Source organism: Salmo salar, chromosome 20 (assembly GCF_965601325.2).
Source record: "Salmo salar chromosome 20, fSalSal1, whole genome shotgun sequence".
Classification (NCBI taxonomy): domain Eukaryota; kingdom Metazoa; phylum Chordata; class Actinopteri; order Salmoniformes; family Salmonidae; genus Salmo; species Salmo salar.
The window spans coordinates 48,412,176-48,700,533 of NC_138310.1; the positions used below are offsets into that span (position 1 = coordinate 48,412,176).

At 44.3% G+C, this 288,358-nt stretch overlaps 7 protein-coding genes across 10 annotated transcripts; 3 read left to right on the forward strand and 4 right to left on the reverse strand.

Moving 5' to 3' along the window:
* Window positions 1-8,877: 8,877 nt before the first annotated feature.
* On the forward strand, window positions 8,878-27,176 carry rab4b (RAB4B, member RAS oncogene family). Its single transcript, XM_045703539.2, has 8 exons — window positions 8,878-9,092; window positions 18,557-18,637; window positions 19,207-19,321; window positions 19,443-19,505; window positions 20,479-20,633; window positions 20,868-20,963; window positions 24,609-24,785; window positions 24,868-27,176. Exons 1-7 carry the CDS (start codon window positions 9,077-9,079, stop codon window positions 24,722-24,724), a joined length of 642 nt encoding a protein of 213 aa, XP_045559495.1. The 5' UTR covers window positions 8,878-9,076; the 3' UTR covers window positions 24,725-24,785; window positions 24,868-27,176.
* Window positions 27,177-27,557: 381 nt separating this feature from the next.
* On the reverse strand, window positions 27,558-33,020 carry ap2s1 (adaptor related protein complex 2 subunit sigma 1). The gene is made up of 5 exons (XM_045703540.2): window positions 32,846-33,020; window positions 31,717-31,866; window positions 31,200-31,313; window positions 29,787-29,846; window positions 27,558-29,122 (listed from the first exon to the last, which is right to left on the reverse strand). The coding sequence occupies exons 1-5, from the start codon at window positions 32,846-32,848 to the stop codon at window positions 29,021-29,023; spliced, it is 429 nt and encodes a 142-aa protein (XP_045559496.1). The 5' UTR covers window positions 32,849-33,020; the 3' UTR covers window positions 27,558-29,020.
* A 5,823-nt stretch (window positions 33,021-38,843) lies between these two features.
* On the forward strand, window positions 38,844-124,153 carry LOC123729254 (rho GTPase-activating protein 35). Its single transcript, XM_045703542.2, has 7 exons — window positions 38,844-39,517; window positions 94,472-98,287; window positions 103,089-103,227; window positions 112,204-112,281; window positions 115,983-116,114; window positions 119,136-119,241; window positions 119,587-124,153. Exons 2-7 carry the CDS (start codon window positions 94,571-94,573, stop codon window positions 120,032-120,034), a joined length of 4,620 nt encoding a protein of 1,539 aa, XP_045559498.1. The 5' UTR covers window positions 38,844-39,517; window positions 94,472-94,570; the 3' UTR covers window positions 120,035-124,153.
* A 14,525-nt stretch (window positions 124,154-138,678) lies between these two features.
* Window positions 138,679-197,671, forward strand: npas1 (neuronal PAS domain protein 1). Of its 3 annotated transcripts, none has more exons than XM_045703543.2 (15): window positions 138,679-138,983; window positions 139,421-139,489; window positions 141,969-142,062; window positions 152,544-152,650; window positions 171,986-172,152; window positions 173,443-173,681; window positions 186,175-186,242; window positions 187,618-187,707; window positions 190,534-190,708; window positions 190,801-190,919; window positions 191,458-191,654; window positions 191,848-191,954; window positions 192,117-192,264; window positions 194,523-194,635; window positions 194,943-197,671. In XM_045703543.2, exons 5-15 carry the CDS (start codon window positions 172,058-172,060, stop codon window positions 195,935-195,937), a joined length of 2,346 nt encoding a protein of 781 aa, XP_045559499.1. In that variant the 5' UTR covers window positions 138,679-138,983; window positions 139,421-139,489; window positions 141,969-142,062; window positions 152,544-152,650; window positions 171,986-172,057; the 3' UTR covers window positions 195,938-197,671. The 3 variants fall into 3 exon arrangements, with proteins under 3 accessions (XP_045559499.1, XP_045559503.1, XP_045559500.1); XM_045703547.2 differs by having other exon boundaries at window positions 138,680-138,983; window positions 190,801-190,913; XM_045703544.2 differs by lacking the exons at window positions 138,679-138,983; window positions 139,421-139,489; window positions 141,969-142,062; window positions 152,544-152,650 and adding an exon at window positions 159,722-160,952.
* LOC106612388 (uncharacterized) lies at window positions 145,707-147,922 on the reverse strand. Its single transcript, XM_014213476.3, has 3 exons — window positions 147,819-147,922; window positions 146,284-147,613; window positions 145,707-146,122 (listed from the first exon to the last, which is right to left on the reverse strand). The coding sequence occupies exons 2-3, from the start codon at window positions 147,607-147,609 to the stop codon at window positions 145,757-145,759; spliced, it is 1,692 nt and encodes a 563-aa protein (XP_014068951.2). The 5' UTR covers window positions 147,610-147,613; window positions 147,819-147,922; the 3' UTR covers window positions 145,707-145,756.
* An 8,200-nt stretch (window positions 197,672-205,871) lies between the features above and the next one.
* tmem160 (transmembrane protein 160) lies at window positions 205,872-210,024 on the reverse strand. The gene is made up of 4 exons (XM_045703548.2): window positions 209,743-210,024; window positions 209,546-209,570; window positions 209,173-209,265; window positions 205,872-209,001 (listed from the first exon to the last, which is right to left on the reverse strand). The coding sequence occupies exons 1-4, from the start codon at window positions 209,956-209,958 to the stop codon at window positions 208,697-208,699; spliced, it is 639 nt and encodes a 212-aa protein (XP_045559504.1). The 5' UTR covers window positions 209,959-210,024; the 3' UTR covers window positions 205,872-208,696.
* A 4,148-nt stretch (window positions 210,025-214,172) lies between these two features.
* LOC123729256 (uncharacterized) lies at window positions 214,173-243,261 on the reverse strand. 2 transcript variants are annotated; one of them, XM_045703550.1, is made up of 6 exons: window positions 242,948-243,261; window positions 240,653-242,025; window positions 225,888-226,007; window positions 222,794-222,930; window positions 216,416-216,483; window positions 214,173-216,298 (listed from the first exon to the last, which is right to left on the reverse strand). In XM_045703550.1, the coding sequence occupies exons 2-6, from the start codon at window positions 241,922-241,924 to the stop codon at window positions 216,246-216,248; spliced, it is 1,650 nt and encodes a 549-aa protein (XP_045559506.1). In that variant the 5' UTR covers window positions 241,925-242,025; window positions 242,948-243,261; the 3' UTR covers window positions 214,173-216,245. The 2 variants fall into 2 exon arrangements, with proteins under 2 accessions (XP_045559506.1, XP_045559505.1); XM_045703549.1 differs by having other exon boundaries at window positions 240,653-242,177.
* Window positions 243,262-288,358: the final 45,097 nt, after the last annotated feature.

The window sequence follows — 288,358 nt, forward strand, 5'->3', positions numbered from 1 at the left end:
TATTACTTGTTTAGAACACAAACCTATGTAACCGATGTGAAATGGCTAGTTAGTTAGCGGTGGTGCGCGCTAATAGCGTTTCAATCAGTGACGTCACTCGCTCTGAGACCTGAAGTGGTTGTTCCCCTTGCGTTGCAAGGGCTGCGGCTTTTGTGGCGCGATGGGTAACGATGCTTCGTGGGTGTCAGTTGTTGATGTGTGCAAGGGTCCCTGGTTCGAGCCCAGGTTGGGGCGAAGAGCGGGACGGAACCTACACTGTTACACCTACACATACACACACCGTCCATTTGTGGATAAGATGCCATGCACAAAGACCATAACACACACAACTTTCAATGAAATATTTGAACGCTGATTCACATTTTCTGTGCTGCCATTCTTGTTAATTAGTTCAACTTGTCTTCCTAAAGCCTGTCTGAATACAGTTTCAAATCTCCCTCTCTACTGGTGTATTATAAAGCTACAGGTGGTGGACAAAAAAATGCAATCACCTGCCACAATGAAGGACAACAATATGACAAATCCCCCACCCAAAAATGCATGAGGAGTCACCCAATAGCACAGAATCATCTAGAATTTCATTGTATGCTGTAGTGTTAAGATTTCCCTTCACCGGAACTAAGGGGCCTAGCCTAAACCCTGAAAATCAGCCCCAGACCATGATTCCTCCTCCACCAAACCTTACAGTTGACACTATGCGTTCTACTGCATCCACCAAACCCAGACTCCAAAGAACGGGTTTCCACTGCTCCAGAGTCCACTGTCTGCGAGCTTTACACCACTCCAGCCGACGCTTGGCAATGCACATGGTGATATTAGGTTTGTGTGCGGCTGCTCGGCCATGGAAACCCATTTCATGAAGCTCCTGAGGAACGTTGCTTCCAGAGGCAGTTTGGAACTCGGTGTTGAATGTTGCAACCGAGGACAGACGATTTTTATGCACTACGCGCTTCAGCACTTGGCAGTCCCATTCTGAAAGCGTGTGTGACCTACCACTTCGCGGCTGAGCCGTTGTTGCTCCTAGAAGTTTCCACTTCACAATAACAGCACTTACCGTTGACCGGGGCAGCTCAAGCAGGGCATAAATTTGAAGAACTGATCTGTTGGAAAGGTGGTATCCTATGACGGTCCCATGTTGAAAGTCACTGAGCTTTTCAGTACGGGCCATTCTACTGCCAATGTTTGTCTATGGAGATCGCATGGCTGTTTGCTCGATATTATACACCTGTCAGCAACGGGTGTGGCTGATATAGCTGAATCTAAATACTTTTGGCCATGTAGTGTATTTCTGTATTTCATATTCAATATATTTCTAAAAACATATTTTCCTTTGTCATTATGAGGTATTGTTTGTAGATGGGTGAGAGAAAAAAATATTTTATCCATTTTGAATTCAGGCTGTAACACAATAAAATGTGAAATACGTTAAGGGGTGTGAATACTTTCTGAAGGCATTTTACATGGGGTTAATTGGAACAACAGTGATTTATGGTGAAAAAGACAATAGAAAAGACTACTCATAAAATATTTGGTTTGGGGTATAAATATACATTACAGACCACAATATTATTACATTTACATATTTTAGCAGACACTCTTATCCAAAGCAACTTACAGTAGTGAATGTATACATTCCATTAAAAAAAAAAATCCATACTGGTCCCCTGTGGGAATTGAACCCACAACCCTGGCGTTGCAAAACACCATGCTCCACCAACTGAGCCACACGGGACCAACAACCTGAACAATATTTATTTATTTCCATTTACATTCTGTGCAGAGGGGGTGCTATTGTGTTACTGTCCCCTTTCATTTAAGCCCACTTAGGATAAATGTCAAATTTACAAAAATGGCATCTATGTTTAACAATGCAGGTTTATTTAACAGGAAAATAAGACAAAATGCATTCAAAGATGTAACCTGGGAATGCCTGAAATACTGTATATTATCTTGTTGTAGTTCACCAAGTTATGTTGCTACAGTGTGACTTTGACATACAGACATGACTGCTAGCATGAAAAACCCATATTTTTAATTGCCAATAAATAGTAATTAATTAATGTCCATGAAATATTGTCACGTCCTGACCATAGAAAGATGTTATTTTCCTTGGTAGAGTAGGTCAGGGCGTGACAGAGTTTTTTTCCCTCTGTTTTCTATTTCTATGTTTAGGTTCTAGTTTTGTATTTCTATGTTGGGGTTTTGTTTGGGTTGATCTCCAATTAGAGGCAGCTGGTCCTCGTTGTCTCTAATTGGAGATCATACTTAAGTAGGGGTTTTTCCCACCTGGGTTTTGTGGGTGATTAATTTTGAGTAGTGTATGTTTCACCTCTGCGTCACGGTTTGTTGTTTTCGTCTTTCAGTTTATTTATGTATTGCATAGTTTCACAGTATAAATAAAATGTGGAATGACACACACGCTGCGCTTTGGTCTACTCCTTTCGACAACTGTGACAAATATGCTAATGCTAATATATCCACGAGTCACTTAATTTTACATAAAGTATGAACACTTATCTGAGAAGGTACTAAAAATATCTGAAAAATGTGTTTATCTGAGGGTAGCCTCAACACCTGAAAATGTTTGTTTTATAATTTTTTATTTGAATCCAAAGATGGAAGTGAGCTTAATGGGTACGTGGACTTAATAGGTACACTTACACTTTCCGGGCTGTATCACAACCGACCGTGGTTGGGAGTCCCATAGGGCGGCGCACAATTGGCCCAGCATCGTCCAGGTTAGGGTTTGGCCGGGGTAGGCCGTCATTGTAAATAAGAATTTGTTCTTAACTGCCTTGCCTACTTAAATAAAAGTTAAATAAATACAAATAAAAATAAACTTACCCTATCAAATTTGTCATTTGGTTTGTGTGTTGTCTTTACCACTGTTTACACTGTACACCAATTTCCTTGATGCCTATGAGGCCACCTTAACCCTCACCTCAATGCCCTCTTGGACCCATCAGTAAGCCCAGGATCACTGGGCTTACTGAACCAGAAGGGAAAGCAGGAACTTCGGGTGAGACTGAGAGACAGCAATAACACCCGCTGTTTACACTGTAAATTACAATGCCTCATGTGTTCCTTTGTTCTTGTAGTGGTGTTATAGTGTTATAGTTATAGTCTTGTAGTGGTGTTTTCACTTAACACAAGTCTACATATTCAGTGGATTATCATCTATTAAGAGCTGCTATTCAGTTGACCATTAACAGCCCCCCCAAAACATATGAAAGGATGCAAAAGAAAAATATAAGGAATAGATAAAAGGCCAGGCAGTCAGCGGTAGCAAAATAAACATCATGCCTTTTCCTGCTTACTGAAATACAATAGGTCTCCGGGTAGGTTCCGATGCCTTGCTTATATTTTGGAACAACAGCCCGCATAGTTTCTTCCTGTTGTGACTATAACGAAATGCCACTTTTAGAATATGACCTTCACTCCAAAAGTCAGATTCTCAAAATAGAAGCAAGTTTCTCAAACCAGCTTCTCCAATCAGATGGGGGGGGGGGGGGGGGGGTATCAGTATGAGGGCATAACCAGAACCCTACCTATTCTGATCCTAATTCCGATCTTGTTGCTACAGCAGGGTCCCATGAGCAGCTCTGGCAGTGCAGAGCTTCCTACCACTGACTTCAAACATAAACCACCTCTAATCTTTTATTCCACCTTTATTTAACCAGGAAGTCTTATTGAGATTAACGAGATAAAGAATCTATTTTATAAAGGAGACCTTTATAAAGTGGTGATAAACTCTGTGTATAGGAAAGAGAGGTGACTCTCCAATTTACAGTGACCCACGGAATGACTTTCAAGCATGCTCGCATGCTCTTTACTTTCCAGCATTTCTTCTTCAAAGCCTAATACTGTATCTCTCTTTGTTATGGTGTAATTTTCCTCTCCTCATGTTTCTATGCTCCTCCGTAGCCTGAGGAGTCTGTGTCAGTCAGTGTGGCTAGGAGAGCACAGACACTCGGCAGCAGCAGAGTTGGATGAAGCTAAGCGGAGTAGATAGGCTACTAGATGCCATGGCATGCGCCACACAGACCCACAGTGTTACACAAGCAGAAGGCTCTGTAAATACACCCCCTCAGAGCAACTCAGAGCAGCTCTGTTCTCTCACCACTCATGGCATAGTGTCTCCTCTCACTACTCTGACAGAAAATAGGTTTGAATTGAGTCATTATGTTCCTTTCCACACTGCCTCCAGAGAGCTCAGAGCTTTGTCAATGCTTTCAATAAACAGTACTTGCAATGTATGTACATATACAAAGTACATATCATCACAGCTATTTATTCAAGAACCACTTTATCTCTCTTTAAATAGCAGGTGTTTCACTTTGTTCCTGGGATGACTAATGAAATGTATACCTTGTTGTTTATAGCCATGTCTGCCAAGTATTCTGTGATGCTCACCTGGGTTGATTCACTGTGGTTCTACAGTGGAAAATGACTCATTGTTGTTAACACCATAGATCTTGTGTGACTGTCTGAGTCTGAAGGGGGCCTCCCAGCTAGCACATAATGTTCTGAGAACCACATGTTTCTTAGAGCTTGATGAGAGTGTGGTTGTCCTATGGTTATTTTGCATACAGCCTTCCAACAATTTTCTGGGAATGGTGCAGGATGGTTGCTTGGATTTGGAACATTCTCAGCACATTTAAAGAACTTGACAAAATAATGGTTTTTTTTGTATTTCATTACTTTAACAGAATGTTTCCTAAAAGTTAAAACATGGTTATATTTAATGTAATTTTTGGTAATGTTCTATGAATGTTCTCCAACTGGTTTGACAATGGGCATGGTCTCAAATATTTCAGAGAACGTTAAGAAACAACGTTCTCCTATGGGAATTTCAATATTTCAGCATAACATATCCACCAGGTTTCCTCATGGTTCTATTTAAAGTAATGTTCTCAAATTGTTCAGAGAACATTAAGAAACAACGTTCTTCTGTGGGAATTTCAATACTTCAGCATAATGCTTCCTACAGGTTTCCTCATGGTTTTATTTAAAGTCAGGTTCTCACAGTGGTGTGTATTCATGGATGCCAAGAGAAGCCAGGCTTCCCCAAATATTTGACCTGTGTTTTCATAATTTTCCATCAATTCCCAAGTGGCTGAATCTCACCGGAGAAATCATCCGAGCAAGGGAAACAGTGCACCTCAGTCTCAGTATGTGTATAAAATAATTTCATTATCAGCGTTGAGTTCAACTGTGGGTTGTCCTGGTGCAGCAAAACGCCCCCCAAAGGAGGCCAGTTTGGATTTGGCTTCACACCAATCAAATCACATCCTAAGCAAAACCTCATCTTTGTCAGACAAACGTGTCTGTTTCTGGTCTATTTGTGTTGATGTCCTTCAGTAGCTTGCTTGCTAAATTTGCCCTCTCCTAAGTCATGGATGGAGATGGGGATTTGGACTTGTGGTTTTGACTAATTCTCTGTACAGGCCAATGATTATGACAGTGATTCTGATCTAACCATAAATTAATATACTGTGCTACTGGCCTGAGACGATTGAAGTTCAATATGTAGACTAGATGTAGCTTAGTAGGCTCAAATTAACTAGCTAGCTAATTTAGCTGGTTCATTTTTGCCCATTCGAGGAAGTTTGGCTGGCAAGCATTTTAGCTAGGTAGCCTATGAAAACAAAAACTAAAAGCGTACTGTATAACAGAGCCATAGACCGTTTTGCCAACATGAAAGAGAGGAGGATGGCATTGGCATACTTCTATTTTTTTACTTGTGCACACACACACGCACACACACACACACACACACACACACACACACACACACACACACACACACACACACACACACACACACACACACACACACACACACACACACACACACACACACAGAAATCAGTACCATGGACAGCCATATGATATTTAGCAACATTGATTGGACTAAATTGTTTTTGGTATCTTAAAGTTTGTTTTCAGGGTATTAAACTAAGCATATTCCGCCACTGTGTGACTGTTGTCTTTTTGTTGTCATTACCTTATTTTATATCACGGTGGTGTATGAACAAATGGGTTACAGAGCAAACAACTCATATATCACAACATAGGTTGTAATATGGCTTTTTTATTGGCTTGGCTAGGCTTCCCAGTGATCTTACCCACGCACCGCTACTGTGTTCTCAGAACGTTCAGAGAACGTTAAGAAACAAAGTTCTTCTGTGGGAATTTCAGTACTTCAACATAACGTTATCTGCAGGTTTCCTCATGATTCTATTTAAAGTAATGTTCTCAAAACATTAAGAAAATGTTCCATAAAAAAACACAAGAAAACATTAGTAATGTTCAAAGAACGTTCTAAGAATGTTATTGAAAAACATATACATTCCGTTCTCAGCGTCGACAAAACTCTCGCTATTCTCTATGTTGTTAAGTGTGTTCAGGTGTATTGGCCGCAGCTATTAATTGTCCACACCTGATCTTAATGAGTGCTTGTTTCCTTTTAAATGGGGTCTGTTTGAATAGATTAACAGTTTTGTATGAGTAAAAAAAAACATGGCATGCTAGCTCCATCCTGGTGGCGCAGGGGACTAATTCCATGGATTACGAACAGAATTAGTCCACTGATGCCGTACCACAGTGAAAAATAAATGTGTTTGCATGATTAATGCCTAAGCAAATTAGTTTCCATGTGCCCTACCTACGCTTGGAGTTACAAACAGAACGTTAATAAAACCTCCCAGGAAAACTTTCAGAGAACCATAGTAAAACGTTCTCCGAACCTCCCTGCAACCTAAACATGTACGTTCCCAGAACATGCAAAATGTTCACTTCCATTCTCAGAACGTTTAAAAACATTCCGTTTGAAATGGCCAGGAAACTTATAGGGGCCTATGATTTCTTAATCTGGCCCTGGAGACAGCATTGAGATAGGAGAACAGGGACTGGGGGAGAGAAGATAAGAGACAGGGTGTGTAGTAGACCTCCAGATGTTAGTGGATCACAGAAGAAAAAAAAACATACCGTACCTTTGTTTCCCTCCAACCACACCTCAGACAGTGTGTAGTCGAGTAGAGACCACCTTAGGAAAACATCCGTTCCCCCACACGACATTGTGCCTTGCGCTTCCTTCTCTCTTTAATGTCAGTGAAAAGGCCTTTTAAACAGGGCTAGGGAGGCCGGGGGGGATCTGACAGGGCAGAACAAAGGCAGGGAGGAACCAGGGGAGACAGTGGAGGTGGAGGGCTCTCTCATTTATCACCTGTTGCCCTTGGGCGGTCCTCCCCTCCACACTGTGCTTTGAATGTGTGTGTGTGTGTGTGTGTGTGTGTGTGTGTGTGTGTTTGTGTTTGTGTGTGTGTGTGGTTGTGTGTGTGTGTGGGTGTGGGTGTTCTAGACAGTATGGCAAGGTGATGAATGAGAACGCACGCATTCTTCATCCCAACCTCAAAAGACTCTGCATTGTTGAACTTTTTCAAACAGAGGAGGAGTCAACTTGCTTGCCAGCCCCTGCAAGTCCCCACATCGAACACCCTCCTAACACACAACCAGACTTCCTGGTGAAATAAAGGTAACAGAAAGACTAAAAGACACTATCTAAACATACTTACCCACAAACCTATGGGACACTATGCAGACTGGGCATATAATGGAAATACTAGAGAATGGCTACTCAGATAGATATCACCAAAGAAAACACTGAGCAGTTTTTATTATGTTTACATTCTATGCTAAAATAGTATAAACTTAAACAGTTGTATTAACGCAGGTTTAATGTCATGTCATATCATATTATATTTAATGTCATTTCATGTCTTGTCGCAGGCCTGTCAATGTTTGGTCTAATAATTCTCAGACCGAGCGCAATAGACTTCAGGCACAAACCTTTATCTGTGCCTGCCATCGCGTGGCCAGCTGTTGCATCTACATGCAACGCAGAGCTGCGAACGCTCACGCATTGGCTGCGAGACACGCATTTGACCCTCTTCTCACACGCTCACACGCCACACCTTATATCTCATGCATTGAAAAGCACTGATTTTATTTGTCTAAATCCATTGTATAGTGCGTTAACTTTTTCAACTGTATACTGCTCCAACTAGTGTTCAAATCGGAGCATCTGCGACTGCAATTTAACATCCCCCCAAAATTTCAAAGTTACAAAGTTGTCAAATGAGTGTTCATTTAATGTTCAAAGCATTCTGAATACACCTGACCTGTGTTTTTCTTCACCCTTGTCATGGACCTAAGCCATGTCAAAATACATATAATTGCAGGAATTTAGCTTTAAAACAGTGCAATTTTCCTGAAGGGGAAAGGCTTTCTTCAAAAGTTGCCAGCCCTGGAAACAGCTGCAGTGTAGTGAATCCCTAATAATAATAGCTGTCCTTAGATTAAATTCTTGACCAATTTGTTAAGAGACTGGATTCAATATACCTTCGTTACTCACCAAAATAAAGTGAAGAAAGCAGAGGAAGATGGACCAAGGGGGAGGTATCCTAAGAGAAGTGGTGTGAGTAATAGATCTGTACCAGTACAGAGTGATAAACCAACAAGTGATATATGTTTCAGTAAGATTTAGCATTTTAGCAATGGTTATCAACTGTACTGCAGGGATGGAATGTAAGTTGCATAAAATTGAGGTTATGGTGGCAGCTGCAGAGATGTATTTGGGTGTGTGAAACTTGACGTCAGAAGAGTTACATGGTGTGTTAAGTGGTGGTGTCCCATCCTTTCAGGCTGTTGGCCTGAAGTAGGACTAAATATTGGAGTATGGTGTTGATTTATTTATTTTGTATATTTAAAAAAAATAGTGAGTGTAGTGTTAGATGGCAGTTCATATTTTATATATTGTTTCAAGCAATGTTATACTCCAGTCTAGTAGGTGGCGGTAATGCAACATTTTTTGGGATGCCAACCGCTTTTAAACCTCATCGAAGAATAAGTTGTGTTGTTGGAGGGAGGAAAGGAAACGGTGTGGCGAAGTCAGAAATCTAAAAAGAGGAGTAATTGCTACATTAGAAAACAACGCAACATCATTTACATACGGTACGAAGAAATCAACGAAGAAAAGCCATCAGAGTCCATCGTTTTTAAAGCGGGGGCCGACATGTCTGAAACATACGGTACGTTTAGTTAGCCTGTTAGCTAGCCGAAGATGGTGGAGAAATGAAGATAGTTGACTCAGGCCGCTTACCGTTGAAGAAAAATGATCAGTTCCGGTCTACTTAACGGGGTGGGTATCACATAGAATAGCAGCTGGAGCTGGTCTACTTAGTTCATTAAACCAGAAAAAGACTGAGTGAAGTGTCTCGCTTTCTCTTCCGTCTTGGAGCTAGCTACGTGTGTAACTTCTACTTGTACCTGCTGGGATCAGGACGCTTGTTTGTGTTTGCAAATGCATTCAGAACCGTAATTTCCACTATGTATCTTGAAATCAACACTGTGTCGTGTCACCACTGTCTCGTAGCCAGAAGGAGTGGGTAGAGAGTAGCGTGGTGTGCTTCCTAAAATTGTCAAGAAGTAGTTTTGGTACACAACATCGAGTATTTTGTATTGGTTTCACTCCCAGAGGGAGTTGTGTCCCAAAGTTAGTCTAAGTAACATTTATATTGAAATATTACCAACAAAAAATTGGTATAGCTAATTTGGGTGGCTAGTTTACGGCAGTAAATGTAGTCATAGCTAGAAGCTGTATTTGCAGTCCTTTGGCTTAATTTAACAGACCTTTTGATTTAGCTAGTTAGTGATGTGTCCTTGGGATTTCAAAGTTGGAAGTGGTGGGGTTAGCTAACTTCTCAAGTGATGCATTTTTGCGAACTACTTGGCTCTCCAACCCTGTTTCACTCCAACTCTAATCTAGCGCACTTGGTTCTAATAATTAGCTGGTTGAACTTAATCCGGTTCGTTTTGAAGCGAAAAGCTACTGGAGGGTAGCTCTCCAGGAACAGGGTTGGAGAGCCTTGATCTGATGCATTTGCAATGACACCACAGCCCCGAGGTGCAGATAACAGCATCCTCGTCACCTTCATAACTACCTTGCTATATGAGATCATATCTGGAAATCATATAAACATTTCAAACAAGACTGTAATACTGTTTGCATGTGACTTCCTCTGAACTTTAACAAAGATGTCTTTGAGTTACATGCACACAATAATGCGATTATTGTGGATAGTCAGATTAATATAATAGCTAGTTCGATTAAAACTATTACATGCTTTGCAAGAAGAACGATTTCCATAATAATCCTGTTTTACATGGATACATCTGAAATCGGCTATTTTTTGGGAGGGAAGCATATTTGATTCTCGGTTCGAACATGTACAGTTTGTATGTGGAAACTACTTCTAAGGCTACTTTTAAATTACTGCTAAATTGTTCTGAACACACTTCACTCGCGCTAAAGAGGAAGGCTCGTTTGGCTGGTGCTTGCACTTGCTCAGATCAAATACACCGCTGGAACGCTGATTTAAGGTGTTAATGTGTCCTAATAATTTGAAAGATTGCTTAGAAAACCAGGTGTTTTAGTCGTTGTATGTTTACTTCGATTTGGACCGTACACCGATTTTAAGATAAGTAGAGTAAGGTGTTTACATGACTATTGCATCATCTGCCTACTGCCATAATCAGTTTAATATCAAATGATTAATGTGCATGTAAACATACTCATTTTTAAGAGGTTTAAAAGCCTGACTGTTTTTAAGAACTGTAGAAATCCCAAAACAAACATCTTGTTTTTTGTGCATGCATGTACGCTTGCTTGACTTGTCAGCTAGAATGGGGATTCTATTAATTCTATTCCACATTAATCTAATATCCTGAATGTTAACTCTTCTCATGTCACGTTTTAAACGACAATGTAACCTACATATTTTAAAATCAAAACAAGCTAGGTGTTTGTTGGTCCATTACATGTCCAATTCCATGGGGGCCAATCAAAGACATTTATGTTGGTGTTACTAACAAACAATCTTGTTTTTCTACTTTAATTTTTTTTAATTATATTTTATAATTTTTGGAACTTTCTACACCCCTTTGTTTTGTTTGTGATATCCAATTGGTAGTTAGTCGTGACCCATCGCTGCAACTCCCGTACGGACTCCGGAGAGGCGAAGGTTGAGAGCCATGCGTCCTCCGAAACACGACCCCTGCTAAGCCGCACTGCTTCATAACACCCTGCTCGCTTAACCCGGATGCCAGCCGCACCAATTTGTAGGAGGAAACACCGTACAGCTGGCGACCAAAATCAGCGTGCATGCACCCGGCCGCCACAAGAATCGCTAGAGTGCAATGGGACATCTCAGCCGGCCAAATCCTCCCCTAACCCGGACGGCGCTGGGCCAATTGTGCGTCTCTTCGTGGGTCTCCGGTCGCAACGCAGCCCGGGATCGAACCCGGATCTGTAGTGATGCCTCTGACACTGCGATGCAGTGCCTTAAACCGCGCTTGTTATTCTCACCATTTGAAAAAATTCAGTTTTATCTTCCTTTCACCTCTGTCTTGGAATCTTTATGCTGAAATATACATTTGAACCTTGTAAACATGCTTTGGACATGCTGTCTAATGGTAGCCAAGTGTTTTACTATAGCCAGGCCTATTCATTTTCTTATGCTGTGGCGAATGGATTGGTTTTTGTTTGTGTAACAGCGCACCTTGGATACTCAACCCTCTCCTGTTGCAGCAGGAGTGTCTCTCCATCTGTCTCCCTCACTCGATAATTATATAGTCTCTCTTTTGCTCTCTCTCTGAAATGCTACACCAGCAGGTCAACATTAGAGGTGAAGTGCTCTACACTAATGGTATATAGAGCACAGCTGTAATAGTCTTCATTGATTTTACTCATGGCCTTTTTTTCCCCCTTCTAAGTACTAGAAGGGATAAAGGAAAGGAGGGCAGAACAACAGTGTCACAGGGGAGACACGTGACTACACAAAGCAGACTGTAGCAGAAGCTGCGTCCACTAATTAATGTTGGCTCTCAGTGAAGGATTGGGCCTCCTGTACTTTATTCTTTACCTAAACACAAAACGCATCACAGTCTCTCGGTTAGGGGACTGGCTGATTTGGTGTGTACACTACAAGCCCAGCACAGTAAGATATTATATGGCTTGGCTCTAGAGGTAACACAGGGGTCTGATTCAGCGCAGGTAAAGAACAGGTGGATGTGTGTGTGTGGTCACTGGTCAGGCTGTTATTCCTACCAAATCCCGCCTGCTGTTTACTATAGCTTATACCCAGCAAAATACTTGTGGTGTTTATTATGGTGTAAATACAATATGACTCAAATATTCCCTTCCGGGGTAAGGCCTAGACAGGCTTTTCCATCGGTCACATTCACACACAGGTTGTCTTTGATAAGTGTTTCTGTTGAGAGACAGAAAAAAAGGTGTGATAAGGCCTCTAGTGGGTACCTACCTTGCCATGAATGTGTCCTCACGGTTATGTTGCTTGAGTAAACCACACACGCTAGCAGAAATAGGCCGTGGTTGATTTATGGGTTGGAGAATGGCTGGCTGCAGGAGAACTTAATGTGTTTAAATGTCACAGAAGAACAAAGGAGCTATCTCAGCCCCAGCTCTTTCCTTTCATCAGTGGGAGTCGAGTCATTTACTCGAGTTACAATATTGACTATTTGACTGGCCTGCTTTGTAGCCTAGCTGATTAGCCTCCTAGCAGCAGAGCGGTCAACAGCATGCAATCTGCAAGTCAGTCAGAAAGTTGAGGTGAAGAGTCGGGCATTGACAGAGTTGGAAATGTAATTGAAATACAGTACCAGTCAAAAGTTTGGACACACCTACTCATTCAAGGGTTTTTCTTAATTTGTACTATTTTTTTTTTTTTTTTTTTTTTTTCCATTGTAGAATAATAGTGAAGACATCAAAACTATGAAATAACACATATGGAATCATGTAGTAACCAAAAAAGTGTTAAATCAAAATATATTTGAGATTCTTCAAATAGCCACCCTTTGCCTTGATGACAGCTTTGCACACTCTTGGCATTCTCTCAACCAGCTTCACCTGGAATGCTTTTCCAACAGTCTTGAAGGAGTTCCTACATATGCTGAGCACTTGTTGGCAGCTTTTCCTTCACTCTGCGGTCCAACTCATCCCAAACCATCTCAATTGGGTTGAGGTTGGGTGATTTGTGGAGGCCAGGTCATCTGATGCAGCACTCCATCACTCTCCATGATCAAATAGCCCTTACACAGCCTGGAGGTGTGTTGGGTCATTGTCCTGTTGAAAAACAAATGCTAGTCCCACTGAGCACAAATCACATGGGATGGCGTAATGCTGCAAAATGCTGTGGTAGCCATGCCTTAAATTCTTACAAAATCACAGACGGTGTCACCAGCAAACCACCATCACACCTCCTTCCCGGTGGAAACCACACATACGGAGATCATCCGTTCACCGACTCTGTGTCTCACAAAGACACAGCGGTTGGAACCAAAAATCTCAAATTTGGACTCATCAGACCAAAGGACCGACTTCCACGGGTCTAATGTCCATTGCTCGTGTTTCTTGGCTCAAGCAAGTCTCTTCTTCTTTTTGGTGTCCTTTAGTAGTGGTTTCTTTGCAGCAATCTGAGGTGCAGATATTCTAATGAACATATCCTCTGCAGCAGAGGTAACTCTGGGTCTTCCTTTCCTGTGGCGGTCCTCATCATAGCGCTTGATGGTTTTTGCGACTGCACTTCAAGAAACATTACAAAGTTCTTAATGTTCTGCATTGACTGACCTTCACGTCTTAAAGTAATGATGTACTGTCTTTTCTCTTTGCTTATTTGAGCTGTTCTTGCCATAATATGGACTTGGTCTTTTACCAAATAGGGCTAACTTCTGTATGCCAACCCTACCTTGTCACAACACAACTGATTAGCTCAAACACATTAAGAAGGAAAGAAATTCACCAAATGTACTTTTTAACAAGGCACACCTTTTAATTGAAATGCATTCTAGGTAACTACCTCATGAAGCTGGTTGAGAGAATGCCAAGAGTGTGCACAGCTGTTATCAAGGCAAAGGGTGGCTACTTTGAAGAATCTCAAATATAAAATATATTTTGATTTGTTTAACACTTCTTTTTTTGTTGTTGGTTACTACATGATTCCATATGTGTTATTCCATAGTTTTGATGTCTTCACTATTATTCTACAACATTAAAATAAAAACCCTGGAATAGGTAGGTGTGTCTAAACGTTTGACTGGTACTGTAGTCTCCTAGTAAATGCAACCACTAGCCTTGAAACTCAGTGAGGGGCCTGTGTGTTTCTCCTGCAGCTTGACTCACGTGTGTGTGTGTGTGTGTGTGTGTGTGTGTGTGTGTGTGTGAGAGAGAGACTTGTGCATCCTTCACTCTACACTACTGCTGCCCCTTTCCACACACAGCCAGCCTCTCCCTCTTCAATTCCCCATTGTTCCCTGTATGGCTTGGTGGAACCCTGGCCTACGCATGCAAATGGCCCCTGGCCTATCTGTGGTCACGGCACAAAGGCCGTCTTTGGACCGCTCTCTGTCCCACACGTCAGGGCCTCAGCCAGACGGTCATGTGCGTAGGATGGGTCAAGTACCAGACCCGGTCCAACACACCACTAGATCTGTGCAGCTGCCCAGTGTAACCCATCTGTGTTGTGCAGATGTACTCGGCCGGTCGGCTATACATAGACTGTTTGTGAATAGACTGCCTGACTTGCTGTTTTTAAAGCACATTTTCTACAGTTCTACACATTTCTGCCATGGTTTATGCTGTGTTCTAATGCTATCTGAGTGACTCAAACATGATAACAAAATCAATGGGCGCCCCCATGCCATGACATTTTTAGGAATTTTAGATTTTAGGTTGTCTCGTTTTTATTTCAGTGGTTGTTAGTTCTCAAAGATGATCTTATAAAACAAATATACGGTTGAAGTCGGAAGTTTACATACACTTAGGTTGGAGTCATTAAAACTCGGTTTTTAAACCACTCAACAAATATCTTGTTAACAAACTATAGTTTTGGCAAGTCAGTCAGGACATCTACCTTGTGCATGACACAAGTAATTGTTCCAACAATTGTTTACAGACAGATTATTTCACCTATAATTCACTGTATCCCAATTCCAGTGGGTCAAAGTTTACATGCACTATGTTGACTGTGCCTTTAAACAGCTTGGAAAATTCCAGAAAATGATGTCATGGCTTTAGAAGCTTCTGATAGGCTAATTGACATAATTTGAGTCAATTGGAGGTGTAGCTGTGAATGTATTTCAAGACCTACCTTCAAACTCAGTGCCTCTTTGCTTGACATCATAGGAAAATCCAAAGAAATCAGCCAAGACTTCAGAAAAAAAAATTGATGACCTCCACAAGTCTGGTTCATCCTTGGGAGGTACCACGTTCATCTGTACAAACAATAGTACGCAAGTATAAACACCATGGGACCACGCAGCCATCATACCGCTCAGGAAGAAGACGCATTCTGTCTCCTACAGATTAATGTACTTTGGTGCAAAAAGTGCAAATCAATCCCAGAATAAAAGCAAAGGACCTTGTGAAGATGCTGGAGGAAACCGATACAAAAGTATCTATATTCACAGTAAAATGAGTCCTATATAGACATAACCTGAAAGGCCGCTCAGCAAGGAAGAAGCCACTGCTTCAAAACCGCCATTAACCCCTGGTAGGGCTCATATGGGACGGACATCCAGTGAAAAATCCTATCTCCATTAGCATAACAAAATGTAATATATATTTTTTTCAAATATTGGACTATGTTATATCGTTTTATAGATACACATCTCCTGAATCGAACCACGTTGTCCGATTTTCAAAAAGGCTTTACAGCAAAAGCAAAACATTAGATTATGTTAGAGGAGTATATCGTAAAAGTAGCCACATAGCCATTTTCCGACCAACCACATGCATCACAAATTACCAAAAAACAGCTAAATGCAGCACTAACCTTTGACAATCTTCATCAGATGACACTCCTAGGACATCATGTTACACAATACATGCATTCTTTTGTTCTATAAAGTTCATATTTATATATTAAAAACAGCATTTTACAACGGCGCGTAACGTTGACTATTTTCCCTCAAATGCGTCCGGTGAAACAGCTCTACAATTTACTAAATTACTATTCAAAAACATTTTAAAATGTAATATTGTCATTCTAAGATTTATAGATTAGCATCTCTTGAAAGCACCTGCAATGCCAGATTTAAAAATAACTTTACTGGGTAATCACACTTTGCGATAAAAGGGGATGCGATACTCAGAAAAATAGGCTACCGTTACAGGTCAGCGCCATCTTGGAACAATCGCATATCAAATCTACTCTTGTATACTATTGTCAATAATCCCTTACCTTTGATTATCTTCATCAGAAAGCACTTCCAGGAATCCCAGGTCCACAACAAATGTATTTTCGTTCGAAAAAGTTAATCCTTTATGTCCCAATAGCTTGTTCTTGTTAGCGCGTTCTGAAGGCTGCTCCGTCGGCCGCGGGATTCCTCTTTCAATAAAATGCTTTTTTTTTTTTTAGGTTAGTTCAAACATGTCAAACGTTGTATAACATAAATCTTTAGGGCCTTTTTCAACAAGAGCTCCAATAAGATTCAAGGGGGATGATTGCATTGTCTTTCTAAACGTTTCGAAAGGGGAGGGTAGCCAGGGGCGCCGGCGTCATAATGGTGATGGCCCTCCTCATGTGACCACTTTCCACAGCCTCTCATTCTGTCAGTTTTCACAGTAGGAGACTCAAACCACTTTGTAAAGACTGGGGACATCTAGTGGAAGCAATAGGAAGTGCTCAATGAACCATTGCTCACGGTGTGATTTATAGGCAAAGTGATAAAGTTGAGTCCACAATTCAGAATTCCACATCCTGTTACGATCGGTCTCGGGGTTTTGACTGCCATATGAGTTCTGTTATACTCACAGACACCATTCAAACAGTTTTAGAAACTTTAGGGTGTTTTCTATCCACAAGTATTAATTATATGCATATCCAGCTTCTGAGTTTGAGTAGGAGGCCGTTTAAAATGGGCACAAATCTTTTTCAAAAATCGCTGTAGCGCCCCCTATCCTAGGCGACCGTCAAGAGGTTAAATAAGCCAGTCTACGGTTTGCAACTGCACATGGGGACAAGGATCATACTTTTTGGAGAAATGTCTTCTGGTCTGATGAAACAAAAAAAAGAACTGTTTGGTCATAATGACCATCGTTATGTTTGGAGGAAAAAGGGGGAGGCTTGCAAGCCGAAGAACACCATCCCAATCGTGAAGCATGGTGGTGGCAGCATCATGCATCATTTTTGCTTTGCCGCAGGAGGGACTGGTGCACTTCACAAAATAGATGGCATCATGAGGAGGAAAATGATGTGGATATATTGAAGCAACATCTCAAGACATCAGTCAGGAAGTTAAAGCTTGGTCGCGAATGGGTCTTCCAAATGGACAATAACCCCAAGCATACTTCCAAAGTTGTGGCAAAATGGCTTAAGGACAACAAAGTTAAGGGATTGGAGTGGCCATCACAATGCCCTGACCTCAATCCTATAGAAAATTTGTGGGCAGAACTGAAAAAGCGTGTGCGAGCATGGAGGCCTACAAACTTGACTCAGTTACACCAGCTCTGTCAGGAGGAATGGGCCAAAATTCACCCAACTTATTGTGGGAAGCTTGTGGAAGGCTACCAGAAACGTTTGACCCAAATAAATAAAATCTGAAATAATTAATTCTCTACTATTGTTCTGACATTTCACAATCTTAAAATAAAGTGGGGATCCTAACTGACCTAAAACAGGGAATTTTTACTAGGATTAAATGTCAGGAATTATAAAAAACTGAGTTTAAATGTATTTGGCTAAGGTGTATGTAAAGTTCCGACTTCAACTGTATAGACAGTCACAGGGAGAGTGTTTTTAAAAGTATTATTTAAAAAAAAAAATGTTGTGGTTGCCATAATTTGAATATAGGGGCAACACTACATCTGAATGTCAGTGGAACACTCAGGCTAGTTGTATGGAGCTCACCTAGCTAGGAGCCTGTCTGTCTAGTCAGGGGTTGCGCTGCAACATTGAGTCATCGAGCCCTTTGATCAGATTGGTGAGGGTGGTATGAGGTTAGAGGCTGGGAGACTGTTTGGGCAGGGCTCCTGGATGCTATCACTGTCACTCAGCGTCCACTCCGAGACAAGCCACACTATACAGATAAGCTCGGCTTTTTATTGGGGGAAATCAAGATTAATTCCAAAGCCTGAGGAGACCGACCGGATGATACAACTCAATCTCTCTCATAGCGAGGAGTGATGACCTATGGGATTACATCTCTCAGTGGTTGACAACACAACCTCTCATTGTTCATTTTAGAAGTCTCTTTTACCTCCATCCTTTTAACAAGTTGCATTGCAAATTAGCATCAATGTTAACATGCCATCACACTCACACACAGGTAGCGATTAGCCAGCTAATTTGGGACCGTTGGCAACTCGGTGACAGTGAGCAGCTCACGATCACAGGACGACTTAAGGATTGGTCTCAAGTTCAACAGTTTGAGCCGCTGGCGTTGTATTGATTTCTGTCCCCGCTCTCTCTCATTTCAGACTTCCTGTTTAAGTTCCTGGTCATTGGTAGTGCTGGGGCAGGGAAATCTTGCCTCCTGCACCAATTCATTGAGACCAAGTGTAAGTAGTGCCGATGCTGGTCGCCCCTTGTCCTGCAAATAAACAACACCCACATGCATCGTTTATGTACAATAATATAGAAACGTTACATGCATCTCCGCACACTGACACACACACATGCGCTCATGTAGAGGATGTCCACGCACACTGATGTGTAAATGAGATAGAGGTCTTTATCTCCCAGTCCTGTCAGTAGCATGAGAGAAGGGCTTTGACTGTGTTAATCTCTGGACCTGGGAGAGCCCTCCTTAACCCTCTGGTATGCTGATGAGACTTCTGAAGAGGCTTCTGAAGCTAACTGTTCTGGTCTTTTAAACAAGCACAACGCACCAGCACAATATAGATCAGCTCTGGGAATTAACCAGGAAATGTTTCTGTGAAGTCTTGGCAACTTAGGCCTAATAACTAGGCAGTCACACCTACTCTTTAGTCAAGGTTGTCTTTCACAAACCAGCCATCTGTAAAAACAGACATTTTAATAAAAGATGAGACATAAACAAACAGTGCGGTGATGATTGTGGCTTCTTTCCCGAATTTTTCTCTTTTTTTTTTTGTCTCTGCTTGTGCAGTCAAGCAGGACTCCAACCACACCATCGGGGTCGAGTTTGGGTCCAGGGTGGTCAACGTCGGGGGTAAGACGGTTAAACTACAGATCTGGGACACAGCCGGACAGGAGCGCTTCAGGTAAAGATCTCCCATTGGTTACCCTGAATGCCGTTACCGCTGACCCGTGCTCTCATTGGTTGACAGATTGTATTCTGGTTCTGTGATTGGTTAACAGTGCCTTCTGTCTGCCCTCCCCCAGGTCTGTGACTCGTAGCTACTACCGTGGAGCGGCAGGGGCGCTGCTCGTCTATGACATCACAAGGTAGGTGAACCAATGATCGTCCCATGACGAAAGCACACTGGTTTTACAGGTCACTTGTGCACACACACACACAGGCATGGGAGTTAGCATAGAGCACGGAGAGACCGACTAGAGATGTTGAATTTCAACAGGCCTATGGAGAGTCTGTCAGGAGCACAAGACATTCCGAGTCAGAGATGGAGACATTTGTATGGCAGCACCAAGCCAAGAGTTTTTATTTAATAAGCCCAGAGTTGCAATGGCACTGCCTGTCTCATAATCAAGATAGAGTGAATGGTGTACTGTCAGGTGAGCTTTAATAAAGTGCGTGATGCAGAATGACAGGGCCTGTAATAAAGTGGCATCTCCAGACAGGCGGCAGGCAGCCCGGAAAGCAAAACTGTATTAGCCAGAGTGTCAACCGAGCGAGAGAGAAGAGAGCAGGGAGGGAGAGAATATGGGGAGAGGGAGAGATGGAAGCGTGTGGTGTGAGAGGGCTACACCGAGGCAGAAGACTTAACCATGCTGACGTCATGGTTAAGCCGCCTTGCTGCAGCTGTGGGACATTAGTCTACACCCTTCTGCCCATTGTTCTCACGTTGCCATGGACACCAGCATGCTGTCACCATGGGGATCGGGGACTTCGCAACAACAACAACAAAATGATTTAATGTGTGACGTGGTATCGGACTCCATCTGTCCTTGAGGAGTGGAAAGGGAGGGATGACGTTTCATATTTCCCTTCTCATTTGGAGCAAAAAGAACATTAGCCCACCGAGAGAGATTGAAAAGTGTAAGTTGAAAAACTGCTAATATTCTCAACCTATCATCTCCCCCCCCTCATCTACTTCTTGTATTTGACATCTGATGCTGTCATGAGCACACAGTTCACAACTCTGCTTTTTCAAAAGTAACGTCCCATTCCCTATTGAACATGCCTTTCCTAAGGAGACGTGATTTGAATCAGTTCTCCCCTCCTGTGTCTTTCCTCTAGCCGGGAGACGTACAACGCCCTGACCAACTGGCTGACAGACGCACGGACGCTGGCCAGCCCCAACATCGTCATCATCCTGTGCGGGAATAAGAAGGACCTGGACGCGGACCGAGAGGTCACCTTCCTCGAGGCGTCCCGCTTCGCGCAGGAGAACGGTAACTGTCTTGTTTGTCCATCTCTCGCCCTCCTCTCCTCAGGCCGTTTCCCTGGCTCTCATTTCACAACGGTCTCTCACCCTTTCCGCACTCCATCGCTCCCCTTTTTTCCTTTCCCCCCTTTTTAGTCAACTCTCTAATCTCAGATAGTTGTAATTTCCGCTAGTTTTTAAACCTGTATTAGTTTCATAGGGATTAGAGTATCAAGTTGACTGACTGTGTTGACTGTTACAGAGCTGATGTTCCTGGAGACCAGCGCTCTGACAGGGGAGAATGTGGAGGAGGCCTTCCTCAAAACTGCCCGGAACATCCTCAACAAGATAGAGTCAGGTAAACAAACAGTTTACTTATGAGGTTTGTGTGTGCTAAGAAGGTGTATCCGTTTGCTTTTCAATCTTACTATCAAACAAGTTCAATGTGTGTGGTTTTGGGATGTCACATGTTGTTTACACCTAGCTATATGTGTGTGCTCTGTGTGCCTTTGTCTTTCTTGTTTTAATGTACGCTGAAGAAAAATATAAACGCAACAATTTCATTTTTGCTACTGAGCTACAGTTCATATAAGGAACATCAGTCAATTGAAATAAATTCATTAGGCCTTAATCTATGGATGTCACTTGACTGGGAATACAGATATGCATCTGTTGGTCACAGATACCTTAAAAAATAAAATAAAAAGTAGGGGTGTGGATCAGAAAAGCAGTCAGTATCTGGTGTGACCACCATTTGCCTCCTTCTCATAGAGTTGATCAGGCTGTTGATTCTGGCCTGTGGAATGTCCCAATCCTCTTCAATGTATGTGCGAAGTTGCTGGATATTGGCAGGAACTGGAACACGCTGTCGATCCAGAGCATCCCAAACATGCTCAATGGGTGACATATCTGTTGAGTATGCAGGCCATGGAAGAACTGGGACATTTTCAGCTTCCAGGAATTGTGTACAGATACATGCAACATGGGGCCTCAGCATTATCGTGCTGAAATTTGAGGTATTTCAGCATGAAGATGAGTCCCAGTCTGTAATGTTTTAAGTTGACCACCATCATCCCTGTTGTTAAGAACTCTAAGGCTTCATGCCACAATGACTCCCACCTAGTAGCACTCACTTCAGTAATCATGAAGTTCTTTGAGGGGCTGGTTATGGCATACATCAACTCCACCATCCCAGACACCCTGGCCTAGACCCTCTCCAATTTGCATACCGCCCCAACAGATCCATAGATGATACATCCTCAATTGCTCTCCACACTGCCCTCGCCCACCTAGATAAGAGGAATACCTAATGCGAGAATGATGTTCATTGGCTACAGATCAGCTTTCAACACTATTGTCACCTCCAAGCTCGTCACAGAACTTAGGACTCGGGTCTGAACACCTCCCTTTACAACTGAATCCTGGACTTTCTGATGGGCCGACCCCAGGTGGTGATGGTAGGCAACATCACCTCTGCCACGCTGACCCTCAACACGGGCCCCACAGGGGTGTGTGCTTAGTCCCCTCCTGTACTGCCTGTTCACCCACGACTGCGTGGCCACACATGACTCCAACACCACCATCAAGTTTGCTGAAGACACTACGGGGATAGGCCTGATTACGGGCGACAATGAGTCAGCCTACAGGGAGGATGTCAGTGACCTGGCAGTGTGGTGCTAGAGCAACAAATTCTCCCTCAATGTCAGTAATACCACCTGATCGTGGACTACAGGAAACGAGGAGGCGAGACCGCCCCCATCCACATCGACGGGGCTGCAGTGGAGCAGGTTGAGAGCTTCAAGTTCCTCTGTCCAAATCACTAAAGACTTAAAATGGTCCAAACACAGTCGTGAAGAAGGCACAGCAGCGCCTCTTCCTCCCCCCCCCCCCCCCTCAGGAGGTTGAAAAGGTTTAGCATGGGCCCTCCAATGCTCAAAAAGTTCTACAGCTGCACCATTGAGAGCATCTTGACTGGCTGCATCACTGCCTGGTATGGCAATAGCACCGCCCTCGATCGCATGGCGCTAAAGAGGATGGTGTGGACAACCCAGTACATCACTGGGGCCGAGCTCCCTGCCATCCAGGACCTCTATATCAGGCGGTGTGGAAAGAAGGCCCTGAAAATCGTTAGACTCCCAACCACCCAAGCCATACACTATTCTCTCTGCTTCCGCACAGCAAGCGGTACCGGTGCATCAAGCCTGGCACCAACAGGTTATTGAACAGCTTCTATCCCCAAGCAATAAGACTGATAAATAGCTAAGCTAAGACCATCTGAGTTAATCTTGTATCTTTATTGGCCTTTTTTATATTTTTCTCTATGCACACTCGCAGGGCCGTACACACTCAAACACATAATATGCACATACATTTATACTGACTCTACACACTCACACCCACTCACAAACAAACTGCTGCTACTCTGTTGATCTTATATCCTGTTGCCTAGTCACCTTACTTACCCCTATACATAGTGTATTCAGAATGTATTCAGACCTTGACTTTTTCCACATTTTGTTACATTACAGCCCTCTAAAATGGATTAACTTTTTTTCCCTCACAATACCCCATAATGACAAAGCAAAAACATTTATTAAATTTTTTTGCAAATTTAATAAAACCATTTTTAACTGAAATATCACATTCACAAAAGTGAGACCCTTTACTCTACTTTGCCGAAACACCTTTGGCAGCGATTACAGCCTTGAGTCTTCTTTGGTATGGCGCTATAAGCTTGGCGCACCTGTATTTGGGGAGTTTCTCCCATTCTTCTCTGCAGATCCTCTCAAGCTCTGTCAGGTTGGATGGGGAGTGTCACTGCACAGCCATGTTTAGGTCTCTCCAGAGATGCTCTGGCTGGGCCACTCATTAACGACTTGTCCCGAAGCCACTTCTGTGTTGTCTTGGCTGTGTGCTTAGGGACATTGTCCTGTTGGAAGGTGAACCTTCGCCCCAGTCTGAGGTCTGGAGCAGGTTTTCATCAAGGATCTCAGTACTTTTCTCCGTTCATCTTTCCCTCGATCCTGACTAGTCTCCCAGTCCCTGACGCTGAAAAACATCCCCACAGCATGATGCACCATGCTTCACCGTAGGGGGATGGTGCCAGGTTTCCTCCGCTGGGAAATTCAGGCCAAGAGTTCAATCTTGGTTTCATCAGACCAGAGAGTCTTTTACGTGCCTTTTGGCAAACTCCAAGCGGGCTGTTATGTGCCTTTTACTGAAGAGTGGCTTCCGTCTGGCCACTCCATAAAGGCCTGATAGGTGGAGTCCTGCAGAGATGGTTGTCCTTCTGGAAGGTTCTCCCGTCTCCACAGAGGAACTCTGGAGCCATGTCAGAGTGACCATCGGGTTCTTGGTCACCTCCCTGACCAAGGTCCTTCTCCCCCCGATTGCTCACTTTCGCCGGGCGGCCAGCTCTAGTCTTGGTGGTTCCAAACATCTTTCATTTAAGAATGATGGAGGCCACTATGTTCTTGGGGAACTTCAATGTTTTGGTAGCCTTCCCCAGATCTGTGTTTCGACACAATCCTGTCTTGGAGATCTACGGACAACTCCTTCGACCTCATGGCTTGGTTTAGACAGGTGTGTGCCTTTCCAAATCATGTCCAATCAATTGAATTTACCACATGTGGACTCCAATCAAGTTGTAGAAACATCTCAAGGATGATCAATGGAAACAGGATGCACCTTAGCTCAATTTCGAGGGTCTGAATTATTATGTAAATAAAGTATTTTTTTAATTTACGTGCAAAAATGTCAACCTGTTTTCGCTTATATAATCCATTTTAGAATAAGGTGGTAACATAAACAAAATGTGGAAAAAGTCAATGGGTCTGAATACTTTCCGAAGTCACTGTATGTGTGTTCACATCCAGGCTGTATCACATCCGGCCGTGATTGGGAGTCCTATAGGGCGTCGTTGTAAATAAGAATTTGTTCTTAACTGACTTGCCAGGTTAAATAAAGGTTTAAAAAAAAATCTAATGTGCCTTGCCTCTGTCAGGTGAGTTGGACCCAGAACGGATGGGTTCAGGTATCCAGTATGGAGATTCTTCTCTGAGGCAGCTGAGACAGCCCAGAGGTTCCACCGCACAGACCAAGCAGCAGTGTAACTGCTAGGGGCCGGACCCCACCCTCACTCTTCAGCCCCACTCCTACACGCACAGAACGTGCCCTAAAGGTCAGTAGACTGCCATGCTTCGATGAAATGTGTCTTTCGAGAATAATTGATCAGAATGTATTAACATTTCTCTCCCTCTCAGCTCTAGGTGTTTTGGGATGTGCAGGACTCTTCCCCTTATCCCTTCTGAAACCACTTACACACGTACAGCATACCTTGACCAGTCGCCATAGAGATGACCTGCAACTCATGACCATTGGTAAGAGACTATACTTCCTGCCAAGAGAGGTTACCCAGGCTCCTGGGTCCTAGGCTGGGAAACCCTGTGGTGTGAACTGTGCTGGGATCATAAGAAGAAGAGTCCATATCTGTGATGATGTCAGGGTCAGGGGTTATGTGTAGGAGATTTCCTGTTTTTTACCCTCACTGTGTGGTTTTTATCAACACACACACACACACACACACACACACACACACACACACACACACACACACACACACCACACCACACCACACCACACCACCTGTAACAAAGTCCATGAAGGATGAAATGCAAAACAAACTTCCTCATTCATACACAGCCTGTTAGACTGCACTATCAGGTTGCTTGATGATTGAAGTTCTTATGTTTTACCCATCACAGCGGGAGCACTCCCCGTTCTTATGTTTTTATGAGCTGATTTTGAACCTTTGTTTGCACTGTACTTCTTAACAAGCCTGCTTGCGAACCTAAGTCTCCCCAACCCGAACTTGACTGCTCTGCAACCCCGAAAAGAGCCATTTACCCACAACACCCAAGCATGAGCAGATATTGGGTCAGTTGTGAATGCTTCCTCAGTTATTGTCATACCATTCCCCTTGATTGTTCTCCTGACTTCAGATGTACACTTGTAACTGATTCCACCGGTCTAAATGTTACCACATGTAACTCGACCTTGGGTATAAATGGTATTGATTCTAATCTAATGGACAACTTGTCCAAGGTTTGTTTTCAATTCATGCAATTTATCAAGTGGAGTACTGGCCTTAGAGGAATGTTTCTTGACATTGTGGATGTATACTATCCCCTCAACCCCCCCCCAGTCCACATGTTTCTAAACTGTCATTACTAGCACCTCTCAAAGGGAAATCAATTCACTCCATGAGGCAATCAGAAAGGCCTGCGGGTCGTGTCCAAAGCACAAGGGTGACTAAGGTTTCAGTTCAGTCTTATGGTTTTCCAAAGGACCCCAATGACCACTTGTTATTCCCCATTATCAGCTGCATATCTACTGCTTGCCTTTGCCATGTAAAAGGCTACGCTCTTGTCTCGTTCTCCGGCTCTATCGCGCCCCTGGAGAGGTCATCTCTGAGAATTGTACCCCCATCTTGGCCCTCTTCATTTCTCTGCTGCTCTGTTCACGTGTAAAGACCGGTCACCGGAAGCTAGACTGCTTTCAGTGTCACTAGTGGGAAATATTCAGGTTACAGGGCCAGGCTGCTGTCTAAGATTCAACTGCGCTTGTTGTTTTTACATGTCTTACACATGAAGTCTTGCCTCATCCACCTATCATTTTCTGTCTGTCGTATAGAATCGGGTTATGAAACCATTTAGAATTTCAGGCCCCATGTAGCCTTACCTAATTCTTAAGCAATGCTACTGTTTGCACTCCACTAACAGGTCGTTACACTGAACCAGCGTAGAAAAGATGGCTATCAAAATGCCACTGTGACATCATCCTGAGAAAGAATGGTCCCATTTTGTGTTTTAAAAAGTCTGCTTTTGTTATTTTTGTTTCTCTTTTGCAAGTGCACTTTTTATTGAGATTGTTTATATACTGTATCCATAGAATTGTAAGATTTGTATTAATTGAAAAATATGCTGTAATTAAAAAGAGCAATTGGAGTTAGTCATTCCTTACTGAAGAACAACTGAGGTTTTGTCCTTTCTCTCCAAGTGTTGACTGACCAGCCAGCTGTTCTATTAACGCTCTCCAGGGTTGTAGTAAAATGATTCCCTCTGCAATTTCATGTTGACCCATTTGTCTGCTGCCGTTGTTGGGACGATGTAACACTTGGGAGATTACTGTGACTTCCGGAGCCCGTGCTTGTGTGCAGACCAGACTGACCGCCATGTCTCACAACAGTAGTGTTGCACTCCATGCTGCTTGACCCTAATACCATTGAACCCTGGTCTCAATAATGCATGCTGAGTATTCCATTGGCTGCATCGTAAGAACTTAATCCCATGGCCATCAGCCTATTATCATCTTCAGTCTCCTGTCATTTCTCAACTCGGAGCAGAAACTCAGTTGTTGCTTAGTAACCAATGTGATGGAATCATTATAAGAACTACTGTACATCTGAATAATCTCTGCTGTACATATTTGTCTATTGGGTTATTTTTGGCAGGGAAGGGTTGCTTGTTCATTTTAAAGGTCTATTCTAAATAAACTCGGCTTTTTAAATGTGGTGAATTTGATGATCATGTCTTTTTAAATATGTGCACACACGTTCATTGGTTCAACCCGGTTGCCTGTCCGCCATGGAAGCCAGACCACGGTTAGTGTATCAGGGAAGACTTCATGGTGAAAGCTTTGAGTGTCTAATTGTCTGAATTTCTGTTTGTGGGTCAGTGGAGTAACAGGCAGAGTGAGTTAATGTATCTGAAGTGGATATATTGATCACTGAGGCTGCTAGAATGACCTGAGGGCAGATTCCAGAACGTGAAGGCTATGCTGGATTAATACCACTAGATGGTGATATCACTACAAGCATGAATGTGTTTCCAATGTACTTATGTTCATCACAAAAAAATATATATACATTATCTACAGTATAAAAAGCACAAGATATTTGTAACACTTTATTTAGTACTTAGATTTTTTTTGTATATACACTGACTGGAATAAAATGACTGGATAGTTTACCAACAGGAGACTAACACCTAAACTCACATCTTCCATCAATCTCACATGACAGAGAGGAGCAGTACATCTCTCACTATAGCCCCAAAAAACATTTAACAGACCATAATAGTGATATGTTGGGAGGTGCAAGACTGGACATGGTTACAATGAGAAGCGGTACAAGGTGGCATCAGACCTAGATAAGTACCTCTGGTTGATGTTAGAAACCCATTTTTTGTAGTATCAATGAGGTGACCAGCGAATATTAATGGAATTTCCCCCAATTCGGATCTGTGTATTAAACACCCAGTGACGAGGCAGGCAGGAGAAGCTGGGGAAAGGCCTGGAATGGACGACAATGGTTTCACACTATATTGGTACACCATACAAAACAAACTTCACAGTACTGCTTTACGTAAAATATATGACTATATTTCCATTAACTAGATTCCTTATCAGTAATTTTTTTCTGTTGAGTTTCCTTTAACTTAAAGTAGTAGTGTGTATTTAAATTTGAACACATCTGGGTGTGACTAACAAGCACCATATGTGGAGTGGAGACGCATTGTCTGATATACAACCTGACATGATATTAAGTTAAGACCAGAGAATCTCCTATTTAATATCACAGTAGATGCGACCCTTTACAGGTTGCCATTACCAGACCTCTCAACAGCACTCTTAGTAAGTGCACTCCATTGAACTGTGAACCACCACCCGAGGTCAATGGATTCAATGGGCATTCGTAGTGGTGGTTTAGTCACTCTGCAGCTCAAACTGATTCTCCCAGGCAGAAGTAGGGTGCAAAGTAGACAGGGATATCACAGGCAGTTTACAAGGGTTTTCTTGTTAGCTACTTTAGTGCCGCTCTGGGGTTGCCAGAACAGTGCATCCTTGTTATCCTCTCTCCACTAGTATAGGTGGGATACACAGGTGATTAACTGGCAACCCTAGTCTGCCGTAAGTGCAGCCTCCAGCTTGAGACAGGGAATAGAGAGAACATTTATTTTCAGTGGTGCGTACAGCTGTATGCTGTGCTGTAAATGTACTCATCCAGATTTTACTTGAACTGGTGGTTAAGAAATGAAATGGGCCATATATCTGCCACCCATCACCAAAATAGTCTTTATGGGGCATAATCAGGAGGTTGAAAAACTCTTATTGTTGCAAATAGAAATGTAATGTGTAGAGCTGACTAGATTCCCAATTCTGCATGACAGAAAATGTCTGTTCAACACCATGCATTTCTATCTGAACCTTCTGTGACTTTGCAGCTTCGTGAATAAGCCCCTGGTTTCTGTAAGGGGTGGAGCCTGCTCCATGGAGGCTGGCAAATGAGAGGGGTCCATTCCAGAGTGACATTGATGGGGGTAGGTGATGGACTGTTCAAGATGGCTGCTCTGTTGGCTACTCGAGGGACTGGAGCATTAGCAGCTGCTTGAGGACCTTGGTCTGGCTCGTCTCTCTGATCTCCCCTGCCAGGAACATCTCGTCCACCACCGTGTACACCTGGGACAGAACAGGTAGAAGCGGGTTAGGACACAGGTCAGAGGTCAGCCTACTGCACCACGCAAACTCCCTGTACACACTTGCATGTATGCACCCCCCCCACACAGCTTTAAAAACAGAAGCGTTGGAGAACTGTACAGATCCTTCAGAGTCATCTTCACCCCATTATGTAAATAGGTCTTTCTAGCTGTGCGCAGGCCTTGCTGCTGTGGCACTACATCTAATAGAGAGGGGGTTGATGTTGAGATGAGCTGATGTTTGCCATCATGTCGCTTTCTGTTTTCTTTGACTCAGAAGAAAATCGCAGAGCGCAGCAACTTCCACCGTGGGCCGCGCTTCTTTAAGTTTCAGCGAGTGGGCGAATATTCAGAAATACCTTACATAATTGACACGATAACTGCTTAAAGGGCAGTCAGGAGAGTCTTAATTGCTTAGCATTTCCTGTAGAGGAAAACCAATCGCCGCCAAACTAGTGTGGATGAGCCTAATTGACTGTTGTAATTATGCGTCCCATCCTTGTTGCCATGGCACCCCCCCATTGCAAGGAAAGAAAATACATTGAAATTGTATCTTCACCTCCCCTGGGTTTCTTCCGCTCTTTTCTGTCTTTCCTCTTAGCACAGAGTGTTTGGTTTTAAAATTAAATCAACACTTTTACTCTTACCTTGTAGAAGTTGAACACCAGGTCCAACTCACATACGTTGTGGAAATACTCATTCAACACCTAAAAAAGGGGGAAAAGGAAGAGGTCAGGTTTTGTTACATTAACAATTTAGTCTAATTACATTTAATAATAATAATACATAGCTAGGATACAGTGTAATCCATAGTACAAGGCTCTGGTCTGAAGTAGTGCACTAGCCTATATAGGGAATCATTTCAGATGAAGCCTTGGTCATTTAAGGGCCTGAGGAAGTCCAGCATTCCAGGACACGGTGCTCTTGAACAGTGTCGGAAATCTCAGCTGTTTTCCTTCACAGCCACATTCCGCCTGTCCCTCGGACGGGGAGAACAGTGCGAGCTGTTCTGCTGTTTCCCCTCGACCCGGGAGGAATGCCACCCAGGGAATATGAACAAAGAACACCAGAGATTCCCCCCCACTTTGTTTTGGTCTTTTGCAGCGAGGCAACATACTCTATAGGGGGCGTATTACACCGGGTAAGAATGCATAGAAAATAGAGCCCCACAGTGGAGGTGTCATAATACCTATAAGACCTGGCGGTCAAACAGGGAAATGGTTCCAATAATTTCCCCACCATTTTTCCCCCATAGGGGATTTTAGGAACACTTAAAATAAGGGTTGTTTCGTGTAGGCTTACCCCAGAGTGACATTTAGATGAAGTAAATTTCTCTTGGACAAGGTGACTTTTCAATATATTCAGCTCTATTTACTCAGAGTCAAAAATGCTAATTGGCATCAAAGTAGACATCATGCAAAACTACAAATCCCTGCATGTCATCCCTAGCTGACACCTTTGCTAACTGGTATTGTCAATTTAAAACTTGTACCAGACAGTTAACAGAATTGTCCATTTAAAGAAATGTTGCCAATTTAATCAATGTCTAAATTTAGATAGTTAATCCAGAGATTTGCCTCGATTCAGCAGTCTCGTCCAGATCGTCATGGCATTTGTAGTTCTTTATGATAGCCACATTAGCATTTCATTTTTTTTCTTTATAGTTGAATATATTGATAAGTCATTGTCCGAGAGATTTACAGTTATCAAAATGTCACGCCAGGGTAAGCCTGCACGAAACACAGCCCGTATTTTTTAAGTGTTTCTAAAACCTCCTATGAGAAATGAATGGTGGAAAAACAATTGGAACCATTTCTGTCTGACCGCTCCGTTTCCTGGGTATTATGACTCATGCTGTGGTACTCCGTATTCCAAAGAGCTGTAGGAGCACATCGTTACGATAGTTTACTAATAAAATATGCCTAATCATTCAGCTATTAAGGTGGAAATTTGATTAGCCCACATTCCTTCACATAACCAGCCGAAGAGTCATTGACCTAAAACAGCTCCCACATTGTATGGCATCATAATAAATGAGTCTACGTGTTAGTGTCATATACCTCCACAAAGTTGTGAATGCCCTCCAGGTATGCCAGGTTGTTGTCTGTCACATCCACACAGATACAGAAGTACAGACCTGCATAGCGCCTATAGATGATCTTGAAGTTCCTGAACTGGAGACAGACAAGCATCTCAATGTGGTTTTGATTTTATCTAAGAATTACAGTAGAATTGAAATTGACTTGCAAGCAGTACTTTTCCCCATTTACAATGAAATATTAAATTAAACTTGGTTAACCAATTAGTGCTACAGCATATCAGTAGAAAGTATAGCCTTTTATCCACCGTCTCTTCAGTGTCACAATGTATACTACAATTTAGGCCTACGTCACTGTAAAGCCAAGTAAACTGTTGGCCAAATGCAGCTCCAGACCTTGAGTTATAGTCCCTGGTTGCTTCCAGCCATTCTAGAATGGCCAGATAGTGACAACGAAATCAATTTCCAGAAACCAATAGCCTACATTAGGGCACACACCAATGCACAGACGTGGCATCATGCAAATCCTTCTGCCTTACCTCCACAAAGTTGGTGTGCTTGGCATCACGGACAGTCACCACAGCATGTACCTCCTCAATCAGCTTCTGTTTCTCGTCGTCATCAAACTGCATGTACCACTTGGCCAGTCGGGTCTTCCCTGCTCGGTTCTGAATCAGGATGAAGCGGATCTGTATGACAGGGGAGGAGAGAAAATGAAGCGTGAGAAGTGTTCTGCACTCTAGTACAGGGGATCTCCAACCCTGTTCCTGGAGAACTACCCTCCTGTAAGTTTTCACTCCAACCCCAGTTGTAACTAACCTGGTTCAGTTTATCAACAAGCTAATTATTAGAATCAGGTGTGTTAGATTAGGGTTGAGTGACTCTCCGGGAACGGGGTTAGAGAGCCCTGATATAGTAACGTAACTAGTTACATCCCTGCTATAGTAACGTGGCTAGTTACAGCCCAATATTCTCTACTCAGCATAAAACGTTAGCCAAGCTAGCCTAGGCCTTAATGTAATGTAGTTATAGAACTTGATTTCGCCGTTTCTCTTGTCAGAGAGTCATAGGAGTTCTACACACCTCATTTCCATTTTTACATTCTGAAACCTTGAACCCTCGCTAGCCTTGTCTTGGATATGCCTTCTCAGATCTAACTATGGCTTCACTGGACGTTATCAGCACTCCTATGCATCATCAGTTTCACCTCATACTATAAAGCCCAACAGTGCATTTCTGAGCATGGCTGGTTGGTTGGTTAAGAGTGTGCAGACGGATGTGCATTCCTTTACAACACCTAGATTACTAACTAACGTTGGCTAGCCTGGCTAGCCACGCCCTGTCAGGTAAAGATATATAGCTAGCTAGTTATGTTAGATAGGTAGGTAGCGTTAACTAGCTAGGTGGCTAACTCGTCTAACGTTACTGCTGACATAAATGCAAGCCAGGCAGTTGCATCGTAAAACAAAGTCGGGGGCCGGATATAGCTAATTGATTCATTTAAATCGATAGGTTTGTTTAATTCGAATATATAACGTTATCTAGCTGGCTATGATTTCTAGGCGTCTCATACATTTCACATGAGACTGGCGAACGACATTAGCGAGCTAGCTAGCTAACGTTAGAGCAAAGCAATTGGCCACAAAATGTACCCAATTGCAAACATACCATTGTCTTTTCTTTGAGTCGGTTGTTTTAAACGATATCAATTCCCGTAGCCTGGTGATTATATATTTGATTTTACATCAATTCTCAAAATGATAGGATTGTTTTGACGACTGATTGCCCGCTATCTTCACGAGCAGGATGTACAGGAAAGGTGCAAGGCATTGTGGGAAATGTCGTTTTATTAGACCAGTAAAATCGTTTGATAAAAAGTAAAGAAAATGGTATTTCCCTACTAGAACCAGCATGCACCCCTCTCTGCCTTCTTGTGTCAGCTGCGGATTCGTGTGGTCCTGTCACATGAATATTTGGTTTAGGTTTGACCAATCAAGCAATAAAAAAAGTCAGAAAGGGAAAGTGCAAATTAAGCAGTATTAATCATACAGGCACTTTGACTTATTATTGTAACTTATGGCACATTACATTTTGTTGACATCACTTCAAGTATGTTGATAAAGTATCACTTCAAGCTAAGTGATATGGTTTTTGTGAGTTGTCGTAAGCTAGGAGGAATTCAATTATCTAAAATAAAATTGAAAATTGCGTTATAGTGTTGGTGGTCATTGTAAATAAGAATTTGTTCTTAGCTGACTTGCTTTGTTCAATAAAGATAATAAAAATATCTTAATAAAAAATAAAATATTATAGGCTACCACTGTGCTTGACTATGAAAAGGAAAAAAGAGACAGATATATAATCAATATGTCTCATATAATTTTGACCTATTCAATTATCATTGATTTCTGTTGACCCTATTAAACCCGAGGGAAGAAACCATGCTACTTTAAAAATTTTCCATAGTCCAAATGAAACATACATTACAAACTCTCCGACATCATGCCTTCAACCACAAGGCCTATTTGCAGGGTGTAACATTGGCTATTATACAGGAAGATTGGGGCACAACACTAAATCTCAGCAAAAACAACAACACACATGTTGTCTTTCAGAGCCTGTGACTTTCACACCGAAGGCAGGGATACCCTTTTCTTCCCAACCCCACACCAAGAAGTGACAAAATGGAGGGTCAGCCATTTGTGTTACATCACTTTGGCTGTTTTCTGCAAAGTCAGGGCCCATGAGTTTGTTAACTGGTCTGGTGGGTAGTCGATCCACTGCAGAACATTGTCCAGACAGTTTGGACAGCTCCTCTGTGCCGTGCGTTGGGCCAGGGAGGCCGAAGGGGGGAGGGCGGTTGATTGTCAGGGATTGCACAACTGTGAGTGGGAGGAATGTGCATGCCCCTGGGACCCAGAAATATTTCAGCTGCATAGAGAGAGAGTTGAGGTGGGATAGAGAGAGAAAAAGGGGGGAAACCAAGTAGAAAACAGGGCAGTTCTTCTCTCGTTAGACTGCTTTGCTGTGTTGTTTTCCAATGCTGTTGTGGCTTTAAATGAATAGGAGAGTATGAAACAGCTCAGAGCATTTCCCAAATGTCATACTTTGGTTAAAAACCGAACAACGTTCAGGAAGGTCTTGGTCAGAGAGATCGGTATAGTTGGGCCAGCTTGTCGCAGTGAGTGGCCAGTAGTAGTTCAGTAGTAGAGGAGAAAATGTAAAACAGGGACAGATTATGACTGAAACTTTGACCCCTGATAATCTTGCTCTGTGTGACTGAGGTCATGTAAATATTGCTGTGAACTCACTGGCTAATATGATTGGACCACAAGCAGCTTGTTGACTCGGAGTGCTGTACTTTCAACTTTGTGTTTAAAGGGAGGATGTTCACCTATCATAAAACATTAATACACAGATCAAGAGTAACTGGTAGAGTATGTGGACTGTTTAGAATTTTTAGCAAAGTAATTATGATAAAATGTTCTGCCAATAAATAAATAAAGTTATCCAACCCTATTGGATGTTACTTTGTATGGGTGAACCACCCCGAAGAATACATAAGGATCAGTTAGTCACAGCCTGATTCAGACTACATGTTGTAAGGTGTGTGTGTGGGGGGGTGTTCTCAGACCTTGCGGGGGGCCTCGCAAAACTGCGGTGTGTGTGTGTGCGTGTGCGTGTGCGTGTGCGTGTGTGTGTGTGTGTGTGTGTGTGTGTGTGTGTGTGTGTGTATCACAGGTTGGTGGCATCTTAATTTGTGGTAATGGCTGGAGAGTAATTAGTGGAATGGTATCAAATACATCAAACACATAGTTTCCATGTGTTGGATGCCATTCCATTTGCCCCGTTCCAGTCATTATTATGAGCCGTCCTCCCCTTAGCAGCCTCCACTGTTGTGTGTGTGTGTGTGAGAGAGCGAGACAGAGAGAGAGATTCAATGTGTGACAAAGTCCCCAAGCCACTAAATATCTGTTTGAGTTGTAGAACAACAATCATATTTAGCTTGCAATACATCATTTCTCTCTCTGTGGAATCTCTATCTTTAACTTTCATGTGTTTGTGGTTTTATATTGTCAAGTCATATCCTCTTGGAGAAGGCAATATCACTTAAATCAGGACTATAATCAGGACTACTGAATTCTTCTCAGGTGAAAAGTTATCTCCAACAATTCAATAAACAGCCATATGAGTGATGTGGCATGAGTAAGTCTAGAGGACCGGGAATGAGCTTTGAGATTATTGATTTTCTGAATGGCTAAAAAAATAATACTCTCTCTCCCATTCTCCCTGTGTGCTGGATGAGATATATGATTCGTTAATATTGGAAAGGAAGATATGGGAGTGTCGTACATTAATTATTTGTGCACGGAAGTCAGTGAAGCCAGTAAGTTAGGCATTTGTTGCATTTTATATAAAATACATCAAATGCAATACAAGTATGCTATTTACTAGTTTGGAGAGAGAACTGAGTGTACTTGTGTGGTGAAGGCATAACTGACATGACATTGTGAAAATGGTTTATGTCTATAATTGCCAGACATGGATGCATCTGTTCTCCTGCGAGAGTTGGGGTCAATTCCAGGAAATGGATTCAAATGCAATGAATTTAAAAAAAGAAATACTAATTTGCTGGAAGTGTTTTTCTCCAGTTCTTGCACGTTGCATCTAATTTCATGTCCTAAATTGCCTTTACCTATTTTTTGTATTATTCTACCAATTAAGGGTATGTGCAGTTAAAGGGGCAATCAGCAGTTGAAACAATAACAAAGTGTTTTCCCAACCCCTGTTTTGGTCCAAAGCTGATGGATGAGGCTGGAGAAATGTTACCACTCTAAAATTCATAGACAGAGCTATGGATGCAAGGACTGACCATCCATGATATCAAAATCATACACTGAGTATACCAAACATTTGGAACACGTTCCTAATATTGAGTTTCACCCCAATTTTGCCCTCAGAACAGCCTTAATTCATCAGGGCATGGACTCTATAAGGTGTCAAAAGCATTCCACAGGGATGCTGGCCCATGTTGACTCCAATGCTTCCCACAGTTTTGTCAAGTTGGCTTGATGTCCTTTGGGTGGGGGACCCTTTTTGATACACATGGGAAACTGTTGAGTGTGAAAAACCCAGAAGCGTTGCAGATCTCGACACAAACTGGTGTGCCTTTCAAGGAGCGGGACTCTAACCCGGAAGTTTATAAGAAATCCCGCTATGCCCTCCGACGAACCATCAAACAGGCAAAGCGTCAATACAGGATTAAGATCGAATCATACAACACCATCTCCGACGCTCGTCGGATGTGGTAGGGCTTGCAAACTATTACAGACTACAAAGGGAAGCATAGCCAAGAGCTGCCCAGTGACACAAGCCTACCAGACGAGCTAAATTACTTCTATGCTCGCTACGAGGCAAGTAACACTGAAACATGCATGAGAGCATCAGCTGTTCCGGATGACTGTGTGATCACGCTCTCCGTGGCCGATGTGAGTAAGACCTTTAAACATATCAACATTCACAAGGGCGCAGGGCCAGACGGAATACCAGGACGTGTACTCCGAGCATGCGCTGACCAGCTGGCAAGTGTCTTCACTGACATTTTCAACCTTTCCTTTTCTGAGTCTGCAATACCAACATGTTTCAAGCAAACCATCATAGTCCCTGTGCATAAGAACAATAAGGTAACATGCCTAAATGACTACCAACCCGTAGCACTCACATCTGTAGCCATGAAATGCTTTGAAAGGGGCTGGTCATGGCTTACATCAACACCTATGTGAGAATGCTATTCATTGACAACAGCTCAGCATTCAACACCATAGTGCCCTCAAAGCTCATCACTAAGCTAAGGACCCTGGGACTAAACACCTCCCTCTGCAACTGGATCCTGGCCTTCCTGACGGGCCGCCCCCAGGTGGTAAGGGTAGGTAACAACACATCTGCCACGCTGAACCTCAACATGGGAGCCCCTCAGGGGTGTGTGTTCAGTCCCCTCCTGTACTCCCTGATCACTGATGATTGTACAGCCAGGCACGACTCCAACACCATCATTAAGTTTGCTGATGACACAACAGTGGTAGGCCTGATAACCGACAATGACGAGACAGCCTATAGGGAGGAGGTCAGAGACCTCGCCGTGTGGTGCCAGGACAACAACCTCTCCCTCAACGTAACCAAGACAAAGGAGATGATTGTGGACTACAGGAAAAGGAGGACCGAGCACGCTCCCATTCTCATCGACGGGGTTGTAGTGGAGCAGGTTGAGAGCTTCAAGTTCCTTGGTGTCCACATCACCAACAAACTAACAAGGTCCAAGCACACCAAGACAGTCATGAAAAGGGCACGACAACACCCATTCCCCCTCAGGAAACTGAAAAGATTTGACATGGGTCCTCAGATCCTCAAAAGGTTCTACAGCTGCACCAGCGAGAGCATCCTGACTGGTTGCATCACTGGTAACTGCTCGGCCTCCGACCGCAAGGCACTACAGAGGGTAGTGCATACGGCCCAGTATATCACTCGGGCCAAGCTTCCTGCCATCCAGGACTTCTATACCAGGCGGTGTCAGAGGAAGGCCCTAAAAATGTTCAAAGACTCCAGCCACCCTAGTCATAGACTATTCTCTCTGCTACCGCATGGCAAGCGATACCGGAGTGCCAAGTCTAGGTCCAAGAGGCTTCTAAACAGCTTCTACCCCCAAGCCATAAGACACCTGAACATCTAATCAAATGGATACCTAGACTATTTGCATTGCCCCCCCCCTCTCTTTTACACTGCTGCTACTCTCTGTTATTATCTATGCATAGTCACTTTAATGACTTTACCTACATGTAGATATTACCTCAATTACCTCGACACCGGTGCCCCCGCACATTGACTCTGTACCTGTACCTCCTGTATTTAGCCTTACTATTGTTATTTTACTGCTGCTCTTCAATAATTTTTTGCTATTATTTCTTATTCTTATTTTTTTGGGGGTATTTAAAAAAACAAAAAAATATATAAACTACATTGTTGGTTAGGGCTTGTAAGTAAGCATTTCACTGTAAGGTCTGTTGTATTTGGCGCATGTAACAAATACAATTTGCCTGGCACCTACTACCATACCCGTTCGAAGGCCCAAGTCTCAACCGTCTCAAGGCGTAAATATCCATCTTTAACCTGTCTCCTCCCCTTCATCTACACTGATTGAAGTGGATTTAACAAGTGACATCAATAAGTGATCATAGCTTTCACCTGGATATGTCAAGGAAAGAGCAGGTGTTCTTAATGTTTTGTATGCTCAGTGTAATTTGACCATGTTTTGAGTTAGTGTTTGTTTACAATTACTTTGTTTACAAACATTGTAGTAAAACAAGCTTATATGTTGCGTTCTGATGGGGTATGACAGTTAAACTAAGTTCGTGAGACATTTAGAAGCTATATTCTTCAAGAATTCATGGGAGCATCATTAATTTGTGTCCAAAAACTGGTACAAAAACTATTGCAGATTGCCCCTTTAAATTGAAGTGTATAATTAATACAGCAAAATAAAATAAAACGAAGTATGATGAATAACATTAACTATTAGGAGAATAAAAGCAATTATGTTATTTAGAAACAGAATGTCTGTGTGTTGTAATTGTGTCCAAGCGCCGCTGGGCGAGACTACGCTGTGGTAGGCTACAGCTCTCTCTCTCTATTCTCCGAATAGGACAGAGGAGGAGAGAGGCTGTATTCCGGAGAAGGGCCGGGCCGCCATTATTGGGAAGCTGTAAAAAATACACTTAGACACTGTCATACATTTGGACAGTCTGGGAAGTGATACTCATAGGAAACACAACATATAGGGTTGCTATTGTTAAATGAGTACTGCGCATCACCTAACACGGCATATTCTGTGTACGCGTATGGGCAGACGTGTATATTGGACACAACAAAGGAAATAACAATTGGTCAAAACAACGTGGTGAACCAAGAGGCAAACACAACGACTCAAGCCGTTCTAACGCCCTCTCTTTCCTAACGCGAACATTCAGCGGACAAGAAACTGAAGTTCGACTGCATTTTTCGAGATAATTTAGATAATTTAGTTGTGTGCAAAGGGAAGAGGAGGAACTCAACATGCAGATGGTACCGAAAACTTAATACGCTACTTGTGAAAATTGAGACTTGATTTCAGGGGAAAGAAATATACCAAGTGTCAAAAAGGGAAATATTTATGTGACTGTTAGAGGAGTAGAATTTCCTCTCTTTATTAATTATATTCTCGAGACGTTGGGAGTGCTGTTTTAGCGACTTGCGACGGAGGACATTGGAGAGAAAGGAGTGAACGAGAGAAGAGGGAGGAATGCTATGGTATGTACCAGTTCATTTTGCCAATGTTTTATTTGGCTAAACGGGTTTAAAATGAAAACAATTTACTTAAACTGATTATGATGGTGTGGCAATGAAAACAATGTTCCGTATAACAGTTATTCCCCAAGGTTAAATGGGTAGTAGGAGTGAAGTGGGGGTAATAAAAAGTGAATCTCGTTCAGACAAAAAAAAATGTGCAGCAAACGGGTCTGCAATCTTTCTGTGTGGAATGGGGTTTGTCAGGCCAGGCCAAGCTCTTCTGGGAGATTTTCCCCTCTTGCACAAAACCAAAAATCACCTCTTAATTCATGTGCCCAAATAAAACGAATGTCATTCTGCAATAGATGGTTGTCAAAGGGTGATTTATCTGTGTCAATTACGTTCCAATTATGTTCCATCGTTTTTCTTTCATTTGTTCACAATTACATGTGAATGGACAGAAGGGAGCATTCATGGACTAAAATGTCTGGATCAATTTGGAAACATAAGGTCCCCATGCCATGCGTAATAGCCCTATGTTATGGGCAGAGAACGTGTAAATGTTTTTTGACGTATAACAAATACAATCCTGTCTTTTTGTTGGCTACATTACATCGCCCAACAATCTGCTGTCATTTCCCCTCTATTCAAGGATAATTTTGGACTAGTGGTCAGTCAAGGCCCCATGTCATAAGATAGCTCTGGACGCATAGCATTCGTTAGTTACTGCGTAATAAGTTATTGGCTAGACTATCCTATAGATATTTCGACATTTTATTTCTATGCCGGTCTTGTTTCAAAGATTAATGCAAATAGGTACATAGTAGCCCACTAGTTGGGACAGCTGGAGTGCAAGGCATGTTTTTAATCCGTCAACATGTTTTGACATTTGTTTCCTACACAAACTGAACCGTTTCGGGAGGACGTTTTTATAGCCTTACACATCGAAATGTTATGACCTTTTTTTATTTTAATTTTAATCTAGGCTACAATTCCCAATCCTACGAAGTTGCATGTCCCGAGTTCTTGAGTTTCTGTTTTCAGTGAACACGAATTTTGAACTTCAAAATGGAATGTTCATATAGACTGCGCACCATATCGATCATTGTTTCAGTGACGCGAGTTGCACCATTGTGTATCTAAGTGACATACAGAAGCGAATGTTGCGTCCAGTAATGTAGCTACACAAATAGGATGACGCTGCCATTTAATTTAAAGGCATTAATTTGTGTTTGCACTCACACGAGAAACGCTTTTGCTGAGATTGCAAGTCCGCATTGTGGCCACTCCTATGTTACAGTGCACGTTGAATCGTGGAATACGCTATCCAAGATCACTCAATGTTGTAGAGTTCAGTGGATTTGTGACGGTTTCCTCTACGTTATAAAGGTTCTCTGACATGTTGACAAACAGCCACGGTTTGCTTGCCGTCCCTGTTCTCCACTCTGTCAAATTGTCACTGTTGTATTTCTGTCTGCCAGTTATCAAGTTCGAGACGGTCTTGTATTTAGACACACTTCTAGTTTTACGAGTTTTGGTGAAGTGTAGGCTATTGGGGCCTAGAGATTTTCTGTCGTTTTGTAACCAATCTCTTTGCCTTTTAGAGGTCTGAGTCAAGTCTGACTGTTTTGTAGTTCTTCAGCCGTGTTTGTTATTAGGGGATTTCATTCGTTTCGTTTTAATGAATAGTCAGATGGTTATGTAACATTATACAGGCCTGCGCGTTTGAGGAATTTTGTGACCACGGATAATTGAGTTGAAATGAGTCCACGTTCCTCAGCTAAGGTCACGCAGTCAAAAGTTTATCAAACCATGACGTGTTTGGTGAGTTTGCCCATTGCGGAGTTATTTAAAAAATATATATATGCTGATCAGTGGAGGCTGGTGGGAGGAGCTATAGGAGGAGGGCTCATTGTAATGACTGGAATTAATTACATGGAATTGATCAAACATATGGAAACCACGTTTGACTTTGTTCCAATAATTCCATTCCAGCCATTACAATGACCCCGTCCTCCTATAGCTCCTCCCACCAGCCTCCTCTACAGCCTACCTATTCCTATTCATACAGCTATTCTATGTCTATTGGAGTACTCTATTAGTCATCTCATTATTATGCTGCTTCAGATGAATCAGCAAGTATGACAATACCATTATGGAGTTGTTGGTTTGGGTGTCAAAGGCTGGACTTTCCTAACATGACCCACCCCACACACACAGCCTTGGCCTACACTTACACTATAGCCTCTCTCCTTCCTAGTGCTTCCAGGCCGTTTGACTAATGAAATAGTAGGCTCCCTTGTCTCTCAGCCCTGCTTCTGCAGATAGTAGGATCTAACTAGACGACCTACCACCCAGGGTCTGTGATATGAAGCGCCTGCTAAGAAAGGAATGCAGGAAGGGTTTGGCCTGCTCTGCTCTGTGCTTTATGTTTAAAAAATGTTATATTGCTTTTAATTACAAAAATAATCTCAGTCTCTTTGAATACAAAAATGGATGGAGGGAGGGAGGGAGGGAGGGATTGAGCTCTCATTCCTCGCTCTGTGTGGAGAGGAGCAGAGAGGGTGTTCAGGTTTTATTTGAGGAGGAGAAAGTTACACAAAGGTCAAAAGAGGAAGTACAGTGCCTTCAGGAAATATTCACACCCCTTGACTTTTCCACATTTTGTTGTGTTACAGCCTAAATTTATATTGGATTAAAAAATGTGTCACTGGCTTACACAAAATACCCCATCTCTGTACCCCACACAATTATCTGCAAGGTCCTTCAGTCGAGCAGTGAATTTCAAACACAGATTCAACCAAAAAGACCAGGGAGGTTTTCCAATGACTCGCAAAGAAGGGCACCTATTGGTAGATGGGTAAAAATAAAAAAGCAGACATTAAATATCCCTTTGAGCATGGTGAACTTATTAATTGCACTTTGGATGGTGTATCAATACATCCAGTCACTACAAAGATACAGGTGTTCTTTCTAATTCAGTTGCTGGAGAGGAAGTCAACCTCTCAGGGATTTCACCATGATGCCAATGATGACTTTAAAACAGATACAGAGTTTAATACAGTTGAAGTCGGAAGTTTACATACACTACATTTTTCAACCACTCCACAAATTTCTTGTTAACAAACTATAGTTTTGGCAAGTCGGTTAGGACATCTACTTTGTGCATGACACAAGTCATTTATCCAACAATTGTTTACAGACAGATTATTTCACTTATAATTCACTGTATCACAATTCCAGTGGGTCAGGAATTTACATACACTAAGATGACTGTGCCTTTAAACAGCTTGGAAAATTCCAGAAAATGATGTCATGCCTTTAGAAGATTCTGATAGGCTAATTGACATCATTTGAGTCAATTGGATGTGTACCTGTGGATGTATTTCAAGGCCTACCTTCAAACTCAGTGCCTCTTTGCTTGACATCATGGGAAAATAAAAATAAATCAGCCAAGACCTCAGAAAAAAATTGTAGACCTCCACAAGTCTGGTTCATCCTTGGGAACAATTTCCAAATGCCTGAAGGTACCACGTTCATCTGTACAAACAATAGTATGCAAGTATAAACACCATGGGACCACGCAGCCGTCATACCGCTCAGGAAGGAGACGCGTTCTGTCTCCTAGAGATGAACGTACTTTGGTGCGAAAAGTGCAAATCAATCCCAGAAGAACAGAAAAGGACCTTGTGAAGATGCTGGAGGAAACGGGTACAGAAGTATATCCACAGTGAAACGAGTCCTATATCTGCATAACCTGAAAGGCCGGTCAGCAAGGAAGAAGCCACTGCTCCAAAACCGCCATAAAAAAGCCAGACTACGGTTTGCAACTGTACATAGGGACAAAGATCGTACTTTTTGGAGAAATGTCCTCTGGTCTGATGAAACAAAAATAGAACTGTTTGGCCATAATGACCATTGTTATGTTTGGAGGAAAAAGAGGGAGGCTTGCAAGCCGAAGAACACCATCCCAACCGTGAAGCATGGGGGTGGCAGCATCATGTTGTGGGGGGTGCTTTGTTGCAGAGGGACTGGTGCAACATCTCAAGACATCAGGAAGTTAAAGCTTGGTCGCAAATGGGTCTTCCAAATGGACAATGATCCCAAGCATACTTCCAAAGTTGTGGCAAAATGGCTTAAGGACAACAAAGTCAAGGTATTGGAGTGGCCATCACAAAGCCCTGACCTCAATCCTATAGAAAATTTGTGGGCAGAACTGAAAAAGCGTGTGCGAACAAGGAGGCCTACAAACCTGACTCAGTTACACCAGCTCTGTCAGGAGGAATGGGAAAAAATTCACCCAACTTATTGTGGGAAGCTTGTGGAAGGCTACTCAAAATGTTTGACCCAAGTTAAACAATTTAAAGGCAATGGTACCAACTACTAATTGAGTGTATGTAAACTTTTGACCCACTGGGAATGTAATGAAAGAAATAAAAGCTGAAATAAATCATTCTCTACTATTATTCTGACATTTCACATTCTTAAAATAAAGTGGTGATCCTAACTGACCTAAAACAGCGCCTTTTTACTGGGATTAAATTTCAGGAATTGTGAAAAACTGAGTTTAAATTTACTTGTCTAAGGTGAATGTAAACTTCCGACTTCACCTGTAGCTGTGATAGGAGAACACTGAGGATGGATCAACAATATTATAGTTACTCCACAATACTAACCTAATTGATAGTGATAAGCCTGTACAGAATAAACGTGCATCCAGTTTGCAACAAGGCACTAAAAATGTGGCAAAGCAATTCACTTTTTTGTCCTGAATACAAAGTGTTATGTTTGGGGCAAATCCAATACAACACTTTAAAAAAAATGTAACTAGGCAAGTCAGTTAAGAACAAATTCTTTTTTGCAATGATGGACTACCCCGGCCAAACCCGGACAACACTGGGCCAATTGTGGGACTCTCAATCACGGCCAGTTGTGATACAGCATGGAATCAAACCAGGGTCTGTAGTGATGCCTCTAGCAATGAGATGCAGTGTCTTAGGCCACTGCGCCACTCGGGAGCCCTTACTGAGTACCACTCGCCATATTTTCAAGCATAGTGGTGGCTGCGTCATGTTATGAGTATGCTTGTCATCGGCAAGGACTAGGGAGTTTTTTAGGATTAAAAATAAACAGAATAGAGCTGAGCACTGGTAAAATCCTAGAGGGAAACCGTTTAGACTTAAATCTACTTGAACATCTATGGCAAGACTTGAAAATGGTTGCCTAGCAGTGATCAACAAACAATTTGACAGAGCTTGAAGATTTAAACAAAAAGAATAATGGGTAAATATTTTACAATCCCGGTGTGCAAGGCTCTTAAAGACTGACCCAAAAAGACTCACAGCCGTAATCGTTGCCAACGGTGATTCTGACATGTATTGACTCAGGGAATACTTATGTGAATTACATATTTGTGTATTTCATTTTCGATACATTTGCTAAAAGTTCTTAAAAACATGTTTTCACTTTCTCATTATTGGGCGTTTTGTGTAGATGGGTGAGAAAAAGCTGAGGTGTATGAATACTTTCTGAAGGCACTGTAGCAGAGTCTCCACACCAGATCATTGGTTATACCAGAGATGTATGTGTCGATTTTGCTTTCTCTTGAGGCAAATTCAAGAAACCTGTTCCAGATAGAGTAAAGGTGGACATGTAGAATCATTTTCTGGTATGTTGGTCTATGATTTTCTGCAATATTGGAAAATGGATGACTGAATATTTTCTTGATCTCAATCAAGTTCATAGAAAATACTTTTCTCAATGGACACTGCACAAACCCATGTATCAGACTCATGCAATTACCACCAATGGCATGGAGCGGCTATATGTAACTACTCTAAACACTTTACCAGTATTTAAATTGTACAAAATCCTTATCATAAAACATTTATTTTTTGTATTGTATTTTACCTGCTTTTTCTCATCAATTTCTGATCTTGTCTCATCGCTGCAACTCCACAACGGGCCCGGGAAAGGCGAAGGTGGAGTCATGCGTCCTTCGAAACATGACCAACCTATCCGCGCTCCTTAACACCTGCCAGCTTAACGTGGATTGGGAGTCCTTACTCGACTGGCGACCGGGGTCAGCCCACAGGCACCCGGCCCGCCACAAGGAGTCGCTGGAGTACGATGAGTCATGTAAAGCCCCACTGGCCAAATCGTCCCCTAACCCGGACGATACTAGGCCAATTGTGCGCCACTCGGGAGGCCGCCTACATTCTACGTTTTATCCATTTATCGATCAACTCTTCTCAGTAAGGGTCACAAGCTATATTACTCCGGTGAATTCAACAACACTCTTTTTGTTAGTTGCTCTTCCACTGAACCGATCACAAACACACTTTTGGTTTGTCACTCAGCTAGCCTGCCTCTCCGCTCCCAGGTAATGTATTAGCAGTCAGGACCTCCTGGTCTCAGCCTGATTGGGCCCTTTGCAGCGCAGTCACACCTCACCAGGAAGCCTCATTCCTCACTAATAGCTGTGCCATTTGCTCGAGCAGCAGGCCCTCCGCTCTGCTGTACCCGCTCACCCTTGCCCCTCCCTGGGCCGCAGGTTGTGCCGCGAGTCCCTGGTCTGCCGCCTCATCCACACAGCGGAGGGCCCAGGCCATGTCATAGACACCAAGTCCGGGACATACTGATTTGGGTCGATACAGTGATTTTTTTGGGGGGGATTTTTTTTATGCGAGACCTCACATGTTTCAGGGGAGAAGAGCATCAGAGGTCTTCAACTTCTCTAGGAACAAGAGCACCACTCCACCTCTCATCATCGTCCTGTTTATTAGCAGGTCCTGACCCTCACAATACACCTGTAATAGATTCAGGAGAGTTATTACCATTAAGGCCTATACCATAAATGCTGTAAATCACGAGGTCCACTAGTTCTGAAACCTCATCTCCCCATCTACTAGCCCTCACAGCCATGCACATCCAGTCCTGTTGGTTCTAACAATGACCAATCAATGGGGTCTAACATCTATTGTCCAGCCTTCGGTATAGACTAACATTAATTAGCTGAATTGTGGGCAGAACACTATCAGCAGAATCAATACACACACTTAATGTATTGTAAAACCCTTAACTCTATCCAACAGTAGCCGTGCGACATCTCATTAAGTGATGATGAGGACACAGACTCTAGTTCTTCAAACCACTTTGCTACTGAATGAAATAGTAGATTTTCACCTGTTCATTCACAGATTTCACATTGCTGCCGGCCAGCCACAGAGCGGGAGCTGTTAAATCGGCCCTGTGTCTTACTAGGAAAAGTGATGTTGAAAAGTTTGATTGAAAGTGGAAGCCTGTGTTTGATGGAGAAAGGAGCTAATTATAGGCAGCAGCTTTAGAATTTGTTGGCCAGATTACAGTGGCTCGCTTCTGAATGACTGCCTTGTTTGAGACCCGAGTATAATGCAGGGGAACGGCATTAAGGAACGATTGTATCTGCACCATTAGAAAGTGTGCTTGTGTTGAGAGGTTGTTTTCTCCACGTTTTTTCCCCCTCCATCATTGTCGATTCATGGATGATGATAGCTTGTTACAAAGGTTCTCCAGGTTCTTGTGCTGGTCCACAGTCAGTTTGATCTCTGTCTTTGAGTGGTCAAGGCCAGAGTTGGGGGAGGAAAAACGGATCCCATTGCAGCATAGAGGACAATATCTCCTCAGGGTTTTATGGGGTTGAGTGATAATTGGTCCTGTCCTCCAGAAGCCTATATAACCAATGTTTCCTAGAAATCTTTGTGTCCACCCATAAGTGTGTAAAACATTTCAGAGGACATCAATCAATAATAAAGGGTATGCAAGGTCTCTTATCGATCACAAATCCCCATCCCTCCATGAATTGCAAAGATGGTATATGCCCACATTACAAATACTGCGAATGGAGCATGCCAGTGAAAGGTATGGGTGAGTTCTTGTGTGAATGGGGGTTAACAGCCTTTGTGAGGGCAGTTTGAATTGCCCGCCATGTCCTGGGTGACAAAAGGGGGCCATGATGTTTGGATGAATGGTGACCATGGAGATGAAGGCCCAGGATGTGGGCCACTGTTTGCTGCAGTGCTCCTCGAGACAAGATAAAATTGGAGCAGAGGGAGAAAGGGGAATGAAGGCGATTAGAAACGAGAGCAAGAGAAAAAGGATGGATGAAACAAGAGAGGGAAGGAGCAAGAGAGAATGCAGGATTTAATAAACAAGGAAAAATAACAAGAAAGAGGGAATTCGAAAGGAGTAACAAGAAGGAATGAGATGGTGAGCGAGGGGGAAAAAGTGACTGACAGAGAGAAATGCACATTTAGTGAGCTGTTCCAATGATGTAAGGCACAGTTGGCCTTTCAGGCTGTGTTCCTGGTATGTGTCCTCAGTTCTGTGCTAAGGGATCAGCAATCAATGGCAACTGTCAGTAACCCTGCTGTCTGGCTATTTGCCACAGGGGATTACTAAGCAACATTCAGCTGTGGCTATGAGTAATGCTGGCGAATAAGATGAGGGCTCTGAACTTTAATGGGCAGGATCAGCGATGTAGACATCCAATGGGAGTTCTCTAACGTCCTCTTTTCTGAAGCATTTTTTGGCCTACAGCAGTGAATGATTGACAGCAAATGCAACCTAAAGTATATCTCAGCGTAAATCGGTACAGTTCCAGTATATCTTATTGGGGCTCAGGAGCCTCTGTCTGTGTTTGTGAGCGACTGAGTGAGTCAGCTGTTTTATCTGGGGCACTTTGTTTCTGAGAGGATAGAGACCCACAGAAGCACAGTAGAGTGCGAGATCATGGGAAGAGCTCCCAGCCAGAGGAACTCTGATGCTTTCCACCCACACAGAGTTAGCAGGCTAACCCGGAGCACTTTTGTGTGTTTGATTGTGTCTGTGTGTTCACACGTGTGTGTCTACCTACCTGCATGTGCATAAATGCATCTTTCTGCATGTAGCCAATGTGTCCATATTTTTCTATAAGATGGTACTTTGCTTTGCAAAGGTGTGTATGTGTGTTTGAAGATACAGACCCCTGTAGTGTTGTTTTACCCCTCTTTCTTCTTCATTTCTCCAGTCCTCTCCATCTATTTCCTGTGTGTGAGTCTGTCATGTTGTTGTTCGACTCTCACTGGAGATTCTCCGCAACGGAGCCCCTGGGTTTCCTCCAGGAAGCCCACCTAAGGGGGCCAGGAGAGGAGGGTAGGACGAGGGGGAGTCAACAGCAGAGGGTAGGGACCTAATTGAGGAGTTGAGGATAGTTGCTCTCTCCTCTCCTATTATCTGCAATGGGTTAAATACAGTGTTTCCCTTAGGATTTTTTTCAGCCGCGGTGGCAAATTTAGTGTGGGGGGGGGTTGGAGAGGCGCGGAAGTGGGTGTGGCCAATTCCGCTGTTTCCAACCAAAATTTTAGAGGCCCTCCCCTTGACCGCAGAGACAAAATATTTCTGTTTTAAAACAAATTTCTGCAATTCTACACATCAATTTGCAATGGGGCGTAAACATTTCAGTTTTATAGTTAGTTTCCTGCAATTCTACACATTTTGTCATGGGGCTGAGAGAAAACAATTCGGTTTCATAGCTAATTTCCTGCAATTCTATACATTTTGCCATAGCATAAGAGGACAGCATAAGCCATCTGAATGACTCAAACATGATAACAAAATCATGCCATGACATTTTTTGAATTTGTGATTCTCCCTGACTGTCTAATATTTTTATTTTGGTGATTGTTACTTCTCAAAGATGATCTTATTTTAAAAACGACATTTCTCCAATATCGTTTCTACATACTTTATATCTGGTTTGAGTTGTTTTTAGGTTTACACTGAAAACATTTGACCATCCCACCGCTACTAAATGAATATAGGGAAAACACTGGAATGAGGCCTTCATTTCCCAGATTTGGGACCGTTCCCCTGGTGACTGTACTATGTGCTTTCTGAATTTGGGAACCGTTCTAGAACATGACCTTTACTGATGTTTAGTTTGTATTACCTGTACCCGGCATCTGTGGGAATCCAGTTTCTCCTATGTACAGTCTTTATTCTAACTGTCTGGTACAACCCTATACCTGCAGCACGGAGAGCGAGCGAGAACTGTTCCACTTCCACCATATTCTAATTAAAGATGAAAGGTTTAATCACAGACTGATAAGCTGCCGGGAGAGGAGGGAAAAGAGCCCACAGACGACTGGAGGCCTTAAACAGACACTCTTCTGACCTTAGCGCTTTCTTTCCATCTCTCTCCCCCCATTTGTCTCCCTCCCTCCATCACTCCCCATCTTCTCAGATAATCGTGGCGCTACATTAGTGTCAGCAGTGGCTCTGGACAGTGGAAGGGCACCACCTTGTCACAAGGCGTTAGTGTGGGATGCCATTTTGGGGAGTTCCCTTTACCACCTCCCCATTGGCCCAGGCAGACGGGGAGGAAATGGGCACACACAGGTTTCCTATCACACCAAGCGTGCAATCATGTTTTATGTCTTAAGGTCATTTCCACGTTAAAGGACACATGAGCACCAACATGTGACGTTTATAGGAGCGTGTCAAATGAAAGATACATTTTCCATCCCAAAAATGTGGAATAAGCAAAGGCTTTGATTTCTGGTCACACAGATGGAAAAGGGGTCTTTTAAAAAAAAAAAAAAACTAGAAAAGGTCTTACTGTATTAGAAATACATCAAAACAATGTTGAAGTAAAGGACCCTGCCAACTAATGTCAACATTTAATTTTGCAGAAATAATTTTCCTTCTGGAAGTTTTAAGAAACATTGCCTAGTTTAAGAAATATTGTCATAACGTTAGCTTGTTAACTGAGCAAGGCAGTCACACACACTTCCTATGAAACGGATGGGCTGGTAAGTGCAGCACAAGGCACACAACTCTTATTCAAAGACCGTACATGTGGAGATGGGCGGAAACTGCTTCTCCAATAGAAATCCCGATCACACTTGGTGACGTCATTGTGACGTTGGCTAGCTAAGCTCGTGAGCAGAAATATGTCATTGGGTCTACCGGTCGTCTCGCGCCGAACTGAGCACGTGCTGGCCATCAAATCGAATGTAGTTTTTGACTAATGAAAACGTGTCTGCTTATCACTTTCACGAGGTTGGAGTCATAACATGTTCAACTACTTAAGATATTGGCTCAACTCTAGATTTTGCCTTTAGATTCCGAGGAAATTAACAGCTAAGGAAGAATTTTTCACGTCTCTCATTGACTTCCCAAATCCCGGCCTGGCCTGGTCTGTTTCGCAATTGTTCCCAGAAGTCTTGCAGTGTTACGCTTCTGGGTTTAGAAACTCTGTGACTTAGCTAGCTTGGTAAAGCATTAATTATCTAGCAAGATGAAGAAATTACTTAAATTCACTCAGTTTACAAGCAGCTGCTTCATCATTAAAAAAGAAAATCTATTGTGATTTAATTATAATGTTTATAGCTATGCTATTTATTTAGTTGTGGCCATCTGGCTATTATCAACAAGGACTTGCTACAAATTCTAGCTAGCTATCATTAGCATTAGCACAGCCCTATGTGGCAGTGTGGAAATGACCTCAAATGTTGTGCAGGAAATGCAGAAATGTATGAATGCTGAAAATTATTTTGGTTGAATTGAACAGTTTAAAACAGAGTGGAGAAAGAACCATTTGAAATCACTTCAAATGTATGTGTTGCCACCCTAGGGTCACGCACTACTCATAAAGCAAATTTAGAACTTTTATTATTAAAAAACATAAAATACCATCATATCATCCAAATATATTTTTTAAATACTCTGATATGATATTTTGGCCATATCGCCCAGCCCTAGTGTCTGACCCTTAATTTCTTTCCTTCATGAGGTAGACCTACCAATTTAGCTATAGTGTTTTTACTGATAACAATTTTGTTTGTGAATTAAGTGATTCAAATGCATCACTCTATTACCAAATCGGTAACAGAATGACAAAAAAATCATTAACAGAATGACAGCAATTGAATTAGCCACAATGGGAAATCATAATAATAATAAAAGAATAATCTAAGTGAATAAAATAGAAAAATAGTTTTAAAAAACAACATATCTAACCATATCATGAAAGAAACAAAGTCTAGGAGGGAACAGTACATTGTTTGCTGCCTCCAGCCTTTTAGGGGATGAACTGTTTCAGTTTCACTGACCCAATATCTGAGGACAAAACGTACGGAAAGGGCAGTAATTGGGAATCTCTACACAATTGTCACGCTTGTCGTTGGAAATGGAGGACCAAAACGCAGCAGGTATGTGTATGCTCATCTTGTTTTTTAATAAATACAAAATGAACACCAAAATAACAAAGAACTAGAACGAACGAACAACAAACAGTCTGGCAAAGCATAAAGCTCAACACAGAACAATCACCCACAAATAACAAACACAAACACACCCTCATATATGGGACTCTCAATCAAAGGCAGATAGACAACACCTGCCTTCAACTGAGAGTCCCAACCCCAATTAACCAAACATAGAAACAGACATACTAGACAAAAATCATAGAATACCTGAAAACCAAACAGTGCCCAAAAACCCCGGAATACTTAAACCAAATGCCCCTTCAACAAAACACACCACCCCGAACCACATAAAACGAATACCCTCTGCCACGTCCTGACCAAACTACAATACCAATTAACCTTATACTGGTCAGGACATGACAGTACCCCCCCCCCCCCCCCTTAAAGGTCCTAACCTCGGAAGCACCTTAACAAAAATAACCCCAAGCAACACCAAAAAGAAAAATTCCCCCCTACTAAAGGGAGGGTGGCTGCCGTCAACGACTGCACTGTGCTACACCCCCCCTCCCCAACCCACCTATCTCTGGAGGTGGCTCCGGCTCAGGCCGTTCCAGGCTGTCGGGGCAGCCTGGCAACTCGGGACAGTCGGGGCAGTCTGGCAACTCGGGGCAGTCTGGCAACTCGGGACAGTCGGGGCAGTCTGGCAACTCGGGGCAGTCTGGCAACTCGGGACAGTCGGGGCAGTCTGGCAACTCGGGACAGTCGGGGCAGTCTGGCCACTCCGGCAGTTCAGGGCAGTCTGGCCACTCCGGCAGTTCAGGGCAGTCTGGCCACTCCGGCAGTTCAGGGCAGTCTGGCCACTCCGGCAGTTCAGGGCAGTCTGGCCACTCCGGCAGTTCAGGGCAGTCTGGCCACTCCGGCAGTTCAGCGCAGTCTGGCCACTCCGGCAGTTCAGCGCAGTCTGGCCTCTCTGGCGACTGTTGACTGGCGGGCAGCTCTGACGACTGTTGACTGGCGGGCAACTCCGACGACTGTTGACTGGCGGGCAACTCCGACGACTGTTGACTGGCGGGCAACTCCGACGACTGTTGACTGGCGGGCAACTCCGACGACTGTTGACTGGCGGGCAACTCCGACGACTGTTGACTGGCGGGCAACTCCGACGACTGTTGACTGGCGGGCAGCACTGATGACGACTGTTGACTGGCGGGCAGCTCTGATGACGACTGTTGACTGGCGGGCAGCTCTGATGACGACTGTTGACTGGCGGGCAGCTCTGATGACGACTGTTGACTGGCGGGCAGCTCTGATGACGACTGTTGACTGGCGGGCAGCTCTGATGACGACTGTTGACTGGCGGGCAGCTCTGATGACGACTGTTGACTGGCGGGTAGCTCTGATGACGACTGTTGACTGGCGGGTAGCTCTGATGACGACTGTTGACTGGCGGGCAGCTCTGATGACGACTGTTGACTGGCGGGCAGCTCTGATGACGACTGTTGACTGGCGGGCAGCTCCGGTGACGACTGTTGACTGGCGGGCAGCTCCGGTGACGACTGTTGACTGGCGGGCAGCTCCGGTGATGACTTGACTGGCGGGCAGCTCCGGTGACGACTGTTGACTGGCGGGCAGCTCCGGTGACGACTGTTGACTGGCGGGCAGCTCCGGTGACGACTGTTGACTGGCGGGCAGCTCCGGTGACGACTGTTGACTGGCGTGGCTGGGTTTACGCACTTGAAGGCTAGTGCGGGGAGCGGGAACAGGACAAGTCGGACTGGGTTGACGCACTTCCGGGTCCGCACGAGAGACAGGAGCTGGAAACCCAGGGCTATGGAGGCACACAGTCGGTCTTGATCTTACCTCCTGCACAACCCGTCTTGGCTGGATGGAACTAGTAGCCCTGTACGAGCGGGGTGCTGGTACAGGGCAGACTGGGCTGTGCAGGGGCCTGATGGTAGCCGTGCGTAGAGCGGGAGTTGGGTAGCCTGGTCCTCGGAGGCGTACCGGCGACCAGATGCGCTGCGCAGGCATCCTCCTACCAGGCTGGATGCCCGCTCTAGCACGGCACCTGCGAGGGGCTGGAACAACGCGCACCGGACTGTGCGTGCGTATGGGTGAGAGTGCGCTCCTCAGCGAAACATGGCGCTCTCCACCCCATACGCTCCTCCATATAACCACGGGTAGCTGGCTTCCGGCTCTTCCTATGCCTAGCCAAACTACCCGTGTGCCCCCCCCAAAATAATTTATTGGGGGTGCCTCTCGTGCTTCACCCTCAGCGTGTACTTGGCCTCGTACCTCCGCCTCTCTGCCTTGGCTGCCTCAATTTCCCACTGCGGGCGGCGATAATCCCCAGCCTGGTGCCAAGGTCCGGCCCCGTCCAGTACTTCCTCCCAGGTCCACTTCTCCCGCCAGTCCAACTCGAAGTCCCTCTGCTCCTTCTTCTGCTGCTTGGTCCATAGTTGGTGGGTGATTCTGTCACGCTTGTCGTTGGAAATGGAGGACCAAAACGCAGCAGGTATGTGTATGCTCATCTTGTTTTTTAATAAATACAAAATGAACACCAAATTAACAAAGAACTAGAACGAACAACAAACAGTCTGGCAAAGCATAAAGCTCAACACAGAACAATCACCCACAAATAACAAACACAAACACACCCTCATATATGGGACTCTCAATCAAAGGCAGATAGACAACACCTGCCTTCAACTAAGAGTCCCAACCCCAATTAACCAAACATAGAAACAGACATACTAGACAAAATCATAGAATACCTGAAAACCAAACAGTGCCCAAAAACCCCGGAATACTTAAACCAAATGCCCCTTCAACAAAACACACCACCCCGAACCACATAAAACGAATACCCTCTGCCACGTCCTGACCAAACTACAATACCAATTAACCTTATACTGGTCAGGACAACAATCTAGCTAGCTATGCAGTCCCGTTACGTGTCTTAACCTAGCTTATCTATTTATGCAGGCCTACTTACTTAGTTATCAAGCCATATAGGCCGTCATTGTGAAATACGAATTTGTTCTTAACTGACTTGCCTAGTTAAATAAAGGTTAAATAAAAATAAAATATAGCTAGCTTGCTAAGTCATTTAGCTAGCTAGAACCTAAACGGACACGGAGCCTTGTACTGTAGCTAGCTAGCTGCTGGAAGGATGTCATGTTATCGCCTGGACAAGTGGGTGGGTGGCAGACCTTTCCCCCAACGTTTTATTTTCAGCGTTGGTGGCTACAGTTATTGGGATTAGCTACCAAGAAATGTGACTCCCTAAACTACCCATTTAATCAATCTTGAACCACTGTAAGCATTTCTCTTAGTTGTCAATCAAAATGTATTTGGCATCGATCAAGTGAGCAGGCAGGCAAGCTGTAAATCCCACTTAATTGTGGGTTATTATGGGATTGGGGGCAGGCTGCAGGAGGCCGAACATGCTACTACTCCCCATTGTTTTCACTGTGTAATTTTGACCGTCAACTACGGGCTGAAAAAGTTTTTAGGGGGGTTTATCTACCATCCCCTGTGCAACATTTTTGCTCATCTGGCTGAGGCTAACATCATCGTTGTTGTTGTGCATAGGCAACTGAGGGAGAGAGAGCCTACCTTTTTGGTTGTTTGATCAATTGGACTACATTTCCCAGAAGTAAGACTCCCATGGTATTTTATATATTCGCAAAAAAACATTCAGGTTTCTTCTTGTGACTTTTGCTACTGCTTTCTAAACAAAGTCACGCTGTTCTGCTGCCTGTAAACAGTCCATTGCAGTGCAGCAGTAATTGCAAAGTGAATGGCACATGCCTGTATGGCATGGCCTATTTGCATGATAGGCCTACTCTAGCTGTGATTGGTTATGGCGCACCAGTCTGTATGAGTCCTGACCTGGACAACACTGACACGTTTTTATTTACCGGAGTGTCTTAATTGCCCAAACACATGGCAGGTTCCCTATTCATATAACTGCGGAATTTTCACAAATACCCAACTCAACGTAATTTCAAAACATTCCATGAATGTATGAAAACTTGAAAAATAGCGTATCTCCAATGCATTCGGAAAGTATTCAGACCCGTTGACATTTTCCACATTTTGGTACGTTACAGCCTTATTCTAAAAGGGATTAAATTGTTTTTTCCCCTCAATCTACACACAATATCCCATAATGACAAAGCAAAAACAGTTTTTCTTTACATTTTTGTAAATTTCTTAAAAACAAAAAATGTATAATATCACATTTTCATAAGTATTCAGACCCTTTACTCAGTACTTTGTTGAAGCACCTTTGGCAATGATTACAGCCTCAAGTCTTCTTGGGTATGACGCTACAAGCTTGGCACCTGTATTTGGGGAGTTTCTCCCATTCTTCTCTGCAGATCCTCTCAAGCTCTGTCAGGTTGGATGCGTCACTGCACAACTATTTTCAGGTCTCCAGAGATGTTCGATCAGGTTCAAGTCCGGGCTCTGGCTGGACCACTCAAGGACATTCAGAGACTTGTCCCGAAGCCACTCCTGCGTTGTCTTGCTCTGTGCTTAGTGTCGTTGTCCTGTTGGTAGGTGAACCTTCGCCCCAGTCTGAGGTCCTGAGTGCTCTGGAGCAGAATTTCATTAAGTTTCATCTCAGGACATTTCTCCGTTCATCTTTCCCTCAATCCTGACTAGCCTCCCAGTCCCTGCCGCTGAGGAACATCCCCACAGCATGATGCTGCCACCACTATGCTTCACCGTAGGGATGGTGCCGTGTTTCCTCCGACGTGTCATTCAGGCCAAATAGTTCAATCTTGGTTTCATCAGACCAGAGAATCTTGTTTCTCATGGTCTGAGTCTTTAGGTGCCTTCTGGCAAACTTCAAGCGGGCTGTCATGTGCCTTTTACTGAGGAGTGGCTTCCATCTGGCTACTCTACCATAAAGGGCTGATTGGTGGAGTGCTGCAGAGATGGTTGTCCTTCTGGAAGGTTCTCCTATCAACACAGAGGAACACTGGCGCTTTGTCAGAATGAACATCGGGTTGTTGGTCACCTCCCTGACCAAGGCCCTTCTCCCCCGATTGCACAGTTTGGGCGGGTGGCCAAAAAGCTCTAGGAAGAGTCTTGGTGGTTCCAAACTTCTTCCATTTATTAAGGAGGCCACTGTGTTCTTGGGGACCTTCAATGCTGCAAAACATTTTCGGTACCCTTCCCCAGATCTGTGCCTCGACACAATTCTGTTTCGGAGCTCTACGGACAATTCCTTCGACCTCATGGCTTGGTTTTTGCTCTGGCATGCACTGTCAACTTTAGGACCTTTTCTATAAACAGGTGTGTGTGCCTTTCCACATCATGTCCAGTCAATTGAATTAACCACAGGTGGACTCCAATTAAGTTGTAGAAACATCTTAAGGATAATCAATGAAAACAGGATGCACCTGAGCACAATTTTGAGTCTCATAGCAAAGGGTCTGAATACTTATGTAAAAAGATATTTCTGTTTATTTTTTTAAATATATTTCCAAGAAATTCTAAAAAACGGTTTTAGCTTTGTCATTACGGGCTATTGTGTAGATTGGTTGATGATAAAAAAAATGTATTTAATATATTTTAGTATAAGTTTGTAATGTAACAAGATGTGGAAAAAGTCAAGGTTTCTGAATACTTTTCCGATGCACTGTAAAGTATGTGCTTGCTTGTCACAAAAATAAAAGCGGCATATTCTTCCCAAGCTGCACTATGCAGAAATCGCTCTGCCATTTCCTGGTTGCTAAAATTCTAATAGTTAGCCTAATTTCAGTGTATGTGACAAAATAGCCTAGTATATTGTAGAGAATCATTTATATATTTTCCATAACCAATAATATCGTATTTTCATCAGTTTGAAGCTGGTGTACAAAACCGAAAGTAAAAGACGCAAAAACTATACTTAATAACAGGAAGCATAGTCGACATAGAACAGATCTACAGCTTCTTAGACTTGCTTTCAATGAGAATGACAGATCTATAACTGACATTTCTATGTGAATTTGCTCGGGTCGCCCAAAAAGTTAAATATTGTGACTTTAATAGGATTTGATGGTGCTAAATCTGTGTCAGCTCCTCTTTTGTGGTCTGCTTTAAAAGCTCAAATAGTCCGAACGGCCCTGAGATTATCTGGAAGGGCGTTCTATGTGCGTGGGAGGAAAAGACACTGTCCCCCATTGTGCGGCGCTGGGTCCTTGGGGTATGAGGCAGTTTGGACGTAGGGTGCGTGTAGTAGTCAGAAACCACAGTTGCAGTAGAGCATAGTACAGTAGAGTACATTCAAGAAAAGTAGAGAATAGTTCAGTAGAGTACAGAATAGTAGAGCACACGAGTAGAGTACAGTATAATGTAATAAACGCTATTGTACTGTACTCTACTTTTCTTTACTGTAATGTACTATGCTCTACTGTACTGCACTCTACTCCTGTACTGTACTCTCTTGTGCTATACTGTGATGCCCAAACTTGTGAAACATAGACATCTATGATTGGTACAGATTTTGTCCGGTCTGGACCAAGCAAATTTGGTCTTGTTTGGGTTGGAGGTCATTAGAATTATAGCCAGTGTGTAGAATAATACCATCAGGATATATCAGGATATTCAATTTTTATACCTTTTGTGTACCTATTCAGGATACATCACCATGAAAGAATGACATTCATACTATAAATGAAATTTGCAACAATATCAGAGATTTTACTGAGTCGCAGTTTATATAAGGAAATCAGTCTATTGAAATAAATAAATTAGGCCCTATATGGATTTCACATGACTGGGAATATATATAAGGTAACAGATACCTTAAAAAAAGGTAGGGGCGTGGATCAGAAAACCAGTCAGTATCTGGTGTCACGATTTGCCTCATGCAACGCGACATCTCCTTCACATAGATTTGATCAGGCTGTTGATTGTGGCCTGTGGAATGTTGTCCCACTCCTCTTCAATGGAGGTGCGAAGTTGCTGGATATTGGCGGAAACTGGAACACGCTGTCGTACACGTTGACCCAGAGCATCCTAAACATGCTCAATGGGTGATATGTCTGGTGTTGTATGCAGGCCATGGAAGAACTGGGACATTTTCAGCTTCCAGGAATTGTGTATGGATCCTTGTGACATGGCATTATCATGCTGAAACATGAGGTGATGGAGGCGGATGAAGGACACGACAATGGGCCTCAGGATCTCGTCACGGTATCTCTGTGCATTCAAATTGCCATCGAAAAAATGCAATTTTGTTAATTTTCTGTAGCTGATGCCTGCCCATACCACAACCCCACTGCCACCCTGGGGCACTCTGTTCACGAAGTTGACATAAGCAAACCGCTCGCCCACACAACTCCATACACGCTGTCTGCCATCTGCCCGGTACAGTTGAAACCGGGATGCATCCGTGAAGAGGGCACTTCTCCAGCCTGCCAGTGTTTTCTGGCAACCGTTCTGGTGGACATTCCTGCAGTCAGCATGCCAATTGCATGCTCCCTGTCAGGTGGATTAGTTATCTTTGCAAAGGAGAAATGCTCACTAACAGTGATGTTAACAAATTTGTGGGAGAAATAAAGTTTTTGTGGATATGGGACATTTCTGGGACCTTTTATTTCAGTTCATGAAACGTGGCACCAACACTTTACATGTTGTGTTTATATTTTTGTTCAGTGTAATTATGTATTTCTGTATAGTACAGATCAAGGACCCATGATGGCATTCTGTTACCTTCATTCTGTTACTGGTGTTGATCCACTTACCTACTTGTAGTTCTTAAAACAAAAGAGGTTATTTCAAACTCAAGGTGTCATTATACAGTTGAAGTCGGAAGTTTACATACACCTTGGCCAATTACATTTAAACTCAGTTTTTCACAATTCCTGACATTTAATCCCAGTAAAAAGTCCCTGTTTTAGGTCAGTTAGGATCACCACTCTATTTTAAGAATGTGAAATATCAGAATAATAGTAGAGAGAAGGATTTCTTTCAGCTTTTATTTCTTTCATCACATTCCAAGTAGGTCAGAAGTTTACATACACTTAATTAGTATTTAGTATTTGGTAGCATTGCCTTTAAATTGTTTAACTTGGGTCAAATGTTTCGGGTAGCCTTCTTCAAGCTTCCCACAATAAGTTGGGTGAATTTTGTCCCATTCCACCTGACAGAGCTGGTGTAACTGAGTCAGGTTTGTAGGCATCCTGGCTCGCACACCCTTTTTCAGTTCTGCTCACACATTTTCTATAAGATTGAGGTCAGGGCTTTGTGATGGCGACTCCAATACCTTGACTTTGTTGTCCTTAAGCCATTTTGCCACAACTTTGGAAGTATTTGGAAGACCATTTGGAAGACCCATTTGCGACCAAGCTTTAACTTCCTGACTGATGTCTTGAGATGTTGCTTCAATATATCCACATAATTTTCCTACCTCGTGATACCATCTATTTTGTGAAGTGCACCAGTACCTCCTGCAGCAAAGCACCCCCACAACATGATGCTGCCACCCCCGTGCTTCACGGTTGGGATGGTGTTCTTCGGCTTGCAAGCCTCCCCCTTTTTCCTCCAAACATAATGATGGTCGTTATGGCCAAACAGTTCTATTTTTGTTTCATCAGACCAGAGGACATTTCTCCAAAAAGTACGATCTTTGTCCCTATGTGCGGTTGCAAACCGTAGTCTGGCTTTTTTATAGCGGTTTTGGACCAGTGGCTTCTTCCTTGCTGAGCGGCCTTTCAGATTATGTCGATATAGGACTTATTTTACTGTGGGTATAGATACTTTTGTACCTGTTTCCTCCAGCATCTTCACAAGGTTGTTTGCTGTTGTTCTGGGATTGATTTGCACTTTTCACACCAAAGTACGTTCATCTCTAGGAGACAGAACGCGTCTCCTTCCTGAGCGGTATGATGGCTGCGTGGTCCCATGGTGTTTATACTTGCATACTATTGATTGTACAGATGAACGTGGTACCTTCAGGCATTTGGAAATTGCTCCCAAGGATGAACCAGACTTGTGGAGGTCTACAATTCTTTTTCTGAGGTCTTGGCTGATTTATTTTGATTTTCCCATGATGTTAAGCAAAGAGGCACTGAGTTTGAAGGTAGGCCTTGAAATACATCCACAGGTACACCTCCAATTGACTCAAATGATGTCAATTAGCCTAACATAAGCTTCTGAAGCCATGACATCATTTTCTGGAATTTTCCAAGCTGTTTAAAGGCACAGTCAACTTAGTGTATGTACACTTCTGACCCACTGGAATTGTGATACAATGAATTATAAGTGAAATAATTTGTCTGTAAACAATTGTTGGAAACTTGTGACTTGTGTAATGCACAAAGTAGATGTCCTAACCGACTTGCCAAAACTATAGTTTGTTAACTTCTTATGGGCAGGTGGGACGGTAGCGTCCCACCTGGCCAACATCCTGTAAAATTGCAGAGCACAACATTCAAACTACAGTATTATAAATATTTAACTTTCATAAAATCACAAGTGTAATACATCAAAATTAAGCTTAACTTCTTGTTAATCCAGCCGCGGTATCAGATTTCAAAAAGGCTTTACAGCGAAAGCAAACCATGCGATTACCTGAGGACAGTGCCCCGCATACAAACACATGAAAAACATATGTCAACCAGGCAGGTGCGACACGAAAGTCAGAAATAGCGATATAAAAAATGCCTTACCTTTGATGATCTTCTTCTGTTGGCACTTCTGTTGGCACTACAAGACCATGGTGCTCTGCTACAAGACCATTGTGCTTGCCTACGGAGCTGTGAGGGGAACGGCACCTCCGTACCTTCAGGCTCTGATCAGTCCCTACGCCCAAAGAAGGGCACTGCGTTCATCCACCTCTGGCCTGCTCGCCTCCCTACCTCTGCGGAAGCACAGTTCCCGCTCAGCCCAGTCAAAACTGTTCGCTGCTCTGGCACCCCAATGGTGGAACAAGCTCCCTCACGACGCCAGGACAGCGGAGTCAATCACCACCTTCCGGAGACACCTGAAACCCCACTTCTTTAAGGAATACCAGGCATAAGTAATCCTTCTAACCCCCCCCCCCCCCCCAAAAAAAGATATAGATGTACTATTGTAAAGTGGTTGTTCCACTGGATATCATAAGGTGAATGCACCGATTTGTAAGTCGCTCTGGATAAGAGCATCTGCTAAATGACGTTAATGTAAAATGTAAAGTATAAGGCCCTAGTTACATCACAAATGGTCCTTTTGTTCGATAATGTCCTTCTTTATATCCATAAAAACTCAGTTTAGCTGGCGCGCTTCAGTCAATAATCCATCCAGTTTCCCTCCATCAAAATGCATACAAAATGAATGCCAAACGTTACTAATAAACTTTTCCAAACAAGTCAAACAATGTTTATAATCAAACCTTAGGTACCTTTATACGTAAATAAACAATAAAATTTAAGACGGAGAATCGTTATTGTCTTTACTGGAGAAAAATACCAAAGAATGCGCTCTCTTCCACGCGCTTGGAAACACTACAGCCAAAATGGGAGCCACCTAGAAAAACTACAATTTCTGGCTCATTTTTCCAAAAACCAGCCTGAAACTCTTTATAAAAACAGTTGACATCTAGTGGAAGCCCTACGAACTGCAATCTGGGAGGTCTTGGCCTTATAATGAAAGTGATAGCTGTTGAAAATAGAGTTAGGCTGAATTTTTTTGTGGGGGATGGTTTGTCCTCGGGGTTTCGCCTGCCATATCAGTTCTGTTATACTCACAGACATAATTGTAACAGTTTTAGAAACTTTAGAGTGTTTTCTATTCAAATCTACCAATTATATGCATATCCTAGCTTCTGGGCCTGAGTAACAGGCAGTTTACTTTGGGAACGCTTTTCATCCGGACGTCAAAATACTGCCCCCTACCCAAGAGAGGTTAACAAGAAATTTGTGGAGTGGTTTAAAAACTAGTTTTAATGACTTCAACCTAAGTGTATGTAAACTTCCGACTTCAACTGTAGCTGATGCCCAATTCTTTCTGCAGACATCTTTGTCTTAATTCGGAGTAGATATTGGTCACATAAAAAACAGAGGGAGATTTTACTGTTATTCTGTTACCAAACTTTGCATTTGCACCGTTCCTCAAGTGAATGTGTTTTTGTAGAATATTCAGTGGCAATTGTTAAAGGAAGACGTCTGCATATAGGTGTATGGTTTGTTAAACTTTGCAATCAGAGGATTTTGCTTGGCGTACATTCTAAAGTGAAAACGTGAGTCATCGTCACTCTGTAACCGTGGAATTGCCCCTAACACACGTACAGTGAGGGGAAAAAGTATTTGATCCCCTGGATTTTTTACTGGATTTTTTGTTCTTGTTATTTTGTCTCTCACTGTTCAAATAAACCTACCATTAAAATTATAGACTGATCATTTCTTTGTCAGTGGGCAAACGTACAAAATCAGCTGTGCACACACACAAAAATAACATTTAGGGAATAGTGGTGGCATGTGAGGATCTATTTGTAACTGGAAGCTTGCTCAATGCACTTTAACCTTCCAAATGATTACCTATTTAGGGATGGATAATTCTTTTACCTAGTGGATTTCATCTCGGAGCACAGATACTCAGGGATTGGACACTGATATGTTGTCAATGAAGTCCAGGGACAGCTGGATTTTTGTTTTAAAGCAATCATAAGTACATCTAGGTAGCACAGGTGATAGTGGCCTCAACGCATTACACACACACACACACACACACACACAGCTTTACCACTGACCCATCTTTACCTTCCCCCACCCTCTTACTGCTCCATAACGTATTGCTCAGAGTTGTTATGGCTGTTACATGACTGTGTGACAGAGGACATCATATCCTTTTTAAGGGTAGAAGATAAGGTGGATGTTCATAGCCATTCTTTAGCATAGCGGTCGACACATCCACATCCCTTATCTGTCCCGGTTCCAGGCCAGGCCCAGGGCTGGCAGACCTCTGCTTGAGGATGGCCTGCCTGGCGTTATCGATCGGCCCAACACGTCTTGCCATCCCGCCACCACTTAGCTAATGATGTCAGTGCTATCACCGTGCAGCAGGGAAAACGGTCATAAAACCGCAAGCGCCGCCGCCCGGAAGATGGATGGGGCGCTCCGCGGACAGGAGTCATGTGCTGCTCGACTACGCCCGCTTCAAACTGTCTCTCTCTCTTCTCTCTCATCTCTTTCCTCTCCCCTTTCTCCTCTCTCGCCCTCGCGCTTTAGTGTCTCTCAGACCATCCTGTGCAAATACCCTGTATTAGAAGTCTCTTCTTTGTTGTTGATATGTTCAAGAATACATTTTGAATGATAGCTGTGAGATACAGTGTAGTGGCAACAAATAACACGTTGTCACGTCAAACCCATTATTACCCCAACGAAGTAACCCTTACAGGCCTATGCTTTAGGCTAGCTGTGGTGTTGGGGAGGTGATGCGGCTCATCTATTGAGGGAAATGATCTTTCAGTACCCCGATTTCCCAGGATGCAGCAGGACTCCCAAGGTCCAAAGCTCTTACGCCACAGTTCATTTCCTGTGTAGTTTGGAGGATTTGGAGCGCCACCATTTTGTAACGGCCCTGTGAAAACTGAAGAAATTGTGACTTGGTTGATGGAGCAAGTAAAACATCACATTAGCGAGTAGATACTAGGTCAAAGACTAAAGGCAGATAATGTCAGGACCGTCTTTTGCAAATGGTTCATCATTGGAGTTCACCCCCATGCCAGGGAGGGCACCTAGTTGAACTGAAACTCAGATATAGACATTGAGTACAGATTAATATAATAGCTAGTTCGATTAAATCGTTTACAGCCTTTGCAAGAACGATTTCATCCTTTTACATGGACACTGTTTACATGGACACATCTGAAATCAGGCTACTTGATGGCACTCTTATAAATGCAGAAAATTGGCGATCAGAATAAATGTCATGCCACAGCGACCATGTTATTTAAGGGAAGCTGATTTGTTTCTGAGTTCGGACATAACACGTTTTTATGTGAACTATTTCTAAGACGCATACTTTCCATTTTTCCAAACTCATTTCACTTACACAAAAGAGGGAGGCCGGAACTCTGATTTTAAGGGGTTTACATGTCCTAATCGTTTGAAAGATTGCTCAGAAAACCATGTGTTTTAATCGGCGTATGCTTATTCCGATTTTGACCTAATGCCGATTTTAAGATAAGCCGAGTAAGGTGTTTACATGACTAATGCCATACTCGGCCTACTGCCATACTTAGTTTAGCAAATTATTAGTGTGCATGTAAACATACTCATTGTCTGGTTCAAGGGAGGAAAAGGACCAGAACTCTGTTGTCTCTGTTTGAGGTTATTTTCCACCATGTTGGTCATGTATAAGTCACAGATATAAAAGGGGGAAACATGGCTGAAGAATGAAAACATTCCTGTGGGACGGTTGTTTTGAAATGTGGAGGGGGCTGTTCAGGGCGCTAGCAAGCTTCCACGCAATGGATTGGATTAGTCACGGCCATGCAGGGGATCTAAACGGAGGCCTCGTCACCCAATCAGGTTAAAGGTGGTTCAGAATGCTGTCCGTCTGGTTGGGATGAGCCAGGCCTGTTGTTCTATTCCACTGTGACTGACTGGTTTGGTGACGGGAGGGTGTGATGACGAGAGAGGGAGGTATGGGGTGTTGACATAGACATGTCTGGTTTGTCACGTTGCTTTGAGTGTAGGTCAGTTGCCTGTTTGTGTGGAGGTTTTATATTCATGTTTTTTTTGTGACTTGCCTGCCCTTGAACCAGAGATTGCCTGAATTATATATTGGTGCACATAGTGCCTTCGGAAAGTATTCAGACCCCTTTACTTTTCCCACATTTTGTTATGTTAAAGCCTTATTCTTAAAAGGATTAAATAAAAATTAAAAATCCTCATCAATCTACACACAACACCCCATAATGACAAAGACAAAATGGGTTTTTAGACATTTTTGCAAATTTGTAACAAATAAGAAACTGAAATACCTTATGTAAATAAATATTCAGACCTTTTGCTATGAGACTCAAAATTAAGCTCAGGTGCATCCTGTTTCCATTCATCATCCTAGAGATGTTTCTACAACTTGATTGGAGTCCACCTGTGGTAAATGAAATTGATTAGACATGATTTGGAAAGGCACACACCTGTCTATATATGGTCCCATAGTTGACAGTGCATGTCAGAGCAGAAACCAAGCCATGAGGTCGAAGGAATTGACCGTAGAGCTCCGAGAGAGGATTGCATCAAGGCATAGATCTGGGGAAGGGTACCAAAACATTTCTGTAGCATTAAAGGTCCCCAAGAAAAACAGTAGCCTCCATCATTCTTAAATGGAAGACGTTTGGAACCACCAAGACTCTTCCTAGAGCTGGCCTCCTGGCCAAACTGAGCAATCGGGGGAGAAGGGCCTTGGTCAGGAAGGTGACCAAGTACCCGATGGTCACTCTGATAGAGCACTAGAGTTCCTCTATGGAGATGGAGGAGACTTCCAGAAGGACAGCCATCTCTGCAGCACTCCACCAATCAGGCCTTTATGGTAGATTGACCAGACGGAAGCATCCTCAGTAAAAGGCACATGACAGCCCGCTTGGAGTTTGCCAAAAGACACCTAAAGGACTCTCAGGTCATGAGAACCAAGATTCTCTGGTCTGATGAAACCAAAATTGAACTCTTTGGCCTGAATGCCAAGCCTCAGGTCTGGAGGAAGCCTGTCACCATCCCTACGGTGAAGCATGGTGGTGGCAGCATCATGCTGTGGGGATGTTTTTCAGCGGCAGGGACTGGGAGACTAGTCAGGATTGAGAGATAGATGAATGGGGAAAAGTACAGAGAGATCCTTGATGAAAACAGGACATCAGACTGGGGTGAAGGTTCACCTTCCAACAGGTCAATGACCCTAAGCACACAGCCAAGACTACACAGGAGTGGCTTCGGGACAAGTCTCTAAATGTTCTAGAGTGGTCCAGCCAGAGCCCAGACTTAAACCCGATCAAACATCTCTGGAGAGACCTGAAAATAGCTGTGTAGAAAATAACACTCCCCATCCAACCTGACAGAGCTTGAGAGGATCTGCAGAGAACAATGGGAGAAACTCCCTAAATACAGCTTGTAGCATCACACCCAAGAATGTCTAAAAACCTGTTTTTGCTTTGTCATTGTGTTTTGTGTGTAGATTGATGAGGGGGAAAAAACTATTTGATCCATTTTTGTATTGGGCTGTAAGCTAACAAATTGTGGAAAAAGTAAAGGGGTCTGAATACTTTCCGAAGGCCCTCTGTACATACTCAGATACACACAGCATTTTACACTCAGTTTTACACTGATAATAGAGGGCCATTGAGTGCACAAAGTTACATACTCATGCTATGTCATCTTTACATCCTATAGTGCCCACTACCAGAAAGTCCCACTATGTTGCCATAGCAGAACAGTTTCTGGGAAATTGTGCAATGCTTAGTACACACACATCCAACTTATGTAGCTCTGAGCCCAATAACACATCCATGGGGCCTCTCCCACCATCACTGGGGGTCAGAGTTCGTAGGAGACATGGACGGACGATATCATGGCCCCCTTGGGATTTGGCAGTCCTCATGGGTCGGGATGTAATTCCGGAATAAGGGCGGGAAGTGGTGGTGGAGGGGGAGGAGCAGCTTGCTGTTTCTCAGAGTTTGTCAGGTTTGGGCTGCGCTCTAAAGGCGTCGGCATGCTTCAGTGCGGCTGGCGACTAGCCGAAGTCGGCTAGGCGAACTGAACGGGTGTACTCGCATACTCCCTTAAAAGACATTCGCTTCAAAAACTTGAAAGAAGTGGCAATAGTACTGTTTGTCCATTTTGAGACACAGTTGCATCCAAACAGTCGGAATTAATCTAAGATAACTCAAGAAATCTGTCATTAATTTTGACGTTTCAGCCGAGGAGATCTTAGTCGTTTGGTGCAGTATTTCTAAATGAAAAAATGTGCATGAAAACGAGTCGTCTCTCGTTGAACGACAACAAAGACTTTACTGAAGAATCCCTACTGTTGACCAATAGCGGATGAAGGGGCGTAGACTTGCCTCACACTTTTTTTGTGTGTGTGCCTGAACAACCAATAAAAACCTTAACAAAGACTAAAACGAACAAAAATGTCATCATAATATATGCACAAACTCTTACGAACTGTTTCAGCTGAACTGTGTGTGTGTGTGTGTGTGTGTGTGTGTGTGTGTGTGTGTGTGTGGTGTGTGTGTGTGTGTGTGTGTGTGTGAGAGAGACGGGTGGAGAGAGTGTCTGTAGGGATATTTGACGTAATGAGCATTTGCGTTTTGTGCAGACCCTCTGCTTCTTACTGGGATCCTATAACCTCTAACCCCTGACCTCTAAGGCCCAGACGAGCAGTGATGACTAGATGGCCATGCTAGAAAACAAAAAGTATAATAAAAAAGTCCAAGGGCACATACTATTTATTCTTGGTTGAGGGTTTGAGTAAGTAAATGTTAGCGAAAGGGACGGGGTTCGGATTTGCCATGAAACGCGTGCTTAGGAAGCCACCCGTGTCTCACTCCTCCTCTATGACGTAATTGACCCGATTCCAGGATTATGTCTGCACAGCTTGGTCTGCAGTTTGTTTGTTTGTTCTTTTATCATCTATATTCTGTTGTGTTGTTTGGAGGGTGGGGGAGTTGTTGTTTTGCATGCTGCAGGGGTTGTTGATGGCTCAGACTGCTGTAGGGCTGAAAGAGACTGTGGGGCTGTGGGCTGTGCTCTAGGGGCTGGCTGATGTACTATGGTAAATAATGCAACGTAATCACAGCTGGGAGAGAGAGCGAGAGAGAGAGCGAGAACGCAGGTGTGCTGTAAAAGCCTGCGGCGCAGGACACAAACTGAAAAAGGACAAGCGAGCGAGGGAAGGAACTCGAGGAGAAAACTGATTATACACGTCAAACCTTCAGAACACACACACACACACACACACACACACACACACACACACACACACACACACACCATCAGTGTGTTGTATCCTGGGGCTTAAGACAGGATTTGATAGAGCTGTTATTACTATCTCCTGGATGTGTTTGTCTCTCAAATTCAGCTCATAGAGACAAGGCGGAGGAGAAGCGAGGGATGGGGGTTTTGTCCTCTAATCTGGCGGCAGATCGGGACTGATGGACTTCAGCAGAATGGCTTCAGCAAGTTACTGTTCCAGCAATGGGCAAATCCCTCCTATCAGATATGATCTCTCCCCTCCAAGTCCCTCTCTCTTTCTCTTTACTACATAGTCAGCCTCTGACATTATCTCTCCATCTCTACCTCGCCTTTGTTCCGCTCTCTCCCTTTCTCATCTCTGCCTCTAGTTGAGTCTTTATCTCTATCTCATTCTACTCACGTGTTCTCATTCCCACCTCTCTCTGTTTTTATTTCTTCCTTTTTGTATTTGGGCCTGTGTGGTGTTAGTGATGTCTCTTTCAGCCAAATATGTCTCTGGGCCATTTCTTCTCTTCTCTCCATGGCAGGAAATGCTTCCATTTGAGAGGTTGAAATGGAGCTTCACAGATGAAGTTATGTGGATTCATACAGTCTTCTCATCAGTCCTACTAACTCTTGTCTTCTGATCCAGTCAGTGAGTGTTGAACTACGGTTAAAGGGACACTTCGGGATTTTGGCAATGAGGCCCTTTATCCACTTCCCCAGAATCAGATGAACTAGTGGATACTATTTTTAGCATTTTGGTAGATAGACTTCCAGTCATTGCGCTAACGCTAGTTAGCATTGGATAGCGAAACTACATATAACTTACTTCATACTGGACATAGCGACATAGAAATGGTATCCACAAGTTCATCTGACTTTAGGGAGGTAGATAAAGTCCTGAAGTATCCCGTTAACAGGACATACCAGTTTCTGAGGCGGTGGCAATCTTGCCAGGCCCAGTGGTATAATCCATTGATGAAGTAACATCCTGTCTCGGTGACGGAGGTACTACCTGTGTTTAGGCGAGGGTGTGTGTGTGTGTGTGTGTGTGTGTGTGTGTGCCTGTGTGTACATGTTTAATTTCCAAGCTGGCCTGAGGGAGGGAATGTGGCCTGGCGTGGCAAACACGCTGAAGCAAAACTTCCCCTCTGACCCCCTGATGTCTGAACGGCGCCTTCAAATGCCGGCAGCCACGTAAAGCCGACACGGCCCCGGCTCCAGGGTGAAATATGGCAGCTGACGTCAGCCGTCCAACCCCGCTGGCCTGCTGTTCCCTCTGCGCCTTTAACCGCCACCAGCCAGCTAATTCCAGGTAGCACAGACAGAGGTCCCTAGTTGTGATAACGACACAAACTGCTTGTTTCTCCAATGTCACAGGTTATCAACCACCTTTCGTCAATGGTGACATTAAATAGGTGGTTGTTTCTTTGGCGGTGAGTAGTAGCCTCAGCCTTGGTTGTCAAATATGACATTGTGTAGACGATGTCATTATAAAGGCTGTTACTGCTTGTTATTGGTAAGAGGGAGGTTGCCAGGGACGACCCGCCATGTTGCGCACATCCACGCCCCCTGTTGTCTTGTCGAAGTGTCTGCCTGCTCCGAAAGCAGCCGCCTGAGCATGAAGCTAATCTCCTTGGCATATAAAGGACACGCAGAAGGAATTTGTGTAGCTTGCCACTGGAAGAAAAGGAAGAATGACGAAATCTTTTGAGCAGGTTGACAGATAAGGCTCTTCTCCTTTCTGTGTGGCGGTTTTAAGCCACGTTAAGCTGCTTAATTAGTCATAATCTACAGGCCCCAGGCTGAGGCGGAACTAATGAAGTTTAAAGACGCAAATCCCATCCCACCATCACCGGCGTTGCCGCCCGCCCGCCGCCTGGAATTGGACATGACTGGAGGAGAGATGGAGAGACCCAGAAGGAGGGAGGGAGGAAGGAAGAGGAGGGAGCGGGGACAGCACAAGGAGATAGAATGTGTAGGTGGAGTGAGAGGATGATAAAAATGGTCATGGTTTTGATAGGATAGTTGTCCCATTGGCTATTTAGGCACCACACCAAACCTTGTATGACCATTTCAGGCCCGCTATATGTACATGCTTTTGTGTCGGGGTCTGTGTGTGTATTAGGAGTGATATGTGTACTGTATAGGCCGTTAACCCTTTCTGTGTTGTGAGTGATCCTGCCCTGGGGCTGTGGCTGCCCTGCTCTCCCCTCCCCCCATGGTGGAAGTGCTTCTCCTGTTAGTGACACACTTCCTGCCTTTCCCGTCTGACCCAAAGGTTGCCTTGGCCCTGCCCACTGGTGTGTGAGTGTTTGTCCTGTTCTCCTTTCCCTGGGGCTGCTCTCTCCTCTATCTCTACCCACTGTAGGCCTAACTAGGTCTATCCCTCTATCCCCTCCCCCACTCTGTATCATAAGGACTGTAGTCTTTACTTTCCCTCCCTCAACGCTTTCTGAAAGAGGCTACATCCTAACATCCCAAACGATCAATGAAGGATAAAGATGGGAAACGTAGGATGGAGGATGCAAAAATGTATGTAGGATGCATTTCTCGTCCTTCATTCCCTCTTCCCCTACAGACCTTGATTGCCTCACTTAAGACCCACTAGTTGCAACGAATGGTCTTATAAATGATCATAACAAGCTCTGCAGCGACAGTCTGTTTTCTTGTGTGGCGTTTGTGACTTAGCCGTTATTCTTAGAACCGCAATCACTTTGTCTCAGACGAGTGGCCTCTGCGCTCGCTCCAAACATACATCAGCTGTCCGAGAGAGATTTCAGTCGTCCATTTGAGTTTCATCGTCAGAATGAATGCAGAGCTTTGGTGGAGAGAACACCTCCTACATTTCTTTCTTAGGCCCTCTTTTTCTCTCTAGCTACCCGTCCTCCTCTCTTCCATCTCTTCCGTGCACCACCTATCCAACTCTCTCTCTGCCTCTCTCGCTCTCTCTCCCCTTCTCTCTTTCTCCCTCTCGTTTTAAGGATGGAGACCATTCCCACAGTTCCATAATTAAGCAATAAGGCCCGATGGGTTGTTGTATATGGCCAATATACCACGGCTAAGGGCTGTTCTTACGCACGACGCAACACGGAGTGCCTGGATACAGCCCTTAGCCGGGGTATATTGGCCATATATCACAAACCCCCGAGGTGCCTTATTGCTATTATAAACTGGTTACCAACGTAATTAAAGCTGTAAAAATGTGTTTTGTCATACCCGTGGTATACGGTTTGATATACCACGGCTGTCAGCCAATTAGCATTTAGGACTCGAACCACCCAGTTTATAATATCACATAACCACTCATTGAAGCATAGAGGGCTGCTGTATTGTGGTCTTACTTGATTAGACTCATTACTGTGTGTGATGCGGGAGGCTGCTTTGCTTTGCTGCTGAATGTGCCATTCCACCGAGAGGAGAGGAGGAGAGCAATGACCTCTACTCCTTCGGAGGGGGAAGATGGCTCTGTGTGTTTAGAAATGCTTAGGTGGACAAAAGCCATATCTTCCACAAACACAACACCTGGTAGCCTGCCTCCTTCCCTTTTTATTCATTGACTCGGTGTGTGCGCGCGTGTGTCAGGGTGAAATGCACATGTGCAATTGCTTTGGACAAGAGAGAACACCCTTCAGTTCTTATTACATGGTAATGCGTTCTCTTTTACGGGACAGACACACGCACACGCACACACTGAATCCCTGCACTGCAGGACTTTAATACATGCATGGGGAGGTTTCCTGGCTTTTCTTTTAAGTAAACATAAAAAAAGATCAAAAAAATGTTTTATTGTCTCGTACACCAGGTACGTGCAGTGAAATGTGTTGTTTTACAGGGTCAGCCATAGTATTACGGCACCCCTGCCTTGCTTAAGGAGACATCGATTTTTCAACTTGTCAGCTCGGGTATTCGAACTAGCAACCTTTCAGTTACTGGCCCAATGGTCTAACCGCTGGGCTACCTGCCACTCTAAACTGTTGAGGGACGGGCCAGGTCTGTACAGTACTTCCTCTGTGTGAAGACAAATACCAGCGTCACATTAGCCTGTTACTTTGTTAAACACCATGTTAAACACCATACACACAGTTAAACACCATACACACAGTTAAACACCATGTTAAACACCTTACACACAGTTAAACACCATACACACAGTTAAACACCATGTTAAACACCATACACACAGTTAAACACCATGGTAAACACCTTACACACAGTTAAACACCATACACACAGTTAAACACCATGTTAAACACCTTACACACAGTTAAACACCATGGTAAACACCTTACACACAGTTAAACACCGTACACACAGTTAAACACCATGTTAAACACCTTACACACAGTTAAACACCATGGTAAACACCTTACACACAGTTAAACACCGTACACACAGTTAAACACCATGTTAAACACCTTACACACAGTTAAACACCATGTTAAACACCTTACACACAGTTAAACACCATACACACTGTTAAACACCGTACACACAGTTAAACACCATGTTAAACACCTTACACACAGTTAAACACCATACACACAGTTAAACACCATGTTAAACACCTTACACACAGTTAAACACCATGGTAAACACCTTACACACAGTTAAACACCATACACACAGTTAAACACCATGTTAAACACCTTACACACAGTTAAACACCATACACACTGTTAAACACCGTACACACAGTTAAACACCATGTTAAACACCTTACACACAGTTAAAAACCATGTTAAACACCTTACACACAGTAAAACACCTTACACACGGTTAAAAACCATACACACAGTTAAAAACCATACACAGTTAAAAACCATGTTAAACACCTTACACAGAGTTAAAAACCATGCACACAGTTACAAACCATGTTAAACACCATACAACATGTTAAACACCATGCACAAAGTTAAATACCATGTACCATGTTAAACACTTTTTTTTTACCTTTATGTTACTTGGCAAGTCAGTTAAGAACAAATTCTTATTTTCAATGACAGCCTAGGAACAGTGCCTTGTTCAGGGGCAGAACGACAGATTTGTACCTTGTCAGCTCGGGGATTCAAACTTGCAACCTTTCAGTTACTAGCCCAATGCTTTAACCACTAGGCTAACCACTAGGCTACACCATACACCATGTTAAACACAGTTAAACACCATACACAATGTTAAACACCATGTTAAACACCATACACCATGTTAAACACAGTTAAACACCATACACAATGTTAAACACAGTTAAACACCATACACACTGTTAAACACCATGTTAAACACCATACACCATGTTAAACACAGTTAAACACCATACACAATGTTAAACACAGTTAAACACCATACACACTGTTAAACACCATGTTAAACACCATACACCATGTTAAACACAGTTAAACACCATACACAATGTTAAACACAGTTATACACCATGTTAAACACCATGTTAAACACAGTTAAACACCATACACCATGTTAAACACAGTTAAACACCATACACAATGTTAAACACCATGTTAAACACAGTTAAACACCATACACAATGTTAAACACCATGTTAAACACAGTTAAACACCATGTTAAACACAGTTAAACACCATACACCATGTTAAACACAGTTAAACACCATACACAATGTTAAACACCATGTTAAACACAGTTAAACACCATACACAATGTTAAACACCATGTTAAACACAGTTAAACACCATGTTAAACACAGTTAAACACCATGTTAAACACAGTTAAATACCATACACGATGTTAAACACCATGTTAGACACCATGTTAAACACAGTTAAATACCACCATACACAATGTTAAACACCATGTTAAACACAGTTAAACACCATACACCATCTTAAACACAGTTAAACACCATACACAATGTTAAACACAGTTAAACACCATGTTAAACACAGTTAAACACCATGTTAAACACAGTTAAATACCACCATACACCATGTTAAACACCATGTTAAACACCATGTTAAACACAGTTAAACACCATACACCATGTTAAACACAGTTAAACACCATACACAATGTTAAACACAGTTATACACCATGTTAAACACCATGTTAAACACCATGTTAAACACAGTTAAACACCATACACCATGTTAAACACAGTTAAACACCATACACAATGTTAAACACCATGTTAAACACAGTTAAACACCATACACAATGTTAAACACCATGTTAAACACAGTTAAACACCATGTTAAACACAGTTAAACACCATACACAATGTTAAACACCATGTTAAACACAGTTAAACACCATGTTAAACACAGTTAAACACCATGTTAAACACAGTTAAACACCATGTTAAACACAGTTAAATACCACCATACACAATGTTAAACACCATGTTAAACACAGTTAAACACCATACACACTTTATGCCCAGGACGCATCGGACATACAGGGCTGTCGGAAAGTATTTAGACCTCTTGACTTTTTCTACATTTTGTTACAGCCTTATTTTCAAATTTATAAAAATGTAAAAAAATCCCTCATCAATCTATCCCATAATGACAAAGCAAAAACTGTTTTTTAGAAATGTTTGCTTATTTATTAAAAATAAAACAACTGATATCACATTTACGTAAGTATTCAGACTCTTTACTCAGTACTTTGTTCAATCACCTTTGGCAGGGATTACAGCCTCTATTCTTCTTGGGTATGATGCTACAAGCTTGGCTCACCTGTATTTGGGGAGTTTCTCTCATTGTTCTCTGCAGATCCTCTCAAGCTTTGTCAGGTTGGATGGGGAGTGTTATTTTCTACACAGCTATTTTCAGGTCTCTCCAGAGATGTTTGATCGGGTTCAAGTCTGGGCTCTGGCTGGACCACTCAAGGACATTCAGAGACTTGTCCTGAAGTCACTCCTGCTTTGTCTCGGCTGTGTGCGTAGGGTTGTTGTCCTGTTGGAAGGTGAACCTTCACCCCAGTCTGATGTCCTGAGCGCTCTGAAGCAGGTTTTCATCAAGGATCTCTCTGTACTTTGCTCCGTTCATCTTTGCCTCGATCCAGACTAGTCTCCCAGTCCCTGATGCTGAAAAACATCCCCTTAGCATGATGCTGCTACCACCATGCTTCACTGTAGGGATGGTGCCAGGTTTCCTCCAGATGTAACTCTTTGTATTCAGCCCAAAGAGTTCAATCTTGGTTTCATCAGACCAGAGAATCTTGTTTCTCATGGTCTGAGAGTCTTTAGGTGCCTTTTTGGAACACTCCAAGCTGGGTGTCATGTGCCTTTTACTGAAGAGTGGCTTCTGTCTGGCCACTCTACCATAAAGCCCTGATTGGTGGAGTGCTGCAGAGATGGTTGTCCTTCTGGATGATTCTCCCATCTCCACAGAGGAACTCTAGAACTCTGTCAGAGGGACCATCAGGTTCTTGGTCACCTCTCTAACCAAGGCCTTTCTCCTCCGATTGCTCAGTTTGGCCGGGCGGCCAGCTTTGGGAAGAATCTTGGTGGTTCCAAACTTCTTCCATTTAAGAATGATGGAGGCCACTGTGTTCTTGGGGACCTTCAATGCTGCAGAATTGTTTTGGTACCCTTCCCCAGATCTGTTTTTTGCTCTGACATGCACTGTCAACTGTGGGACCTAGGCAGGTGTGTGCCTTTCCAAATCATGTCCAATCAATTGAATTTACCACAGGTGGACTCCAAGATGCAAAAACATCTCTAGGATGATCAATGGAAAAAGGATGCAACTGAGCTTAATTTTGAGTCTCATAGCAAACGGTCTGAATGCTTATGTAAATGTTATTTCAGTTTTTTGTCAAGAAATCTAAAAACCTGTTTTCGCTCTGTCATAAAATGTTTTTTATCACAAAGCCATCCGGTTATCACTGTCTTATATTTGTCTGTGCCCCTGCTCACTAAGTCCAGTTCATATCAGGGGAAATGAGAGACTCTAGGGTCAGGTTGACAGTTGATGGGGTAAGGTATAGTGAGTGCTATTGGCTAGACTGAGAAGTCAAAGCAGTGTTACAGATGGGTCACATATATTCCGGAGTGTCTCAGAGTTCTCCCAGAACCTCATTGGTGTTACAAAGGTGTATTTTGGAGAAAGTAGGGAGATTATCCTTTTGATCTCCCTTTCTTATCCCTCCCTCATCTTTCTCTCCCCATTTTGGTTTCCTTCCTCTCTTCCCTTTCCCTTCATCCTCTGCCTCCTAGTTCCTTCCTTTGTTTCAGCTTCCCCTTCTCCCTTTTTGTAATTCCCCCCCCCCCCCTTTTTACTTCTCCGTCTCGGTTTGTCTCTGTCTGTCGCTTCCGTGTACAGTCAGATAGGGGGGAGAACGCACACACCCGCACACACACGGAAGACTGAAATAAAGAAGCCGCTTATCTTCCCCACCAGAGACTCAGTTCATGCGATCGCATGCAAATGAATAATATATGTCTCCCCGCCCCCTTTCCACACACACACACACACACACACCACACACACGCCCCTCTGCGCTAGCTCTGTGGTAGCGAATGCACACACACAGGCTGTGCCTTGTGCTTGTGTGTGCTGTATGCTAAGCTCTGTGCATGTGTGATGCTGTATTGTGTCTTCCCAGCACTCTGACTCCTGTCACTATGAGGGGGATGCACTGTCTCCAGAGGCAGGCAGGGTGATGAATGGGAGTGTTGTCACAGTTGTCAGGTCCAGCTCCCTTTTGTGTGTGTGCGTGTGTGTGTGTGCGTGCGTGCGTGCGTGCATGTCTTAAAGTGTGTTATGTACTGTATGTTTGTGGGGGGAGTTTCTCTTGGCAAATATGAATTTGTGCCTTCACGTGCTGCCTTGTATGTAGTGTATGTGTGCCTCCCTGCCTGTGCTCGTGTGACGTCCTGTTCTGTCGCAGTCACACCTATAGTAGCATGTGACGCCTGTGGTCACGCCCGCTGGATCAAATGAATGCTCTGTCCACTTGCATGAGTAATGTAGGCAGGGATGGGGGAGAGATGGACCCCTGTCTCTCTCTCTCTGTCACACGTCTGTGAGTGAAGGAACCTTAAAAAGTGGTGTCATGGCAAATGACAGTATGTCTACACACACATTGAGAAAAGGTGGTATGCATACATTTGCCATACGGAGGCGGCATGATTAATGGCTGATGTGAAATGGGTGCATCTCCTGTTTTTACATGTCTTTTTTTTTTTTTTTACAACTGTTTGACGCTTGTATTCAATTAGCATCAGAACTGCTTCAAGAGAGGAGAATGAAACTCCTGTTTCTGTGGTCTCCCTCTTCTCCGACATTCTGTAGATCACTCTAGATTAGACTACGAAAGGAATGTTTCTCAACACTTTGGAACTGTGGCTCTGAGAGTCTGTCTGTCCTATCTCCGTTTGTCTGTCTGTCTGTATGCTTGTTTGTGTCTGCCTTGTCGGCCGGTAAACTGTGTCTATGGGTTAGTCCTGTCTGTGTAACCTGTCACTGGGCTGTAGGAACCTGTCTGTCTGTAACCTGTCACTGGGCTGTAGGAACCTGTCTGTCTGTAACCTGTCAATTTGGTGTGGGAACCTGTCTGTCTGTAACCGGTCAGTGGTGTGTAGGAACCTCTGTCTGTAAGTCTGGTGTAGGACTCCATGTTAACAGGGCTGTTCCAGGGGCCTCTCTCACACCAGCTCTAATTATCGAGACTCGACTCCTCTCCAAATTAGAGCCAGGCAGAGACCTGGTACCTGCTTTGGTTCTTTGAATTATATAACGAAAAATGGTTGTCCGCATTTCATTTTCCACAGCCAAAAACGCGCCCTTGTTTGCCTATTCAATTGTTCAGCCTGGCGCCTTCAAGTTGTGAGTTGTGAGTGTCACACAGGGAAAGAGATACGCATGCCCAGTCATTGTCTTAATGCAGTTGAGGGAAAACACACATTTGAAAGAAGTTTTGATGGCCACCGTTAAGATCACAGAGCTTTATAGTGTTACTCGTAGGCTACACTTATTTCTCAAACCCAAGACATTACTAGGCTAAAAATGAGTCATTTTAGCAGTGGCATGTTTATGCGCATTATCGCTCGCCAATGGATGACCTTGGTTTAATGTTTAACTAGGCAAGTCAGTTAAGAACAAATTCTTATTTACAATGACAGCCTACACCGGCCAAACCCGGACAACTTGTGCGGTTGTGCTACAGCCTGGATTCGAACCAGGGTGTCTATAGTGACACCTCAAGCACTTAGATACAGTGCCTTAGACCGCTGCGCCACTCGGGAGCCCAGTGTAACAAGGGTCAGGTGTAACAGGCTACATTATATTCACAGTATATAATTCTTGGTTGGCTGAGTGCCAGTGGCAAGTTTTTTGTTGTTGTTGTTGGGACATTCAAGTCATCAATATGTTAGCCTCGTGTTTAGACTTTTTAGAGTTTGTGATTAGCCCAATGGGGTAAATGCAGATGGGCAACCCTCAGCATATTTATAGCCAGTATGCTGCATCAGATGGCCTACATCAGGTGCTAATGCTTATTGCTAATTGTCAAACCTGCTTGATGATAATACGGACCAATATGTTATTGGGCTCATTTCCGGAGGGGGGAATTATATTGTAGATATCAGCAGAATTATATTTTCATACATTTTGGAGTCAAATGACCTTGTATCATCTAGGTCCCTCCAGTACCTGTAGTATGCTGGGATATGTGCTTTTATCAGTATTTTATTGTTTAGGCTATTCTAACCCCCCCCCCTCAAATCCCAATTTAACCACTGTGTGTGTGTGTACATACTCCGGTAGACTGTGCATGCCCCTGGGGATAAGGGCTTGATTGAACACATACAGGTCTGGCTTTAAATGCTTTGGCTGTTGGTGTCTTTGCACATGGTACACGCCTTAACTGACATCTGTCTGCATATCAGGTAGATGCTTTGTTCGTGGTAAGACGCCCTTGTTCTCTGAAAACACTACAGTCTGTTATGAAGAATAAAGCCAGCACTGTATTATTTCTTTTTTTTTCTTTAAATGCTGCGTATTTTGACCTTCCTGGGCGAAACAGTGCCTTAGCTAACCCCATTATAATATGCCTATTGGAGTGGAATCAATGGGACTGGGGGGCATAGCTACCTGGGTTAGTGCCTGGCCTGGGGATAAGGCTGTGCTTCTCTTTGCTTTTTAGGGAATCTAAATGGGAATCTGTGGGTGGACGTGGCTTGATGAGGTGCATGGCACACACAGAGACTGACAGACTGGCTGATAGCTATTGGCTACTCCGAGTAATTGACTGCTGAAATGGGCCAATAGGCACAGGAGGAAATGTATAGGTTCCCGACCTGCTGGATATTTATTGCAATAAGGCAACATTTTCTTACCATTTAGTTTATCTTGCCTCAGCTGTTCTGTTGGTCCAGATATATGGGTTTATTTTTTGCCACGGTCACTTATTTCAATCAAAATGTTTGTGATTTCTTTGAGTGTTTTATTTCGCTTACATTTACATTACATTTAAGTCATTTAGCAGACGCTCTTATCCAGAGCGACTTACAAAATGGTGCATTCACCTTATGATATCCAGTGGAACAACCACTTTACAATAGTGCATCTAAATCTTTTAAGAGGGGGGGGGGTTAGAAGGATTACTTTATCCTATCCTAGGTATTCCTTAAAGAGGTGGGGTTTCAGGTGTCTCCGGAAGGTGGTGATTGACTCCGCTGTCCTGGCGTCGTGAGGGAGCTTGGTCCACCATTGGGGTGCCAGAGCAGCGAACAGTTTTGACTGGGCTGAGCGGGAACTGTGCTTCCTCAGAGGTAGGGGGGCCAGCAGGCCAGTGGTGGATGAACGCAGTGCCCTTGTTTGGGTGTAGGGCCTGATCAGAGCCTGAAGGTATGGAGGTGCCGTTCCCTTCACAGCTCCGTAGGCAATCACCATGGTCTTGTAGCGGATGCGAGCTTCAACTGGAAGCCAGTGGAGAGAGCGGAGGAGCGGGGTGACGTGAGAGAACTTGGGAAGGTTGAACACCAGACGGGCTTAGATCTTTCATGTCTGTCTAAGGTTTCTAGCTGTTTTTCTCAGGCTGGAGACCTCAACACTAGAGGAGTGGCCCTCATGGGATATAGGCCAGCCACATTCTGCTGGTTACCACACCGTTTACCATAGCCACTAAAACATAGTTGGAACATTCTAGGAACGTTGAGATAGCATATAAGAACATTTCACTGATGTTAGGGAAGTGAAGTTGTGTTAGAATGGGTGTTGTAACAGTTTTTTCGGTCTCTAGGGAAGACTTCCATTGGCTTCTCACCACTCTTTCTCTCTTTCACCCAGTTCCTTTGAAAACCTTCTTTCTCCCGTTCTTTCCTCCTTCCTTCTTCTCTCATTCATGGCATTTGGTCTCCAGAGTGCAATGGGAGCGAAGGTTTATCTGGCTTAATTCGTTTATTTGATTCTTTCCGGTCCTTTTCCCTCAGAGTAGATTTTATCACATTTAGTTGTTTTTTCCCCCCTCCTACGGCTGGCGTTGTGAATGAACTCGCTCAAGGTTGTTTGGTCAGTGTGCCTGCAAGTCTTACAAAGAGCTTGCACATATTGTCCTTATCTCAGAGAAAAATCTAGAAGTTGTTGACTGTCTCCAACCCAACACCCCCCTCCACTCCCTCTGTTCTCAAATCCCCATGGAGACAGAGGAGAGAGGGAGAGCGAAAGAGAGAGAGAACCTTAAGTCCCCTGGCGCAGAGCAGACACCCGCAGCATAATCCTTCTTTTCCACCACATGACAATCACAATAATGACCTTAGCCAGGGCTCATCGATAGAGAGATAGAATCAGACAATGGCAGGGAGTTTTAGGGGGGTGTTTGACAGCACTTTGGCCTCTCCTATATCTGAGCTCCTGGATTAGAGAGCTTATAGGTGGAGGCCCAGGTGTGTGTGTGACATCACATCAACGACAGAGTATCGGCGTGTTGTTGCATTACTGGCTGCGGAGGATGCAGTTGGATCTGTGTTTGTTTGGTTAGTAGAGTACAGGATAGAAATTGATCTTTATTTTGGCTGACCAAGAATCTTCAAACTTGATTTCCTGGAGACTCTGGCCTTTCTGACCTCCATGAGGCTTTACACAATGTTTGAAATGTGTGTATGACCCCTCATCCAACGACAACATTATTTTCCATTCCAGAAGCCTTTGATGTCATAGTAGGCTCTGCTGATTGGTTGGTGATTCAAGATGAGAACCCTGGGAAATGAGGTAACGGGGAGCAGCGGTGCCAGTCATGAGGCACAGACTGGGGTTTGAGGGGGATAGGAGATGAGGGGAAAGGAGGGAGGAGAGGGGGTTGGCCTTTGCGTGCTGACTCCAAGCGAAGGAATTCAACAGGAGGGGTTCAAAACCACACGGATCAACACAACCAAGGCTGCTGTAAAATAATGTTTTTCATGCCGTTCCCCGTTCTCTCTCCCCTTCCCCTTCTGTCTTCTGAGACTGGCCACGAAGACAGGCCAGAGTGAGCCTGCTTGGCTGAGGAATGAAGAGGGAGGCTGGGTGGTGATGGTGGTGGTGTCTACGCTTCACTGGTTTAACACCCCTACCTCTTCTGCTCCATAGCAACCCTTGGCAGAGGAGTGTGGGTTTTTGCACAGACACTGTGGAACGGCTCCATGGGTGCTGGTGGCCTCCAAATGCCATAGTCATGAGGGAAGAGGGGAGAGGGATAGGAGATATTTGATTGATTTGGACCTGATAATTGTACAATTCACACAACATTAGGTGTTTGTATCGCCTGGTCCAAGATCTGTTTGTGCTTTTGCCTACTCCATTGTAATTGGCAAGCCAAACATGGCATGACAAAATTCATAAGGATTTGGCAAGACAGCAGGAACAGACTGGCACCGAGGCTAGTTTTTGTTCTTGTGGTGTTAGTCCCTGACATGCCCATAACAGTGAAAGCCTCCCTTAACACCCCCACCCAACCCCACACCAGAGATGACCTTTAACCCCAGCGAACAACATTCCTCTGAGTGTGTTGTTGGAGGCTGAGTCAGCTGGGCAGTGGACAGGGCCGAAGTGAACCCTAGCCCTCGACCGGCAGACGGAGAAGAAGCAGCCTCAGAGAGCAGAGGAGGCAGGAAGCAGGGCAGTCAGAGCCTCTAATGGCCGTGCTCGTCTCTTCTGTCTGGAGGCTCGTTTTAAAATGGATGAGTAAGCGTAACCCTCCAACCTCTGGACTGCTGTCTGCCCCAGGGCCTGTCAGCTTCCTCCTGTGTCTGCTCACGCTGGAGGGGAGAACAAACCGCAACAGAGTGGAGAAAAACGCGCACAAACACACACACACACACACACACACACTGGAGAGCGAGTTAGGCTGCAGGAGAAACCCACGTAGTGCCCCCTCGTTCTGGGTTTCAAGCTCAGTTGTTTCAGGTCTGGTTTCTTTGACATGAACCAAGAAGAGGATGCCATTTTAGCGAGGGGTTATTAAAGCAGGGAAATGGGCTGTTTATCTGTTTGCCTTTTAGTTCCTCCTACATGAATCACACTTTGGGGAGAGAGGGAAAGGACAAGAGAGATGAGAAAAGCTCTCAGAAGAAAATGAGTGGGGGGGGGGGGGGGGGGGGATCTGCAGCCATCTGCCTTTGCACCAAGAGTTGGTTACTGTGGCAACAAGTAAAAAGTCATTATCGCTAATTGACACTATGGCAGGTTCAGGTGTTTTCATTTGTATCGTTTGCCTTTCCCACCGCAGAGTGACTCACCGTCTTCTTTGGCTCCTCTCCTCCATAAATATGTTTTTTCAATTTTTTTCATCCCTCACTTTCTGTGCGCGGTGTGTATCTTTTGGCAGCGCAGAGTGATTTAGGGCGTTGGTCCCTCTCGTCGCTGTCTGTGAGGTCCCTCGCCCCACTGCCTCGTCAATGTTATTAAACACACACGCAGAGAGAGAGAGAGAGAGAGAGAGAGAACACACCGGTTCCTGGTTCAGGAGCTTTCCTCGACATCGGGGCTTGTCAGCGCATGAGCACTAAGTAGCCCTGTGTTTCCATTAACCAAACGCTAAGTATTTACCAGAAGCCTTTGTTAATCCTCCTCCTCACTTTGTCTTCCTATTTTTTCCTTCCTCATTTAGTCTTCCTCTGTGTTTTTGTTCGCTTTCTTTGTGCAGTTCCTCTTGCTCTCTTTCCCTCTCCATCCTATGTCCTGCTCCCTGTAGCCTGTGTCTGGTACATCATGTATTGGGCCTGCCCTTGCTGTGTATCAGAAAGCTTCTAACACCTAGTGTTGTGGACTAGCTTTATTGCTCCTGCAGCAGGCTCCATTACTCCTGTGTAGAGTGGAGGGAATGGAGTAGAGATTGGAGTGGAAGTGGTGCCTCTATTGCTTCCTGTTCCATTGACGGCAAGAGGTAACACAGGATGGCAGTGGTCCAGGCTACCATGTTGGCGCCCATAGCTGTCTCATACAAAAAAAAAACATTTAATATGAACGTACCATATGTATGACGTCACCGTGCAGTGTTGTCACATGCAACATGTTAATTTATTCTGCTGTACTCGTTCCCTCCTCGCTCTCTCTCTTTCTCTCTCCCTCCATCCCTCGTTCCTGTCATATTCTGTTTTAATTGGTCTCAGGATTCAGTAGTGCATGAACGTTTCTTGGTGGAGGAGAAAAAAAACATTTTATCTAAAACGCTCCCATTTTAAGTAGAGGGCATGATAGTTAATGTGGGGGCTTGTGTGTGAGCGGGTGTGAATCGCTGGTATCTTTGAGCATATGGCGTGCCATGAGTTTGTATGTGTGAATCTGTGTGTACGTGTGTGTACGTGTGTGTGCGTGTGTGTGTGTGTGTGTGTGTGTGTGTGTGTGTGTGTGTGTGTGTGTGTGTGTGTGTGTGTGAAGGCCATCTGTCACCTAGCTGTAGGTACAGAGCTCTCTCATTGGTGTTACTCTTTAAAACCTCCCCCAGGACTTCCCAACACATGTTTGGTTCCCACAAATGGTTGTGGGTTCAAAGTCCAGACGAGTTACTGCTTGGTAAGACTCCCAACCTAGATAGCCTGCTGTGGTGAATATGAGTGGACACTTTGTGAAAACTGTCTACCGATACAAGTCACTCTGGTAGGAGTGCAGTCTGTTAATCATAATGATTATAAGAAATAACAGCAAAAAACTATTTTCAGCAGTTTTGTCTCCTCGAACAAGCTGGGAAATGCCCCTGACAGCTCTCATTAGCCCTGACTCTGGTTCAGTTTCACATCTCTGCTGCTAATAGTTTGGGTTACCATTTAGATGTGGATCAGCAGGTGTGAGGTAAGCGATTAACAGTGGTTCTGATGTAAGCAGAGCCTCAGTGTTGTGGGGGTTATAGAGGTACGCCCCCTCTACAACACCTGTGTTGTCAGACCAATTACACAAGCAATTAGCCTGCAAAGCTCTGACAGTCATGTGGGCGACTGGCATCTGGATGGGGAGATATAGCTACCCCAAAGGAGGAGGGGGATGCTGGAATATTTACCTCTCTCTCTCTCTCTCGCTCTTGTCCCCATTTTGTTTTCTGTGTGGCTATGTGAGTGTGAAAGCTGTGTGCCTGTGTGTATTACCAGTTATCTGTGCCTGTCTGTCTGTGAGGTGCACGGCTTGTTTGCGCTCCGTGTATTGCGTGTGACTGGGAGAATGGCTGTATTCGGTGTCTCTTCACACCGCGTTCAGCTGACAACCCCTTTGCTCCGAAGTGAGTTCAGATGTGTGCTGATGCAAGCTCAGCGTGTCTGCTGGTCTGACAGGGACTGGGGCTGTAAGGTTAGGCAGGAAGACGCACAGCTCTGCTGGGAGAGAGACCTACAAATGACTCTCTGTCCTGGAGGTGTCTGACCTGCTGACGTGGCAGCTGCTGTTGTTGTCGCTCAAACCTGTTTTACCGTGTCGACAAGGGCAATTTGAGTGTTTTGTTTTAAATGCACAGTGACCCGGAGGATCTTGGGTAGCATGTTTAGCGGGCGCGGTATGCAGTGGGTTAATGTCGGCTGCGGGTCGTTGTAGGGAGTCGCGTCGTAGCTAAGCCAACGCTTTTGCCCCGGCACTCCTCCACTCACACACCTCGTGCATGTGGTCGGAGAGAGGGAAGGCTCATCACTGTAGAATGTGTCGTCTGTGTGTGTGTGTGTGTGTGTGGGTCTGTGGGATTAATAGCTGTCGCCGTGCATGTTCCTGACGCGTTAATTTTAGTTGTGTTATCGAAGAGGCCCCCCTGATGCTGTGGAAGGGTTCAACTCTGTGACGCCATTTTGATCTGCCCCACTCAGCCTCTCCCTCATTCTCCCCTCTCTCTCTCTCTCTCTCTCTCTCTCTCTCTCTAGTAGGCTCTTATCCCTCTTCCTCCCTCTCTGCTCCTCTCTGTGTCAACCATCAGTGACACCTTCCTTTTCCTCTATCCCTTACCCTTTTCTTCCTGCTGTGCAACAGTCATTCTCTTCCCCCCCTCGTCCTTCTAGCCACCTCTCTATCTTTAACCAAACATGAATGATCTTTTTCTCTTTCCTTTTTATCTCCTGATCTGAAACAAAGCAATCCCCCCCCTTGCCGTATTTCCCGCTCTCCTTCCATCTCTCGCTATATAAGAACACAGTGGCTTGCCCTAACACCAACTCTATCTCTGATGCCCCAGGCAGGGAGGAAAAGGAAATGACCTCGCAGTGTGGTGCCTTGTGTGACAGGGCATGGCAGGGTAAAGCCCAGTGAAATAGCTGCTGGACTTTGGCCTGGAAAAGGTCACACCGTACTCGGCTAGTAAACAAGCTGCTAGCTGGGAGAAAAGCCACTGCAGAGAGCTCCACAGAGAACCCTGCCAGGATTTGATGTACTACAGGCTTGTTTTATTAAGGAGTGTTAAAGCATTACAGATATTGTGTGTGTGTGTGTGTGTGTGTGTGTGTGTGTGTTATCCAGTGGTTTGACAGAGCATCATAAGGGGATTTGGGGAGCGTATCTCTGGCTTGATGTTCCGTGTTACGTGAGCAGAGCATCAGATCATACTAATACATACTGCGATCCAGGAATTGTGAAGATGCAAAGAGCCCTGGTAATCCAGGGTGTGTGTGTGTGTGTGTGTGTGTGTGTAATATCCCACCGAGATCTGACTATCCTGCCTGGATTACTGCCCCTGTGATGTGGGTGCCCTGCGTGTGTGTGTGCACTGCAGTGTGTTATGTCTCTCTCGCTCTGTGTGTGTGTGTGTGTGTGTGTGTGTGTGTGTGTGTGTGTGTGTGTGTGTGTGTGTGTGTGTGTGTGTGTGTGTGTGTGTGTGTGTGTGTGTGTGTGTGTGTGTCGGTTAAGATAACATCAATACACTAGTACAATGGTGACCTCTGGAATTTGTGAATACATGACCTGTGCTGAGTTTTAGTGGTACATGTTTGTTTACTAGGAACAATTTGTGTGTGTGATATATATGGAAATGTCTGTGGTTTGTTTTAGTGTTTGCGTCTATACACTGCATTGGTGATAGTAAGTGTTAGTGTAAATGGAATACGGATTCATTGCATTAGTGAAAGAGGGTAATGAGTTATTTGTGCTTGCGTCACTGTATTAATGTATTACAGTGCATGTGTTTGTGTTGCACTGCATAAGTGTGTGTGTGTAGAGAATCCATGACCATTATGTTTGCAGATTAAGAGGCGACACAGGGAGTACATTCTCTGCTCTGGTTATGCAGAGCTGTCATCACCGACACACACTCTGAATTTTTCATCTCTCCCTTCTCTCCACACCCCTTCCGTTCTTCCCTCCATCCATTCTCTGTCAAGAGAACCTCGCCTCGGCAGGAAGTGGTGTCCGTGTGAGAGTTCTCTTCCCTTATGCCCTCACTAATGGAAGGCAGGTCTCCTGAGAAAGAGAGAAGGAAGACGAAGAGAGAGCGAGAAAGAGGAGGGGATAAGATGAGAGCGAGAGTGGTATGGAGGGGATGAGGGAGAGCAAATAAAAGAAATAGATATTGGCAGGGAGAAATCGAGGGCGGGAGAGGGAGAAGGAAACGGAGACAGGATGGATGAGTATCAAATCAAACGTTATTTGTCACATGCGCCGATTACAGGAAGCTTGGCCTCAGTGATGTTCTGGGCCGTACGCACTACCATCTGTAGCCGAGCAGTTGCCATACTAGGTGGTGATGCTACCGGTTAGGATGCTCTCGATGGTGCCGCTGTAGAACCTTTTGAGGATCTGAGAACCCATGCCAAATCTTTTCAGTCTCCTGAGGGGGAAAAGGTTTTGTCGTGCCCTCTTCACAACTGTCTTGGTATGTTTGGACCATGACAGTTTGTTGGTGATGTGGACACCAAGGAACTTGAAACTCTCGACCCGCTCCACAACAGCCCCGTCGATGTTAATGGGGGCCAGTTTGGCTGTTAGCAGTGCATTAGAGCAGGCTGAGAGAGAGAGAGAAAGAGAGAGAGAGAGAGAGAGAGAGAGAGAGAGAGAGAGAGAGAGAGACCCAGAGAATGCATCATTCTCAGTAATGGGGGTTTACCTCCTGTTGTAGCAATCTGTCATCACCATCACAGAGCTTATGATTATTTTATCAAATATTGTATTGACAATGACAGCCCCCGGATATATGGAAACAGCGGCAGCTCTTTCTCAGAAACCACTGCGAGAGAGTTTTCTCTTACATGTTTCCTTTATATATAGTCTAGTGTGAAATATCGGAATCTCAGTCAGTGTGCACAGTGAAGTATTTTTTCCCCCTCTTAACAATCAGGCACAGCTCATAAAGATGTATGCCTTGCATACATAGGCTTAGACTAACATTGTCTTAGTTTTCATGGCGGTTGGTTCTCAGGGCTATGGGTTGTTTGACAGGCCTCAGGAGACCCGCTGTGCTCAGAGTCAGGCCTTGTTGACGGTCTCTGGCTGAAGCCCTGTAATGAACCATTGGAATGCTTGGATCCTGTGGGCTTGGCCCTCTGGCTAGTTAAGGCTGTGTCTCCCCCTGCCACCCTCTGACACGTGTGTTAGTAAACTTCACGCCCTGGTGGCCACTCTCCAGTGCCCGGTCCCTATCGTTCCTGTGCTTCTGATTATGGAAGAAGTGATGCGCCTCGCCAGGCATAGCCCAACCCTCATCCCCGAGGGGAGGAGATCAGCTCACATGACCCAGCTCTCTGACCCAGCGCCCCACTCCCCCGGCCGACCCACTCCCTCATCCATGTATTTCTGGGTCGGAGGTAGATAGAATGCAGGCCCTAACCTATCCCCTTCAGCCAGGAGCTAGCGGTGAGTGTGGCAGGACATGCACACTATTCACACAGAGAGGGCCTCAGGCTGCACTGGAACACTGTCTCTGGCTGGACAAACCGAGGCCGGTTAGTATTTAGCTAGCACTGTACATTCTGTCCTTTACAGATAGCTTGGTAATCTGTCTTGTGGTATATACTCTCGCAGGTAAGGTTAAGGCAAAAGCCTCAAGACAAATGTTTGGTTTATTTCGTAGTTGCTATTTAACCAGTAACAGTTTATGCAGTTTGTTTTTTAATGGTAATGGTCGTTATTTTGTCGGTTAGCATGCTAATGTGTCAGTGGCGATTTTCCTTTATCTCTGTGCTATTAACTGTGTCACAACAGTTTAGATGGAATGCTGCTTGTTCTAGTTCTTATTTCACCTGTCACTAGAACAGCCTGGAAAACAGGAAAACCTGTTTTGTTTGGCATTCTTCCCAAGGTTTTTGCTGAAAATATTGCTGAAATACCCGCGCTCAAGTATTGTGGCAGTTATAAACACGCAGGCAAACACACACACAAACCCGCACACACGCACTCCTTTTGGCTACCGAGGAAGCACTTGTAAATGTACAGCTGGGATAAGTCAAGTAGATGTTAGCAGCATGTCTCCAGCGTCTGCTGAACAGTTGGGATGGCTGGTCCTCAGACCTGAGGGGAAACTATAGGAGAGGTCCCTTCATTTACACCAGTGACTCGCTCAATTCAGTTTGAGGCCATGTTAAACTGAGTCAATACATCTGACCCAAATGAGTGCATGATGATTAGTGCCTCGATCTCTCTCTCGTGTGTGTGTGTGTGTGTGTGTGTGTGTGTGTGTGTGTGTGTGTGTGGTTAGCGCAATCTGTGGTTACTGCTGCTGTCATAGTTATTTGTTAATGTAGCCTTTTCCACGGCACTCCAGTATTTTGCATGCTTTATTGTCATGTCTGATTTTCTAAAATACCTTTCCACCAACACTCGTGTATTACCGCAGATGGCCAACACGTAGTTAATATGGGTGTGCAGTTCATGAAACCAATGCTGCTTACTCTGGTTGTAAGACCTCTCAAGTGCACAAAGTTTAAAAAATATATATTCTTACAATAGCCTAATTGACAAGTAACTCCTATGCTGTCAAGATACGCCTCTCCCCTATTTGACCTAGATAGTTTGTGTATGTATTGATATGTAGGCTACGTGTGCCTTTTAAACCCTTTTTTTGATGTAGTTCTGTCCTTGAGCTGTTCTTGTCTATTAAAGTTATGTATTATTTCATGTTCCATGTTTTGCGTGGACCCCAGGAAAAATAGCTGCAGCTTTTGCAACAGCTAATGGGCATCCTAATTAAATACCAAGATCACCCCTGAATACTGAATATTTTAACCTTACAAATAGATAAACATCTTAGTTAACTACCTTACCGTAGCCATTTGATCCCTGGTTCATTGAAGGAGTGAATCATTTTATAAAGACAAGAAGTAATTTGTTGTAATTGTAATTTTGTAGAGTGGCCAACCATCCTCCTGGAAAGTCCAGGAGATCTAATGGGAGTGCAGGCTTTAGCTCCAGCCCTGCTCAAACACACCACATTGTAAAAGAAGTCAGCTTCTCAGTAGAATCTTGATAAGCTGATTCTGGTGTGTTTGAGCAGGGTTGGATCAAAAGCCTGCACACCCAGTAGCTTTCCAGATGAAGGGTTGACGAACCACATGTGTTTTATATCAGTGCAGTATTTTACTTGGCAAAGGTCAATGTGGCAAAAGGTCAATGTTGTACTCCACTGAACTCTACTTAGCTGTACTGTGCTGTACTTTGACGTCCAAACTAATACATAGACGTCTATGATTGGTTCAGATTTGGTTCGGACCAACCAAATTCGGTCTTGTTTAGGGGCAGAGCTCATTTAAAATAATAGCCAGTGTGTACAATAATACCCAAAGGAGGATATTGCACATTTATACCTTTTGGGTAGGATACATCACCTGAAGAGAATGACATTCATATCCATAATAATGCCTTTCTGTGTATTACAGACCAGGGACCCATGATGAAATTCAGTTATCACAATTCTGTTACCGGGTGTAAATCCACTTCACTTACTGTAGTTCAATATCCAAAAGAGATTTTTTTTTCAAAGTCAATGTTTCATGTTATAGCTGACACCCCATTGTTTCTGCAGACATCGTTGAATCTTAATTCGGAGAAGATATTTAAGAGTTTTTGGAAAACGTGGAAACAAAAAACTGATGGAGATTTTACCAAAATTCTGTTACCGAACTTTGCAGCTGCACAGTTCTTTCAGTAAATGTGTTTGTAAAATGTTCAGTGTCAATTGTTAAAAGTGGTCCTTGTGCATAGTTGTATGGTTTGTTGAATGGTTTTTGTATGGCATACATTTTAAGTGAGAAATCTGAGTCTCGGCGCAATTCCGTTTTTGTGGAACTGCCCTACTATAAAACATGCCATAGCAACACTCTCGCATAGCGACACCATTTTCAGATCACAACCCTGTTCATATTTAGCGTAGCCTGCCTTCTTTGCTTCATGGTGTTATGTGCCACCTGTTTACCACAGTGGGACAGGTCAGCCCAGGAATTGTCATCAGTGTACTATTATCAGTGGTAACGTAACACGGGGGACTGATAAATACTGTACATCTAATGAACTAACGTTTGTCTATGTGACGGGTACTCGTGCCTCTGATCTGAACCAGGTCGGTGAGTAAGTAGACAGGTAGCGAGGATGAAAGCAGGGGGAGCCTTGTTGTCCTTCAGCCTATCATTAGGCTCAGCTCAAAGCAGGTCACAGGCCAGTTTAATATGTAACTAATTGAGACGATGATCTCTGTAGTCTGGTCAGGACCCGGTCAGTGTTGAGGTAAAGGTCCAGTTAACCCCGCTGATGATGACGGCGTTATACTGAAGGTCATATAAAACTGGAATGGTTATGGCTCTTTATTCCACCTGGAATGCGTTTGTCTATGCTCTCAATTTCTATGCCCTGTCAGTATTGTCGAACATTCTATCAACTGAGCACGGCCCTGCAGTGGGCATGGCTCAAAGTCAATTTATGCTGGATCTGTGAAAATGTGGTCGGAGGCTCCGTATGGAGGGTGTGACGCAATTGCGGAGGCGCACAGAAGCCAAATTGAGTTCCGTACCGCATCGCTGTGTGCCTCCCACATTTTGTAACGTTGCGGAGGGCACCGTATAGCTCCGCATTGACATGATTGGTTAACGGTAGATGGGGTGGGAGGTCCAGTATGAACACAAACTCACTTCCTTGACAACTTCCTTCACAACAGTCCCTGCCAAAATGTCTGAAACCCTACCCTTCAAAGAATATCTTAAATAAGACATCTGTCTTATCCCCCCCATAAAAATACAATTAAATTCACTTGTCTTTTCCTACTAGCACTGACTTTGCTGATAGCTACTTTATTGAGGAAAAATGTACTTACTACGACTGTGATGTGGTTGTCTCACCTAGTTATCTTATATATGTAATCCGCAGTAGGGGGAAACGGAACCACTGGCCGCCCCACCACCATTGTTATTGTTTGTTGAGCTGAGGAGTGTTGTCCTACATGGTCCCCGAAAAATTGCAGTGTCTATATTGTGCTCTATTATCTCACGTGCAATGATGTCAGAGGGGGAAAAACAGTGTTTGTTGTTTTCCGTAACTTCTTTGTTGTTGTAATATCGGACGTGGTTGTTTCACCATTAAGGATTCCAGCTTTAAGATGAATGCACTACAACTGTAAGTCGCTCTGGATAAGAGTGTCTGCAAAATGTGTGTTGTCCTGCTCTCTTCCACTCTCCTCTGTGCTGTTTGTTCTATGTGAAGGGCTCATTGATCTCCGGGCTAATCACTGCCAGCCAGCCCAGAGCCCTGCAGCAGGATATAGGACCATGAATTAACCATGGCTGCCCAGGTCTTATCACCAACCAGCTCTCTATCGACCTGCAGCCCAGGCAAAGGCTCCACACTCAGCCTCCCTTCGTTACAGAGACTGGTTGTCCTGGATCTCTCAGCCGGCCCCCTTTTGATGCATTTTTTTCATACATGTTTTACTCTGCAAATATAAAAAAATATATATTGATCTCTTTTGCGCTGCCACTTGGTTATGCACCTAGTGTAGTAGGTGTGCGTTGCTGTAGTGTTACAGTAAACAGAGTCTGGGTAGGTAGAACTTGCTTTCCACTAACTTTTGAATCCCCCATTTTATTGTCCCCTTTCTACTATTAAACCTACAACCGTCCTACCTGTGGTCGGGGTGTGTATATATTATCTACAGTGTTTGGATTCTCTCTCTCGCTCTCTCTCTCTCTCTCTCCCTCTCTCCTCTTTGTTCTGTCTTCACACTGACTCTCTATGACTAACTCAATTCAGTGAGTATTAAGTATTCTCCAAACCCTGCCTCAAAAGCCCCATTCATTCATCATTAACAGTGGTTTTAATGTGTTTACTAAATACATAGACGAATTAACATGAACTGGGTGTGGGTTCTTTTTACTGTACACAGCTGTGTTTAGTGCTTTGGGGCTTTGTCTAGTGGTTTTCTTGTTCACTACAAGCCTGACTGTTTAGAAAGGGCCCGTCTATCAAAATGGTATGAATGTTATCTCCCTCCTTCAGTTCTACCAATAGGAGCTTTATTTATGGTTTGTAGGCCTGTATTCTGCCAATAGGAGCTTTATTTATGGTTTGTAGGCCTGTGTTCTGCCAATAGGAGCTTTATTTATGGTTTGTAGGCCTGTGTTCTGCCAATAGAATCTGTTGTGTAGTGGTGAAAGTGCTTGCTCTGAGAACAGTGTGTGGGGCTTGGAAAGAAACATCTGCAAGTGATCTCCAGACAGTGTGATACCAAATTGAACAGCTATTACATCTAGGTAAATGTTACGAGACATGCAATTTGAGATCATAATTAGTGATGCTACATCAGCCAGTCCAATTTGTCCGCGGAGTCTTTTTTTTCAGGAACCAGAAGAAAATGTGTTTTTTGTAGTTTTTTTTTTTTTATGGAGAGGAAAGCAGCCAACATTCAATGCAGCCTTTTGAAAGGCAGTTGGGCTTCCCTAGTTGCCCAATTAGTCTCTCTCCTCTCTACGTATGTGGATTTGTTTGTTAGTGAGAACTGTATCATCGCGTCTTGTAGAACTGCTGCTGGCTTAAAGACAACACTGTTAGATGTGAGATAATTATGTATCCTCACATAAGATCCTGTTCTGCTGTTTTGAAACGTACAAAGCAGGGAAGAATGTAGCGAACAAGCCTCAGGAAACTACTTTTAGTATGGTGGGTAGTAGAATGTCAAAAAGAGGTTAAATGTGAAGGAATGCATCAGTTAATAGTTACTGACTGTACTGCAGTTGTCTTAAGTAAGTTGTAGCATTCCAACAGCTTTGCTTCTGACCTCAATCTCTTCAGGAAACATTCAGCGAATGAAATGGGATCACAGATTAAACATTATTAACATCACACAGCAACGATGTGGGAATTTTAAATGAGACATGGAACAGCCTACACATAATGAATTGAATAATGACAATGAATATTTCCACAGTCTTTTATATTATTTATTTAAAAAAAATCTATCTTTCTCTCCTTCTCTTGTAGAGTCGGACCCAAGGCCAGTAAGAATCTTTGCATGGAAAGACCGTCCTGCAGCCTCCTCCCTAGAGCTTGTGGGCATGGCAGGATGAGTGTCTGCGTTCGATGATGATGGCAAAAAAGCAAGATGCAAAGGCGCCCACCTACAACCTGGTCGTGGTGGGCCTGTCTGGCACAGAGAAAGAGAAGGGGCAGTGTGGTGTGGGCAAGTCCTGCCTGTGCAACCGCTTCGTCCGTCCCAGCGCAGATGACTTTTACCTGGACCATACCTCCGTGCTAAGCACCAGCGACTTCGGAGGACGCGTGGTGAACAATGACCACTTCCTGTTCTGGGGGGAAACGGGGCGGGTGCTGGAGGAGGGGCCGGAGTGCAGGATGCATGTGGTGGAACAGACAGAGTTCATTGATGACCAGACGTTCCAGCCGCACCGTTCCACAGCCCTCCAGCCTTACATCAAGAGAGCAGCTTCCAACAAGCTGGCCTCTGCAGAAAAGCTGATGTACTTCTGCACAGACCAGCTTGGGCTGGAGCAGGACTTTGAGCAGAAGCAGATGCCCGAGGGGAAGCTGATGGTGGATGGCTTCCTCCTCTGTGTGGACGTCAGCAGGGGCATGAACCGCAACTTTGACGAACAGATGAAGTTCATCACTAATCTCTACAACCAGCTAGCCAAGAACAAGAAGCCAGTGGTTCTGGTGCTCACCAAGTGCGACGAGGGGGTGGAGCGCTACATCAAGGACTCGCACACCTTCGCCCTGGCCAAGAAGAACCTCCAGGTGGTGGAGACGTCAGCACGCTCCAACGTCAACGTAGACCTGGCCTTCCTCACCCTGGTGCAGCTGATAGACAAGGGCCGGGGCAAACCCAAGATCATCCCCTACTTTGAGGCCTTGAAGCAGCAGAGCCAGCAGATCGCCTCGGCTAAAGACCACTACGAATGGCAGGTCAGCCGCATTGTGAAGAACCACAATGAGACGTGGCCCAACATAAACCGGCGCATGCAGACCTCCCCAGAGTACAAGGAGTATGTCTTCCTGGAGGGCACGGCCAAAGCCAAGAAGCTCTTCCAGCAGCATGTCCACAGGCTCAAACAGGAGCACATTGAGCGAAGGCGGAAGGTCTATCTCAGCACCCTGCCTCAGGCACTGGTTTCCCTAGTCCCTGAGCTGGACGAGATCGATCACCTGAGCTGGTCCGGGGTCCAGAAGGTTCTGGAGACCAAGCGGGACTTCTCCCATTGGTTCGTTGTGTTGGACGACACCCCCTGGGAGACCACGCCACACATAGACAACATGGAGGATGAGAGGATTCCAGAGGATCTCCTGGAGACGCCTGTGGCCGAGACGATTTACGAGAGCCACCTGGAGCACCTGAGAAACGAGCGCAAAAAGGCGGAGATGAAGTGGGAGTTCAAGGAAAAGCTCAGTGCCTCTCCCTTTATCACAGCAGGCAAGCCCTGGGAGGAGGCACGCAGCTTCATCATGAATGAAGACTTCTATCAGTGGCTCGAGGAACAAGAGTATCTAGATATCTACAACAGGCACCAGAAGGAGATCATCGACCGAGCCAAGGAGGACTTCCAGGAGCTACTGCTGGAGTACTCAGAGCTCTTCTATGAGCTGGAGGTAGACGCCAAGCCAAGTAAGGAGAAGATGGGGGCCATCCAGGAGGTGTTGGGGGAGGAGCAAAGGTTCAAGGCCCTGCAGAAGTTACAGGCAGAGAGGGACGCTTTGGTGCTCAAGCATATCCACTTTGTCTACCACCCCACAAAGGAGACCTGCCCAAATAGCCCCCACTGTGTGGACTGTAAGATCGAACAGGTTCTAGCCTCCAAGTTCCCCACTCGATACTCCTTCTTTGATAGCCATAAACCGGGTGACGGGAACGCAGATCGGATTAATCTGGTCATTCTGGGTAAAGACGGCCTGGGGAGAGAACTGGCCAATGAGATCAGGGCTTTGTGCACTAATGACGACCGGTATGTGCTGGATGGGAAAATGTATGAGTTGTCCCTTCGGCCCATAGAGGGCAACGTTCGGCTGCCGGTCAATTCCTTCCACACACCTACCTTCACCCCCCATGGCGTCCTGTGTCTCTACAACTCTAAGGAGTCACTATCCTACATTGTGGAGAGCATTGAAAAGCTCAGAGAGTCAACGCTAGGCCGAAGGGAAAACAGTCTATTTCAGCTGCCCATGAACCTTCTCCTAGTCACCAAACGGGGAGTAGGGTCCGTCAGGGACATTGGGGGGGAGACGGCCCACACACTTATCCTCCAGGGGCAGCAGGTGGCTGGGAAGCTACAGTGTGGTTACCTAGACCCCGCCTCCCCTGGGGTGGGCTATGGACGCAATGTGAGCGAAAAACAGATCAACCAGGTGTTAAAAGGTCTGTTAGAATGCCGTAGGCCCCCTGGGAGCATAGGCAGCAGCTCCCCTCCTTTACCCCCTTCTTTCAGAGACTCTCACTCCCAGCCCATCCCCGAGACAGACCTGCGGATTGTCATGTGCCTGATGTGTGGGGACGATTATGACGTGGAGCAGCTCCTTTCGCCTCTCCTGCTGCCCCAGCACTGTCGGCCGGCCTCCAGCCTGAGCAGTGGAACGTCCGTGCTCCTAGAGCTCACAGTGGGGGCTCAGAGGCACACCATCGACCTCTCCCTGCTCTCCTTCCACTCCTCATTTGCCCTACGGAAAAGCCGGCTGGTGCACGGCTACATCGCTGTGTATTCGGCCAGACGCAAGGCGTCCATGGAGACCCTGTGTGCGTTCCTGTGCGAGGTGCAGGACATCATCCCCGTGCAGCTGCTGGCGGTGGGGGAGAGTCAGGCTGAGCTGTCGGACTCTGAAGCGGCCAGGGAGCAGGTGAGCCAGGGGGAGGAGCTGGCCCGGGAGATCGAGGCCAGGTTTAACACAGTAGTGTGTGGGCCCGGAGGGGTGGTGGGAGGCCTGCACAGGATAGACCTCTTCCAGCCCTTCCTGAAGGAGGTTGTGGAGAAACGCACCATAGTGGAGGCCACACACATGTACGATAATGTAGCAGAGGCCTGCACCACTGAGAGCATGAGCCCGGCCCGCTGCAATTCCCCCAGCCCCATTAACACCCTGCTAGACTCTGAGGAGGATGTGGAGCCCTCGCCCCCCTACCCCGATGGTACCCCCACCTCCCACCTGGGGGGTTTCAAGCTCCCTGACCTGGAGTCCAGCGACGCCTTCTCGGTCATCTCCGAGATCAGCACCTTCGAAAGCAAGCTCAACAACAAGGTGCCCCCGCAGGTACGGCCCAAGCCCCCCGTACGGAAAGTCAACCTGGGGCCCTACATGGACCAGCAAGGGACCAACCGCCGCTCCTTACCCCCTGCTGTCACCTGGGTGCCGGGCAGCGACGGTGGCTATGACCCCTCAGACTACGCCGAGCCCGTGGATGCCGTGATCAAACAGCGGCCCACGGAGGAGGAGAGCATCTACTCGGTTCCCCACGACAGCACTCAGGGCAAGATCATCACCATCCGCAATGCCAACAAGCATTCTAACGGTGGGGGCAATGGCTCGGATAGCGAGGCTGACAGCAGCTCCCTGGAGCGGAGGCGGAAGATGTCTGCTCTGGGGGTGAAGCCGCGGCTGTACCGCGACCGCTCGAAACGCCTGGGCAAGTTCAGCAGCTTCCGCACTAGCTTCTCTATCGGCAGTGATGACGAGCTGGGGCCACCCAAGGCACCAGAGGAGCTGGGCGGGGCGCATAAGGGGGACAACTCTATTAACGAGGAGGGTGAGGACCCCAAGAGGAGGAACATCCTCAGGAGCCTGCGCAGAAACACCAAGGTATGTGCCCCAGGGTGGGTGGGTGCGTGTGTGTTTGTGTGTCCGTTTGTGTATCGTTCATCAATACGGTCACATCAGATTGCATACTTTCAGTTTTTATTCTTCATACCGGTCACATATTGTACATAGAGAAAGAGATGTGATTCATTGAGATTTCCCCCTATGAATGACTTAATCTTTTTTAATGTATTTATTTATTTAACTAAGAAAGTCAAATTCTTATTTACAATGATGGCCTACACCGTCCAATGCTGGGCCAATTGTGCGTCGCCCTATGGGACTCCCAATCACGGCCGGTTGTGATATAGCCTGGAATCGAACCAGGGTGTCTGTAGTGACGCCTCAAGCATGCAGTGCCTTAGACCGCTGCGCCACTCGGGCACAATCTCTATTAAGCTATTATAGACTACTTAACCTCTCTAGGGTAGGTGGCACCAAATCGTCCCACCTACGTAACAGCCAGTGTAATCCCGTGGCGCGTTATTCAAAAACCTAAAAAAAAAATTCAAACATATGACTATTTTACACCATTTTAAAGACAAGACTCTCGTTAATCTAACCACACTGTCCGATTTCAAAAAGGCTTTACAACGAAAGCAAAACATTAGATTATGTCAGCAGAGTACCCAGCCAGAAATAATCAGACACCCATTTTTCAAGCTAGCATATAATGTCACATAAACCCAAACCACAGCTAAATGCAACACTAACCTTTGATGATCTTCATCAGATGACAACCCTAGGACATTATGTTATACAATACATGCATGTTTTGTTCAAATTTATATCAAAAACCAGCTTTTTACATTAGCATGTGACTACCATGTGACTAGCATTCCCACCGAACACTGCCGGTGAATTTACTAAATTACTCACGATAAACGTTCACAAAAAGCATAACAATTATTTTAAGAATTATAGATACAGAACTCCTCTATGCACTCGATATGTCCGTTTTTAAAATAGCTTTTCGGTGAAAGCACATTTTGCAATATTCTCAGTAGATAGCCCGGCATCACAGGGCTAGCTATTTAGACACCCAGCAAGTTTAGCACTCACCAAAGTCAGATTTACTATAAGAAAAATGTTATTACCTTTGCTGTCTTCGTCAGAATGCACTCCCAGGACTTCTACTTCAATAACAAATGTTGGTTTGGTTCAAAATAATCCATAGTTATATCCAAACAGCGGCGTTTTGTTCGTGCGTTCAAGACACTATCCGAAAGGGTAAATAAGGGTGACGAGCATGGCGCAATTCGTGACAAAAAAATTCTAAATATTCCATTATCGTACTTCGAAGCATGTCAACCGCTGTTTAAAATCAATTTTTATGCCATTTTTCTCATAACAAAGCGATAATATTCCGACCGGGAATCTGCGTTTAGGTAAACAGACGAAAGAAAATAAAGCATTCGGTCGACTCGGGCACGCGCCTAAGCCCATAGTACTCTGATCGGCCACTTGCCAAAAGCGATAATGTGTTTCAGCCAGAGGCTGCCTCGATATCGTTCAGCTTTTTCCCGGGCTCTGAGAGCCTATGGGAGCCGTAGGAAGTGTCACGTTAGAGCAAAGATCCTCAGTCTTCAATAAAAAGAGCCAAGATGAAACACAACTTGTCAGACAGGCCACTTCCTGCATGGAATCTTCTCAGGTTTTGGCCTGCCATTTGAGTTCTGTTATACTCACAGACACCATTCAAACAGTTTTAGAAACTTTAGGGTGTTTTCTATCCAAAGCCAATAATTATATGCATATTCTAGTTACTGGGCAGGAGTAGTAACCAGATTAAATCGGGTACGTTTTTTATCCGGCCGTGTCAATACTGCCCCCTAGCCCTAACAGGTTAATAAGTTTCATCTGTTTAATAGTGTTGTCTTCACTTACCACCGTTATAAAAGTTACTTAGCAGCAGTGTTTCTATTGCATTGTTCAGTGTTTATTGCTGTGTTTTTCCTCACCTGTGTGCGTATATGAGCTGTGCTCAGAATAATTAGCACTGTGCTCTAAATGTGTTGCCAAAGGGAGGCTTCTGTGCTTGTCTCTCTGATCACTGGAGCCCATCTGATTTGAGTCTGACAGGCTATAGAGGGTCTTGGTCTAGGTATCCTTCCAGGCTCTTTAAATCGGTTCTGCCTTCTCTCGCTCTGTGGTCCTACTTTTCTCCTGCGCCGCTGGAGTCCTCCAAACTAGCCCAATCATGGCCCGGAAGCAGAGGGAAACTTCAGCTATTGATCTCATCCAGCTCAGAGAAACTGTTTAATGTGTTTCCCTGAATGTACATGTGTTTATGTGTGTGGTGCTGTCATTATTTCACAAATGGACAAAGATCTCAAACTTTAACCCATGCTGACATTATAATCTGACACAAACACCATTAAAACTGAAGTTACATTTTTGCCAGTTTAGTTTTCCATTTCTTTCACTGGTCACCTGAATGAGGGCATTAACGAGAGTAAAAAGGACAGAATTATTTTACCGCCCCCTCTCCCTCCTCCACACTCTCCCTCCTCCACACTGTCCCTCTGTACAGCCGTTGTGTTTGATCTCAGATAAAAGCATCCCTAGCTCTAACCCACTCACTCATCCCAAATTACAAACCTGTTACTGCTTCAGCCCTAGTTGCAGTCCCATAGGCTGGCTAGTTTTTAAAAAGCTCTCTTCGGTAGGTAGATCTGTGCAGAGTAAACCCAACAGGTTTATGACATGCCCTGTTCACAGGTGGGCTGTCTCTCTAATCCAGAGAGTTCCCTGTTGCATCAGTGCATGAAGTCAGACCTGCCCTAAGAGCGTGATAGGGGGCAGTCTCACTGAATAAAGTGAATAGAGAGTGATTGGCAGCTGAGTGGTCCAACTGTGCGGCATGTTTTCAGTAGTGCTCTAGTGCTGCAGAAAAACATGCCCAGAGACTAGTGAGACATGCCCTGGGTTTATTTTCTCCTCCTCCCACACATTCTCCTTCCCTTCCTCATTCCCCGACTCTGCCTCTCTTTACCTCCCTGCTGATGAAGAGGGATTGAGGGAATATAGGACTCAGACATGGGCATCAGCCTCACTTTGCCCTCCCTCCCCTCTCTTGCGCACTCTGCACCCTCCCTCTCCTCAGACATTCTGCAGTGAAACATTTGACCCAGCGCAGTCAGTCGTATCTGCCTGCCATAGTTCCCGTTCACACAGAAAGGCTGACATAAGTGCCACCTAAGTGGGAGCGAAGGCAGTGTATATGATTAGACTGGCTGGGAGAGAGACACAAACCACCCTGTCGCTGTGTGTCTGCATGCCTGGCTGTGGGTGATAATTACCATTGGTGTCAGTAGGGAGGACAGGTGATTTATGTTTTCACACACAGTGATGATGTCCCTCTACACCATAAACTATATAAGAGTGTTTTGTTTTATATATCCTGAATGATGCTCCGTAACATCACAAATCTAGAGAGAATTAGTTGGCGGAACCAGTATAGGGGGAAATTAATTTAACCACCTAAAACAAATAAAACAAAACTGCTTAATGGGACTAAGCTAGCTACTCCCCTTACTGCAGAGCACAGCCATCGGGCTGATCTGGAGCCTGTGCCCCCGCTCCACTTACATTCGAGTCTTTATTACTTAATGGGAGCCAAAACAAGGTCATCAGGTTCCCAGATCAGCTGTCTCTCTATTGATGAGGGTCACCATAGAACCAGCTGTAGCCTAGCGTGCCCTTAGGGCACCACACATGTGGGTCATTATAATCAACAAAGAGTGTCCCTGTAAGTCTGACCTGAGGTCAGGGTAGAACCAGCCAGTTCTGTCTCTGCCTGGCTGCCGTTAGGCCTCAGCAGTGAGTACACAGTGGAAACGAGCTAACCCTCTCTCCCTGTTCATATACATTCACCACGCCAGAGGTCTCTCTCTATCTTGTTCTTTCTCTTCTCTCTTCGCTCTCGCTCTGTCCACCGGGAGGGGGGGGTGTATTGCAATGCGTAATTGGCTAAAGAGGTGGCACTGTTCTCAAATCAGTTAAACAAAAGGAGAGACAGATTGCAAGGACGGGGCCTCATAAAACAAGAACAATAAGGCAGGCGAGAAAAGCAGCGTTTTGGGGGTTGTGACTGTAGCCAGGGGAATGTAGGGTGGTGGGCAGGGCGGTGGCGGTGCGTAAAGTAATGGAGCGGGGTAACTGGAGCAGATCGGCCGGACAAGGGCGGCTAGGCTCACTCCGAGTATCATGCTGCTCCGCTCTGCTCTGCTCTCTGCCTGACAGTCCTACGGCTCTCCGGCCCCAGTCCCTAGCCAACCATGGAGCTCTGCCTCAGTTCTCAGCTCAGTCTGTCTGAAAGGCTTGAATGGCACAGAAGTAGCTGTAGTAGCTTACAAGATAGAATTGAATTCTGATAACAGCAGTAAGTTAGGGACCTCTTAGAAACGATGAATGTTTTCCGGGTTGGGGTAATTCCCGAGGGATGCGGTGTCATGGAAAGGGAGTATGACAAGGGAGAGGAACGAGAGTGCGGAGGATAAAGAAAACATAGAGAGGTAAAAAAGTGGAACGGAGACGTGTATCACGCACACAGCTCGAGACAGGAATGTATGATTCTTATCAGCTTAGGCCTTGAGAAGAGTCTACTGCAAGGAATGCGTATGTGGGTTGTGTTGTGTTGGCTGATACAGTCAATGCCCATGTCAAGAATGAAAGTATGGTGATGTGTGTGTTAATATTGTGCCCATGTCTATGCTCTGAAAATCAATCCATGTCTTGGATGGATAATGAACAGGAGCGAAAACGCTGCTCTCATCGATCTCTCCCTCCGTCCCTCTCTCAGAAACCGCGGCCCAAGCCCAGGCATTCCATATCCAAAGTAGAAAGCAACTACTTTGGCGTGCCATTGGCCAACGTGGTGACACCTGACCGACCCATCCCGCTCTTCATCGACAAGTGCATCCGATATATTGAGGCAACAGGTAAGCTTACACGTATTACACAGAGGCTACAATTGTTGTTTTGAGTGGATGCTATTGATTACTGAGACTGTGGAGATCTATACAAAGGTCACAAGCAGTTTCTGACCTCAGTATCAGCAAGGTCTCGCTCTCTCTCTCGCCCTCTCCCTCTCTCTCTCTCGCGCTCTCTCGCTCTCTCGCTCTCTCCCCTTTTCACAGTTTTCACTTTCAGCCCACGTACCTCTACCTTTCCGTTCTATTCCTCTCCCTCTCCTAAGAATCCCCAGTCAGTGATTTATCAGTAGTTTCTGGTAGGACTGTGGTTCTCCCCAGAGGAAGCTTCTGTAGTTTTCTCTAAGTCAGAGCTGTTCCTGTGATAAGAGAGCAGGATGTATCTCTCTTTTCCCCCCCTCTGCTTCTCCCTCTCTGTTGGAGTTGTTCTGCTTTTCGTGTTTGCCTGTGGCGCTGTAGGTGGCCTTAGTGACAGTCAGCAGCGGCCCTGGTCAAAAGTAGTGCACTATATAGGGAATAGGTTACCATTTGGGAAGCGGCCTCTGTGTTGTGTTGGACACCTCCTAATAACAGTGTTCGTGGTGCTGTGTGGTCTGCATTAGTTCTGTACAAGGGAGAGTTTTATGCAGTGCTTCTGGGTTAGTGTGTGTTTGCGTGGGTGCGCATGCGCGTGCACATTGATGTGTGAGAGAGTTTGAAAGGGTGTGTTCGTGTGTGTGTGTGGAGTAGGTTGACTGTCTCTCTGTCTCTTTTGACTGTCTCTCTGTTTGTGTGTGTATCTCCCTCCCTCTGTGTGTGTCTCTCTCTCTGTGTCTCTCTCTCTCTGTCTCCCTGTGGAACGGGGTGCACAGATGGGCCTGGGCTCAGTTAACCCTGTTGCCACGCTCTGCCCTAATGGTCCTCATGCTACCTCTGCCCTGGGCCCACAAAGGGCACGTCGCTCAGCCTAACACCAGCTGTTACTCAAGCACCCTAGGAGACTTGTGTGTGTGTGTGTGTGTGTGTGTGTGTGTGTGTGTGTGTGTGTGTGTGTGTGTGTGTGTGTGTGTGTGTGTGTGTGTGTGTGGTGTGTGTGTGTGTGTGTGTGTGTGTGTGTGTGTGTGTGTGTGTGTGTGTGTGTGTGTGTCGGGAAGGTGGTTGAAGTGACAGGTCTGAATACACGGGCATTATTATATGAAACACCTTTGATTCTCAAGCCGAAAAAAATGCTTCCATGAAGCAAATGAGTGCATTCGGTGTAGAATGCACAGTGGAGATCACAGTATTCTGCGTGTTGTTGTGTTTGTGTGTGGATGCCAAAGCAATGACGTGCCTTATTGACATTTTTGGCAGTGCATTCCTGGGCAAGCTCTTGTCGGATTAAACCATTCCCACACACGGATTAAAGTCAGGCGCATCTGTGCTGCTATATGTGGGTAAAGGGAGCAGAGATACGCATTTGAGTCAGGGCACCAGTGAGGCTCTCACTGCCACCCTCGCCCACCTGAGTGCATTTAGCTACCACAAGGGGCATAGTGTAGTGGGACACACACCACCTCCTTGGTTTCTCTCCTGCCTGCCTCCTTCTCTTTTCCCCTAATCCACCATTTCCTCTCCTCTCTTCCCCTGCAGATTCCCTCATGTCCTCCTTTTCCCCTCTCTCCATCTAGTCTCTTTCTTTCACCACTCCTCTCTACCCACTGTCCTCATAGTTTTCCTATACCCCCCCGTCTCTTTTCCTTGCCCCCTCTGCCTTTCTCTGCCCCTGCCTTTCTCTGCCTCTGTCTCGCCCTGCCTCTGTCTCGCCCTGCCTCTGTCTCGCCCTGCCTCTGTCTCGCCCTGCCTCTGTCTCGCCCTGCCTCTGTGTCTCGCCCTGCCTCCTTGTCGCACTGCCTCTGTGTCGCGCTGCCTCTGTGTCGCGCTGCCTCTGTGTCGCGCTGCCTCTGTGTCGCGCTGCCTCTGTCTCGCGCTGCCTCTGTCTCGCCCTGCCTCTGTGTCTCGCCCTGCCTCTGTGTCGCGCTGCCTCCTTGTTGCACTGCCTCTTGTCTCGCCCTGCCTCTTGTCTCGCGCTGCCTCTGTCTCGCGCTACCTCTGTCTCGCCCTGCCTCTGTGTCTCGCCCTGCCTCTGTGTCTCGCCCTGCCTCTGTGTCTCGCCCTGCCTCTATCTCGCCCTGCCTCTCTCGCCCTGCCTCTGTGTCTCGCCCTGCCTCTGTGTCTCGCCCTGCCTCTGTGTCTCGCCCTGCCTCTGTGTCTCGCCCTGCCTCCTTGTCGCACTGCCTCTGTGTCGCGCTGCCTCTGTCTCGCGCTGCCTCTGTGTCGCGCTGCCTCTGTCTCGCCCTGCATCTCTCTGTCTCTGTCTCTCTCTCACACTCTCTCTCTTGCTCTCTCTCTGTCTTTGTCTGTGTTCAGAGGCAGTGGGGCAGTGGTAATCCTCGGGGCCGATAGCTCCCTCCTTCAGATCGATACCACAGAGCAGGAAATTAGATCAACCTTTGGGCTCAGCTCTTTTCTCTGCGTGCACCAGGAGGGAGAAGGGACCCACTGCGGCAACACAACACACAGCCTTTCACCACAACCTCCGATTACACTCTCACTACGGAGTCAGTACACAAACGCAAATAAATAAAAGGCATGCGCAAAAATACGTAAACACGCAAACGCGCTCAGGTGACGACACACCCAAATGCTTTACATGAGAAGCATTAGAAACACTTCACAATGTCAAACACACTCACACACTGACATGCACACTCCGACTCAAACTTAAATGTGCCGTCCAGATTTATAAGTCATGGAGGCTATTTAAGGGTGTTGTTGCCAACGTGACATACATTTTTTTGGTTAATTACGGCATCCTGACATTCAATGGTGTTAGTGTCCAGAGCTTACATACCAACATGCTCACTAAAATGATCTACAGTGTGTCTTTACTTATTACGGTAATGTACTGTAATGTTATTGCTGTAAAATAAACTTAGTCGGGGGTCAAATGTGCGTTTGTGTGTGGGTGTGCATGTGTCTCCCTGTGTGTGTGTACGTGTGCCTGTGTCTTTCTTGTGCCTCCCACTTTTGCTGAGTATGACAGAGGAGAGGCAGAGGACTCTCCTGTGACTGTAACTCTAAAGGTGTCCAGGGCGTTAGGGGGATAAGTGACGTTATGGCAGACCGACATCCTTCCCCTCTCCCTCTCCCTCCCTCTCCCTAGCCTGTACCAAAAATACATACCCACCCTACTGTTGTCTGAGCAGCCCACTGTACTCCTATACACAGCCTCTCTTATCCTTCCTCCATCCCCCTCTCAATGTCTGTGTAAGGACGCTCTCTCCACCACCCTCTCGTCCTCCATCAGTCTCTCCCTCTGTCCTCCTCGTTACCTGCATCCCTCTCACACTTTTTCTACTGTTATTCTCTTTCCATCCACCTCCCCCTTTTTGAACTTCTTCCTTTTTTGCGCTCCCACTCCTTTTCCTCTGATCTTACTTTCTCTCTCTTCCACCGTCTCTTTCTCTCTCTCTCTCCATCCCTTCCACAGTCTCCAGACGGAGTAGTGCTTCTGTTGCCACTCAGTGAGTTCTGTGTTCTCCTTGTGGGTATTGAGACGATGAACGTGTGTTAGCATGCGTGGGCACGTCTCCTCGTTCTAGCGAGCTCCACGGTGACGTAAAGGGCAGCAGCCAGTGATGGCGTGTCTCCGTGGTGGCCTGTGAAAACCGCTGCTTGTTGCCGGCGGCAACGGGGACCCTGAGACATACCCCACATCTGGACTGAGGATCAGTCTGACCCTTGTCCGAGACGCTGTGCCATCACGCCTCCGGAGGTCAACGCCGGAGCCAACTGCCCCTCTCTTATCCGTCTGTCTGTCTGTCTGTCTGTCTGTCTGTCTGTCTGTCTGTCTGTCTGTCTGTCTGTCTGTGGAGTGAGAGTTTTTGCTTTTCACAGCAGTTGTCATGAATTGGAACGATGAATGAGTGTTGGGAAGCGAGAGAGAGAGCTGTTCACACAGGTTTAATGCTTATCATGGATGTATGTGTTTGGGACGTCACTTAATGGTGTCGATGTTATTCTGTAGATGGAAGAGAAATGGGTGAGATTAGGGGAAGAAAATGTCATGCGAATATAATATTGTCATGATTATGTGATAAGATGGGATAGTCCTGTAGAAGCAAGAGATGATCGCTCAGACAGGATGTAGGTTACCTGTACACAGGAAGTGCTCGTGTTTGGTTTGACACCGGTCGCTGCAGATGAAAGGAAACCGGTCCAGAGCTGCTCTCAGAACAAAGAAGGTGATGGAAGTTAACCTCTACATCACGCTCTCTGACCTCTGAATTTCCTATGCCATCCTCCCCCATGTCTATATCTCTCTCCCCCTCCCTCCCCTGTCCTTGTTGCCTCACTCTGGCTCTCTATGGTACGAGCGTGAAGGTAGCATGCCAGAGTAGGGCTGTGGCGGTCATTACATTTTGTCAGCCGGTGATTGTCATGCCTACACCATAACAATATATCCATGATTTATTTTTAGACCTACCTCCATTTGCTTCATGGAGGCAGGTCTAAAAAAAACATGATATGAAGGAGGACAGAATAGCATATTCTGAGTCGTCTTTGTTAGGCCCTGATCTGGTTATGCCATATGGTTGTGGGCTACACTAGTTGATTTGCCTATAATTTCCAGGGCATTATTTTATAGTAAGAAGAATACATTTGAACATAGCTGAATCAAATGTAAATTATATTTTTCAGAAATAATTTCCATGGGAGTGCGCACATGCGGCTATCCTGTGTTGAGTGGTTAACAAAGAAACAGGTCCTTCTATAAGCTTAATTTAAATATTTATGCAAATTTAGTTGTGATACAAACATTAGGCTATATGTTTTGATTTGTAATACATTATAAAGTTGCATTAAAGGCATGAGCTCTGCTATGTTTCTTGCACAGGCTGCACACACTTCATCAGTCTCTCATTCACAATTTGACAAGCACTTCATAATATTCTCACCCATCAGACTATTCTCAGTTTAATCTAGTCTTTACATATAACCTACCAATATATCAAATCAAATGTATTTATAAAGCCCTTTTAAATCACAAAATGCAGAAACCTAGCCTTAAACCACAAAGAGCAAGCAATGCAGATGTAGAAACACGGTGGCTAGGAAAAACTTCCTAGAAAGGTAGGGACCTAGAGAGGACCAGGCTCTGAGGGGTGGCCAGTCCTTTTCTGGCTGTGCCGGGTGGAGATTATAAGAGTACATGGCCATTAAGGCCAGATCTTTCTTCAAGATTTGTTCAAACGTTCATAGATGACCAGCAGGGTCAAATAATAATCACAGTGGTTGTAGGTCAGGTCAGTGCCTCAGGAGTAAATGTCAGTTGGCTTTTCATAGCAAACATTCAAAGGTCAACACAGCAGGGGAGGAAGAGGAGGAGAGAGTCAAAAACAGCAGGTCCGGGAAAAGGTACAACGTTTGGTGAACAGGTCAGGGATCCATAGCCACAGGCAGAAAATTTGAAACTGGAGCAGCAGCACATCCAGGTGGACGGTCCTGGAGACTGGCGCAGCCAGGAGTCGTCAGGCTAGGTAGTAATTACACCAGATAGGACATACTGACCCTAGCCCCCCGGCACATAGACTATTGCAGCATAGATACTGAGACGGGGGGTTCGGGAGGCACTGTGGCTCCATCCGACGCTACGCCCGGACAGAGGAAGGTGTATACCAAACATTAGGAACACCTGCCCCCCAGAACAGCCTCAATTTGCCAGGGCATTGACTCTGCAAGGTGTCGAAAGAATTCCACACGGATGCTGGCCCATGTTGACTCCAATGCTTCCCACAGTCGTATCAAGTTTGCTGGACGTCCTTTGGGTGGTGGACCATTCTTGATACCCACTAGAAACTATCGAGCGTGAAAAATCCAGTAGCGTTGCAGTTCTTGACACAATCTGGCTGTTGCGGTGACCGTATTACCGCCACACCGGCGGTCACAAGTCACGAAGGCAGTCAAATTCACGGTAATTAGGCTTCTCCAAGTTCTGAAGCTGCTGATAGTCATTAGTAGCCTACCAAACTTGCTAACTGCCTGATACTCATCACTCTAATGTCCCTCTAATCACTCTGACGTCAATGCAAATGTATTTGAAAATCTAATCAAACACCTCATGAGAGCCCATGTTGCGCACCATTTATGTAGGCTATGCACTTGCGAGCGAAAACAGAGGGATAGCGACTAATAAAAAGAGGATCCCATCAGCTTTCTATAGGCTAGGTCACCATATTTATTTCTCAACTTTCCTAATATTAAGCACATTGCTTATATTTACAACAGGAGTATAGCCTACCTGGCTGGCATGAAAACAAACCACGGGGAAAAGCGTCCTCCATTCGCTATTTAAGTGCATAGATGACATGTTTCAATACAGGTGCATGATAATGGTCCATTCTAAATCAAAACAATTGTCGCACATATATTATTTAGTACATGTATAGAGAAGATTAAATCAAGAATAGTCTGATGGGTGACAATATTAGCCTGTCACTTGTGAATGATATATTATCACTTGTGAATGATGCGATAAGAAACTATGCCTTTTTTTTGCGACTTGTTCAAATCACACCTCATGTAGGCTGGCCCATAGGCCAATGTTTTAATAAGGTTTGTATTACAACTAAAGTGGCCAAATAACTTCTTAAAATTAAGCACATTAATCCGCTTTACAAGGGGTGTAGAGCCTAATTGGCATATATAACCAGCGAGTGAGTTTCAAGTTTTAGAAATTTATACCATGAAAATGCATGCATAATTTGCGGTCACTTTTGATAATGCTGTTTTCCGCTAATGGAACGTTCACGCTTATAGCCTACTACCATGTGCGCATTGCTGTGCTTATAATGTGAATAAATAGCCTAATAGTTTATCAACATTTTAAACTAAACTTTCTAATCTGTTGCATCAGCCCCATTGCCTAAAAAAGCTTTGTTGAAGCTAGTGGTTGTATTAATTTGGGATCTATCGCCTCCCACAACTGTCCCAGACTGTTTGGAATAATTATTTATTGCACAGAATAGGATAGGGACTTTTGTACTGTGGGGTATAGTAGATTGACATAAGCTAGTGCTTTTGCTTTTTGTTAGGCCTACTCATCTTGTTGGCTGACGAAAAGTAAATGTGGACAGTTCATTCAATATCTTCAATACGCAGCTCGGAATTGGATAAGGACGCGTGCAGTTGCTTCCCCTGGTGTGTCTGTCTTCACTTGTAGCCTGTGAGAAAGACTTGATCACGTGACGGAGAGCCGTGGGAGTGAGAGACGCTTCGGATTGCGCAGCACACTCAGGGAGAAGGGCGCAACGCAGCACTCCGGGCCGCAAAAGACATGGATTATTTTAGGGTGACATTACAGCCACAAAGGGGATACCGCGTGAAATTCGAGGAATTATCAAGTACTTGTTAAATTGTGAATGGTAGACTATTGGAGTATGTACAGCCTGTGCAAAAAAACAAAGCAGAGCTCATCCCTTTCAAGTTACTTTTTTTCAAATCATCATTAGTCTCATCATGCAGCCTTACAATGTATTAGATCCTCCTCTTTTTAATAGAGGCCATCAAACCTCTCATTTCTCACGCAATTGCATAGCATACCCTATAGAAATGTTGAGCAACTTTGGGCTATAGGAACACTTATTTCATTCCATGCATCAAGCAGCTATGAGGAGCTGTCTCTCGCTGCGCAACAGGTGATCCTATTCCGCTCAAACTCTGAATGCCAGGGCTCTAATTAAGTGTTTGATTGATTTGATTGTATTTGCATTGATGTCAGAGTGATTAGAGGGACAATAGAGCCCTGAGTACCAGGCCATTAACGACAGGCCATTAGCGACTGGCCGTTAGCCAGTTTGGTAGGCTACTAATGACCAGCAGCAGCATCAGAGCGGAGTTTTGGAGAAGACTAGTTACCCGTGACTCCAGCGGTCACGTGGAATTCGATTGCGGTCGTGACTCGTGACTCTGTTCATGTCTCGGGACTGCCGGTGTGGCGGTAACCATAACAGCCCTACGCCAGGGTCGTGGGTCTGGTTCCTGCTGGGGCCACTAATGCGAAAGTGTTTGCACTCACTGTTGTAAGTCGCTTCGGATAAAAGCCTCTGCTAAATGGCATGTATTATTATGTAGTATATCTCTTCCTCCTCTCCTTTTGTTATTCTCTTCTATTTCTCTCTTCCTCCACGCATTCCATGTCTCCCCTCCGTTCCCCTCTGTCTTCCTCCTCCCCCCTCTATCTCTCTCTCCATCCCTTGTTCCCCTGGAGTCTGGCTAGAAAAGCTTTTGTGGATAATTGATCGGCAGAAGGAGGGGATCGATGCCGCTCGTCTTGACAGAGAGCCATCTCTCCCTGTCTCTGGATTTGTCTTTGTCTCCCTCCCTCCCTCCTTGTCTTCCTCCCTCCCTCTCTCTCACTCTCTCTCACTCACTGTCTGTCCACACCCTTGTCCTCTCCATGTCTGTGGTAAAGGCATGGATTGCAGAGAGAGGAGAAGATGATGAGCAAAGAGGGGAGGAGAAAGAGAGGGATGATGAACAAATGGGACCAGAGTTCATTAAGTCATGTTTATGGATCTTGAACTATAGAAGCCTCACCGGAACACTTTCTGCTAGCCTGCACTGATGCTTTATAAGTTTCATTGATAGTGCTTATGTTCTGTCTCGGTGGGGGGGACACACAAGCCCAGGCCACCAATAGTCTCCACTGTCATTACTACACAATCTCTGCATAGAACACTGCTTCTAACAGCACTCTCTATTGGAAGTCCTTACACAGAGGCTATAGGAGGACTTGTGTTGTTGTTGATGTCTGTGTGTGTGTGTTCTGACTGTGAGTTGGATGGATGAAAAATGTTATGTTAATAGTAAAGTGTACTGTTGTGGATAAAGTGTACTGAATCTCTCTTCTCTCCGCTTCTTTTCTCTCTCATCTCTCTCTCGCTCCTCTCTCTCTTCTCTCAGGTATCACTACTGAAGGGATCTACAGGGTGAGTGGGAACAAGTCAGAGATGGAGAGCATGCAGAGGCAGTTTGACCAGGGTGAGACACCAGAACCTCTCTTTTGACCGTAGACATTGAATACAAAACCCACACACACCAAAAATATAAATTGTCAACAGTATGCTACAAATTACACTCTGCGGCCAGTTTATTAGGTGCACCTACATCTCGTTCACGAAGATGGTTTGCTCCTACAGACAGTGAGTCACGTGGCTGTGGCTTGCTATATAAAGCAGGCAGACATCAAGGCATTCAGTTACTGTTTGATTGAATGTTAGAATGGGCAAAACAAGTGACCTCAGTGACTGAGTGTGGTATGTATCTCAGAAATGGCCATCCTCCTGGGCTTTTCACACACGACAGTGTCTAGGGCAGGGTTTGCCAAACTCGGTCCTCGGGACCCCAAGGGTTGCACGCTTAAGTTTTTTGCCCTAGCACTACACAGCTGATTCAAATAATCAACTAGTCATCAAGTTTTGATCATTTCAATCAGCTGTGTAAGTGCTAGGCTAAAAAAACGAAACGTGCAACCCTGCACGCTGGTCTAGGGTTACTGAGAATGACGCGCCAAACAAAAAACATCCAGTCAGGGGCAGTCCTGTGGGTGAAAACAGCTCGTTGATGATAGGTCGAAGGAGAATGGCAAGAATCCTGCAAGCTAACAGGCAACTAACGGCGCAGTACAACAGTGGTGTGCAGAACGCCATTTCGTAAACGCACAACTCATCGGTCCTTGTCACCGATGAGCTATTGCAGCAGACGACCACACCGGGTTCCACTCCTATCAGCTAAAAACAAGAAGAAGCTGCTCCAGTGGGCACGTGATCACCAACACTGGACAATTGAGGAGTGGAAAAACATTGTCTAGTCCGACGAATCCTGGTTCCTGTTGCGTCATGCAGATGGTAGAGTCAGGATTTGGCGTAAGCAGCATGAGTCCATGGTCCCATCCTGGTGTAATGGTGTGGGAAATGTTTTCCTGGCACACATTAGGTCCTTTTATACCAATTGAGCAATGTTTCCATGCCACGAAGAATTCAGGTTGTTCTGGAGGAAAAAGGGGGGACTGACCCGGTACTTGATGGATGTACCTAGTACACTGGCCACTGAGTGTAATTATTGTAGGGTTGTCAGACCCCATGCCACCTGTAGTCAGTGTCTACATGTACACATACTGACCTATGCACACACACAAACTCACCAATACACAGAAACACACTCCCATACCTAGGCACAAACAGGCCACAGAGGTGCAGTGTTAGTGTGTTGTATCTATCCAGAAGCCTGTTGTCCAATGGATTCACCTAATTAACCTGGGAGCATCTGTAGCATTGATCTACAGGAAGGAGAGGCCTTCCTCCGTAGCGTAGCTTCTGTGTGTGTGTCCATGAGTATGTGTGGTGTGGGCCGTTAATTACCTCCAGATTGGTTTGGTTAATGAAGCATGCTTCCTGGTATATACCACTGCACATACCACTGCACATCAGTAAGGCTGAATCCAGGCTGAGGTAATCAGAAGCGAAGTCCTGTGTCCAATCGATCAGGACGCTAGAACAAGGTGACAATACAATTACACCTACAGCACAGGTAGACCATAGCCAACAATCAACTATTACCTAGCCACCCCTTACAGCACAGGTAACCCATAGCCACAAATCAGCTATCGCCTAGCCACCCCTTACAGCACAGGTAACCCATAGCCACAAATCAGCTATCGCCTAGCCACCCCTTACAGCACAGGTAACCCATAGCCACATATCAGCTATTTCCTAGCCAACCCTTACAGCACAGGTAACCCATAGCCACAAATCAGCTATTACCTTGCCACCCCTTACAGCACAGGTAACCCATAGCCACAAATCAGCTATCGCCTAGCCACCCCTTACAGCACAGGTAACCCATAGCCACAAATCAGCTATTTCCTAGCCAACCCTTACAGCACAGGTAACCCATAGCCACAAATCAGCTATTACCTAGCCACCCCTCACAGCACAGGTAGACCATAGCCACAAATCAGCTATCGCCTAGCCACCCCTCACAGCACAGGTAACCCATAGTCACAAATCAGCTATTACCTAGCCACCCCTCACAGCACAGGTAGACCATAGCCACAAATCAGCTATTACCTAGCCACCCCTCACAGCACAGGTAACCCATAGCCACAAATCAGCTATCGCCTAGCCACCCCTTACAGCACAGGTAACCCATAGCCACAAATCAGCTATCGCCTAGCCACCCCTTACAGCACAGGTAACCCATAGCCACAAATCAGCTATCGCCTAGCCACCCCTTACAGCACAGGTAACCCATAGCGATAGAACCACACACCTGTTGTGTTGGAGGGCCCTAAAGCCCAGTTCAGACAAGACGGTTTTATGCAGTTATGGAATTAAGTTTTCTTGATCCGAACCGTCTAGTTTTAGAACGTCTCATGTCGGTTGTTGGAGGCTCAACATGTCAGATCTTAGCTAAAGACTTGGGATGAGACAGATCCGTTTAGCTAATCAGAGAGCAGTGTGCTGACGTTGTGCGTTTAGCCAGGCAGACTGCTAGCTAGTTATTTTGCTGCTGTTAGTGAGCCCAGCTTGCTGATATTTATCTCACAAGTCACAGAATGTGCCCTGTTTCTGGTGCATGTATTTGATGATACTCGTTTTCTACAACAGCGTGCTACGACAAGTGGAAACGTATCAAAGTTGTATCGAGTCATTGAGTCACTGTTACCATGGAAACAGTCTCAACCGCTCGTCTCCTCTTCTTGGTCTGAATGCCCTGTCTTTAGTCGGCTGTTCTTCAACACAAAATTCTAAAACTGGCTAGTTTTGTCTCGTCTCTCCTTATGTCGGCTGTTGTATCTGAACCGGGCTTTAGGAGCACTGAGATCTGGAGCTCACTCTGAGGCCTGGTCTGGAAACTGGTCTGAACCGTAGAGCACTAGGCATTACTGGGTCAGAACTGACTTGGGACCAGTGTTATCACTGAATCTGGTCTGTTATGTTCACCACAGGTCCTCTTTTCCCCCATCTCTTTTTCATTCTTCCTTGCTATCCCCTCACCATTGCTGTCTATCTAACTCTCTTCCAATGTCAATTCCCCCCCCCCCCCCCCCCCCCCCCGCATTCTATTTCCCCCATCTCCCTAGATCTCTTTCTCTACGTTTGTCATAGATAGGAGAGGGTTTTTAATAGTCTCATTTTCTTATGCTTCTCCCCCTCTCACACTCTTTCTCTTTCTCTGTGTTTTGTACAACAAGCCTGTGTCAGCAGGGCAGGGGTCACCTGTGATTACTCTTGGTTTATAGTTTTAATAATCAGTTTGCTTCTGGTGCTGCGAACTTTGTTCCCAGTCTCTCCCATGTGGTCCTTTATACTGAGCTGACACACTGAATAAGAGAGACTCACTGAGGAGCTGGAGACAATTGGGTGCAGTTCCTTCTAACAGGATAAGCAGTGATCTGGATTTCCCGTTATACAGAACTTTGGTTGTGTTGGGTTTTGTTTATGTTGGGGTTTGTTTATTCAGGTATTTCAGTCTATCACCAGGTGGGATGATACTATAGCAGTAAAACTAATGAGTTTAAGGCAGACTTTTGTGTGTGTGTGTGCGTTCGAGTGTGTGTGTGTTTCATATTGTTGTCTCTTGCAGATCATATCCTACATCAGGGGTCTCTTCCATGTCTTATTCTAACGAATCCCCTCTCTCTGTCTCTGTCTCTCCCTCACTCTCTGTCTCCCTGCTAGACCATAACCTAGACCTGGTGGAGAAGGACTTCACTATCAACACGGTGGCCGGGGCCATGAAGGCCTTCTTCTCTGAGCTTCCTGAACCACTGGTGCCCTACAGCCATCAGATTGAACTGGTGGAGGCCTTCAGTAAGACATGGGGCTGGGCTGGGGTGTGGGGGGGTCAGAGAAAGGGGGACTGGGGAGAGGGGGGCTGGGGAAAGAGGTTTGGGGAGAGAGGGGGTGGGGAGAGGGGATCTGGGGCTGGGGAGAGAATGGATTAGGGTTGTCCTTGCTTAACCTAATTGGTCTCTATGAAGAAACCAGTGCCGTTTAAGATGGAGGACACTTTTTTTTATGAGCATGGCCTTATTTCTATTACAGCATACTGGATGACTGTCGTTCATATTCCCTTCACCCAGCTCAATGTACCATATATAGGTTTAGGATACTACATGATACAACATTTTTCCCTATACCCATCATGAGGTTGCTACAACCTATGAATGAAAGTTTACAACGTAGACAGGTCGAGAGAAATTTGAGTAATCAAGGTAACAGACGTTGACACATTCAATCCCGCCTTGCACACTCTTGCCTGCATCTAGCTGATCTAGAGTGCAAACATTAGTCCAACTCTTGTAAACAAGAGTTTCTGTTGGACATATTCAGGTACGTTTATCCCAGTTTCATTCCGTTTGCTTCCGTTTAAGAAACATTTTTTCAACAGAATCGGTGGGAAGAATACACCCCTGATCACACGCAAACACAGTTCACTTTCATAGCAGCCACATACAAACAGCATGATCCCATTGATCGCTGTATAATTCCTGCTCGCATCTACCTGCCTTCCTCCTCTCACATTTTCCCTTCGCTTGTGGACTTCAGTGCACAAACACATCAGCAGTCTGTGACCAGGAGAAAAAACCTTTCCAAGCCAAACCGCCAACCACTCCACACAGCGGCCTACATTGTTGTCACCATATTAACGTAGTGGTCAACATAGCTACTAGAACTAACACATTTGTAAACTCGCTACTGTCATGCAGTACAGTGTACAGTCAACAGCAAGCAGTTTATCAGTTACACCGGTGGGCCCCGGTGGCAATACATTAATAAAACCAAAAGCTTACCTTGACTTGGACGAGTTCCAGTGTTGGATAGTTATAGCCAGCTATCTAACAGTTTCCCTCTGTTTGAGCCGGTTGTTTGTGTAGGTTAATCTAGCTAGCTGCATTCACTCGCTAAGTTAAGTGAAAAGAAATACAACTAAATATAGCTATCTCTCTCTTGCTTCTCCTTCATTTTTTAATAAATTAATTTGTTCAAAACTATTCAACTATTGTCTTTCTCTCTCTTTGAGTCAACTACATTTTATGCAGTGCTAGCTAGCTGTAGTTATGATTTGAGTACTAGATTCATTCTCGGATCCTTTGATTGGGTGGACAACATGTAAGTTCATGATGCAAGAGCTCTGATAGGTTGGAGGACGTCTTCTGGAAGTTGTCATAATTACTGTGTAAGTCTATGGAAGGGGGTGAGAACCGCGAGCCTCCTAGGTTTTGTACTGAAGTCAATGCACCCAGAGGAGGACGGAAGCAAGCTGTCCTCCGGGTACACCACAGTACCCTATAGAGTGCTGTTGATGCTACTGTACTGTTGATGCTGGCTGTGAGCCAGGGATGGAAGGAAAGAAAGAGATTAGCGAGGGAGAGATGCAAAGAGTTTGAGATTCAGAGGGAGGTATGAGGGAGCGGTGAGAGAAGAACGTAAGTGGGAGAGATTTTGAAGGGGTGGTGAGAAATATGGAGGGATAGAGAAGAGAGTGAGTTTTAGGGACAGGGAAAGCAAAAGAAGATGAGCACGTGAGTGAGATGCAGTACATATAGGGAAAAACTGTTGGGAGAGGGGGTTATCCAACCCAACATTGCGTTTAAAGATATACACACCCCATCACCCTGCACCCCCATCACCCCCCCACGGAACAACACATGCTGTGAGCCAGGGATGGAAGGAAAGAAAGAGATTAGCGAGGGAGAGATGCAAAGAGTTTGAGATTCAGAGGGAGGTATGAGGGAGCGGTGAGAGAAGAACGTAAGTGGGAGAGATTTTGAAGGGGTGGTGAGAAATATGGAGGGATAGAGAAGAGAGTGAGTTTTAGGGACAGGGAAAGCAAAAGAAGATGAGCACGTGAGTGAGATGCAGTACATATAGGGTGACACGAATATATTTAGTATAGTTTTATCTAAAAAGGATCACTTAATGTTTCACAATTTTATTTTTATGAAATTCACTGAGTAGGATGGTCCTCCCCTTTCCTCTTTGAGGAGCCTCCAATTGAAGACGCATACATTTCCTGTGAAGAAAGACAAACACAACGATACAGAATGTCAGATTAACAAGTGCACTTCTTTCCACTCCCATTCTGTCACTCCCATTACGTTTTGTAATCCGTCGTGGTGGAGATTTAAGGTGTAGCGTCGCGGCCCAGAGATGTACCTGTACTCTGGAGGCCGGCCGTCACTCAGTGAGCGGATTGTGTGTGCGAGGCCCTTGAGCCATGACAAAGCCCTGACGAAACCCTGCAGCCTGCAGCAGGAGAGAGACACTACACACAGTGTCTAAAGAGTAGTTAAAAAAGAAACGCTTACAGGGTGGATTGCAGAACTCTGTGTATAACTGTAGACTGCAGAAGAAGTGAACACAGCTGGGTTTTGAAGGAGCTGGATAACATGTGAAAGGCTGTGTGGTGTGTGTGTGTGTGTGTGTGTGTGTGTGTGTGTGTGTGTGTGTGTGTGTGTGTGTGTGTGTGTGTGAGAGACTCCATCTGCCTCGCTCACATGGAGACACACAAGACAGGCTGTGTTGGAGTGCTGATATCAGCGTGTCTGACTCACTCCTACCGTTGGGCTCAGCACACCCAGAGGACCTGTGTGTGTTCATGTGTGTTTGGGTTTATAACTGTGTGTGTGTGATCACTGCTATGCTTTGTTAAGTCAACGCTGACTCTCAGCTGCGATTTCAGTTTGTGTCAGTCTGTGCCATGCTTCTCCCCCTCCCTGTCCCTGCATGTGTGGGACCTTCCTCTGGTTGTGTGTGTATGCGTGTGTGTGCATTCATGTGCTTTCATTCTTTCTCTATAACCTCTCCTGTCTCCTGTCGCCGAATCAGAGATCAACGACAGGGATCAGCGGGTTCACGCCATGAAGGACATCCTGCGCCGCTTCCCCAGGGAAAACTACGACGTCTTCAAATACGTCATCAACCACTTGAACAAGTGAGTGGCTTAGGTGACAGCTGTGACAGCCACGCTGACTACAGTAACAGTCGTCCACCCTGCAACCTTTGACCTTCCACCCTGCCCACTACACCCCTGGCTCCAATGAGTCAGGTTTAAATTCAGTCGAGGCACGAACCCGGTAGTTTAGATTTCTAGATGATGTCACTTTATGATTTCTTGAACAATTTACATTGTGTTTTCTATTTCTCTCCCTGTCTGTCTCTCCCATAACGCTCTTTTCCTCTATCTCTCTCTCTCTCTCTCTCTCTCTCTCTCTCTCTCTCTCTCTCTCTCTCTCTCTCTCTCTCTCTCTCTCTCTCTCTCTCTCTCCCTCCCCCCCAGGGTGAGCCAGAATAATCGTTTGAACCTGATGACCAGTGAGAATCTGTCCATCTGTTTTTGGCCCACTCTGATGCGGCCCGACTTCACCACCATGGACGCCCTGACGGCCACGCGGACCTACCAGACAATCATCGAGTCCTTCATCCACCAGTGTGCTTTCTTCTTCTACAATCAGCCCCTGTCTGACACCCCTAGCGGGCACGCCTCCCCCACTGCCACCCTCTCCTCCCACGGGGGAACCTCAGCCTACTCCTCCTTGGCCTACAGCTCTCCCTCCCTCACACCCGCCCCGGCCCCTTACGTTATGCCCGCCACGCCGCCCGTCATCCCCCACTACGGGATGCCCCATACCCAGATGTCCCCACCACACACCCCCCAGTCCCCCATCCAGGCCCTGCTGCCCCCCCTGCACCCCCATCACCCCCCCACGGAACAACACATGCTGTGAGCCAGGGATGGAAGGAAAGAAAGAGATTAGCGAGGGAGAGATGCAAAGAGTTTGAGATTCAGAGGGAGGTATGAGGGAGCGGTGAGAGAAGAACGTAAGTGGGAGAGATTTTGAAGGGGTGGTGAGAAATATGGAGGGATAGAGAAGAGAGTGAGTTTTAGGGACAGGGAAAGCAAAAGAAGATGAGCACGTGAGTGAGATGCAGTACATATAGGGAAAAACTGTTGGGAGAGGGGGTTATCCAACCCCCATTGCGTTTAAAGATATACACACACACACACACACACACACACACACACACACACACACACACACACACACACACACACACACACACACACACACACAACGCAGGGGAGGGGGTGGGAAAGAGGAACTTTTGAGCCACAAGAGCCACGACTTGTCCTCCCATACCACTGTAGTCTCTTGACTCTTCTCTCTTCTCTACCACTTCTTCTGCCCCCTTCTCCACTGCCTTAGAGAGTACCTTCCCCTCCAACACACACTCTGCTGCCCTCCCACTGGAGCCTCGCCCGGACACCCCTGTGTCGCCAGCCCGTGTCATTTGGGCTCAGTGAGGGAGTAACACCCAGGGAAACACCATGTGTCATGTCCCTCCCCGAAACATAAAGAAACCTTCAGAACTTCTGACCGTAGCTAGGCAGGGTATCTTTGGGGGAAGTGTGGGAAGAACATGAACTATATGGACCTTCTAGCTGGACTCTAAAACCACTCCCCAGTGCCCCACCTTCCTCGCCTCACCACCGCTCACCGCGATGGGACTGTGGATTGCCAGCGACTGCCCTGTCCCCCCAGGTTGATCCTGGGTCAATGTGGAGGGAGGACCTAACCAGTAGCTTCTCAGCGTTTATTTGACCATTGTTGCCAGGAAATGGACTAGAGGCAGGCGTCACCTCTCCCACATGGACCAGCTTCCACTTCAATAGACTCATTCCTAAACTCCCACCCCCTCCGTTCAGTGTCCGTTACAACCAGAGATAACGCTAAGAACAAAAGTCTCAGCTAACTGGATCTGCAGGGAGGCTGGAGCACAGAACTTTGGGTGATCCCACACCCTCGGCATCTTGGGAGACCTCCTCCGTTCCTTTCTCTCTTCTCTGACCCCATGCCCCCGAGCCTCCAGGCAACGCTGGAAGACTGCTGTTTTTCTTTTGATTGAAGAGGATATCTTTACTCCCATTTCTTCCTGATGTTTAATGTTGTTCCACCCTTCCTTTCTCTTTACCCCCTATGCTTCCATTTTGATTTTCAAACTGTGGATCAGTTTTGGAGAGTGTTCCGTTGATGACTGACCGATTAGAATGCACTCTCACACAGCAAGTCCCTCCTGCCAGATGTCCATGCTTACTTCTCATTGGCCCTTCTGCTTTCTGTGAAGGGCGGGAATAACTGGCAGGGAGAATTAGGAGGGATAAGGATAGGGATTGGCAAGGGGTGGGATTCAGGGATGCACTTTACGGACTCTGAAAAGCATTTAGGGCTCTTTGACACGGAATGCAGAGAGGAACAGCCATAATGATTCCCTTAAGGATCTCAGGAGGCATTGGGAAGTGGTGGCAGGGATTTCCCTCTTCCTCCTGTTACCCATGAGGGGTTTGGAAGCCTGGAGAGACATGGGAGCATGACCTGTGTGTGTGTGTGTGTGTGTGTGTGTGTGTGTGTGTGTGTGTGTGTGTGTGTGTGTGTGTGTGTGTGTGTGTGTGTGTGTGTGTGTGTGTGTGTGTGTGTGTGTGTGTGTGTGTGTGTGTGTGTGTGTGTGTGTGTGTGTGTGTGTGTGTGTGTGTGCGTGCGTGCGTGTGCGCACGCGCGCGCACATGCTTCTAATATGGTAGAGAGCAGGAGAATCATTAGTGTAGAGCTCTCTGAAGTTTATTGAGATTGAGGGACTGCAGAGCACTTTTGGGAGCCTCTTTAGTGAGAAGTGCGACAACACTTTCTCACCACGTCTAATGAGTTGTGAAGTCATGTAGCCACCTCTCTGAGAACACACCATTGCCATCTGGTGGACAACATAGTTACTGCAGCTATGACCTCACCCACCACTGCATGGGCGGAACACTACCCCCCTCCTTGTGTGTAACAGATCTTTCTACATGCATAATCCCCCATATTTATCTATTGAATGTCAAGTCAAATGGACATATTGAGCCCAATAGGAATTCTTTGTATATAACATAGATGGAGAGTCTATACTATGAAAGCCATTTGAACTGCATTGAGATTAGCCTGTGGATGATCATATCTGTTGTGTTACTAGGCTGCCAGCACTTTGCTACAGATATATACTCTCCAGAGTGTGGTGTTGAGGAAGTGTATGACAACATAGATGTTCATGTCAGCTGTCCATGATGCAGACAGTCCAGTGACTAGTCTAGTGTCCAGCTGTGCAACTGCTAGTTGGCAGTACTTGGTGATGTGTAGTCATGTGTTTTTGTACTGAGGATGGCTCAGGATAGCTGTTCACATCCATTCAGCTGAGTGTGACCGGGATGCACACGAAGGAAAGGAGATGAGGAAGCAAGTTTAGAGTATTGAAACGCAGCCAATGGTGTTGATAGTCCCTCAGTGCCATCCTATGTTTATTGGTATCCCACTTCCTGGTTGGCACCACTTGGTATCCCTGCCCTCTTTTGACACGACTTTGTTCCCTAGTCCAGAGAGACGCTCCGGGATGGAGCAGAACAGACAGTCTATTCATCTGTGTTGATGACTGCGGAATTCCATGGTTCTGTCTGTGGTTGTCATAGAAACCTGTTTGATCGTTAGTGCGTGTGTGTGTGTGTGTGTGTGTGTGTGTGTGTCCGCACACATTAGAAAGAGTGAAACCAAGGTCATGTAATTTGTTTCATTTTGACCATCGGCTTTACACACTCATGCCTGTCTCCACGTCTCTCCAGCTCCCATTGTCTTGACTGACAGGCCTCCCTGCAAATCACTGAAGTTATACCCTGACGCCGACACAATGACCTCCTGTCGGTATACACTACCTATATGACATGTTGGCTTGTCTGTGTTAGGGACTGATGTCATTTGAGCTGTCAGTAGTAGCCAGACGTCAGTGTAACTCAACCCTAAAGAAAGACCATGTCGCTTACAGTGGAGACTGCATTTATCCTCACGGTCATTACCCTACTTAATGTAACCTGGACCTGACCACAGTTATCCCCTTAGCTAGCTATAGGTTTACTTTTCACAGATGGTGAGTGAGTGAGTGAGTGAGTGAGTGAGTGAGTGAGTGAGTGAGTGAGTGAGTGAGTGAGTGAGTGAGTGAGTGAGTGAGTGAGTGAGTGAGTGAGTGAGTGAGTGAGTGAGTGAGTGAGTGAGTGAGTGAGTGAGTGAGAACGAGAGCGAGAGAGATGTGAATGGGATCATTATTTGGGAGGTGGAGGGGGGGAAAACTTTGGTACTTTTGAATGCCGGTCAGTGGCATTCCCTGTGTATATCAATGTGTTAATACTGAACAGACTGTGAGGCAGCCAAAGACTGTGCAAAAAAAGGGGTGGGGGAGAGAGGAAGCAAAGCGACAAATGGAGAGAGAAAAAAAAACAATCGTATTAAAAATGTGACTTTGGTTCTGCGATCTAATGTGGCTGCGTCGCTTTACTTTTTCTTTTATTCTTTGCAACAATGGTGACAGGTGGTCTGTTAAGTTAAAATGAGAAACAAGCAAACTATATTCAAATGGTTGTTTATTTGTATGTTAGGGGGTCTAACACTTTGCCCTTTAGTCAATGGTGATAGAATTGTTTTTCTTTTAATAATTAAAAAAACAAACAAAAAAATGTTTTTTTATCAATTTTGTGAATGGTGAAGAGACCAGCCCAGTATAGTGCATGATTTTTGCCCTGGCAAGCGAGGGGGCTCGACCACTCTCAGTATTTAAGACAAGAAGATAAAAAATTAAATGATGGAAAACAATTTAACCTGTATAAAAGATTGAGAAAAAAAAAAGTAAAAAAGTAAACTGAAAAAATACATCAACACAAAAAAATGCTGTCATTATTTGCTAAGAGTATGGTAATTTGTCTCAATAGGAATGGTGTATACAGCAAGGCCTTACATGACCTGTATTATAGTTAATAAATCAATCTTGTAAAACCTGCCTCCTGTCTGTCTGTGCAAACCCGCCGACTCATCAAACCATCCATGGCTTTCTGGAAATGAATGAACGAATGAATGAAAGGAATTAATACAACTTATTTCCACAGAAAGATTGGCTACTCCTGGAATGAAATTCAGAAAACTGCCCAATGTCGAGTTCGCTGGAGAAGCCGGCGTCATTGATGGCCTATGCTCCTCATGGGGCGTTGGGCCTGAGTAAGTAGTTTTCTAAAGTTGACAGGTGTTTAATCATTATTAACTTTTAGTGTAGTCAAGTGACTTTTCCCAATGAAAACTGCCTAGAACACTAGAATAGCTTTACTATGTACTTTACTATTTATATTTTTTGACAACTTTTACTTTTACTTCACTGCATTCCTAAAGAAAATAATGTACTTTTTACGCCATACATTTTCCCTGACACCCAAAAGTACTCGTTACATTTTGAATACTTAGCAGGACAGGAAAATGGTCCAATTCACACACTTATCAACAGATCACCCTGGTCATCCCTACTGCCTCTGATCTGTCAGACTCACTAAACACACATGCTTCGTTTGTAAATGATGTGTTGGAGTGTGCCCCTGGCTATCCGTAAATTTAAAAAACAAGAAAATAGTGTCGTCTGGTTTGCTTAATATAATTTGAAATGATTTCTACTCTTACTTTTGATACTTAAGTATATTTTAGCAATTACATTTATTTTTGATACTTAAGTATATTTAAAACCAAATACTTTTAGACTTTTACTGAAGTAGTATTTTACTGGGTGACTCACTTTTACTTGAGTCATTTTCTATTAAGGTATCTTTACTTTTACTCAAGTATGACCATTTGGTACTTTTTCCACCACTGGTCTCTTCCTATGATGGGTCTGTTTGGAGGTCACAGTGGCACAGCAATTCCCCTAGTTCCCGTGAGGTTGCAGGGTTGTGTGCCATTTTGGGGTGCCCTTCCTCTGACCTTTTCATCCAGTCAAATGCAAAGTAAATCCATTTCCATGACCTTTGTCACGCGTCTCTTCATTCTGGTGCGGGGAAAAAGAGGTGCTGATTGGGACTGAAAAGGGCAGCCTCATGAGCACACAGGAAGACTGACCTCTGGCCTTTAGGGGGTGTCAAGGGGGAGCCGTGGATGGTTTGATGACCTTGAGATGGAGCCACCATCGCATTAATGATCAGGGTATAGGGACTCGGTTAGAATAGAGGTGGTGTCTAGTATTCCCCTCCTCATTTTTGGAGGTCTGGATACAGTGAGGGAAAAAAGTATTTGATCCCCTGCTGATTTTGTATGTTTGCCCACTGACAAAGAAATGATCAGTCTATAATTTTAATAGTAGGTTTATTTGAATAGTGAGAGACAGAATAACAACAACAAAATCCAGAAAAACGCATGTCAAAAATGTTATAAATTGATTTGCATTTTAATGAGGGAAATAAGTATTTGACCCCTCTGCAAAACATGACTTAGTACTTGGTGGCAAAACCCTTGTTGGCAACCACAGAGGTCAGACGTTTCTTGTAGTTGGCCACCAGGTTTGCACACATCTCAGGAGGGATTTTGTCCCACTCCTCTTTGCAGATCTTCTCCAAGTCATTAAGGTTTTGAGGCTGACGTTTGGCAACTCGAACCTTCAGCTCCCTCCACAGATTTTCTATGGGATTAAGGTCTGGAGACTGGCCACTCCAGGACCTTAATGTGCTTCTTCTTGAGCCACTCCTTTGTTGCCTTGGCCGTGTGTTTTGGGTCATTGTCATGCTGGAATACCCATCCACAACCCCTTTTCAATGCCCTGGCTGAGGGAAGGAGGTTCTCACCCAAGATTTGACGGTACATGGCCCCGTCCATCGTCCCTTTGATGCGGTGAAGTTGTCCTGTCCCCTTCGCAGAAAAACACCGCAAAGCATAATGTTTCCACCTCCATGTTTGACGGTGGGGATGGTGTTCTTGGGGTCATAGGCAGCATTCCTCCTCCTCCAAACACGGCGAGTTGAGTTGATGCCAAAGAGCTACATTTTGGTCTCATCTGACCACAACACTTTCACTCAGTTGTCCTCTGAATCATTCAGATGTTCATTGGCAAACTTCAGACGGGCATGTGTATGTGCTTTCTTGAGCAGGGGGACCTTGCGGGCGCTGCAGGATTTCAGTCCTTCACGGCGTAGTGTGTTACCAGTTGTTTTCTTGGTGACTATGGTCCCAGCTGCCTTGAGATCATTGACAAGATCCTCCTGTGTAGTTCTGGTCTGATTCCTCACCGTTCTCATGATCATTGCAACTCCACGAGGTGAGATCTTGCATGGAGCCCCAGGCTGAGGGAGATTGACAGTTCTTTTGTGTTTCTTCCATTTGCGAATAATCGCACCAGCTGTTGTCACCTTCTCACCAAGCTGCTTGGCGATGGTCTTGTAGCCCATTCCAGCCTTGTGTAGGTCTACAATCTTGTCCCTGACATCCTTGGACAGCTGATGAAACTGAGGAGTATTTCTGCGCTTTTATGGGGAAAAACTCCTTCTGATTGGCTGGGACTGGCTTCCCAGAGGGTGGGCTTGGCTCCCAAGTGGGTGTGCCTATGCCCTCCCAGGCCCACCCATGGCTGCACCCCTGCCCAGTCATGTGAAATCCATAGATTAGGGCCTAATGAATGTATTTCAATTGACTGGCTTCCTTATATGAACTGAAACTCTGTAAAATTGTTGAAATGGTTGCATGTTGCGTTTATATTTTTGTTCAGTATAGTTAGATTTTGAGAGTAAAGTACATGTATTTTACCACATTCAAAAGGAAAACAGCTGATACCTACCCATGTGTTGGACTACACACCAATGATTTATATATTAGTGATGCACAGGTTGACTCATAACCCATGGTTTTATACGCTGGGCAGCCAGGTTTAAGGTCATTAAATATTGTGTGGATGAAGGGCGGTTGGCTGGCAGGCAGGTTGAATAAAGAGAAAATAATACCTTAAAAAAATCCATAAATGTATAATTATTGTGCAATTTATATCTATAGGCTACATTGAGGGTTTTCTTTCATTATTTTAGGCTATCTGGCATTAGTGCATAAGCTTTAGGGCCTAACTACATGCTCAAATAGCCTACAAGCCAATCGCCAAATGCTGTTGCTAACAAGCTGAAAAAGCTCATGTCAATCCACAGAGACAAAAAGTACAATGTTGGAGTCAGTGCCATTTAAGATAAAATCATTAAAAAAAAATTGTGAGCATGGCCTTATTTCTATTACAGCATATTGGATGACTGTCATTCACCTCTCTGATTCAGAGGGGTTGGGTTAAATGCGGAAGACACATTTCAGTTGAAGGTTTTCAGTTGTACAACTGACTAGGTATCCCCCTTTCCCTTTCATTCATATTCCATTCACTCAATGTAACATCAATAGGTTTAGGCTACTACATAATACTAACATTTTCCCTATACCCATCATGAGGTTGCTATACCCTAGCCTACAAATGAGAGTTTATAACGTAGGTGCACTGGTTGAGAGAAAAGTTTTAGTAATCAAGGTGACAGACAGTGACACATTCAATACCGCCTTGCGCACTCTTGCCTGCATCTAGCTGATCTCGGGTGTAATCATTAGTCCAACAGTTGCAAACGAGAGTTTCTATTGGATAAAATCACCTGCAAACACAGATCACTTTCATAGCAGCCACATACACTTTCCTTGTCGTATAATTCCTTCTCACATCTACGTGCTCTCCTCCTATTACCTTTTCCCTTCACTTGTGGATTCATTGCACAACACAACAGCTGTCTGTGACCAGGCAAAAAAATAACTACCACAACCAATAACCACTACACACTGCCTACTTCCTTGTCACCATATTAGCGAATGTCATGGTCAACGTAGCTACTAGAACTACCATGTCAGTAAACCTGTTCCAATCATGTAGTTTAGTGTACAGCAAGCAGTTTAGCAGTTACACCGGCAGGCCCCGGTGGCAAGAAATTCATAAAACCAAAAGCTTACCGTGACTTGGAAGAGTTCCAGTGTTGGATAGCCATAGCCAGCTAGCTTACATAACATCCCTCTCTCTTTGAGCTAAACTAGCTAGCTCTATTCGTTAGCTAAGGAAGTGAAAATGAAAAAAAGATAACTAAACATCCCTCTCGCTGTCTCTCTCTCTTGCTTCTCCTTCATTTTTGAAGAAATTAATTTGTTCAAAACTGTTCAACTATTGTCTGTCTTTGAGTCAACTACTCAACACATTGTATGTACTGCAGTGCTAGGTAGCTGTAGCTTATGCTTTCAGTACTAGATTCATTCTCTGTTCCTTTGATTGGGTGGACAGCATGTCAGTTCATGCAACAAGAGCTCTGATAGGTTGGAGGATGTCCTCCGGAAGTTGTCATAATTACTGTGTGAGACTATGGAAGGGGGTGAGAACCATGAGCCTCCTAGGTTTTGTATTAAAGTCAATGTACCCAGAGGAGGATGGAAACTATCTGTTCTCCGGCTACACCATGATGCTACCCCAGAGAAGGCTGTTGAGGCTACTCTAGAGCTTCATTGCAAAACAGTGTGTCTTCATTAATTATTTGTTGACATAACTTTTTTTATGTTCCACTATTTTACTTGTATGAAATTCACTGAGGAGGATGGTCCTTCCCTTCCTCCGCTGAGGAGCCTATACTGGTCAGAGTTTAAATTCAATAAGAGAAAAGCTGCAAAAGGAGAGTTGAAAATAAAGAGAAGGGAGGATCAGAAAAGTCATGTTTGGGACAGATTTGGTGAAGTGGACGATAGCAGTGTTATGTGTGATGATTGTGAGGCGCTATACAAATTCGACAGTCACAAGACCTCAAATAGGCCTATGGCACATCAAGGTATCTGTAGATTACAGTTCCTATGGGTTAAAAATCTGGACACTGACTGTAGGTCTTTAACTCAGGTAGCCTTAATTTTAACTCCATCAGAATTCAGCATTTGTTGCAGTAAAATTATACACCAAATGTAGGCAAAATGTTTACTCAGTAAGAGGTGTGTAGAAATGTGATTTTTATTTCAGCATCTTGAGAGAATGCAAATGCTCAGTTAAATACCATCTGTAGAGGTGCTGTCTTTATCAGCATCATAAAAGCTGATAGTATTTCATTTTTTCCCGGTCCCTAAACGTCTTTTCTCCGCAAAAGAAGATGACAGATAAAATTGTACCGATGTCAACTAGATTGAAGCATTCATTCTATGGATTTATTCTGGTGAGCAAGGGTTTATTTCGTATTCTAGAGTAACAGAAGAGAAGCTGCATGTATCTAATTATAGACTAATACTAACGTATCTAAATTGACTAACAAAATGTCGAAATGTCGGAAATTCTAAGCCGAAACATATCTAAATCATGCCCCCAAAAATCCTGCACCCCTGTGAAAAAATCGTTTCGACGTTTTTAATTGCAGGCTATAGCTGGCCTCAGATTTAATTTTATAATAGTCCCGCGGTTGCGGATGAACAAACAGCTGACCCGCGCACCACAGATATATATACCGGTAATTGGTCTGTACTCACTACGGGGGTGTGCTGCGCTTACACAAGGCTACCATTGGGCGGCTTCCTTGTCACACGTTTAGATATTCTGTCCTATTGCTTCTGTGCATTATTCCCTATGAGACAGGAGTGCGTGGGCCGATGTTTGGGTGTTAACTCGGGAGACAACGCTTTATACCGCACATTGGGATCAATATAATTTAATACGGCCCATATCAGATTTATAATCTTGACGTTAAACCTTGACTACTTCTCTCACAGCATGAACCGTGAAGTTAAACCCTAAAAACGGTAAATGCAGCAGGTAGGCCCTCTGCACAGTGCTCACTCCAGAGATGGTAAAGAATACTTAACCTACTTTAAAATACAAAAACATACGTACCGTTGTTTTACGCCACAAGGTGTGATTGAAAAGTCTGGGGAAAGTGGAGGAGAAACAGAGAGAAGATTCTTCGTTCTGGTCCGGCTGCTCTTATGATCAGTCGAGGCACGTATCTCCGTTCATCCGTGTCTTTCTGGAGCTCACTCGAAGCTGCTGAGGGTATTGAATTCAGATGCGGCCCTCTCCGGCTCACGCGCTCCCATCCCTACAGGTGGAAATGGCCTTATCAATAGAGCTGTCCGTGCCTGACTTGGGGCCGATCACTCTCATTGATGCATTTTGGTGCCCTCTCTCTCCCCGAGGTGGGCATTGATTGTCTGGGTCACTGTGGTATTTCGGTATTGATACCTCGATTGATGACGGCACTCGCTGGGAACGGGCCCTATTGACCAGCTGAAAGTGAGATGGTTGGATGGATGTACACGTTAATGGGAGTTGAGGGTTACATATACGTGGTGGCAGCAAGAAGGGTCATGGACACTTGTCAAATTCCAGTGGCAGTCAATGCCGATTAAGATTAAGGAGGATGGACACATTTCTGTTACAGCATGTTGGATGACTGTCATTCATATTCCATTCACGCTCAATGTAACATCGATATGTTTAGGCTACTAAATAATACATGAATTTGCCCTATAGGCCTACCCATCATGAGGTTGCTACAACCTAGCCTAGTTTAACATTTATAAAGTAGGTGCACATGTGTAGAGACAAATTTGACTAATCAAAGTTACAGACAGTGATACAGTTGAAGTCGGAAGTTTACATACACTTAGGTTGGAATCATTAAAACTCGTTTTTCAACCACGCCACACATTTCTTGTTAACAAACAATAGTTTTGGCAAGTTGGTTAGGACTTTAAACAGCTTGGAAAATTCCAGAAAATGATGTCATGGCTTTAGATGCTTCTGAAAGGCTAAGTGACATCATTTGAGTCAATTGGAGGTGTACCTGTGGATGTATTTCAAGGCCTACCTTCAAACTCAGTGCCTCTTTGCTTGACATCATGGGAAAATCAAAAGAAATCAGCCAAGACCTCCACAAGTCTGGTTCATCCTTGGGAGCAATTTCCAAACGCCTGAAGGTACCACGTTCATCTGTACAAACAATAGTACGCAAGTATAAACACCATGGGACCACGCAGCAGTCATACCGCTCAGGAAGGAGATGAACGTACTTTGGTGCGAAAAGTGCAAATCAATCCCAGAACAACAGCAAACAACCTTGGGAAGATGCTGGAAGAAACAGGTACAAAAGTATCTATATCCACAGTAAAACAAGTCCTATATCGACATAACCTGAAAGGCCGCTCAGCAAGGAAGAAGCCACTGGTCCAAAACTGCCATAAAAAAGCCAGACTACGGTTTGCAACTGCACATGGGGACAAAGATCGTACTTTTTGGAGAAATGTCCTATGGTCTGATGAAACAAAATATAGAACTGTTTGGCCATTATGACCATCATTATGTTTGGAGGAAAAAGGGGGAGGCTTGCAAGCCGAAGAACACCATCCCAACTGTGACACACGGGGGTGGCAGCATCATGTTGTGGGGTGCTTTGCTGCAGGAGGGACTGGTGCACTTCACAAAATAGATGGCATCATGAGGAGGAAAATATGCGGATATATTGAAGCAACATCTCAAGACATCAGCCAGGAAGTTAAAGCTTGGTCACAAATGGGTCTTCCAAATGGACAATGACCCCAAGCATACTTCCAAAGTTGTGGCAAAATGGCTTAAGGACAACAAAGTCAAGGTATTGGAGTGGCCATCACAAAGCCCTGACCTCAATCCTATAGAAAATTTGTGGGCAGAACTGAAAAAGCGTGTGCGAGCAAGGAGGCCTACAAACCTGACTCAGTTACATCAGCTTTGTCAGGAGGAATGGGCCAAAATTCACCCAACTTATTGTGGGAAGCTTGTGGAAGGCTACCCAAAACGTTTGACCCAAGTTAAACATTTTCAAGGCAATGCTACCAAATATTAATTGAGTGTATGTAAACTTCTGACCCACTGGGAATGTGATGAAATAAATAAAAGCTGAAATAAATCATTCTCTGTTCTGTTATTCTGACATTTCACATTCTTAAAATAAAGTGGTGATCCTAACTGACCTAAGACAAGGAATTTTTACTTGGATTAAATGTCAGGAATTGTGAAAAACTGAGTTTAAATGTATTTGGCTAAGGTGTTTATAAACTTCTGACTTCAACTCTACATTCAATACCATCTTGAACATTTGCCTGCATCTCGCTGATCTGGGGTGTAATCATTAGTCCAAACACTTGCAAAGCATTCCGTTTTGCAACTAAAACAAGAGTTTCTTTTGGACAAATTCAGGTTGGTCCATCCCAGTTTTGTTCTGTTTGCTTCCATTTATGAAACGTTTTGCAACAGAATTGGCGGACTACACCCCTGATCACCTGCACACACAGTTCATTTTCATAGCAGCCACATACAGCATCATCACTTCAGCTGTCTCTGACCAGGCAAAAAAAACCTCCAAGCCAAACCTTCAAACCACAACTGCTAACCGCTACATCATTGTCACCATATTAGCTAATGCCAAAGTCAACATAGCTCGCTATTAGAATGAACATGTTAGTAAACCCACAATCCAGTCCATGTTTACAATCATGCAGTGTACAGCAAGCAGTTTAGCAGTTATTGACCCGGTGGCAATAAATTAATAAAACCAAAAGCTTACCTTGACTTGGAGGAGTTGCAGAGTTGGATAGCCTTATCCAGCTAGCTAACATAAATAGCGTTCCATTCTGTTTGATTCAGGTTGTTGAGTAGGCTAAATTAGCTGCATTAGCTAAGTAACTGAAAGGTGAACTAAGAAGAAGAACAAAATACAACGAAATATAGCTGTCTCTCTCCTGCTTCTCCGTAATTCTTTGAAGAAATGAACATGTTCAAAACTGTTCAACTGTTGTCTTTCTCTTTGAGTCAACTAACTTACCACACTTTGTACACTGCAGTGCTAGCTAGCTGTAGCTTATACTTTCAGTACTAGATTCATTCTCTGATGCTTTGATTGGATGGACATGTCAGTTCATCCTGCAAGAGCTCTGATAGGTTGGAGGACATCCTCCAGAAGTCGTCATATTTACTGTGTAAGTTTATGGAAGGGTGTGAGAACCATGACCCATGTACCCAGAAGAGGACGGAAAATAGCTGTCCTCCGGGTACACCATGGTGCTACCCTAGAGGGTGCTGTTGAGGCTACTGTAGACCTTTTTTTTGCAGAACAGTGTGTTTTAATCATTTATTTGTTGATGTGAATATATTTAGTATAGTTTTATCTAAAAAGGATCACATTTTTTTATGTTTCACAATTTTTATTTTTATGAAATTCACTGATTAGGATGGCCCTTGCTTCCTCCTCTGAATAACCTCCACTGTTTTCTAATAGGCCAATGCCGTTGTCTGTAAAATGTGCAAATGGAACGTAACATAATAGTAAAGACCAAACAACAAGTTTTGGGACTTGTGCTGGTAGTTACGTCCATGTCATGAGGGGGGGAGAGTGAAGAGGATAATGTGAATAATAAACCATTAAGTCGAACTGATACAGGGGCACCTTTAGGGGTCAGTGGTCCATCAAAATGGATGGCTGGTCTAACTGTCGTGTGCGTGTATTAGTTGGTCCCAACATGTGTGCTGATTGCATTTTCCTGAAGTGGAAAAAATGCAAATAATAAATGTATGAGCTACAGTACGTGCTTGTTTTTTGCTTGATTAATTATGCTGTTTAATTCTAGGTCCACCAAGCTCTGCCGTAATTTCCCCATGGTCTTCTACTGTTTCTTCTCCCTCTCTCCCTTTCTCCATTCCGAAATCAATCATGGCTCCAACCGTGCCCACCCAGGGGAGAATGGCGTGAAAGCAAATGAGCTGACCGATCATGAGAAACAGAGTTTCTACACACAGATAGACCGAAAATGACCTGGCTCATCATGTTGTGAGGCAACATTATGGCATCTGTGGTGTGGCTCTCGTAAAGTCAGAACAAACATAGGCTTGTATCTTTATCCACACCTTCCCTCAAGTCATGAAAAAATACTTCATACTTATGTGGGAGACACAGAGTGCCACTCACATCAACCTGCCCCTACCATTCCTAGGCTGGCCGCCCCTCCCGCTGCCTGCTGACAGTTACAAGTTAGCCTTTCCCCTCTCTCCCCCTTGTTCTCCCTTCTCTACCCATGACTCTCCCCCCTCTCTCCCCCTGGTTCTCCCCTCTGGCTCTCCCTGGTCCCTCCTGAGAGTACTGTTCAGATCCAGGCCTCTGAGCCCCAAAGCCGGCCCTAATCCGCCCCATCGATCGCCCTGAGAATTTCCTCCAGGGCACAGCAAGCCTCCACTCCACAGCACAGACACACTCCCCGACCCTACCACTTGCTCCCAGAAAGTGAAGGAGAGGGAGAGAGAGATAGACATAGAGAAAGGGTAAAAGGTTTTGCAGATTTTTTTAAGTGGGCGTTGCATCATTCGTGGTGGACGACACGTTTATTGTTGCCTTGTTTAATATTGTGTCGTTGGAACAGTCATTGTACATTTCTGGCAGGTGCGGATGGTGTCTTGCAATTATCTATAGTTGTGATCAGAGGCTCTCCTCTTCCAGGGTTGTGTCTGCAACAGATTCAAACAGTAACCACAGGCAACCGATGTTAGCATCTTCAGCTGTGTGAGGTAGGCCGTCGCGGTGGATGTTGCAGTGAGATGACAGAGAATGATGGTAGCCTATGGTGTGATTGCCCAGGATGGGGCTTTTGTTAACATTAAATTTGAAGATATAAAGCCGGTAAAACGGTATTTAGTATTGGCTTGTTCAACGAAAATCACAAGCAGAATGATGAAAGGGACATAAACTGAACTGAGTCAAAATAGAAGTAGGCTAGCACTCTTTCAAAAGAAGACACAGGCTTCAAACATGCTGACATGTCCCCTTGTCAGGCCAAGACGGTAATGACCAGGTTTAAATAAGACACACCTTACCCAGAATGCAACCAGAGCATATCAATTTCCTAATTAACCATAAGCAAAAATAGAACATAAGGATAGAAACATGCCCTCCCTGGGAATTAGAAACATTAGCCTGACCAGCAACACTGGATAAACCTACCCTCAAATGCACTTCAGTTTGCCTGTCAAACTGCGACCGGAAACATGACGAATCCCAATTTCAAGGGAAATGTAGCTCAATGATTTAAATGTTAAACATAGTCACATCGTAGTTGTAACTTTTAATTAACAAATGCAAGAATGGAAACAGAGTAGGAATATCTAATGAGCCCAAACAAAGGTTTAGCGCCAAAACCAATATCGGTGAATGCGACCATAAACTCTCAGACATGTATCTCAAACTCTCATAGGCTAAACTATTTTATTTTCAGGTGATCAATAATCAAAATAGCAAAGACCCATTGCTGCGAAACAGCACGTCTTTTCAAATCAGAACCGTTATAAACTATGGGCCTAGCTGTTTGCACTATAAGCCCTATTCTATTTTGGGACTGGAATGTGATGTGGCATATGCGTTAGAGAATGACCGATAATCGTCCAAGCCGATATGCTGGGCCGATATTGGCCTTTTGTAGTCTATCGGCTATCGGCCTTTCTCTATCAACTTTGCTTGGGTAGCGGAATGACTTTGGCTTCCCTCCAAGCCTGAGGACAAACACCTTCCTCTAGACTCAGATTAAAGATATGACAGTAAATGATCAATGCATGAATACCATGGCTCACTGTTCATTGTTGGCATTTGTTGCTTAAGTTTGCCCACTTTGCCAATTAAGTCATCATAAAAATAATTGGCAATATCAAATGGTTTTGTGATGAATAAGCCATCTGATTCGATGAAAGATAGAGTTGAATTTGTACATCAAAGTTTTTTTCTCCATCATTCTTTATATCATTGATCTTGACTTCATAATACAGTTTCTTCTTCTTTTTGTTAAGTTTAGTCACATATCGTATAAATATGCAGTAAATCAGCCAGTCAGATGTGCAGCCAGATTTATTAGCCACTCCTTTTGCCCCATCTCTTTCAACCATACCGTTTTTCAATTTCTCATCAATCCATGGAGCCTTAACAGTTCTAACAGTCAGTTTCTTAACAGATGCATGTTTATCAATAATTGTAAGAAGCAATTTCATAAATTAATCAAGTGCAGCATCTGGATGCTCCTTATTGATCACATCTGACCAACAAATATTTTTTACATCAACCACATAAGAGTCACAGCAAAAACTTTTATATGATCTCATATACACTATTTTAGGCCCAGCTTTTGGAACCTTGGTTCTTCTAGATATAGCCACTATATTGTGATCACTGCATCAAATGGGTACGGATACAGCTTCAGAACAGAGATCTACAGTATTATTAAAAATGTGATCAATACATGTGGATGATCATGTTCCTGTAGTGTTTGTAAACACCCTGGTAGGTTGATTAATAACCTGAACCAGATTACAGGCACTGGTTACAGTGAGAAGCTTCCTCTTGAGCTTGATGAAAACCAGTCAATATTCAAGTCCCCAAGAAAGTAGACCTCTCTGTTTACATCAGAGAGCATTTCACACACATTATTTAGACACTGACTGTTAGCACTTGGTGGCCTATAGCAACACCCCAAAATAATAGGTTTTCGATGAGGCAGGTGAACCTGCAGCCACAATACTTCATTAACACTTGACATGAGATCTTTCCTGAGCATTACTGGGATATAGCTCAGAAAAATAAAATAAAATAATAATAATATATATATATATACACACACACACACACACACACACACACACACTACCGTTTGGGGTCACTTAGTTTGGGGTCACTTAGAAATGTACTTGTTTTTGAAAAAAATGCAAATTTTTTGTCCATTAAAATAACATCAAATTGATCAGAAATACAGTGTAGACATTGCTAATGTTGTAAATGAGTATTGTAGCTGGAAACGGCAGACTTTTTTAATGCATATAATGTCACATAAACTCAGAAGACAGCTAAATGCAGCACTAACCTTTGATGATCTTCATCAGATGACAACCCTAGGACATTATGTTATACAATACATGCATGTTTTGTTCAATCAAGTTCATATTTATATCAAAAACCAGCTTTTTACATTAGCATGTGACGTTCAGAACTAGCATACCCCCCGCAAACTTCCGGTGAATTTATAAAAAATTTACCAAATTACTCACGATAAACGTTCACAAAAAGCATAACAATTATTTTAAGAATTATAGATACAGAACTCCTCTATGCACTCGATATGTCCGATTTTAAAATAGCTTTTCGGTGAAAGCACATTTTGCAATATTCTCAGTAGATAGCCCGGCATCACAGGGCTAGCTATTTAGACACCCAGCAAGTTTAGCACTCACCAAAGTCCGATTTACTATAAGAAAAATGTTATTACCTTTGGTGTTCTTCGTCAGAATGCACTCCCAGGACTTCTACTTCAATAACAAATGTTGGTTTGGTTCAAAATAATCCATTGTTATATCCAAATAGCGGCGTTTTGTTTGTGCGTTCAAGACACTATCCGAATGGTAAAGAAGGGTGACGAGCACGACGCATTTCGTGACAAAAAAATTCTAAATATTCCATTACCGTACTTCGAAGCATGTCAACCGCTGTTTAAAATCAATTTTTATGCCATTTTTTTCATAAAAAAGCGATAATATTCCGACCGGGAATCTGCGTTTAGGTAAAAAGACGAAAGAAAATAAAGCATGGGGTCGACTCGTGCACGCGCCTAAGCCCATTGTCCTCTGATCGGCCACTTACCAAACGCGCTAATGTGTTTCAGCCTGGGGCTGCCTCGATATCATTCAGCTTTTTCCCGGGTTCTGAGAGCCTATGGGAGCCGTAGGAAGTGTCATGTTACAGCAAAGATCCTCAGTCTTCAATAAACAGAGACAAGAAGCTCAAGGAATAGTCAGAGAGGGCACTTCCTGTAAGGAATCTTCTCAGGTTTTTGCCTGCCATATGAGTTCTGTTATACTCATAGACACCATTCAAACAGTTTTAGAAACTTTAGGGTGTTTTCTATCCAAAGCCAATAATTATATGCATATTCTAGTTTCTGGGCAGTAGTAATAACCAGATTAAATCGGGTACGTTTTTTTATCCGGCCGTGTAAATACTGCCCCCTACCCCCAACAGGTTAATGACTCCAACCTAAGTGTATGTAAACTTCTGACTTCAACTGTATGTGGGAACTCCTTCAAGACTGTTGGAAAAGCATTTCTCGCGAAGCTGGTTGAGAGAATGCCAAGAGTGTGCAAAACTGTCATCAAGGCAAAGGGTGGCTACTTTGAAGAATCTCAAATATAAAATATATTTGGATTTGTTTAACACTTTTTTGGTTACTACATGATTCCATATGTGTTATTTCATAGTTCATAGTCTTCACTATTATTCTACAATGTATAAAATAGTAAAAATAAAACTTGGAATGAGTACGTGTGACCAAAATTTTGACTGGTACTGTAAGTGGACGCACAAGGCATTTCAGTAACTTAGATTTTTGGGGGGGAGTTGTGTGTGGGAGAGCTAAAAAGGATATTCCATCAAACTTCAAATGATTAGAATAGTACACAACGCAGAACAGAACAACCAGGTTGAGGGTCAGTGGCCAAAGCCCGCGAACAGGAATATTCCAAGTTCAGACAGAAGGGGGAGTCAGATCGCTATGATCGCCAGGAACTTTACTTTTTGAGTCCATTTTTAATTGTTGCGCTACTGGTGCTGCCTGTTGATGTTAGATAGGCAGCTACAGTAGCTGAATGATGTTAACATCTTCGGGTTTTGTTTCATTAAATGTATTTTATTTCATCTGGGTGCTTGCATCACCTACTAACACCCTGGTACTACCCGTAGCTCACGTTCTCAGTCCGAGAAAACACAGAGAGAGAAAGGTATGTGTTGCAGATACCTCATTTGTAGAAGTCCATAACGTGAAATAAATAAAACATCCCAAGGTTAATGCTGTAGATGTTGTTATAAGGGAGTGTGAGACTGTTGAAACATGTAACTTTCAGAGTTTTATTGTTGTTATTAATATAGTTTACAGAGTGCTAAAAATGCTGTTGTTGCTAGCTAGCATGCCTTTCTATGATGCAGATGGTTAGCTGAGCTGCAGACTGGGGATGGCGTTGCATTATGGGATATGTAGTTCTGGCCCTCTAAGGTCTGAATGGGATAGAGGCGATTTCACGTTGTAACTTGTTTGTGTTGCAGTGTTTTTGTACATGAGTTATTGTATTTTGGAACTGTCAACACTGAAAGCACCTAGCAATGTATTGGGGATGTGAGATAGGATATGTGTTTTACCTTTCTTCATGCTCCTGTATAGAACAACTTTTCAGATGGTGCATTGGAGACTGATGTGTTCCTGTCCTGTCTTTTCACAATACTATTGCAGGTATGGTTCTATTGTCTAAGAATTAAGATTATACATTCGTTGTATTAAGGACTGGATATTATTTTATACTATACATTATGGCTTTATGTATGAATGGGATTTGTGTGAGTCCGAGAAAACACTGAGAGAGAAAGAACAACTTGTCAGATGGTGCATTGGAGACTGATGTGTTCCTGTCCTGTCTTTTCACAATACTATTACAGATCAACATAAAAGCCAAAAAGACAGCAGTGATGTCGCTCTTCATTTCTTGGTTCTCCTGTGGTACATTTCAGACCCGCTACATGTGCCTGTTGTCATAGAGCTAGATAGAGGACTCCTCATGGATATAGCCTGTTTTAGCATGGACCTTGCCTTTGAGGGCTTCTACCGTTTTTAAGTAGAGAGATAGCCTCAATGGCGCTGCCAATGCTGTCACAGACGCTCATACAGATGAGTACTCTATCTATGTCTATGGCCTGTTGTTCACATGCTTATTTTCCCTCTCATTGGCTACAATGGTCCCACCTGATCTTGAGCGGTCACATGTCTATCTTGTCAATATAATAGACAATCTTTGATGTAGTGCAGGGTTATTCAAATCTTACCCTACAAGGTCTGGACTACTGCTAGTTTTCTGTTCTACCTGATCATTAATTGCACCCACCTGGTGTCCCAGGTCTAAATCATTCCCCATTTTAGAGCGATGGGGAAAAAAGCAGCGGAACTGGCTTCGATGTCCAACATTTTATTTGAGGGATGTAATGTGTGGAGGTGAGACGAGTACCGCTCCCCTTTTTAAGTTTATATCCCCTTATGAGTTATGCAGAGTCTCAGCATTAAAGGTTTCAGTCTAATGCACTGATGATGCTTTGTGTGAGCTTCTTCAACTACAACACCAACAATCCACGGCCTTATACTTTATAAAAGTAAGAAAATGTAAAATGCACTACTGTAATTTTCTCTGGATGAGAACGTCTGCTGAATGACAAAAATGTCTACTGTAAATGTATACTATCAAAACAGGTGACAGACTTTACAGGATAAGTAGGCTAATGCTGTGAGCTTAAACATTATTCTCTTGATTGCATGAGCCGAAACAGCTTCTTCTATAGCGCGAGAAGGCTTGTGTTTGAGTTCTTCTGAATACAAGCTAGCTATAGACTGAGCTTCAGTTCATCTGCCATAAAGAAGGTCTCCTCCATCCCTACACACAGTGATGATGATGATAGAGAATGAAGCTGGTCTGTTGAACTCTCTAGAAGCATGAGTCTCATGGCTGTCTGCACTCCTCTCGGGAAAAGTCTCAACCAACACTCTTTCCAATGATACATACATGGTCATCATTTAAGTATGAAACCCCAAGTTTGTTTTACCTAGCAACGGTTCCTGCACACTAGAAATACTTCCTTGCTTTTATTGAGAGCGGATGTACTACACTTTGTGTCTGGTAGCCCTTTACACTCGTACCCGTATACAGGTTGAAAATGGCAGATTTGATAAGCGGCTAAATTGGAACACAGTGGCTGTACAGTAACATGCTATAGATGATGTCAGAGCTCTCTGGCTCTCCGCTTCACAGCTCTGAATGGGTTTTGACTGACAGCCTTTCTGATCTTGAGCACTGCGCGAGACAAGAAGTTGCCCTCATTCCTCCCGCTAATTGGCCAACTTTTGTGAGTGAGGGAAATTATGTAAATTACAAGGACTTGATATATTTTGAAAGATGAGACGTTGAGGATTATAATAAATACCGCTTTGATGTCATACAAGCAAGCCAAACACCCGTGAGTTCAAATGTGCACTTCACATTTCCAAATCATAAAACTCATGTCATTTACAGTTTCAATGTTTATGATCACTATGTTAGATGTACAGTTACATGGCGTTATACACTAGGGTTTTCCTGGTTGTCAGGTGGACTGCTGTGTCCTCACCTTTAGTCTAATAATGGGCCCATCATCTCCAAACTGTTCCCTTTTAATTGCTACCATAGTTGTGCATATGCTTTCCATATTTATTCTGTAAGAAACATTTCAATTTAGCCCTATTCATACAGGCCAATTCCCACAAGTGTAAGGGGTTAAAGAGTTATCAGTGTTTTACATGACTGAATAGCCTGGGATGTTTTATGAACTTGGCCTGCCTCTTATACTGTTCTTTTTAAACAGGTTGCTGTACTCTCTCTCTCTCACACTCTCACTCTTTCTCTTCTCACCCTTCTCTCTCCTTTTTTAAAATCTCTTTCCTCACTCGCTCTCCTCTCTTCTGCCGTCCCTCGCTCTCCCTTCTTCCTTTCACCTTACGTTTTTCTCCGCTTTCTCCCTCTCCCCTCTTTCTCCCTCCCTCTCTTTCCTTTCTCCCTCCCCCTCGCTTCCTCCCTCTCCTCTCTTTCTCCCTCCCTCTCTTTCCTCTCTCCCTCCCCCTCGCTTCCTCCCTCTCCTCTCACCGTCTCTCTTCCTCTTCATTAATTTATCAGGTTGTTATTCTCTTTGCCTAGCTGTGCTAATGAAGACGGGATGCAGATGAGGGCGGAGGTCATCTCCGTAGCGTTCGACCCCAGCACCCGCAGCATGCCACTCTGACTGCCACAGGTCAGTGGCAGCTGTCAATCAAAGACATACACACACACACACACACACACACACACACACACACACACACACACACGAAAACCACAAGTATACTCACCGTAATGTCTATGTACTCACACTGCAAATACATTGCATTGCACAGCACCTGCGGCCCCGTCGGATTTACCACAGCGCAGTTAGACACACACACTCCTTCTTGACCTATCTGAAATACACTGTAAAGTAAGGCTCATTGGCTACATCGTTAGTGTGCCCCACTGATATACAGGGTCAGAGTTCACTGCCCCCCCCAGTCCCACCATACCCCCTGTGTCACTGCCCTGTGAACAGGTGAGGCCCTGCCTAATGTCCCTCCCAGCCCACTGTAGCTCATCAGTCACTGGGCCACAACCTCTGTTTTTCAACCCAGCAGGCAAAGGAGTCATCATAGACTCTTTGTTTCTGTGTGTGCGTGTCCTGTTATGTGTATGTACTGTACAATGTATGCATATTGTAATATATGTGCAATATGCATTTTAATCTATATTAACACGTGTAGATTGGTGTGCATGGGTATGACTACGAGCATGCATGCCTATGCGGACACACATGGGCACACGCACGCACACACACACACACACACACACACACACACACACACACACACACACACACACACACACACACACACACACACACACACACACACACACACACACACACACACACACACACACTCACAAGCATATACACGCACCAGCACACATGTCTCTATTAGCAGTAGTGGCATAACACCACCTATCCTCCGTGGCTCATATCTATGCAAAGCCGGGGTCCTGCCAATCAGTCACCCTGTTGACACGGAGCCCCACCTCCCCAATTAGAGCTGACAGGGCAAGATTAGGAGGGTGCCCGTCCCCACCCACCCACCTGCCTACGTGTCAATCACGCGCCCGGGCATCCGCACGCCTGTTTACTGTCAGATCCCATCTCCGTCTGTCAGACGCCACGGCAACCATCACCGAGGGAAGAGAGCAGGGTGGAAGAGGAGTTAGGGAGGCAGGGGGTGGAGAGGAGATCTGATCTGAATTAACTATGCTGCTCCCCACAGACCGCCCGTACTTTTAATTCATGAAAGGGATGAGAGGAGAAGGGGAAAGATGGAGAGAGCGAGACAGAGAGAGGGGAAGGGAGGGAGGGAAAGAGGGTGGGGGAGCGTTTAACACCCTGAGCAGGATTGTCTTTGAAAGTTTTGGAGTGATATTTCCTTCCTTCTCTTCCCTGCCAACCATCCCCCGGTCCTGTCTCTCTCCCTCTGTCTTCTCTCAGAGGTGGAGGCTGTCTCTGTGAGGGAGAACACGGTGTCTTGTGGGACCTCTCAAATGACTATTTAACACTGGTCTGTATGACGATGAGTAGGATATTCCACTCCTTGACAATCCTTGTCATTCCAAACATTGCATGACAAGGAGTGACAAGAAGTGGAATGTTAGCACAACAGACTGGATTTCTACATGCTACCACATATGTTGGGTTCCCTCATAAATGGTAACTGGAAGAAAAGAAGATATAGAATTTGGTACATACAGAAAAGATGGTTGTTAACATATGGTACCTGCATGGGGTTATTTGCACTTTAATGACTTGGATAGCTAACATTGAACCTGAAATTGTTCCCTGTCTATTGTAGTGTAGAGGTCAAGATGCTGGACCCATTGTGAGACCAGTGTGTGAGCGTACGTGTGTTTCAGGGTAGTTAGGGGTTTTAAGCTGTGGCCTGTGTACACAGTATGTAAATGTGTGTATGTGTTTTCGAAGGCATTAAGCAGTGCTCTGTTTACACTTATGCAAATAAGGATGTGTGTGTGTGTGTGTGTGTGTAGCCATTGGTCCCTGGTGTGTCTGTCTCTGTTCTGTGTTGGGGCCCCAGTGTGAACCCTAACTAATCCCTGACGGGGGCCGATGGGGGCTTGATGGGGGCTTGGCCGGGGCCACTGCCAGGATTACAGGACCACAGAGTCAACCCTCAGGAGAGAGGAGGAGAGAGATGGAGAGAAAAATGAAGGGTAGAGGAGAGAGTGAAGAGGGAGCAGGAGAGAGGGCCAGAGAGGGATGGAGGAGAGGGGACAGGAGAGAGCCATTGATGGGGGATGAGGAAGTAAGAGCAGTGTTGCTCACCGGAGGCACGTCCACCACCGACACACACCAGAGGAGGCTGGTGGGAAGAGCTATAAGAGCTATAGGAGGATGGGCTCATTGTAATGGCTTAAATGGAACGGTGTCAAACACATCAAACAAATGGAAACCACATGTTTGACTCCGTTCTATTAATTCCATTCCAGCCATTATAATGAGCTCGTCCTCCTATAGCTCCTCCCACCAGCCTCCTCTGACACATACATATACATAAACACACTAGGCATTCATGCACCTAAGGGTATTCTGTTGATGTACTACTGTTGATGCGTTTCTGATGTACTGTACCAGTCAAAAGTTTGGACACCCCGAATCATTCCTGGGTTTTTCTTTATTTTGACTTTTTCCTACATTGTAGAATAATAGTGAAGACATCAAAACTATGAAATAACACATATGGAATCATGTAGTAACCAAAAAAGTGTGAAACAAATCAAAATATGTTTTATATTTGAGATTCTTCAAAGTAGCCACCCTTTGCCTTGATGACAGCTTTGCACACTCTTGGCATTCTCTCAACCAGCTTCATGATGTAGTCACCTGGAATGCATTTCAATTAACAGGTGTGCCTTGTTAAAGGTTAATTTGTGGAATTTCTTTCCTTAATGTGTTTGAGCCAATCAGTTGTGTTGTGACAAGGTAGGGTTGGCATACAGAAGATAGCCCTATTTGGTAAAAAACGTCCATATTATGGCAAGAACAATTCAAATAAGCAAAGGGAAACGACAGTCCATCATTACTTTAAGACATGAAGGTCAGTCAATCCGGAACATTTCAAGAACTTTGAACGTTTCATAGAGTCCTTTGGTCTGATGAAGATTGCCAAAAGTGTGCAAAGCTGTCATCAAGGCAAAGTGGCTACTTTGAAGAATCTCAAATATAAAATATATTTTGATTTGTTTAACACTTTTTTGGTTACTACATGATTCCATATTTTTGATTTCATAATTTTGATGTCTTCACTATTATTCTACAATGTAGAAAATAGTCAAAATAAAGAAAAACCCTTGAATGTGTTCAATCTTTTGACTGGTACTGTATGTATTGGTAATTTACAGAGATAGTAGCTGTATCATTAACATATTTCCTACGATACCATGTGGCAAGCAGCACTCATAATCAGAAATGTCCAGGTTGTAAGTGTTGCTGTTGGACATGTTCACAGCAGCAGTATTAGTGGCCTGTTCGCTATGTATTTATTAAGCTCAGTCTGATACAGAGCCCAGGTGCCTCTCTCTCTCTCTCTCTCTCTCTCTCTCTCTCTCTCTCGTTGCATCCAATGGCAGTGTACGCGATAAGCTAATGCAATGCGCTGCTTGTGGATTTGACCTCTTTAACGCAGTTCCACCTCCGATCTGATAGAATCTATCCTTTCACATTGCATTATACAGTAACCACATCAACCTTTAATCCGTATCTTATACTTTTCTTAGATTTTGTGTGTTCTTTCTTCCCATATGGCAATGAATACTGACAAATAACTCAAATGCTCATAATATTTTATTGATGATGTATTCCACTAAATGAAAGAAGACAATTTAAATTTGGACCAATGCCAGCTGAGAGTATTTACTTTTCCATCTGTGTTGCATTCTGACATCTTCAGTTTGATGTCTGGGATGTACGCCATGTGATTTTCTTTGCCATGTGCCTTGTTCAACAGCTTTTCTCTTTCCTTCTCCCTCTGTTTCTTTTCGTTATAGTTCCTTGACACCTCGTCCAGGTGGGCTTTCACCCTCTCCTTATTCTTCCTCACTTCTTCCTTACTCTCTGCTTTTCTAGCTCTGAGCAGCTCTTTCACGTTGTTCTTCTCCAACATCTCTCTTTCTTTCCTCTTCTTTTTCTCGAGCTTTGCCCTGACTCTCTGGGCAGTTTTAGTTTCCTTCTGAAAGAGAAAGTCCATACATGTTAATCAGTGATCTGAGATATTATTATTAGTCATTCTCTAGCATGCAGTCAACTTAATCTATTGAATCTGATAGTATAACCATAAGGAGGTGACTTGTGACTGCCCTGAAGTGTGACTGGTTAAATGGAGTACTGTACCTGTGGCTGCTCTTGCTCTCCGAACCTCAGGGCAGTCTGCATCTGGTACAGCTTTATGTATGCCTCCTTCATCCTCTCCACCATATCTTTCTTCTCTATTGCACATCTGTCTTTCTCCCTTTGCATTTTCTCAATTTCACTATTCGTTCTCTCCCGCTCCCCTGTAATCTCCAACTTCTCCTTTTCCATCACTCTCTTTTCCATCTCCCATCCCTTCTTCTCTTGTCCATGCAGGCAAAGAATCCTCATCTTTTCTCTTTCCAAAGCCTCTATCGCTCTCTCCTTTTCTCTCAGTTCAATCATCCACTCCTCTGCTGCCTGTGTGCTCCTTCTATTAATCTCCTCCTTCTCCTTCATCCATCTTTCCCCCTGTTGATCCCAGATTCTTTGTAGGCTAGCCTTGGCCTTGGCCCATCTCCCCCTGTCCTCCTTCCAGCCTACTAAGGTCTGTTTCCTCTCCAGGTCTGCTTTGGCCAAATCTGTCTTCAAACCATTTCTTATGAGGTTCCATCCATTCCTCTCTCTCACCCTCTCCTTCACCACCCTTTCATTCTCAGCTAACAGTCTCTTCTTGTTCTCCACTCTCAACTTCCATAACTTGGCCAAGGACATGTTCACCTTTGACATCTTGTCCACCAACGTTTGTCTGTCGGCCGCTGCGCTTTCTCTGTGTTTGACCAACACGTCTCGCTGCCTTTCATTCTCTGCTAACAGCCTCGTGTTCTCCACGGTCAACTTCCCTATCCTGGCCAAGTGCAGTATGTTCTGCATCGTCACCTTTGTCATCTTGACTTCTAGATTTTCTTTGTCTGCCTCTAAGCTTTCTCTCTGTTTCTTCAACATCTCTCTCTCCCTTTCATTCTCAGCTAACAGCTTAGTACTCTCCACTGTCACCTCTCCTCTCTTGGCCAAGTTCAGTATGTTCTGCACCTTCAGCTTTTCCATCTTGAGCTCCATCTTCTTTCTGTCTGACACTACGCTTTCTCTCTGTTTCTCAAACAACTCTCTCTCTAGCTTCCGTTGGTTGAGGTGTACCTCAATAGAAGCCTCAGTCACCCTTCTCTGCCTCAGCAACTCTTCAATTAGCCTTTCTCTTTCTTTCTCTGGTTCCACCCTCACCTTGGTGACTTTCTCCAACACCTCTCTCTCCAGCTTCCATCGGTTGTGGTCTACCTTGTTACAAGTCTCAATCTCCTTTCTCATTCTATGCAGCCCCTCTATTTCTCTTTGTCTTTCTTTCTCTCGTTCCGTCCTCATCTTGTTGCCTTTCTCCATCTCCTCACTTTCAGTCATGTTTTTCTCCGTCTCACTGACTCCTCTCTGCATCGATCTATATTGAGAAACATGTATTCCTTATTTTTTTAAATTATTTTTCCTGTCATTTTCTTAAAACTGTCTGGCCATGCCTGTTTTCCAACTTCAGTTACCCTCAAGCTAATTTGTATCATTTCTTAAATGCTAATAATAAGTAGGCCTACTTTCACGGATTTGCTTAGAAGTCAAACACTTTTACACATTATTATTTTCTGACTCACCTGTTTCAGTGTCACCTCTCCTCCGCGATTTCTGTCCAGTTATGAAGATTTAATAAGGTATTCACTTCAGTAGTTATGGTGTGGTGAATGGATATGCTGGTTGTTTTCTTTGATTTTGAACTTCTTGTAGCCAAGTTCTAATTCCGAATTCTATGGTTGTAGCCAAGCCTAATTGTTGAGTCATAATGAGATTGGAATGTTGGCTTGAATTCTTTATTATGGCCAAAAATCTCAGAATTCTGAAGATTTTAGAATTATATTTCAAAATTCTTGGTTGTCTCATACATTCTATATACAACATTTTAGCCCATGGATGCTGTCTCAAAGTTATAAATCTTACATTCTCAGCCAAAGAAATGTCATCTATTTCAAAAAGATTCAAAATAAAGATGACTTTGTAAGTATTGGTTGTCATGGTGCCCTGAGGACGCCTAGGTAGTCACGAAGCCACTCCTGCATTGTCTTGGCTGTGTGCTTAGGGTCGTTGTCCTGTTGCAAGGTGAACCTTCGCCCAGTCCGAGGTCCTGAGCGCTCTGGAGAAGGTTTTCATCAAAGATATCTCTGTACTTTGCTCCTTTTATCTTTCCCTCTATCCTGACTAGTTTCCCAGTCCTTGCCGCTGAAAAACATCCCCACAGCATGATGCTGGCTCCACCATGCTTCACCGTATGGATGGTGACAGGTTTCCTCCAGAAGTGATGCTTGGCATTCAGGCCAAAAGTTCAATCTTGGTTTCATCAGACCAGAGAATCTTGTTTCTCATGGTCTGAGAGTTTGTAGGTGCCTTTTGGCAAACTCCAAGCGAGCTTTTGTGCCTCTTTTACTGAGGAATGGCTTCCGCCTGGCCACTCTACCATAAAGGCCTGATTGGTGGAGTGCTGCAGAGATGGTTGTCCTTTCTCCCCCGATTGCTCAGTTTGGCCGGGCAGCCAGCTCTAGGAAGAGTCTTGGTGGTTCCAAACTTCTTCCATTTAAGAATGTTGGAGGCCACTGTGTTCTTGGCGACCTTCAATGCTGCAGAAATGTTTTGGTACCTTTCCCCAGATCTGTGCCTCGACATAATCCTGTCTCAGAGCTCTATGGACAATTCCTTCGACCTCATGGCTTGGTGGGACCTTCAAACTCAACTGTGGGACCTTATATAGACAGGTGTGCCTTTCCAAATCATGTCCAATCAATTGAATTTACCACAGGTGGACTCGAATCAAGTTGTAGAAACATCTCAAGGATGATCAATCAAAACAGGATGCGCCTGAGCTCAATTTCGAGTCTCATAGCAAAGGGTCTGAATACTTAAGCAAATAAGGTATTTCTGTTTTTTTTTAATACATTTGCTAAACTTTCAAAAAAACTGATTGCGCTTTGTCATTATGAGGTATTGGTGTACATTGCTGAGGATTTTTATTTATTTAATCCGTTTTTGAATAAGGCTGTAACATAACAATATGTGGAAAAAGTCAAGGGGTCTGAATTCTTTCCTAAGGCACTATTTATTTAACTATTTATTTATTTATTTTACTATTTTTTGTTTTATTTGATGCACTTCGAGGTTATCATAGTATAATGAAAAATACTTTACAAATGTAATAAATAATACCAATAATGATTAGTATTATTCTTACGGAGGAGCCTGATGAAGAGCTGTAGGCCTGCCTGTCTGACGAATGTTTCTCACTCCCTGGCTGGTCCATTGACACCTCCTCCACTCAAGCCTTTACTGAACTGTATCATCATGTAGAGGTGAAAGACAATTTTTTTCCGCTGTATTTTTTTAAAGCAACTTTGTCATTCTGTATGAAACGCTCTATTTAAAATATTCCTATGATTGTTATTATTCATTAACAATAAAAGGCCTTAGCGTTCTTTTTTTTGGAAAATGGTCATGTATCGTTTGTCATGTATAGTCCATTCATTGAGATGTGTCCAGATTAGGGCTTTCCAAACCTGTTCCCGGAGAGCTACTGTCCTGTAGGTTTACACTCCAACTCTAATCTAGCACACTTGATTCTAATAATCAGCCGCTTGATAAGGTGAATCGGGTTAGTTACAACTGGGGTTGGAGAAGAAAAAAACACAGGAGGCTACTGTAGCTATTCAGGAACAGGTCTGGTCGAGATGTCTCTGTTTAAGGCCCTGTTACTGGGTTGATGATGTGAGGATCTGATAGTTAGGAACAGTTTACCTGGAGACAGCCAACAGAGAGAGGGAGAGAGTGAGGATCTGCATTAGCCAGGGAGCTGGGCCCGTACTCACAAAGCATCTCAGAGTAGGAGTGCTGATCTAGGATCAGGTCCCCCACATTTTCACTCTTTGTGATCTACAAGGCTAAATTGATCCTAGATCAGCAGTCCAATTGTGAGATGATTTGTGAATACAGGCCCTGATGGTTAGGAACAGTGGTCCTGGAGACTGAGCCCAGTCCAGAGAGAGACAGAGGGAAGACCTGTATTGGTCAGGGCAGTTTGATGCCTTTAGCTAAATGATGGTGGCAGATGGAGGGATTGCTTTGGGAAGTTGTAATCCATCATGATTTCAGATGGACTCACAGCAGCGCTATGTTTTTGGGGTTATTGTCTGGAGCTGTGATTGATGTGACATGGAGGCTGGTGTAGTGTGTGTGTGTGTGTGTGTGTGTGTGTGTGTGTGTGTGTGTGTGTGTGTGTGTGTGTGTGTGTGTGTGTGTGTGTGTGTGTGTGTGGTGCAGGGGAGATGGGAGTATCAGGGTGGACTGCCCAGCTTGGAAGTATAGGTTCCCAGAATGGTTCTCTTGTGTTATTAGAGATCTTATCTTATGGGAAGACTCTTGTTATAAAGGTTTCTGTAAATCAATTTGTAACCGTCACTGCAACATTTCTCATTATGTTATACAAACATTTCCTTGAATGGTTAGGAACTGTGGTTTGACTCTATGTGGTGTGTGTGTATGTGTGTGTATTTTTGCCTTTCAGTGTTTCCACTGTCTAAATGTACACATACAGTTGAAGTTGGAAGTTTACATACATTTTAGACAAATACATTTAAACTCAGCTTTTCACAATTCCTGACATTTAATCCTAGTAAAAATTCCCTGTCTTAGGTCAGTTAGGATCACCACTTTATTTTAAGAATGTGAAATGTCAGAATAATAGTAGAGAGAATGATTCATTTCAGCTTTTATTTATTTAATCACATTCCCAGTGGGTCAGAAGTTTACATACACTGCATTGCCTTTAAATTGTTTAACTTGGGTCAAACGTTTCGGGTAGCCTTCCACAAGCTTCCCACAATAAGTTGGGTGAATTTTGGCCCATTCCTCCAGGCAGAGCTGATGGAACTGAGTCAGGTTTGTAGGCCTCCTTGCTCGCACACGCCTTTTCAGCTCTGCCCACAAATGTTCTATAGGATTGAGGTCAGGGCTTTGTGATGGCCACTCCAATACCTTGACTTTGTTGTCCTTAAGCCATTTTGCCACAACTTTGGAAGTATGCTTGGGGTCATTGTCCATTTGGAAGACCCATTTGCGACCAAGCTTTAACTTCCTGACTGATGTCTTGAGATGTTGCTTCAATATATCCACATAATTTTCCTCCTCATGATGCCATCTATTTTGTGAAGTGCACCAGTCCCTCCTGCAGAAAAGCACCCCCACAACATGATGCTGCCACCCCTGTTCTTCATGGTTGGGATGGTGTTCTTCGGCTTGCAAGCCACCCCTTTTTCCTCCAAACATAACGATTGTCATTATGGCCAAACAGTTCTATTTTTGTTTCATCAGACCAGAGGACATTTCTCCAAAAAGTACGATCTTTGTCCCCATGTGCAGTTGCAAACCGTAGTCTGGCTTTTTTATGGTGGTTTTGGAGCAGTGGCTTCTTCCTTGCTGAGCGGCCTTTCAGGTTGTGTCGATATAGGACTCATGATATAGGACTCAACTGTTTCTGCCAGCATTTTCACAAGGTCCTTTGCTGTAGTTCTGGGATTGATTTGCACTTTTCACACCAAAGTACATTCATCTCTAGGAGGCAGAACGCATCTCCTTCCTGAGCGGTATGACGGCTGCGTGGTGCCATGGTGTTTATACTTGTGTACTATTGTTTGTACAGATGAGCGTGGTACCTTCAGGCATTTGGAAATTGCTCCCAAGGATGAGCCAGACTTGTGGAGGTCTACAATGTTTTTTCTGAGGTCTTGGCTGATTTCTTTTGATTTTCCCATGATGTCAAGCAAAGAGGCACTGGGTTTGAAGGTAGGCCTTGAAATACATCCACAGGTACACCTCCAATTGACTCAAATTATGTCAGTTAGCCTATCAGAAGCTTCTAAAGCCATGACATCATTTTCTGGAATTTTCCAAGCTGTTTAAAGGCACAGTCAACTTAGTGTATGTAAACTTCTGACCCACTGGAATTGTGATACAGTGAATTATAAGTGAAATAATCTGTCTGTAAACAATTGCTGGAAAAATGACTTGTGTCATGCACAAAGTAGATGTCCTAACCGACTTGCCAAAACTATAGTTTGTTAACAAGAAATATGTGAAGTGGTTGAAAAACGAGTTTTAATGACTCCAACTTATGTGTATGTAAACTTCTGATTTCAACTGTATGTGTACAGCATGGTACGTGGGTGCACTCATGCATGTGAATGTGTTAGCCACGGTTTGCCAGGACGCTCCCTTGCCGTGTGTGTTATCGTATTTCTTTAAGCTGAAGCATTTGTCGGTGTCTCTATCTCTTCCCCCTACAGGTTGAAGTCACACCCAAGTTAATTCTTCAATTAGCATGAGCCAGATATTCGAGGAAGATCGGAGGGCCCGCCAATCGATGTCCAATTAGCGAGGCCTCGTGGACCAGGTGAGACCAGGGGAGAGGGGGACCTCACCGGGCAAGTAAGGGGTGGGGGTGCTGGGGGGGGGGGGTCTTCTTGAGGCTGTATGTGGATGGATGTTAGATTCTCCATCAAGCTGTGCTGAGACCAGTGTAATTAATCAATTTAAGATGGCTGATTGCAGATGACTTTGGGAATACAGGAGTAGAGCCCTAGAGAGAGAGAGAGAGAGAGAAAGAGAAAGAAAAAAGAAGCAAAGAGAGATAGAGAGACAAAGGGAAAGAGTGAAAGACAGAGAAAGAGCACGGCTGTGTATTGGCATAATCATCTGTGGAATTTGTATATTAGGTACCATTAAAGTAAAGGGTTAGCGTATCTGCTCGAATATGTAGTGTAAAAATTTAGAAGTGACAGGAGGAAGCGCAGCCCCTCAGCAGATGTCTTTTTGTTCTTGTGAATTAATAGGTCGATGGATGGATGAGCCACGAGTGTCTCATTATTCCAACGCTAATATGCTCCGAAGGCACTATCTAGAGCTTTGTTAATAGACTATTTGTTTGTTTTAATGCATTTGTGCCTGCTTTTTGACTACTCCTACAGTATGTACTTGTTTTCCTTTAGTTCAGCTACCGTTGCACATTCATCTTTATGATTTGCACATTCAGTTGTATGATTTGTACCGTTTAGAAGCCGAGGCACATATTTAAAATGTTTTTGTTGAAGCTGGGCTGAAGTGCGTTTAGGGAAGCTTTCATTCTATCTCAACAATCTAATTTAAATACAAATGTCATATTTTGGGGATTGGGAAAAGTGCTTTATGAATGGAATACATTGATTCCTTATTGCAGTATTATGAGTCCTCGACCTCGGTACAGTGACCTACAAAACGTCATGTTTTACAGTTGTTCTCTGTGTGACAGCGTTTAACGTCACCTCTAATGTAGAGCGTTATTGTACGGGAGAAGAGCACGATTCTGTATGTGTGTGCGTGTCTGTGTGTCTGTCACCTAAGCTTGCTCTAGCAGTATGTGTCAGTAAATGTGAATATCTATTGATTAGTTCTGGCACTGTCTGATAGACAGATCTGTGTTAATACCACTCAAGACAGCCACAATGTCACACGTACACACACACACACACACACACACACACACACACACACACACACACACACACACACACACACACACACACACACACACACACACACACACACACACACACACACAGCCAGCGATCGTGGCTTGAGGCATCCTATTCGCCCACAGCTCTCCCAACTGAACAACATTAGCTGATTAGAAAAAGACAGAAAGAGGCAGGAAGAGAGAGAGAGGGAGACAGAGAGACGAGGCAAAGAGTTCTTGATAGAAATAGGTAAATAGAGAGTGAGAGGGGGAAGAGAGAGAAAGGGAGAGGCAGAAAAAGAGAGCGAGAAAGTGAGGACGCAAGAGAGTGTCCGCCTCTCTCCGCTGCCGCCAGAGGCGAACAGACAGCCACTCCGCTGCAGGAATGCTAATTCAACAAGCTGTTTCTTTTTCTCTCATTTTACTTCTCTTCTCCTTTCTCAGAGACGAGACTGTTTTATGGGCTTTGATGAGGATGATGGTGCTGCCACTAACATACATGATGAAACAAGGTGTGTGGTGTGTGTGTGTGTGTGTGTGTGTGTGTGTGTGTGTGTGTGTGTGTGTGTGTGTGTGTGTGTGTGTGTGTGTGTGTGTGTGTGTGTACGTGCATGCGTGTTTGTGTTTGTAGTCTGGGACAGACACTCTTTCACCTCTACACCCTCCTTGTTTCCACCTCTCTCCCTCCATCCTAAAGGTTTCCCTATCTCCTTGCTCCACTTCCACAGCCCAATCTGCCCTCACCCCCACCCCTCGGCTCATTCGCAGGCATCAGGTTTGTCTGCGGCTCAGTGGCCATGGCGACAGTGTTGTCGGTGGGAGATCGTGGGGTCAGGGGCCAATCGCAGGTCACGTAGTTGACTATCTGTCTGTGTCACAGGGTGGTCACCTTTGACCCGTGCCTTGCAGCCCCGTCTGAAAGATGAGACAGAGAGCAGTTGTTTCGTGAGACATCCAAGAGGATAAATGTCTGTTTGTTTAAACACCCAAGCCAGTCATTCTATCATTTGAAGCATTCACATCACAGCGCAATGCCCCTGCCCAGTAAAAACGAGTATTATTTCTCCCTTGAACTAATGCACAGAGCCCTGCTGTTCTAACTGTCATCTGTTAAATTTCAGGACGTAACCTTGAGTCTAGCGTCTCCCCCCATCTCCCCCTGGCTTTCAGCAAGCCCATGGCATCTTCAGAGGTTGGAGACTCTTGAAGTGTGATCCATTTAGATAGTGGTTACTTTCTTCCTGTGCACACAACCACTCGCACACACACACACACACACACACACACACACACACACACACACACACACACACACACACACACACACACACACACACACACACACACACACGTGTGCCCGGACAAACACACACACACACAATCACGTACACGCAGTCATGCAGTTTTTTTGGTTGAAAGTCATCCCAGATAAGCTTGACAGACAGGTAGTAAATGTTTGGAAAGTGTATGTCGTGAGTCTGCTAAATGACTCAAATGTAAATGTAAATGTTATGGTTATATGCTTCTTTAGGTACATTTATACTATTTACAGTTTTAAAATAGACAAGCAATAACACCATTATAGTGTTTTATTTTCAGGGTTTCAACTTCGATCAGTTTCAATGCCTGCTCATTGCCTTCGACTTCATTCAAATACATTCTGTTGTCCAAATCATCCCCATATGGTCCATATCATCCCCCGTACGCTGTATGTGAAGGTTTACATTGAACATTCCAGCCTTGTATATCATCTCACTTACATTCGCCTCACTCCAGCCCCACATCTCCCCATGCTCCATCCCTCTATTTTCTTATGTTTTCCTCCTCTCCTCTCTCTCTCTCTATTTCTCTCTCTCTCTCTCTCTCTCTCTCTATTTCTCTATTCCTCTCTCTCTATTTCTCTTTTTCTCTTTTTCTCTATTCCTCTCTCTTTTTCTCTCTCTCTCTCTCTCTCTCTCTCTCTCTCTCTCTCTCTCTCTATTTCTCTATTCCTCTCTCTCTATTTCTCTTTTTCTCTATTCCTCTCTTTCGCTCTCTTTTTCTCTCTCTCTCTCTCTCTCTCTCTCTCTTTTTCTCTCTCTTTCTATCTCTCTGTCTTTCTATCGGTCTCTCTTTTCTCTGGCTCCTCTGGCTGGTCCCCCTGTGGCACACCGTGTCGTGTCCCTAATTTATTTATAATTAGTGCTCTTTGTCGGGATGCGCGGGGAATGTTAAAGTACAAGCCACTCCGCTCTGGGTACAAATGGGCTAGTGTTCCTGCCTCTCCTCAACCCACCAACATAGCGACCCACCGGCCAGTAGGGAGAGCTCTGCTGCTAGCCGCAACCACAGCCCCAGACAAAGGCCAGCACCTTCGGACGCAGCGGCACACACACGCGTACACGCACGGACGGACGCGGGCATATGCACACACGCTCACACAGATCTACCGGTAAATGGTTGAGACTGAACGGAAAGCGACGTACAGACTGCTTTTCTGCGTTAGTAATAGGTGTTTGTTATTGCGTTGCAATTTTGAACATTATTTAGGGCGTATTTGAAAAGGGTCCTGAGTGAAATGTGAACGTGTTAGTGCAGAGTGTTCGTTTCTAGGTTTGCTTTGGTTGTTGGTGTAGAAAGACTGGGTATGAATTATCACTGTTAGCATTTCTTATCACGTCTATTAACGTCAACTCTGTCATACTTCATTAACCTCACCAAGAATGGCAGTAGTGACAGGACACACACACACACACACACACACACATACACACTTGTGATCAGCCAGCAGGAAGAGCTTTTGTCCTTGGGCTGGGAGGGCACCTGGCTCCTCTCCCGTCCTTGTGATCCCTCCGTTCCTTCCCTCTCGTGCGTTCTATCCCTCCTCTATCCCTCTCTTCCTCTTCCCCCTCTCTTCTCCTCGGATCCCTTCATCCCCCCCATCTCTCTGTCCTCCGCCCAAGGCAATGCCGTCCTGCAGGCTTTGATCAGAGGGCCAGGGAGGAGAGAGGAACTGGGTCAAAAAGTTGTGCTGGAGACTGCAGGAGAACAAGGGTGGAATATCGAGTAGGTGAGACCGAGAGAAAGGGAGAGATGGAGAGATAGAAGGGAGGGAGGTAGAGTGAGATGGGGAGCGTAAGATGGGGTAATCTAGAGAGAGTAGGGAGGGAGAGGGTCGGGATGAGGGGGAGATCGGGAGATACATAGAGAGGGAGGGAGGGAGTGAGGGAGAGGGGGAGAGAAGGGAAGAGGATGCCTGAACCGAGGGAGAGTAGAGAAGATAAAAAGAAAACCAAAGGAAGCAACAGGAGGGGATAGAGGAGAAGGACGTGGGAACGGAGAGGTGTCTTAATTGAGTGAAAAGTAAAAAGACAACACGTTTTTCTTGGACGTGACGCTCAGCATGTATGCAGTGGGTCAGAGGATCGGGCTTTCACTACACCACACTGTTATAGGACAGTGTGTGCCTGCGCGTGTGAGTCTGGCCCTGTTTGACTTGGCTCTGTGTTTTTAGCTCATTAGGATGCATGGTTTGTTAATATTCAGATCGATGGATTAATATGCGTCTGGTGTTTCTGCCCTCCTTGTGTCGTCAGCTCACCTGGGGCTGAGGAGGGCTGAGGGGGAGAGGTGGAGGAAGGGGATATGGTGGAGGGCAGATTGGGGAGAGGAGGGGTAGAAAGGGTTAGAAGGGGAGGGTAGGTTGGGGTGCGATCTGGCCAAGGAGGTTTATGGGGCTGGGGCTGTGCGGTCTGTCACTGGGGATGGTGGAGTGGGAGGGGGGAGGAATTTAAAGGGGAGGAGGGAACCAGAAGTGTTTGGTTCTGGAGTAATTGGACCAAGGGGAGGTTAACCATACGCTAATGCACACACATGCACAATCATACACAGGCATGCACACATACACTAGTGCATACGGTATACACATGCAGACACACACACACACACACACACACACACACACACACACACACATGCAAACACACACACACCCAAATATCCAGGCGCTTACGAGCCACTCAGGCTATTACAAACGAGGACAGCAAATGAAAGCGGTAATTACTTTTAAGAAGTGAAGGATTGTGTGGCGGAGAGCAATGGGTCACTGTTGAATGGAGAACAGGAGATCAACGAGACAGTGGGCGAGACAGATACACATCTCAATGAAATGTAGAGCAGTTCGCTCAACAAAGGGGGAAAAAACGGTTTAATGGGTACATGTCCTCTAAGAATATCTTCTGAAAGATTTGGAATCATTTCCATGAAGCAGATCCTGTCTTCCATGTTCCCTCATGCATATTGCATACAGGCCAGGGATAATATAGAAAGCGTATTGTTATTTTGCTATATGCCACCTGGTGCAATGTATTTTATAGGGCTCTTACAGTCATTAACACCGTCGTTGTATTTTACGGTTTTGTTTTATAGTCACAGCGGATAACAACACATCTGTTTTTTGTTTTTTTTTGGCACTGGGAACCTAAGTAAACAGATTTGAGGAATGTAACACTTCACATTAAGGTTCTTCACTTCTTGTTATTAAAAAAGAATGACACATTTGTATTATTAGTCAAATATAATATTTCTCAAGACTTTGTTGGATATTTTTTTTATCTATTTCCCCAGAATACGTTTTGAGCGTGCTGGGCGGAGCCAGGTGAGGTCAGAGGGTATAGGGGCGGGTCTCTCTTAGCATCCAATAGGGTCACACGCATCAATATCAGTGATCATATGGGCAGAGACGAAAGAGGAAGCGAGACGTCCCACTCCCCAAAAAATGCTAAAGTTCATACACAGTCAATTAACTAATAAGCAGACCAGACCCAGCTGCTAATGCATTGGTGCCTATGGGAGAGCCATAAGTACGTTAAGTGTACTGGAACTGAAAAGTTTTTCCAATGTAAACAGAGTGGGACATCTTCATTTATTCACCATCTTTGATATGGGTCATTGAAGTCTGAATGACACTAACTCCTGGGGGTGCCCTAAGGCAATGTTGATACTTGTGCTCATGACTGTTCCCAAGGTGATATTTTTAAGACACAAGGGGGTTCCTTGTTTTGATATGGGAGTGCCTGGCAACTCTGTACAGACCTGTATTCCGAACCCTGTGCATGATGATTATATATGGAGACAGACACAAGTCCCCATGAGTCACTCCTTCAAGGGCGTTGCAGGAAGGCTTGGAGGGCAAAATCACCCACTCTGTCTCTCCGTCTCACAGCGGATCTCTTCTAAAACAGACAGAAGAGAGGAGTAGACGCACACAAACACAACCCCCAAAAGGCCCTTCTCTCGCTTTGGGCTTCTTCTTTTGAGTGGGGGAACTTTTTACTCCCGTGCTCAGTGTTGTTTTTGTTCTAGTGGCTGGGCTGTCGGCTGTTTAAACTGCTGAGGGGTGGGGGTCCACTGGGGGTGTTTGAGGACTTTACTGGCCCCTCTCTCTCACTCTTTCATTCACGGTCGTGGCTGCCTTCACATCAATGAGCCAGGGAGACCAAAACACTGAATGCGTCTTCATTTGCCTGAACTTTTCACACGCCTCTCTTTTTGTTGCTACGAGTCAGCTCGTTTCCGTCGCCCGCTACCAAAGTAGCACTTTTCTTCTCCCTTCTGTCCCTTTCCGTCGCACAATGTTAAGCTCATTTTTAGCTTGACATAATCTAAAATGGTACTTATCTGATTTTATGTCCACCTCAATGCATTAACTTCAGCTATTTCCCCTTTATGTAGCTGCTTTTCTTTTTTTGGTGAGTGCAGTGAGAGAGGGGGGAGAGCGAGAGATGGAGGGAGAGAGGGAGAGAGAGCGGGGAAGAGAGAGAGAGAGGGGGAGATTTGAGACCCAGACCACGGAGTAGACAGCCTATCAGTATTCAGTGGAGAAAGTGAGTGATGGAGGGAGAGAGATGGAGAGAAAAAAGGAGGGGGATGTATCAATATTCTGAGTAGTGTTTGAGGGCAAGGGGAACGAACAGAGGGAAGGGGGGGAAGGGGGGACCGAGGGTGGAGGAAGGGAGGGAGGTTGGCGGGAGAGTACTTGAGTGAGTCTCTGAATGTGATTATTTGCTCATGTATGCACATGCTTGTGTGTGTGTGCGCATATGTGTGTGTTTGTGCGTGCATGTGTGTGTGTGTGTAAATGATTGTTCACGTGCACCCTCTGTGTGATTGTTTTGCAGATGCTCACTTGGGTGCGTAATGTGGACGTGTTTGTTGGATAGACTTTGTATAACACCAGGGAAACAGTTTACAATGTGTTTGTATGTGATGGAATCTCCCATTTGCTTCAGTTACACATGCCCTACCTTCCTTTCTTCCTTCCTTACTTCCTTCTCTCCCTCCCTCCCTCTTTCTCTCTCTCCCCCTCTCTCTCCCTCTCTTTTGCTTGTCTTTTACTCTCCCTGCTAATCAGCATTTGAAAGGCAGCTTTGACAGAGAAAGAAAGTGAGGGGCTGTGGGAGGAGGGGGTAAACGAAAGCAAGAGACAGTGAGTGAGAGCGATAGAGAGAGAGAGAGAGAGAGAGAGAGAGAGGAAAAGCGAGGGAGACCGAGGCAAGAGCTGTACAACCATGCCTTTTATATTTACTAGCGACTGAGGGGAAGAGAAAGCGAGAGAGGGTGAAGAGAGAGACAACCGGTGTGCGCAGCTTTCCCAAGAGGAAATTAAAAGAAAGAAGCTCAGCAAAGAGAGTGAGTGAGTGAGTGAGAGAGAGAGAGAGAGAGAGAGAGAGAGAGAGAGAGAGAGAGAGAGAGAGACGGAGAGAGAGAGAGGGAGAGGAGGAGTGAGAGCAAGAGGGAGCATGCCGGCAAGAGAGCGAGGGAGAGAGAATCTCACGCTGGCTGTCTCCTAATCCTAGTCCATCTCTAAGAAGTGGCAGAGGGAGCAGAGTGTTAGTGAAGTGATCCTGAGCCAGCATAGCCTCTCTTCTCCACCAGCTAGCACCACTTGCGTACTCACACACACACACACACACACACACACACACTTGCAACAGATTCCGCGGTGGGTCCGCCTGCCTGCGTGTCCAGGTCTTTTGTGAGTGTGAGGGGATTGCCTCCAGTCGGTCCAGCCTCTCAGCCCAGCCAGCCCACCCCCAGTGCGTTTGGGAGCAGGGGACCCCAGCCGGGCCGTTTTGGGGGGCACAGGAGTCTGAAGGATAGAGGACGAAGAGGAAAAAGTACGTCCACTCAGAGTAGGGGAGTCAACGCTGGAAATGCCCATCAGGTGAGGCCATCCTGGAACAAGTTCTGGTCAGTGTACACACACACACACACACACACACACACACACACACACACACACACACACACACACACTTCCACTGTTTGATGAAGTTGATTTGATGTAGAAACTGGATGACATTCCAACAGTTATGTGAGTGTTATGTACTTAGATGGTTATGTCAGTTTGAGAGTGTATTTAAGATGTCACGTTTATTGAATAATGACAAAGTTACTTGTTTCAGAGCGTTTTAGGGGAAGTCTCCCTTTTTGCATGTCGTCTACTCTCCTCATTTCTAAGCAAAGTTTGGGAGATGTCATACGTACTGACACATGATAGTCCTCTGCTCTTAGAAAAGTGTCTGAGCCGTAACAACACGCCATTTACGGGTAAATATTCATCTTTGAACTGGATTAATAGCGTCTGTGGAAATATCAGTGTGTATCGTTAGTTCAGTTTACCTTGGACAGGAAAACAATATAGTTACAAGAAATGTGAAATAGTGTATTTTAGATTTAGAACTGGATGGATATGTGATATTTTTGGTCATGGAGAATGAAAACACATTGGATATAAATATATGTGTAAATATCTGCTTAGTTTCTTTTGTCTGTTCGGGACTGGATGTATTGTCTGTGTATTTACCCTCACTCTCTAAAGTAAACTGGATAAAAGTTGTTTCCATAACAGACATAAGAAAAGTACTTGCTTCCTAAGTTGTTTATTTCTGCCAGCGCGCTGAACGGTCAACATCTATTATTATAATTATTATCATTAAGCCATTATCGTTTTTTTCTATACAAATATGTTTATTTCCTGTCCTCTGTAGCTCGTTCAGAATAGTATTAGTGAGCTGCTGTAAAGGAACGAGAGAAAAGCCCAGTTGGCTGGACGGATGATTGTAGTGCTTTAGGGCACTAACAGCAGGTGGCCATAATTGGGTAAATGACTGTTACAAAATGCCTGTGTAATCTGGTGCCTAGTGATAAAATAGTAAATATCACCAATGTTTTTATATAATGACACCAATCAACAGAACGGGGATCATCAGGTATGTTATGCTTGACTATGTTGTTCATCGAAGGCTCTGTTAGCTGTGTGTTTGTAGAGACGCAGCACAACTATATAAAAGGGAGGACGGAAGAGTGACTTAGGAAAGACGTTAACAAGCAAGTGTGTGTGTGTGCACAAACAAACACAGGGACCAGTGTTTTTACCCAGGTGTGTCCTGGTCCGCCTTCATGGAGTGTGTTGTTTGTTGACGGTAATTGAATGTTTCTGTGCTGTGTGAGTGTGTTGTGAGGTATAACAGCACATGATCCTACCACCACCACCATCTATAGAGCTCCACCTGCTCAGTCACTGCAGCTGTGATGAGAAATCCCTCCACCCAATAATACACAACCACTTCATAGACCACACTAAAAGTGTTGATTTCAGAAGATGTTTTCAGGCTGTGGTGGTTGTGTCTGTATCACCAAAAATATTTGAAAACCGCTCCAGACATGATTGGTCTCACAGACGCTGGCTATTTCTAAGGTCACTCGTTCCTATAGGCTCTGAAAGGAGAAGATGCGCATTGTGTCCGTCAATCAGTAATAGCTAACGTTAGTCCTTGTTGACCGCGGACCGTGTTCAAACCAGAACTTGTCTTTTTTTGATTTGTTTCTATCTCTGTCTGTTTTGGGGATTTGACATTCTGGACCGTGTCCTTTTCTGTACTAGCGAGAATACGCAGTCGAGCTCGCAAAATGACTTTTACATTTTTCCACGATATGGAGAGACGCTCGGGTGAAGGGATCGTCCTGGGCAACCGGGCCGTGATGTATTTTGCTCTGTTGAATGACATGTCAGTGGACTAACCTTATTGCAGTGAACGGGGGTCTGAGAGGCAACAGTCACGTAGAGGGTCGGAGATGTCAGGAACCATTCTAGATCTGACAGGTTGACATTGGGATGGCGTCAGTAGTTGTGGATGTGGAAAGACATGTTTGAAGACCATCAGATAGTCATTGAAATGGCCTTTTCTGAAGACTTTCTTCAGGGCCAAGAATAGATAAACATGTAGACAGACGGGTAGACGTTCTCGTTTGTCTGACTGTTGATTCACCGTCAAAGAGGACAGACAGACACTCACACACAGAGATGTCTGACTGTTGACACACACACACACACACACACACACACACACACACACACACACACAACGAGCGAGAGAAGTGTGCGATTGGCTGCGTCAGTGACAGAGGGTGTCAGCTCAGTGTCAGTGAGATGTGTTTAGTGTCACACTCTGCTGACCTGATCTCCGGTCAGGCTGTCCACTCTGTCCCGCTGTGGCTCCTTACATAACCCATGCTGTCATTCACACACTGTCCTGCAGGGAGCCAGCGGCCCGAAGATTTACACACACACACACGGACGCAGACACACACACATACATACACACACCGGACGGACGCATGCACACACATACACACATAGATACACACATTCACGCACACACACACACGGATGCAAACATGCATACATACAGGTAATTGCCAAAATCATAGAAACACTGGTGTAAATGGGGGATACAAAACTCATTGAAAGCAGGTGCTTCCACACAGGTGTGGTTCCTGAGTTAGTTAAACAATTAACATCCCATCACGCTTAGGATCATGTATAAAAATGCTGGGCAGGTCATTATTTTGGCTACCATGGCTATGTCCCCATAGGATGACAATGCCCCCCATCCACAGGGCATGAGCGGTCGGTTTAATGAGCGTGAAAGCGTTGTAAACCATATAGCATGGCCGTCTCAGTCACCTGATCTCAACCTTATTGAACACTTATAGGAGATTCTGGAACGGCGCTTGAGACTTGCGTTTTCTGCCACCATCAAGAAAACACCAAATTATGGGAATTTCTTGTGGAAGAATGGTGTCGCATCCCTCCAATAGAGCTCCAGACACTTGTAGAATCTATGCCAAGGCGCATTGAAGCTGTTCTGGTTCGTGGTGGTCCAACGCCCTATTAAGACACTTTATGCTGGCGTTTCCTTTATTTTGGCAGTTACCTGTACACTGTACAGGGTTTCAAAAGAGTTATTTGGCTGTCCCCATAGGAGAGCCATTTTGGTTACAGCTAGAACCCTTTTTGGTTAAAGGTAGAACCCTTTTGGGTTCCATGGAGAACCCTCGGTGGAAAGGGTTCTAAATGAAACCCAAAATGGTTCTACCTAGAACCAAAAAGATTCTACCTGGAACCAAAAAGGTTTCTTCAAAGGGTTCTCCTATGGGGACAGCCTTCACCCTTTTAGATTCTAGATAGCACCTTTTTTTCTGACTGTACATAGATGTACGTAGATATAGATGTACTATTGTAAAGTGGTTGTTCCATAAGGTGAATGCACCAATTTGTAAGTCGCTCTGGATAAGAGCGTCTGCTAAATGACGTAAATGTAAATGTACATGTACACACGCGTGTCGTCATACACACAAATATTTTCAAATGTCGACAAAATGAAATGCGCTAGACAAGGTGGGATCTGTAAAATGAATTATCCGTGAAACGGCGGTGGAAACGCCTTTATGTGCTAATATTGATGTAAGTATCATCGAAGTAAACTTGGAGTCACGCAACGATATGTTGTGTGGTTCTCCCAGGCTTCCGCTAGGACTGGGGAAAGCTGCAGTTTATTAAGCTACAGATGAAATAAGTTACGATGAACTTCACAGGGTGGTGAAAGTGCACGGTGATGAGCTTGACGCTCCCTTCCAATAAATATCGAGGGTCTTATTCTGGTGACATGATGATCTGTGCTTGGCTGCCATTTTGTCCATAATAACCTCATTGTGTAGTAAACTATACCTGCACACGTGCCAAGAACAGAGTGGACACATCTGCACTATATAACCATTTTGTTTGTGACAAAACCATCAGTAGAGTTGAAAATGTGATGGAAACACATTTCACTTGTTGTTTTGTTTTTTTCAGTACATGGGAATTTAACCGTACAAGTTATTTTTATGTGTACTTTGTCATCACGCATAGCCTTTTATCCACAACAAGTCAATTTGATGGAAACACATCTCTGGTGGGAATATGAGCATATTGTTTTTTGCAGATTTTTGAATTATTTGCATGAGAATCTGTCACCATTTGGCTGAAAATCAAGCTATATTTACAAACATTTGGTTCCGGTATTTATATACTAATAGAGTGATTCCTCACGAAACCCAGACAAAAAAAGACCACGATTTTGAGGGATTTTCACTAAATGTAATCCATAGAATAGTTCTTTGGAGGAAAGATTGTTGACATATATTTGACATTTGTACCTAAAAGCATAATTGAGAAATAATTGATCAAAGTTGACATATTTATGACATTTTGGCCTTACCCAGGCCTCCTGTAAGACTCCATAATGTTTCATCTGTAGAGGCTACAAAGCAACATTGGAGTAATATGAAGCTTGACTGCTTGCTCTGTTGTATGAGTAGTATTTTGATTTCCAATACTTTTTTTTTTTTACATTCGTTTATGAATATTTAAAGATATAAACATAGCATAAAAAAATAAAAATTGGCAAATGTTTTTATATATTTGTTGAACAAAATATACTCTACGAACATATCAAAGTTCCAGAGTGGGATCTCTGCTACTTTGAGTTCTGATCCAATTTGGGTGCGTTCGTAAATTCACTCTGGCTATCTACTCCGATTTCACAGCACTCTCGTCTGAGTGTGCCAGAGCGCAGAATAACTGATGAATTTACGAACGCGCAACACCTGTTGAATATGACCGGTGTCAGTAAACGAGGGCAGATTTGTATATTTTTTTCTCCCAGGAGCACAGTCGCAGTCACCAACGCTCTAGGCAACGTGAAAACAGCCTAACCAGCTCTGCTATGGCGAGTAAAATGGTCAGAGTGAGGTGTTCTCTCATTTGTGTCTGGAAGTAGCTAGCAACTTTAGCCAGTTAGCTTGGGTGCTTGACTGGCGTTGGGAGGTTGGGAACGCTCGGATCAACCTTACTCCCCGGCCAGAACGTCCAATTTACAAACAGGCAATCTGACAAAGCTCTGAAATTACAAATACCCAGAGCACACTCTGAACGCACTCTGGCACTCCAGAGTGAATTTACGAATATACCTTTTGTAAGCATTACCAACAGAGTGAATGTGAAAATGGATTCAAAATGGCCGCCCTCTGCTGGTGATTTGCAGGATATTCAATGATACAAGTAAAAGGAGTGCTGTGATTGGTTACATTGCCTACTATGCCAATTTCTCTCTCTAAAATGGGCCATAACTTTAAAACTAGCAGAGATCCCATTCTCGAACTTTGATATGCCCATAGAGTATATTATGTTCAACAATATATTGAAATATTCATGTTTATATTTTTCAATATTTGTAAATGACTCTAAAAAAAAATATTTATTGAAATGAAAATACTACTCATATTTGCAGCACCTACAGAATAAACACTATGGAGTCTTAAAGGAGGCCTGGGTAAGGCCAAAATGTCATAAACTATGATCAATTATTTCTCAATTATGCTTTTAAATACACATTTCTAATACACGTCAACAATCCATCCTCCAAAGGACCATTCTATGGATTACACTAAGTAAAAATCCCCCAAATCATGGTATTTTTTTTCTGGGTTTTGTGAGGAATCACTCAATACGAATAGTATTTACCTGTATATTGAAAAAATATATAAAAGCTACATGCAACAATTTCAACTATTTTACTGAGTTACAGATCATATCAGGAAATCAGTCATTTGAAACAAATGAATTAGGGCCTAATCTATGGATTTCCCATGACTGGGCAGGAGCGCAGCCATCGGTGGCCCTGGGAGGGCATAGGCCCACCCACTGGGGAGCCAGGTTCAGCCAATCAGAATGAGCTTTTCTCCACAAAAGGTCTTTAGTACAAACATAAATACTTCTAAGTTTCATCGTCTGTCTAGGTGGCTGGTTTCAGATGATTCCGCAGGTGAAGAAGCCAGTTGTGGAGGTACTGGTCTGCGGTTGTGAGGCCAGTTGGACATACTGCTAAATTCTCTAAAACGAGGCTAATGGTAGAGAAATTAACATTAAATTCTCTGGCACAAATCTGGTGGACATTCCTGTAGTCAGCATGTCAATTGCACACTCCCTCAAAACGAGACATCTGTGGCATTGTTTTGTGTAACAAAACTGCACATTTTAGAGTGGCCTTTTATTGTCCCCAGCACAAGGTGCACCTGTGTAATGATCATGTTGTTTAACCAGCTTCTTGATATGCCACACCTGTCATGGATTATCTTGGCAAAGGATAATGCTCACTAACAGGGGTGTAAACAAATTTGTCCACAAACTTTGAGAGAAATCAGCTTTTTCAGCTCATGAAACATGGGACCAACACTTTACATGTTGTGTTTGCATTTTTGTTCAGTATAAATGTACACTGAGGATATTCAAACACACTCTCTTTAAAATATTGTACTGTACATAAAGGACAAGGATACAGTATATACATACTGAAAAATTACGTAAATATTCTTGCTCACTCTTACATACTGCCCCCACAGAAATACAGACCAGTACATCTGCCAAGAAAGAACAGACAACGTGAATAGACATACATGTGCTAAACCAAGTACAGGGCAGGTGCACTGAAATCCATTCTGCACTGGAAGTCACCTACACAACTTGTGCAACCCTTGTAAGCCACTGATACTGGACTGAACTCTCTGATATTTGTATACATGTATTTCTATTTAAATGTATTTCTATGTTAATGTGTCAGCACTTGTGTGTGTGTGACCCTGTGTGCTAGTGATGCACGGTTCAGCTGTTTGTTCACCCGAACCCACCCGCATGTGCGAATAACCCATCTGCAACCGTCCGACTATTTGTAATAAAGTGAAAATCTGAGGCCCGACCCCAACCCGACCTCCAACCCGCCAATATAGAAAATTCTCTGAACAGTTCCCGTGTAACTTTTTCTCCCCAAGTTCCCAAAAGCATTTGGTGAATGGTGTGTATCTGGCGTACACATACAGTTAGGCCGTAAAGCTTAGGCTTATGCACTAATGCCAGATAAAAATAATGAACGAAAAACTTCAATGTAGTCTATAGACATGAATTGCACAATAATTATACATTTATGGATATTTTATGCCTTTTTTTCTCTTCATTCAACCCGCTCGCCAACCACCCGCCCTTCACCCACACAATATTTCATGACCCTAAACCCGCCCTGCGGGGTTATGAGTCAACCCGCGCATTACACTGTGTGCTGGGCTATGGCATGTGGTTATTTAAAGGTCAGTGGTGATGTTCTCCCTGCCCGAGGGAAGTGGATTTAGTGTCTTTCTTCTAAACTGTTCCCAGATAAAAAAAAAAAATGATCAGGTTCAGCAACATTATGCATCTCTCTCTCTCTATCTTTAAGTCCTTTCTCTTTTCCTTTCGGACGGTTTAGGAGATCTTTGGTGAATTTGTCACAGTTCTGACTCAGAAGTTTTGCTTCAACTTTATATCGTTAGATTTCTAAAGCCTTTACCAATACTTCTGTATATCTATATAACTCTAATGCAATTGTATTCATAATAAATCTTATTTCCCTGCTTATTCCCCTCTCTGATATTAATCTACCAGCTGTCAGGGCTACTACTTTCATCTAGGACTGTTAAAGTTGGTCTGTGGTGTATCGACAGTGTTCACGTACAGTATTACCATGCTATCTCAGAGCTCCAGCCCCACGGTGGATCATCATCATTGAAAAGCATGGATTTTCTGTTGCAGCGTGTCCGTGAGGACTAGGACATCAAAGAAAGCCTACTGAGGCCCTATGAAATAAGAGGAGGGAGAGAGCTATCGATTAGTAGAGGTAAACATGAGCAAACTTCCCTCTCCTCGTTTTGCTCTCTCTATCCACCCCTTTCTCTATCTCCCTTCTCTCGTTCTCTTCACCGATCCTTCTCTCTCTTTATCTCTCCATCACTCTCCATCTATCCACCCCTCTCCTCTCCATTCATCCTTCTCTCTGGAAGGTTCTACAGTAGACCTCTTGGTTCTGTGGTCATTCAGCTGTAGGTAGGGCCTGTTTTAGGAATGAATGGTTAACCCAAACTGCTCTGGTTCCCTCGTGGCCGCTCTCTTCGTTCCGTTCCATCCCTCCTTCCCTCCTCATTGCCGTGACGATACCTGGGGGTGGGCAGGGTCACTCTGGTCTAATCTAACAGCGTATTGATTCCATTAGATAATTAATGACCTGGTTGGGGGTTGGGGAGGACAGGGAGGGGTGCAGTGGGCAGAGGGAAGTGCTTAAGCCCTTGAGAGTTGGAGAGAACCTTGGTCCAGGAATGAGTCAAGGTCAGACGCAGCCGGCGCTTCGATGTGGAGGTGGCTTGCCGGCTGAGGACCGGAATACCGAACCTTAGAGAGACAGAGAGAGCAAGAGAAAAGTATAGACAGAGAGAGAGAGAGAGAGAGAGGCGAGAGAGGGAGAGAAATCATAATGTCCAACGATCCAGTGTAGCAGTGGATTGATCAGTAGTTGAGTAAAAAGTAAATAGAGAAACATCTACCCATGGAAGACCAGAATACTGAGCTACCTCTTTATGGACACTCCAGCCACTCATCAAGGTCTATTCACCTATGTGATAATATCCCCCACTGAAAGAAAACATTTCACATTCTACAAGTGAAATATTGCGCTAGTCTACATAATTGATATGGATGAGTTTTTGCCTCTGTATGGTTTGGGTGTTTTCACACCTCTACGGTCCCTCGCTCTCTCTCTCTCCTTCTGTGAGATGGGGAACCAGCTGTCCTGTCAGGTGGTTGAGGGACCAGTCATACCGTATAGTAAACATTTTAAAACAGACAGTATTTCATCGTGGTAGGAGGAGTAGAAAGAGGGGAAACGGGAAGATAAGGAGAGGGGTGCGGCTGTTGTCTTTCCCAGTGTCAAAGCAGACGGCCTAACTGTATCGCTGCACCAGCCAATGTTACTCGGCTATTGCGGGCACTCATTTATTTTGTATTTTTTAACGAGCGCATTCCATTCCGTTCACTTCCATTCTATTTTATTCTATCCTATTCTATTCTATTCCAACTGACATTACCAGGGCTGACTGTGTCCCTGAGGTGTACAGTTAGGTGGGTGGGGGTCTTAGCTGGTATTTAGACCCAGCTCCCCCCAGCCTTGGCCAGGTCATCTGTGGGGCTCTAGGGGAGAAATGTGAGGCATACAACAGCCATTTCCCTGCAGCCTGGGGAGCCAGTGGCATTCCAGCAGGCAATTGTCTGCGTGCTGTTTGCCTTAAATGTGTTCATTTGCCCGACTCCCCCAGTCAGAGCTCCGTGGGGAGGGTCGGAGCGCTCTAACGAACCTCTGACAGCTGGAGGCTCTAATTAAACGTCCCCCGCTGAAAACAGACAGCGGAGCGGCCAAACGAACTAACTCACCGACCGACCAACCCGACGGAGAGGCTCTGAACGGCGAACGCCCTCCCTCCCAGCCCTGTGCTGTCTACACGAGAGCCAGCCGCAGAGCAGAGAGCAGGGCAACCACAGCATGAGGGGATCACACAGAGATACACACACAGATGGAAGCACATGCACTCACATGTCCCACACACAGGTGCTTGGATACACACGTACGTACGCACACACCATAATACTTTTAGGTTCTGTATACCAAAGTCATGCTGTTTTGGCAAGGCTACTGTAAGAGCCTCATCACAGTATGTTTTATATCTGAATAATCTTTTGTTGTTTTCAATAACCCTCCACAGATGACACGGTTGACATAAGAGAGCGTTTGGCGAGGTCCGTTTGGGGGGGGAGTGCATTAGTAGCCTCCCAACCTGCGACAAGGTTATGAAGCTGATTGAATAATTAGCGCTGAGGCCCCGTCCATTACAGCCCACGCCGCCGCTGATGTGCTGCCGGCCTTCTGTCTATAGAGATAGAGACGCCCGGTCGATAGAGACACAGATTAGATAAGGACAGATAGGGTCAATTAAGAGATAAACATACAGGTACGGGACAGAGGGGCGGTGTGTGTGTGTGTGTGTGTGTGTGTGTGTGTGTGTGTGTGTGTGTGTGTGTGTGTGTGTGTGTGTGTGTGTGTGTGTGTGTGTGTGTGTGTGTGTGTGTGTGTGTGTGTGTGTGTGTGTGTGTGTGTGTGTGAGAGATGAGTGGAAGATGCATTGTGTGATTTTTATTTCCCCAGCACACAATGCGATGTACTCAGCTAGCAAGGTTGGGGAGGGTGATGTAAAATGTCATTGTTACACACGGCTCAGGGATGGTGTGTCGGCTACAGAGATTCTACAGTGATGTGATGCCGGGTTGGGAATTGGAAGGTACAGCATGTGTGGTCACAGTCATGTTAAATGCACTAGAAAGTGTTCTCATGTAGACCGACTAAGTAAACATCTCACCAAATGATGCTAAATTATAGTTCTGGATTACCAAGATTAAATAGAAAGTCATTTTATTGAAATCTCAACGTAACGTGATGGCTTGGCCCGGCCCGGTCTGGTTCTACATATCCCAGCTCCCTACACCAGCCTGACTCTATTCTACCCAGCCCAGCCTGGTTCCCTGGTACTGTTGACCCAGCGGTAGAGAGGGCACCCCTGGCCGCAGGGCAGGACACCATGCTGCTGCAGGCCACGTTGACCTTTTAAAGGTCACCAGAGCACAGAGGCAGAGAGGGGGAGGGGAGAGGGAGGCCAGCCAACTGGCATCGCTGGTAGAACTGGGAGCCAGAGGGTGAGTGTGTGGGGGAGGCAGGGGGGGGATCTTCTACTGTCTCTGCTTTGCCCTGTCTTTGCTAACCGGTGTGAGACTTCTGTACTGAATGGCTTTTTTTAGCACTGGACGTTCTTCAAAGCTTTTATAGAGACATGCATACCTAACTAACCATAATTCCTCCTCTCGCTCTTTCTTTCTCTCTCTCTCTCTCTCTCTCTCTCTCTCTCTCTCTCTCTCTCTCTCTCTCTCTCTCTCTCTCTCTCTCTCTCGCTTCCTCACTCCTGCAGGGGGTCTGAGCCTGTCACAGCCTCGGCCAATCGCAGCCTCCGTTAGAGGTGGCGGCTGCGTGTGATTGGAGGATGGCGACCATGCCGTTCATCAGCGAGGGAAAGTGTGTGAGCGTGGAGTGGGACTTCCTACAGGGACTACTGGCCAAACCCCCCACCCTGCCCTGGTGAGAAACACGCGCACACACACACACACACACACACACACACACACACACACACACACACACACACACACACACACACACACACACACACACACAAATACTTACTCATATTCTAAACCATCACACCCACACAGCCCCTGTCACACACTCTGTACTGTATAGTAAAATGGTTATCGCTCTGTAGCCTTGGCTGTCATGGCTGTTAATCCCTTTCCCTTAGTGGGAGATTATGTACATTTGGCTGGGATTATTAATGGGACGGTCATTTATAGGCGGATATAAAAACTAAGCAGAATCAATGGGTGAGTATCGATTGTTCTCTCAGGTGAGTTGAGCTCGTATAATAATGAGACGTTGTGGAGGACAGATCTATTCTAAACACAGCTGTTTACACACCCTGGAGAACACAGACCGACTGGGGAAACACGGATGTGTTGGCCGATGAGGACAAATACCACAAACATGCATGTAATAGCAGACAAACATACACACACACACGGAAACATGCGTACACACACATTTTATTTCCTCAATTTCTCTCTCTCTATTGCCCTCTCTCTCTCTCTCCACACACACACACACACACACACACACACACACACACACACACACACCCTCCCGTGGCAGGCAGTCTGCAGGCCCGGAATGAGAATCGATGTCACAGACACGGGGGAGAAATGCTGTTTCTTTATTCTACCACAGACACAAACTGTGGAGTCGCCGTGACAACATAATTCTACCACTCAGGCCCCATTGAGGGGAGTCGATACCCAATCAGAGAGACAGGCTACCTGGGCCCCCACTGCCACACGGCCCCTCCCCCTCCAATTGATCCCTCAATCACCACTGCAGCCCAGGATCCGCCAGCCAGTCGCATGGCTGTGTGTGAGACGGAGAAAGAGCGAGAGAGTGTGGATGCTAGTGTGTGTGTGTGTGTGTGTGTTGGAGGCAGAGACTCTAGCTGTGCTGTGTAATAGTCATGTGTATACCAGTGTGACAGGGGAATAGACCCTGGTAGATAGAGCACTTTCTGTCTGTAATTACACAGACAGACAATCTGCTGGAGACGGTTAGAATTGAGATTGGTTCACTAACATTGCAGGTGTCATTATATACCTTTTTAAATGACTATTCTCGGGTCATCGTTAGCATACACGACCAAGCCCACAGGTGGTCGTTCTGCGGTCAGTTAGGATTCCTTATCAGTGCAGTTTTGGCATGAACCACACACCCTTTTCACCTACAGTTCCCCTCTACCTTCTGTTTCCTATCATTCCTCTCCTCCTTCAGTTTGCAGAACCTGCGGAAGGAGAAGTCTCGTAATGCCGCTCGTTCCCGTCGCGGCAAGGAGAACTTTGAGTTCTTTGAGCTGGCCAAGATGCTCCCTCTCCCCGGGGCCATCACCAGCCAGCTGGACAAGGCCTCGGTCATCCGCCTCACCATCAGCTACTTGCACATGTGCACCTTCGCCAGCCAGGGAGACCCGCCCTGGTGCCCCCTGCTGGAGGGGGAGAACCACTGCAGCAAAGGTGAGCTCTCACCCTTACCTTACCTTACCCATGACCTTAACCTGGAATGACTGGAAAACTCAGTGACCGATGGTGCAAACAAAAGCAGTTTGCAAATGTTACTGTAGGTGTATCAGCATTGTAACAGCACTATAATATTCTATGTAGTCCCTCACCCAACGCACCGCACAGACACACATCTCCCTATACCTGATTTACCTTCCCCTCATCACAGAAAAAGAGAGAGAGAGAGACAGAGACAGAGAAAGAGACAGAGACAGAAAGATAGGGTGAGAGAGGGAGACAGAGAGAGAAATAAAGAGAAGTAGAGAGACAGACAGACAAAGAGACAGAGAGAGGGAGTGAGAGAGACAGACAGAGCGAGAAGCAGAGAGACAAAGATAGAGAGATGATACACAAAGGAAGGAGGAGCCTATTGGTGCGATTGGTAATTACAGAAATTAGCTATATAATGAGGAGAGTGTGATTATAAAGGTTGTCTAATTGCTACTGTTACTGAGGGGAAACAACTCAGCAACAATTAGGTGTGTGCGTGTGCGTGTGCGTGTGCGTGTGTGTGTGTGTGTGCGTGTGTGTTTTATAAGAGCACCTGTGAGGAGTGTGTGTGTGTACGTGTGTGTGTGTTTTATAAGAGCACCTGTGAGGAGTGTGTGTGTGTGCGTGGCTGTGTCAATGGTTGCAGAAGTGTTTGTCTGTGTGGGTGTGTTATCATTTTTTTGCACCAGTGTGTGTGTCCCCGTTACTCTCAGCAAGTCCTCCTGTAATGGGACGAACCCATGATAGCTCATTGATACTGTATGATATGAACGTATATGGAGATATGGATAAGTATGTACCTAACAAACAAGGGCAGTCCAGTTCTCATATGCCCATACGTTCGCTTATTTTACAAGAAAGTCTTTGAAGGACTCATAGACTTACTGTATGCGATTTTATTACCATTGTTTGGTGAATATGTTTTTCGAGGAGCCGGCCTTGGAAGAGGCCTGGTGAAAGCAAGACGTGGACATCTCATTGAAAAGCACATCTCTCTATTCAATGCTTCGATCAATCTTCAATTGACGTTCATGTACCATGGAAACGCGTTCAATCCGCTAGCAGATGTTCTAACAAAGCCTTACAAATGCATCTATGGCAGTCTAGAGCCGTACTGCTGTATGTACGCAGTACATCTAACCATTGATCTATTTTTAATGTCTGAAATCTATACTGAAGTTCCATCTGGGGGAAAAAAAGAAGTAATTCTCCTCTATACATCAGCCTTCAACAAACGGGAAAGTATGACGCACGCACATAGGTTAATGTTGAGCGTGATGCTGGACTGGATGTCATCTACCTGTACCCGAGACCCGAGCGGTTCCGGATCCAGAATTCTAAATAATGACACAGGTCTGGGTCGGATCTGATATGATTGTCTCGGGTAGTTGTAACTGTAGGATGAGAAAGCTCATGCGCTGCAGCCTCAATTAGCATAGCGAGCTAACGTTAGCGGGCTTAATTAGCTAGTCCCGGTTTGATGCAGTCAAGATAAGTACTATGTGATGATATTTGAGGATAAATAATGGTCTACTATAGTGCGAGGCGGCTTGTTTGGTTGCTGCCCTTTCGGAAAAAGATTTCAGTCAGAGTGCACTATGACTGCATTACACTGCAGTACAACTGCAGGTCGAGTGCAGTACAACCGCAGTATGCTGCAAATACTGCGTCCAAGTGACACCATTTTTTTTACTGCAGTAATTTTGCAGTGTAACTGTTTGCTGATGATCTGATGCTTCTGTCCCCAATCAAGAAGGGCCTACATCAGCACCTAGATACATCAGCACCTACATCTACACAGATTCTGTCAGACATGGGCCCTGACAGTAAATCTCAGTGAGACAAAATGAATGATGTTCCAAAAAAGGTCCAGTTCCCAGGACCACGAATACAAATTCCAACTAGACACCATTACCCTAGAGCACACAAAAAACTATACATACCTCGGCCTAAACATCAGCGCCACAGGTAACTTCCACAAAGCTGTGAATGATCTGAGAGACAAGGCAAGAAGGGCCTTCTATGCCATCAAAAGGAACATAAAATTAAACTTACCAATTAGGATCTGGTTAAAAAATATTTGAATCAGTTATAGAACCCATTGGCCTTTAGGGTTGTCGAAATCTGGAGTCCGCTCACCAACCAATAATTCACAAAATGGGACGAACACCAAATTGAGACTCTGCATGCAGAATTCTGCAAGAATATCCTACATGTACAACGTAAAACACCAAATAATGCGTGCGGAACAGAATTAGGCTGATATCCGCTAATTATCAAAATCCAGAAAGAGCCGTTAAATTCCACAACCACCTAAAAGGAAGCGATTCCCAAACCTTCCATAACAAAGCCATCACCTACAGAGAGATGAACCTGGAGAAGAGCCCCCTAAGCAAGCTGGTCCTGGGGCTCTGTTCACAAACAGACCCCACAGAGCCCCAGGACAGCAACACAATTAGACCCAACCAAATCATGAGAAAACAAAAAGAGAATTACTTGACACGTTGGAAAGAATTAACAAAAAAACTGAGCAAACTAGAATGCTATTTGGTCCTAAACAGAGAGTACACAGTGGCAGAATACCTGACCACGGTGACTGACCCAAACTTAAAGGAAAGCTTTGACTATGTACAGACTGAGTGAGCATAGCCTTGCTATTGAGAAAGGCCGCCGTAGGTAGACCTGGCTCTCAAGAGAAGACAGGCTATGTGCACACTGCCCACAAAACGAGGTGGAAACTGAGCTGCACTTCCTAACCTCCTACCATATGTATGACCATATTAGAGACATATATTTCCCTCAGATTACACAGATCCACAAAGAAATCAAAAACAAACCCAATTTTGATAAACTCCCATATCTATTGGGTGAAATACCACAGTGTGCCATCACAGCAGCAAGATTTGTGACCTGTTGCCACAAGAAAAAGGCAACCATTGAAGAACAAACACCATTGTAAATATAACCCATATGTATGTTTATTTATTTTCCCTGTAATGTCTTTATTCTTTTGGAACATTTGTGAGTGTAATGTTTACTGTTAATTTGTATTGTTAATTTCACCTTTGTTTATTATCTAGTTCACTTGCTTTGGTAATGTTAACATATGTTTCCCATGCCAATAAAGCCGTTAAATTGGAGAGGGAGGGGGGGGAGAGAGAGAGAGAGAGGTGGTGGAAGACGAAAAGAAGTACCGGTAGAAAGGGAGAGGACCAGTGAAGTAAAATGTTTTTTTCACAAATTGTCTGTGGTGGGGGTTGGGTCTACAGTGGAGTGCGTTAGTCCTGAACCTTTCATTTCATGTATTATTCAAGACTACTGTATATGCACAGGTGATTTGAGCTTTTGAGAGAATCTCTCTTTCAGATATGACTTCCACCTTGTAGAAATGCCAAATATTAACCTGTCTATTTTCAGAAACATCTCAGTATTTAGCCGTTTTACAATATTGTAGAGATGTTTTCTCATGACAGAATACACTGACAGACAACACAAGCCTCTCAGATCCTCTAAGGACTACATCCAGCAATTAGGGACCAACTGGTTGTGAGGTCAAACTTACCTCTTTCTGTCTCTCTCTCTCTCGCTCTCTCTCTCTCTCTCTCTCTCTGTCTAGCTGTCTCTTGACATTTAGTCTGCCTCTCATTTCTATCTCTCTGTCATCTCTCTCTCTCTCCCCCTCTCTGTCTTACCGTCTCCTGATCACCTCTCCTCTGTCTCTCTCTTCACTTTCACAATGTCTGCCTCTCCCCTAATTCTCAGCGTTTAAAGTGGCGATGGCTTTTAAGGGAAGTTAATTGCACTCAAATTATGGTCGCCCACAGAAGGAGTGAGGGAGCGACAGAGAAAGAGACACAGGGAGCGAGGGAGGGAGCGAGCGAGAGAGGGATTGCGGAGTGAGAGGATAATTGCGGTGGAGAAGGACGTTGCGATTATGGCCGCTCTTTCTCACCCGTCTGTCGCCTCAAACTCTGTCTGTTCCTACAGGGGTAACAGACACGCACACACACTCTTGGATAACCATCAAAATTGGAGCTCAGTAAACAAGTTTCTATGTGATGAGGTTCACATATGAAAAGACAACTAGCATAAGCAAACTTGAGTAAAAAAGAGAAAATGAAAGAGATAGCCCACCACGTGTTTTATCTACAGTCAGGTCCAAAATGATTGGCACCCTTGATAAAGATGAGAAAGAAAAGACTGTGTCAAATAAATAATACAATAAGCTATAATGTATGCTTAAAAAAATGGAAAACTATATTATTTTAAACAATTTCTCAGAGAACAATTCTCAAAAATATAGGGGTAAAAATGATTGCCATCCCTGTTTTTAAAAACTTTCACTGAGACATTTTCTGAAATGTTTTACGAAATTGGAGGACACATTTGGGAGGGATCTTAGACAATTCCACTGGTGTGCGTGGCCAAAGAGCTCTATTTTCATGTCATCCAACAAATGTAAATGCCTTGAGTTTGCTAAACGGCATTGGCACTTGGATTTGAACCGATGCTATGGTAAAATTACATGAAAATACAGTCCTTTGGCAACGCACAGCAGTGGAATTGTCTAAGATCCCTCCCAAATGTGTACCTCGTACCTACTGTAAAATATGGTGGTGTATCTTTGATGTTATGGGGTTATTTTTCTTCCACTGGTCCTGGCACCGATGTTAAGGTTATAACGGTATCATGAACTTTACCTAGAACTGGGACATTTTAGCCAGAAACCTGGTTGCTTCTTTTAGAAACTTGGCCACTAGTGGATCTTCCAGCAAAGACAATAACCCCAAGCACACATCAAAATCCGCAAAGAAATGGTTAATTGGCTACAAAATCAACAATGTGCAATGGCGATCTCAGTCTCCGGCCTTGAACCGCATTGAAAATCTGTTGTTTGAATTGAAGAGGGCAGGTGAGGAATATCAACTGGAAAGATTCTGTATGGAGGAAGGGTCTAAGATCTCTAATAATACAGTGCCTTCAGAAAGTATTCAGACCCCCTTGACTTATTTCAAATTTTGTGTTACTGTCTGAATTCAAAATGGATTAAGTATATGTTTTTTTCTCACCCATCTACACACAATACCACATGATTACAAAGTGGAAACATGTTTTTGGAATCTTTAGCAAAATTATTGAAAATTAAATACATAAATATCTCATTTACATACAGTGCATTTGGAAAATATTCAGACCCCTTGACTTTTCCACATTTTGTTACGTTACAACCTTACATGCTGACCAGACCGGACACGTCATGTGCGCAAGCGTCGCAAAATAAATTTAGAAATCCATGTTATTCAATTATTGCACCCACACTGCTCGCACGCGCCAACGAGCGTCTGCGATGCCAAGGGCTAAAATAGAACACCTTTCTATTTCTGACACAGATCGCGCTGAAAGTCCTGCCTCTTCCTTCTCCTCATTGGTTTATAGAAGCAGGTACCCACGTGTCATCTCCTCATTGGTTATAACCACGTGGGTGATTGAAAGATGAACAGTTTTGCCGGTCATCGTGGTAATACGAGGAAAGTTTAGATGCCGATCACCATATAAGTTCAAAGATGAAAAAGCCTGGAATGAGGAGAGATGACTAGAAACGATTCGGTTGGCCATTTTATGTGTGGATTAATTGTCGGAGTAGAGGACCTTGTGCATTTCAGGTAAAATAACAACTCAATGTTTATATCCCAGGACAAATTAGCTAGCAACAGCAAGCTAGCTAAATAGGGCAAATTAGCTAGCAAGTGCAAGCTAACTAGCTAAATTGCCATACATGTTTAATGCTTTTCGACCTGTCCCCAAATTAATGTCATTGGTTCAGAGTTTGTTTTGATATTTTAACCTGCGTGTCGTGATCGCGTTTGGTGTAGGGGGACAAAATGCATTTATGCACGATATCGCACGCGCACGGCCGGTTTGGGTTCCGTGTTATTCTAAAATGGATAAATAGTTTTTTTCCCCTCATCAATCTACACACAATACCCCATAATGACAAAGCAAAAACTGTTTTTTTAGAAATGTTAGCAAATGTATTAAAAATAACAAACGGAAATATTACATTTACATAAGTATTCAGACTCTTTACTCAGTACTTTGTTGAAGCACCTTTGGCAGTGATTACAGCCTCGAGTCTTCTTGGGTATGATTGTACAAGCTTGGCACACCTGTATTTGGGGAGTTTCTCCCATTCTTCTCTGCAGATCCTCTCAAGCTCTGTCAGGTTGAATGGGGAGCGTCGCTGCACAGCTATTTTCAGGTCTCTCCAGAGATGTTCGATCGGGTTGAAGTCCGGCTCTGGCTGGGCCACTCAAGGACATTCAAAGACTTGTCCCAAAGCCACTCCTGCGTTGTCTTGGCTGTGTGCTTAGAGTTGTTGTCCTGTTAGAAGGTGAACCTTCGCCCCAGCCTGAGGTCCTGAGTGTTCTGGAGCAGGTTTTCATCAAGGATCTCTTTGTAATTTGCTCCGTTCATCTTTCCCTTGATCCTGACTAGTCTCCCAGTCTCTGATGCTGAAAAACATCCCCACAGCATGATGCTGCCACCACCATGCTTCACCGTAGGGATGGTGCCAGGTTTCCCCCAGATGTGACGCTTGGCATTCAGGCCAAAGAGTTCAATCTTGGTTTTATCAGACCAGAGGATCTTGTTTCTTATGATCTGTCCTTTAGGTGCCTTTTTGCAAACTCCAAGTGGGCTGTCATGTGCCTTTTACTGAGGAGTGGCTTCTGTCTAGCCACTCTACCATAAAAGCCTGATTGCTGGAGTGCTGCAGAAATTGTTGTCCTTCTGGAAGGTCCTCCCATCCCTGCAGAGGAACTCTGGAGCTCTGTCAGAGTGACCATCGAGTTATTGGTCACCTCCCTGTCACGCCCTGTCCATAGAGAGTCCTTGGTTCTCTATGGTGTTGTAGGTCAGGACTTGGGGGGTGTTCTAGTCTGTATTTTCTATGTTGGTGTATTAGTATGGTTCCCAATTAGAGGTAGCTGTTTATTGTTGTCTCTAATTGGGGATCATACTTAAGTTGTTCATTGTTCCCACCTGCTTTGTGGGATATTGTTTTGTGTATATGCATGTAGCACCACTACTTTCACGTTTCGTTGTTGGTTTATTGTTTTGTAGAAGTTTCACTGTTTATTAAAAGATGTGGAACTCTAATCACGCTGCGCCTTGGTCTCTCCTCACGATCGTGACAGAATATCCCACCAAACAAGGACCAAGCAGCGTGCAACGGAGGGAAAAGTGAGTTGGACCTGGGAAGAGATCATGGGAGGATGCGAGACCCTTCCTTGGCGGGAGTCGCCAGGAAATCAGGAAGGACAGCGATGACGCCGGGGGCCGCGGCCACAGAAACCACAAGATTTTCTTGGGGGGGGGGCACGAGGGGTGGTCGGCCGAGCCAAAGAGAGAGCCAGAGCCCGCCTGGGAGTCAATGGAGCAGTGTGATGAGAGATATCGGAGAATGACTTTGGCGAGGAGTATGCTACAGCGCAGGCGTGCTGAAGAGCGTGACACCAGTCCGGTGCCATCTGTGCCAGCTCCCCGCACTCGCCCTGAAAAGCCAGAGACCGTCAAGAAGGCGATGGAGAAGTTGGGGGAGAGAGAGATGTTGGTCAAGTGTGTTCTGCTCAACATTCGACCTGAAGAGCCTGTCAGCAGTCTGGTGAAGTCTGTGCCGGTCTCACGCATCTGGCCTTCAGTGCGCCTCCCCAGTCCGGTACGTCCTGTGCCAGCTCCCCGCACTCGCCCTGAAGTGCGTGTCACCAGTCCGGTGCCACCTGTGCCGGCTCCACGCACCAAGCCGCCAGTGCGCCTCCCCAGTCCGGTACGTCCTGTGCCAGCTCCCCACACTCGCCCTGAAGTGCGTGTCAACAGTCCGGTGCCACCTGTACCGGCTCCACGCACTAGGCCTCCAGTGCGCCTCTCCAGCCCGGAGCGTCCTGTGCCGGCTCCACGCACTCAACCTGAGGAGCGTGTCATCAGTCCGGTGCAACCTGCGCCGATGCCCAGTCCAGGCACGGCGTCCAGTCCCGCTCCCTGGCAGGAGCCTTCCTCTGCGCCGGTGCCCAGTCCAGGCACGGCGGCCAATCCAGCTCCATGGCCGGAGCCTTCCTCTGCGCCGGTGCCCAGTCCAGGCTGCGTCCAACCCAGCTCCATGGCCGGAGCCTTCCTCTGCGCCGATGCTCAGTCCAGGCACGGCGTTCAGCCCAGCGCCATGGCCGGATCTGGGGTCTGGGCGAGGGCGGTGACCCGCACCAGAGCCGCCACCGACACTAGTCACCCCCCCACCCTCCCCATTTGGTTTCAGGTTTTGCAGCCGGAGTCCGCACCTTTGGGGGGGTACTGTCACGCCATGACCATAGAGAGCCCTTGGTTCTCTATGGTGTTGTAGGTCAGGGCGTGACTAGGGGGGTGTTCTAGTCTGTATTTTCTGTTGGTATATTAGTATGGTTCCTAATTAGAGGCAGCTGATGTTCGTTGTCTCTAATTGGGGATCATACTTAAGTTCTCCATTGTTCCCACCTGCTTTGTGGGATATTGTTTTGTGTATGTGCATGTAGCACCACTACTTTCACATTTCGTTGTTGGTTTATTGTTTTGTAGAAGTTTCACTGTTTATTAAAAGATGTGGAACTCTAATCACGCTGCGCCTTGGTCCGTCTCTCATCACGTTCGTGACACTCACTGACCAATACCATTCTCCCCCGATTGCTCAGTTTGCTCAGACCGGGCGGCCAGCTCTAGGAAGAGTCTTGGTGGTTCCAAACTTTTCCATTTAAGAATGATGAAAGCCATTGTGTTCTTGGGGATCTGCAATGCTGCAGAAATGTTTTGGTACTCTTCTCCAGATCTGTGCTTCGACACAATCCTGTCTCGGAGCTCTACGGACAATTCCTTCGACCTCATGACTTGGTTTTTGCTCTGACATTCACTGTCAACTGTGGGACCTTATATAGACAGGTGTGTACCTTTCCAAATCATGTCCAATCAATTGAATTTACCGCAGGTGGACTCCAATCAAGTTGTAGAAACATCTCAAGGATGATCAATGGAAACAGGATGCATCTGACCTCAATTTCGATTTTCATAGCAAAGGGTCTGAATACTTATGTAAATAAGGTATTTCAGTTTTTTTTATATACATTTGCAAACATTTCTAAAAACCTGTTTTCGCTTTGTCATTATGGGGTATTGTGTGTAGATTGATAAAGAAAATGTAATCCATTTTAGAATAAGGCTATAACGTAACAAAATGTGGAAAAAGTCAAGGGGTCTGAATACTTTCCGAATTTACTGTAAGCATTCACACCCCTGAGTCAAAACATGTTAGAATCACCTTTGTCAGTGATTACAGCTGTGACTCTTTCTGGTTACGTCTTTAAGAGCTTTGCACACCTGGATTGTACAATATTTGCACATCAATCTTTTCAAATTTCTTCAAGTTGGTTGTTGATCATTGCTAGACAGCCATTTTCAAGTCTTGCCATAGACCTTCAAGCCGATTTAAGTCAAAGCTGTAACTAGGCCACTCAGGAACATTTCATGTCGTCTTGGTAAGTAACTCCAGTGTATATTTGACCTTGTGTTATAGGTTATTGTCCTGCTGAAAGGTGAATATGTCTCCCATTGTCTGTTGTAAAGCAGACAACCAGGTTTTCCTCTAGGATTTTGCCTGTGCTTAACTCTATTCTGTTCATTTTTATCCTAACAAACTCCCTAGTCCTTGCCGATGACAAGCATACCCATAACATGATGCAGCCACCACCATGCTTGAAAATATGAAGTGTGGTACTCAGTAATGTGTTGTGTTGGATTTGCCCCAAACATAATGCTTTGTATTCAAGAGATAAAGTTCATTTCTCTGCTACAATTTTGGCAGTTTTACTTTTGTGACTTATTGCAAACAAGATGCATGTTTAGGAGTATTTCTATTCTGTACAGGCTTCCTTCTTCTCACTCTGTCATTTAGGTTAGTATTATGGAGTAAATGCAATGTTGTTGATCCATCCTCAGTGTTCTCCTATCACAGCCATTAAACTCTGTAACTGTTTTAAAGTCACCATTGGCCTCATGATGAAATCCCTGAGCGGTTTCCTTCCTCTCCCAATGACGGCCTACCAGTGAACAGTGGGTTAACTGCCTTATTCAGGGGCAGAACGACAGATTTTTACCTTGTCAGCTCGAGGATTCGAACCAGCAACTTTTCGGCTACTGGTTACTATCCAATCTCATATTTTGTTTTTAGAAAAAGGCTCAGTGCCGTTATCCTCGCATGATGAGGTATTGAACGGTATTAAAAAACAGGCTGCCAATAATGTAGACCCCTATAAGGTAGACCCCTATAAGGTAGACCCTTATATGACTTGTTAAACTAAACTATTTATCTGAGCAATTGTAATGGTATAAAATACTATAATAGTCAACAAATGTTTTGCGTACATACAATATAGCTCAGTATTTGTATTATTTATTTACTCGTTTTTTTGCTCATCTTTTTCAAGGGAGCCAATAATTTTGGACCTGACTGTATTTGGTTCCCGTGGCAACTTCATAACTTGTTTAAAAGGTCGACAGCTAGGGGGGTGGAAAGTAAAAGAAAGAGAGGTGGGGAAGATGAGTGAACTTGGACTAAATTATGTATAGAACAGAAGCATAAAAGTCAAGCAATCAAATTTCTCTCTTCTATCAGTGCAGAATGTCAGGAAGACCCCAACATTGACCTGCGAGTCACACTGTAATTAACGTGGACGTTTCATCCCATTCCTCAAATGAAATTAAACCACGGAGAGCAAATCTAGCCAAGCTAATGAAAAGTCAATGTGATAGAAAGTACCCCAAGAGCTCTCCTATGACACACACACACACACACACACACACACACACACACACACACACACACACACACACACACACACACACACACACACACACACAACCTGTTGAGGCTGTTTTGGTTTCATGGCCACCCAATTGTGTGACCCCAGGCATGGCAGGCAGGCGGGTGGAGTGACTAGTAAATGGATCTGTGTGTAGACTCATCCGTCAGCCCCACTGGCCTCATGTCACACCCACCATTTCCTCAGGCCCCCTGACAGTATTCATCGCCACTGATCACCAGCAGCATCTCCAGGGACACACGGGGGGGTGTGATGCTGTGTGTTATGATGATGGGGGTTGGTACCATACCCCCAGTGGGCCAGCCCTCTCCCCGTAGCCCCACTTGGGTCCAGGCAGGCAGGCAGAGCGACAGGGTCCCCTCCCCCTCTGGGTTAGCTTCTGAGTTGTGGCTGTAAGGTCCCCAGCCTCAGACCCCCTTTCAGCCTGAATGGACCAGCCTCATTGATATTCCTACGCTTTCACACAAGGGGAGCCCAATCTCACAATGGCACTGTGGCTTTGTCCGGCAACTGTGTATTTATGTGTGTGTGTGTGTGTGTGTGTGTGTGTGTGTGTGTGTGTGTGTGTGTGTGTGTGTGTGTGTGTGTGTGTGTGTGTGTGTGTGTGTGTGTGTGTGTGTGTGTGTGTGTGTGTGTGTGTGGGGGGGGGGGGGGGGGGGATTTGTATGTGTGTACAAGTCTACTGGAATGCCTTCTGTTCTGTTGGCTGACCGATGGCAGGGACACGACAAAGAGACGGATGGGGGATGGATGTGTGCCCCCCCACCCCCACCTCCGTGTTCAGTTGTAACCCAGAACAGCACTTTAATTTTGCTGTCATAACGTGTATTGATTTCCCAAAGCCTTGCAACGACACATGGACGTCTGGCGATCCCTACACACACTCACGCACTCGCACGCATGCACACACACATTAACACACACACTGCCGCTGCCTGCTCAGAGCAGTGTTCAAAAACAAATCTGGTAGAGTCACATGCACACGCACGCACGCACACACACGCACTCTTTATGAAATAAAACGGTAAAAACGTAATTTGTGGATTCATCCCCCGTCTCCTCTCTTTCTCTCTCTCTCTCTCCCTCTCTTACACAGTCTCACACACATACACACACTCTCTCTGTCCATCTTTCTCCTTCTCTGTCGCTGTCTATCTCGGTTTCTCTCTCCGTCTCTTTTTGTTCTACTTCTCTCTTCCTGTCAGTTGTAATTACCTCTGTAAACAGGTCTACTTTGATGGCAATGCTTCTGTGATAGCTTGTGTTTGGTGAGGCTGTGTGGAGCGTGCGTGTGCGCATGGTTGCGCGTGTGTGTGTGTGTGTGTGTGTGTGTGTGTGTGTGTGTGTGTGTGTGTTAAAAACACAGCCATTTCCCAAGGACCAGCTAAATCAACTACACTACTATTCCAAAAAAAGATTGAAAGCATAACTTTAAGTTGCAGGCTAACAATGAAGCATCTGTTAAAAGTGATTAGCTGCCTCGTGTCTCTGATCTGTGTTGATCAGTGTGTGTTGATCAGTGTGTGTTGATCAGTGTGTGTTGATCTGTGTCCCTGCAGTGCGACGATCCTCCCACTCTCTGGCCACTGACATGTTCGAACAGCACCTGGGAGCACACCTGCTACAGGTAAACATCACACGGACGCGGACACACACACAGGCTCCTCTAAAATCAATTAATAAATTAATATTTATTCACGTGTCATTGAGAACAAACAGTATTTTAGAATAGTACACATTAAGCCAGGTTATTCAAGAGGTACATTCTCTGAACTTTTGTTCGTTGCCACGTTTAATCTATTTAAATGTTTTTCCAACAATATTCAAATATTCAACCATGTAAATATGATTATTGTTATAACATGCTGTAATTGTTCATGGGATAAGGTAGCCATATTTATTCCCGTGACAGTCTGACAGTGTGATGCTGCTTCTCTGTGTTGCGTCTCCTCCTGCGTTTACAGGCGTGCGTGAACCCCCTCTGATGTCTCATTGTGATCAGTGCTCGCTAACCGTCTGCACTCCAGCGAGTCAACACTCGTAAAAAGAAACAAAACAGCCGGCGCCGCCCCGCCGTAGTACTGTCAATGACCGCCAAACACCAATAAATGACTGTGGAGTACAGAAAAGAGAAAGAGGGCGATAAAGCGAGGGAGGGGAAAGAAGATAGAAGTGAAAGAGGCGGGGTGTATAGAATGTCCTGAATGAGAGAGGTATGCCAAGACAAAAGGCTGCCGTCTGCGCCGAACGTTCTGAGGGGGAACGGCACTGATGGAAATCAAATTAGCGCTTCAGAACACGCTAGGATTCTTTCCTCTTGCCGTCCTCTGTCAGTAATAGCTTGATAATTGCACTTTATTTCTCTGCCATTCAGCCGGGCTCGCCGCGCCCCACCCCCCGGCCACTGCATTTGCATACTGAATGTGTCAGTTGCATAAATTACCGCCACTTTAGCACCACCGCCAAAATAGCAATCTTTCTTCGGGGCAAAGTGGCCCTAGCTTCCCAGCACACCACTACTCAGTTGTGTGGAAGCTTGTTATTACAACAAATATTATTCTGTGAAGGAGTCCTTCCTAATAGGGTGGCTGTATATCTTATCACTTCTCATCATAATCACCCCTCCCTGGCTCTACCTCTGTTTCTACCTACCTACCGGTGTCTCTGGTCAGCAGACAGACACAACACAACAGGAAACACCATGGCGTCCTACTGTTATTAACACTGATTGAAAGAGCTCCGTTGGTGTCTGCCTGCTCTGTGTTTAATGTGCCTTGTTGACTCTCTGAAAAGGCTGGTGGTGTTTACCAGTAGTGTGTCGTGTGTACCTGAGGGGCCAGCCAGACAGGACTGTTGATGGGGGGGAGACTGAGCGGTGAAGGGCTGGTTGTTGGTGGTTCTCCAGCGGCAGGCAGCAGCTCATTGTAATTTGCTCAATACACACTAATTGCTCTAATTTGTCTGTCTGGCTGTGCGTGTGTGTGTCTGTGTTGCTTCCACAGTCTCTGGACGGCTTTGTGTTTGTGGTAAGCTCGGAGGGACGATTCCTCTACATATCAGAGACTGTTTCCATCTACCTGGGCCTCTCACAGGTAAGGCCTTCTGTACACATGCGCGCACACACACACACTGACACAGTCACTCACATTGTCACTCATACAGGCTACTCCCATCATCTCTCTTTTCATATCAGATGTTGTAATGTGTTTGGAGGTGTTCCCACCTTTGTGTGTGTCTGAATGTCTTTGACTGTTTTCTTGTGCGTGTCTCTCTAGTTCCCCCGCTCTCTCTCTCTCTCTCTCTCTCCCCCCCACCTCCAGGTGCTCACCTCTGTTGATTGCCTGTGGCCTCTTGCACTGTGAATGTTAAGACCTGCCATTTCGACCAGATGCATAAATAATAACAGTAATTACTGGCCCAGCAATCAAAGTGTCGCCCCTGCGCGCAGGGCCTGTCTAGGGGAGCAAATCGATAGGCATCTTAAAAGCCCCATTGATTGTGGGGAGGAGAAAAAAACACCAAGGGGGATGGGGAGACAGATAGGGATAGAGAGAAAGAAGGAGGAGAAGAGAGGAGTGATAAGACATGTTTGGAAGAAAAAACATGGAGGATACAGAATGAGAGAGAGAAAAGAGGGAGGATATTACAATAGCGGTGGTATTTGAGTGGATTTTAAAAGGGGTAATTTGGGTGTGATTGGGAGTCCGCCCCAGTTGGACTGTCCTGGAGATAGCGGTGTTTGCGTGTGCGTGTGTTCGTGCCGGTTTGCTTGCGTCACAGTTCGGTATTTCTCCTGTTAACTGTTGGTAAACACAAACTTAAAATCTAATTATGAAATATATCTGAACAGATGTGAAAAGACTACACAGCCAAATGGCAATGGATAGAGAGAAAGAAATAGCGCACTGGGGATTTTGGTATGCAAATAGAGCTTAAATGTGCAGTTGAAGTGAAATGCATCATGGGACTGAATAGGTAAACAACAAAGGCCATTCTTATTCATTAAACAGATGGCCTCACTAGTCAAATCTCCTCAAACAGAACTAAACCCACCGGCCTTAAAACGAAATTACAATCGAGATTTACCTTAACTCCAAAACACACACTACCACATTTAGAAACTGACAGAGAGAGAAGGACTGAAAGACAAAAAGAGAGAGAGAGACTGAAAGAGGGATGTAGGTGGGAGAAAGGGCATGCACACTTTAATAGAACAAATCCCTGTCTCAGGGAGGAGAGACGGGGAGAGAGAGAGAGAAGAAAAACAAGTGAGAAGGGAAATGTAACTGGTGGTTGTTGTTGGAGGACATGGATCTCCCTGTGGACCGCCCTGTCCTGTCCCCCAGCCTAACCCCTCTGCCCCGGCTTACCCACGGGGCCCCTCTCCAGACAGTGGGGTTTCTTAGACAGGCTTATCCCAGGTCAGGCACCTTGACCAAGGGCACAGCCCACCGTCCGCTCCCCTGCTACCTGGAGGTGATCATGTCCCTCACCCCGGTTCTCCTAGCCGGAGAGGCCAGCTCTGAACCCGGGACCCCAGGTCCTACTACTCAACCCCCCTTACCTCCTACATGGCAGGAGGGAGGATGGAGGAATGGAGGATGGGGGAATTGATCCTGGACTGGTTAGTATGCAGCCCCTATCACTCCCCCTCCCTCTCTCCTCTTCCATCCGTCAGCAGCGGGCTGAGAGTGTGTTGTGGACGACTGCCCGGATGCCTCATACATATTAAAGCACCCTGCTATTATTTATATCAGGTCTCCCCACCCACCCCCCACACTATACCTGTGTCTTTCTCTGTCTCCCTCTCTCTCCTTTCACTCTCCTCTCTCTCTTCCTCTATTTTTCAGCTGTCTCTTTTCCCAATAGTTTTCTCTCTCTTTCCTCCCTGTGACTGTAGACTGACAGGTAAAGTACCATAGACGTCTGTATTGCTCTTTACTGAAGGAGGGCAAAATGACTGTGGGAAGCCTGGGGTACACCATGGCTGACTTCCTGTCTCTGCCAGGGGATTTGGGTCCGTTTACGTCTCGTTTAGCTCTAGCAACTCATTAACATCGGGCTGTTTTAAAACTTTTATCTCTCCACTGATCCCTCTTACTTACTCCCCTCCTCTTCCCCTCTGTTTTTTTACACTTTAGAGGAGCTAGCCTTCCTTTTTTTCTCTTTGTTCACACTTAATCTGTGCTCCCTCGCTCAGCTCTCTGGCTGTGATGTCCTTGAAGGCCTGCTGGAAATCCCATAAAGCCCACACTAAATGGATCTAATCCTTAATAAATGGGTTTGTCCTACAGACAAGGGTGTGAGGCTGCAGGCAGGCAGTCAAGCAGGGAGCAGGCAGCCAAGCAGGGAGCAGGCAGCCAGGCAGGCAGGCAGGCCGGGATCAAGGCAAGCAGGTCGGGAGCAAGGCAGGCAGGCCGGGAGCAAGGCAGGCAGGCCGGGAGCAAGGCAGGCAGGCCGGGAGCAAGGCAGGCGCTTTATCAAATGGATGGAATCTAACCCGCTCTCATTGTGTTTTTATGGATGCCATTCCAGAGCCTTAAATGCTGTTATTATTACCTTCAATGTTTAGAGTAGGATACTATGATGCAGGAGGATGATAGCTGGGAGGTGTTAGTGGTCTTTATCCCTCTCTGAGAGTGGGCTGGATACGCTCATGCCTATGAATTAATAGGGAATGAATGAACAGATTAAAATAGTCAAATCTGACCTTCAAAGATGCTGCATGCCTGGTGTCTCTTCGCTTACTTTAATCACCAAATAGATTTTTATCCTTCCGATTTCATATGTGTATTAGTGTAATCTGTGTCTGGCCCCCAACTCAGGGGTGTGTGTGCGACATGCGTGCGTGGTGGTCATGCACGTGTGTTTGTGTCTGCGCTACAACCTGTCTCATCTCTACATTTGATTGTGTTTAGGTGGAGTTGATGGGCAGCAGTGTGTTTGACTACATCCACCCAGCGGACCATGTGGAGATGGCAGAGCGTCTGGGCATCAGGCCCCACCTGAGGGCCGAGGCTGGCTGCCACGTGGCCCCCGAGAGCGCCTCCAGCTCTGCCTCCACATCCTCCCTGGCAGGGACCCCTGAGCCTGGTACGTCTCACGTCCGTAGGCCTGGACGAATGTGGTCCAAATGTGATTGTTCCTAAGTTAACTCTGTCCCCCCACCCCGTCTCTCTCCATAGCCCCCTCAAGCCCTCTCTCTCCAGGGAACGAACCGCCTGACCGAGGCTTCTTCATCCGTATGAAGTCCACCCTCACCAAGAGAGGCCTCCACGTCAAGTCCTCGGGCTACAAGGTCAGAGTAAGAGACATATATAGAGATATCAAACTCTCCATTCCTAGAAATCATGAAGACTGTGTGTAATGTATAGAGATATCAAACTCTCCATTCCTAGAAATCATGAAGACTGTGTGTAATGTATAGAGATATCAAACTCTCCATTCCTAGAAATCATGAAGACTGTGTGTAATGTATAGAGATATCAAACTCTCCATTCCTAGAAATCATGAAGACTGTGTGTAATGTATAGAGATATCAAACTCTCCATTCCTAGAAATCATGAAGACTGTGTGTAATGTATACGGTAGCAAAATTCCAGCAACTTTCCCAAAATTCCCTGGTTTTCCAGAAATGCTGGTTGGAGGATTCCCAGATTTCCTGTTTATTCCCTCGTAAACCCAGGAATCTTCCAACCAGAATTTCTGGATAATCAGAGAATTTTTGAAAAGTTACAAGAATGTTGCAACTCTAGTAATGTACACCTCACCATTCATTTAGTAGAGACACTGTACATATACAACCATGCAGGTTGTTGTAAACTCTATTCTCTTCCTGTCAGGTGATCCATGTGACCGGGCGAATCCGCTGTCGCCCTGCCATGGTGCCAGGCTCCGCCCGCTCGGTGCGTCGGCCAATGGGCTTGGTGGCCCTTGCGCACACGCTCCCTCCCTCCACGCTGAACGAGGTGCGCATGGAAAGCCAAATGTTTGTCTTCAGGGTCAACATGGACCTGCAGGTCACCTACTGCGAGAACAGGTACAGCTACAGTGACACACAACGACACAACAACACGACAACACACAGGGACAGATGTCTGCACGGGGTGCATATATGGTGGTACTGTGAAGATGTATGTGGTTGTATTCGATTCAGTTAAGATGGTATGCGTTTGTTTGCCTGTGTCTGTGTGTTTACATCATGTGGATAATACCATCGTTGTTCCCTGTAGGATCTCAGAGTACATGGACCTGAGCCCGGCAGAGGTGGTGGGAAACACCTGCTACCACTTCATCCACGTAGAAGACCTGGATAACATCAGACAGAGCCATGAGGACTGTGAGTCACTGCCCACCCTGTGTGTGCGTGTGTGCCTTTTGAACTGCTAACATTTTTGACTAAGTTCATATTTTGCAATCAGCGCCCTCTGCTGCTAAAGCCCTGTAGTTCTATGCCAACTCACTCTACTCTCTCTTCTTTCTCTTTCTCTTCCGCCCCCAGTGTTGAGGAAGGGTCAGGTGGTGACCGGGTACTACCGTTGGCTCCAGAGGAGAGGGGGTTATCTGTGGGTCCAGTCCTGTGCCACCGTCTCCATCAACCACAAAGCCCCCCACGAACGCAACGTCATCTGGGTCAACTACGTCATCAGGTCAGCCCCGTCGCCAGTCAGCCCCATCACTAGTCAACCCCATCGCCAGTCAGCCGTGTCACTAGTCAGCCCCGTCTCCAGTCAGCCCGTCACTAGTCAGCCCCGTCGCCAGTCAGCCCGTCACTAGTCAGCCCCGTCGCCAGTCAGCCCCGTCGCCAGTCAGCCCCGTCACTAGTCAGCCCCGTCGCCAGTCAGCCCGTCACTATCACTAGTCAGCCCCGTCGCCAGTCAGCCCGTCACTATCACTAGGCAGCCCCGTCGCCAGTCAGCCCGTCGCTAGTCAGCCCCGTCGCTAGTCAGCCCCGTCGCTAGTCAGCCCCTTCGCTAGTCAGCCCCTTCGCTAGTCAGCCCCGTCTCCAGTCAGCCCCGTCGCCAGTCAGCCTCGTCGCCAGTCAGCCTCGTCTCCAGTCAGCCCCGTCTCCAGTCATCCCCGTCTCCAGTCAGCCCCGTCTCCAGTCAGCCCCGTCTCCAGTCAGCCCCGTCGCTATTCAGCCCCGTCTCCAGTCAGCCCCGTCGCTATTCAGCCCCGTCTCCAGTCAGCCCCGTCGCTATTCAGCCCCGTCTCCAGTCAGCCCCGTCACTAGTCAGCCCCATCTCCAGTCAGCCCCGTCGCTATTCAGCCCCGTCGCTATTCAGCCCCGTCGCCAGTCAGCCTCGTCGCCAGTCAGCCCCGTCGCTAGTCAGCCCCGTCGCTAGTCAGCCCCGTCTCCAGTCAGCCCCTTCGCTAGTCAGCCCCTTCGCCAGTCAGCCCCGTCGCTAGTCAGCCCCGTCGCTAGTCAGCCCCGTCCCCAGTCAGCCCCGTCCCGTCAGCCCCGTCGCCATTCAGCCTCGTCGCTCTACAGCCCCGTTGCTAGTCAGCCCCGTCGCTAGACAGCCCCGTCTCCAGTCAGCCCCGTCGCTAGTCAGCCCCGTCGCTAGTCAGCCCCGTCTCCAGTCAGCCTCGTCGCTATTCAGCCTCGTCGCTATTCAGCCCCGTCGCTAGTCAGCCCCGTCTCCAGTCAGCCCCGTCGCCAGTCAGCCCCGTCTCCAGTCAGCCCCGTCGCCAGTCAGCCCCGTCGCCAGTCAGCCCGTCGCCATTCAGCCCCGTCGCCAGTCAGCCCCGTCACCAGTCAGCCTCGTCGCTAGTTAGCCCCGTCTCCAGTCAGCCCCGTCTCCAGTCAGCCCCGTCGCTATTCAACCCCGTCTCCAGTCAGCCTCGTCGCTAGTCAGCCCCGTCTCCAGTCAGCCCCGTCCCCAGTCAGCCCCGTCTCCAGTCAGCCCCGTCTCCAGTCAGCCCCGTCGCTAGTCAGCCCCGTCGCTAGTCAGCCCCGTCTCCAGTCAGCCCCGTCACCACAGTAGCAGGTCAAACACAGTGCACAACATGTCCAGCATTATGCTCCTAGACAAGTCGTCCCACTCCTTCAGTCTACCGTAATTTTTATATACTAAACCTTAATGACAGTATATACATTTTATTACAGAATAATGTATAGCTTTGTTCATTTACAACACCGATATGATACAAGTATTCGCACATGGATTCAAGGAAATTCTATATTTTCCTTTGTCTCTGTCTCAGGACCCACAACCCCCCAGCCTCTAAACACACATACGCACTCAAAGACAAACAGACACACATGCACGTACAGAGCAAGAGAGGAGTCAGACAAAAACAAGGGGAACAGGCTGAATTACAATACTAATTGGAGCAGCGCTTTATAATTACAACAAATGGATGTCAGAATGTTGGGTCTGAATGGTGTTTTAGTTAATTAGTGCTGTAATTACAAGAGCTCATTAACTTCTCCAGCAGCAGCCCCCCCTGATCCTGTCTGGGCTCTGTTCTTTACGGGTGTGCTCCTGAGTGGAGCGAGGCTGGCTATGGGAGAGCAGGGGTGGCTGGTGTGTGTGTGTGTGTGTGTGTGTGTGTGTGTGTGTGTGTGTGTGTGTGTGTGTGTGTGTGTACACAAGTGGGGGGGTTGTTGGATACAGCATTGCGGGTTGGGGTAGCTGACGGGGGGGTATTCATGGAGAAGAGGCTGGTTGTTGTTGATAGATGAGGGTAATGGTTAGAAGGAAGTTGATGGGAGACAAAACAAAATACACAATTTAATCTAAGACCATATACGGCTCTCTGTAAAGTACTCACTGCACCCATCTTGCTAAATCAGGAGACATAAACAGTGGTTTGCTGCAACACTAAGAGCTGTAAAAGGTGACTTTATTGTCTTTTATTTACCGTCTCTCCCTCCCTTTCTCTCTCCCTCTCTCTCTCTCAGTCGGACAGAGCTCCCAGACACTCCCCTCGATCTGCTGCAGCTCCCAGAGAGTCTGAGGGCGGAGCGTCTGAAAGCCAGCTCCTCCCCTTCGGAACTCTCGCCACAAGCCCGGGGTAGGGAACCACACAGGCACACACACATGCAATCACTCACACATTTATAGTGTACATTGAATCATTCACACAAACATACTTGATGGGATGGGAGGTAGACTAGTGATTAAGAGCAATGGGCCAGTAATCGAAAGGTCGCTGGTTCGAGACCACTAGGTAAACAATTTGTCAATGCGGCCTTGAGCAAGGCACTTAACTCTAATTGCTCTGGATCAGAGCGTCTGCTAAATGACTAAAACATCAAATGTAATGACACATCCACATTTTTCCTCATGAAAAACATATCTAACTCTTTTCCCCTCCCCAGGTCCACAGCCAATGAAAAGCTCTGTGTGTAAAGGTGACCCTGACTCTAAACTGAGAGAGATCTATAATCCCGGAGTCCAGTCAGGGGACAAGAGGAAGCGTCCACTGCGGTCTGACTCTGAAGGTGCTCTACCGGAAACGCGGCGTCGCCTGGAAGAGTTCCGCCAGAGAGAGGGGAGTGTGTCCGCCTCCTCAGACCTGGGCAGTGAGAGCGAGGGAGAGGAGAGAGCGTGGGAGCAGGGGGGAGACAGCGCGAGGGTCAAACGAGAAGAGGGGCCTTCGAAACGAGGTGGGGAGACCCCAGTGAGGGGCGAGAGGGGTGGCAGGGTGCACAACGGTCGTGCGGTAATCCAGCACCTGAAGAGTGTAGTGTCCTCGCCTCTCTCTGGTCCCCACAACATCAAGACTGAACATGAGGCACTGGCTGCAGGGGGTCGCTGGACACACACACACACCTCCTCACACACACAACCCCCACCCTCACACACCCCCTGCGGCAGCCTGAACGGCGACAGTCCCCCGACCCCTATCCCAGACTCCTCCTCCAGCAGTGAAGCCCCACCCAAAGGTATTTTCACCCCTCCCTCCCCCGCCATGTCTCCTCCCATGTCCGGCTCCTCCCCTCTACCCTTTGAGGAGCGGGGAATGTTGTCTGGAGGCCGGGGGGGCGGGCCTGACTTTGAGCTGTTGCAGAGACTGGCTGCGGGGGGTGCTGCAGGACGGGTGCTCTTCCACCCCCTGACCCTCGGCCCCCAGGGGCCACAGAGCCTGTACGCCCCCAGTACCATCCGCTATGCGCCCCCAGAGCTGCCCCCCTCTCACCCCGGTGCTGAGGGGCTGCGCTCCGACCACCACAAGGGACCTCCAGCCTTCTTCCCCCACCTCCAGAGGCTGGCCGGCCTGCCCTCCTTCAGTGGGTTCTCTGCCTCGGACAATCCCTTCAACCCCTTCTGTATGAACGGACTGAGGGGGGCCACAGGGTCCGAGGAGGACTGAAAGAGAGGAGGGGCTAGAGAGAGACATGGGGGCAGGACATCGGGACATGTGGGGTTGGGAAACTGAACAAAGGACCATTTGCACAGCTTCCATGGGGAGTCAGATGGTGTCCAACACAGGTGACAGGATGGGTGACACTCAAAGTGGACTTTGACACTTGACTTTACCCCACTAGCTGTCCAAGCTTTGTCCCCCTCTCTGCTCTACCATATCCTCTCTCCACTGCTGTTAAATGACTGTGCAGTGTTTCATGTCCCTTTCTTCCACTCAGAAAAGCCATATTGTACATAGAGACAGGACCATACATACCTTCACTACTCCATCCTCAGTATTATACCAACTGTTCCTGAGCCTGTCAGACTGACTTCTGTGTGAATGAAAAAAAGAGAAGGGAAAAAAATGGATGACATTTTTTCACTTGTTTGTGTGGAACACTGAATCATCTCTTAAACAGAGTTAGAAATTATACTCTGACACAATAGTGGAAATATAGAGGTCTGAGCCTATCTCATGGACGCCCAAAATAATATTTTAACACATCTCGGGTTTCCTTCCATAATGTGAACCCCGCTGAAGAGGGTTTGAAGAGGGTTTGGAACACTGAAAGCACAGAGGAGTGAGAGAGTCCCAGATACATTCCATTCCACTCTGAGACTGTTCTGTCTGGGAAAGAAAGGCATGGGAGGGGAACGTACAATACCTCTACTGGCTGGTCACTTTGTAATGTTTTCAGTCTTGTAAAAACTGAAAATGGTCCTACAGAATGAAGTGTTGTGAAAGTTAAAGACGCTGGGCTGTGCTGTGTACGAGATGAAAGCCATATTCCTATTATATTGTCATGTTGTTGTCATAGGGTGAAGTGGGAGAGGTGTAAAAACTATTGTCTTACTAGAGGACATACGTTGGGAAATGCCACAGTTCAATTCAGAAACCCTCAACAAATGTATTAGAAATAAAGGGTTTGGGGAGGGGTGGAATCTTTTTTTTTGTTTTTACAATATTTGTCCCGAGCACTTACTGAAATTTGTTATGAACACATAGCACTTCATCTTTTGAATTTCCTTGTGTGTATTAAGGATTAAATACAAGAGTGGTCAAGATGAATACCATAAACAGACCACAAAATGTAGGGTCATTAAAGAAAGACCACAGGACTTTAATACATGGTCATTAAACGTGTGGGCATTCAAATATGACCGTGGGGATTTAGTACAGTTGGTGGTCAATAAAAAATAACTAACTTTTTTCTCTCAAAGTGAAACATCCATATTAGGTCATTAGAGGTGGGGTGGAAAACAGGGGTCAAATATTCATATATTAAATCATATCAAATATATACATTTTTATACTCATCACCAGAAATTCCATCCAAAATATTGTGAGGTCATAAAAGAAAGACATCCCAAACTGATATTAAAGAGAGATTAAAATGTCCCGATCCTAAATCGCTATCCTGGTCATAAATGAAGCGGTACTGATGGACTGGGTTGGATGTCGGCTGTACAAGGCATTATCTGTCGTACAAGGGAATGTCTGTGCGTCGGTTCTAATTCCACTGGCGCTACTACAATATGACCAGATAAAAACACTAAGCATCACTGTGACTCTAACCCGTTTCTGTTCAAATATTTGTGAATATACACTTCTGATCTTCAAATTAAAATGAACCAATGTATAAAAACTATCATACTGATGACGATAATAAAATATTCCATTAGAGGAGCACAAGAAAGATTTCTGATATCCTTGTTCTAGTATCTGTTCTAGTATCTGTTCTAGTATCTGACTGACTGTCGATAAGAGTGGGCCGAGGTACCGCCTGGCTCGAAAACATGCCTTCAAAATGTATCTTAAGATGTCTTGAAAGGTCTCTTAAGTGTCTCAAGTCGTCTCAACTTCATCTCAAGATGTCACAAGGGGATGGCTGAGTATGTACCGTTCCAGTCAAAAGTTTGGACACACCTACTCATTCAAGGGTTTTTCTTTATTTTGACTATTTCTTTCCATTGTAGAATAATAGTGAAGACATCAAAACTATGAAATAACACATATGGAATCATGTAGTAACCAAAAAAGTGTTTAACAAATCAAAATATATGTTATATTTGAGATTCTTCAAAGTTGCCACCCTTTGCCTTGATGACAGCTTTGCAGACTTTTGGCATTCTCTCAACCAGCTTCATGAAGTAGTTACCTAGAATGCATTTCAATTAACAGGTGTGCCTTGGTAAAGGTTAATTTGTGGAATTTCTTTTCTTCTTAATGCGTTTGAGCCAATCAGTTGTGTTGTGACAAGGTAGGTGTAGAATACAGAAGATAGCCCTATTTGGTAAAAGACCAAGTCCATATTATGGCAAGAACAGATCAAATAAGCAAGGAGAAACAACAGTCCATCATTACTTTGACATGAAGAACTTTGTTTCTTCAAGTGCAGTCGCAAAAACCATCAAGCACTATGATGAAACTGGCTCTCATGAGTACCGCCACAGGAAAGGAAGACCCAGAGTTACCTCTGCTGCAGAGAATAATTTCATTAGAGTTACCAGCCTCAGAAACTGCATCCCAAATAAATGCTTCACAGAGTTCAAGTAACATACACATCTCAACATCAACTGTTCAGAGGAGACTTCGTCTTCATGGTCGAATTGCTGCAAAGAAACAACTACTAAATGACACCAATAAGAAGAGTCTTGCTTGGGCCAAGAAACACGAGCAATGGACATTAGACTGGTGGAAATCTGTCCTTTGGTCTCACGAGTCCAAATGTGAGATTTTTGGTTCCAACCACCGTGCCTTTGTGAGACGCAGAGTAGGGGAACGGATGATCTCCGCATGTGTGGTTCCCACCAGGAGGTGTGATGGTGCTTTGCTGGTGACACTGTCAGGGATTTATTTAGAATTCAAGGCACACTTAACCAGCATGGCTACCACAGCATTCTGAAGCGATACGCCATCCCATCTGGTTTGCGCTTAGTAGGACTATCATTTGTTTCTCAACAGGATAATTATCCAACACACCTCCAGGCTGTGTAAGGGCTATTTGACCAACAAGCAGAGTGATGGAGTGCTGCATCAGATGACCTGGCCTCCACAATCACCCGACCTCAACCCAATTGAGATGGTTTGGGATGAGGTGGACCGCAGAGTGAAGGAAAAGCAGCCAACAATTGCTCAGCAAATATGGGAACTCCTTCAAGACTGTTGGAAAAGCATTCCAGGTGAAGCATGTTGAGAGAATGCCAAGCGTGTGCAAAGCTATCATCAAGGCAAAGGGTGGCAACTTTGAAGAATCTAAAATCTATTTGTTTAACACTTTTTTGGTTACTACATGATTCCATATGTGTTATTTCATAGTTTTGATGTCTTCACTATTATTCTACAATGTAGAAAATTGTACAAATAAAGAAAAACCCTTGAATGAGTAGGTGTGTCCAAACTTTTGACTGGTACTGTACACCTGCCCACACAACAATATTAATGAAAAAGTACCTGATGTAATATCCATCATCCAAATTGGTCCCTGTGGACCAGGTTTGAGTGTCCATGGCCTGATGTGGTGCAGATGGAACATGCCCATTAGACAGTATATATCCAGGTTTATGAGCCAAAGCTCTCTAAGTAATAGCTCGGAAGATATAGACAAAGGGTGTGTGTGTGTGCACGTGCATGTGTGTGACTGAGGAAGTGTTTGTGTGTGTGAGTGCGTGTCTGTCTGCCTGAGGCCGTGTGTATGCATAGAGTGTGTTGTTTGAATGGCCGGTGTATCTGTGTGTGCGTATGCGAGCGTGTGTGTGTTACCGAGGGGTCGTACGTGCGTATGTTCCAGAGCGGGTGTTGTGTTGTTCCAGGCAGCCCTAGGGAGGGGCTCTGACATTGAAGACGGGTTAAATCTTGTTTTACATTCAAGTGGCAGGCCCCAGTTCATTAGAGTGAGGATCATTCCTCCTCAAGACCAAAGGAAGTGCATACTAAACAAGAGCAGTTGTTGGGGAGAACATTTGAGTGTACGTGCGTGTGTCTGCCGTGTGTGTTTATGTGCACGTCTGCTGTGTGCGTGTGCGTGTGTGTGTGTGTGTGTGTGTGTGTGTGTGTGTGTGTGTGTGTGTGTGTGTAAAGAGAGTTCAGAAATGACCTCAGGTTCCTCTATCTCTTCTTTTCTCAGGTGTGAGTTCTTCAGCTGATAGCCTGTTCCATGGTGGGTGTAAAGGTGTGTCTCTACATCTCAGATAGGGACTGTGGGTTTGTGGGGACATGGGCGTCTCTCCTCAACTCTATGCCCTGGCTGTCTGTCTGTCAGGGACTTTGAAGGCTTACAGTGCATTCGGAAAGTATTCACAACCCTTGACTTTTTCCACATTTTGTTACGTTACAGCCTTATTCTAAAATGGATGAAATATTTTTTTTTCTCTCATCAATCTACACACAATACCCCATAATGACAAAGCAAACATTTAAATATCACATTTATGTAAGTACTCAGACCCTTTACTCAGTACTTTCTTGATGCACTTTTGGCAGTGATTACAGCTTCTTGGGTATGCTTGGCACACCTGTGTTTGGGGAGTTTGTCCCATTCTTCTCTGCATATGCTCTCAAGCTCTGTCAGGTCTCTCCAGAGATGTTCGATCGGGTTCAAGTCCGGGCTCTGGCTGGGCCACTCAAGGACATTCAGAGACTAGTCCTGAAGCCATGGGATGGTGCCAGGTTTCCTCCAGATGTGATGTTGGCATTCAGGCCAAATAGTTCAATCTTGGTTTCATCAGACCAGAGAATCTTGTTTCTCATGGTCTGAGAGTCCTTTAGGTGCCTTTCGGCAAACTCCAAGCGGGCTGTCCTGTGCCTTTTACTGAGGAGTGGCTTCCGTCTGACCACTCTATAATAAAGGCCTGATTGGTGGAGTGCTGCAGAAATATTTATCCTTCTGGAAGGTTATCCCATTTCCACAGAGGTACTCTGGAGCTCTTCGGGTTCTTGGACACCTCCCTGACCAAGGCCATTCTCTCCCGATTGCTCAGTTTGGCCGGAAAGCCAGCTTTAGGAAGAGTCTTGGTGTTTCCAAACTTCTTCCATTTAAGAATGATGGAGGCCACTGTGTTCTTGGGGACCTTCAATACTGCAGACATGTTTTGGTACCCTTCCCCAGATCTGTGCCTCGACACAATCCTGTCTCGAAGCTCTACGGACAATTCCTTCGACCTCATGGCTTGGTTTTTGCTCTGACATGTACCGTCAACTGTGGGACTTTATATAGACAGGTGTGTGCCTTTCCAAATCATATCCAATCAATTGAATTTACGACAGGTGGACTCCAATCAAGTTGCAAAAACATCTGAAGGATGATTAATGGAAACAGGAAGCACCTGAGCTTAATTTCGAGTCTCATAGCAAAGGGTATGAATATTTACAGTACCAGTCAAAAGTTTGGAGACACCTACTCATTCAAGGGTTTTTCTTCATTTTTACTGTTTTCTACATTGCAGAATAATAATGAAAATATCAAAACTATGAAAGTGTTAAACAAATCAAAATATATTTTATATTTCAGATTCTTCAAATTAGCCAGCCTTGATCACAGCTTTGCACACTCTTGGCACTCTCTCATCCAGCTTCATGAGGTAGTCACCTGGAATGCATTTCAAATAACAGGTGTGCCTTGTTAAAAGTTAATTTGTGGAATTTCTTTCCTTAATGCTTTTGAGCCAATCAGTTGTGTTGTGACAAGGTAGGGGGGTATACAGAAGATAGCCCTATTTGGTAAAAGACGAAGTCCATATTATGGCAAGAACATCTCAAATAATCAAAGAGAAACAACAGTCCATCATTACTTTAAGACATGAAGGTCAGTCAATCTGGAAAATTTCAAGAATTTTGAAAGTTTCTTCAAGTGCTTTCGCAAAAACCATCAAGCGCTATGATGAAACTGGCTCTCACGAGGAATGCCACAGGAAATGAAGACCCAGAGTTACCTCTGCTGCAGAGGTTAAGTTCATTAGAGTTACCAGCCTCAGAAACTGGCAATTAACGGTACCTCAGATTGCAGCCCAAATATATGCTTCACAGAGTTCAAATAACAGACACATCTCAACATCAACTGTTCAGAGGAGACTGTGTGAATCAGGCCTTCATGGTCGAATTGCTGCAAAGAAACCACTACTAAAGGACACCAATAAGAAGAAGATACTTGCTTGGGCCAAGAAACACGAGCAATGGACATTAGACCAATGGAACTATGTCCATTGGTCTGGTGAGTCCAAATTTGAGATTTTTGGTTCCAACCGCTGTGTCTTTGTGAGACACCGAGCAGGTGAATGGATGATCTCCGCATGTGTGGTTCCCACTGTGAAGCATGGAGGTGGAGGTGTGATGGTGCTTTGCTGGTGACACTGTGATTTATTTTGAATTCAAGGCACTCTTAACCAGCATGGCTACCACAGCATTCTGCAGCGATACACCATCCCATTTGGTTTGCGCTTAGTGGGACTGTCATTTGTTTTTCAACTGGACAATGGCCCAACACACCTCCAGGCTGTGTAAGGGCTATTTTACCAAGAAGGAGAGATATGGAGTGCTGCATCAGATGACCTGGCCTCCACAATCACCCGACCTCAACCCAATTGAGATGTTTTCAGATACGTAGGACCGCAGAGTGAAGGAAAAACAGCCAACAAGTGCTCAGAATATGTGGGAACTCATTCAAGACTGTTGGAAAAGCATTCCAGGTGAAGCTGGTTGAGAGAATTCCAAGAGTGTGCAAAGCTGTCATCAAGGCAAAAGGTGGCTACTTTGAAGAATCTAAAATTAAAAATCTATTTGTTTAAAAAACATTTGTTACTACATGATTCCATGTGTGTTATTTCATAGTTTGATGTCTTCACTATTATTCGTCGTTGTTGGTAATCAAGCCTACCACTGTAGTGTTGTCTGCAAACTTGATGATTGAGTTGGAGGTGTGCATGGCCACGCAGTCATGGGTGAACAAGGAGTACAGGAGAGAGCTGAGAACGCACCCTTGTGGGGCCACCCAGTGTTGAGGATGTTGTTTCCTACCCTCACTACCTGGGGGCGGCCCGTCAAAGTCCAGGATCCAGTTACACAGGGCGGGGTCGAGACCCAGGGTCTCGAGCTTAGTGATGAGTTTGGAGGGTACTATGGTGTTAAATGCTGAGCTGTAATCGATGAACAGCATTCTTACATACGTATTCCTCTTGTCCAGATGGGTTAGGGCAGTGTGCAGCGTGATTGCGATTGAGTCGTCTGTGGATCTATTGGGGTGGTAAGCAAATTAGAGTGGGTCTAGTGTGTCAGGTAGGGTGGAAGTGATATGATCCTTGACTAGTCTCTCAAAGCACTTCATGATGACGGAAGTGAGTGCTACGGGGCGATAGTCGTTTATCTCAGTTACCATAGCTTTCTTGGGAACAGGAACAATGGTGGCCCTCTTGAAGCATGTGGGGACAGCAGACTGGGATAGGGAATGATTGAATATGTCCGTAAACACACCAGCCAGCTGGTCTGCGCATGCTCTGAGGACGCGGCTAAGGATGCCGTCTGGGCCGGCAGCCTTGCGAGGGTTAACACATTTAAATGTCTTACTCACGTTGGCCGTGACGGGGCTGGTTTTCTTTTTGTAATCCGTGATTGACTGTAGACCCGGCCAAATACGTCTTGTGTCTGAGCCGTTGAATTGCGACTCTACTTTGTCTCTATACTGACGCTTAGCTTGTTTGATTGCCTTGCGGATGGAATAACTGTTTGTATTCGGTCATGTTTCCGGCCGCCTTGCCATAATTAAAAGCAGTTGTACACGCTTTCAGTATTGCGCGAATGCTGCCATCAATCCACGGTTTCTGAAGGTTTTAATAGTCACCGTGGGTACAACATCACCGATGCACTTGCTAATATATTCTCTCAACCAAACTCGCTCACTTGCTAATAAACTCGCTCTGAGGCTATCCGGAACATATCCCAGTCCACGTGATCGAAGCAATCTTGAAGTGTGAAATCCGATTGGTCGGACCAGCGTTAAACAGACCTGAGCACGGGCGTTTCCTGTTTTAGTTTCTGTCTATATGGGAGCAACAAAATGGAGTCATGGTCAGATTTGCCAAAAGGAGGGTGAGGGAGAGCTTTGTATGCGTCGCGGAAGTTAGAGTAGCAATGATCCAGAATGCTGCCAGCCCAGGTCGCGAATTCAATATGCTGATCAAATTTGTTTTCAGATTAGCTTTGTTAAAATCCCCAGCTACAATAAATGCAGCCTCAGGATATATGGTTTCCAGTTTACAGAGTCCAATGAAGTTATTTTCGCTTTGTCATTATGGGGTATTGTGTGTAGATTGAGGGAAACATTTTATTTAATCATTTTTAGAACAAGGCTGTAAAATTTGAAAAAGTCAAGGAGTTTAAATACCTCCCGAATGCTCTGTTATCTCAGCCCCTGAATGGAAGGGCAGTCTCTAGGGAAATACCTTTGCACATGGGCCTGCCACTGAAACTGAAAACATTAGGGGAAATATTTGAGTGAGAACTGAAGGTTCCTTTACATCCCCTCTCCTCCCTCCATCCTATCCCCAACTACACCACCCGTACCACCTCTCCTTTACACTATTAACCCTCCTCCTTCAATCTCTCCATCCCCATCCACACCGCCTGTTCCACTCAGTCTTTCACTGCTGCAGCCCCATCCCTCTCCCCTCCTCTATTCTGTCCAGATTGTGAGGGGAGGGTAATATGCTCATCTATAACCTGCCATGGTGCCGTGAGGTGGGTTGGTGATGGGTGTTGTGAGTCAGTCCATGGTCCGGGTGTTTGTCAGTGTGGGCGCGTGTTGCTGGGTAGCCATGCCCTTTAGACGCGCCAGGCCCCAGGAGCCGCCTGCATGCCAAACAGAGCCGCCTGCGCAGTCAGACGCACCCGAGGAGGAGGGGATGGGGGGGGGGGGGGCAGGATGCAGCACCCAGACACACCCTGCATGAGAAACAAACTGCGCCAAAACGCCTGGGTTGGAGTGGTGGGGGGGTGGAGAGAGAGAGAGAGAGAGAGAGAGGGAAAGAGGAGAGGGATGGTTAGTAAGATGCACTGGAGTTTACCTGAGTGACACAGACTGATATAGAGAGAGAAAAAGTGGGATTAATCGAAAAAGCGGATGGGCATCTGACCTCAGGACAGAGAGGAGTCTCAGCAGCTCATGCCTCGACCCAAACCTTCTCACCTCTCCAGTGAATCAATCGATGGATGAGAGAGATAACCCACACCTGGGCAGTAACCTATTAAGTGATCACTATCATCACCCTCCCTGTGTTATCCAGACAGCACTGAGGTGCTGCTCTGTGTGTAGTGTACCCAGAGAGGAGGATGGAGGAATACATGGCATCAATGCTTGGTTGAGTGAAACGAACGACAACACGATTTTAAATGAAGGGAATGTCAGCCATTTTGATTTCATATTCTCACTCCATTTCTATGGTGTCACATCTAGATAAGCCTACATTTGATTGTGCAAAATTCTGATCTCTTTAAAAGGTGTTATAATTTCACAGCAATTTAGATGGTACAATGATTCCCTACTCTATTCAGTGCTTGTTTTCGCACATAAACTGAAATTGAGCGAACAGTGTAGAATTTTATCAACCAAGGAAATTACAGAGCGATTTCCACTATATAACGCAGCCACAAAGTCAGAACAGCTTCCCCATTTTGACAACAGATGCCGCTCCGGAGGGAGTAATCAATAGGCGAATATCACAGCCAATCACAATACCGGTGGGTAAGTAATATTGTGAAAAACAATCATTCCACTATTAGCGCAAAATATATTATGGACATTTCCTGAAATTACAATGCAAAAATTCAAGAAATCCTGCAAAGCACCTTTAAGTATTGACCACAAACATACATTAGTCTTTTCACGTAGGGGTCAAACACACAACACCAGTTTGATTTTGTAACTGTGTTTATGTACATATTCATACATAAAGTCTAATGATATACAGTAAGTTGTACTGAAGGCCATGCAGAAATCAAATACATCACACTGCAACTCCATACAGATTATCTCTGACCCAGTGACTAACTTGCCTCGTTCCACCATCCAGGTCTCGCATGCTAATGTTCTGTAGCGCAGCGGTCAGGTCAGGATGGTGGATCAGGCTAGAGGCTAACCATACCTACAGTGCATTCGGAAAGTATTCAAACTTGTTGACTTTTTCCACATTTTGTTACGTTACAGCCTGATTCTAAAATGGATACATGCTAACATTTCCTTGTCAATCTACACATAATATAACACAAAAACAGTTAAAAAATGTTTTGCAATGTATAAAAACTGAAAACAATTATTTTCGTAAGTATTCAGACCCATTGCTACTAGACTCAAAATTGAGCTCAGGTGCATCCTGTTCCCATTGATCATCCTTGAGATGTTTCTACAACTTGGAGTCCACCTGTGGTAAATTAAATTGATTGGACATGATTTAGAAAGGCACACACATGTCTATATAAAGGTCCCACAGTTGACAGTGCATGTCAGAGCAAAAACCAAGCCATGAAGTCGAAGGAATTGTCCATAGAGCTTTGAGACAGGATTGTGTCGAGGAAAAGATCTGGGAAAAGGTACCAAAAAAATTGTCTGCAGCATTGAAAGTCCCCAAAAACACAGTAGCCTCCATCGTTCTTAAATGTAAGAAGTTTCGAACCACCAAGAGTCTTCCTAGAGCTGGTCATCCGGCCAAACTGAGCAATCGGGGGAGAAGGGCCTTGGTCAGGGAGGTGACCAAGAACCCGATGATCACTCTGACAGAGCTCCTCTGTGGAGATGGGAGAACCTTCCAGAAGGACAACCATCTCACTCTACCAATCAGGCCTTTATGGTAGAGTGGCCAGACGGAAGCCACTCCTCAGTAAAAGGTACATGACAGCCCACTTGGAGTTTGCCAAAAGGCACCTAAAGGACTCTCAAACCATGACAAACAAGATTTTCTCGCCTGATGAAACCAAGATTGAACTCTTTGGCCTGAATGCCAAGTGTCACATCTGGAGGAAACCTGGCACCATCCCTACGATGAAGCATGGTGGTGGCAGCATCATGCTGTGGGGATGTTTTTCAGCGGCAGGGACTGGGAGACTAGTCAGGATCGACAGAAAGATGAACAGAGCAAACTAGAGAGAGATCCTTGATGAAAACCTGCTCCAGAGCAATCAGGACCTCAGACTGGGGCAAAGGTTCCAACAGGAGAATGACCCTAAGCACACAGCCAGGACAATGCAGGAGTGGCTTCGGGACAAGTCTCCGAATGTCCTTGAGTGGCACCGCCAGAGCCTGGATCTAACATCTCGGGCGAGACCTGAAAATAGCTGTGCAGTGACGCTCCCCATCCAACCTGACAGAGCTTGAGGATCTGCAGAGAAGAATGAGAAACTCCCCAAAAACAGGTTTGCCAAGCTTATAGCGTCATACCCAAGAATACTTGATGCTGTAATCGCTGCCAAAGGTGGTTAAAAAAAAATTTAATCAATTTTAGAATAAGGCTATAATGTAACAAAATGTGGGAAAAAAGGGGTCTGAATACTTTCCGAATGCACTGTAAATGTACTCCATCATCTCACACAAACACACGGGTTATACAAATATTATAGCTTCTCACTAAAATCTCTCCAAAAGGTTCATGGTGGTATTTTGATTAAGTTGTGGCTCCAGCTTTCAATCCTCGACTGAGTAAAGGTATGAAATAACGTTACTTTACAGTTAAACTACTCTATAGAAATCGACTATCAAGATAGCATTGAACATGTTTAAATTAAATATTATAACTTATAGCACTTTGCCATGTTTTTTTTTTTTTTGTCATTTGCTTTGTGACAAAACTATATGAATCACAAAACCCTTTGGAAAAAAACATAAGTCAAAGCCTTTAAAATAAACTTTGCAATCTAAAATAACAGAACACAGAAGAAAAACCCACAGACTTTTACACACAGAGAAAATCGATTACACAAGGATAGACCATTGCTAATTACTTACCTATAGTATTTATACCCTATATCGCAAATTCACATATGGCTAGTTCATCCATTCAACACCGCAACATGGACTACATCTCATTATACATCACCAGCATGGATTACTACAGAGAATCCAAGTAGTCCTTTATATTCTACATCACCAGCATGGATTACTACAGAGAATCCAAGTAGTCCTTTATATTCTACATCACCAGCATGGATTACTACAGAGAATCCAAGTAGTCCTTTATATTCTACATCACCAGCATGGATTACTACAGAGAATCCAAGTAGTCCTTTATATTCTACATCACCAGCATGGATTACTACAGAGAATCCAAGTAGTCCTTTATATTCTACATCACCAGCATGGATTACTACAGAGAATCCAAGTAGTCCTTTATATTCTACATCACCAGCATGGATTACTACAGAGAATCCAAGTAGTCCTTTGTATAAATATAGAATAAACTGATTAAAAAAATTACATCAATCAAAACCATATTTAGGTGAACACAGCATGAGTTGGCTCAGAGTATGGCTTAGGAATTGTACAGGGCACTTTGATTCATAAAGTAAACATTACCAGGAGTAAATATACTCAAACCAGGCACTCTCACAGAGTGTGTGTGCAAAATAAAACTAAATTAAAATAATCTAACATTGATATTATGAATTTGAATGTCATACACACTTCCTCTCAGTCCTCTCTCTGTCTCACTCACACACACACCTCGTCACCTTTGCCACTCACACTCTCTACTTGTCTTGGCCTTTGTTGCTGCCGTGGTGCCTGTTGCCATGCGAGTGGTTGCCGCGGTCCCGACAGTCTGGGCACTCCGCTCCGTCATCGTCCTCGTCCTCCTCATGTATAATCTCCACCTCCAGGCGTCCGATGTAGAGAGATACCGCACACAGCCAGAAGAGGGCGATGCTGCTCACCACGGCAACGTTCAGCAGCACCGCTGGCAGGGAGAGAAGCATCATCCTCCTCAGCGAAAACAGGCTGCCCACGTAGGACGCCCCGCCGAACGATACACACACACCACCCAGGATGAAGAAGGCTGGGGGTGGGGGGAGAGCGAGAGAGAGAGAGGTGGAAAGACTGATGACCTAAAGAAGTAACTTGTGTTTATAATGGGTGTGTTTCAGTAACCTTAAGTTTTTTTCCCCTCATAATTAAGCTTTTCTCCAATAGAATAGAACCACACTCCTGGCCCTCCTAGTCTCCTTACCATATCCTGCCTCTCGTCCCACATCACTCTGGACGAAAGCGATGACCCCGATCCCGGTGGCCAGGAGTCCGTTCCGAAACCAAGACAGGAACCCTAGAACAGAACAACACGGAGCTTACAGCCCAGTCTGAAAACAACCCCTCACCTCTTTCTCTAACCCTACCAGTGTTTGCAGTCAGGAGCTTTTCCCAGATTGCTCATGTTTCTGGATTCAGATGTGTAAAACACATAGCCTACTAATGCATGTAAATCTTATTTCACTACAATAACTGGTCTAACTGGGCCAACAGGAATTCTAGCAAAATGCATAGCAAAGTAATTCAATAAATAGTCTACGTCTTTCAACCTCTTCCTAATCTAAATGTGCAGTTACCAGTTTCGTGGGACTTTTTCAGCATCTGCAGAGCAAAACAAAAATACCAGTGATTTAGAAAGGTGGTTCATGTCAGCACGCACAGATAATTTCTCTAATGCAGGAGTATAATCAAGTCATTTGGAAAAGCAAAAAGGTGAATCAAGTCGAACATGATTTCCTAGAATGGCAAGACTTTACTCTCACTTTCAACTTACCAAGGCATCCGCCTTATCGAGTTCTGTCAGATGATACTCTGGCATCCGAGCCTTGCCCCATGGCCCCTTCTCAGCCACCCATTTCCGCGAAGACCCGTGGACTCTCCTCACCGGCAGTCCCCCGAGGTACTGAGGTCTGACGTGCTTCACAACCCAGGCGAACCGATTTACAATCCGCGGCAGCTGTCTGCGCGTAAACCAACTCAAGGCAGCCATAGCTCGCTAAAAACACAACACGACCTTTGCACGCCCTGTGAACCTTCACACTGCAAACGACACACGGAAGGAGGCGGTGTCCCCGTGCAAACATATTATTGTAGCGCCGTCCAGCGTTTGTTATTGTAAAATAAACCGTGACATATTCTTCCTTTATGACATGTGTATTTTATTTTGTAAATGTTTAACGTAGGCTGTTTCTCCTTGACTACCAGATTTCCTCTCTAGGCGCATCCTGTTAACCTTCTACTTTACAAGCACCTTGTGTTTAGCGCATTTAGCCACCAGAGGGCATCGCTAGACTACAACATGGATTCCATTATCATAGGGCCAACTAAACAGTTTTAGGGTTTGAAATTGTTTGTGTGTCATGGTTTCTCCTAGGACCCTAATTAGTGGGGAACATGTAAAAGGTATAAAAACAACCCTTGGACACGGTGAAGCTTTTTCCAGAAGGTTCAGTGTAGAGTCTGTGCTGCTTTATTGCTGTGCCCGGCTGTTACGCACATGTGGGCAACCATTTTGGGGACCATGCATTCTGATTGAGACGAAATGTGGTCAATTGTAGTGAGAAGTTATGTGTTGAATTTGGTTATCAGTGTTTTTTGTTTAACAACATTTCCAATGTTTTTGTAAAGTTATGCCTCTACGGTAATGCTTTTTAGTTTCTAGTTGGTTTGTGTTTGGATAGGCTTTATAAATGTGCTTAGAATCTCTGACTCTAAATATGTTACAGAAGTGTTGATGTTAGGGGTGTGAATGTTCTGCATTTGAACCTATGCAAGGCCGTGTAAAGTGCCTTCAGAAAGTATTCACACCCCTTGTTCCACATTTTGTTTTGTTACAGCCTGGATTTAAACTTGATTAAATGTAGATTTTTTTTTGTCACTGGTCTACACACAATACCCCATAATGTCAGTATTTTTATTTATTTTTTACAAATGAATTAAAGATGAAAAGCCAAAATGTCTTGAGTCAATACATATTCAGTCCCTTTGTTATGGCAAGCCTAAATAAGTCCAGGAGTAATAATTTGCTTACATCACATAAATTGCATGGACTCACTCTACGTGCCATAAGTTTTTAACATGATTTTTGAGTGACTACCTCATCTCTGTACCCCACACATACATTATCTGTAAGGTCCCTCAGTCGAGCAGTACATTTCAAACAGACTCAAGCACAAAGACCATGGAGGTTTTCCAATGCCTCGCAAGGGCAACTATTGGTAGATGTAAAAAAAAATTAAAAAGACATTGAATATCCCTTTGAGCATGGTGATGTTATTAATTACACTTTGGATGGTGTATCAATACACCCAGTCACTACAAAGACAAAGGTATCCTTCATAACTCAGTTGCCGGAAAGGAAGGAAACCTTTCAGAGATTTAACCATGAGGCCAATGGTGACTTTAAAACAGTTACAACATTGTAGTTACTCCACAATACTAACCAAAATGACAGTGCAAGGAAGGAAACATGTACAGAATACAAATATTCCAAAACATGCATCCTGTTTGCAATAATGCACTAAAGTAAAAGTGCAAAAAAGAAATTAACTTCATGTCCTGAATACAAAGCGTTATGTATGTATTTTAAAGCATGGTGGTGGCTGCATCATGTTATGGGTATGCTTGTTATCGGCAAGTACTAAGGACTTTTTTAAAGATAAAAAGAAACTGAATAGAGTTAAGCACAGGCAAAGTCCTAGAGGAAAACCCGGTTCAATCTGCTTTCCACCAGATACTGGGAGACAAATTCACCTTTCAGCAGGACAATAACCTATAACACAAGGTCAAATATACACTGGAGTTGCTTACCAAGACAACATTGAATGTTCCTAAGTGACCTAGTTACAGTTTCGACTTAAATTGTCTTGAAAATCTATGGCAAGACTTGAAGATGTCTGTCTAGCAATGGTCAAAATCAACTTGACAGAGCTTGAAGATTAAAAAAATATAAATAATGTGTAAATATTGTACAATCCAGGTGTGCAAAGATCTTAGAGACTTATCCAGAAAGACTCACAGCTGTAATCGCTGCCAAAGGTAATTTGGGGTCGAATACTTATCTAATCAAGATATATTTGTTTTATTAAAAACATTTTTTTTTACAATTGCTAGAATTTTTCTTCCACTTTGACATTACATAGTATTTTGGGTAGATTGTTGAAAAAAAAGAGGATTAAATAAATGTTTCTCTCTCTTTGTAACACAACATTGTTTTTGAAAAAGTAAAGGGGTGTGAATACTTTCTGAAGGCACTGTATGTGTCAATGACTGTGTAGCTTACAGCTGCTTTTGGATGTGTGTGTGCATGCATGTGTGACTGGTCACTGTAGGAGAAGTGGGGGACCTCTTCCTGTCGGTCTCTCTGTGCGGTGGGCCCTTTGTCTCCCTGCAGTCCTTGGGGACACCGACCGACCATGCCCGCCCTACCTGACAATTGTTTAGCGTGAGGAGCACGGGGAGGCAGATGGGGGTTCTCAGGAACAAGGGTGTGTGTGTGTGTGTGTTTGTTAACAAGGGGCTTTCAGGAAGGCCAACAACCCTTTGATGTGATGAGCAGCTGACACTCTGGTCTCAGTCACGCCACCCTACTACTGACCATGCTGGACACACACACACACACACACACACCAGTTTTAAGATCAGTTTTAGTGTTTACCTGAATAATGTGCAGGGCTAGGGACTGGAGGAAATCTGATTAGAAACCAAAAGTAATGGAATGAACATATGAAGTAGGTGAAAGCTTTAGGTGGGAGAACCTCTTTAGTTGAAGTCAATGGCAGAAGTGTGCTCCAGTACAGAACATACCTAGACCTCTCAGCAGTCAATATCCTGGGTTAGACTAAATAGGTGTCCTGTGTGGCTCACTTGGTAGAGCATGGCACTTGCAATGCCAGGGTTGTGGCTTTCGATTCCCATGGAGGACTAGTATTAAAAAATGTCCTTACTACTGTAAATCGCTCTGGATTAGAGCAACTGCTAAATTCTGTAAATGAGAAGATGCCAGGGTTTTAATTTATTCTGATCACACTTTTAAAATGTAAATGCTTTTATACTGTGATAATTGAAGGGCAATACACCACGGTATTATTCCAACAGGAACAGTCCATTCAACAAGGCAGCCTACTGGTCTGGATGTCTGGGACCATATCCACAAAGCACCTCAGAGTAGGAGTGCTGATCTAGGATCATATTAATGAGATTATAAACTGATCTTAAAGGCTAAACTGATCCTAGATCAGCACTCCTACTCTGAGACGCTTTGGGAGATGGGGCCCTGAACACTGTGCAGTTGTGGTTATCAGAAGAAGTGCTTGTGTGGTGACTATATACTTCTGGACTGGCTCCAGGCGTGAGCAGAAAAATAAGTGGATGTGAATGAAGTTTCTTTCCAGACGAGAAGTGAGAGGCACTAGGACCATTTGTGTGCATTTGTGTGGCTGTGTTAATCTTTCAAATTATGTGTGGGTGTGTGTGTGTCTCTCTCCGTGTGTGCATCTTTGTGTGTGTGTGAATGGATTTATGTTGGCACATACTGTAGCAGCCGTGTTGGTAGATACGTGATATGGTTACGTAAAGGGGGCTGAGGCTATGAGCATCGGGGTTATGAAAAGAGGTACTAGAGACGAGCAGGAATGGGGTTAGTATATGGGGAGGGGCAGATTAAGGGGATCTCATAGACTACGTCCCAAATGGCACACTATTCCCTTTGTGCACTACTGGTCAAAAATAGTGCACTGTATAGGGAATAGGGTGTCATTTGGAATGGAACCCTAGAGTTCATTCCGTTCTTCAAAACAATGTGTGATTACAATGTGTGACCACATTGTAATCTCAACTCTTTAGTGACATGCAATCTGCCAACCTTACCACAGTTTTATATTCCTCTCTCTGTTTCTTGCCATTCGTGCCATCGTTATACCTCCCTATTCTTCCCTCACTCCTGCTGAGACAGGTCTGGGAGAGGAAATGGCTGCATGATTGTAGTTAGAGAGAGTGGATTTCTTACTGTATGGTCTCAGTGTGTGTGTGTGTGTGTGTGTGTGTGTGTGTGTGTGTGTGTGTGTGTGTGTGTGTGTGTATATAAATAGCATCCATAATTCCCCTGAACGTCCACAGTGAAGGTCCATGCTCTGTGTGATATCAGTGACTCTGTCCAGAATCAGAAAGCAGTACTCCATATTCAAGAAGGCAAAAAAACAAGTCTTCTTATACAAAAACACATTTTAATTAAATACTGCAAAATTCTGAAAAAAATGAGGCAACTTTTTTTGTTCTCATTGTTTTAGTTACTATTGCATCTCAATAACCTTATTATCCACAGCATAAAAGCATTTTCAAAATTGCCATTGTTATCATTTACAGATAGCATTTCTGAAAAGTGATATTTTTTACTTCTCTTACCCAGTCTGTAACACACACACACACACACACACACACACACACACACACACACACACACACACACACACACACACACACACACACACACACACACACACACGATTCCCTTTCAAAATCCTATTTTCCCAAACCTAACCCCAAAACCCAACCTTAACCCCTAACCATAATCCTAACCCTCATTTTAACCTTAACCCTAAACCCCATAGAACTATACTCATGGGGACTAACAAAATGTCCCCAATTGGTCAAATTTCTGTTTGTTTACTATTCTTGTGGAGACTTCTGGTCCCCACAAGTACAGTTAAACCAACACACACACACCCTGCAGTAGTTTCACACAGACCCTTCTGCGCATTAACATTTGCTTCTGTGGAACAAGGTTGACTGAGGTTTTGGGTTAGGTTAGATTCAGATGTTGTGGTAAACCGTGTCTAATCTATTGTATGATTGAGTAGACCAGAATGCACTGTAGGTGTTGATAGTGCTGATGCAGCCTCTAGTCTTGGTACAAGTACCGGTAGGGCTTACAGGTGCATTTGGGACCACTAAAGTACTAGTAACAGGTTTGCTTGTACAGTACATTTTCTTACACTCCCTCACGCACGTACACAGATACACACAGTCCTATACACGTCAACAGAATACACCCTATAACATTCAGCAAACCCTGTTTCGACATTCCTACCGACGGCTTTCACAGGTTCCAGTGTTTTTATGGAAGCGTCTGTGTGAGCTTTGTGTAGGTGCTGTCTTCAAAACATTTCACAAACAAAAACACGCTCTTGGAATTGTTACATTGCTTTCCGACATTACACACTCCGTAGATTCTTCAGTATGTTTCTCACCGACTGTCGCATGAACAAACAAACATTATTGATGAGGCTGTGAAAGCACTTTATCTGTTGACTAGTTGAGTTAAAAGTCGAGTTAAAAGAGAATCTTCATGCTTCTCTGCGTTAAAGAGAGTCTTCAGTCTTCTCTGTACACTGGTGGCAGGTGGCTACCCTACAAGTTTCTCCAACAACATGACTGCTGGGAGAGCTGAATGCCACCCTACTGTATGATATGTAAAGGACCATTTCCTGTGAGGTCACTTCCTCTTTAACGGAGCGTTGTTGATTGATGGCTGGATGTAGCTGAGGCAACATGCTGGATGTGTCACGATGTGTGTGATGGTCAGGACCTCCAAACACATTTCCCTAACTGTCCTGATGAGAGAACAAAACAAATGTTGGGGGAGGATATCTTCTGCACTGTTGAACCAATGTAGTAAATTTGGAGGAGGAGTTAAGATTGTTAACGTCCAAAAGTGGAAGTCGCGTCACAGGCTCTCTTTCCATTTCCCCTGAAAACCGGATGCAATCGTTTTCCTCCGACCCTACAGAGGGTGCTCCTGTCTCCTTAGGCCTGCTTTCTGATTGGACAAAATACCCTTATCTTTTGACTGAGCTGAGCAGAGAAGATTGCTTTCTGATTATAATATAACAGCGATGATTATTGAAAGGGCAAAAACTGAAAAACAAGAACCTGTCCAATCGGTTTCTTGTCTCAAATGATTTTTTGACTTCTCTGATGAAGAGGAGTCATCTTTATCCTGTTCGGCCCTTATGCCACCTGAGTTTGTCTGACCCTGCCTCGCTCTTCTCACCAACTGATTCCCCGTGTTCCATCTCCGCCCCCTTTCCTTCAACCGCCCAATCAGATGCTGCCGTATTTCCTCACAGCCAATCAAGAGCTGTTTCAGATGACTGACAGAGTGGGCAGGGCCTGCTGGGTTTACAGCGCCCCCCCTCAGAATAAAATGTCCAATAGCAGCACAGGTAGGCACATGCACATCCAGAAAGCACTCAGGGGGAGGGGGGGATTGGACGAGATTTAGGTTTTGTTGTTTTGAGTGACGGGCACTTGAACACCTTTCTGCCCGGTTGCTATGGACACAAGAAATGGCAGAGGAGACGAGTCTGAATACTTTTTGAAAAATGGACTGTACAAAGTGCATAAACCGTTTCAGGCATGTAAGTCAGACATTCAGAACTGTAACTCACCCAATCTGTACTTCTCTTTGGCCTCGGCCCGCTCCTTGGCATCAAAGTACCAGACAGTGATGGCATAGCTGTAACACACAGATCTGATCAGACTGACAACAGAGATTCTCAGCTCAGGAGGAAGTACAGACCAATTCAGTACAGTATAGTACAGTACAGAGTAGGAGAGGGTTGTGCTATACAGCGCATTCGGAAAGTATTCAAACACCTTGACTTTTTCCACATTTTGTTACGTTATAGCCTTTTCTCTTATGGATTAAATTAAAAAAATTCCCTCATCAATCTACACACAATACCCCATAAAGACGAAGCGAAAACAGTTTTTTGCAAATGTATAAAAAAAGTTACATAAGTTATCAGACCCTATGCTATAAGACTCGAAATTGAGTCCAGGTGCTTCCTGTTTCCATTGATCATCCTTGAGATGTTTCTACAACTTGATTGGAGTCCACCTGTGGTAAATTCAATTGATTGGACATGATTTGGAAAGGCACACACCTGTTTATATAAGGTCCCACAGTTGACAGTGCACGTCAGATCAAAAACCAAGTCATGAGGTTGAAGGAATTGTCCGCAGAGCTCCGAGACAGGATTGTGTCGAGGCATAGATCTGGGGAAGGGACCAAAACATTTCTGCTGCATTGATGGTCCCCAAGAACACAGTGGCCTCCATCATTCTTAAATGGAAGAAGTTTGGAACCACCAAGACTCTTCCTAGAGCTGGCCGCCCGACCAAACTGAGCAATCGGGGGAAAAGGGCCTTGGTCAGGGAGGTGACCAAGAACCCGATGGTTATGCTGACAGAGCTCCAGAGTTTCTCTGTGGAGATAGGAGAACCTTCCAGAAGGATAACCATCTCCGCAGCACTCCACCTGCCAGGCCTTTATGGTAGAGTGTCCAGACGGAAGCCACTCCTCAGTAAAAGGCACGACAGTCTGCTTGGAGTTTGCAAAAAGGCACCTAAAGGACTCTCACACCATGAGAAACAAGATTCTCTGGTCTGATAAAACCAACATTGAACTCTTTGGCCTGAATGCCAAGAGTCACATCGGGAGGAAGCCTGGCACCATCTCTATGATGAAGCATGGTGGTGGCAGCATCATGCTGTGGGGATGTTTTTCAGCATCAGGGACTGGGAGACTATTCAGGATCAAGGGAAAGATGAATTGAGCAAAGTACAAAGAGATCCTTGATGGAAACCTGCTCCAGAACACTCAGGATCTCAGGCTGGGGGTGAAGTTCACCTTCCAACAGGACAACGATTCTAAGCACACAGCCAAGACAACGCAGGAGTGGCTTTCAGGACAAGTCTCTGAATGTCCTTGAGTGGCCCAGCCAGAGCCCAGACTTCAACCCGATCGAACATCTCTGGCGAGACCTGAAAATAGCTGTGCTGTGACGCTCCCCATCCAACCTGACACAGCTTGAGAGGATCTGCAGAGAAGAATGGGAGAAACTCCTCAAATACTGGCGTGCCGAGCTTGTAGCGTCATACCAAAGAAGACTTGAGGCTGTAATCGCTGCAAAATGGGCTTCAACAAAGTACTGAGTAAAGGGTCTGAATACTTATGCAAATGTGATTTCAGTTTAATAAATTAGCAAACATTTCTAAAAAAACTGTTTTTGCTTCGTCATTATGGGGTATTGTGTGTAGATTGATGAGGGAAAAAAAGTATTTAATCTATTTTAGAATAAGGCTGTAATGCAACAGAATGTGGAAAAAGTCAAAGGGTCTGAATACTTTCCAAATGCACAGTATACTGTATTGGCAGTGGAGGGTTAAGTCAGAGCTGGTTTTGGACAGTGGAGGGTTAAGTGAGGGTTCTTGCCTCTCCTGTGAGGCTTCTCAGTGGGGTTGTGTTGTTTATTCCTGTCTCTCTCCCTCAAGCCCGAGAGCTGCAATTGAACCGACGACTGCCCCCCTACCTCCCTCCCTCCCTCCACCCCTGAACCCAATCCCAGTCAGGAAATACGTTCTTCCTGTCCTGAGCCCCACCTCACCCCTCAGCTGTCAGACAGAGAGGAGAGTAGGAGAGGACTAACTAATGAACTAGAATCAAGCCAATGACGTGTCACATTTTTGTGGTGTTCTTCTGACTAATGCGTTCCAGGATTCAGCACGTAGATGAAAACAATCTTGTGCAAGATCACAACATCACGCAGGAATAAGCTTTGTCTGAGTTCATACTTCTCTTAACAGTGAGAGTGGATATATAAACTGTTAAAGTGATACTTTGGGATTTTGGCAATGAAGCCCTTTATCTACTTCTCCAGAGGCAGATGAACTCGCAGAAACCATTTGTATGTCTCTGCGTGCAGTTTGAAGGAAGTTGCTAACTAGCGTTAGCGCACGCTAGTAGATACCATAGACTGCCAGTCATTACGCTAACGCTAAGTAGCGTTGAGTCGCAAAACTACCTCCAACTTCCTTCATGCTGGATACCGAGACATAAAAATGGTATCCATGAGTTCATCTGACAAATCCAAAGTATCCCTTTAATAGAGCAGGTAAACGTTTCCCCAACAACATTAGGAGCCTTTAGTGAACATATACTGTACTGTGTGTGAAGGAAGTAAAGTGGGTTAGAGGTTGTAAGGGCTCAGCAGAGAGAAGAAGTGTGGGGGTGGTGAGTGGATGTGGTTATGTTCAAACCATGTGGCACAATTCCAAATGAAATGTATTTGTCACATGCGCCGAATACAACAGGTGTAGGCATTACAGTGAAATGCTCACTAACAAGCCCTTAACCAACAATGCAGTTAAAACAAATAAGTGTTCAGTAAAAAAATAGATAAGTAAAAAATGTAAAAAACTAATAGTTAAAGAGCAGCAGTAAAATAACAGTAGCGAGGCTATAAAGAGGGAGTACCGGTACAGAGTCAATGTGCGGGGGCACCGGTTAGTTGAGGTAATATGTACATGTAGGTAGAGTTAAAGCGACTATGCATAGATAATAACCAGAGTAGCAGCAGCAGCGTAAAAGAGGGGGGGGGGGGGATGCAAATAGTCTGGGTAGCCATTTGATTAGCTGTTCAGGAGTCTTATGCCTTGGGGGTGGAAGCTGTTAAGAAGCCTTTTGTACCTAGACTCCTGTACCGCTTGCCATGCGGTAGCAGAGAGAAACAGTCTATGACTAGGGTGGCTGGAGTATTTGACAATTTTTAGGGCCTTCATCTGAAGGGAGATCCTGGATGGCAGGAAGCTTGGCTTCCCGGTGATGTACTGGGCCGTACGCACTACCCTCTGTAGTGCCAGATGGTCGGAGGCCAAGCAGTTGACATACCAGGCAGTGATGCAACCAGTCAGGATGCTCTTGATGGTGCAGCTGTATAACTTTTTGAGGCTCTGAGGACCCATGCCAAATCTTTTCAGTCTCCTGAAGGGGAATAGGCTTTGTCATGCCCTCTTCACGACTGTCTTGGTGTGTTTGGACCATGATTGTTTTTTAATGTAATTTTTTCGTTAGGGGTGATATGATAGTTTGTTGGTGATGTGGACACCAAGGAACTTGAAGCTCTCAACCTGCTCCACTACAGCCCTGTCAATGAGAATGGGGGCGTGCTCGGTCCTCCTTTTCCTGTAGTCCACAGTCATCTCCTTTGTCTTGATCACATTGAGGGAGAGGTAGTTATTATGGTTCCACGTGGCCAGGTCTCTGACCTGTCTCATCTTTGTCGGTGATCAGGCCTACCACTGTTGTGTCGCTGGCAAACTTAATGATGATGTTGGAGTTGTGCCTGGTCATGCAGTCATGGGTGAACAGGGAGTACAAGAGGGGACTGAGCACGCACCCCTGAGGGGCCCCCGTGTTGAGGATCAGCATGGTAGATGTGTTGTTACCTACCCTTACCACCTGGGGGTGGCCCGTCATGAAGTCCAGGATCCAGTTGCAGAGGGAGGTGTTTAGTCCCAGGGCCCTTAGCTTAGTGATGAGCTTTGAGGGCACTATGGTGTTGAACGCTGAGCTGTAGTCAATGAATAGCATTCTCACATAGGTGTTCCTTTTGTCCAGGTGGGAAAGGGCAGTGTGGAGTGCAATAGAGATTGCATCATCTGTGGATCTGTTGGGGCGGTATGCAAATTGGAGTGGGTCTAGGGTTTCTGGGATAATGGTGTTGATGTGAGCCATCACCAGCCTTTCAATGCACTTCATGGCTACAGACGTGAGTGCTACGGGTAAGTAGTCATTTAGGCAGGTTACCTTAGTGTTCTTGGGCACAGGGACTATGGTGGTCTGTTTGAAACATGTTGGTATTACAGACTCAGTCAGGGACAGGTTGAAAATGTCAGTGAAGACACTTGCCAGTTGGTCAGCACATGCTCGGAGTACATGTCCTGGTAATTCATCTGAATGTTGGCCTTACTCACATCGGCCACGGAGAGCGTGATCACACAGTCATCCGGAACAGCTAATGCTCTCATGCATGCTTCAGTGTTGCTTGCCTCGAAGCAAGCATAGAATTCATTTAGCTCGTCTGGTAGGCTCGTGTCACTGGGCAGCTTGGGCTGTGCTTCCCTTTGTGGGCTGTAATAGTTTGTAAGCCCCATCACATCCAACGAGCGTGTTGCCTGTAATCCACGACTTCCGGTTGGGGTATGTACCTACGGTCACTGTGGGGACAACGTCATCAATGCACTTATGGATGAAGCCAGTGACTGATGTGGTGTACTTCTCAATGCCATCGGAAGAATCCCGTAACATATTTGTCTGTGCTAGCAAAACAGTCCTGTAGCTTAGCATCTGCGTCATCTGACCACATCTTTGACCTCTTTAAGTCCCCGGCCACTAGAAGCGCCGCCTCTGGATGAGCGTTTCCTGTTTGCTTATGGCCTTATACAGCTCATTGAGTGTGGACTTACTGCCAGCATCGGTTTGTGGTGGTAAATAGACAGCTATGTGGTCTACAGCTTATCATGAGATTCTCTACCTCAGGTGGCCAAAACCTCGAGACTTCCTTAATATTAAATTTTGTGCACCAGCTGTTACAAATATACATAGACCGCCACCCCTCGTCTCACCGGAGGCAGCTGTTCTATCTTGCCGATTCAGCGTAAACCCTGCCAGCTGTATTTTATCCATGACATCAATCAGCCAAGACGACTCGGTGAAACATAAGATATTACAGTTTTTAATGTCCCGTTGGAAGGATACCCATGATCGTAGCTCGTCTATTTTGTTATCCAATGATTGTATGTTGGCAAATAGGACTGATGGCAGATTACCAACTCGCCACTATGTAGCCCTATATACAGTACCAATGGGACATGTGTATGTGTGTGTGTTTGTGTGTGTGTGATTGAATACAGTGCGTCTCAGTGAGCATGCAGTGACTATGTAAGCGTACATACTGTATCACCTATCTGACCCGGTGTGAGTCTATGTCAGTGTGTGTGTGTGTGTGTGTGTGTGTGTGTGTGTGTGTGTTGGGAGAGGCCATACGGAACGCCTTGTGCCCAGACTGATGACGAATGTCACGTAGCTGAGAGTCGAGTGGATAGGTTCAGTCAGTCATCCTGATATGCCCTTCGGAACTGAACTAGCTAATTTATGCTGGCAACAACAGCAGCAGTATGGTGCTAGTTCAAACTTGTAAATGAAAGAGATATTTATTTCGATTGGCGAGGGAGATATAACTTGTCGTGTTGGTCACCATCTGAATGTCACCGTGACAAGCCAATTAGCTAATGTGACGACAGGCAGGTGCAAATGACCATTGCAACGGTGTTGTATCGAGGTGCTATGTAGTTGCTTCCCACTCGGCAGCTGTACCACATGGTCGCTGGAGGGAGTTCATGTAGCCAATTTGTTCCATCCAACTTGATTTTACTTAGAGTAGAATAGCAGCCTACACAAGAAGAACTTGTAATACTGCATTGGTAGTAATCATCTGGATGTCACCATGATACAGTCTAACGCTACTGCTCAACGGGGAGAGTGTGTGTCGCATGCTGGCAACACAACAACACAAAGGCGCACAATGTCCTTTGCTCCCGCTCGACGAGCACTGCTGTCTGGCAGTGAGGAGAGGGAAGTAGCTAAATAGCGTAGCCAATATCAGGCCAGGATGACAGGTAAAGCATGGTTTTCACCGAAAATGTACAACTACGGCATTAACGTCTACAAAAAAAGGATTCTGAACACTCTCCCAAGTCAGAACTTCGGCAGACAGGTTTCGAATTCTCACTGAACTTTCTAGCCACAAGCATAAATTAGCTGGCTGGGAAGGGCTCATCAGGACGACTGACTGAAACAAATCCGTTCGTCTCCACTCGACTCTCAGCTGCGTGACATACGTCATCAATTTGGGCACCAAGCGTGTCCGTATATAGCCTTTCTTGTGTGCGTGGCTGCATGTGTGGTCACAGTGGTTACTCACCGTGTAGCGTAGGCTGGCTTAACCTCGTGTGGGTTCCTGCGGTCGGACCAGAAGATAAGCAGACGGTCAAACAGCGGTTCTATGTTGGCCACCACACTCTTCCCCTCTGGATAGATCTGCAGCAGACCTCCTTGAACCTGACCCCCCACACACACATAGGTTTCCTGTTAGATGCAGAGTGTCTTATCCATAGCCTTGAGGTTAGAGAGGCAGGACAATCTGGTGGGACTGTAAAGTACAGTATATCAGATGTAATTTTTTTTCACCTCTATTTAACCAGGTAGGCCAGTTGAGAACAAGTTCTCACTTACAACTGTGACCTGGCCAAGATAAAGCAAAGCAGTGCGACAAAAACAACACAGAGTTACACATGGGATAAACAAACGTACAGTCAATAACACAATAGAAAAAAATCTATATACAGTGTGTGCAAATGTAGTAAGATTAGGGAGGTAAGGCAATAAAAAGGCCATAGAGGCAAAATAATTACAATTTAGCATTAACACTGAAGTGATAGATGTGCAGATGATGATGTGCAAGTAGAGATACTGCGGTGCAAAAGAGAAAAAATAAATAACAATATGTGGATGAGGTAGTTGGGTGGCCTTACAGATGAGCTGTGTACAGGTGCAATGATCGGTAAGCTGCTCTGACAGCTGATGCTTAAAGTTAGTGAGGGAGATATAAGTCTCCAGCTTCAGTGATTCTCGCAATTCGTTCCAGTCATTTGCAACAGAATACTGGAAGGAGAGGCGGCCAAAGGAGGAGTTGGCTTTGGGGATGACCAGTGAAATATACCTGCTGGAGTGCGTACTACGGGTGGGTGTTGCTATGGTGACCAGTAAGCTGAGATAAGGCGGGGCTTTACCTAGGAAAGACTTATAGATGACCTGGAGCCAGTGGGTTTGGCGACGAATATGAAGAGTGCCAGCCAACGAGAGCATACAGGTCACAGTGGTGAGTAGTATATGAGGCTTTGGTGACAAAACGGATGGCACTGTAATAGACTACATAACTATCTAATTTGCTGAGTAGAGTGTTGGAGGCTATTTTGTAAATGACATCGCTGAAGTCAAGGATTGGTAGGATAGTCAGTTTTACGAGGGTATGTTTAGCAGCATAAGTGAAGGAGGCTTTATTGCGAAATAGGAAGCCGATTCTAGATTTAATTTTGGATTAGAGATTCTTAATGTGAGTCTGGAAGGAGGGTTTACAGTATAACCAGACACCTAGGTATTTGTAGTTGTCCACATATTCTAAGTTAGAACTGTCCAGAGTAGTGATGCTAGTCAGGTGGGCGAGTGCAAGCAGCAAATCGGTTGAAGAGCATGCATTTAGTTTAACTTGCATTTAAGAGCAGTTGGAGGCCACGGAAGGAGTGTTGTATGGCATTGAAGCTCGTCTGGAGGTTTGTTAACACAGTGTCCAAAGAAGGGCCAGAAGTATACAGAACGGTGTCATCTGCGTAGAGGTGGATCAGAGAATCACCAGCAGCAAGAGCGACATCATTGATATATACAGAGAAAAGAGTCAGGCCGAGAATTGAACCCTGTGGCACCCCCATTGAGACTGCCAGAGGTCCGGACAACAGGCCCTCCGATTTGACAGTAGTTGTTGAACCAGGCGAGGCAGTCATTTGAGAAACCAAGGCTGTTGAGTCTGGCAATAAGAATGCGGTGATTGACAGAGTCAAAAGCCTCGGCCAGGTCGATGAAGACGGCTGCACAGTACTGTCTTTTATCGATGGCGGTTATGATATCGTTTAGCACCTTGAGCGTGGCTGAGGTGCACCCATGACCAGTTCGGAAACCAGATTGCATAGCGGAGAAGGTATGGTGAGATTCGAAATGGTCGGGGATCTGTTTGTTAACTTGGCTTTCGAAGACTTTAGAAAGGCAGGGCAGGGTAGATATTGGGTCTAGAGTGTCTCCCGCTTTGAATACGTGGATGACCGCGGCAGCTTTCCAATCTTTAGGGATCTCATAATTTTAGAAAGAGAGGGTCCAAATTGTCTAGCCCAGCTGATTTGTAGGGGTCCAGATTTTGCAGCTCTTTCAGAACATCAGCTATCTGGATTTGGGTGAAGGGGGGGGGGGGGGGGCTTGGGCAAGTTGCTGTGGAGGGTGCAGAGCTGTTGGCCGGGGTAGGGGTAACCAGGTGGAAAGCATGGCCAGCCGTAGAAAAATGCTTATTTCAATTAGCGATTATCGTAGATTTATCGGTGGTGACAGTGTATCCTATCCTCAGTGCAGTGGGCAGCTGGGAGGAGGTGCTCTTATTCTCCATGGACTTTACAGTGTCCCAAAACTTTTGGGAATTTGTGCTACAGGATGCAAATTTCTGTTTGAAAAAGCTAGCCTTTGCTTTCCTAACTGACTGTGTATATTGGATCCTAACTTCCCTTAAAAGTTGCATATTGCGGGGGCTATTTGATGCTAATGCAGTACGCCACAGGATGTTTTTGTGCTGGTCAAGGGCAGTCAAGTCTGGAGTGAACCAAGGGCTATATCTGTTCTTAGTTGTACATTTTTTTGAATGAGGCATGCTTATTTAAGATGGTGAGGAAAGCACTTTTTAAAGAATAACCAGGCATCCTCTACTGATGGGATGAGGTCTTTATCCTTTCAGGATACCCGGGTCAGGTCAATTAGAAAGGCCTGCTCGCTGAACTATTTGAGGGAGCGTTTGACATTGATGAGGGGTGGTCGTTTGACCGCGAGCCCATAACGGATGCAGGCAATGAGGCAGTGATTGCTGAGATCCTGGTTGAAGACAGCAGATGTGTATTTAGAGGGCAGGTTGGTCAGGATGACATCTATGAGGGTGCCCGAGTTTATGGATTTAGGGTTGTACCTGGTAGGTTCCTAGATAATTTGTGTAAGATTGAGTGCTTCTTGCTTCGATTGCAGGACGGCCGGGGTGTTAAGCATATGCCAGTTTAGGTCACCTAACAGTACAAAGTTTGAAGATAAATGGGGGGCAATCAATTCACATATGGTGTCCAGGGCACAGCTGGGGGCTGAGGGGGTCTATAACAATCAGCAACAGTGAGAGACTTATTTCTGGATGTACGAGACTCAATTTTCCATTATACCTTGACATCCCAGTTCTTGTTGAGATAGTAAATGCAGGTGATGCAGCGGCCGTCACCGTTAGGGTTGTCCACGTGACGGATGTACCCCGTGCCGTTACCTGGGTAACAGGCCACCATAGCCTGAGGAGAGAAGGCAGGAATGTTTAACAGTCGGTTACAGTAAGAACACACACCTCTCAAGACTGCCCTTAAAAAGAGTGACTACCACAAAAACAAAACAAAAAAACGAATCCCCTTAAACTGCATCGATGTGAGTCAGAAACATTTATTCTAGTGTCAAAATTGACTACAAATTGTAAATATGATCATTTTGGTCATAAGGTCAGTCTCGTCTAAAATGGTGTTTGGGACCTCCACCTACTTCGCTTTTCTTTATTGAATGGGGCTCCCCCCCCCTGCCAGCCACTATGGTTTGTATGCCCTGCCGAAGGACCCTATATCATGCAGAATAGGTGGTTGGATTTCGTTGGTCCCCAGTGGCGGTGAGTATACTGGTAGCCAGACAGACTGCTGGTTATGTATATTTTGATAATCATTATCACCATCCAGGCTGCATCTCAACCAGCCATGATTGGAAGTCCCATAGATTTGTAGTTTTGCATGATGTCTACTTTGATGCTAATTAGCATTTTCGAATCTGAGAGTAAATAGAGCTGAATATATTGATAAAAGTCCCCTTGTCCGAGAGATTTACATGGTTATCAGAACGTCACGCCAGGGTAAGCCTACACAAAACATTGCCTTTTATTTTAATTGTTTCTAAAATCTCCTATTGCAAAAAATGAATGGTGGAAAAACTATTGGAACCATTTCCCTGTTTGATCTCTAGGTTTAATGGGTATTATGACTCATACTGTGGTACTTTATGGTGTATGTTGGTGGTGGCAAGGAAGAAAGAAACACCCACATCAAACCACACCCCCAAGCAAACTCACGTTTGGCTTCTGTCATGGCCACAAGCATTTCTTGAGGAGCAAGCTAAAAAACTAGGCCAAATCAGAAGGTGCAGTTCCCCTTTAAGACACCAGACTGGGTGTGAAGCACGCACACCCAGTCTGCGCTGTGAAACGAAATGCTGTACCTTTAAGCCACGATGGCCGGGTATGGCAGCCATGTTGCCACCTCCATTCCACTGAACCTGTACCATATCAGTGGGCGGAACCCTTTACCCACCAATCAGGTAAGAGACTTTAGGCGGTGAGCAGTGGCAGTGGTATGGCTCTGCTGTGTATACGGTTACTTAACCCCTTCACTGGTGTTCGTAGGGATGAAATTCCACTCCATGGGGAACCATATAGGTTACTGTACTCACTCACAGTCCCGTGGTTCTGTAGAGACAGTCAACGTTCCAGTGATTTCTCTGTGACTTAAAACACTGTTGTGTAGGCCGGCTACAATTCTACATTACAGGTCACACATTACTATAAACCCTGACTGTTCTAAGAACTTTATCACGGAGAAGGAAATGGGCTATCGTCTTCACAAGACGGTACTCCAAAACTCTTAACTAGCTGGTCCTGTGGAGGACAGGACAGTGAGCATGTAGCTACTCAGCTAATGTTCCAACCGCATCTGTACTGGACTGGAAACAGTCCTTTGAGTATTAGTAGAGTAACAATGGCCTCTGGCTGGCATTTCCCCCTGCTAGGCAAGGCTGTGTTAAAGCACATCATGTCCATGTGCTTCTCTAGGGATGTGTGTGTCTGAATGGGCTTGGGAGTACACATTCCTCCGCTGCACGCAACTCTGTGAAAAGCTCACAGACACTAACGCCACGTATCACACAGGCTGCATTTACACAGGCAGCCCAATTCTGATTATTTTTTTCTCACTAATCAGATCATCTCTGATTAGATCTGATGTGATTGGCGAAAAGACTCATTAGCGGGAAAAAAGATCAGAATTGGGCTGCCTGTGTAAACTTAGCCATATTAGCACATCATGTCCAAATCCTTGTTCAATACTAATCCTAATAATAATACTGCGTAACAAAGGCTCTGATCCAACACCAAGGGGTGGTTTCCCAGACACAGATTATTTTACCTTTATTTAATTAGGCAAGTCAGTTAAGAACAAATTCTTATTTACAATGACAGCCTAGGAACACTGGGTTAACTGCCTAGTTCAGGGGCAGAACAACAGATTTTTACCTTGTCAGCTTGGGGATTCGATCTAGTAACCTTCCGGTTACTGGCCCAATGCTCTAACCACTAGGCTACCTGACGCCGGTTCTACATACACAGATTAACACTAGTCCTGGCCTAAAAAGCATTTTCAAAAGATTCTCTTTTGAACTTGCTTTTTAGTCCAGGACTAGTGTTAATCTGTGTCCGTAGAACTGGCCCCAAGTCAAGTCTTAGTCAGCTCTACAGAAACACACCAAGGTCAGAATACGGCGGATCTGTAGATACGTCTGCCACACCTACATTTATTCCATTTCCGCCCAAAACGAATAGCAGGTGAATAGCACGCTATCCTCACGCTTAAAAGTCAGAATATGCACAGAGAAGTGCATAAACATTTATTTACATCACGGTCCCCTAGCCTTTGTATCTCTGCTGGGGAGGTTGTTTGGGTCAGGTTGTGTGTGTGTGTGTGTGTGTAGGAATGTGAGCCATCAGGGTCCCGGTGACGTGGTGTTCTGACCGGGCACTGATACTTTATCACGATACAGGTCAGAACTCATCAGACCCTGGAGAGTCTAGGACACCTCATCCCCTCACCGACTCTAAAACAACAACCTTTTCTCCCTTCGTTTTACTCTGAACTTTCTCTCTTCCTCTCTTCCTTTGTTTTCTCTCTCACCTAGTCTTCCCTTCTCCTCTTAATAATGATATCTTCTTCTTTCCTCTCGGTCTTAACCTTCCCTCTCCTCTGTTCCTCCATAGTTCCTTTCTCTCTCTTCCCCTCTCCCAGCCCATCACCGAGTACTAGGGGGAGGAGTAAACACTGGGGAAGAGCGGTGGACTGCGTTCCTCTTTCACTCCAGCTAGGCTCGCTTACACAAGTATTGGCTCAGTTATCAGCAAACAATGAGGCGCGAGCAGGGAGAGAACATAGTGTCATTCAGTGTCACCCCTTGAAGTGGCAAGCCCAGAAGCTTCAATACAAAGTGACGACAAAGTCCTTCACTTTCAAATCCACACAATCCATTACAGTGTCGGTCAGCCGTTTGCATACTGACCGGTGAAAAGCAGCTGTGTCAAACACACACCTCAATAATCAGATCCGACATAGAGAACAGTCACAGGAAACCAAAATGACACGCAAATATGCCAATCTGTAGTCAAACCATGAAATCTGGCTCAGTCTCATTATGGAAGAGTGATACAGGCCAAAGTACAAGTGTTCCCTTCTGTCTGTGTGACTCTCTGGCCAGCCTGCCGGCCGCCATTGTCTCGCCTCATTACCGCGCGACGCTCACATGCTGTGGGAGTTCATTAACCTCTGACCCCAGCCCGCTGATCTCTACCCTCCAACAAGTCCTGCACGCACGCACACGCACACACACACACACACACACACACACACACACACACACACACACACACACACACACACACACAAGCTCATCTGAAGGCCCTCCAGGAGTCAGAGGACCGACACATGACCGTAATCCAGTGATTTACTGTACTGGGACTGTTGAACGTGGCTACATAACTCAACTGATAACATTGTTGCGTATAACACACAGGACATGGGCTGTAAGTAAGACTTGATTAAGGATTTGGCAAGTGAACATATACAGTATAATCAGTACAGTAAAAACACTCAGAATAGGGCAGGTTGCTCAAATCTTATGTATTGTGTTTTGACAGATGGGTGTGTGGGGGGGGGGGGGTTCGAGGCTCACAGTTAGTCAACGGTGTTCACGCCAGGGTCAGGGTGACCCCCTTAGTGGGCCATGCTGCTTCTGGGAAATGCGACGTCCTCAGCACCATGGGTGGTGGTGTTGCATTCTGGGAAAGAAATGGCCTTACTAAGGCATTTGCGTTGCGTCTGACTTCCGCTGTGGCAGAGCTCTTTATCTGGGATTGAGATGAAAAATCCCAACGTCTCCATTCACTCTGCTCTGTTGCTAAGCAATCAGTGTCAGGGCACAGAGAAACGCTGGTAAACATTTATATGTTGTGAAGCGCGGCCAGCGGGCTTCCAGAATGTTTTAGTCGCTAATAGTCACATCCTCTAACCTCGCGTCCTCTAACCTCACTCATTAACCTTACAAAAATGTCAACGGAACAAAAAGGGAAAAGCACTATAGAGGTAGATATACAGCCAATAGATGTTTGATGCTTGCACTGACCCCACTGTATGTATTAGTGTCTAATCTTTTACAAGTCGTCTTTCTTGGCATGAGAGCATGTGCAACTGTCGCAGTCTTGATGACCCTACTTAACCACAATTAACATGTACCGTGCCACAGCACGGCCCTAGCCTGGAGGATATACACGTGGACGCACACACACAGCTGATAAAAGTTATTGTACACCAGCGCACACATAGACATGAGACAGTCCAAACCAGAGCTAGTTCAGTTCTAAACCAGTAGTCAACCAGAACTGTGAGAGTCAGTCAAACCGGCATACGAATGTCACAAACGCCGTCACCAACAACGGCATCCCAGTCACTTGACTCTCCTGTTGCTCCCAGCCTCGAGTCAGTCGAACAGCGTGACCCGACGTGTCGCGATCATATCAGCCTTCTTCAATCTCTCTGCACTTCCTTGCCAATCTAATGGGCACCACTGGCACCAGCATTAATGCCCTAATAGCGTTGCCTCCTGTCTCAGCCCGCATGCCTGCCTGCCAAGATGAAGGCCAGAGAGAGAGAGAGAGAGAAAGAGAACAGGCTGTTCCTGGAAAGGAAAATAAAAGGGCTGAGCACGCAGGCATAGCATACTGCCAGCAGATAAGAAGCATGGAGGACAGAAGCAGGAGGGGGGCAGGGCTGAACAAATACAGGGCCTGATGCTGACGAGACAGACACACAGACAGACAGGAGAGAGCATCAGGGTAGTGCTACGCTAACTAGGTAGCACTGGGATAGGTTGGTGTATTCTGGGCTGGGATGGGCTGGGGATTTGCCAGGCTGAGCTTAGCTGAAGTGGGCATGTGTGAGTTATACTGGACTGGAATGAGGTGAGCTGTGCTGGCAAATTCTGCGTCGATCAGACAGTGATAAATGTTAGACTGAGGTGAACTCTGTGTGCTCAGCTGGCTTGTGTATTTCCTGATGAGTCAGTAAGGCTGAGCTAAGGACAGACGGAGCCTCTTCGGGTTCTATGGCTCTCTGTGGACTAGAGGTCGGCCGATTATGATTTTTCAACGCTGATGCCGATTATTGGAGGGCCGAAAAAGCCGATGCCGATTAATCGGCCGTTTTTGTTTTGTTTTTTGTAATAATGACAATTACAACAATACTGAATGAACACTTATTTTAACTTAATATAATACATCAATAAAATCAATTTAGCCTCAAATAAATAATGAAACATGTTCAATTTGGTTTAAATAATGCAAAAACAAAAGTGTTAGAGAAGAAAGTAAAAGTGCAATATGTGCCATGTAAGAAAGCTAACGTTTAAGTTCCTTGCTCAGAACATGAGAACATATGAAAGCTGGTGGTTCCTTTTAACATGAGTCTTCAATATTCCCAGGTAAGAAGTTTTAGGTTGTAGTTATTATAGGAATATCTCTCTCTATACCATTTGTATTTCACATACCTTTGACTAATGGATGTTCTTATAGGCACTTTAGTATTGCCAGTGTAACAGTATAGCTTCCGTCCCTCTCCTCGCTCCTACCTGGGCTCGAACCAGGAACACATCGACAACAGCCACCCTAAAAGCAGCGTTACCCATGCAGAGCAAGGGGAACAACTACTCCAAGTCTCAGAGCAAGTGACGTTTGAAACGCTATTAGCACACACCCCGCTAACTAGCTAGCCATTTCACATCAGTTACACCAGCCTAATCTTGGGAGTTGATAGGCTTGAAGTCATAAACAGCGCAATGCTTGAAGCACAGCGAAGAGCTGCTGGCAAAACGCACGAAAGTGCTGTATGAATGAATGCTTACGAGCCTGCTGCTGCCTACCACCACTCAGTCAGACTGCTCTATCAAATCATAGACTTAATTATAATAAACACACAGAAATACGAGCCTTAGGTCATTAATATGGTCGAATCCGGGAAACTATCTCGAAAACAAAACATTTTTCCTTTCAGTGAAATACGGAACCGTTCCGTATTTTATCTAACGGGTGGCATCCCTAAGTCTAAATATTCCTGTTACATTGCACAACCTTCAATGTTATGTCATCATTACGTAAAATTCTGGCAAATTAGTTCGGAACGAGCCAGGCGGCCCAAACTGTTGCATATACCCTGACTCTGCGTGCAATGAATGCAAGAGAAGTGACACAATTTCACCTTGTTAATATTTCCTGCTAACCTGGATTTCTTTTAGCTAAATATGCAGGTTTAAAAATATATACTTCTGTGTATTGATTTTAAGAAAGGCATTGATGTTTATGGTTAGGTACAGTCGTGCAACGATAGTGCTTTTTCCGCAAATGCGCTTTTGTTAAATCATCCCCCGTTTGGCGAAGTCGGCTGTCTTTGTTAGGAAGAAATAGTCTTCACAGTTCGTAACGAGCCAGGCGGCCCAAACTGCTGCATATACCCTGACTCTGTTGCAAGAGAAGTGACACACTTTCCCTAGTTAAAAGAAATTCATGTTAGCAGGCAATATAAACTAAATATGCAGGTTTAAAAATATATACACTTGTATATTGATTTTAAGAAAGGCATTGATGTTTATGGTTAGGTACACGTTGGAGCAACAGGCTAGATAAACTAGTAATATCATCAACCATGTGTAGTTATGTGTAGCTAGTGATTATGATTTATTGTTTTTTATAAGATAAGTTTAATGCTAGCAACTTACCTTGGCTTCTTACTGCATTCGTATAACAGGCAGGCTCCTCGTGGAGTGCAATGTAAAGCAGGTGGTTAGAGCGTTGGACTAGTTAACCGTAAGGTTGCAAGATTGAATCCCCGAGCTGACAAGGTAAAAATCTGTCGTTCTGCCCCTGAACAAGGCAGTTAACCCACCGTTCCTAGGCCGTCATTGAAAATAAGAATGTGTTCTTAACTGACTTGCCTAGTTAAATAAAGGTGTAAAAAATAAAAATAAAAATCGGCCAAATCGGCATCCAAAAATACCGATTAATCCGATTAATCGGCCGACCTCTACTGTGGACCTACTGTAAGCCGTCTGTCTCGAGCCTGAATAACCAGCTGAGCTGACATTGACATGTTGATGAAGTAATGCACCATGCCTGTCTGAATTATTGGAAGAAAATAGGAAAAAATAGGAGTGCATTGTTACAGGTTTATTTCTAGTGATAGAAACTATTGGATATTCAACCATTAAATCAAATTATATTTCCATCTTTCTCCTCACCTCTCTAATCTTCGTTTCCATACTAAAAATCAACTCTCTCACTTTCCCTCCACTGCGGCTGAGTGTATACTTGTTAATATGTCAAGTAGAAAACAACTGATCAGCCTTGATGAGTCATGCCTGGTGATGGACCCCCTCCCATCTTGCGTGAGTCACACTAACCACAGGCTTGAGGGTGTGTGTGTGTGTGTGTGTAAGCGCGCTTCCCCCACTAACATGGCAAAGCAGTCATTTACACTATGTACACTCTCAATTTAATTCGAGATCGGAACGCAAACAAACACAATCTAAAATGCACCGGCATTCACACACACATTCAAACACCATTCAAACACACACAATGTGAAACCCAAGATGGAATGCATTTGGCCAGTGCTCTCTGTATGTGAGAATCACTTGAAAAAAAGGTGGGTGGGTTAATGTTTAGCATAGGACACCGAACCAGATTCCCGGACTGCCCTCAGAGTCCGTATGAGTCATCAACCCCTGCTGTGCAAAGCTCCAAAACAAGATGAGATCACATGAACCAGGCCCATCCAAAGCCTACTCTCCCTGGAGAAACAACAAGCACTAAAATCTCTTAGGAGGCCACCCAGAGAAAAGTAAATACTCTTTAAAACTATTTTGCATTCAAGTGCAATGGTTACATTATCCTTCTGCCTTCTGTAAACTGAATGGGTTAGGACAGAAAGTGAAAGCAGTGTGATCCTCTCAGTACCTTAAAGCCTAGATGAAGCTCTCATCATTTGGTTTTAGATCTCTCTTTGTCTTAGCAGCTAGCATGGTACTGCACCGTGTGTTCGCAAGGCAAAACGCTAGTTGCAAGCATCTCCCTGGCTGATCCTGTGTGCAGCGGCGCGGCTGGCTCTCTGGGAGGGGCATCTGAGGGCACGCTGCACCAGACACTCATTATGATACGGCTGCCGCATCACGCTCCATCTATCTCTCCTCTCATCTCACGCTTTCGATAAGCACATCCGTCTCGCCCTAACACATCTCCCTCTTCCTCTTCATCTACTACTACTACTCTCTCTATCCATCCCTCTCTCCGCCGCTCTTTCTCTCTGCCTCTTTTCTGGTGATATACCGGCGCTGCTGCGTTGCGCTTGGATGCAGCTCGAGCTGGTGTGTGTTTGTCGAGCGCACATTGGGTTGAGCTCTAGCTGGTGCCATTGGTGGCATTATTCTGGGCACACACACACACACACTGCAGTGCTATGCTCTGTATGGCCCCGTTACCAAGGAAACAGAGGGGAAATAGTTTGGCAGACAAGCTAGAGAGGGGCTGATAAGACGCAGGAGAAAGGGAGTGGGAGAGAGGACAGAAAGAGAGAAGGGGGGAGAGGGAACAATGAGAAAGAAGGACAAGGGAATGAATATACAACAATAGAGAGAAACCATAGTGGGGGACATAGTACTTACTGAACCATATAGACAGTAGGCTATTACAGATTGGCGCTACGTACAGATCGACATAGGAAAAGGAAAGCAAGTTTCAGATTGGGGAAAGGGGGTAAATGTGTATATATTTTGTTGTGATAAAAAAAAATATATAAATAAAAAAAGTATTAAAGCTACAATATGTAACTGTTTGGGAGACCCGACTAAATTCACATTGAAATGTGAGTTATAGATCTGTCATTCTCACTGAAAGCAGGTCTAAGAAGCGGTAGATATGTTCTATGTGCGCTATTTCTATGCTTCTCAAGTTTAATTTGGCTTTTTTTTTTTACTTTTGGTTTTGTGCACCAGCTGAAAATACAATATTTTGGGTTATTGAAAAGATATTCACAGCGGATTAGATGGTCCAATGATGCTCCACACTATAAATTGCTTGTTTTGTCACAAACTGAAAATAGGAAAACAATTTCTGCATATTACACCTTATTTTTTCGTCTTCTATGCACTACCGTTCAAAAGTTCGGGGTCACATAGAAATGTACTTGTTTTTGAAAGAAAAGCACATTTTTTGTCCATTAAAATAACATCAAATTGATCAGAAATACAGTGCAGACATTGTTAATGTTGTAAATGAGCATTGTAGCTGGAAACAGCTGATTTTTTATGGAACATCTACATAGGCGCACAGAGGCCCATTATCAGCAACCATCACTCCTGTGTTCCAATGGCACGTTGTGTTAGCTAATCCAAGTTTATCATTTTAAAAGGATAATTGATTAGAAAATCCTTTGCAATTATGTTAGCACAGCTGAAAACTGTTGTTCTGATTAAAGAAGCAATAAAACTGTCCTTCTTTAGACTAGTTGAGTATCTGGAGCATCAGCATTTGTGGGTTCGATTACAGGTTCAAAATGTCCAGAAACAAAGACCTTTCTTCTGAAACCTGTCAGTATATTCTTGTTCTGAGAAATGTAGGCTATTCCATGCGAGAAATTGCCAAGAAACTGAAGATCTCGTACAACGCTGTGTACTACTCCCTTCACAGAACAGCACAAACTGGCTCTAACCAGAATAGAAAGAGGAGTGGGAGGCCCCGGTGCACAACTGCGCAAGAGGACAAGTACATTTGTGTCTAGTTTGAGAAACAGACGCCTCACAAGTCCTCAACTGGTAGCTTCATGAAATAGTACCCGCAAAACACCAGTCTCAACGTCAACAGTGAAGAGGCGACTCCGGGATGCTGGCCTTCTAGGCAAAGAAAAAGTAACATCTCAGACTGGCCAATAAAAATAAAAGATTAATATGGGCAAAAGAACAGACATTGGACAGAGGAACTCTGCCTAGAAGGCCAGCATCCCGGAGTCTACTTTGGAAAAATGACTTGTGTCATGCACAATAATTGTTTACAGACAGATTATTTCATCTATCATTCACTGTATCACAATTTCAGTGGGTCAGAAGTTTACATACACTAAGCTTTAAACAGCTTGGAAAATTCCAGAAAATTATGTCATGGCTTTAGAAGCTTCTGATAGGCTAATTGACATCATTTGAGTCAATTGGAGGTGTACCTATGGATGTATTTCAAGGCCTACCTTCAAACTCAGTGCCTCTGCTTGACATCATGGGAAAATCAAAAGAAATCAGCCAAGACCTCAGAAAAGAATTGTAGACCTCCACAAGTCTGGTTCATACTTGGGAGAAATGTCCAAACGCCTGAAGGTACCATGTTCATCTGTACAAACAATATAGTACGCAAGTATAAACACCATGGGACCACGCAGCCGTCATACCGCTCAGGAAGAAGACACGTTCTGTCTCCTAGAGATGAACGTACTTTGGTGCGAAAAGGGCAAAGCAATCCCAGAACAACAGCAAAGGACCTTGTGAAGATGCTGGAGGAAACAGGTACAAATGTAACTATATCCACAGTAAAACAAGTCCTATATCAACATAACCTGAAAGGCCGCTGAGCAAGGAAAAAGCCACTGCTCCAAAACCGCCATAAAAAAGCCAGACTACGGTTTGCAACTGCACATTGCGACAAAGATCGTACTTTTTGGAGAAATGTCCTCTGGTCTGATGAAACAGAAATTGAACTGGTTGGCCATAATGACCATCGTTATGTTTGGAAGAAAAAGGGGGAGGCTTGCAAGCCGAAGAACACCATCCCAACCCTGAAGCACGGTGGCAGCATTATGTTCTTGGGGTTCCATGCTGCAGGAGGGACTGGTGCACTTCACAAAATAGATGGCTCATGAGGAAGGAAAATTATGTGGATATATTGAAGCAACATCTCAAGACTTCAGTCAGGAAGTTAAATGGGTCTTCCATATGGACAATGACCCCAAGCAAACTTCCAAAGTTGTGGCAAAATGGCTTAAGGACAACAAAGTCAAGGTAATGGAGTGGACATCACAAAGCCCTGACCTCAATCCTATAGAACATTTGTGGGCAGAACTGAAAAAGCGTGTGCGAGCAAGAAGGCCTACAAGCCTGACTCAGTTACACCAGCTTTGTCAGGAGGAATGGGCCAAAATTCACCCAACTTATTGTGGGAAGCTTGTGGAAGGCTAAACGAAATGTTTGACCCAAGTTAAACAATTTAAAGGCAATGCTACCAAATACTAATTGAGTGTATGTAAACTTCTGACCCACTGGGAATGCGATGAAAGAAATAAAAGCTGAAAGAAATAATTCTCTACTATTATTCTGACATTTCACATTCTTAAAATAAAAGTGGTGATCCTAACTGACCTAAGACAGGGAATTTTTACTAGGATTAAATGTCAGGAATTGTGAAAAGCTGAGTTTAAATGTATTTGACTAAGGTGTATGTAAACTTCCGACTTCAACTGTATATTAGAGAGAATAGAACTGCTGGTACAATGACCTTGTAATTTAGCAGCACGCCTCCTTCCCTTTCTGTTCCTCAGTCTAACCTTTGCCTCACGCACTTCCACCCCCTCAATTGATTCCTTGATCTATGACTCATTCCTACTGTTCGATCAACTTCCACCACACTATTTAACACCCAGCAAGGACATTCTTTCCATTCAAGATGGCACAGTATGCCAAAGCTAGATTAGAGGAGTTGGGTATGGAACATATAGGTAGCAACATTGGCTTGAGACTCAACTAACCCATTTACCATCAGCTGCCTGCCTGCCACACTTATGGAGCAGAGCAAGCGTAACATTTGACCTAGAAGCATAATAGTCAGTTCCATGACAGAGGAGCAAAGGGCTGATGTCTGGGAGAGTGACATCTCTGATAAAACACATGGTGTCTGGGTATTACACAAAGTGCATCACTGTGGGAGTAAGGTGTGCCTCTTTACTTCTCCGACTGGGTCACCTCACAGCTATGGTTTGATTATGTTGTGTGCACGCGAGCGCACACACACGCACTGGGGTGAAATTGACTGCAGCCCAGGTGAGGTGTAGATCCCAAACGTATTCTGACAGCTCCTACCCACTGAACACTGGTACTGCTGCTACCCGTCACATCTCTACTGCACACACCCTGGAACTGGTGCCCTGCTCTCACGCTAGCCTAAATCCACAACTACTGCAGTACCACTACGACAACTACCCTACCTTACAGCTACTACTACTTTTAAAGCTACAACTACCACTACTACTACCCTACCTTACAGCTAATACTACTTCTAAGGCTACAACTACCACTACTACTACCCTACCTTACAGCTACTACTACTTCTAAAGCTACAACTACCACTACTACTACCCTACCTTACAGCTAATACTACTTCTAAGGCTACAACTATTACTACTGGGCAATTCCACAGTTAGAAAATTACACTGAGACTCTAAAATGTACGCCAAACAAAAAAACATTGATTTCAAAGCTCGAAGGCTACTTTGAACAATTTACACAGTAAATCAATAAACACATTTACAGGAAAAACTGTGCCGATGCAAAGCTTGATAACAGAGCTACGGTAACATCCCCGTTTTTTTTTCTCGGTTACCAAACTTTGTATTGGCACAGTTTTTCATGTAATGCATTTTTGTAAAACTTTCTGCATGAAATGTTTCTAAGTAAACTTTGAAATCAATGGTTTTTGTTTGGTATACATTTTAAAGGGAAAATGTGAGTCTCGGCATAATTGCCTTACCATGGAATTGCCAAACTACTACCACTAGTGAGGCTACAACTACCTCAAATAGTTCTGTCCTACAGTACATTACAGCTACTACTAACACAACTATTACTACTACTACTAAGGCTACAACTACCACAACTATTACTACGACCCCCTCTACTACTTCTAGAATGACTATTATCCCCACCACCACTACTTCTGCTACTCTAAATATTTCTATTAAATATTCCACTCCAACCTCCTAGAGTAAATGTGGCGTAACAGAGTCTAGACAGTTCTGCAATGGCTAACACCACTGATAAGAGGTAGACCCTGGGGTCAAGGTGCAGTAGTGAACAACTGAGATAATATGTTAATATAACATAGTCACTAGGTAGCAGATTGTATCAAAGCGACTTACAGTCAACACATAGTGTTATATTCAGTATAATGTAGCGCGGCTTATGCAGGACTCAAACCATGCTTAGTCTTGTTGAACGAGGACTAGATAGGTCTGAACCCTGCTTTAGGAGAGGGCTGAGTGGGCTGAGAAACTGGTTCAGGGTGGGGTGGAAACCTGGGGGAATGCAGTGAGAGTGGGTGAGACCGACGTAGGACCGTGACATAACCTGGCTCAAATATCCAGACCTGCGTCACTGAGTAAGGTCACTGACAGCTTACAGCACTGCAGCCAACTAGGCTCTGTACGGCTAGTAGGGATGGGGCAAAATCAACTACCACTCTTTGGTCATCAAGGTTGGAGTCAATTCTAATTGAAGTCAGTCGATTCAGGAAGTAAACTGAAATTCCAATTCAATAATTGAAAAAGGCATTTTATTTGTAGTGAATTCTCAATAAACCTAAAAGGAGAAAGTACTCATTTGAAAATGTTATTTTTGTCTTTGTTTGTTTACTTCCTGAATTCAGTTCAAATTGTCAACCCTGTTTGTCATGTCTGGCCATTGTCTAAGCTTGTAAAATCAAAGTTTGATGCTATGCTAAGGAAGGTTAAAAAGAACCCCTCTTTCATACATTCATATTCTCAAAACGCACAAAGACGAAAACAATCCAAACAAGCGCATACACACATGGCCATACAAATAGCTTCGATTGGCTAGGCAAGCAAACAGTCAAACATACTGTACACAGCCATCCAAACAGACACCAACTACCAAACAAACACACACACTCTTACCAAACCAGCCACAAGAATACCTTGTTTGTGTACGGGTGAGAGATATAGATTGAGTTGCCTTCAAATCTAGTGAAACATTGGCATAAACAGTGGCATGACAATAGGGGCATACTGGCATACACAGTAGCATGGGAGAAGTCAGGGACATATAGGACAGCTATGGCCCCACTTACCTGAGGGTGTGGCCCTATCACAATGAATCAGACAGGGAGCAGAACAGATGGGATTACATACCTACCCTTTGTCAGTGAGATGACAGTGACAGCTCAACATCACAATAGATGATGTAATCAAAATGGGACTCCACAGCTAATCACCCCCTATCTATAGAGTAGAATTATATAAAACGTTGATTTTGGTACTAATCCTTTCTATTTCAGTCAGCCTCCCCTCCTCATTCTCCTCTCAGCAGGATATGGCATTTGATGACAATGAGTCCCCAGCTCACACTGTTCCCTTCCACAATTCTCTATTTCTCTCTACCCCAGCTTCTCCCCCCATCTCCCCTCATCTTGGTGCTCCCATTGATGACGCCATCCCTTCCTGTCCCCAAACCCACCACCTCGGTCCTCCCGCCGCCCTCCCCGTTCACTCACCTTGGTGCGCCCGTTGATGACACAGTCCCCCAGCTGCCCGTTGGCAGCGCTGTGCATCACGGCCTCGTCGATGTGTGCCATCAGCGTGGCGATGCCCTCACACCCCGACTCGTGCCCCTCCACCCAAGCGATCTGGTCTCCGCGGATACTCCGCGAAGGGATGCTCCTCTGGCTAACCAGCTGACCCCCGCGGAACTTCCCGCTGCGATTCAGACTCTCCACCTCGCCCATCACCGACTCACCCAGCCGTGGCCCAAGGAAACTGTCCTTCACACAGATACCATAGGAATTCATACAGGGCACGATGTACTTCTGGGCGATATGCTCCGCCGACCAGCCCGCCCCGGCCTGTAACCGTAGAGACGGGATGCTGTTGGACTCTACTGGGGACGTCTGGTCTGGAACGGCCCCAGTGTTCAGCAGTGTCAGCTTGTGTACATTGTGGTGCAGCTTGTTGTTGTGAGGGGCGGGCAAAGGGGGGTGAGGGGTGGCCCCGTGGTTGTGGTTGCTAAGGTTATTGTTGATGCCGTTGTCGCCATTAGCAGCGAGCGGAACCGCCTTGCCTGGTTTGGAGGGCTCTGCTTTGTGAACGTCGCTCTCTGCCACTAGTCTCCGTTTGCAGTCCAGGGTTATCGACTCTCCTGGTCCGTAGAACATCATACCTTGAGATCCTAAACCTGACCCCACTGACAAGCCACATCCTTTGGGCGTCTCCAGACCCATGTCCCGGTTCTCCCCGCCTCTCCGCTTCCGATGGTGCTGTTTGACCTGCGGGTCACCATTGGCCCTCTTCACTAGAAGAGCACATTTCTCATGTTGTGTTCTGTCCCCATTCTCCACGAGGCGTGCTCTGTTGCCGAGGGGTTGCGCAAGGCCATTCGGTGTCTCCCCCACCCCCCTCACTTGCGGAGGACAACCGTTGGGAGTTTGCGCCAAAACCCCACTGTGGTTGCCCTCATTGGTTGCGGACGGAGACACGATCCCACCGTTATAGAACGGCAGCCCAGTATTCGGCTGCTTCTTTAATACCATGATTCCGGAAGAGCTTGCTTTGGAAGCCAGACCTGACAGTAACTCCGCAGCCGTGGCGCTCCCAACAGGCGTCATGCCCGGGCAGTACCCATTTAGTCCCATGTTGGTCTGGAAAGGGTGAAGCTCGGCAGCTCCGAATATGTGTTCACCGTTTGTCACTCTCTCATGCGAGGCTGAAAGACGGTGATGTCCGTGGGAAGAGCTTGGATTTAAAAGGTCCGTGTGTTCCAAGCTCTCCATTTCATCTCGTCTAGTGCTGGATGTGCACGTAGCCCACGTCCTCGCCTCATTTTTTACCAGAGCCACTGTGCGAGAGGGAGTGTGTAGTACAACTGCCGAGTCTGCGAGAGAGGAGCGTTGGAAAGTTTCATATTAAAAAGTCCGAATAGCTCCGAATACGCCTCAGTTTCTTTCATTCGTGGTTTGTCTTGAAATGGTTTCACATTTGTCTTCTATTGAAATGTTTTCTGATATTCCAAAGCTTGAGATGTTTCTAAAACAAAATACAATAATTACTTACTGTGATTACCGTTAGGCTAAATCGTATCACCCACAGGTTTGGGACGAAATACTCAAGCTAAACACACAGCAGCCTAATTTTCAAACCAGGCCTAGGCTATTCACACTCCCTAAATGAAGAAACCTGTAAGGGACCCGAAACTTGCTAGACACATTTAATTGTAGACCCAATATGTTATGTAGCGTGGCCTACATTTATTGACAAACTTTAAATATGTCGAAATTGCTTTAAATATTCTTATATAATATTCGAATAATATATTATATTCAGACATTGGGCTATAGTGGCTCGGGTAGTTAAATAGTCATTGATTTGTTACGGCAATTCAATTCTAAAATATCAACGCAAGAGTCGCTTACAAAAGGGGTTGTGTGAAGCGTCTACATTTACATGAAATATTTCAGGCAATAACAACACATTACAGTAATAATACGGATATCTGTAAGAATAATTCCCCACGTCACGAAGAAGGGGTAAGCACATTGTGAGAGCAGCTACTCTGAACACATGCCACTCCACCTTGTTATTCAACCCTATTACTTAATGTTTAGCCTGTATTCATAGTCTATAACTTAGAAATATAGCCTACACGTGTTTTGTGTCCCTTCCAAGATACAAATAGCCTATATTGGATTATTTGAGTGAGATTAGCTATGAATTTGAAATCAATTCAATAAAGTGCATAATAATAGTAACCCGGGTAAAGTATAGCCCCTCTATCTGTCAGCTGGTTGTACACTTACCGATCTGTAACGCAAAGCTCCAGTAGAGTAGCCTACGTGACCGGCTGAGGGTACGTCTGTTATTTCCGGGATTGTCTTGCTGTTGTTCCAGACGATTTTCTTTATGTTCAGCTAATTAATATCCCGATATGTCCACCACCCAGGGTGGAATTTGGAAACAGATGCTTGTCCTTAGGAGAGAACGACCGCTTCTGCCTCGGGAGTCACAGTAGGTCCCCCTCAATCACCAGAAAGTACGGTCCATTTCTCTACGGTGTCTCTCCGCTGGTAACTCCACACAGCGTCTCTCTCCGCTCGCTCGCTCGCCCTCTCCTGTCCATGAACGACCCTGTCAGTTCCACGTGCACATGAACACGTCATTCAGAACCGTTCAAATCAGGGCGGGTTGAGTGCACAGTTGTTGACATTCTTTGCAAGTTTGCAAGTTATCAGCTCCGTTCTAGATAAGTATAGGTCAGTAATGGGGTAGCCTACATATATTACTATAATTGTCTGTATGGTAATAATATATATTTTTGTAAAGTGGTTTCTTGCATCATACAACAATGCAATTTACAGTAATCTATTTGGCCCAATGTGTTACAGACTAAGTAAAAAAATGCATTAATGTCAAGCCCTTTTATAATGTAAAAACGTTTTAAAAGTCTCATGCAATGTAGGCCTGCATTGAATACCGCATATAGGCTACTGTAGGCTATATCATAGAAATCAAAGCTATTTCCATGTGAAAATGTTATGGCTTTTGTTGGTAGGCCACTAGGCCGACATTATGCTCAAATAGCCACAATAGACTATTGGCTACTGTCTTAAACTGTAAGGGTTCAGCCTCAGTGTTCACTGTAAACGGGCGCCAGAAGTTGCACAAAATTCTCACAAGGTTCAAGTTTCTGCTCACAAGACCTAAAATTTGCTCAGGGCCCCAAAAACAAAATAATTGAGGCAACATTGCTGGAGAGACGTTGCTCTTCGGTTTTGTGATGAAGCAAATGTATGTGTAGTTGCAGTGGTGAAACAAGTACCCAATTTTCATACTTGAGTAAAAGTAAAGATACCTTAATAGAAAATGACTCAGGTAAAAGTGAAAGTCACCCAGTAAAATACTACTTGAGTAAAAGTCTAAAAGTATTTGGTTTTATATAAACTTAAGTATCAAAATTAAATGTAATCGCTAAAATATACTTACAGTTGAAGTCAGTAGTTTACATACACTTAGGTTGGAGTCATTAAAACTTGTTTTTCATCCACTCCACAAATATCTTGTTAACAAACTATAGTTTGGCAAGTTGGTTAGGACATCTATTTTGTGCATGACACAAGTAATTTTTCTGACAATTGTTTACAGATAGATTATTTCACTTATAATTCACTGTATCACAATTCCAGTGGGTCAGAAGTTCACATACACTAAGTTGACTGCGCCTTTAAACAGCTTGGAAAATTCCAGAAAATGATGTCATGGCTTTAGAAGCTTCTGATAGGCTAATTGACATAATTTCATGGGAAAATCAAAAGAAATCAGCCAAGACCTCAGAAAAAAAAATTGTAGACCTCCACAAGTCTGGTTCATACTTGGGAGCAATTTCCAAATGCCTGAAGGTACCACGTTCATCTGTACAAACAGTAGTACGCAAGTATAAACACCATGGGATCACGCAGCCGTCATACAGTTCAGGAAGGAGACGCATTCTATCTCCTAGAGATGAACATGCTTTGGTGCGAAAAGTGCAAATCAATCCCAGAACAACAGCAAAGGACCTCTTGTGAAGATGCTGGAGGAAACCGGTACAAAAGTATCTATATCCACAGTAAAACGAGTCCTATATCAACATAACCTGAAAGGCCGCTCAGCAAGGAAGAAGCCACTGGTCCAAAACTGCCATAAAAAAGCCAGACTACGGTTTGCAACTGCACATGGGGACAAAGATCCTACTTTTTGGAGAAATGTCCAATGGTCTGATGAAACAAAAAATATAACTGTTTGGCCATAATGACCATCGTTATGTTTGGAGGAAAAAGGGGGACGCTTGCAAGCCGAAGAACACCATCCCAACCATGAAGCACTGGGGTGGCAGCATCATGTTGTGGGGGTGCTTTGCTGCAGGAGGGACTGGTGCACTTCACAAAATAGATGGCATCATGAGGAAGGAAAATTATGTGGATATATTGAAGCAACATCTCAAGACATGAGTCAGGAAGTTAAATGAGTCTTCCAAATGGACAATGACCCCAAGCTTACTTCCAAAGTTGTGGCAAAATGGCTTAAGGACAACAAAGTCAAGGTATTGGAGTGGCCATCACAAAGCCCTGACCTCAACCCTATAGAAAGTTTGTGGGCAGAACTGAAAAAGTGTGTGCGAGCAAGGAGGCCTACAAGCCTGACTCAGTTACACCAGCTCTGTCAGGAGGAATGGGCCAAAATGCACCCAACTTATTGTGGGAAGCTTGTGGAAGGCTAAACGAAACGTTTGACCCAAGTTAAACAATTTAAAGGCAATGCTACCAAATACTAATTGAGTATATGTAAACTTCTGACCCAGTGGGAATGTGCTGAAATAAATAAAAGCTGAAATAGATAATTCTCTGTACTATTATTCTGACATTTCACATTCTTAAAATAAAGTGGTGATCCTAACTGACCTAAAACAGGGAATTTTTACTAGGATTAAATGTCAGGAATTGTGAAAAGCTGAGTTTAAATGTATTTGGCTAAGGTGTATGTAAACTTCCGACTTCAACTGCAAGTATCAAACGTAAAAGTACAAGTATAAAACATTTTTAATTCCTTAAATTAAGCAAGCAGACGGACACATTTTCTAGTTTTTTTTAAATTTACAGATGGCCAAGGGCACACTCTGACACCATTTACAAACGAAGCATGTGTTTAGTGAGTCCGCCAGTTTAGAGGCAGTAGGGATGACCAGAGATGTTCTCATGATAAGTATGTGAATTAGACCATATTTTCCTGTCCTGTTAGCATTCAAAATGTAACAAGTCATTTTGGGTGTCAGGGAAAATGTATGGAGTAAAAGTACATTATTTTCTTTAGGAATATATTAAAATAAAAGTGGTCAAAAATATAAATAGTAAAGTAAAGTACAGATACCCCCAAAAAACGACTTAAGTAGTACTTGAAAGTCTTTTTCCTTAAGTACTTTACACCACTGTGTAGTTGAATGTATTCCACCACTGTGTGAATGTTGTATTTTTGTTGTCACAGCCTTATTGTGGTGTATGAACTAATGGGTTATAGACCAAGCAACGCAAATATCACAACATGGGTTGTAATATGGCTTTTTAAATGGCCTGGCTTCCCCAGTGATTTTACCTAAGCACTGCTACTGCAGGGAAAACCTCTGTGATACAATGTAACTAACTGTTTTGAGGAAGTTGCCTATCATGAGTTTGGCAACAATGCAGGCTATCACATTCCTGTTTGTAGGAAATGGGTCCAAAAGTCAATGATAGTCAGTGGCTATTAAGTTGTTCCCAGTGTGATGACGAAAAGCCTTTGAAACCTTTTGAACTTAAAGCTGACATTTACAACCTCGAAATTTGGATTTGTTATGGATTGGGCCTAAAAGTAGGCCTACAGTATTGCTATGGGTGCACTACTATATTGAAAATGTTTTACTTAAACTATTATACACTATATATACAAAAGTATGTGGACACCCCTTAAAATGAGTGGGTCCGGCTATTTCAACCACACCCATTGCTGACGGGTGTATAAAATCAAGCACACAGCCATGCAATCTCCCCAGGGACTGCAGTTGAAAATTAGCCGGCTGGCTAAAACCGGCACTTTTACTGAAACGTTGATTAATGTGCACTGTCCCTGTAAAAATAAAATAAACTCAATAAACTCAATAGACAAACATTGACAGTAGACTGGCCTTACTGAAGAGCTCAGTGACTTTCAACATGGCACCGTCATAGGATTCCACCTTTTCAACAAGTCAGTTCGTAAAATTTCTGCCTTGCTAGAGCTGCCCCGGTCAACTGTAAGTGCTGTTATTGTGAAGTGGAAACATCTAGGAGCAACAACGGCTCAGCGGCGAAGTGGTAGGCCACACAAGCTCACAGAATGGGACCGCAGAGTGCTGAAGCGTGTAGCGTGTAAAAATTGTCGGTCCTCGGTTGCAACACTCACTACCGTCGGGAGCTTCATGAAATGGGTTTCCATGGCCGAGCAGCATCAGTGTAGTGGTGTAAAGCTCGCCGCCTTTGGACCCTGGAAAGGCTTTCTCTGGAGTGATTAATCACGCTTCACCATCTGGCAGTCTGACGGACCAATCTGGGTTTGGCAGATGCCAGCAGAACACAACCTGCCCCAATGCATAGTGCCAACTGTAAAGTTTGGTGGAGGATGAATAATGGTTTGGGGCTGTTTTTCATGATTTGGGCTAGGCCCCTTAGTTCCAGTGAAGGGAAATCTTAACGCTACAGCATACAATGGCATTCTAGATGATTCTGTGCTTCCAACTTTGTGGCAACAGTTTGGGGAAGGCCCTTTCCTATTTCAGCATGACTATGCCCCCGTGCATGAAGCGAGGTCCATACAGAAATTGTTTGTCAAGATCGTTGTGGAAGAACTTGACTGGCCTGCACAGAGCCCTGACCTCAACCTCATCGAACACCTTTGGGATGAATTGAAATGCCGACTGCGAGCCAGGCCTAATCATTGCCCAACATCAGTGCCCAACCTCATTAATGCTTTTGTGGCTGAATGGAAGCAAGAGGAAATTACACATTTTAGAAGCTTTTTAAAACCTAGAATACACTAAAGGTTAGCATTTCCTGCAATGCAGGACATTTCCTACAACAACAGCGTGATCAAATGAAGATCATACATCTACAGTGGCAAGAAAAATGATCTGAACCCCTTGGAATTACCTGGATTTCTGCATAAATTCTTCATCAAATTTGATCTGATCTTCATCTAAGTCACAACAATAGACAAACATAGTGTGCTTAAACTAATAACACTCAAATTATCTACATTGAATACATAATTTAAAGGGTTACAAAAGTGTCTCTAAAAGCCTTGATGTTCATCAGTCCATGGTAAAACAAATTGTCTATAAATGGAGAAAGTTCAGCACTGTTGCTACTCTCCCTAGGAGTGGCCGTCCTGCAAAGATGACTGCAAGAGCACAGCGCAGAATGCTCAATGAGGTTAAGAAGAATCCTAGAGTGTCAGCTAAAGACTTACAGAAATCTCTGGAACATGCTTACATCTCGGTTGATGAGTCTACGATACGTAAAACACTAAACAAGAATGGTGTTCATGGGAGGACACCAAGGAAGAAGCCACTGCTGTCCAACAAAAACATTGCTACACGTCTGAAGTTTGCAAAAGTGCACCTGGATGTTCCACAGCGCTACTGGCAAAATATTCTGTGGACAGATGAAACTACAGTTGAGTTGTTTGGAAGGAACACACAACACTATGTGTGGAGAAAAAAAGGCACAGCACACCAACATCAAAACCTCATCCCAACTGTAATGTATGGTGGAGGGAGCATCATGGTTTGGGGCTGCTTTGCTGCTTCAGGGCCTGGACAGCTTCCTATCGTTGACGGAAAAAGGAGTTCCCAGGTTTATCAAGACATTTTGCAGGAGAATGTTAGGCTATCTTTCCACCAATTGATGCTCAACAGATGTTGGGTGATGCAACAGGACAACGATCCAAAACACAGAAGTAAATCAACAACAGAATGGCTTCAACAGAAGAAAATAGGCCTTCTGGAGTGTCCCAGTCAGAGTCCTGACCTCAACCCGATTGAGATGCTGTGGCATGACCTCAAGTTAGCAGTTCACACCAGACATCCTAAGAATATTGCTGAACGGAAACAGTTTTGTAAAGAGGAATGATCCAAAATTCCTCCTGACCGTTGTGCAGGTCTGATCCGCAACTACAGGAAACGTTTGTTTGAGGTTATTGCTGCCAACGGAGGTTCAACCAGTTATTAAATCCAAAGGTTCACATACTTTTCCCACCCTGCACTGTGAATGTTTACACGGTGTGTTCAATAAAGACATGAAAACGTATAATTGTTTGTGTGTTATTAGTTTAAGCAGACTGTGTTTGTCTATTGTTGAGGCCTAGATGAAGATCAGATGAATTGTATGACTAATTTATGCAGAAATTCAGGTATTTCCGAAGGGTTCACATGCTTTTTCTTGCCACTGTATATGTGTTGAAGGAGGAGGTGAGATAATGTGACCCTGTGGCCCGTGGATTAGTGCTCCACTCTGTGGGATTAAAGACAGGGAGGTGTTTTGTCACCGCAGAGCATGCCACTCTCGTCTACCATTTTCCAGGAACAATGGTACGGGCAGGGGCCGTGTGAAGTGACTGGGTTACCAGCCTCACTGTCCATCATCACACCTCAGTAGACACACACACACAGAGAGAGACAGGCAGGCACATGTGCAATACTTACAGGACAATACAGACAGAAAAACAGACAGACAGACATGCACACAGACCAGACAGACAGACGGAGAGATGGAGAGACAATAAGGCAAAGTCTAGAGAGGAGATATGCCCGATAGTGTAAGCCTACAGGCTAGACACAGGGATCAATGGGGAAACCAAACAAACCGTGATGTCATAGGTTACAGGGTCAGCAACTCTGTGACTGACACTCATGACCATTAGGAAGTGGTATACATGGTATTGGGCTTTCCTTAGGGACTTTCCACAGCCTTCAGGCTTAAGGAAAATTCCATTCCAAAACAATCTTTTGGTATATTTCCATTAGTCCCATGTTGATACAGTCCCAAGATAATGGACTTTCAAGCAGTGTCACTTGCCACATCATTTGACTGTTGAGACACAAAATGTCACTAGCACAAAGCAGCATCATGATGATGTGGCAAGTGACATTTTGCGTCTTGAAAATCCAACATCTTGAAAACTTGACTGCTGCCATGCAAAATATGTTGGGACTGTATCAAAAATCGGTGGATTTTTCCTTTGATACTCATGGACAATATTTTCACCACATAGGCCTACACACTACTTTATAAAATAAATCTGTGCAAGGTTATCTGTATTTTGTTTCTATCAAAGCCGTTTCAGAAACTGAAACAAGTGTACCAATATACAGTGCCAGTCAAAAGTTTGGACACGTACTCATTCCAGGTTTTTTCTTTATTTTACTGTTTTCTACATTGTAGAATAATAGTGAAGACATCAAAACTTGAAATAACACATATGAAATCATGTAGTAACCACAAAAGTGTTAAACAAATCTAAATATGTTTTAGATTTTAGATTCTTCAAAGTAGCCACCTTTTGCCTTGATGACAGCTTTGAACACTCTTGGCATTCTCTCAACCAGCTTCACCTGGAATGCTTTTCCAACAGTCTCGAAGGATTGCCCACATATGCAGAGCACTTGTTGGCTGCTCTTCCTTCACTCTGCGTTTAACTCATCCCAAACTATCTCAATTGGGTTGAGGTCAGGTGATTGTGAAGGCCAGGTCATCTGATGCAGCACTCCATCACTCTCCGTCTTGGTCAAATAGCCCTTACACAACCTGGAGATGTGTGTTAGGTCATTGTCCTGTTGAAAAACAAATGATTGTCCCACTAAGCGCAAACAAGATGGGATGGCGTATCGCTGCAGAATGCTGTGGTAGCCATGGCTGGTTAAGTGTGCCTTGAATTCACCAGCAAAGTACCCCCACACCATTAGTAATGGTTTCTTTGCAGTAAATTGACCATGAAGGCCTGATTTACACAGTCTCCTCTGAACAGTTGATGTTGAGATGTGTCTGTTACTTGAACTCTGTGAAGCATTTATTTGGGCTGCAATTTCTGAGGCTGGTAACTCTAATGAACTTATCCTCTGCAGCAGAGGTAACTCTGGATCTTCCTTTCCTGTGGCGGTCCTCATGAGAGCCAGTTTCATCATAGCGCTTGATGGTTTTTGTGACTGCACTTAAAGAAACTTTCAAAGTTCTTGACATTTTCCGAATTGACTGACCTTCATGTCTTAAAGTAATGATGGACTGTCGTTTCTCTTTGCTTATTTGAGCTGTTCTTGCCAAAATATGGACTTTAAAACTTTGTTAGTAAATTATTCCATGTGTGTTATTTCATAGTTTTGATGTCTTCAACTATTATTCTACAATGTAGAAAATATAGAAAAACCCTGGAACGAGCAGCTGTGTCCAAACTTTTGACTGGTACTGTATATATGTAGAGAGAGAGAGAGAGAGACAAAGACAGAGAGAGACACAGAGATACAGAGACTGAGACAGAGACAGCTAGAGAGAAAGCGAGAGGGGGGGGCAGTTAGATGTGCTGAGCAGCACTCCTCAGTGAAATGCAGGTTGGGGGACTCCAGTGCAGCTGTATAGGGAGCAGTGACCTTGGAGATTGTTACAATGTTTTTCTGCTCCGGGAAATAAATGTTAAAGATAAGTGTCGGTCGATATGTAGTCTACACTTGGGGCGGCACCTAGTGGTTAGAGCGTTGGACTAGTAACCAAAAGGTTGCAACATCGAATCCTCGAGCTGACAAGGTAAAAGTCTGTCGTTCTGCCCCTGAACAAAGGCAGTTAACCCACTGTTCCTAGGCCGACATTGAAATTAAGAATTTGTTCTTAACTGACTTGCCAAGTTAAACAAAGGTCAAATAAATAAACACTGTACAACCAATGTGTGTGCACTCATCTGTTACTTTGTTTCCATAGATGTACACAAAAACATTTGCTTTCAGTTATCAGATCGAAGTTAATGGTTTAGGTAGCTTATTAAAATGTAACTACGTTTTATTGTTAGTGTTTTTCTCCTCTCAAACAGATACTGTAAGTCGTGTTCCAGTTGGAACGCTACAGGGAACAGGAAGCTGTGGGAAGAATTATATATGGGCACAAGTGTGTGTTCCATCCTTTGTTTTCTCATCTAATTCTGACAGGTTCCTTTTGCTCTTCCTTTACTTTATTTCATAGTTTATTTTGGGATGTTTTGAAAGATAAGAATGTTCTGTTCATCGGTTCAACGTCTGTGTGTGTGTGTGTGTGTGTGTGTGTGTGTGTGTGTGTGTATGTGTGTGTGTGTGTGTGTGTGTGTGTGTGTGTGTGTGTGTGTGTGTGTCTGGGTGTGTGTGTGTGTGTGTGTGTGTGTGTGTGTGTGTGTGTGTGGGTGTCTGGGTGTGTGTGTGTGTGTGTGGGTGTCTGGGTGTGTGTGTGTGTGTGTGTGTCTGGGTGTGTGTGTGTGTCAATACGTACAGTGCATTCGGGAAACTATTCAGACCCAACATTTTTGTTACATTACAGCCTTATTCTAAAATGGATTGAACTTATTCTAAAACCAAGATTGAACTCTTTGGTCTGAATGCCAAGCGTCACATCTGGAGGAAACCTAGCACCGTCCCTACGGTGAAGCATGGTGGTGGCAGCATCATGCTGTGGGGATGTTTTTCAGCGGCAGGGACTGGGAGACTTGTCAGGATCGAGGGAAAGATGAACGGAGCAAAGTACAGAGAGCTCCTTGATGAAAACCTGCTCCAGAGTGATCAGGACCTCAGACTGGTTCGAAGGTCATTGTCCTGAGCACACAGCCAAGACAATGCAGGAGTGGCTTTGGGACAAGTCTCTGAATGTCCTTGAGTGGCCCAGCCAGAGCCCGAACTTGAACCTGATCGAACATCTCTGGAGAGACCTGAAAATAGCAGTGCAGCGACGCTCCCCATCCAACCTGACATAGCTTGAGAGGATCTGCAGAGAAGAATTGGAGAAACTCCCCAAATAGAGGTGTGCCAAGCTTGTAGTGTCATACCCAAGAAGACTCGAGGCTGTAATCGCTGCAAAAGGTGCTTCAACAAAGTACTGAGTAAAGTGTCTGAATACTTATATTTCTGTAATTTAGAAAATATATATACATTTGAAAAAAGATCTAAAAACCTGTTTTTGCTTTGTCATTATGGGGTATTGTGTGTAGATTGATGAGGGAAAAAAACAATTTAATCAATTTTAGAATAAGGCTGTAACGTAACAAAATGTGGAAAAAGTCAAGAGGTCTGAAATACTTTCCGAATGCCAGTAAGTAGGACGCATAGGGCTACATGTGATGGAAAGAGATATATAATAATATGTAGCCTAATACATTATATCCTGTTGCTCTTACATGGTCAGATGAGAGGCCAGGATGGAAGCTTTACCATACTGTTCAGTGTCCTCAATATGACTTGCAGCCAGACGTTTAGTAATGTTGTGGAAACATTGTCCAAGCGTTGCAGAAATGTTATGGCCCAGCCAAAACCCTACATTATTGCCTGTTGTCAGGCTGCGATTCCTTCCTGCTTTAATGACTTTGTTTTGGCTGTAGATCAGATGTCAAAGATGAGCATCAGCAGGCTCTCTTTTGTCAGCTAGCTGTTGTTGTCTATTTCTATACATTTTATATGAATTAGAATGGAAATGGAATCAAACCTACATCGTACACTTGGTGTGAGAACATCTTTGTGCGTGTGTGTGTATGTGCCTTGTGTCTGTTTCCATCGGTGTGTTTGTGAGTTTAATCATTTCCTGATAGCTTGTGTTTATAGTGGTGTATTTCACTGCTGGTGGCAGTATAGTGGGAACAGAGTTTTTAATGCTCCAGTAGACAGGGAAATGTTATCAATAGCAGGAAGAGAGCTTCCATGAGCTGCCGTCCCACCTCCCACTTCACACACACTGACATACGCACGCACACTCGCACGCACACTTGCGCACACACACAACAAACACACACACAAAACACACACAACACACATACAGCCTTGTTCTCACTTAAGTACTCTACCGGTCAAACGTTTTAGAACACCGACTTATTCAAGGGTTTTTCTTTATCACGTAGTAACCCAAAAAGTATTAAACAAATCAAAATAGATTTTATATTTGAGATTCTTGAAATAGCCACCCTTTGCCTTGATGACAGCTTTGCACACTCTTGGCATTCTCTCATCTAGCTTCATGAGGTAGTCACCTGGAATGCATTTCAAATAACAGATGTGCCTTCTTAAAAGTACATTTGTGGAATTTCTTTCTTTCTTAATGCGTTTGAGCCAATCAGTTGTGTTGTGACAAGGTAAGGGTGATATTCAGAAGATGGCCCTATTTGGTAAAAGACCAAGTCATATTATGGCAAGAACAGTTCAAATAAGCAAAGAGAAACAACAGTCCATCATTACTTTAAGACGTGAAGGTCAGTCAATACGGAACATTTCAAGAACTTTGAAAGTTTCTTTAAGTGCAGTCGCAAAAACCATCAAGCGCTATGATGAATCTGGCTCTTATGAGTACCGCCACAGGAAAGGAAGAACCAGAGTTACCTCTGCTGCAGAGGATAAGTTCATTAGAGTTACCAGCCTCAGAAATTGCAGCCCAAATAAATGCTTCACAGAGTTCAAGTAACAGACACATCTCAACATCAAGTGTTCAGAGGAGACTGTGTAAATCAGGCCTTCATGGTCGAATTGCTGCAAAGAAACCACTACTAAAGGATACCAATAATAAGAAGAGACTTGCTTGGGCCAAGAAACACGAGCAATGGACATTACACCGGTGGAAATTTGTCCTTTGGTCTGGAGTCCAAATTGGAGATTTTTGGTTCCAACCGCCGTATCTTTGTGAGACACGGTGTGGGTGAATGGATGATCTCCGCATGTGCATTTCCCACCCTAAAGCATGGAGGAGGAGGTGTTATGGTGTGGTGGTGCTTTGCTGGTGACACTGTTTGTGATTTATTTTGAATTCAAGACACACTTAACCAGCATGGCTACCACAGCATTCTGCAACGATACACCATCCCTTCTGGTTTGCGCTTAGCGGGACTATCATTTGTTTTTCAACAGGACAGTGACCCAACACACCTCCAGGCTGTGTAAGGGCTATTTTACCAATAAGGAGAGTGATGGAGTGCTGCATCAGGTTGACCTGCCCTCCACAATCCCCCGACCTCAACCAAACTGAGATGGTTTGGGATGAGTAAGACCGCAGAGGGAAGGAAAAGCAGCCCACAAGTGCTCAGCACATGTGGGAACTCCTTCAAGACTGATGGAAAAGCATTCCAGGTTAAGCTGGTTGAGAGAATGCCAAGAGTGTGCAAAGCTGTTATCAAGGCAAAAGGTGGCTATTTGAAGAATCTCAAATATAAAATATGTTTTAATTTGTTTCATATTTTTGGGGTTAATACATGATTCCATATGTTTTATTTCATAGTTTTGATGTCTTCACTATTATTCTACAATGTTGAAAATAGTACAAATAAAGAAAAACCCTTGAATGAGTAGGTGTTCTAAAACTTTTGACCGGTAGTGTATGTGACGTCACTATATCAGGCAAGACTCCACTATGAAATACAATTTGTCCTGCAAAGGATCTTGGGAACCCTGCTTGCCTGGACCACACCTACAGTATAGGAAATGGAGCTATAAGCGTGTGTGTGTGTGTGTGTGTGTGTGTGTGTGTGTGTGTGTACGTGTGTGTGTACATGTGTGTGTACGTGTGTGTGAGTGTACGTGTGTGTGTACGTGTGCATGTGCGGGCACATGCGGGTGTAACCATATTTTGTGGTTTAACATTTTTAACATGGGCCTTCTCTCTTATTCAGCACACCTCTTCACTTACCTGGGCCATGCTCAGTACACAAACATTGTGGAATTTTGCAGATAGAAACGTCATCAATAGAGATGTAGAACATGGCCCACTTACCTGGGCCATGTTCTACGTAATACATTTCTATCTGAATGTTGCTGATAGACATGTCATCAATAGAGATTGTTATTCTACATGCCAGAGAGGCATGTTTGTTCTACATAATACATTTCTATCTGATTGTTGGCCAACATTGTGTCCTGCTGAATGCGGCTCTGTTGTGGAGTGTCACAGAGATGCTCTATAGTGTATTACTACCTCCACATGGAAAAGGAAATACAGGTAGCTCAGAAGCAAGCCTTGTTCAGGAACACTGTGTTGTACTGCTGTCTTATGCCACCTTCTGGTGAGTACTCATCCCACAGCAGTTTGAAGAACAGATGACTTAAATTGTAAACTAGATACTAATTAGAGGAAGTACATAAGAAAAACATAGTTTTGGTTAATTCCTTGTGTTTTATTTTCATTTCAATTTGATTTAATCAACACGGATAATCATAATAGGTCCACATATTAGATACAAATATTAGGTTCTGTAGTTACGTTTGGGCAGTCTGCGTTGCCTTTTCAGGTAGCAGGATTGTGACAAAATCACATGACAAAAACTGAGAATTTCTATGGAAAACAGGACATTCATATTTCCTATTTCTCAAGTGAAGCCAATTGAATCCTGCTATAGTTACGTAATATGTCCACTAGAGGACAGGGCGAGACGACAAAAGTTTGGATGTCAAGCCTCTTGTCACAGAAACTAAACTGCCGGAATAGCTAGTATACCCCATGCAGCCTAGTGTTCTGATGATGTCTGTTTGATTGTGTGATGTAACTCAAACTGTTAGTTGACTACATAGCCTAATGACGCATTTTATCAGGGGCGCATCTTTCACTGGTGACATTCTGAAATAGCATTTTTGCCCCCCCCCCCCAGTTTTATCATTGGAATGTGATACAAAAGGAGGCAACGGTGTGCTTTAGGACCATGCAGATGCCTCTGAGCGGTCGGGTAGGCTGTTTGTAGTGTTTATCCGACTGTGCTTTTTTTTTTTATATGTCCCCCCCACTTCTAAACCAAAGTTGCACCCATGCATTTTTTGACCAATTTTATGTTATATTTTAGTGTGATAGTGGGTGGTGGTGGGGGGGGGGGGGGGGGTACAGCACATGGGTGTGTGTTTGGTGAGTGAGTTTTCCGTGTTGTTGTGTACAGAAGGCTTTTAGTGTCGGTGTGCTCCCCTAGAGGAAAATCTGCATCTGTTCATACGTTCAGAATCGTTCTCTCGCTCGCTCACTCAATACATTCACATATATTAGATACACAAAACACCATGCAATTACCGGTAGTCCACACATGACCACATTCTCAAACGTGCCAACGTGACAGTGGAGGCTGGTGGGAGGAGCTATAGGAGGATGGTCTCGTTGTAATGGCTGGAATGGAAGAATTGGAACGGTATCAGACACATGGAAACCACGTTTGACTCCGTTCCAATAATTCCATTCCAGCCATTACAATGAGCCCGTCCTCCTATAGCTCCTCCCACTAGCCTCCACTGCTACATGCACACTCACATTTACGCTCACACACTCACACACACATGCACACGCCTACATAAGTCACTGTTCATTGGTCTAACTTGGGTCTCCTCTTCATCCATTTACAGGCAAACACTGATGCAATTCCTGGAAGATCAATGTTTGAATGGTTACTCAGGGAGCTTTCCGATGTAATGAGTTTGCAATGTAATGTTTCTGGAAGGCCTTTCTGTTTCTTGGCCATCAAGCAGCTTTTATTTCCCCTTATCCTATCGTGATTCATTTTCTTTCTCTCTTTAATGTAACACAGCTGTTAATTGCAACATGATTTCATAGCAGGAGTTTCCTTTCTAGTCAGTGCGGGGGGAGAGTTGTTAGGGGATGTTTTACTCTCACCCTCTGACCTTTGCCTGACGACTCAAACTGAATTGTTCTGCTGCTCTATTTTCGCTACATACTTCAGTCTGAGACTGCCACTGTTTAAGTCGTTTGTGGTGACGTCAAAACGAGGGGTGTTGTACAAAACAAAGTCATCAGCGATTGGATCGTCTCGAATCCCAGTCTCAAAGTCAATGACACATTTTCCAAACGCCGCTTTACCCACGTGTGTTCTGGCTCTGGCCCAACCCATCGGTTTCTGGGACCAATCAGAACGGTTACAATGTGTTTGTGTTCTAGAAATCGCAGAGGAGGGACTCAAGTCCATAGTCATTTCGGAGAAGAAGCATTCGTGGGCATGGCGTTTGGCCAAGTTTTGGTAGCCAGGCAACCTTACATGCACACCATATAAACCATCTCCTTCCAGCTGACCCTCCCCTCCCTTCTCTGGCACCATGCAAAGCCATTTGTATGCAGGTTTTGGTTCCAATCATTATCACATATGTTATCACATATCACAGACGACAGGTATGGATGTAACATTACTGTATCATGTCTTGTTACCAGCTTCAGGTCCTTGTTGAATAGCTGTTATGAAGATGACAGTGATTAACTTTAATCCAGGTAGAGAATTTCAATCAGATTGGAAGTGTTTTCATAACACCCCAGAAGGGATTGTTTTGTGTTCTTCCTGTTTGGCTGCACCATTTGTACCGTGACTCCCTAAATCGACAGTTTCAGTTCAGCAGCACGCTCATAAAGGACATTCACTTGTACTGACACTATATTCAGCATCTAACTCTGTGTCCTGTCCCGTCTGTTTATTAATCTGTGGTCAACACACACACCCTGGATCTATCCGTCTGTCTATCCGTCCGTCCGTCCATCCGTCCGTCTGTCTGTCAGTCTGCCTGTCCGTCTGTGTTTGCGACACAAATTATTTGTGATCTGACACCTGTGCTGTGGTGTAACAAATCACGTAGCCCAGCTCCATTGCCCATGCAGCAGCCAGGGTTGGGGAGTAACGGATTACATGTAGTCCGTTACATGTAAGGGATTACAAAAAACGGTAACTGTAATCCATTACGTTACCAGCTAAAATATTGTAATCAGATTACAGATACTTTTGAAAAACTAGACGATTTCTTCGAAGGATTACTTTTAAATATCTTTGACACTTCTCTGTTTTCTCAATGACATTCAAATCAGCATTGACAAAAAGGCGTTTAAGTTTGTTTCAATTGAGTGAGTGTGACCACAAGTCAGATACCACCTTGATGGCACACCAAATGTGTTTGATGGATTGCTGGAAAAGAGCAGGAATAGGCTTTTGTAGGCTACAGTCCAAGCTATGACTTCCAATGGTGCGACTGCTGTCGGCATCCAAAGATTATCCAACTTGAATAAACGCTTGGAGGTAAGGATGACAGCAGTGGTGTAGTCTACGGCATACGGATATCACTTATTATTGATGTCTACATAGTGGATTGATGTGAATCACACGGCTGCGCTCTCGTTTAGCTATTTGATTGTGGTTGTTGTGGAGGGCTGTTCACAAATCTAAATGTGTATTTGAACCCAAAAATTGTTGAATTCAAGAAGTTTAAGCTGCCTATCAATCATTGTTTTTGAAACCAGTGGACAGCCAGTGAAAAATGCGCTCTTGCAACAGCAGCACAGTGCGGATCCCAGCCTATGGAATAAAAGTGGGGCTTTTATTGCTCATTCTAATTCACGCTGATAAAAAAAAAATGGACACGTTCAAACTCGCAAATATTTGATAAACAAATATTTGATCCATTTTTGGATTTATAAATTATATATATTAATGTAAATATACAATTTAATCATTTTATTGTATGTAGTAAAAAGCAAGGGCTTAAAAGAAGCCTACATAACCAACCCATAAAGTAAAATGTAACATCCATATATGGCCAGCTATGTAAACTTTAACATTGATTTATCCTGCAATAGATGTCGTTCAATTGGTAAGATACATTTTTGTCTTCTTCTAATGCCTCTTAAGGGGAAAGTAATCTAAAAGTAACTGAATGTAATCAGATTACGTTACTTAGATTGGATAATCCAAAAGTTACGTTACTGATTACAGTTTTGGACAGGTAACTAGTAACTGTAACGGATTACATTTCAAAAGTAACCTCCCCAACCCTGGCAGCAGCCATAGATGCAGTGTGTCTGTGTCTGATTGATGCAGTGTAAGACTCAAGTCCCGTGCTACAGTAAATCTTCCCTGGAAACGGAACATCTCTCCCCTGAGACTTGATGGGACTTTATGAGTTATGACAGAGACACAGCAAGGCCATGGCCGCAGAGGGAGATTGGAACAGGGGAAAGAGATGTCCAAGCTGTTGTCAGGAAAATGTCCCCATCGAATGTGTGGAATTTCATTGTGAATTGCCTCCTTTTTCAACTCTTTCTTTACAGAGGGAGAGAGGAAGAGGGAGAGGTAAAGATGAAGAGGACATATTGTTGTACTTGTATTCTTCTGTTTTGGCTCAGTGAGTTGTGGTTTGACATAATGTCTCTGTTGTTGTGTTTGTTTCAGTACCACTTTGTGGGTTTCTGTTGATTAGGACCTATGGTCCTGCTCTCTCTCTTTGTCTTTCTTTTTCTCTCTCTCTCTCTCTCTCTACTCACAGATCCCTTGGTGCTCAGTGGGAGAAAACACTCATCATTATTTTAGGTGTTTGCTCATTCAGAGGTGTGTGTTTGCATGCATGTTAGCGTGCTTGTGTCTCGGCGCTTTCAATCGGATTCAAAGACCGGATTTAGAGTGATGACTTTGCATTTCTGTCTTTATTGAGGAAATATGTAAAAAACTGAGCTTCAAAGACAGTCTATGTGGATGCTGCATTCCTGCCATATTGGTACACAATGGATGAAGTGACATTTAGGAACAATATCAGTGGTATAGGTTGTCAGTATGTTGAGTATTTTTTTCATTTTGGGAAAACAGAGAAATGAGTTTTCCAACCATGTAAACAAATGAATTGGCCTTCATTGGATAATAAAATAATACTTGAGTGTACTTGACATAGAAGCATCTACAGTGACTGTTATTAGTACTCTGTTAGTAAAAGTGCAGTGTCTCTGTAATCATGCAACACTACTTTTGAGGTAGAGTGGCTAAAGGTGGATTATAACCATCCGTTTAATGGAATTGGAATAGGATTAGAATGCATAAAGTAGTTGGTGTGTGTGCATCTAATTCTGTGTGTGTGTGCGCGTGTACATGGGTCTGTATAAACACATGCAACCATAAACTGTACTATTGTAAAGTGGTTGTTCCACTAGATATCATAAGGTGAATGCACCAATTTGTAAGTCGCTCTGGATAAGAGCGTCTGCTAAATGATGTAAATGTAATGTAAATAAAGATCCTATTACATTACTAAAGGGGTTATGTCATAAATCCACAAAGTTCCAGAATGGGGTGAAAATGGCAGCCATATTGGTGAGGGAGAAATCCAAACCAGTCTATTTAAAATGAATGTCAGTAGAGACATAATCATAAAAGTAGTCCTAAGACATCTGATATATCAGAAATTGTGTAAAAGCAGTGGTGGAAAAAGGAATTCATTGTCATACTTGAGTAGTATGTAGACATAGTTCCAAAAATGTTTTGCTTGTCAGCACTCAAGTTTAAGATGTGTAACTTTGAAAATACAGGAATCATCCTGTATGATGCATTTTGCAACATATGATTCAAAACGCACCATTATAGGATGCAAAATGCATCATACTGGATGATTTCTATATTTCTAAAGTTACATATCTTGAAAACTGGACTGCTGACGAGCAAAACATTTTAAGACTATGTCAACAATAGACTAATGAAACAAATAACAAAATATAGTTTTGGTGTGCAATGTTCCTTAATCTTACATCTAGATGTTCCGCTAGCGGAACGCCTCACCAATATCCAATGGTAGAGCGTGGCGCGAATTACAAATACCTCAAAAATCCAAAAACTTCAATTTTTCAAACATATGACTATTTTACACCATTTTAAAGACAAGACTCTCCTTTATCTAACCACATTGTCCGATTTCAAAAAGGCTTTACAGAGAAAGCAAAACATTAGATTATGTCAGGAGAGTACCCAGCCAGAAATAATCACACATCCATTTTTCAAGCTAGCATATAATGTCACAAAAACCAAAACCACAGCCAAATGCATTACTAACCTTTGATGATCTTCATCAGATGACACTCCTAGGACATTATGTTATACAATACATGCATGTTTTGTTCAATCAAGTTCATATTTATATCAAAAACCAGCTTTTTACATTAGCATGTTTTGTTCAGAACTAGCATACCCACCGAAGACTTCCGGTGAATTTACAAAATTACTCACGATAAACGTTCACAAAAAACATAACAATTATTTTAAGAATTATAGATACAGAACTCCTTTATGCAATCGCGGTGTCCGATTTAAAAATAGCTTTTCGGTGAAAGCACATTTTGCAATATTCTGAGTAGATAGCCCGGCCATCATGGCTAGCTATTTTGACACCCACCAAGTTTGGCACTCACCAAACTCAGATTTACTATAAGAAAGATTGGATTACCTTTGCTGTTCTTCGTCAGAATGCACTCCCAGGACTTCTACTTCAACATCCAATGTTGTTTTGGTTCCAAATAATCCATAGTTATATCCAAATAGCTGCGTTTTGTTCTTGCGTTCAAGACACTATCCGAAGGGTGACGCGCCGGCGCGTATCGTGACAAAAAATGTCAAAATATTCCATTACCGTACTTTGAAGCATGTCAAACGCTGTTTAAAATAAATTTTTATGCAATTTTTCTCGTAAAATAGCGATAATATTCCAACCGGGAGATGTTGTATCCGTTCAAACACTGAAAGAAGTAAAATGGAGTCGTCACATGCACGCGTGCGCCAGTGTCATTGTTCTCAGAACGACCACTTTCCAAAACCCCTACTGTTTTTCGCCCAGGGACTGCAGAGTTATCATTCCACGTTCTAGCGCCTTCTGAGAGCCTATGGGAGCCTTAGAAAATGTCACGTTACAGCAGAGATCCTGTATTTTCGATAAAGAGGCTATAGAAGGACAAGAAATGGTCAGACAGGGCACTTCCCATATAGAATCTTCTCAGGTTTTGGCCTGCCATATGAGTTCTGTTATACTCACAGACACCATTCAAACAGTTTTAGAAACTTTAGGGTGTTTTCTATCCAAATCAAATAATTATATGCATATTCTAGTTCCTGGGCAGGAGTAATAACCAGATTAAATCGGGTACGTTTTTTATCCGGCCGTGTAAATACTGCCCCCTATCCTAAACAGGTTAAAAGTAAAAGTATAAATCAGATAGCCAGAGGCACACTCCAACACTCTGTCACGGTTGTCGTAGGGTAGAGACCAAGACGCAGCGGGGAAATGTACACTCATCTTCTTTTTATTGGTGAAGAAGGAAAACACAAAACACGTATACAAAAAACACAAAACGAACTGGACAGGCAAACAGCTAAACAAGAACAATCTCCCACAAACTAACAGGTGAAAACAGGTGACCTAGGTATGACTCTCAATCAGCAACAACGATGTACAGCTGTTCCTGATTGAGAGCCAGACCAGGCCAACACAGAAATACAACACTAGACCAGCCCCCTAGAAATACAATACAGGAACATACCCAACAACCCGGAACACATAAATCAAACACCCCATCTTACATAAATACATATCTAATAAACCCTGAACCACTTAAATCAAATACCCTTTCTACATAGATACACCACTAAACCCAGAAACACTCTACACAAAATAACCCTCTATATAAACACATAACCAAAAACATGTACAACAAATACCCTCTGCCACGTCCTGACCAAACTACAATAACAAATAGGCCCTTTACTGGTCAGGATGTGACAGTACCCCCCCCCCCCCCCCCCCAGTTTCTCTAAAACTGTCTGGCTAGCTAGCTAATAAACATACAGTGCAGATAAATACTTCAAATTCATTATTTTATTTTACACAATCTTATCACAGCACAGGCTAGCCATAGTTGACAAAACTCCCTGACCAAAATGACTGACTTTTACCCTATCATAAGAAGGTTAATGTCCATTCTAATATTCAAATTCCTAATTATATGCATGCACCACTGTTTAGTAAGCACTAGTGGGATATGATTCCATTGTATGTCTTGATGTCACTATGAACTGACATGAACGCTACACAGTGACATGCAAACCAGAGTAAGTGCTAGCCGTCGCGCATTGATATTCTTTTAACAGGCAGGCATGGAGAGGAGGCACACAATACACTGGCATTAATATGCGCTATGGCCCTGAGATGTGCAAATCAGGAAATGTGACGTTTGGCTCTGAATCCTACTTTGATGAACATCCTGCATACGTCAAATAGCTGGAGTGCCTTCTGTTTTCTGTCAAGCAGCAGCAGAGACCATGGCCTTAGACGGGCTTCCGAGAGGACTGTGAAACACTTGGACATCTGGCCCTACCTGGTATTCTAGCCCCTCTCCAACCCTTGTCTTTTCTCTCTTGCTTTCGCTCTCAACCGCTCGTTCAAGCCTTGTCTTTCTGCCTTCCACCCTCTCATTCTCTTTTCACCCTGATTATTTTCACGAATCAAATCAAATCATATGTTATTGGTCACATACACATGGTTAGCAGATGTTACTGCCAGTGTAGCGAAATGCTTGTGCTTCTAGTTCCGACAGTGCAGCAATATCTAACATGTAATCTAACAATTCCACAACAGCTACCTAATACACAGAAATCTAAGTAAAGCAATGGAATAAGAATATATACATATAAATATATGGATGAGCAATGACCGAGCGGCATAGGCAAGACGCAATAGATGGTATAAAATACAGTATATACAGTTGAAGTCGGAAGTTTACATACACTTAGGTTGGAGTCATTAAAACTTGTTTTTCAACCACTCCACAAATTTCTTGTAACAAACTATAGTTTTGGCAAGTCGGTTAGGACATCTACTTTGTACATGACACAAGTAATTTTTGCAACAATTGTTTACAGACAGATTATTTCACTTATAATTCACTGTATCACAATTCCAGTGGGTCAGAAGTTTACATACACTAAGTTGACTGTGCCTTTAAATAGCTTGGAAAATTCCAGAAAATGATGTCATGGCTTTAGAAGCTTCTGATAGGCTAATCAACATCACTTGAGTCAATTGAAAGTGTACCTGTGGATGTATTTCAAGGCCTACCTTCAAACTCAGTGCCTCTTTGCTTGACATCATGGGAAAATCAAAAGAAATCAGCTAAGACCTCAGAAAAAAATTGGAGACCTCCACAAGTCTGGTTCATCATTGAGAGCAATTTCCAAACGCCTAAAGGTACCACGTTCATCTGTACAAACAATAGTATGCAAGTATAAACACCATGAGACAACGCAGCCGTCATACCGTTCAGGAAGGAGGCGCGTTCTGCCTCCTAGAGATGAATGTACTTTGGTGCAAAAAGTGCAGAGCAATCCCAGAACAACAGCAAAGGACCTTGTGAAGATGCTAGAGGAAAGAGGTACAAAAGTATCTATATCCACAGTAAAACGAGTCCTATATAAACATAACCTGAAAGGCCGCTCAGCAAGGAAGAAGCCACTGCTCCAAAACCGCCATAAAAAAGTCTGACTACGGTTTGCAACTGCACATGGGGACAAAGATTGTGCTTTTTGGAAAAATGTCCTCTTGTCTGATGAAACAAAAATAGAACTGTTTGGCCATAATGACCATCGTTATGTTTGGAGGAAAACGATTAGGAAGGGATTCTGCTCAAAATGAAAAGAAGACAGACTCAACTGACTAAATGACTGGAAAATGATCCTCCATATCCTAGAACAAGAACAGGGAACTAGCTCTAAATTAGCCAAAACTGAGACTGCTCTGGGAACCGACTGTTCAGTCAAAGCATATTTTTACAGAAAGGGCATTGACTGGACGTTCATAAGATGTCACAGCACAAGACAGCATTGATTTCTTGATGTCTACTGTTGTCAGTAAGTACTAGTGCTCAAGAGCAGAGCAACTCTGCAAACATTCACTCTGTAAACATTCGCAGCCTCCACGTCCACGCAGACCTGTACAGGGCCTGGTGTGAAGGCTGATGCTGTAAAGAGGAGAGGTGGCAATACATGCAAGGTGTGTGCTGACGCGTAGTTGTCTGTGGAGTGCTTGTAGGGTGTTTGGTAGAGGAAGGAGACGTTGTTGCTTGTGTTAAGTCGGTTGAAAGACCATATGCAGATGTACCAGTCTCTCCAACTCTTTTGGTGGAAAGTTAGATAGGGATGTAGGGTGGAATTTTAGCTCAGCGATGGGGTTAACTAGGTAGGGAAAGGGATGGGGCTGGGATGGAGAGAGGGATGGGTCTGGGAGTGAGTGGCTCACCAGTGGCCCAGAGTGGGGTCAGACGAGGGGTCAGCCTGTCTAAGCGGCCCTGTGTGGGAGTCGGCCACACGCTGGCCTGCGCGAACAGCTACATAACCTGTTCTGCCGTGATAAACGCATACATACCCACATAATTACACACACACACAAATCCACACACACACACAAGTAAGGAAGCATACTATTGATTATAATCAAACAGATAGACCCCATGGGAGAAAGTAATGTAAACGATGCCTCAGAATAGAAATCACTTTTCACTTGATTATCTGGACAATAAAAACCTGTCACCATGGAAACTACAGCCATGACCTTAAAGGACATGGTTGAAGTAATGTTTTCTACAGGCCCAAGATATTCATCTATATCAGGTGGACATACTGTACTGATGGATGCGTTTGCTGAGGGTTCATTCTGACATAAATCTTACAGAATAAGGTTCATGAACAGTATGGAAGTGAAGAAAAGGTTGTGAAAGTGCAGCACACACATGCATGCCCTTCTCTCTCTCCAAGAAGATATGGTTGTGGATACCAGGATACATTTAATTACACATGAGTTTATAGTCCTTCAAAAAGTGAGCACAATGTTCCTTTGAATTCAGGAGCATTGGCCAGTGCTCTGGAATGTGTGGAATCTAGAAAAACAACTTCAAGTGCCAATGGATGTTCCCTTTCCCCACACACAACACACAACATGACAAAACTGACTGTGTGTGGATATCATTAGGATGAACAGGTAAAAAGGAGAAAGAGGAAAAACGCAAACATTAAAATGAGGACAGGATAGAAGATAATCGTCCTTAATACCTAAAGTCCTTTTAATACCGAGGAGGTATTAAAAAAAAATGTAAAAAAAAAAAAATCTAATCGTGCCTAATGACAGGATATGAAACAAACTCAGTGGGTTACATGAAGAAATTAGTTTCTCAGCCCTTTATCCCCAGCATTATGGAATGGATGGAAATGTAACTAAAATGTTAGTCCCAGACCCCCTGCCCACGCCCACTTACTTTGTGATTTGTAGGACCAGACCATCGAAGATGGTGATCCAAGGTAAAGATGAGATACTGGCTGTGTCCAAATCGACAAGGATGCTGCCTTTTGAGGCAGCATTTCTAGGCAGGACGTCAAAATTGGCATGTTCCAATCTAAAGGTACCTTCAAATGCTACTTTCTTAGGTGCCTTCATTCCAGCAATTTTGAAGACAGCATCCCATTTATCCTTCGCCAGGGAGGCTATCCCATAACACAGGGAGGGAAGGAGAGGGGGAGAGAGACACAAGTCCTCGCTTGGGAGAACATTTTCCAGAAGAATAAGGAATAACTTCGTGAAATGGACTGTTCTGGGAACCGACTGGTCAGTCAAAGCATATTTTTACAGAAAGGGCATTGACTGGACGTTAATAAGATGTCACAGCACAAGACAGCATTGATTTTATCAATGTCTACTGTTGTCAGTCAGTACTAATGAACTAAAGCAGAGCAACTCTGCCAGTTTAGGCTAATTTAGAGCTACTACCCTGTTCTTGTTCTAGGAAAGGGAGAATCATTTGCCAGTAATTTAGTCAGTTGAGTCTGTCTTCCTTTCGTAACGGGACCTAATGACAGAATATGAACTAGAGAGTTGCTCTGCTCTTGTGCACGAGAAGACACATTAGCAGCTCTAATGCAATATTAGCTTCACAGTGAAACACTACTATTTTGGCTATTAATCATTCTTAAACAGTCAGTAAAATATCGTATTTAGCCGTCTAACAAAAATCCTATCCTGTATCATGCACGCAAGCTTGCTTGTCTGTCTAAAACGACGTCTCAGCAGACTAAGCAATATGCGAGAGGAGGACCTTAGACCGTAGGGTAATTATTCTGGTCGGTGTCAACTTCATTCATGAACAGGTACCGAGGAGATTGATTCTGTTACATGTTTACTTGTTGTTCGTGTCAGACATTTTTCATTTTGGGCTAGTTGTTCACTGAATTGCTAGCGCTAGTTGCTCAAGCTGCTAAAGTGGCTACAATGTAAATAAACGTTTTGCGCTCGGGCAGAATGCGAATGTGTTGTCACATGATGCTGCCTTTGAATCCCATCCCAAATGGCAGTTACCTACTGGGAAAGTGCTATCTACTAAGGTACTGTAGGTGCCTTTGGATTGGGACACAGCCACTATCAACATGGATACTGCTGGTGGTTATAGCAGCCTGGCTCAGCTTCCTCAACATCACCGTGGAGGCATGTGGACCAGAGGGATTGGTGCAGAGAGGTGCTGCCCACCATGATGTTACATAGACATTCATAATGTTTACCTGTTACACGCAAATGTACTTTAGGAAAGTTCAATCAGGAAGGCTGGTCTGAATGCTTGTTTAACTTCATCAAGCAGCATAACAATTCAGTCTATTTCCTATTATACAGGCATAGAGGGAATTAATACAAACGTGTCATCGGCATAGCGTCTCGTTCTTCTCCTCTTCCTATTAGCCATGTGCGGATTGACCTTTAGCCTTTAAGCACTGCACGATAATGCAGATTCCGCACGCTGCTTTTTAACCTATGGGCTCACTCTTGCAATTATCACTTCCCTCTCTCTCAACCAACGGGCGGAAACCTTGGGGTGTATTCATACGTGAACTTACTCATGTTCTCTCACTTGCTGTTTTTCAGCAACAGTTTTTGATAACCTTCCACCGCCACCAGCTAGCTATACTACCGTTAAGGCCCGTCATTGGAAAATGTTTTCTAGGCCATACCGTTCAGACATTTTCGTGAGAAGACCAGAAGGCCACCATCAAAATCTAGGCAGGAGACATATCTTGGATGCGGTGGATTGAGACGCAGCCCTTGCAAAAAAACTGAGACCTCTAGCTTAAATAGATGGATCTCGATGGGTAGTTTTGTATTATGCTAATTAGAGACATCAACTCTAAGGGCTTAAGGCCCGTCATTGGAACTCCTTTCCCCCAGCAAAGGGCTACCTGTCATCAGCATGATTTTTTGAGTTCCAAAACGTTCTATAACTATGCAGCATTACTAGTTATTGTTTATGGCCATCTCATGAAAAAATATTGTACTTTTGGGATGTCTTTTTAGGCGGAAATCCTACATTTTGCCGTAACGCTCAATCCCTCAAACAATCTGCATCATGATAACCCAGATATATGTGTGTTAGATATACATTATTAGGTCAGCAGAAGATATCTCCTCTCACTCTTCCACGTGTTCAAATTCTTTCCACCTTGGTGTGTTGCATCTGCTATTAACTTTTTAAGGTATAGGAGGCAGTATTTTCATTTTCGGATGAAAAGCGTGCCCAGAGTAAACTGCCTAATACTCGGGCCCAGAGTCAAATATTTGCATATTATTAGTAGATTTGGATAGAAAACACTCTGAAGTTTCTAAAACAGTTTGAATGATGTCTGTGAGTATAACAGAACTCATATGGCAGGCAAAAACCTGAGAAAAATCCAACCAGGAAGTGGGAAATCTGAGAATTGTAGTTCTTCTTTTGAATCCTTATCGAAACTACAGTGTCTGTGGGGTCACGTTGCACTTCCTAAGGCTTCCATTGGCTATCAACAGCCTTTAGAAACGTGTTTCATCCTTCTCCTGTTACTGGGCAGAAAATAGGAGCTCAGTCAATGAGTGGACTGCCTGGGACCAGTGAGTTGTTTTCTGCGCGGGCACATTTGGCGCGCCGCTCCTTCTTTTTCCTCTGTAATGAATACGCTATTGTCCGGTTGGAATATTATCGACGCTTTATGTTAAAAAGACCCTAAGGATTGATTGTAAACAACATTTGACATGTTTCTACGAACGGTAATGGAACTATTTCACTTTTCGTGTCTGGATTTACGCTCGCGCGTTATGCCTTTGGATAGTGATTTGAACACGCGAACAAAACGGAGGTATATGGACATAAATATGGAGTATTTTTAACAAAACGAACATTTCTTGTGGAAGTAGGAGTCCTGGGAGTGCATTCTGACGAAGATCAGCAAAGGTAGGAGAATATTTATAATACTAATTCTGAGTTTAGTTGACCCCAGAACTTGGCGGGTATCTATATAGCTTGCTTTGATGGCTGAGCTATGTACTCAGAATATTGAAAAATGTGCTTTCTCCGTAAAGCTATTTTAAAATCTGACACAGCGGTTGCATTAACGAGAAGTATATCTATAATTCTTTCAATAACTGTTGTAAATTTTATCAACGTTTATGATGAGTATTTTTAAAAAATTGATGTGCTCATTCACCGGAAGTTTTGGTGGGAATACATTTTCTGAACATCACGCGCCAATGTAAAATGGGGTTTTTGGATATAAATATGAACTTTATCGAGTCCTATGAGTGCCATCTGATGAAGATCATCAAAGGTTAGTGAATATTTTAGCTGTATTTTTGGTTTTTGTGATGCATGTCCTTGCTTGGAAAATGGCTGTGTGGTTTTTCTTGTGAAGTTTATGTCCTAACATAATCTAATTTTATGCTTTCGCCGTAAAGCCTTTTTGAAATTGGACAATGTGGTTAGATTATCGAGAAGTTTATCTTTAAAATGGCGTAAAATAGTTTATTGCTTGAGAAAATGAAATTATGAGATTTTTGCTGTTTTGTATTTCGCGCCATGCTATTTCACTGGCTGTTGAATACGCTAGTGTCCCACCTAGCCCATAGAAGTTAATCAGAATGTGTTGGCTGCTGCCCAAATATTGTACTGTTAGGTTAATATACAGCCCTTTTGAACAAAGTTTTTGATTTGTTGAATACTTCATATCCGCACTAGAAAAACGCCTTTAATAGCAAATATATGTGTTATGAATGGTTTTAAAACTTTTTCTGGTGTTTTCACTGTGTTTATAGATTTATAGTTGCCCTACTGATGTAATGGGACAATGAGTCTCTGTCCCAAAGAGCTCCTTTAAGAAACATAGAACTCCCCTAGAAACCTATATAGCCCAAAGGCCTGGGTGCACTCAGTGACACCAACATGTTCTCCTTACCAGAGAGGACCTGGTCCCCCCCCCCCTACTCTAGTTCTATCCTGTTGGGTAACTTAACTTTTAATGATTGGAGGGTCTTAGCTAAACCTGTGGATATTTGTACAGCATTTCCTGTTTTGAAGTCAAATAAGTCAGACTGTACCCCCAACCAAGTACATGCACAGAAGTAACAGCTCACTGTGTTAAAAGTCGTCGACACATTTATAACATTAGTCTGCATCTTTGGTGTATTTACTGTATAATGTTTGTATTCTTGTGTTGCAAATGAGTGAATTCTCAACCTATATTCTAAAGTTTGCTTGTTGCCTATAAACGCCTAGAGCCCTATGTTACGAATCAGGCTTGAGGAGTTAGCGAAGTCATTTTGGTCAACTCTCAGTTCAACTCGCGATAACAAAAACCACGAAAGTGGATTACTTTTTTAACCAGTTAAATTTCTATGGCAACGAATCCTTCCAAACGAACTTGTTCCGGTGCAGGCTAAAGAGGTCTCACAGCGGAACCAGTTCGGAAGAGTTTGTGCAGATACTGTATTATGACGATATTGTTTGACGTTTTTGTTAGTTTTGGACTTCGGTGGGGGTTTTTTCGGCTGTTTGCGAACACAGAATTCTTTCAGGAGGCAAGCCGAAGTTCGGAGCTGAAGTCTACGCCACTTCGTCGGTGATTGGTCAACGGTAGGGGTTCTCCAATAAAGTCTTTGTTATCATTCAATGAGAGACGACGCGTTTTTTAATCCACATTTATTATGTAAAATTGCTCGACTAAGATCTCCTCGGCCAAAACGTCAAAATTAATAACAGATTTCTAGAGTTATCTTAGATTAATTCTGTCTGTTTTGAGGAAGTGTATACTGTCTATTCCAAAACAGACCGCGAGTCTTTTTTAAGGGTTTCAGTGACTTCATTAGCTGTGGTTGCTGATGCGTATATGGTTGAATCATCAGCATACATGGACACACATGATTTGTTGAATGCCAGTGGCAGGTAATTGGTAAAAATAGAAAAGAAAGATGCCTTGCGGTACACCACACTTTACATATTTTCCATTAGAGCAGCTTCCATTAAAGAAAACCTTCTGAATTATATTAGATAGATTGCTCTGAATTCATGATATGGCAGAGGTTGAAAAGCCATAACACATACAGTACCAGTCAAAAGTTTGGACACACCTAACCATTCAAGGGTTTTTATTTATTTTTACTATTTTCTACATTGTAAAATAATAGTGAAGATATCAAAACTATGAAATAACACATATGGAATCACGTAGTAAGCAACAAAAAAGTTACATCAAAATAGATTGTAGATTCTTCAAAGTAGCCACCCTTTTCCTTGATGACAGCTTTGCACACTCTTGGCATTCTCCCAACCAGCTTCACCTGGAATGCTTTTCCAACAGTCTTGAAGGAGTTCCCACATATGCTGAGCACTTGTTGGCTACTTTTCCTTCACTCTGTGGTCCAACTCATCACAAACCATCTCAATTGGGTTGAGGTTTGGTGATTGTGGATTGTGGAGGCCATGAGTAGGTGTGTCCAAACTTTTTGACTGGTACTGCACGTTTTCTCCTCAACAGGTTATGGTCAATAATACCAAAGGCTGCACTGAAATCTAACAGTACAGCTCCCACAATCTGCTTATTATCAATTTATTTCAACCAATCATCAGTCATTTGTGTCAGTGAAGTACATGTTGTGTGCCCTTCTCTATAAGCATTCTGAAAGTCTGTTAATTTGTTTACAGAGAAATAGCATTGTATTTCATCAAACACCATTTTTTCCCAACAGTTTGCAAAGAGCTGGCATCAAGATGATACGTCTGCTGTTAGAACCAGTAAAGGCCGCTTTACCATGCTTGGGTAGCGGAATGACTTTGGCTTCCCTCCAGGCCTGAGGACAAAGACTTTCTTCTAGACTCAGATTAAAGATATAACAGATACTGTAGGAGTGGCTATAGAGTCAGCTACTATCCTCAGTAACTTTCCATCTTAGTTGTCAATGCCAGGTTTGTCATAATTGATTGATAAAACTCATTTTCCCACCTCTCCCACACTAACTTTACAACATTCTAAGTTACATTGCTTTTCTTTCACTATTTGTTTTTTTGATGCATGAGTACAATGGCTTATTGTTGTTGGCATTTCCTGCCTAAGTTTGCCCACTTTGTCAATGAAGTAATCATTAAAATCATTGGCAATATCAAATGGTTTTGTGATGAATAAATCATCTGATTTGATGAAAGGTGAATTTGTCTTTCTACCCATAATTTAATTTAATGTACTCCCCCTCCAAATTCTCCATTATTCTTTATATCAATGATCTTGGCTTCATAATACAGTTCCTTCTTCTTTTTGTTGAGTTTAGTCACATAATTTCTCCATTTTCAGTAACTCAGCCATTCAGATGTGCAGCCAGACTTATCAGCCACTCCTTTTGCCCCATCTCTTTCAACCATATAGTTTTTCAATTCCTCATCAATCCATGGAGCCTTAACAGTTCAAACAGTCAGTTTCTTAACAGGTGCATGTTTATCTGTCACGACTTCCGCCGAAATCGGTTCCTCTCCTTGTTCGGGCGGCGTTCGGCGGTCGACGTCACCGGTCTTCTAGCCATCGCCGATCCACCTTTCATTTTCCATTTGTTTTGTCTTGTTTTCCCACACACCTGGTTTACATTTCCCTCATTACTTGTCATGTATTTAACCCTCTGTTCCCCCCCATGTCTGTGTGTGAAATTGTTTATTGTCAGGTGGGCACGTTTCCGGCTGGTTTGCGCCGGGTTTTGTTTTACACCCGTGCTTTGTGGCAGCCGGTACTTTGTGTGCTTTGTTATTTGTACTTTGTGCCGCCTCACTTGTTCTTTGGGCAGTCGTTTTGTAACGCGGTTGTGTTCTGTTATTATAATTGCCTCAGTAAAGTGCTTTGTCCACTCATCTCTGCTCTCCTGCGCCTGACTTTTGCTCTATTTGTTTTTTTAAACCAGGTTTGCTGTTCATTTGCGCTATATAAGATGGAAGGGAGTTCCATGCACTCATGGCTCTGTATAATACTAGACAATTCCTTGAATTTGTTCAGGACCTGGGGACTGTGAAAAGACTCCTGGTGGCATGTCTGGTGGGGTAAGTGTGTGTGTGTGTGTCAGTGCTGTGTGTAAGTTGACTATGGAAACAATTTGGAATTTCCAACACATTAATGTTTTTTATAAAAACGAGAAGTGACACAGTCAGTCTCTCCTCAACTCTAAACCAAGAGAGACTGGCTTGCATAGTATTAATATTCGTCTTCTGATTACATGAAGAGCAAGACGTGTGGCTCTGTTCTGGGCCAGCTGCAGCTTAACTAGGTCTTTCTTTCTTTTGACCATGTGACTGGAGAATAATCAAGATAAGATAAATCTAGAGCCTGCAGGAGTTGCTTTGTGGACCGTGGTGTCAAAAAAGCAGAGCATCTCTTTATTATGGACAGGCTTCTCCCCATCTTTACAACCATTGAATCTGTTTTGACCATGACAGATTACAATATTAGGTAACGCCAAGTAATTTAGTCTCCTCAACTTGTTCAACAGCCACACTATTCATTACCAGATTCAGCTGAGATCTAGAATTTAGGGAGTGATTTGTACCAAATACAACGTTTTTAGTTTTAGAGATGTTCAGGACCAGTTTATAACTGGCCACCCATTCCAAAACAGACTGCAAGTCTTTGTTAAGGGTTTCAGTGACTTCATTAGCTGTGGTTGCTGATGCGTATATGGTTGAATCATCAGCATACATGGACACACATGATTTGTTGAATGCCAGTGGCAGGTAATTGGTAAAAATAGAAAAGAAAGATGCCTTGCGGTACACCACACTTTATATATTTTCCATTAGAGAAGCTTCCATTAAAGAAAACCCTCTGAATTATATTAGATAGATAGCTCTGAATTCATGATATGGCAGAGGTTGAAAAGCCATAACACATACAGTACTAGTCAAATGTTTGGACACACCTAACCATTCAAGGGTTTTTCTTTATTTTTACTATTTTCTACATTGTAAAATAATAGTGAAGACATCAAAACTATGAAATAACACATATGGAATCATGTAGTAACTAAAAAAAAAGTGAAATCAAAATAGATTGTAGATTCTTCAAAGTAGCCACCCTTTGCCTTGATGACAGCTTTGCACACTCTTGGCATTCTCTCAACCAGCTTCACCTGGAATGCTTTTCCAACAGTCTTGAAGGAGTTCCCACATATGCTGAGCACTTGTTGGCTACTTTTCCTTCACTCTGTGGTCCAACTCATCACAAACCATCTCAATTGGGTTGAGGTTTGGTGATTGTGGATTGTGGAGGCCATGAGTAGGTGTGTCCAAACTTTATGACTGGTACTGTACGTTTTCTCATCAACAGGTTATGGTCAATAATACCAAAGGCTGCACTGAAATCTAACAGTACAGCTCCCACAATCTGCTTATTATCAATTTATTTCAACCAATCATCAGTCATTGTGTCAGTGCAGTACATGTTGAGTGCCCTTCTCTATAAGCATTCTGAAAGTCTGTTAATTTGTTTACAGAGAAACGGCATTGTATTTCATCAAACACCATTTTTTCCCAACAGTTTGCAAAGAGCTGGCAGCAAGATGATACGTCTGCTGTTAGAACCAGTAAAGGCCGCTTTACCATGCTTGGGTAGCGGAATGACTTTGGCTTCCCTCCAGGCCTGAGGACAAAGACTGTCTTCTAGACTCAGATTAAAGATATGGCAAATACTGTAGGAGTGGCTATAGAGTCAGCTACCATCCTCAGTAACTTTCCATCTTAGTTGTCAATGCCAGGTTTGTCATAATTGATTGATAAAACTCATTTTTCCACATCTCCTACACTAACTTTACAAAATTCTAACTTACAATGCTTTTCTTTCATTTGTTTTTTGATGCATGAGTACAATGGCTGATTGTTCATTGTTGGCATTTCCTGCCTAAGTTTGCCCACTATGCCAATGAAGTAATCATTAAAATCATTGGCAATATCAAATGGTTTTGTGATGAATAAATCATCTGATTTGATGAAAGATGAATTTGTCTTTCTACCCATAATTTCATTTAATGTACTCCCCCTCAAAATTCTCCATTATTCTTTATATCAATGATCTTTGCTTCATAATGCAGTTCCTTCTTCTTTTTGTTGAGTTTAGTTACATAATTTCTCAAATCAGCCATTCAGATGTGCAGCCAGACTTATCAGCCACTCCTTTTGCCCCATCTCTTTCAACCATACAGTTTTTCAATTCCATAGAGCCTTAACAGTTCTAACAGTCAGTTTCTTACCAGGCGCATGTTTATCTGCCACGACTTCCACCGAAGTCGGTTCCTCTCCTTGTTCGTTCGGCGGTCGACGTCACCGGTCTTCTAGCCATCGCCGATCCACCTTTCATTTTCCATTTGTTTTGTCTTGTTTTCCCACACACCTGGTTTACATTTCCCTCATTACTTGTCATGTATTTAGCCCTCTGTTCCCCCCATGTCTGTGTGTGAAATTGTTTATTGTCAGGTGGGCACGTTTCCGGCTGGTTTGCGCTGGATTTTGTTTTACACCCGTGCTTTGTGGCAGCCGGTACTTTGTACTTTGTGCCACCTCACTTGTTCTTTGGGCATTCGTTTTGTGACGCGGTTGCATTCTGTTCATATAATTCCCTCAGTAAAGTGCTTTGTCCACTCATCTCTGCTCTCCTGCGCCTGACTTCCATGCACCAGCTACACTCACCTCTTGACATTATCAATAATTGGAAGAAGCAATTTCATAAATTCATCAAGTGCAGCCTCTGGATGCTCCTTATTAATCACATCAGACCAACAAATATTTTTAACATCATCCACATAAGAGTCACAGCAAAATCTTCTGCGTGATCTCATATACTATTTTAGGCCCAGCTTTTGGAACTTTAGCTTTCCTGGAAATAGCCACTATTGTCATCACTGCATCCAAAGGGTACAGATACAGCTTTAGATAAAAAAGTTCTACAGTATTAATAAAAATGTGATCAATACATGTGGATGATCTTGTTCCTGTAGCGTTTGTAAACACTCTGGTAGGTCGATTAACCTTTTCACATGTTTGTTCCAAATATCTCTATTGGTCGCCCCAGGATGAGTTTTTTTTTTTTATGCGCTTGATGTCAGAATGTACTCATTGTTCCAACATGTGATTTTTATTTCACAGGACAGTTAACCCACCCTGCCCTCAAACCAAGGCACGCTGCCTGCTAATGATCTATGATCTATTATCTATGTTTAAACTTGTCAATTTCCAATTTTTTTCAAACAAGTTTTATTTTCTAACAGTTTGAATTGAGGTGTGACTCTCACATGGGTTGATGTTTCAGGATTGTCTTAGTTACAAGCTTGCTAAAGTTAGCGGCAGGCGGACTAGCAATATCTGCCTTATTACGGATGAAGAATGTGAAGCTATCTGAAGCTGGCTAGCTTTAGAAAAGCTTGAGTAGATCTAGATTGCTTCTTAGTATAACCCTTTGGTCACCAAACAAGGGCCGTGAAAAACAGTTATGAAGTATCTGACTTTGCCACAGTGCCAATCACAATACGCCCTGTGGTCATGTGGCCTCACCCTGAAAGAGAGGGGAGACCGACACTGGAACTCTGTGCTTTCCAGGGCCAGGTATCAGAGCTACACATACACCCCAGAATGTACAAACAAAGTCAGAGGAAAGTGGCTTTACAACAAATGAAGACTTAATTACAGACTTGCTGACTGACTTCGTGGCGGCTGTTTGGGCAGCACAGTGGCTTCATGATGTCAATAAAAGCCAAAGTTAGACAGAGCACATGCATGTCATGAGCACATGACATCTCCAGCTGGGGGGGAAGAGTGCTGTTATGTATTCAATCTCTAGATCTCTTCCTTCAACTGTTCAATCTCCTTCACTCTCTCTCTCTCATTCCTGCTGCTTTTTTCTTTTTTTGGATAATGAGCGAATAGAGGGAGAGAGACATAGAAGAAGAGAAAGGGGAAAACAAGTTGGATGGAGAGAGTAATAGTCTGTCATTCTTATTCTTTCCATTTCCATTAGACTATCATATTTCTAACACACACGTTTCTGTCCGCACACATTTCTGTCTGCTCATTTCTCATGTGAATAATAGAAATGGAAAGAGATTAGTAGGCATGGGAGTGACAAAAACTGCAGAGGTCCTCTAGGCCCTATCACATGACTGTGGAGAGGGAGGGGTGGTGAAGCGGGCGTGTTTGTCTCAGCCAATCACAAGCCCCCCCTGTCTCTGGTTAGCTGTGAGCCTAGGGCTGTGCAGGTAGGCAGGCTGATGTTTTCACTGACCCTTCCTCTGGGAAGACAGTGTTCCTGTTTCTACAGGCATCGAAGCCTTGGCCTCCTATTCATCTAGCTGTCCTTACGCATTATGTAATGATTCTGTGGCCCTCTTGTACTCCTGGTTTATGTTTAAAGTGACTCTGGCTGCTGAGTGTGCTGTTGTGGAGTGGTGGTGAACTAAATGACCTATTCTCTATCATAGGGAGAGATCTCATTGCAGATGATGTGTGGGGGTCATGAGGCCTTCAGCTAGAGTACGTTAAACTCATAGCTGGCACATGTAATGGATATGAGAAAGGAGGGTTTTTCAACTTAACTCAATAACATCTTGCAAGTGTAAAACAAATGTGATTGTTACGTGCACTGCACTGCTAACCTATCCCTCGGTGCCCCGCATTTGTTTATTCATTTAACCTGTATTCTGCCAAGTAAGTTGTTGAGAACAAACTCTCCTCTACCGTAACAACCTGCAAGTCATCTTCAGTGATTACTTATGCCACTGATGCCATGCAGGGTGAGTGTGGTGTAATGCATTACACAGGCTGTTGCAGTTGTTGGAGACATAAATCTCTCTGGGAGTGGAGGCTCCAGACCCCCCCCCCCCCCCCCCCCCCCCCCAGGCCTCTCCAGTGAACAAGGCCCAGCTGAGTGCCTACAGCCTGGAATTAATGTTCTGCTTGTGTCCCTGACCACAATGCATGCTATGTATGCTGGGAATGTCTGCAGATCAGACACAGCCTAAAGGCGATACCAAATCAGTTGTGCAACTGACTGCCTTCAACTTAAATGTGTCTTCTGCATTTAACCCAACCCGAGGGACAGAATAGAGGGAGGAAGAGGGTGAGAGAAAGTGCAATATTAGATTTCCTCATCAGATTCTGGGTTTATTGCCAGTGTAAAGAGTTTACCTTGGCGTGAAATTTTGAGAGAGGAAAAGTTTGAGGGGGAAGGGTTGAGAGAGAGAGATTTAACTTCATCGGATTCATTGCCAGTGTACAGAGCACATCTCAGTTTGGCGTATCATTATGTGCATCACAATGCAGAGAAGGGAAAGGCTCAGAGGGTTGCTGGAGTTTTTGTCTCATGTAGACTGACGGGGGAAGATCGATGGATCCGATTTAGTTGATTGCTTCACTGTCTTATTGATTGACGTCAGTCGCATTAGGGTCACGTTAATCATGAACACAACATGCAAGCAGATTCACACACATACAAATACACAGGGCACACACACACACACACACACACACACACACACACACACACACACACACACACACACACACCGGCGTAATGACACGCATGCACATGAGAGAGCATCTATTGTACTATGTGTTTTTTGTCTCCTGCCGGTGCCACGGTGTGAGAGAGCTGAGGGCCATCTCAGAACAGTCACAATGTCAGGGTGTGTTTGAACTGGTTAGGGCCCGGTTTCCCAAAATCATCTTAAGGTTAAGTTCATCGTTAGAACCATAGGATCCTACGGTTCTGAGATTTAACTTAGCCTTGAGATGCTTTTGGGAAACCGGGCCCTGGCCTGAGTGGCAGAGGGTGACCTTCCCTACAAACAGATGAGAGAGAGAGAGACTAAAAGATAGACAGAGAGACATGATTGTGTGTATCAGCAAGCCTATATAGAGGACGTACACATATAGTAGTAATATACACTGCTTGTGATTGATTGACTGGTTAATTCATTATTATTCTTTGTCCACCATAGCGGAAAAAGGTTATCCAGCGTTCAAAGCATTGCTGGCAGGGACTGTGGGAAATGCAGCTGAAACAGTAGTCACAAGTCAACTCCATGTCTCTCTAGAGAAGATTGTGTCAGAACATATCTCTTGCATTTCCAGCCGTCTGCCCTAAGCTCTCTAATGCAACAAATTGACGAGCCACTGTCTGATCCAAGACCTTGTTTTACATCTCCACCGAGGACTCTGCACCCTTTGTGGAATAATGGAAAACTCAAAGATGTTAATGTTCTTTAAAATGAACAACCTTGTTATTAGGTTGTTATTTTCACAAAATTGATGTTTAAGAGTTTTTTCAGGGGAAGGCTGCATGTGCCAACCCTCAAAAATACATGACCTATGTTTGGCAGCTGCTCCGAGAATACTTTACTTGACATTTGCTAAACATTCTCTGTCAGCACTTTCCTCCTCATCAAGCTCAAGTTGGGAAAACAAAAAGGGTGGTGGGAGGGAGGGAGGGGGGTGGAAGGACACAGAGTGTGACACATTAACTCTATGGAGAAGTTGGGATTGCTGAACAATTAATGAAATAGCCACCGGACTATTACATTGACCCCCCCCCCCCCCATTTGTTTTGTACAATGCTGCTACTCGCTGTTTATTATCTACGCATAGTCACTTCACCCCTACCTACATGTACAAATTACCTCGACTAACCTGTACCCCCGCACACTGACTCAGTACCTGTACCCCCCTGTATATAGCCTCGTTATTGTTATTTTATTTTGTTACTTTTTATTATTTGGTAAATATTTTCTTAACTCTCCTTTAACTGCAAGGGCTTGTAAGTAAGCATTTCACAGTAAGGTCTACACCTGTTGTATTCGGCACATGTGACAAAGTTGATTTGATTCAGTGTTTAAGACGGGAAAGCTGGATATATAACATGCTCCGTAAGGACTAAGGAGGACATGTAGGCTTATTTTAAATCCTGTATTTCATTTTCATTCACCACTTGGTTATCCTGTGTTAAGGTTCTCCCTAGATGATAATCACTACTGTATCTAACCTCAGGGGAAACCACCAACAGTAAACATGCGTATCATCCAGTTCAGATAAGTCTCCCCTGAGACCGCGCATAGGGAAGTCTCCAGCTGCTGCTGATCTGAGTAGATGACAATAGCTGGTGTGCTTTTGTTGTCTCACATGGGGGCAACATTTTCCTAATGCAAAAGCACCATAAACCTCATTAGAAACTGGCATGGTATTTAATTGGTCATATTCTTCAACAATGTGCGTTAAGAACACGCAACTATCTACAGTCACAACCAAAATGATTGGCACCCTTGATAAAGATGAGCAGAAAATATCTATATTTTCCATGTCATCTGACCAAAGCACCGGTTTCAATCCAAGTGCCAATGCCGTTTAGCAAACTCAAGGCGTTTGCATTTGTTGGATGACATGAAAATAGAGCTCTTTGGCCTCTACTGGTATTTTGCCTCTACTGGTCCTGGGGCCATTGTTAAGGTCAACGGCATCATGAACTTTACCCAGTACCAGGACACTTTAGACAAATACCTGGTTGCCTCTGCCAGGAGGCTGACACTTGGCCTAAAGTGGATCTTCCAGCAAGACAATAAGCGCAAGCATACATCAAAATCCACAAAGGAATGGTTCATTGACCACAAAATCAAAATTTCACAATGGCCATCTCACTGGTCCAGACTGCATGTATTGCTCAGTTTACTAAACTCTACTAACTCTACACCTTCTCGTAATGCACATTGTTGGAGAAAAGTTTCAAATTAAAATCACACTGTGAGATTGTAATGAGGTTTACGTTCTTTTTTTGCACTTTGCACAATGCTTTTGCACTACATTCCACCCTCTTTGATTACCATCACTACATTCCTCCATAACTCTAAACCCTGACTTAGAGTTTGCAGTTTAAATTACTAATAGGCCTCTTCTTCTGTGTCATTGATTTGGATATGTTTGTAAAGATGATCTTGTATGGATGCCCTCCTAGTCAGTGGTCAGTAGGCAGGGCAGAAAGATGGGAGAGGGCGGGCGGGGTGAGGGAGTCGGGTTACTGAGTATAAATGTGTCAATCAGGGAGGACCCTGGTGGTATTCACATGGGGTTAAAGGAGATCAGACAGGGTTTAGGGACGTACCTTACACTTATGTGCTGGGAGAATACCAGGGTAATGTGGGAATGGACTACGGGACAGCCCCCGCCCAGTCAGATAGAAATTACTAGCCCTGGTTTCCACCCACAACTAACCTTGCCGTTTTTTTACTAATATAAATTAGTTTGCATAGGATGTATGGTATTCATAATTTAAATTACCTAAATTCTATCAATATCGAGTTCAATTAAACATCATCAAATGCATAATTTTAATGTAGTAATAATTTCAAGTTTAACAACGACATAAAGTAACAAAGTTCCTTGAAGTTTATGGGCCAGCAGCATACCACTGCTGGCTTGCCTTTGAAGTTAAGCAGGGTTGGTCCTGGTCAATTCCTGGATGGTAGACCAGATGGTGTTGGACGGCCAGTAGGGCAGTGATTGGGGACATTGGTCTGTGAAGGGTGTTTCAGATGGGATGTTAAATGGGTTCCAGACTCTTTGTGGTCACTAAAGATCCCATGTCCTGGCTAAATTCCCAATCTGGCTCTCATACCATCATCCACAGTTTTCAATTGGCTCATGCCTCTCTCCTGTAAGTATTCCCCAGGTTGTTACTGTAAAAGAGAATGTGTTCTCAGTCAACTTACCAGGTAAAATATAAAGTTCTTATTTGTCAATAAAAATGTTTGAGGAATTAGCTTCATGGTGTCCCTGCCAGAACAGTCACTATTATATGGAAAGATGTTTTAACATATACCGAACAAAAATATAAAACGCAACATGTAAAGTTTTTCCATAAAAAAAAATAAGCTTATTTCTCTCAAATGTTCCTCACAAATTTGTTTACATCCCTGATAGTGAGCATTTCTCCTTTGTCATGATAATCCATCCACCTGACAGGTGGCATATCAAGAAGCTAATTAAACAGCATGATCATTACACATGTGCACCTTGTGCTGGGGAAAATAAAAGGAAGCTGAAAATGTCCTAGATCTTCCATGGCCTGTATACTCACCAGACATGTCACCCGTTGAGTATGTATGGGATGCTCTGGACCGACTTGTACGACAGCGTGTTCCAGTTCCCGCCCGGTATCCAGCAACTTCGCACAGCCATTGAAGAGGAGTGGGACAACATTCCACAGGCCACAATCAACAGCCTGATCAAGCCTATGTAAACACCTTACTCTGCTCATCTTTATCGGCGTAAGGTCAAAATCGAAGTAAGCATACGCCGATGAAAGAAAATCACCAGGTGTTCTAAGAAATCTTTCAAATGATGAGGACGTAATCGGCGTTCCAGCTGTGCATTTGATCTGCACATCTGATAGTACCAGCCGAGCGAGCCTCCCTCTTTAGCGTGAGTGAAATGAGTTCTGAACAACTGAATGTACGCGTCTTAGAAGTCATTGTCCCATACAAATTTGCTAGCCAAAAAATAACACGGTCGCTGTGGTAGACCGTTTGTTTTGATTGCCAATTTTCTGCATTTATCAGAGTGGTTTCAGGTCATCTTCTTGCAAAGCATGTAAACGTTTTAATCAAACTATTACATTAATCTGATTATACACAATAATCGCATTATGGTGTGCATGTAAACGTACTCTATGATGGACAACAATATTCAATGCTTGTCACTGATTTTCAAGCAGAGTTAGGTCAGGACTACTAGACCATTCAGGGACACTCAACACTTCTTGGAAAGCCATTCTGGTGTCTTTGGGATTAGCTACATATCTGTATCAATGACTGATTTTACCTGTAAGTCTATTCCTACACTTTGCACTTCAAAGTAAATCTCAGCTCTGTTAAAAATACACTGAAGAAAAACTATTATATTTATCATAGTGATTCAGGAGTAGCATTATGCCCCACCAACTGTAGATAACTATACTGAAAACCCAAACGTAATTCGCTGAAATAAGTAAATGAAATCAATGAGAGAAAAGTCAAATTGACTGCAGTGCAGATGGCACTATTTTGCAAGTGCAGAGATGTATTATAGGTAATGAATGTGAAGGGGACTTCTACAGACTTTGTGGCCCAGCATAAAGATCACCCATATCCAGGGGTTGTGAGTTCAAATCCCAGGTGGGGTTATATTGAAAACTCATGTCAATAGATGTCATTGATTAAAGATTGTTAGACTATTTTAGCTGAACAGTCTACAACTTACCTTAAAACCCCTATGCCATTTCAGTTCCTTACTTATAATGGTTGGGACACCTGGGACCGTCACATGACAAAAAACACCAGTGGACCATGACACAACGTCCCAAGAACGTCCCAGGGACAAACCAGGAACTATTAAAAAGGTCCCCCAGAGAATGTTCCCTTGGGACGATCACGTGACATCCTAAGGACTAGTAAAATGAAAGTCCTGAGCAAGTCCTAAAAAGGTCCTGACATGGTCCTGAGTGATGTCCTGGGAACGTACAGGGAACTAGACAAAGGTCCCACAGAGAACAATCCCTTTGGACAAAATGGGAACGTCGCTGAATGTCCTCAGGACATCCCCTGTTTGCTGGGATGCTGTATTGCATGGAAATAAGACTATTGCTTAGTCTGATCAACTGTAGGCTACTAACAACAGCAGCTGTATAGTCTAGCCTACTATGCTCCCTGTCCATCTGGCCAGGGTAAACAAAGTGGCATATGTTGTGAATTTATAGCCCATTTGTTTGTGAGAAAATGTAAATGGGATAACATTTGATCTATATTCAAATTTGGGCGTACTAGGTTACCTAGAATTTTTCAGTCCATAATGATTAACTGAATCAATAAACACTATAGCTGACAGACGGTGAGTTCATTTTTTTATTAGGCCTACAGTTGAATACGCCCTGGCCAAAGAGGGGGTTTTATTCTCTATTTTGGTTAGGCCAGGGTGTGTCTAGGGTGGGCATTCTATGTCCTTTTTTCTATGTTTTGTATTTCTTTGTTTTGGTTCTCAATCAGGGACAGCTGTATATCGTTGTCTCTGATTGGGAGCCATACTTAGGCAGCCTGTTTTCCGTTTAGTAGTTTCTAATCCTGACGGAAATGTTGGCTGTCATATTGTTTCTTTTGAAAAGTGTTCTATTTCTTCATTAAACTTCAAGATGAGCACTAAACACGCTGCGCCTTGGTCTACTCCATTTGACGGCCATTACAGTGATTGTGTATGTGATTGACACTACATACAGTAATGAGAGAAAATTGATATGGGTACTCCGTGCTTGGAAGGGAAACATTCAATGTGCCAGTGGATGAGCGGGCACATGAGACGTCATGGCTTCAGTTCATGTCAAGAGAAAGTTGATAATGGTAGTGGAGTGGAGTAGTCATCACCTCTTAATCAGGGAACATGAAGGGACTTAGCTGTAAATACAAATAGCAGATACATTCCACTAGAGCGGCGCCACCGTAGGTTTGGACAACGAGTTTCTCTAAGAACTTAAACTCAGACATCTAATCAGCGGTTTTGAGAGAGATGACTGGGTGCATTGAATTATGAGCATCAGATGAAGTTGCTCAGGAAATACATTTTAGTGTAGCCCCCATTATACAAGTAAAACTTTCTAATGCTGTATACAAATATTTTGGGTATCAGTGTATTACAGTGTATTTTGCATATCACTCGGTGTACTCCTGTATCTCTGAATCTGCCTAAATCTTCATAGTATGGCTGATGAAATTATGCCAGTGTAACAGTGACTCAGCATATTGGTCAACAGCCTCTATTAATGCTCTCTCTCTCTCTCTCTCTCTAACTTCCCATCTCTCTTTTGACACACACTCTCTCCACTCTTTCTCTCTCTTTTCATTCTGACATTGACAGTATTTTTTGGTGTGGAAAAAAGCTAAGAGTGGGGAAAAAAGGAGTAATAAATAATAATGTTTGTCAAAAAAAGATTGTTCTCTGTTATGATCTTATTAACCTGAGGCAATTGTAGGCTACCGTACAAGATTGTCAAGATTGGTAAAATTACAAACTCATCTTCTTCTGTGCTGGCTGACTTTTTCTCCCTTCTACCTCTTTTGTTATTGTACTTTTACTCATGGTGCCACTGCCAACAGTAATGACAGTTACTTCCTCTAGTTTTACAGTCAGTAAAGCCTCTGTTTTTATGCCTTCGTCTACTACAGGCTAGCACCTGGACAGGAAAGGGGCATGAGTTGCTGCCAGACTGGAGGACTAAAAACAGAGTATTGTGTTTCTCACCTACCTCCTTCCTTCTGCTCTGCCAGCCTTTTCCCATACCACCTGAGACCCCAGTCCATTGTGTCAGCCCCATTTTCAGTGGTCACATGACAGGCCTATCTCCTTCCCTGACCAGACTGTTTTGGTTCTGCCAACAATACCACATGCATAACATCACTGCTCACATTTAGGCTGGAGATTAGGTCACATTGTACTGTGTGCCAAAGTAACACAACAAGAACTCAAGGAAGTCTCAAGGAGTTATTCAGGCTTGACTGTGGTCTTTTGCTTTGAAAATTGTTCTCAAATGGCCAAAGCAAGTAAGACAATGAAGCTCAAGAGATACAAAGACAGTCATACTCCTTGTCTTATGTCAGAGAGTGTTTGTGTGTCTCTGTTTCTTGTCAAATTTTTGTACCTTTATTTAACTAGGCAAGTCAATTACAAATTCTTATTTTCAATGATGGCCTAGGAACAGTGGGTTAACTGCCTTGTTCAGGAGCAGAATGACAGATTTTTACCTTGTCAGCTCTGGGATTTGATCTTGCAAACATTTTGGTTACTAGTCCAACACTCTAACCACTAGGCTACCTGCCACCCCTCCATGCTTTTGTCCTATAGCAGTGAGTTAGACAGGAGGAAGGTGAGTGTGTGTATGCGTGAGTGTGTGTACACGTCTGTGATATTGATCAGACTGAGACAGATAGATCCCCCCATGGGAAAGAATGGCGTAAATGATGCCTCAGGATAGAAACCACTTTTCACCTTATTATCTGAACATAAAACCTGTCACCATGGAAACTACTAACAGCCAGGACCTAAAGGACACGGATGTTATGTTTTCCATAGGACCAAGATATCTATATAAGGTTAAAGGGATACTTTAGGACTTTGACAATGAAGCCCTTTATCTATCTTCCCAGAGTCAGATGAATTCGTGGATACCATTGTTATGTCTCTGCGTGCAGTTCAAAGGAAGTTGCTAACCAGCGTTAGCGCAATTGCTAACTAGTGTTAGCGCAATGAGTAGAAGTCTATGGTAACTGCTGTTACTGACCAAGCAAATCCAAAATTCAAAAGCCGTTTATGTTCAGTTAGCCTCTATAAGTTTGAGCAATTCAAGATTTGTGCGCGTGTAGATGTGCACACAGGCTGTGTGAGCTTTTCAGTGACAGTTGATGACATGTAAGGCAATGTGTGTGTGTGTGTATACGCATGTGCAGCATGTCATTGTTAATATGGTAGGCGCGAACATGTATGTGTGTATGATTGTGTGTCTCAGGGGGAGGGCGGTGTGCATGTGTCTGTGTGTGCGAGCGTGTGCATGTGCAGCGTGAGGGGAGGCCAGTGTTGACACAGAGGCGTCAGGGTCAGTGAGGTCGTCTGCATGCAGTTGTGATACGCGCAGGGGGACGTACAGTGGGTTTGTGTACAGACGCTCCATCCCCGCGTGTGTTTTCATTAGGGGCGCCCTGCTTCACAAAACTCTCACAGCACTTACTCTTCACGCTGCTCTGGCTATCCAACGCACCTCTCTCACAGAGTCTCACAGAGGAATGCACAATTTCACAGGGACACCACGATTCTTCGTAACATCACTCACCCAGTTGGGGTGCAACAAAGACAAAGCCTGAGATAACACAAGCCAGGGCGGAGAGGAGAGCCTCCTACTGCTCTCTCATGGCTGAATTTAAATGTCTAACTGTTAAAAGGTGCCTTTCCCACCAACGTGTATCCTTGAGAGGTGGGTTCAAAGAGGGCTCTGATTATTTTCTCAGTATAAGCTAACCAGGAGGCTAGTGGCACCCCGACAGAGACTGCCTACTATCAGAGATGGGGCACTGTTCTCCCTGACACTGAGATTCTGTCACTTTTTTTACGGATCCAAAAACATGCCTTTGAAAAGACTATGCGGGGAGATCGGGTCAGGTGTCTTGTTAGGTCTCTCTCTCTTTCTCTCTGTATCAGGGATGAGGGAGGGAGAGCACACAATAACATTTCAAGGATAGCACAAGCACAGATGGAATGTTCAGGGAGGTGCTCTGTTTGAAAGCCTGTGATTGG

Coding starts and splice junctions, on each gene's coding strand:
- tmem160 (XM_045703548.2), bottom strand. CDS start 209,958: ATGGCTGCCTTGAGTTGGTTTACGCGCAGACAGCTGCCGCGGATTGTA. Junction 209,571..209,742: donor TCGATAAGGCGGATGCCTTG/GTAAGTTGAAAG, acceptor TTTGCTCTGCAG/ATGCTGAAAAAGTCCCACGA. Junction 209,002..209,172: donor GGGACGAGAGGCAGGATATG/GTAAGGAGACTA, acceptor CCCCACCCCCAG/CCTTCTTCATCCTGGGTGGT.
- LOC106612388 (XM_014213476.3), bottom strand. CDS start 147,609: ATGCAGAGAGGAGTCAGTGAGACGGAGAAAAACATGACTGAAAGTGAG. Junction 146,123..146,283: donor GAGAGCAAGAGCAGCCACAG/GTACAGTACTCC, acceptor TTTCTCTTTCAG/AAGGAAACTAAAACTGCCCA.
- rab4b (XM_045703539.2), top strand. Junction 18,638..19,206: donor CCAATTCATTGAGACCAAGT/GTAAGTAGTGCC, acceptor CTGCTTGTGCAG/TCAAGCAGGACTCCAACCAC. Junction 20,634..20,867: donor CCGCTTCGCGCAGGAGAACG/GTAACTGTCTTG, acceptor TGACTGTTACAG/AGCTGATGTTCCTGGAGACC.
- LOC123729256 (XM_045703550.1), bottom strand. CDS start 241,924: ATGGAGAGCTTGGAACACACGGACCTTTTAAATCCAAGCTCTTCCCAC. Junction 216,484..222,793: donor AAGCCAGCCTACGCTACACG/GTGAGTAACCAC, acceptor TGTGTGTTACAG/CTATGCCATCACTGTCTGGT. Junction 216,299..216,415: donor CAAAGAGAAGTACAGATTGG/GTGAGTTACAGT, acceptor TTGTGTCCATAG/CAACCGGGCAGAAAGGTGTT.
- npas1 (XM_045703543.2), top strand. CDS start 172,058: ATGGCGACCATGCCGTTCATCAGCGAGGGAAAGTGTGTGAGCGTGGAG. Junction 173,682..186,174: donor GGAGAACCACTGCAGCAAAG/GTGAGCTCTCAC, acceptor GTGTCCCTGCAG/TGCGACGATCCTCCCACTCT. Junction 186,243..187,617: donor TGGGAGCACACCTGCTACAG/GTAAACATCACA, acceptor TTGCTTCCACAG/TCTCTGGACGGCTTTGTGTT.
- LOC123729254 (XM_045703542.2), top strand. CDS start 94,571: ATGATGATGGCAAAAAAGCAAGATGCAAAGGCGCCCACCTACAACCTG. Junction 98,288..103,088: donor GCCTGCGCAGAAACACCAAG/GTATGTGCCCCA, acceptor TCCCTCTCTCAG/AAACCGCGGCCCAAGCCCAG. Junction 119,242..119,586: donor GTCATCAACCACTTGAACAA/GTGAGTGGCTTA, acceptor CCTCCCCCCCAG/GGTGAGCCAGAATAATCGTT.
- ap2s1 (XM_045703540.2), bottom strand. Junction 29,847..31,199: donor GCATTCACAACTTTGTGGAG/GTATATGACACT, acceptor CCCCTTTTTTAG/GTGTTGAATGAGTATTTCCA. Junction 29,123..29,786: donor TGGTGTTCAACTTCTACAAG/GTAAGAGTAAAA, acceptor GTTCTGTCCCAG/GTGTACACGGTGGTGGACGA.